General features: G+C 36.3%; 1 protein-coding gene, 2 non-coding genes and 4 pseudogenes across 10 annotated transcripts; 1 reads left to right on the forward strand and 6 right to left on the reverse strand.

Annotated features, from left to right (window-relative positions):
* Window positions 1-40,269: 40,269 nt before the first annotated feature.
* Window positions 40,270-40,395, reverse strand: LOC113200253 (U6atac minor spliceosomal RNA). The gene has a single exon (XR_003303018.1). It is a non-coding gene; the product is annotated as a U6atac minor spliceosomal RNA (small nuclear RNA).
* Window positions 40,396-55,310: 14,915 nt separating this feature from the next.
* Window positions 55,311-55,613, reverse strand: LOC113200251 (ribosomal protein eL22-like pseudogene; annotated as a pseudogene).
* Window positions 55,614-90,200: 34,587 nt separating this feature from the next.
* On the reverse strand, window positions 90,201-90,312 carry LOC113200254 (small nucleolar RNA U13; annotated as a pseudogene).
* Window positions 90,313-92,188: 1,876 nt separating this feature from the next.
* Thoc2 (THO complex subunit 2) lies at window positions 92,189-219,335 on the forward strand. Of its 8 annotated transcripts, none has more exons than XM_077793550.1 (39): window positions 92,189-92,273; window positions 114,009-114,067; window positions 119,744-119,835; window positions 123,180-123,231; window positions 127,611-127,681; window positions 128,490-128,611; window positions 129,175-129,308; window positions 137,275-137,441; window positions 148,493-148,585; window positions 151,452-151,607; window positions 152,781-152,953; window positions 154,173-154,368; window positions 168,347-168,388; window positions 168,815-168,945; window positions 169,048-169,149; window positions 173,392-173,476; window positions 174,088-174,181; window positions 174,592-174,672; window positions 176,122-176,218; window positions 177,811-177,928; window positions 179,758-179,937; window positions 181,452-181,616; window positions 186,091-186,366; window positions 187,630-187,771; window positions 188,225-188,382; window positions 189,266-189,394; window positions 189,718-189,849; window positions 189,936-190,120; window positions 190,627-190,805; window positions 191,044-191,146; window positions 191,786-192,216; window positions 192,417-192,475; window positions 193,961-193,996; window positions 197,843-197,980; window positions 198,319-198,388; window positions 198,471-198,631; window positions 200,678-200,754; window positions 201,242-201,287; window positions 218,396-219,335. In XM_077793550.1, the coding sequence occupies exons 1-38, from the start codon at window positions 92,203-92,205 to the stop codon at window positions 201,267-201,269; spliced, it is 4,785 nt and encodes a 1,594-aa protein (XP_077649676.1). In that variant the 5' UTR covers window positions 92,189-92,202; the 3' UTR covers window positions 201,270-201,287; window positions 218,396-219,335. The 8 variants fall into 8 exon arrangements, with proteins under 8 accessions (XP_077649676.1, XP_077649678.1, XP_026269401.1 ...); XM_077793552.1 differs by having other exon boundaries at window positions 200,678-200,753; window positions 201,247-201,287; XM_026413616.2 differs by lacking the exon at window positions 218,396-219,335 and adding an exon at window positions 209,134-209,876.
* Window positions 95,142-95,214, reverse strand: Trnaa-cgc (transfer RNA alanine (anticodon CGC)). Its single transcript has one exon. It is a non-coding gene; the product is annotated as a tRNA-Ala (tRNA).
* Window positions 129,596-130,447, reverse strand: LOC113200248 (large ribosomal subunit protein eL8 pseudogene; annotated as a pseudogene).
* LOC113200245 (tyrosine-protein kinase Fer pseudogene) lies at window positions 206,225-207,872 on the reverse strand (annotated as a pseudogene).
* Window positions 219,336-243,793: the final 24,458 nt, after the last annotated feature.

Raw genomic sequence — 243,793 nt, forward strand, 5'->3', positions numbered from 1 at the left:
GAGGGGAGGAGAAAAAGAAATGAAGCTTCTGCAAGTTCATCTTTAGCAGCATGGACCTTGACCTACTGCTGACCATGTAGTAGAGCAGCTGCTGCAACATACAGGGCCTCAGGAGCAGGTGACTGAACCATGGTTTGTGGTAGAAGCAACCTTGAAGCGCCTGCATGGGGCCAAGAACAAGGCACCGTCCCTGGAGAAATCTGAGATGGTGAAGACGCACCTGTGGGACTTGAGCCCTTTGGTAGCTGGTAGGCAACATGGTCCAGGTGTATAATGGCAAGACATCCAACTAGGTGGAGATTAAACCTAAGATTGTCAGCCACTACCTGGGCAAGTTGTCCATCACCTACAAGCCAGTAAAGCCCCACAAGCCAGCATGGGGGCCACCTCCCACTCCCTCCATATCCTGCTCAAGTAGCCTGCTTGGCCAATATAGATAAAAGGACACCTGTCTCTAAATTAATTGATTAATTTAAAAAGACAGTGTATATAGATACAGCAATAAAGTGTTCTAGAATAAAATTCCTAAATTAAATACAACTTAGGGAAATATAACTGTTACTTTTGGGGCTGTCTTTTACTGGCCAGAAAATATTCACATCAAACAAAAGCCTGCAAGTCAAATAAGATGCATTTCCCTAGAAGGGTAAATAATCTTTGGACAGGCCTATTAGACAGTACTCCACTATGACATGGAGGGACATCCTTTTGCCTTGTTTACAAGTTTTGAATAATTTTTCTTACCTCCACATAACAACATCTACAAGGTGTGCCCTCCTTAAATTGCATACTTTGAAGTGTCAGAGAAGTGCTCTCTCCCACACTATCACAGTTCAGCTGTGAACCAAATCAATCAGACTTTGCCATCAGCCTGTCTGTCCTTAGGGCTCAAATATATGTCTCCGAGGCTAGGCAGGGAAATCAGTATCCATGAAAAATAAGGTACCATCCTCTTCATTTTCATCTCTCCCCAGGTGCCAATTCAAACATCTTTTATACAGGTGCCCTATGCAATTTGATACTGATGCAAATAAATATCTGTGAGTTGCCTGCCCCTCCAAGTCATGACACATGCCCAGACATGGTTGAATTTCAGCCATGGGAACAATTAACACAAACCAGGAGACAGAGTAGTTATCTTCTTAGGTAATTCTTGTCATTCCAGGAGGTAATGGAGGATACCATACAACTGGTTTGGGAACAATGCAGGGCCATTGCCAAGTCCAAAGGCAGCACCCAGTATTCACATTAACCTACTAAAAACCAAAATGGCACCTCAATTTATCACTCTTTCTGGTTGGATAAGATCATTCATTTTCATGAAGTCTGGATTTGACAGTACCTTGGACCCCTCAGACTAAACATCGAGTCAGAGGCAAGTACAAGTAGATAGTGATTCTGTATCATACTCTTTGTTTAGGATCTGATAGTCCTTAGCAAAGTCTGGATGCCTCATCTTGTTTTTTCCAAAAAAATCTCCAGAGCCTTGTTAGAAAGAATCAGTGCCTCTTGCATATTTACAGGTTTGTGTTTGCCTATTTTTCCAGGATCTATGGCTTACCTGACGGGGTGGAGAGCCCCAATTTTAATGGAAATGGCACTGTTCAACTATAATTCTAAGGCAGCTCCTTGGTCTGCCTCTATGAGTCAGGGTCCTGACAGGAAACACATGAAACACTGAAAGGACTTATCTGAGGTGAGTTGAATGAGAATGTAGGCAGGAATAAGGGAAGCAATAAGGGATGACAAAGTCTTCAGAGACTACTAATAGAGGAATTCATTACCACCATTTATCCAAAAGTGTCAAGGAGAGGAAAGTACTACTAACACTTGGTGAGAGATGGAGTTGTGGAAGAGAGATGCCTATTAGTCATTTTGGCCAGTGAGGAATCCTGCCCCTTCTAAAACCCTGGCTGGGCAGGAAGGGAACAGAGAGAATAAATACCCTGACTTTTCTGTCTTCCCACCCTCATGCCCATGCTTGTCACTTGTCACTGTCCAAATCCATCTAGAAGCCAGTGGACAAGGGAGTTCATGTAATACAACCATGGCAGGATTTGCTTCCTGGGGCACAGGGCAAGGGAAAGAAAGGTGAAGAGTAGATTTTGGAGTTAAGGGCTTGCTGTCACACCCTATCAGGTACATATTGGGCAGGCTAGGGAGTGTTTTTAGCAGGAGGCAAATGTAAATTTTTAAAAATATTTATTTAGTTGTAGATGAACACACAGTATCTTTATTTATTTTTATGTGCTGCTGAAGATTGAACCCAGTGCCTCACACATACAGGGCAAGCACTTTACCACTGAGCTACAGCCTCAGCCCCATCAAATATGAATCTTAAGGTCCATTTTTTTCTAAGACAATGTGAAATAATGGATTAAGGGAGGTATTTACTCAGGGCAGAAAGATGACAACCTAGATAATGGGAGAATTCCAATGGTAGCCGTGTAGGGAGGAGGAAAGGAAAGGCAAGGAGAGAAAGAAGAGGGAGAGGAGAGAAGAAGGGGGAGAAAAAGAAGAAAGAAAGGAAGGAAGAGGTTGGGGGAAAGGAAGAAGAGAGAGAGACAGGAGAAGAGGGAGACAGGCAGAAGAAACCTGGCAAGCATTAGCTGAAAGAAGAGAGATGAGACTCTAAAATGGCAGGACTTCTTTTGTGTCAGAAATCCTGAACAGAGATAGAAAGGCAGCACAAAGATGAAGCATGAACTTCAGTATCAGACAAACCTTGGACCTCTCTTATGTCTGCATGTCTTGTGTCTAGATGTCACATGATTGTTTTTCCATATCATGCTGGTTCTACCACCCTCCTGCTTCCAAAAAGCAACAAATAGCAAGCAGTCACAACTCTCTACTCAAAGGTTAAGTCATTAAACAGAGTTAGATTGTGAAAGTAGTCCCAGAGGCCTCAACATGACAGTATTGACAAATGTACAGCCAACAAGAGAAAAATACAACATAGCAAGAAACTACGACTATGCTTCACAGGCAAGGACTGTCTCCCAGCAAGGGGTCTGGAGAGGCCAGGTAAAAGCTCCAATTGTGCTCCTATGAGAAGACCATAACAAGATGCACTCTGAGATCAGGAATCACAGAAGTTCAACTCCAGAGACCTGGTATGGGTGGGGGGAAGGTGGGGCAATGAAATCAGGTGCAAATTATTAATGCACTATTATTGGAAATAAATGCTGTAGGAGTCAGGTACCATGGGGGCATGGCTGAAATCCCAATGATTTGGGAGATTGAGGCAGGAGGATCACGGGCTTGAAGACATGCTGTGCAACTTAGCAAGACCCTCTGCAAATTAGTGAGACCCTGTCTCAAAATTATATAAAGAAATAAAACAAAGGGAATGTTAAGGTCTGTAAATAAGTCAAAAATAACACCTGGAATTTTGCCAGAGAAATGTTAGAGTTCCTAAACAAGTCTGGATGGTGCCTGGCAAAATGTCAGAGGGAGTGGTTTAAGAAGTAACAAAAGTGAGCCATTAAGTGTGGAGATTCCTTATTGGTTGACTGATGTATCTAGTTTATGCTAATTAAGATAAGCTGTGCAAAATGTATAAATAGCTCTGTTGCCCTACAATAAATGGCTCCTACTCCTGCTGTATCAACGAACACAAGTTATTCGTCACCCCCCCCCCCATTTTGCTGCAGCCGGACTGCGGCAGATGGTGGCCCGTACGGGGAACCCTGGGACACTCGGGGGTAAGTGACGAAAAAGAGCTGCCCGTCCAAAGATAGGACGGGAGCAATCTGCTCGTCCCTAGGCAGATAGGGTGAGAGGAAAAATGGCCATTTCAAGAAAATGGAGAAGATTGATACAGTATGTTTGTGTCTTGTTTTGTCTCAGTGTATTGTATTGTCTTTATGATGAGAATATGGAAGGGGTGAAAAGTAAATTAGTAAGGGAAGGAAACACCCCAGTGGAACCAAGAATAGTTAGGGCATGTATTGATAAGAGCCCAGGAACTCTAGTCAGAAAGAAGAAAAAAGTTCAGAAGAAGAAGGATTATCAAAAAAAAAAGTTGCAACAAAAGGCTATTACTGAATACTTTTCATTACCGGAGGGTGCGTGAATTGTTGCGGCGGCTGCCACGTGCACGAGCCAGTCATGGCACAGCAAGGGCTGTCCAAGCAGCAGCAGCGGGCTCTTCCATTGCCGGGAGCCCAAATCTAGACCTGACCTGGAGGCACAGTCTAGCAGGCTCTTGCTCCCTGTGGCCGAAGCAGTTTGAGTCCGGGACACTCCCCAGGGCCATTGGGGGATGCCTGCGACACTACAGCTGGCAGAAGACTACCAGCGTCCCTGATGTTTGGTCATTTTCAATGCCAATAACTAAACTACAATGGTTCTCCCACACCTGGAAGCTAATGAATAATGAGCACTATTAAGGCTTATTTCAAATGTAAAAAACCTTGAGATAATGTACTAAATTGTTCAGAAGGTTGTTTTCTTAGTGGAATGCTACAGGATTTTCTTTAGCCAGCGTTGCAGAGTTCCTGCCTTCGTCCCAGTGCCAGTGAAAACGAGGGTGGAAGAATTTCCAGTGTTGCTGAAAACCGGACGAGATTTCAGCTGAAAAGCGGACAAGACTTCAGATCAAGCTAGCTGCCTGCAGAACTTACCTGGACTGTGATTTAAGCTAGCTGCCTGCAGAACTTACCTGGACTGTGATTTAAGCTAGCTGCCTGCAGAACTTACCTGGACTGTGAGTTATTCTATTGAGATACTGCATTACCTGGACTGAGACAACAAACTGTAATGTACAACAAATTGTAACTCGGTATCTTTGCTAATGGTGTCATTGCTGGTATAATTTTTCCAAGGGCTTCTTGCATGGAGCCATAAGTTGGCTTGGTATTGTTACATTTTGTATCCTCACTTTCTGTTTGTAGCAGGTTATTTATGGTGTTTCTGTAAAAACCACTATGGTCTTTATTTAAATTAAACAAAAGGGGGAATTGTTAAGGTCTGTAAATAAGTCAAAAATAACACCTGGAATTTTGCCAGAAAAATGTTAGAGTTCCTAAACAAGTCTGGATGGTGCCTGGCAAAATGTCAGAGGGAGTGGTTTAAGAAGTAACAAAAGTGAGCCATTAAGTGTGGAGATTCCTTATTGGTTGACTTATGTATCTAGTTTATGCTAATTAAGATAAGCTGTGCAAAATGTATAAATAGCTCTGTTGCCCTACAATAAATGGCTCCTATTCCTGCTGTATCAACGTATATAAGTTATTCGTCACCCCCCCCCCTATTTTGCTGCAGCCGGACTGCGGCAAGGGAATATGTATGTATCTCAATGGTAAAGCACACCTGGGTTCAATCCCCACTACGAAAAAAAAAAAAAGGAAAAGAAAAAAAAAAAGATGAGGCAATTTAAAAATGGACAAATACACAAATGACTGCTTAGTTATTAAGGAAATGCAAACAAAATCGAAATGATATACCAGTTCAAACCCACTAGAATGACTATACTTTTTTAAAAGACAGAAAATTAAAAATTGGCAAGAATGAAGAAGAAAAAGAATACTAAGACATAGCTGGTGGAAATGTGAAATGGTACAGCTACTTTAAAAAATTATTTTGAGCTAGACACGGTGACAAACTCCTGTAATCCCAGTGACTTGGGAGGCTGAAGCAGGAAGATTGCAAGTTTGAGATCAGCCTCCGCAAGTGGCTGGGGATGTAGCTCCATGGTTACATGCCTTTGGGTTCAATCCCTGGTACCAAGAAAGAAAGACAAAAAAAGGAAAAGACAATTATTTTGAGATTTCTCAAAACACTAATCATAGAATTCCCACACAACCCAGTGATTCCATATATATATACCCGAGAAGAATGAAAATATATATTCACTTAAAAACTTGCACATTAATGTTCATAGAAACATTATTCATAGTGGCAAAAGTGGGGATAACCCAGATGCCTACCAATTGATGAATGGATAAACAAAATGTGCCATAAATGGAATACTATTCAGCCATAAAAGGAATAAAGTACTGATATTTCCTATAACATGGATGAACTTTGAAAGCATTATGCTAAATGAAAGAAATAAGTCACAAAAGACTACATATGGTATGATTATATCTATGTAAAATGTATGAAATAATAAATCCACAGTGAAATAGAGTAAATTTGTGGTTGCCAGAAGGTTGGGGGTGGGAATTAGAAAATGTCTTTTTATGATAATGAAAATATTATGGAATTAGACAGTGGTGATGGTTGTACAACTTAGTTACTATACTGAAAACAACTGAATTGTATAATTAAAATGGCTAAAATGATGAATTTTAGTGATTATTCATAATTAAAAATAAAATAATATGACATTATAGTATAAACTGTTCTGAAACTCTTCAGAACCATGGTTACAAAACCACACTATTAATCAATATATTTCCTGTTTGGGGGAAAGGGACAAGGGCTAATGATGAATCTTGACAAAAGCTCAGGTTAATTGCAAGATTGTTGCACACCTCAACAATGTGCTGCTGCACAAAAGGCATGGTCCAAACAGAGGCCTTGATTCACTAAACTGCATAGTGTGCCTTCCAGGCACAGTGCCCAGGCCACAGCTGCAACCAAACCCCTTCAGGGTGAGCCCTCCCTGAAGAGGGCCCAATCCATGCCAACCTCTGGAAGTCACCATTAAAACTGAATGCAGAGGCAGATGTGGTGGCGCTATCTGTAATCCCAGCTATTAGGGAGGCTGAGGCAGGAAGCTCACAAGTTTAAAGCCAACCTCAGCAACTTAGTGAGATCTTGTTTCAAAATAAAAATGTGTTGAGGATATGGGTCAGTGGATTGCCTAGTGTGTGCGAGGCCCTGAGTTCAACTTCCAGTACTGGAAAAAAAAATAAAAACTGAATGTAAGGGGGCTGGGAGTGTGGCACAGTGGTAGAGCACTCTCCTATCATGTGTGAGGCACTGGGTTGGATTCTCAGCACCACATAAAAAAATAAAAAAACAAAATAAAGGTAGTGTGTCCATCTACAATTAAAAATAATAATAATAATAAACTGAATGTAGGCCCACTGGCTGCATCTTGCTGGGCTGCAACTCAGAGCAAGGCTTCCTAAACTTCCCCTGCTCTACAGCAGAAGGGAACGGAGGGAGCCCTGCCTGGGACTGGCATGCCCACCTAGAGGGACCAACTGTCCCATCGTGCCCAGGAAGGTCTTGATTTTTACATTGGAAAGTCTGGCTCTCTGGGGAATTCTCCAGTCCCAGGAAAGCTGGCATGGTTGCTGCCCTGCAGCTGCCCCTCTTCCCTGGGATGGAACATGCATCATCGACAAGAGAGAGCAGACAGTCCTCCTGGCTAGGCCTGCAGGGAGGGGCTGGCTCCCCTCTGTGTCCAGAAGTCATCACTTGACCTGAAATTGTAGGGCCATCACTGCCAGTCCTGCAGCAGCTGAGGGCTTCTCCCTGCAAGCCGCCCCTGCAGCCTCCCTCTCTTCTGCCTGCCAAATTATCCTCAGGAACAGCAGGAATTCAAGGGCCCTTCATGCCTCTCAGGATGGCTAAGTCTGCATGGACGCTTCTAAGCTGATTCAACACGCATTTACCGAGCCCTCTGGGGGCTATTAGAGGTGGCCCTTGCTGCCACTGGCTGGGAGCAGACCTCATTTGACAGCCCCTGCTGCCTTCTGCCAGGGCTTTTCTGGAGCAATGAGCGAGGCCTGAATGTCCCGTCTTGCCTGTGCACGGGAGCTTGGGAACCCCAAGTGCAGGTCCCGCTGTTCCCTGGGCTTCCAAACACACAGGCCTCTAGCTTGAATGCCACCCAGTTTTTTGGAGCTGTGGCTCAGAGCCAGGTCCAATGAATGCCCTGGTCCTGGGAGCCTGGGAGGTGAGTGACAGGGTCCTTGTCCTGAGGACCTAAGATCTGGAGGGGAACAAGTGGGCCCCCAGGAGCACGTGGTCAGACTGTGATGGGCAAGTCTAGGTGCTATGGGAGGGAAGGCCCAAGACTTCTTGGGAAGGGGAAACCTGAGCAGAGGCTCACAGCCCACCTGCAAGTTGTGTGAAGTAGGGGGCTATTAAGGAAGTCTCTCTCTTTTTGTTGTGTGCTGCTGGGGATTGAACCCAGGGCCTTGTGCATGCGAGGCAAACAATCTAGCAACTGAGCTATATCCCCAGGTCCAGGGAGGTCTCTTTTTGTTCAGTACTGGGGACTGAACCCAGGGGTGCTTTACCACTGAGTCACATCCCTGGCCCTTTTTATTTTTATTTTGAGACAGGGTCTTGCTAACTTGTTTAGGGCCTTGAGAAGTTGCTGAGCCTGGCCTTGAACTTGTGATCCTCCTCCCTCAATCTCCCAAGATGCTGGGAGGGGTGTTAAAAAGGAGGAAGAGACGGGAGCAGTGTTTGAGGTCCTACTGGAGGAGTGTTTCATGGAAGCAAGTAGAATCTATGTGTCCCATTCCCAACGGGTCCATAGAAAAACAAGCTTTGGTACTGATTAGTGGGCATTACACACAGGCCTAATCTGAGTGAGGATTTCTTGTATGATGAATGATGGCCCAAATGAGTCTTCTTGTGCTATCACATTCTGTACTGATCCTTGACCTCTGTGGAACAGGGTTTATTTGTGAATTTCTGCTGGGCAGTGGATTGTGCTTTGGCTCTAATTCCTAATGGGGACCATCATGCGGTTTGTTGTTAGAGCGAGAGTATGTATTTGGGCCTGAGGTTTGACTTTCCCCTGGTCCATTTTTTCATATAGAGAGGCCTGAATGGGAGACTATGCCCTGATGGTACCTGTATTGGTTCTGATGTGGACCATGAATCACGCTTATTTGAAGAGTCAGTAGGAATGGGTATAGGGTTCACCTGGGAACCTTAGATGTCTGTATGTTCCAAGCCATTCTGTTGGCATAGGCTGAGGTCTGAGTAAGTTCTGTCTGCCACCTCACTGTGTGATGTGTGTAATGCATGTGAACTCTGTGAGATGCAGGTGCTGCATAGGAGTTTGCTATAGATAAAGCTATTTGTAGATATAAACCCTCACCTGAGAGATCCCCTGTTAGTATGCTGAAGGCTGCTATGTTTCAGAGGCTCTCTGTGAAGCACAGGAGAGGTGTGTTTGATTTTGAGGTACTTTCAGGTAAAATAAGACAGCTTTGAATTAGAGTAGAAGCAGTGGGACAAAACTCACCCCTCCCTACCCTGCATTGTCAGAACATCTTGGTATGAGAGAAATACACTAATAACTAATAGAAGCAAGAACCGCTGATTCTGTAGGACTCAAGAAAAGATTGAGAAGTGAGGAGTTCATTGTCCTGTCTGGAGATGGCATACATCTCAAGGACAGAGAGTGAGGGTGGGTATGGAGGAATGACCCCTGAATGGGGAACAGCTTCAAAAGGGAGAGCTATGAACTGGGGAGGAGAAAGAAGGGAAGAGTTAAGGAGGAATTATGTGCCACTTCACATAAGTATGTCCGCTCTGAGTTATAGGGGTCCTGGGACATTGTCCTCTCAGTCCTCATGACTGCCCTGCAGCACCTGATGTCTCAAAGCCCACAGGTTGATCATCTCTGGCCATGAGTTGCTTGACCATGAGTTGCTTGACAATGTAGCTTAAAAGATTCATTTCTATGAATACCATGATAATAAAATGTCTAGAAAGCCCTGAATTAGGAATCAAGGAGTGCCCAAGGTGCCACTCCTGATCTTTCTACCAGTCTGACTTTGTACAGCTTAGAATCACTCAAGTGAAACCTTAAGAACTGCTTAAAGTCTTCTACATCAGACTCAAGCAGACCAGGTAATTCAAACCAACCCTTCTTCAAAAGAGAAGTTAAAAATGTGAACAAAACATATGAAAAGGTATGTCTAAAACCATCAAATGGGCAATTTAGTGATTCACACTCCAGGAGATAATTAACTAATAGGAGAATATTATGACCAACTCAATATATTATCTCTTGGAATTTTTTCCCCCTGATACTAGGGATTGAACTCAGGGGCACCCTTCCATTGAGCTACAGCCCCAGCCCTTTTTCTTTCTTTCTTTTTTTTTTATTTTGAAGCGGGGTCTTGTTCAGTTGCAGAGGCTGGTCTAGAAATTGCCATCCTTAAAAAAAAAGAAAGGTGGGAGGGCTGGGGATCTCATGAAAATCAAAGGGAGATCAGTAGAAGAAAGGGACCAGGGAGTAGGAGTGGGGGAGGGAAGGAGGAAATGCTGGGGAGTGTTATTAGCCAAACTATATTGTTAAATTGTGTGCATGTATAGATATGTAATAACCGAACCAACCATTTTATACAACTATAATGCACAAATAAAATATGTGGGAAAAAAAAGAAATTACGATCCTTCTGTCTCAGCCTCCTGAGCACCTACAATTATAGGTATGCACCACAGTGTTCCACTTTTCTGGATCTTAAACCAATAAATTGCTCATTTGATGTTTTGGATCCTGGGGTACCAATGAGCTATGTCCCCAAAACTTTCAGTTTGAGACAGGGTTTCACTAAGTTGCTTAGGCTAGTTGCTGAGGCTGGCTTTGAACTTGTGATCTTTCTGCCTCAGCCTCCTGACTAGCTGGGACTATAGGTGTGTACCACCATGCTCAAATCATTTGATGGTTAAAAACTACCTTTTAAATTTATCTTTCAAAGGAGAGTTGAGACAAGGTCTTGCTAACTTGTTTAGGACCTTGATAAGTTGCTGAGCTAACTTGTTTATGGCCTTGATACTAACTCTTCTTAGTAAAATGGATAAATTCCCTGAAAACACAACTTACCAAAATTGAAAAATAGAAAACTCAAATAAAATTAAAGCTCCTGATCTAGATATTTTTATAGTTGAGTTATACTAAACACTTGAAGAACAAATAGTTTAAATCTCTTCCAGAGATTAGAAAGAGATAGGATAATTTTTAATTCAATTTATGAGGCTTCTATACTCTTGGTGTCAGAACTGTCAAGAAAGACAGTTTGATAAAGGCAAATGATATACCAATCTCATTTACATAGATGCAAAAATCTTAAATCAATTTTAACAAATCATATCTAGCAATATGTGAAAAGAATAATATATCCTGAATAAGGTAGATTTATTTCCAGGAATGCAAGTATATTTTAACATTAGAGAATCAATTGTTTAAATAGGCCATCTTAACATATTAAAATATAAAACTATATGGTAAACTCAGAAGGTGTAGAAAAACATTTTATAACATTTAGTACCCATTCATGATAAAAAACTAAGAGCAAAATACAGATATAAAAGACTGTCCTTAATTTGATAAAGATCTTTAAAAAAATTTATGGCTAGTATCATATTTTAAATTTTTTTTAAAAAATTTTGTAGTTGTAGATGGACAGCATACCTATATTTTATTTGTTTATTTTTATGTGGTGCTGAGGATTGAACCCAGTGCCTCACATGTGATAGGCAAGCACTCTGCCACTGAGCCACAACCCCAGCCCCGCTAGTATCATATTTAATGGCAAACAGTTGAAAGCTTTTCTTTTGAGACCATGAACATGACAAAGATGATTTCTATCACCACTATTTTTCCTCACCATTGTAGTGGTAGCTTCATGCACTACAGTAAGGGCAAAAATAGTATAATATTTTGAAAGCATAAACCAGAATTTTTATTATTTGCATATAAGATTACCATGTATGCAAACATTTGGAAAATATGTGCAGATCAATGAGTAGGATTAATGAGACAGTTCCACCAGGATTTTGGATAGGACTTTATACAGTATTTAATTTTATTTCCACATAAGGGCAACAAAGGCTTATTAAAATGGAAATTAAAAACAGAATAGCGTGTTGAAGAGCCTAGGGGCAACTGTACTGATGCCTGAAATTTGCTTCAAAATACACCCCAAATATCGAGAATTAGTAGATGCATAGAGGGATAGATAGATGGATAGATCATGATAAATATAGTAAAATATATATGTTAATGATGAAGTCTGGATGGGAGGTGTATTGGTTTCACATAAAATTATTTTATCTCTTTTGTATATTTGACAAAAATCATAATAAATGTTGGAAAAATCCTGAAACAATAACAGACAGATGTTTACATACTCTATGGATGAAAATATAAAAATTAAGAAACAATTAAAGCATACCTAAATAAATGAAGAAATAAATTATTTCCATAGATTGAGAGACTGAATGATGTCTTAAAAAGCCAAATAATCTATAGAATCATTACAATTACATTTAAAATCCTAGCAAGGCTTTCTCTCTCTCTCTCCCTCTCTCTCTCTCTCTCTCTCTCTCTCTCTCTCTCTCTCTCTCTCTCTCTCTCGTTTATTTCGGAGCTCACGGTTTCACAGATTTGAGTCCATAGAGAGCTGGCTCCTTTCCTCAGGGCTCCAGGTGAGGCAGAACATCATAGCAGAAAAGTGTACAAAGGGAAGTGGCTCAAGACATCACGCCATACCTTTATTTTTTATTTATTTATTTTTATGTGGTGCTGAGGATGGAACCCAGTGCCTCACCCATGCTAGGCAAGCGTTCTGCCACCATGGCATTTGCAGGTAAATGGATGGCGTTGGAGAAGATAATGCTAAATTAGACAACCCCAGAAAAACAAATGGCGAATGTTTTCTCTGATATAAGGAGGCTGACTCATAGTGGGGTAGGGAGGGAGAGCATGGGAGAAATAGACGAACTCTAGATAGGGCAGAAGGGTGGGAGGAGAAGGGAGGGGGCAGGGGGTTAGAAATGGTGGTGGAATGTGATGGATGTCATTATCCAAAGTACATGTATGAAGACACAAATTGGTGTCAACATACTTTATATACAGAGATATAAAAAATTGTGCTCTATATGTGTAATAAGAATTGTAATGCATTCTACTGTCATTTATTTAAAAAAATAATTAAAAGAAAGATATCACACCAAAAAGCAGAGATTCCTAGCAGGGTTTTCTTTGTGAAACTGGACAAGCTGAATCTCTGTCTCTCTTCACAGAGCCAGAGATAGCTAAGACTTTGAAGGACAAGGTGAGAGCAATTTCTCTATCAGATATCAAAACTTATTATGGGGGCTGGGGATATAGCTCAGTTGGTAGAGTGCTTGCCTCACATGCACAAGGCCCTGGGTTCAATCCCCAGCACCACAAAAGAACTTATTGTAAAGCTATATTGATTTATACAGTGTGATGTTAAGTCTAAGGAAAGATAAATAAACAAGCAGAGCAGCACGGAGAACCCAGAAACAGACTATTGTAAGCATTTACACTGTGTAACAAAGATGATAGTACAGAGCAGGAGGGAAAAAATTATCTTCTTGACAAACACTACTGGTACAATTGTCTATCTATAGCAGGAAAAAAATGAAATTGGACCCCTACCTCATACTGTAGAGAGCGGCCTGAATTATGGGTCTTGAACTGTCCTGTGACAGAGGGGATGCCTCTCTTGGGAACTCTCAGTGCAAAGGCATCAATTTGAGACTGCCTAGTTGCTGTGGTGACACCCTACTCAATAAGAGATTTTGTGCCAACCACAGAGCTGCTATTCAGTTCTTGACCTTGAGGCTCAGAAACCAGCTGCTTGATAGAAAGTTGTGGGTGCAAGCTTACGATCATAATCCGACTACTCATTCTCATGATCTTGGTTCCAGTTACTTTGAAGAAACTTTCTCATAATAAATCCTTTTGATGTTTATACATATATAATAAATGTGCTGAGCTTGTGGTGTGTCACTATCTCCCTACCAAGGAGGAGTTAATCATCGAGACCCAGCTTTTTCTCTCTTTGTGTGTCTGTTTCTTTTCTCCATCTCCTGACTGCCTGGTCCAGGAACCTGAATTAATGGCCATGCAGGTCACAGCATTATACTATACACAAAATTAATGCCAGGTGGATTAAATATATGAATGAAAAAAAACTAAACAATACAAGTTCTGGAAGGTAATAAAGACAAAATAGGGGAGTAAGTAAATATTCCTTTAAAAAGATACATAAAGCATAACCATAAAATAAAATATTGATGAATTTGATTAGCAATAAAATAGAAAAATAAGCAAGAAACTTGATCTGCCATCTCATAAAACTATAAATCTAAATAGGTAGTAAACATATAAAAAGTAGCTTAATCACATTAGTAATCAGGGAAATGCAAATTGAAAGCATAGTGTACTTAATTGGTGAAAATTAAAAATCTGACACTAATATTGGCTGGCAAGAACATGGAAAAATAGTGGAGTGTAAGTTGATGTGAACATGTTAGAATTATTTGGTATTATATGCTAAAGTTGAAGATATGCATATTTAATAATTGAGCAATTCCACACTTAGTTATACATGCAACAAAAATGCATTCTTATGTACCTTAGGACATGTAAATAATTAAGTCTACAGAAAATTTTATTCGACAGTAGGATTTAGATAAATCATGGCATATTCATCCAATAGAATATTACATACAATGATTTTTAAAATTCAACATAACCTAGCCTAACTTTATTGATATACCAATTCTCATCATATAAGATCTACATTCAAAGGTAGTCCCATCGGCGATGCTCCCTTCAAAGCCCAGGAACCATGTACAAATTATAGCCAATAGTATATTACAAAATAAATGCCTAGAACAGGGTCTATGTGCATATCATCACTTAGCTTACTTAAAAGTAAGCTCATGGATTTAGATTAAATTTAGATTAATTTAGATTAATTTCACATTGCCACTTAGTTTAGGGCAAAATAGTCATCAGTAAAACCAGTGACTATATGTACATCATGGTTTAATAACCCATAAGCAAATATGATTCTGGATTTATTTATTGAACTATGAAGGGTCAATTTTCACACACTAAAAATAAGCAGTCTAGTGCAGACTTTATCATGCATTATGAGTAGTAGGGTGAACATAGGTTTTTGTTTTGCAGGTATTATCTTCTGATTTGCCAAATGGCAGCATACTTACATATCATTGTGTCTTAGACCATTTTGTGTTGCTATAATAAAATGCCAGAAGTAACATACTTTATACAGAAAAGAGGTTTATTTAGCTCACAGTTTTGGACATCTGAGAGTGTGGCATTGGCATTTGCTCATTATGGTGAGGGCCTTCTGGCTATAATCACAACATGGCAGATGGTGTCATGGTAGGAGTGCATACAAAAGGGAGTGATCATATGGTAAGACAGGAAGACAGAGAACTAAGGAAGTCAAATGTACTTTATAACAAACCACCCCCTCTCTCCCTCTCTCTTTTGTGGTGCTGCAGATACAACTCAGGTCCTTGCACATTCTAAGCAAGTACTGTACCACTGAGCTACTTCCCCAGCCCTATAATAACCCTTTATTACAAGAACTAATCCACTCCACTACACCAGCACTAATTCCTTCTAAGGTAGTACCCCTGTGGCTTAATTACCATCTACTAAGCCCCATCTCTTTAAGTTCCACCATCTCTCAATAATATCACTCAAGGGAGCCAGCTTCCAGCACATTAACCTTTGGGGGACACAATCAAATCCTATGCAAACCATAGTATATGGCCTATGAAAATCTTGTTTTAGAGCCTACTAAGTAGTGGGTTGGGGTCATCTATATGGCCACCATTTGTGGGGATACTGTTTTTGCTTTGACTGGGTATAGGTTCAGAAATTAGGCCAACAGCTTTCTAGCCATATATGTCTATATTCTTTTTTTTTTTTTTTTGGTACTGGGGATTGAACTCAGGGGCACTCGACCACTGAGCCACATCCCCATTCCTATTTTGTATTTTACTTAGAGACAGGGTCTCACTGAGTTGCTTAGCACCTTGCTTTTGCTGAGGCTGGCTTTGAACTTGGGATCCTCCCGCCTCAGCTCCCGAGCCATTAGGATTACAGGTGTGTGCCATGTCGCCCAGCTATGGCTATATTCTTGGAGGGAACTGTTATATATTTGCTGAGCAGTGGGGATCACTAACTCAGATGCCTGCTGGTAAATAAATGAATACTATAGTCTGGGTATTTACACATTTAACTGTGGGAGAATATCAATTATTTTTATAAAGAAATCAATGATTTCCCATTTTTTCCTGAAACATCCCTCATGAAAACATGAGTTCAGAAAATGTTCTTTAATATGAGAGAAAAATAAATAATATAAGCACAATGACACATGGTAGCTAATCCAGGGATGTGATTAAAGGGAGTAAAAGCAGCTGCTACTCTGATCTAAGATGTACAGGCAAGCAGTTTAGTATTGCCAGATTTTCCAATTTTTAAAAGATATTTTAAAAGTCCAGATTGTTCTTAAAGACAAAATAGTCCATTTTATTCTTGTTTATTTATTTATGTAAATAAGAAATAGTCCAATTTTTAAGTTTTAATTTAAAAGGAATGGTGTGGTGGTGTGCACCTGTAATGTATGCACTCCTACCATGACACCATCTGCCATGTTGTGATTATAGCCAGAAGGCCCTCACCAGCTACTTAGGAGGCTGAGACAGGAGGATGGCAAGTTTGAGGTCAGCCTTAGCAACTTAGAAAGACTGTGTCTCAAAATAAAATTTAAAAGGTCTGTGAGTGCAGATGAGTGGTAGAGCACTTGCTTAGTATGTATGATGTCCTGGGTTCCCTTTCAGTACTATACACACACACAAAAAAAAAAGGAATGAAAGGGAGGCAAAGAGGGAGGAAAGAAAGAAGGGAGGGACAGGGGAAGAATGAAGGAAGGAAAGAAGAAAGGAAACAAAGAAAAAGAAAACATGTGTGGGCCAAAAGTATGCATGATAGATCTGACCTGAAGGATACTACTTTGAAATTTCTTGTTTTTAAAACACTTTGTTTATTTATTTCTATGTGGTGCTGAGTATTGAACCCAGTGCCTCACACATGCTGGTCAAATGTTCTGCCACTGAGCTATAGCCCCAGCCTGCAGTTTCTGATATATGTTAGGAGCTGCCACATAGGAACTGAGCGCCCCTTAGCGTTGAGAGATGAGACTGTGGAGATGTGACAAGCCAGCCATGGGCTGTGTGTGTGTGAACTATGAACATTGAGCACACAAAGTGGACTGAACCGATGTGGCCCCTCTGTTTGGGCGGGCCTCGCTCTGGTCTTTTGCTTGCTCTGCCATGATCCCCATACAGCTCATGAGATGGGCATGTCCTCCCTAGATGTCAGTCAATCTGCAGACGGCAGATATGAGGAACTCCCTGAAATCTGACCCCTTGCCTCAATGAATGGCTTCTCCCCCAAAAAAGGGTTTAGCACATGCTTGCTCTCTCTCTCTCTCTCTCTCTCTCTCTCTCTCTCTCTCTCTCTCTCTCCATGGATCCATAAGGTCGGAAGAGCTGTCACAGGACCCAAAGAAAAAGGTATTTCTCTGTCTCTGTGTGATTATTTCGTGCAGCCTAGTTCACCTGGAGTGACCCCAAATGTTTAGTAGTGAGACACGATGATATAGGCTAAGTGGGATCTATTTCCCTGTGTACTGAAATGTGTTAGGACCCTGGATCTTCCTTGATTAGATATTGTCTGCTTGGAGGATTGTCTGCTTAGTGATTTGGGAAGCGACAGTCTATATATGGGTCCTGAATCAGGAAGAAAGACTCTCCTAACTTTCTGGCTACAATACTTAGGGACAGTGGGCCATGCAAGGGTTCCTGAAGGATTCCTGGAGTGAACAAGGACCAGTACTCAGGGTTATGGTGTATGGATCAAGCTCTGTTCTATTAGAGGTTTTTAGGTAGGAGAAAAAACAGTTAAATAAAACAATTGTTTAAAACACATTTGATGAAATATCACTTAAAAATATTGCTGTGAAAACTTTAAAAATGATACCATAGGCAATCAAATTGAGTGTGAATACATGTGCTAGACTTTATAGGACTTTTTGCTCAAACTAGAAGGGAAACCCAGCCCTGACCAAGTGCTAGAGCAAAGAACAAAGGTGTACAGCTTTTATGACATCTATAGGGTAGACGGGGTCCCAGTGTCTTGTTGTCATCTCATATAACATGGTTTTTTGTTTTGCCTGTGCTCCTGTTTATCATGTCTCTTCATGTGACACATATCTCATTACCATCTTAAGTCTCCACCTTGGGGTGCATGTTTCACACTAATAAAAAGGTAAAGGTAACTATGTATTATTTCAGTGCTCATTATATGCATGCTTTTGCTCCTCAACATCTGGAATATTTCCCTTTATTATCTCAGAGAATCCCTAATATTATTTTCACAATGGGACAGAATATTGTCCTGTCCCAGTGGTCTTGTCTTGGTGATTTTGCTTTGTCTGGCTCTGGATTCTTGGCATTTCTGCAGACCACACAATCTCAAAAGCTGAGCTGCTTTCTCAACCTAACCTACTACTATCTTTTTATTTATTTATTTTATTGGTACTGGGGATTAAAGCTAGAGGCGCTTAAACATTAAGACACATCCTCAGCCCATTTTTAAAATATTTTATTTAGAGACAGGGTCTTGGTGAGTTGCTTAGGGCCTCAATAAATTGCTGAGGCTGGCTTTGAAATTCACAATCCTCCTGCCTCAGCCTCCTGAGCAGCTAGGATCAACCTTCCATCTCTTGATGTATTATCTTAATTTTATAGACTTAAAGACATTTTAACTCCCAATTTTCTGGTATATCTGTTAATTCTATAAGACTGAGAGCTACCTTACCCCCCTGAGAGATTTTTTTCCCTTAATCTTAAGGAAATCCAGTTTTTCATGGGGGGGGGTTATTCCTGACTGCATCAATAAAATATTTAATGAATTAATCATGCATTAATGCATTAACCATGGCCAGTGGGATTCATTTAAGAAATGTGAGGAATAGTTCAGTATGGTGAAATATACTAATATAATATTTATTTTGTTGTGGGGGATTGAAATCAGGGCCTTGTACATGATAAACACATGCTCTACCACAGCTACACCCCAACTCCTATAATATTTATTTAATTAATAGATGTAAGGTCAGAAACTATATCATCCTCTTAATATATGCCAAAAAAAAGGTATCTGGAAGAATTCAATGTTTATTTATGATACCATTTTTTAAAACCTTAGTAAAATAGAGACAGATGGTTAATGCCTTAACATGATAAAAATAGACCTGAAACAAAAAGCCAGTGTCATCTTTCATATATTTTTTTTCTGAACTACCTCCTGTCTGCTCTTGCATGGCTTGAGTAGCAAGCAATTGAATAAAACCCTGAAGCAAACTATTACAATTTATATCTTTAAAAATATTTAAATTTCTATAATTTACTGAAATAGAAAAAAACCTTTCAGTATCTGTCTCTGACTGAAGGCAGGGATGCTGCCTCTACAGACAAACAAATGTGTTGTGTAAATCTGTGTAAATAAAGCTGCCCTGGAAGCCCTTTGGCAAGCTGAAGAGGAGCTGCATTCCCTGGTTAAAAGTGGGGCAGCCGGCCCAGCAGGAAGGTAAAATATTTTTGTGTGGGCTGAGAATGTGAGAGAGATCGTCGCCATTAGATTACAAAACAGAACCAAAAGGCATTATGTAATGAGTGGCCTGGACTGGCACGCTGTGTGTGTGAGTGTATGTGTGTGTGTGTGTGTGTGTGTGTGTGTGTGTGTGTGTGTGAGAGAGAGAGAGAGAGAGAGAGAGAGAGAGAGAGTGACTTGGTTCTTTATAAAGATAGGAGGAGAGAGACCAATAAGGCAGTAGTTTTCAACATGATTTGGGCTGAGATGTATTGCAGTTTAAAGGGGATATCAAGGAGTTTTCAGTTACCTCTGCATGCCTGCTAATTTAGAGGATCTGCACTTTGGTTGCAAACAGATTCACTTGGGTAGTTTTAAAAAATAATGACACTGCTCTCATTCTAAGAGATTCTTATTTAGTTGTTGGTGGGTAAGGTGCAGGCACTAAATAATTTTTAAGCTCACAATGTGATTTTTTTTTAAAGAGAGAGTGAGAGAGGGGAGAGAGAGAGAGAGAGAGAGAGAGAGAGAGAGAGAGAGAGAGAGAGAGAGAGAGAGAGAGAGATATGGAGCCTTTCTGAAATATGAAATGTTTATAAGCTCCCACGAGGCTTGGAGCACAGGCTTAAGGGAAGCTATTGTTGTGCTCGAATTCGGGACCCTCAAAAGACCACCAGAGACCAAGATCCATGTAAAGAGCAAAGAGGTGTTTATTGCGAGCTAGCTCAGTCCTACGAGCGCACACACAGCAACTGGTGACGCTGAGAGGCCCTGAGCCCAGTGTTTGCAGCAGTTTTATACACTCTTTGGAGAAGGCAGGGACCCCCACATACATCATAGCATCTCTTAGCAAATCATCACACACCGCTGGAAAATCAAATAACAACTCTAAAACGTGATTAGCACATTCACTGGTGGGAACAGGTTGGGTAGGGGTGATTGGTCAGTACAAAAGGGGTATTCATTTGAACTGATTGGTTTAGGCCACGAGGGGTGTACGTGCTGAACTACATGGTTTCCCAACATGTTATCAACCACCATAAACTACTGGGAGGGTCATCTGGCATCCCAGGTATTTCCCTGTCTCATGCTGATTGGTGGCTGCTAGAGGGCTGCTATGGGTCCCCACCTAGCCTGACTGAGTCAGGGACACCTGGCACAGCAGATCTCTCCTGTAGATAAACAACTTAGCAGGGTGGGAATGTGCCTAGGAGTGCTCTGTGGGTCTTTCCAAGGGCAAGGGTCATGTCCCTTCCTTGGACAGGCTTTGCCCTGAGGTAGAGACTGGTTTTTCACTATCAACTAGGATAGATGAGGTCACCTATACTAGAATACTTAAGGATTTTAGCTCGTAGTCCACATTTTCTGTACCCAGGTTTCTACTATTTGATTCAGTAGTTTTTTGTCTTTTTGTTTTTATTTTTGCCTTGGTGGGGATCAATCCCAGGGACTCACACATGTGCTCTAGTACTGAGCTATTCCCCTAGCCCTGTGGTTTGCTAGTTTAAATGATATCTTTTGGCTCCTACCTTTTACCTATGCAGCAATCATGAAGCTTATGCAACATTTCTTCTTTGTATTTTTAGTTGTATTTCTATTTTGTCTATGTTCTCTATGTTCTTCAACTTAACCTTTTATTTGGTTTAAATTTAGATTTATAATGAAACATATTCAATTCTGAGTATCTATTTTTAGTTGAATGAAAATTGACCCCTAGTGGAATCCTCAGGAAGAGCAATTGAATACAAAACTTCCTGAGATCTTGAAATTTTTAAATGGGAATTTTGAGCTCAAACATTATTTTTTTTGTTTGAGTTTCTTTAAAATGTGTCTCCACTGTTATCTTATTTCTATAATTCTTTCCAGTAGTTTGATGCCACCAGTTTTTCTTTTCTTGTAGGTCACTTAGGGTTTTCTTCCCTATAGATTCACAATGGTTTTTCCTATATCATCAATGTCTGTTTGACTAGGTTTTTATCCGAGTTGACAGTAAATGTTTTCAAATACACAATGGGATCTTTAAATATGTAGAATTAGGTGTTCTTTTGTTTCCATTAAGTTTTGTTTAAATTGTATTTTAAATATTAGTTCAGTTCCTTTGTTTGCTTTTTCTTCTTCTCAAAGGATTCCAGATATATTATACCTATCACTTTCATTTTCCTCTTTACTCTTGTATTTTATTTTGGTTCTGTGGTCTTTGAAAAAATTTTGGGGCCTGTTCTTTCTAACTCATACTGTATTTTTAAATTATATCAATTCTTTTTTAAGTATCTTGTAACTTCTTTTCTGAGATGATTTTCTTTTTATATATATATTTGTACTGGGGATTGAACTCTGAGCCACTCAACCACTGAGCCACATCCCTGACCCTGTTTTGTATTTTATTTAGAGACAGGGTCTCACTGGTTTGCTTAGGGCCTCACTTTTGCTTAGGCTGGCTTTGAACTCATGATCCTCAGCCTCCCGAGCTGCTGAGATTACAGTCGTGTGCCATGGTGCCTGGCTCAATATCTTTCTTGAGTCCAGTCAGCACTCACTTTTCCTTTTTGTTTCTAATGTGAAATTTTGAATTTTGGATCTGTTTTATTCTTTCATATTGGTAATTACTTGTTTAATTATATTTAATTTGTGTTTTTCTCTGCTTTCTGGTTCTTTTATTCAAGGATGATTAGGTTTTTTTTAAAAAAACATTTATTTTTTTAGAAGTAGTTGAACACAATACCTTTATTTTATTTATGTGGTGCTGAGGATAGAACCCAGGGCCTCGCACGTGCTAGATGAGCACTCTACCGCTGAGCCACAACCCTAGCCCAGGGATGATTAGTTTTATAAGCTGAAAAATTTTGATGCTTGCTTTTTTTTCTCCCTTTATAGTAACTTTGCAAATGTTGTTCTCCTTTTTCTAATCATTCTAAAGTACATCGAATTTCCCTAGTTTAGCAGTAACAGTTTATTCTGTGTGAAGAAATGGTTGGATGCTTTATTTGCTTTATTAGTTAAAGAGCACCCTCTTCTGTTGATATAATAAAGTACAATTTCTTTAATAAATGGTGCTTTTGAGGAGAGGGGTCATTTGATCTTCTGATTCTGTGATGCTTCTCCTCTAATGGTTACTGCTTCATGTTTTCCTGCTTCCTCTTGTCCTATGCAATTTTTAGGCTCCTTCCTTTTCATTCTGAGTCATTGCTCTAATCCAGTAGGTCTCAAACCTGTTCTTGTTTATTCACTTGCTCATTGTGGGACTTTGTCTTTTCAAGTGTGCACAGTATGTGTTGTTATGTTCTACTATTGCCAGTACCCTGCAGAAATCCCTTCTCTTCCTCAAAATTCCTGCTTGATATTTCATATAGATAAAATCATATATATGGTCCTTTATGACTGGTTTATTTCACTTAGTATAATATCTTCAAGATTCATCCATGTTGTATCAGTATTTGATTGCTTTTCATGACTGAATAATATTTCATTATATGAATATATAATATTTGCTTCATCCATTCATCAACTAATTGATAGGTGGTTTGTTTCCACTGTTTGGCTGTTATGTAGGGTTATTTGGGAAGAGGTGCTGGGAATTGGACTCAGGGATCACACATACGTGCTCTGCCACTGAAATGTCTAGGTATGTATACCTAGGGGTAGCATTACTGGGTCTATATGAGAATTGTATGGTTAGCATTTTGAGAAATGGACAAATTGTTTTTCAAAATAATTGTTCTATTTTACATTGCTGGTAGCAAAAACGGGGTTTCCCATTTCTTCATATCCTCACCAACACTTATTGTCTTTTTTATTATAGCCCTCCAGTGGGTATGAAATGGTATCTCATTATGGTTTTGATTTTCATTTCCTTAATGTTGAGCATATTGATCACTCATGTGTCTTTGTGTTTGCTGTTGAATTTTAAGATTATTTAATATATCGTTCTGGATATATATCTTTGTCATATATATAATTTGCAAATATTTTCTTCCAGTCTGTGTATTGTGATGGTGATTTATGTATTACAAAAATTTAAATTCTGATGAAGCCCAATTTTTTGTCACTTGTTCTTCTGATGCTATATCTAAGAAATAATTGCCTAGCTTAAGGTCACAAAGGATGCCCTCTCCATTTTATGAGTCTATCATAATCTGGATATTAAATCTCAAAAAAAGTTTAAGAAAGAAAAGCTACAAGTTAATCTGTATCTTGAATAGTTAACAAAATATTGGACAAATATTAGTAAGCTGAATCTAGCAACATGTAAAAGAGTAATAAGTAATTGAATTTATCCTAAGAACATAAGCTCAATTTAACCTAAAAATAAATTGATGTAGAGTCTGGAATGGTGGTGTGCATATATAGTCCCAGCTATTCAGGAGGCTAAGGCAGAAGGATTGTTTGAGCCCAGGAATTTGAGATAAGCCTGGGCAACATAGTGATAATCTGTCTCTAAAAATTTAAAAAAAAAAAAGGAAAAGAAAGTACAATAAATTATCATGATTAACTAGAGAGTTTAACAAGGTTGCTAGATACAAAATTGGTATTCCAAAATAAATGATAAAACTCTAGGCAACTATCCATTTCATCTAAAACTTCATGTTCATTGACATAATGTTGCTTATTATTTTCTTTATTATCTTTTTATTTATATTTTTTGGGGGGTTACCGGGGATTGAACTCAGGGGCACTCAACCACTGAGCCACATCCCCAGACCTTTTTTATATTTTATTTAGATACAGGGTGAGTAATACTTCATTGTGTATATATACTACATTCTCTTTATCCATTCATCTGTTGAGGGATACTTAGGTTGGCTCCATATGTTAACTATTGTGAGTTGAGCTGCTATAAACATTGATGTGGCTGCATCACTGTAGTATGGCAATTTTAAATCCTTTGGACATATACTGAGGAAAATAGTAAATGACATAATTTCATTCTTCTTTATGGCTGAGTAATAATCCATTTTGTATATGTACCACATTTTCTTTATTCATTCATCTTTTGAAAGGCACATAGGTTGGTTCCATAGTTCAACTATTGTGAATTGAGCTGCTATAAACATTGATGTGGCTGTCACTGTAGTATGTTGATTTTAAGTCCTTTGAGTATAACTGAGGACTGGGATAGCTGAATCAAATGGTGGTTCCATTCCAAGTTTTCTGAGGAATCTTCATACTGCTTTCCAGAGTGATTGCATCAATTTGCAGTCCCAACAGCAATATATGAATTTCCTTTTTTTCCCACATCCTTGCCAACATTTGTTGCTAGTTGTATTCTTGATAATTGACATTCTGACTGGAGTGAGATGAAATTTCAGTATAGTTTTAATTTGCATTTCTCTAATTGCTAAAGATGTTGAACATTTTTCATATATTTTTGTCCATTTGTATTTCTTCTTCTGTGAAGTGTCTGTTCAGTTCCTTTGCTCATATATAGATTGGATTTGTGTGTGTGTGTGTGTGTGCATATTAAGTTTTTTGAGTTCTTTGTATGTTCTCTGTCTGAGGTGCAGGTGGCTCTCTCTCTTCACATTCTTGATTGTTTCCTTTGCTGTATGGAAGCTTTTTAGTTTGATACCATCCCATTTATTTATTCTTGATTTTACTTCTTACACTTTAGGAGTCTTGTTGAGGAAGTTGGTTACTAAGCCAACATGATGGAGATTTGGGTCTACTTTTTCTTCTGGTAGGCATTGGGTCTCTCTTGTCTAATGCATGGATCCTTGAAAATTTTGAGTCGAGTTTTGTGCAGAGTGAGAGATAGGGATTTAATTTCATTTTGTTACATGTGGATTTCCAGTTTTCCCAGCACCATTTGTTGAAGAGGCTATCTTTTCTCCAATGTATGTTTTGGGCACTTTTGTCTAGAATGAGGTAACTGTATTCATGTAGGTTTTCTCTGTGCCTTCTATTCTGTACCATTGGTCTACATGTCTATTTTTGTGCCAGTACCATGCTGTTTTATTTTTTTAAATACTATTTTATTTAAAATCATATATGAAAAAAGACTATACTATCATGTTTATATACATACTGATACTGGAAACAGAATTCAATAACAAATCACATTTGAATTTTATAAGATACACAAACATTAAAACACTGATTGGTTATAGAAATCGAAGTAGGAAAAAAAAACCACCATAAGCTATAATTTTTCTTTTCATTAAAGAGCAGCACCCTCTGAGAAGATTGAAATCAATTAGTAATCTTCATCTACATTACAAAATAATATATCCAAATGAACGTTAGTGATTGTACTGATTTTATTACTTTTACTAAGCTACTTTGTCTTCCTCACATGCAATGTAAAGAAATAAAATAATATAAAGAAAAATATGTCATTATTATTCACAATAAAAAGGGTCTGCTGCATTCCTGCATTCCATACAATAGGGAGCACATGATGACTCAAGTGGATCAATGTACCATTTTGATTCTGATCCACTGAATAGAATCTCATTTATATCTGGTGACTGAACAAACTCCATGGGAGCTGTGATAGACTGGACCATTTCTGTGGTATCCTCAGATCTCACTAAATAAGAAAAGACCTTATGCAAGTAAATATAACAATTGATCTGTCTATATATTATAGGCTCTTTCTTTAGTATAGGTGGGGGAAAGGGAGCCTTTTCGAGTACATAGATAAAAGTATTATTGTGTATTAAAGATAGCTGGATTGATATTGTGTTGTTACTATAAAGACCATATACACATCAGAAACCATTATTCCATTAAGAAGCTTCCACAACTTTTATCAATTCTTCAATTAATGGAGCAAGTTTTTCTAGTGTTTTGATCATGAGTGTGTGCTGTATCTTGTCAAATGCCTTTTCTGAATCTATTGAGATAATCATGTGATTCTTGTCTTTAAGTCTGTTGATGTGATGAATTATGTTTATTGATTTCTGTATGTTGAACCAACCTTGCATCCCTGACATGAACCCAACTTGGTCATGGTGCACTATTTTTTAAAATTTATTTTTAGATGTTGATGGACTTTTATTTTATTCATTTATTTATATGTGATGCTCAGAATCGAATCTAGTGCTTCACACATACAAGGCAAGTGCTCTACCACTGAGCTACAACCTCAGCCCCATGCACTATCTCTTAAATATGTTTTTGTATGTGATTTGCCAGTATTTAATTGAGAATTTTTGCTCTGTGTTCATGAGGGATATTGATCTGATGTGTCTTTTCTGGTTGTCTGTTTTTCTAGTTTTGGTGATAATAGCTTCATAGAATGAGTTTGGAAGTGTTCCCTCCTTTTATATTTCATGGAATAATTTGAGGAGTATTAGTGTTAGTTCTTCTTTGAAGGTCTAGTAGGAATCAACTTGAGAATCCATCTGGTCCTGGGCTGTTGTTTGTTGGTAGGCTTTTGAAGGCTTCTTCAATGTCATTATACTCATGATACTCCTGCCTCAGGTTCCTGAGCCACTGAGATTACAAGCATGAACCACTATGCCTGACTTATTTTATTTATTTTTTTAGAGCCTTATAGTTGTACACAATAGTTGGGTTCATCCTGACTATATGGATTTCTGTGTGTGTGAGTTTTTATTTATTAGTCTTTAAAATTAGTACTTGTTATTGAAAACAACTTGACCAAAAAACATTTCAGAATTTTTGACACCCATTTGTTATGGTTTGGATCTTGAAAGTCACCCAAAGGCTCATGTGTTAAAGACTAGGCCCATAGCTTGGTACTATTGGAAGGTAGTAGAATCTTTAAGATGTGGATCCTTTCTCTCTTTCATTTCCCAGTTGCCAGGAAGTGAGCCGTTTCCTCTACTACATGTTCCTGCCATGATGTACTGCTTAGCTCCAGAAACAAAAGTAAGAGGAACAATCAACCGTGAATTGAAACCTCTGAAACTGTGAACCAAAATAAACTTTTCCTTATTTTAAGTTGATTAGCTCAAGTATTTGTTATATTAATGGAAAACTGACTAGTACACTAACACACACTAAAACAAAATTTAGCTGGGTGTATTCGAGCATGCTTGTAATCTCAGTTCCTCAGGAGGCAGAGGCAGGATTACTTTAAGTTCAAGGATAGCCTCAGCAACTTAGCAAGGTCTTAAGCAACTTAGTGAGACTCTGTCTCAAAATTAAAAAAAAATAAAAAAGGCTGGTGATGTGGCTTAGGTTAAGCACATCCCCAGTATCAAATAGCAACAATAACAACAAATTTAATGAAGAAAAAAAGCAAGAGTATAATATCTATCTTGGGGACATTAAAACTAATCTAGAGACAAAGCAAGGGATTGAACTTTGCAAGGCTATTAATTATCCCCAAATCAAATTATAAATTTATTCCAATTCTGACTTTAGAATTCCATAGTACTTTTTGGATAGCTGGCAAAATAATTTTTTAAAAATATTTTTTAGTTATAGATGGACACAATATATTTATTTTGTTTATTTATTTTTATGTGGTGCTGAGGATTGAACCCAGTGCCTTACATGTGCAAGGCAGTCACTCTGCCACTGAGCTACAGCCCCAACTCCCTGGAAAAATGATCTTAAAGATTTATCTAATTAAATATATGCAAGAATATCTAGGAAGTTTATAAAAATAAGTTTAATAAAGGAAAGTCTAGCTCTACTGCATATTTAAAAATATTAAAATGTGATAATAATTTTAAAAGTATTATATGACAATTGAAAGAGTAGAAAACAAATGCTGGGCATGGTGATGCATATCTGTAATTCCAGTGACTTGGGAAGCTAAGGCAGGAGGATCACAACTAAGGCCAGCCTCAGCAACTGAGTAAGACCCTCAGCAATTTAGTGAGACTTTGTCTTAAAATATAAAATAACAAGGGCTGGAGAGGTAGCTCAGTGGTAAAATGCCCCTGAATTTAATCCTCCAGCCATGAAAAAATAGTAAGAAACAATAAACTAAGTATATATGACAATTTAGATTTTGGTAAAAGTAGAATTTTGAAACCATTAGGGAAAATATAACATTGCCCAATAAAGTTGTCTCTAAAATTGGCTAGCCATTTGAAAAAATAGAGATGATTTGCTACCTCATTCCTTATTCCAAAATAAATACAAATGAATCAAGGATATAACTAATAGAATCATAGAAGTAATATAACAGAAAACTAGTGAGGATTTTTCTAAGCATGACACAAAGCCAAGAAGGTCTAAAAGCAATTTAGACATAAATTTACATACATGAAAATAAGAAAAAAATAAATCCTGCACAGCATAAAATATCATAAATAAAAATAAAAATAACCAAATTGAGCATAAATATTTGTACTACATATGATACCACAACCTTATTTAATGCAAAAAAAAAAAAGAAGAATCAACGGAATGACCAATGGAAAAGTGGACAAAGAAAATGAGAATTTGTTGTTGTTGATGTTGAGGTGGGCTCTCACTATGTTACCCAGGTTGGTCTTGAACTCATGTGCTCAAGTGATCCTCCTGTCTCAGTGTTCCAAGTATCTAGGACTACTACAGGTATGCACGACTGCACCCAGCTCACCTGTTTGTTTCATCCAGGCCCTCAATGGAGTAGATGATGCCTATCCACATTTGTGAAGGCATATTTTCTTTGCTCACATTCAAATGCTAAACTCTTTTTTTTTATTATTTTATTTTTTTTAATGTTGGTTGTTCAAAACATTACATAGTTCTTGATATATCATATTTCACATTTTGATTCAAGCGGGTTATGAGCTCCCATTTTACCCCGTATACAGCTTGCAGAATCACATCAGTTACACTTCATTGCTTTACGTATTGATAAACTCATGTCTGTTGTATTCTGCTGCCTTTCCTATCCTCTACTATCCCCCCTCCCCTCCCCTCCCCTCCCCTCTTCTCTCTCTACCCCCACTACTGTAATTCATTCCTCCCCCCTTGTACTGTTTTTCCCTTTCCCCTCACTTCCTCTTGTGTGTAATTTTGTATAACCCTGAGGGTCTCCTTCCATTTCCATGCAATTTCCCTTCTCTCTCCCTTTCCCTCCCACCTCTCATCCTTGTTTAATGTTGGTCTTCTTCTCGTGCTCTTCTTCCCTAGTCTGTTCTTAGTTACTCTCCTTATATCAAAGGAGACATTTGGCATTTGTTTTTTAGGGCTTGGCTAGCTTCGCTTAGCATAATCTGCTCTAATGCCATCCATTTCCCACCAAATTCTATGATTTTGTCATTTTTTACTGCAGAGTAATACTCCATTGTGTATAAATGCCACTTTTTTTTTTTATCCATTCGTCTATTGAAGGGCATCTAGGTTGATTCCACAGTCTTGCAATTGTGAATAGTGCTGCTATGAACATCGATGTAGCAGTGTCCCTGTAGCATGCTCTTTTTAGGTCTTTAGGGAATAGACCGAGAAGGGGAATGGCTGGGTCAAATGGTGGTTCCATTCCCAGCTTTCCAAGAAATCTCCATACCGCTTTCCAAATTGGCTGCACCAATTTGCAGTCCCACCAACAATGTACAAGTATACCCTTTTCCCCACAACCTCGCCAGCACTTATTGTTGTTCGACTTCATAATGGCTGCCAATCTTACTGGAGTGAGATGGTATCTTAGGGTGGTTTTGATTTGCATTTCTCTGACTGCTAGAGATGGTGAGCATTTTTTCATGAACTTATTGATTGATTGTATGTCCTCCTCTGAGAAGTGTCTATTCAAGTCCTTGGCCCATTTGTTGATTGGGTTATTTGTTATCTTATTGTCTAATTTTCTGAGTTCTTTATATATTCTGGATATTAGGGCTCTATCTGAAGTGTGAGGAGTAAAGATTTGTTCCCATGATGTAGGCTCCCTATTTACCTCTCTTATTGTTTCTTTTGCTGAGAAAAAACTTTTTAGTTTAAGTAAGTCCCATTTGTTGATTCTAAATGTTAACTCTTGTGCTATGGGTGTCCTATTGAGGAATTTGGAGCCCGACCCCACAGCATGTAGGTCGTAGCCAACTTTTTCTTCTATCAGATGCCGTGTCTCTGATTTGATATCAAGCTCCTTGATCCATTTTGAGTTAACTTTTGTGCTTGGCGAGAGAAAGGGATTCAGATTCATTTTGTTGCATATGGATTTCCAGTTTTCCCAGCACCATTTGTTGAAGATGCTATCCTTCCTCCATTGCATGCTTTTAGCCCCTTTATCAAATATAAGAAAGTTGTAGTTTTGTGGGTTGGTTTCTGTGTCCTCTATTCTGTACCATTGGTCCACCCGCCTGTTTTGGTACCAGTACCATGCTGTTTTTGTTACTATTGCTCTGTAGTATAGTTTGAGATCTGGAATCGCTATACCACCTGATTCACACTTCCTGCTTAGTATTGTTTTTGCTATTCTGGGTCTTTTATTCTTCCATATGAATTTCATGATTGCTTTCTCCATTTCTACAAGAAATGCCGTTGGGATTTTGATTGGCATTGCATTAAACCTATAGAGAACTTTTGGTAATATCGCCATTTTGATGATGTTAGTTCTGCCTATCCATGAACAGGGTATGTTTTTCCATCTTCTAAGGTCTTCTTCAATTTCTCTTTTTAGGGTTCTGTAGTTTTCATTGTATAAGTCTTTCACCTCTTTTGTTAGGTTGATTCCCAAGTATTTTATTCTTTTTGAGGATATTGTGAACGGCGTGGTTGTCCTCGTTTCCATTTCAGAGGATTTGTCGCTGATATACAGGAATGCCTTTGATTTATGAGTGTTGATTTTATAACCTGCCACTTTGCTGAATTCATTTATTATCTCTAATAGTTTCTTTGTAGACCCTTTTGGGTCTGCTAGGTATAGAATCATGTCATCTGCAAATAGTGATAATTTAAGTTCTTCTTTTCCTATTTTTATGCCTTTAATTTCTTTCGTCTGTCTAATTGCTCTGGCCAGTGTTTCGAGAACTATGTTGAACAGAAGTGGTGAAAGAGGGCATCCCTGTCTTGTTCCAGATCTTAGAGGGAATGCCTTCAATTTTTCTCCATTCAGAATGATGCTAGCCTGAGGCTTAGCATAAATTGCTTTTACAATGTTGAGGTATGTTCCTGTTATCCCTAGTTTTTCAAGAGTTTTGAACATAAAGGGATGCTGTACTTTGTCGAATGCTTTTTCCGCATCTATCGAGATGATCATATGGTTCTTATTTTTAAGTCTATTGATGTGGTGAATAACATTTATTGATTTCCGTATATTGAACCAACCTTGCATACCAGGGATGAATCCTACTTGATCATGGTGCACGATTTTTTTGATATGTTTTTGTATCCGATTCGCCAGAATTTTATTGAGGATTTTTGCATCTAGGTTCATTAGAGATATTGGTCTGTAGTTTTCTTTCTTTGAAGTGTCTTTGTCTGGTTTCGGAATCAGGGTGATGTTAGCCTCGTAGAATGAATTTGGTAGTTCTCCCTCTTTTTCTATTTCCTGAAATAGCTTGAAAAGTATTGGTATTAGTTCCTCTTTAAAGGTTTTGTAAAACTCTGCTGTATACCCGTCCGGTCCTGGGCTTTTCTTAGATGGTAATCTTTTGATGGTTTCTTCTATTTCCTCAATTGATATTGGTCTGTTTAGGTTGTCTATATCCTCCTGACTCAATCTGGGCAGATTATATGACTTAAGAAATCTATCGATGCCTTCACTATCTTCTATTTTATTGGAGTATAAGGATTCAAAATAATTTCTGATTATCTTCTGTATTTCTGAAGTGTCTGTTGTGATATTGCCTCTTTCATCCCGTAATGCTGGTAATTTGAGTTCTCTCTCTTCTTCTCTTCGTTAGCATGGCTAAGGGTCTGTCAATTTTATTTATTTTTTCAAAGAACCAACTTTTAGTTTTGTCAATTTTTTCAATTGTTTCTTTGTTTCGATTTCATTAATTTCAGCTCTGATTTTAATTATTTCTTGCCTTCTACTTCTTTTGCTATTGTTTTGCTCTTCTTTTTCTAGGATTTTGAGATGAAGTATGAGATCATTTATTTGTTGGTTTTTTCTTTTTTTAAGGAATGCACTCCAAGCAATGAATTTTCCTCTTAGAACAGCTTTCAATGTGTCCCATAGATTCCGATATGTTGTGTCTGTGTTTTCATTTAACTCTAAGAATTTTTTAATTTCCTCCTTGATGTCTTCTAAAACCCATTGATCATTCAGTAACCTATTGTTCATTCTCCAAGTGATGCATGATTTTTCCTTCCTTCTTTTATCGTTGATTTTCAGTTTCATTCCATTATGATCAGATAAGATGCATGGTATTATCTCTACACCTTTATATTGACTAAGAGTTTCCCTGTGACATAATATATGATCTATTTTTGAGAAGGATCCATGTGCTGCTGAGAAAAAAGTGTAGCTGCTTGATGTTGGGTGGTATATTCTATATGTGTCAATTAAGTCTAGGTTTTTAATTGTATTATTGAGTTCTATAGTTTCCTTATTCAGCTTTTGTTTGGAAGATCTGTCCAGTGGTGAGAGAGGTGTGTTAAAGTCTCCCATGATTATTGTATGGTGGTCTATTAGACTCTTGAACTTGAGAAGAGTTTGTTTGATGAACATAGCAGCCCCGTTGTTTGGGGCATATATATTTATGATTGTTATGTCTTGTTGGTGTATGGTTCCCTTGAGCAGTATGTAGTGTCCCTCTTTATCCCTTTTGATTAACTTTGGCTTGAAATCTATTTTATTTGATATGAGTATGGACACTCCTGCTTGTTTCCGCAGTCCATATGAGTGATATGATTTTTCCCAACCTTTCACCTTCAGTCTATGTATATCTTTTCCTATCAAATGCGTCTCCTGCAGGCAGCATATTGTTGGGTCTTGTTTTGTGATCCATTCAACTAGCCTGTGTCTCTTAATTGGTGAGTTTAAGCCATTAACATTTAGGGTTATTATTGAGATATGGTTTGTTCTTCCAGCCATAGTTTGTTTATTAATGCTATTAAACCTGATTTGTTTTCCTCTTTGATTATTTTCCCCCCTTTACTGTCCTACCTCCCACTGTTGGTTTTCATTGTTGTTTTCCATTTCCTCTTCCTGTAGTGTTTTGCCAAGGATTTTTTGAAGAGATGGTTTTCTAGCTGCAAATTCTTTTAACTTTTGTTTGTCGTGGAATGTTTTAATTTCATCTTCCATCCTGAAGCTTAATTTCGCAGGATACCCGATTCTTGGTTGGAATCCATTTTCTTTTAGCATTTGAAATATGTTATTCCAGGATCTTCTAGCTTTTAGAGTCTGTGTTGAGAGATCAGCTGTTATCCTGATTGGTTTACCCCTAAATGTAATCTGCTTCCTTTCCCTTGTAGCTTTTAAAATTCTCTCCTTATTCTGTATGTTGGACATCTTCATTATAATGTGTCTAGGTGTGGATCTCTTATGATTTTGCACATTCGGCGTCCTGTAGGCTTCTAGGATTTGGGATTCTGTCTCATTCTTCAAGTCTGGGAAGTTTTCTTGTATTATTTCACTGAATAGATTGCTTAATCCTTTGGTTTGGAGCTCTGTGCCTTCCTGTATCCCAATGACTCTTAAGTTTGGTCTTTTGATATTATCCCATAGCTCTTGAATGTTCTGCTCATGGTTTCTTAGTAGACTTGCTGAGCTATCTATGTTCTTTTCAAGTTGAAATACTCTGTCTTCATTGTCTGATGTTCTATCTTCTAAGTGCTCCACTCTGCTGGTAGTTTTCTCAATTGAGTTTTTAAGTTGGTTTATTGTTTCCTGCATTTCTAGTATTTCTATTTGTTTGTTTTTTATTACCTCTATCTCCCTGTGAAATTGATCTTTTACTTCCTGGATTTGTTTGTCAATGTGATCTTTCATTGTCTGATTTTGCTGTCTCATGTCTTCCTTGAGACTCCAGATCATCTGAAGCATGTATGTCCTGAGCTCTCTATCTGACATTCCATCTGTTGCAGCTATTACCTCTTCTAAAGTTGAGTTGACCTGCATTGCCTGTGGTCCTTTCTTTCCTTGTCGTTTCATACCGCTGGCGTTTCTTTCTGCTTGGTGAAATTGTTGTGTCTTTGATATTTTCCCTCTATTTATTTATATTGCTCTTGTATAGTTGAAAAATCACCCTTGCAGTGCAGGTAGTGGCTGTGATCCTCCTCCAATTAGTGTGATCCGTCTACCATGCTGGCAGGCCCTAGGTCTGCTTTGCTGGTCGGTCAAAGGTCCACCTACCCAGCAGGCGCCAGGGGCACCTGTGTCACTCCGTAGGTTGCTGGGCCTAACCTCCCGATGGGTTGCAGGTTCGCCTAGCTTGCAGGCACTGGGGGAGGGGCCAGTTCCGCCCCTCAGCAGGCTTTGGGCCCGCTCTGCTGGTGTTCACAGTCCCGCCTATCTTGCAGACACTGGGGGAGGGGACGGGCCTAGCCCTCAGCCGTCCGCAGGACCTGTCCTAGTGGGTCCGGTCCGCGTTCCCCGCAGGCGCGTGTAGCTGCTGTCACTTGGCTGGTTGCTGGGCCTGACGCGCCTGCCCGTGGCTTGCCGGATCGCCTAGCTTGCAGGCACTGGGGGAGGGGCCGGTTCCGCCCCTTAGCAGGCTTTGGGCCCGCTCTGCTGGTGTTCACAGTCCCCCGCCTACCTGCAGACACTGGGGGAGGGGACGGGCCTAGCCCTCAGCCGTCCGCTGGACCTGTCCTAGTGGGTACGGTCCGCGTTCCCCGCAGGCGCGTGTAGCTGCTGTCACTTGGCTGGTTGCTGGGCCTGACCCGCCCGCCCGTGGCTTGCAGGATCGCCTCGCTTGCAGGCACTCGCCATTAACTTTAGATACACATTATTTTGTGTCAGTAAAATAAAATCTGTAATGCTTGCAGAGGTACAATTCTCTTAAGAGAACAGAATTCCTGGAAGATCTTACTGCAGAAAAAGAAATGGCCATACTCGTCTCGGGGAATTGTTGGGAGGACTAATGCAACAGGATGTCCTCGTCTGACACATGGCAAGTCTCTTAAACGGTAAACCAAAGACCGGTCCCTGGTATCTTCCTCTAAACTCTTTTTTTTTTAAGAGAGAGAGGGAGAGAAAGGGAGAATTTTTTAAATATTTATTTTTTAGTTTTCGGCAGACACAACATCTTTGTTTGTATGTGGTGCTGAGGATCGAACCGGGGCTGCACGCATGCCAGGCAAGCGCACTACCGCTTGAGCCACATCCCCAGCCCACAAACGCTAAACTCTTCAACTGGACACATGAAATTAACCATTATGCTGTTATCCAATCTGTGTATTGTAAGGTTTTTAAAAAATAAAATACAGAAATAAAGTAAATATCAAAAGCAGAGAAGATGGTGGGATCAAGCTAGGCAGCAAGTCCAGATCTCCTTACAACGTAGAAGGGAGGCAGTGAATAAAAGCAGAATTGAGAGGTGGATAACAAAATAAATGCTCTAAGAATTGGGAATATATAGTGTGAGATCTGGAGAGACTGGAAGGTGGATTACCAGAGAAGAAAACAGAACTGAGTGCTCTAATTGGAACCTGTGGATAAGAGGGGAGGGGCATCAGAGAGAGAAAGTGGGGAAGCAGTTATTCTCTTATGCTCACCCACTTAAAAACTGTTGGAAAGACAAACAACATTTAAAAGGCAGATGGCTCCTTAGAACAGCACAAACTGCTTAAAATCAAATCATGAAAAGCTGAAGAGGGACCCCCACAGCCATTTGTGGAGCCTGCACCCAACCAGTCAACCTCTTAAATCAGCATGGCATCTTCCCATGCCCAGAAAGCTAGGAATTAAACTAGAGAGAGAAGCCCCCTGAAGTGGGCCCTCTTAAGATCTGACCAGAAAGAATTTCTAGAAGAATCATAAATTTTAGAAACACCCTCCCCTTCCCTCTCACTGCAAACAAGAGGAATGCAGTGGGCTGGTGGGGTCCTGGGCTGAAGAAGTGCACCTAGTCCTGCTCAGCCTCTGCAACTGAGGCAAGGGTGAAAGGCTCTACTTACACAGGCTCTCTTGACTAAGACAGAGGCTACAAGGAAGCAGCTTTGGCCCCAAATAAAGGAAAGTTGATTCACTATACACCAATTATGGGTACTGGGGGGAGGCACCATGGGAAGCCTAGGGATAGTCCCCAGGATCACGGCCCTATACTAGATGGAAGCTGCCTGAATATCCAGTAACATACAGACCCACTTGGTGATTGTCACAGTCTATGCAGCAGAAAAGGCTAGATACCAGGCTTAGTAGGTGCACAGCCTGAACCATGATTGCAACTGGCAAGTGACAGGGCATTATTTGGATACTTGCAGGATCTTGCACCAAACTTATCAAGCAGAAGGAATCAACGCTCAACATTCACAACATGTGACAGCAGAAACTAGAGTCCAGACATAGAGACCCTTCACTATAGCACCTCAGAGAGCAAAGGCAGCAGGGGGAATACTCCTGCACCACAGAACTTCTGCAGGAAACCCACAACCAGTGTCCGTGCACACAGAGACAGCTACTAGGATCTTCACTACTGTGAAAAGAATCTAGCAGAGGGGAACAAGTACACTGGTGACCCACAGCAAACATAGGAGCTCTTCATAGTTTACATCTTGAACTTCTGTGACATTAGAATCAACCAACTCATGACACTGCACCCTCTGAGACTATAAAAAACTCTAATGTCAACTTTGACCATATAAATAACTCCTTAACTTGAATGATAATTGTGAACCCAATAGCCAACACTGTATCTCTAACTTATATGAATGTATGTCATCTAATGGTTTAAAACATTAATTAGAATCAATCTTCTTATCTTTGTTTTCCTAGCATTAGTTTTATACCTACTTCTCTTACCCCCACTAATCCTCTTGCACTATCTGCTACTACCTCAGATAACATTCATTCTCTAGTTTTCCTTTCTATCTTGGTGTAAAGAACTGTTTTATAGCTTTTACCTCCTTTTCCTTCTCTTCCCTTCCCTTCCCTTCCCTTCCCTTCTCTTCCCTTCCCTTCCTTTCCTTTCCCCTCAAATATTTGCCTAAATTTCTTCCTCACTCCTCTTAGCATTCAATTAAAGTTATAGTAAATTTACTAAATTTAGTTACTATTTTTTACTTGTTCCATAACTTTATTATAGGTTTTTACCTAAATTTGAGGAACTTCAGAGAACAATTGCAGGTTGAATATTATGAAGCTTGCCTCAGAAGTGATTACATCAATAAGGCTCAGTGCTATCTCTTAAAGTGGAGCTGATATTGGGATCAGCAGAGGTCACATATCAAATTAAAATATCATAATCTATATATCCACCCAACACAAGGCTCTTAATAAAAAGCTCACATAGTAGTCCTTCACTTAAAAGTCAGAGCTATAATGATAGATGGGTAGACATACAAACAATACGAAAAAGCAAGGAAAGAAACCATCAAAAACAATCCTTAATACTTCAACAGCAGACTTCATTGACACCATAAAAGAGAAAATGTCAGAGAAGAATTTAGAAAATGTGTAATTAATCTATTCTTTGAGCTAAAATATGATGTAAAGAGTGAAATCAGAGAGAAAATACAAGAAGCGAAAGATCACTTTAATAAAGAGAGATTCTGAAAAAGAATCAAATGGAAATCCTTGAAGTGAAAAATGAAAATATCAAATTAAAAATTTAATGACAAGCATCACCAATAAATGAGACCAATTCAAGGATGGATTTTCAGGCCTTGAAGACAAACCATATAATCTTGAAAATAAAATCAACCATAAAGAAAAGATATTAAGAGACCATGAACAGAATATACAAGAAATATGGGATAATATGAATAGGCCAAATTTAAGATTCATTTGAATAGATGAAGGCTATAAAGTACACATATCAGGAATGCAAAATCTATTCAATGAAATAATAGAAAAATTTCCAAACCTTATAAATGGAATGCAAAATCAAATACAGGAGGCATACAGGACTCCAAATATACAAAATCACAACAAATCCACTCCAAGACACATTATTATGAAAATGCCTAATATACAGAATAAGGATAGGATTTTAAAAGATGCCAGAGAAAAACAACTGGTCACATTTAGAGGTAAACAAATCTGAATTTTATCTGATTTCTCAACCCAGACCCCAAAGCAAGGAGGGGTTTCAAATAATATATACCAAGTTCTGAAAGAAAATGAATGTCAAGTAAGAATATTATACCCAGGGGCTGGGGTTGTGGCTCAGCGGCAGAGCACTCGCCTAGGATGGGCGGGACCCGGGTTTGATCCTCAGCACCACATAAAAATAAATAAGTGAAATAAAGGTATTGTGTCCAACTACAACTAAAAAATAAATATTTTTTAAAAAAGAATATTATACCCAGCAAAATTAGACTTCAGAATTGAAGATAAACAAAAGTTCAAAGATTTCACAACTAGCAATCCTGTACTATATACTCAATAATATACTCAATAAAATATTTCATGAAGAAGAAATGGAGAATAAAAATGAAAACCAGCAGAGGGAGTAACTACACTAGAAGAATAGTTACTCAAAGGATAATTGAATTCAACTTAAAAAGTAGAAATAAATTAAAATGCCAGAAAATAAAAATAATCTCAAAAATAAAATTGAATGTAAATGGTAAAAAGCCACCAATCAAAAGACATAAGCAGATTGGATTTAAAAAGAAGACCCAACAGTATACTGTCTTCCAGAGACTCACCTCACAGACAAAGACATCCACAGACTTAAGGTGAAAGGATGGGAAAAAATATTGCATCCACATGGATACTGTAAACAAGCAGAGGTTACTTTTCTCATACCAGATAAAGTGGGCTTTAAGTCAAAATTAATCAGAAGAGACAAAGAAGGTCATTTCATACTGCTTAAGGGAATTATGCAGCAACAAGATATAATGATCATAAATACTTACATAAAATAAACCCTTCTCAATGTCAAGAATGAAATACACCACAACGCAATAATACTGGGTGTCTTTAAAATGCTTCTATAATCACTAGATATATCTCCTGAACAAAAATTTAATAAGCAAGCTACAGAACTAAAAAAATACAATTAATAATTTAGGCCTAACAGACATATATAGAATATTTCATCCATCAATGACAGAATACACTTTCTTTCCAGCAGCACATGGAACATTTTCTAAGCTAGACCATCTCTTAGTCCACAAAGCAACTTTTAGAAAATACAAAAAAATAGAGATAATAACTGTATTCCATCAGATCATAATGGAATAAAATTATAAATCAATGATAAGATAAAAATAGAAACAACTCTATCACCTGGAGACTAAATGACTTACTATTGAATGATGAATGGATAGCAGAAGAAATCAGAGGTGAAATAAATAAATACTTAGAGGTAAATGAGAATAGTGATATGACATGAAAATCCCTGGGACACTATGAAAGCAGTTCTAAGAGATCATACATTAAAAAAAGACCAAGTAAATAATCTAACATTACATCTCAAGACCCTAGAAAAAGAATGAATCAATAAAAACAGTAGAAGACAGGAAAAAATGAAAATCAGAGCCACAATCAATGAAACTGAGATTAAAAAACAATTCAAAAAATCAATGAAACAAAAAGTTGGTTTTTTTTAAATAAACAAAATTGATAAACTCTTAGCCAAGCTACCTAAAAGAAAGAGAGGAAAACTCAAATTATTATTATTTTTTTAAATTTTTTTTCACATTTGTCAAAGTGTTTATTATAAATGATTCATTTTTATATAAGGCATACATTTTGGACAAAATCTGTTCAATGTTCACTACTGGTATGAGTTTTCAGATGTTCAATGAATTTAAAATTTGAATGTTTTCAAAATATTATTTAACTTTTTAGGGTTTCTGGGCACAATGAATCCTCCAAAAATCAGTAGTGTTTAAGAAACATGTGGTTATGAAATGTTTTTTTCCATTTGTATTCTCTCTAACCAGTATGTATCCACAGGTGCTGAGTATTGGTGAATAAATTTTAAAAACGATGGTTAGATGCCACGAAGTAGGTGGCAATGCCTTAACCGTATGCGTGTTGTCAGGCCCGAGGGCCTCTTCCATCCTTGTCAAGGGGAGTGCTAACCTTCTCTCTTTTCATACAACACAAAAATCAAATTATTAAAGTTCACTATGAAAAAGAAAATATCACCACAGACAATACAGAAATACAGAGGATAGTTAGAAACTATTTTGACAAATTATCCTCTAAATCTTGAATACATTGAAAAATTCTTAGAGATATATGTCCTACCTAAATTGAACCAGGAAGGCATAGAAAATGTAAACAGATAAATTTCAAGTAATGAAATTGAAGATGCCCTCAAAAGTCAACAAGGAAAAGCCCAGGACTGGATGGATTCGTAGCCAAGTTCTACCAGACCTTTAAAAAATAGCTAATACTGATCCTCCTCAAATGATTCCATGAAATAGAAAAGGTGGGAACTCCACCAAACTCATTTTATAAAGCTAGTATCACCCCAATATCAAAACCAGACAAATACAAATAAAGAAAAGAAATCTTCAGACTAATATATTTGATGAACATAGATGTAAAAATTATCAATAAAATATTGGCAAATCACATGAAAAACACGTTAAAAAGATAGTGCACCATGATCAAGCGGGTTTTATCCCAAGAATGCAAGATGGTTTCAACATACAGAAAACAACAAATGAAATTCATCACATAAATAGACTTAAAGACAAGAATCACATGATTATCTCAATGTATGCAGAAAAAGCAGCTGGGCATGGTGCTGCATGCCTATAATACCAGAGGCTCAGGAGGCTGGGGCAGGAGAATTGCAAGTTCAAAATCAGGCTCAGCAACTTAGCAAGGGCCTAAGCAATTAGTGAGACCCTGTCTCTAAATAAAATATAAAAAGGGCTGGAGATATGGTTCAGTGGTTAAAGGCCCTTAGGTTCAATCCCCAGTACAAAAAATGCAGAAAAAGGATTTGACAAAATATAGTATCCATTCATGTTTGAAGCACTGGAAAAGCTACAGAAAATAACTCAACATTGTAAAAGCTATATATGACAAACCCAAGGTCAACATCATTTTAAATGGAGAAAAACTAAAAGCATTCCCTCTAAAAATACAAACAAATGTCCAGTTTCACCACTTCTGTTCAACATAGTCCTTGAAACTCTAGCCAGAACAATTAGGCAAAAGGAAGAAATTAAAGGGTTAAAAATAAGAAAAGAAGAACTCAAACTATCTCTGTTTGCTGGCATGATTCTATATTTAGAAGACCCAAAACTCTACCAGAAAACTTATAGAACTCATAAATGAATTTAGCAAAGTAGCAGGATATAAAATTAACACCCAGAAATCAATTGAGTTTCTACACTCCAATAATGAATCAGCTAAAAGAGAAATTAGAAAAAAAAACAAAAAACATCTCATTCACAATAGCCTAAAAAAACCACCTTGGGAATCAATCTAACAAAAGAGGTGAAAGACCTTAGAAGATGGAAAGATCAGGCTGGGATTGCAGTTCAGTAGTAGAGTGGTTGCCTATCACATGTGAAGCATTGGGTTCAATCCTCAGTGCCACATAAAAATAAATACATAAAATAAAGGCATTCTGTCCATCTACAAGAAGGAGAACAAGATGAAGGAGGAGGAGAAGGAGGAGGAGAATGAAGAGGAAGAGGAGAAGAAGAAGGAGAACAAGATGGAGCAGGAGAAGAAGCAGGAGGAGAATGAAGAGGAGGAGGAGGAGAAGAAGAAGAATGGGCTGGGGCTGTAGCTCAGTGGTAGAGCACTTGCCTAGCATGTGTGAAGCACTGGGTTCAATTCTCAGCACCACATATAAATAATTAAAATAAAGATCCATCAACAACTAAAAAAGTATTTACAAATTATTTAAAAAGAAGAAGGAGGAGGAGGTGGAGGAAAAGAGGAGGAGGAGGAAGAGCAGGAGGAGGGAGGAGGAGGAAGAGGAGCAAAGACCATGTTCTTCTATAGGCAGAATTAATATTGCCAACATGGCCATACTACCAAATGCAATATATAGATTCAATGCAATTCCTATGAAAATTCCAATGATGTTCTTCATAGAAATAGAATTCTTTGGAACAATAAGATGTTCAGAATAGCCAAAGCAATCCTTAGTGGGAAAAGTGAAGCAGGAGGCATCACAATACCAGATCTTAAATTATCCTACAGAGCTACAGTAATAAAAACAGCATGGTACTAGCATCAACACAGGCAGGAAGACCAATGGAATAGAATAGAAGATACAGAGACAAACCCACATAAATATAGTTATCTCATACTAGACAAAGGTGCCAAAAACAATTATTGGAGAAAAGATAGCCTCTTTAACAAATGGTGCTATGAACACTAGATATTTGCATGTAGTGCAATGAAATTTAACACCCATCTCTCACCCTGCCTTCACAAAACTCAACTCAAATATCTAGGAATTATACCAGAAACCCTACACCTGCTAGAAGAAAATGCTGGCCCAACACTCCAACATGTCAGCTCAACTGACTTCCTTAACAAGACCCATAAAACACAAGAAGTTAAAAAAATCAATAAATGGGATGTCATCAAATTAAAAACCTTCTTTACAGCAAAACCATGAAGAGTGTGAAGAGAAAGCCTACAAAATGGAAGATAATCTTTGTAACCTGCTCCTCAGATAGGGCATTAATAAACAGGTTATACACAGAGCTCAAAAATTTAACACCCCAAAAAACCACACAACCCAATCAATAGATGGGCAAAGGAAATAAATATACATTTCTCAAAGAAGAAATATAAATGGCCAACAAATATATGAAAAAATGTTTAACATCTCTAGCAATTAGAAAAATAAAAATTAAGACTACATTGAGATTTCATCTCACTCCAGTCAGAATGGCATCATCAAGAATATAAGCCGGGCATGGTGGCCCATGCCTGTAATCCCAATGGCTTGGGAGGCTGAGACAGGAGGATCTCAAGTTCAAAGCCAGCCTCAGCAAAAAGTGAGGAGCTAAGCAACTCAGTGAGACCCTGTCTCTAAATAAAATATAAAATAGGGCTGGGGATGTAGCTAAGTGGTTGAGTGCCCCTGAGTTCAATCCCTGGTACCAAAAACAAAACAAAACAAAACAAAAAATAAACAAACAACAACAACAACAACAATAAAACAAAACCCAAAAAACAAAGTTGTGCTGCAATTGTGTACAATCAATGTTGTCAGATATATCTAATTAAAATAAGCATATAATTTTTTTAAAAAAAGAATACAACTAACAACAAATGTTGGCAAGGATGTGGGGGAAAAGGTACACTCATACTTGCTGTTGGGACTGCAAATTGATGCAATCACTCTGGAAAGCAGTATGGAGATTCCTCAGAAAATTTAGAATGGAACCACCATTTGACCCAGTTATCCCACTCCTCAGTTTATATCCAAAAGAGTTAAAATCAGCATATTAAGTTACACAGCCACTTCAATGTTTATAGAAGCTCAATACACACTAGTTAAGCTATGAAACCAACCTAGATGCCCTTCAAGGGAAGAATAGATAAAGAAAATGTTGTATATATACACAATGGAGTGTTACTCGGCCATAAAGAAGAAAGACTTTATGACATTTGCAAGTAAATGGATGATCTGGAGACTATCATGCTAAGTGAAATAAGCTAATTCCATAAAACCAAAGGTCAAATGTTCTCTCTGATAGGTGGAAGCTCACCCACAATAAGAGGGGAAGAAGGGAAGAATAGATATTCAGTAGATTAGATAAAGGTGAATGAAGAGAAGGTTGGAGGGATGTGAAAAGGAAAGACAGTAGAATGAATCTGAAACAATTTTCTTATGTACATATAAGCACACCAATGAATCCTACCATTGTGTACATCATTCAAAATGAATTCTACTGTCATGTATAACTAAAAAGAACCAACAAAATACAATTTCAAAAAAATCAGCATACTACAGTGATTCAACTACATCAATGCTTACAGCAGCTCAATTCACAACAGATAAGCTATGGAGCCAACCTCAGTGCCCTTTGACAAATGAATGGATAAAGAAAATGTGGTAAATGCACACATTGGAGTATTACTATTACTTAGTTACAAAGAAAAATGGTTTTATGGTATTTTCTGGTTAATGGATAGAACTGGAGACTATCATAAGTGAAATAAGCCAGACCCTAAAAGTCAAAGGTTAAATGTTATCTCTGATATGTGGAAGCTAATCCAAAACAAGGAGGTACATTAAAAATAATAGAAGTAAGATCAGAGGGGTAGAAAAAGGTGAATGAAGATAAGGGAGGAGGGATGGGATAGGAAAAGTCAGTGGAATGAATCCGACCTAAATTTCCTATGTACATGTATGAATATACCATAGTGAATCTCACCATCATGTACATCCACAAGACACTAATTTAATTAAAAAACTATAAGTAAATAGCAGAATGATCAGTAGAGTAGAGGCAAGGGAACAGGGAGTGGGAGGAAAAGAGGGTAAGGAAAAATACTAAGAACAAATTATATTCCATGCTTTTATATAATTATTTCAGTATGTTCTATTTCTATGTATAACTAAAAATAACCAATAAAAAGAAATAAAATAGTATAATTTCATTTTGTAAACATCATTATATATTAATATATCTATGTTCATATATAATGTGTCTGTGCATATGTGTAAAATTTGAAAGTTCCTGTTTTGAAATTTTGGCTAAAGTTCAAAGCTGAAGAAAACTCTACCTTCTAAAGAATGGACCAAAGAACTGAAAGGCACACCCTTCAGCACGCAGTAAAATACAGAATTGTCTCTTCAGTCATCATCCTTACTATCCTAAGAAATCCAAGTGAAGACAAGACCAGAAATCTGAGGCAAGTTCATTGAAATACAAACCCAATGACATATGCAATTAATGACAGCCTAAGGTAGTAAGTGTGGCGGTTTTCCTATTCAGGTGTGGAGGATCCAATGAACCCCTCAAAACATGGGGTGGCTGCTGATCTGTAGAAATATGGAGGCTGGGACAGTTTAAGTTCTTTGGGGAGCAGATGCTAAGAGTGAGTTAGGAGTGTGAGATGCTTATTGAGTAGGTAATACCTGTTAAAGATAAAGGGGAAAATATATTGAGCCAGAAAAGCCCCAGACCATGATGTGGATTTGGTACCTGTGAAAAAAGGGAGGAGGCAACAGAATTGGGCAGAGAGAACCTGAAGATTATAATGTAGACATGACACCTGTGAAGGAAAAGGTTGTTAGACACGTAAAATTGGGGAGAGAGAGAGAGAGAGAGAGAGAGAGAGAGAGAGAGAGAGAGAGAGAGAGAGACTGAAGCTGCAATACATACCCAGTAAAGTTTCAGCCAACCCAATGGTGAGCTCCAGAGCAAAGATTGACTGACAATGCACATGTTGGGCATAAAATGAATAGATTCTAGTACTAGTTCATGCTTAGGGATGCCTAGGTCCTGAAAATAATGCAGCTGGAAACTGTCAGCTACCTTCATTTTTTGTACCTAAATAGTCAATTTTTTTGAGAGGAGATTCTAGCACTTCTCCTCTATTCTTGCCACATAGACCTACCTTGATAGTGTCACCAGAGTGGAAGGTGGTGAAAAAAAGTTTTGAGAACTTGGCATTTGTTCCATGGAATTTGGGACCAGATGTAAAGAAAGAATATGGTTCCCAGTTCTCTCCTAGAGAATGTTGCAGGTGGAAGTTCTTGTTAGCTTATGAGTGAGGAAAGAAGCCAGAAGTGGGGTAGTTTATATGTCCATGGCTAGGCCTGGTGGGGATGTTTTAGTTTCCCAAGGGACAAGTAGTTGCCTAAGAATATAACTAGAATCCAGCTGTTGTTAAGTTACCTTGCTCAAGTGGGCAGCCTGCTGAGGCAAGGGTGTAAGAGACCATGGGGTGTACTTTCAGGAAAAGGAACTGAAAGAGATTGAAAAAAATCAGCAAGAGAACCCATTGTGCACATTGTGCAGTATAGAGAATTTTAGACAGTATCTGTAGAATCCACATATGCATGACCCTCCAAGAGCAAGTATTTGGAATATCTACTATCCAGGGTGTATCAAGGACCAGCATCTACCAGCCAGGAAAGAGCTACAAAACAAGGGTAAAATGAGTAAAATACAAAAAAAAAACAAAAACAAAACTCTTGGCCTTTTTCCTCTAATGCCTCATCCCCACCTTACCCCAGAGGACCCAGAAACAGGTGTAAAAGAAAGGAGAGGGAAAAGCTGTGGAAGTGAGGTCTGAACTAGGAGTGGGGAAAGACACTGAATGGAATGGTTGGAGACAAAGCTATTTTCTGTTTATACTCCACCAAGTTCAAAATGCTTAACAAATCAATTACATATCCATAGATAAAATATTCATTGGAAAAAGTCTGGAAAGATACACATCAAATTGTTATCCATAGCTACTGCTAAGGATTTAGAGTAACAAAAGGTGGGGCAGAATTTTTATTTATGTATTCATTTATTTATTTCATGGTGTCTGGGATTGAGCTCAGGGCCTTGTGCATGCTAGGTAAGCTCTGTACCACTGCCTATACTTGAGTTCCCTCAGAATTTTTATTTTGTACTTAATATGTTTCTCTATGAGTCATGTTACATGGAGCATTAGTTTTTAAATAAACTAACAAAAGTAAATTAGATGAAATGAGTTATTTAAATGAACTGACTGAAAATTATTTGATTGAAAATTGATTTTTGTACACTTTCAAGAAGTTCAATGAAATCTCAAGTATGATAAACACAAAGAGGTCCATAAAATGCCATCTAAGAATGTTCAACTTTGCTGGGCATCGTGGCACATGACTGATCCCAGCTGCTTAGGAGACTGAGACAAAAGGATCACAAGTTTGAGGCCAGCCTAGGCAACTTAGTGAGACTCTGTCTCAAAAAATAAGAGAAGAGGGTATGTAGCTAAGTGATAGAATGCTGCTAGATTTAATCTCCAGTGCCACAAACAAACAAACAAACCAAACTATGCCAAAATAAAACAACAAAACATTGAAGACAAAGAGAAAATCTTGAAAGCAGCAAGAAAAAAAAATGTCTCACTACTTACAAGGGAACTCCAATAAGATTAATAGCTGATTTCTTACCAGAAATATTAGAGGCCAGAAAGCAGTGAGATCACATAATCAAAATGCTAATAAAATTTTCAACCAAGAATCTTATATACAGCAAAGCTATCTTTAAAAAATGAAGGCAAAATAGAGACTTTCTCAAATAAACAAAAACAGAGAATTTGTTGTTAGCAAACATGCCTTATGAGAAATATTGAAGGAAATTCTTTAGGCTGAAGGCAAATGATCCCAGAAAGTAATTCAAATACACACACACACACACACACACACACACACACACACACACACAGCAGTAAAGGTAATTATTCAATTATAATGACATTATAAATGTACAGCTTTTTTTCTTTTCTGAACTGTTTTAATAAGGTATTGTAGTGCTGGGGATGTAGCTTAGTGGTAGTGTTTGTCTAGCATGTGTGAGGCCTGGGGTTCCATTCCTAGCACCACACAAAAAAGACAAAAAATTGTGTGTGTGTGTGTGTGTGTGTGTGAGAGAGAGAGACACACACACTCACACACATATAATACATAGAGAAAAGAGAGGGAGAGAGAGAGTTGGGTCTATGACATACAGAACTGTCATGTATGTATATATATGAATAATATATTTGTCAGTTACAACACAAAGAAAGTGCGGGGAGCAAAGCTATATTGGGCTAAGGAAATAACTACAGAGGATAAAGTACTAATCATAAAAATGTACTGCTGAGTTTGTAACATTAAGTGATATAATATGTATAACAACAATATCACACAAAGAGGGAAATGAAATAGAGACATACAGAGTAACATTTCTTTTTTTACACTCATTAAAATAATTTTAATCTTAAATCCTGAGAATTATTAGACCTTAAACAAATAAAAACTTAAGCCAAAATGCTGACCACATTTAGCAGAATTTTTTTCCAGAAATATTCAGCAACTACCAACGATATACTTACTCATCCAAAAAAAGCAAAAACTTGTCTGGCATTGTTTCCTCTTGTCTACTGTTATGTGAAAATAATAAAAAATTCACCAAAATTAAGCAAAAGCATCTTTCACATTACAAAATTTTAACCAAATGTGAAATAATTGCTATATATTACATTATAATAACGTAATAACAAGGAGTAACAAGGTGAAAATATAACAATTATGTAATAGCAGGTAACATGGATATTTTTACAAGTGGAAACAACACTCTTAAATCTTCTGAAGAAATAATAACAATACTGTGTTGACAGCTTTATCAAACCTGCTTCACTTGTCTCCTTCCGTCTTCCTCCCTGTGTTCCTGGAAGGAAGTTGTCTTTCCATTGAGGAAAGGGAAATATTTCTCTCTGCATAGAGTAAGAGAGGCTCTGAACACATTTTCTTGGCTCCTGCCCTCTGGGCTTGTGGGAGCATCAGGTGCACATTTCCTTGGTCAAAAACCAAGAATTGGAGCCCCATGCAGCCAGCTGTAGTTCATCTACTGAGTGGATGTTTCTGGACAGTGATCATTTTGCTATGGCCTTTCTAAAAACCGTGACATACTACAATTTTTTCCCAAAATACATTTACTCTTTTTCCCATAGTAATAGATTTTTAAAAACATTTTACACACTTTAAAACATTACCCATCCTTCCTTGCAGCCAGGGGTGGCTATAACTAAGTTCTAAGCATAAGTAGAAGTGACGTGTCCAATTTTCAGGTCTTGCTTTCTTGGCCCCATTCTTTTCTCACCAGCTGAGAGCTAGCAAAAGCATCATGCAGAAGTGAAACCACTTCTTGACATTGGCAGGCCAATCTTTCCAGATCAGAATTACATACTTGTGAACTATAAAGTGGGAGAGAATAAACTGCTTTTTTAAAGCCATTTTTGGAGGTGGCAGGAGTGTCTCTATATTAACAGCTACTTAGTCTATACTTTAATTCATTCCTATCATTCAGAGCAGTTCATAGTACAGAATACAGCTATCTAAATCAGTAAATCACCCTGCAGGTGAGGGCATCATGCAGAGTAAGGCTGGAATGAATTAGGATGGCATGTCTTTTGTTCATTTGTTTCCTTGCCATTATGTCAAGAGGGGGAATGCTTGTAAATCTCAGGTGGAGAAACTGAATATTCTGACATTTATTTTATTAGTTATTTTGTCAGCAATGAAGACACATGGAAAAGATGGATTCCTTTAAGAGGATAGATCCCAAATAGCCTTCTTAATACAGCCATGCACATTCACACTGGCCCAGAAAACAGGGAACTGATGTGCCCAATCTGCCCCCTACAGCCTTACTAGCTGTGTAGGGGATTGTGCGTGGAGTTTCCTTTGTATTTCTTTCTTTTTTTATAAATGTGTTCTTTTTAAATAAACATGACAGTAGAATGTATTTTGACATATTATAGAGTATAACTTATTCTAATTAGGATCCCAGTTCTGTACAAGTATCATTTCTATATATCATTGCAACTAAGCTAGTATAAATTTGAAGTTGATACTGATAAATTAAATGTGTATGGTAAACCTTTGAACAATCATTAAAAAGCCCAAAAATAGAAATGATGGATTGATTGTAAAGTTTTAGCATTGGATTTTCACTTATTGACTATTTCTGTGTTATCATGAAATAATGTTAAACATTTTCTGTCCCTTTATTTGTCTGTTTTTCTTTAAATTTGTACAAGGGATTTCCTCAAAATTGACTAATACATGGAATACTAATACCTGAAACTAATCTTTGTCAAACTATCCTTTGAATCAATATTTTAATTTTAATGAATTCTTTTTTCATCATGTTCTGTTGAACTGCTCCTGGAATGGGCTAATTTGTTGATGTGTTGAATAAGTAATAGATCAGGACCTATCCCCTGGTGTGTGAAGTGTGATACGTTTCATGGTACACAGAGAAGTGTGAGACTTGTTTTTAGGTATGCTGAAGAATGGGGTATACTTGTGCCATGTTCTGGATAAGACCTGCCTTTTGAGTCTCTGAGTAAATGGAATGGATGAAGACTCTGAGCTGATCAGGGGGCTGAGTGGTGATATTGGTATGGGTTCCTTCTTGAACACTGAATTTCTCATGGTGTGTTCAGTAATGCTAAGAGACATCAGTTCTGAGCAGTGCCTGGGCTATCTTCTATTTCACTGAGTTTTGACATAAATTAAACCCTTATATGGTCTAGAGCTCCCCTGTTGTACTGAATTGTGTGGCATATCTGAGTAGAGGCTGTCTCATGACATGCTAAGTAGTGTTATGGACATGGACTTTAGAATCATCAGGGATGAATTGGTAGTGTCTGTTAAGGTCCTGATTTTGGGAGAGTCTATATTGTGACTACCTGAGAAAAGTTATTGCCACAGTTTTGTCTTGATATTGGGAGAATACATACCATTTTTTTTTAGTAGTGCTGGGGATGAAACTCAAGATCTTGCACATACTAGGCAAGCACTTTACTACTGAAACTTGTCCCCAACCCTATTCCTTCTTCTTGTTCAATGGTTTCTCATAGAGTGTAAAATATTGGTTTGAATATAGGTCATGATTATATTAGAGATTAGCTCCTAGTAAACTAAATGATGGTACAATGATGGTCTTGGTTTAGACAAATGTTTTTGCTTGATATAGTGAAAGTTGACATGAATCTTATTATGGTGCTAAAAACAGATCCCCCATGTTCTTAGATAGGGAAAGTTAATATTGTCAAAATGGCCATACTACCAAAAGTATACAAATTTAGTGCAATTCCTGTTAAAGTTCCAATGATGATCTCCATAGAAATAGAAAAAGCAGTCATGAAATTCATTTGGAAAAATAAGAGGCCCAGCATACCAAAGAGATCCTTAGCGAGAAAAGTGATATAGGAGGAATCACAATACTAGACCTTAAATTTCCTTGTGGTTTTTATAAGTACCCAAGAATGGTAGTGTCATTCCATGTCTTATTGTGGCCTTTTTACTGTATGATGAATGGTGGTATCAGTACAGGTCTAGCACTAAATGCTGGTTGCCTGACATTATGGTTAAAATGTAGGCTCTGGATCAGACTGAATTTACCCACTGCAGTGTAGACTAGAGATGAGTAGCCTGCCTTCTGGAATTCATACCAGTCCTTACCACTTATTCAGTGAATGCTTATGCCCTTACTCCTGGGCCTTTCTTCATATACTTACCTTCTTGACCCTTCTCTTTGAATTTGCCACCCTTGCTTCAAGGAATTTATCATTAAGATGTTGGTCATCTCTACAATGAAAACTATAGAACACTAAAGGAAAAAATTGAAGAAGACCTCAGAAAATGGAAAGATCCCCCATGTTCTTAGATAGGGAAAATTTATATTGTCAAAATGGCCGTACTACCAAAATTGCTGTACAGATTCAGTGCAATTCCTGTTAAAGTTCCAATGATTGGGGCTGGGGATGTGGCTCAAGTGGTAGCACTCTCGCCTGACATGCGTACGCCCCGGGTTTGATCCTCAGCACCACATACAAACAAAGATGTTGTGTCTGCCGATAATTAAAAAATAAATATTAAAATTCTCTCTCTCTCTCTTAAAAAAAAGATGTTGTGTCTGCTGAAAACTAAAATGTAAATAAAATATTTTAAAAAAAGTTCCAATGATGTTCTCCATAGAAATAGAAAAAGCAATCATGAAATTCATTTGGAAAAATAAGAGGCCCTGGGGCTGGGGTTGTGGCTCAGTGGTAGAGTGCTTGCCTAGCATGTGCAGGGCCCTCGGTTTGATCCTCAGCACCACATAAAAATAAGTAAATAAAATAAAGATATTCAAAATATATATTTATAAAAAAATAAGAGGCCCTGAATAGCCAAAGAGATCCTTAGCCAGAAAAGTGATATAGGAGACATCACAATACCAGACCTTAAATTATACTACAGAGCTATGGTAATAAAAATGACATGGTATTGGCACAAAACAGACATGAAGAACAATAGAACAGAATAGAAGATACAGAGGCATGCCCACATAAATTCAGTTATCTCATATTAGACAAAGGAGCCATAAATATACATTGGAGAAAAGATAGCCTATTTAACAAATGGTGCTGGGAAAACTGGAAAGTGATATGTAGTAGAATGAAACAAAATCCCTATCTCTCACCGTGCACAAAACTCTACTCAAAGTAGATTTCCTTGAGGCCCATCATTGTCATCTACTTTGCTGGACTGAGTTGCTTTCAGCCACTATGATTGGAAGAGATTGCCACTTAGCCTCAGGAAAATGTGGTGCAAAGAGGTTTCCTCCCTGCATCTCAGCAAAGGCATAATGGCTCTTTTATAGAATTTACTTTTGACCCAGAAGAGCAAAAACTGGTTTATCACTGCTTAGGAGAACTTAATAATCTGACCTACTTGCTAAGAAGTCAAAATCAAAGAGCAGACAAAGGAAAATGACCATTAGGGAAATCTATTAATTATAAGTAGAATGACTAATTCACACAACTAGATAGGTGGCTTCTTTTGATGGGGAACTACAGGACAATTCATAGAGAATTATTAAATGAATAAACAAGTTAATATTTGTAAAATGTTTCAGATAGAACTTGACATACTGTGTCATATACATGTTTATAAAATAATGAACTATTACAAAAAATAATGAGAGCTTTTAAGAGTGATCAATTAGAGCAAAAAAAGACATTGTAGAACTAAAAAACATGATTTTAAAATTTAAAAATTTAATATTGTAATAATCTGAAAAAGAGGATGAGCACTAACTAAAAACCAAATTAGTAATCTTGAAGATAAAGTAGAAGAAATATCTTCAATAGATTTCGCAAAATATAAATAAGTAGAAATTCTGAGGGTTAAAAGACTTAAAGAACAGGTCCATAACGTTTTTCATAAAATAATAGGATTACAGAAAGGCAAAGTGAACTTAAGAAAAGGAAGAAAATAAATAATAGAAGAAAATTTCCCTGAGTTTAAGAAAAATTTTGATTTATAAATTGAAAGTGTTTACTGAGTCTCACGAATGATAATGATAGTGAAAAAAAGACCCATACCCAAACCTTTCCTTGTGAAAGCCTTGAATTCCAAGGATAAAGAGAAGATCTCACAAATTTTAAACAGAACACATTCTGGTTTCTAGCAGGCTTTGGCCAGTAGGAGGCACTGGTGGAAGGCTGAAGGCAGGGGGCAGGGAGAAACCAAAGTATTTCTCCACCTTCCTCTCTGTCTTAACATCTCTGATAGTGGTTGCAGCTTCCACTGGGTAACCCTGATCCTTGGGCTCCAGTAACACCATTTACTTTGTTTGACCTTCCAGTCTAGGGATAGTAGTAACTTCCGACAATAGCTAGTCTCTAGGATGTCCCTCATTGTCCCGTTTGGTTTATCAGTTCTTCAATTATTTGTGTAATATATTCCCTGGAATATCACATTTGGTCTATTTTAAATACACAGAGATGTTTTGTATTTTGTTGGATTCTAATATACATATAAAAGGAAACAAATTAGGATTAGACTTCATCTACAACATGGGAGAAAAGAATTGTTAACTAAAAATCCTATAACCATCTGTGGTAGGTGGCTTGTGAAATGGTTCCCAATGATCCCTACCTCCTGATGTTCACTTCTTTGTGTAAATCCTTCCTCTTGTGTGTGTAGGACCAAGTGACTTGCTTGTAAAAAAAATGTACTATGGCCAAATTAATGGGAAGCACCTTCACAATTAGGTTACAAAAGACTAGTTTCTGTGTCTTGTTTGTATGCTCTCTCTGGCTCTTCTTGTATCATTACTCTGATACAGCAGGCTGCCTGGCAAGGAACCAAGGCCCTTAGTCCAAAAGCCAGCAAGGAACTGAATTCTGCCAACAACAATGTAAGTGAGGTTGGAAGTGCATTCTGTCTTACTTGAACCTTGAGATGAGACCAGAGCCCCAGTACACCTTGATTGCACTGTAAAACCCTGAGTAGACACTTTGGGTGCAATCTTATGAGACATTCTGAAGAAAAAACCCAGTTAGGCCGTGCTCAGTTACCTAAAACACTGAAATGGTGAGATCATGAATGTGTGTTAATTACTTACATTGCTAAGTTTAATTAGGAAAAAGTGGAACTCAACATCAAAAGCATTAAATACAGATCAAAGGAAGGGGCATAACTGCTTCAATACTCAATGAAGAGATGAATCATAAATTTTTATGTATTAAATTATTAGAGAACATTTACATTTAATGCAAAAACTCTTACACAAGATTTGATATAAACAACCATCATAATGAAAGATTATAATATTCCTCGTTTAGAATTTGAGGTATCAACTAGACAAAAAAATTTACAGAAGAGATGATTTGAATAATATAACCAACAAGTTCAATGTACTACCATATATATGTCTATAAATATTTGAAATATAAATTATTTTCGAATTCCTATGAATTGTGTTCTTTTTCTTAGAGGTTCATAAATTTAAAGAATCAGAGAATTTTAGAGTTTGTGCTTTCTCATTATAAGCCAGTAAAATTAAAAATAATGAAAGATTGTCAAAATATTTTTACTACTTGGAAATTTAAGAGGAACATTCTCTTAAATACTCATAGATAAAAGAAAAAATGAAAACAGAAACTACAACATTTTTGGAAGTAACAAAGTGACTGCATTATTCCAAAACATGATTACCTGAGTGTCTCTCTCTCTCTCTCTCTCTCTCTCTCTCTCTCTCTCTCTCTCTCTCATTCTCTCGCTGTATTTTGAGATAGGGTCTTGCTAAGTCACTGGCCTTGAACTTGAAATCCTCCTGCCTCAGCATCGTGACTTATAGTTGTGCATCACTGTGCCTGGCACTTAAGGTTTTTTGAGAACAATTGTTTTTATTCACTGATAGTCCCATCTTTAGATGTTTCTTTTTCATGTACACTTCATTTGTTTTATTAAAAAGTAAATCCCTAAAAAGGGAGCCCAGTTAGTCCTCAGACTCTGATCCATTTTCATCTTGACTAATCTGGAAATAATGAAGTTTGTTAAATTTTCTTGTCAGATGCAATCACACGAAGCCAACCACAAAGATTATTCTTCTTAAGGTATTTCTTGGTAAGATATTTCAAATACCTCTTAGAGAACTGTTTCTCAGAAACAACTGTGATTTTATAATTGAAGTGTTCAATGTGAACAACACTCCCAAGATTTCCAGTTTTCCCATTGACTTTAACCTTCTCCCACAGAAACTGTTCAAAATTTCCAAAATCAAAAATCCCATCTTCTATGGGATGAGTAAGGTCCAAATTAAACTTCCAGGTGGTTCTCTCGTCTTTCTGTGGTGCCATCTTGACAGCTGGCCACATGATCAGAGCTAAAGTTTTCTTTAGAAGAAAATACATAGCTTTAAATCAGAAATCACAAATGTGTTCAGGACCTATGTAGGTGATGCAGATATAGGCAGTGGCTAGATGTAAAAATTGGAAGATGCAGGGTCTGTGGGGAACTGGAAAGCAGTGACTGTCCTAAAAGCATTTAAGTCTAGCAGTTTGCAGTGCCTTATTGTAGCATATGCTTTTGTTATATAAAAAGAAAACAATGAAAATATGTAAACTAAGTATTTTTTTAAAAAATCATCCAAAAGAAAATATAAGCAGGGAGGCTGGGATTGTGGCTCAGCAGTAGAGCGCTCGCCTAGCACATGCGGGGCCCTGAGTTCGATCCTCAGCACCACATAAAAAAATAAATAAATAAAATAAAGATATTGTGTCCAACTACAACTAAAAAATAAATATTAAAAAAAGAAAATATAAGGCTGGGGAGGTGGCTCAAGTGGTAACGTGCTCGCCTGGCATGCGTGGGGTGCTGGGTTCGATCCTCAGCACCACATAAAAATAAAGATGTTATATCCACCCAAAATTAAAAAAATAAATATTAAAAAAAGAAAATATAAACAGGGAATTAATGAAAGATAGAATACAAAATTTCTGAATTAGAAACTTGTCACAGGTTGGGGTCTCTGGGAAACAGTGAATGGTTAAGATAAAAAAGATTTATAGAAGAGTAATATTTGTAAGGCTGGGGTTGTGGCTCAGTGGTAGAGCACTTGCCTAGCATATGCGAGGCCCTGGGTTCAATCCTCAGCAACACATAAAAATAAATAAGTAAAATAAAGGTATTGTGTCCAATTACAACTAAAAAATAAATATTTTTTTAAAAGAGTAATATTTGTGAAAAACAAGAGAGGGGAGAGTTACAAGATTGCATGCAGACCTGATAGTCTCTGGCAGTCTATCTGGAGCAAAGATTATCCATCAAAAGAGTTCTGCATTAAGCAGAAAAAGGCTACATACCAGTGCCTCCCCTTGCTCCTTCATTAGCCTTGGGCATCAAAAAACAAAGCAACTTGTGGCACTAACGGCTAACCACACTTCTTGCAACTGAACAGTGAGACTTGAGTAGCACCTCTCTGTGTCTGCCTCAAAAATAAAAAAAAAAAAAAAAAAAAAAAGGGCTGGGGATGTGGCTCAAGCGGTAGCGTGCTCACCTGGCATGCATGCGGCCCAGGTTCGATCCTCAGCACCACATACAAACAAAGATGTTGTGTCCGCCGAGAACTAAAAAATAAATATTAAAAATTCTCTCTCTCTCTTAAAAAAATAAAATAAATTGTTAAAGCCAAACCTCCAAATCTACCTTTAAAATATAAATAAATTCAAGCCAGGTGTGGTGACTCATGTCTGTAATCTCAGGTATTTAGGAGGGAGGTGGGAGGGTTTTGAGTTTGAAGCCAGCTTGGGAAACTTAGTGAGATGCTGTTTAAAACAAAACAAAACAAAACAAAAAAGTAAACTCAATCTATTAAAACTTCTACATTTTTTGTCAGTGTGCAATTTGCAAAATTGTTCTGCAAGTAGAATATATATGCATAAATGTTTAGCGTGAACATTTAGGATCTGTTAAATGATATATTATGCAAAAACAAGTAGCATTCAAAGGGCTGCCTGCCCTGATAGAAACTTGAAATCAAACTATTTCCTTCTACTGCCCTAAACAAGATAGACATTTTTAACGAATCGAAAATTTTAAAAGGCTATTCCTTCTAGAAAATGAGGACATTCTGTTAGTTTGAGGTTTTTGTGTTTCCCAAAATCAGGGACAGTATTTCAGGAAGGGCAGGGCTGGGCTGGGTTCATGGACAACAGATGAGGATACACAGTAGCATTCCTGAAGATCCAGAGCTTTAATGGTGGAAAAGTGCTCCAGCTGCTCTACTCACTGGGTATTCCTGCCTATTTCTACGCTGGCATGACTGCACATAAATCAAAAAGGAAAAGCTCATAATCATCTCAATATTATGGAGTTCCATAATAGCATTTAGTAACAATATACATCACATATTGTATTATGGTATTTCTTCAAGTAATCGCAAAACTAGATGTGGTCCAATTGTTCTGTAGTACTCCTACATGCTTTATCTAGATAGCCAATGGATTTATAAATCTCTCCTGAGACACAGTAGAGTAATTCTTCAAAACATTTTGCCTCGATGACAAGAACAGAAGAAACTGCTGTACATGTTTTTGTTTTGTTTTTGTTTGTTATTTGTTGTGTTTTGGTACTGCAGGATTGAACCCTGGGACACTTAACCACTGAGCTACATATCCAGCTGTTCTTATTTTTATTTTGAGATAGGGTCTCACTAAATTGCTAAGGCTGGCTTTGAAGGTGGGATCCTCTTGCATCAGCCTCCCAGTCACTGGGGTTACAGGCCTGAGCCACCACATCTAGATATTTGCAGTTCTTACTTGAAATGCATCTAATCTGATAGGGATTGTGCTGGAAATATAAGTATATACAAGATTTCAAGGTTTTAGAATAAAAAATGTAAAATACTTCATAATTTTAGATCAAATAATTATGACATTTTGTTATATGTGTGGTACATATTGTGTGTGTATGTGTTTTGCTTAACTTTTTTAAAAATGTGGCTACTAGAGCACTTAAAATTATACATGTTTGCCTGGCATGTGTGAGGCACTGGGTTCGATTTTCAACACCACATATAAATAAATAAAATAAAGGTCAATTGGCAACTAAAAATATTTTTTAAAAATTATACATGTAGGTTATGTTTATGGCTCACATCATATTTCTATTAACAGTCCTGCACTAAATATTTCCTATAGAGTTTTCTAAATTATTCTTTTTTGATTCTCTCAGTTTTCCAGCTAGTACAGAAAAAAGGGTTTCCACCTTAATGACATGGTATGGTTTTGATAATGTATGTCCAATGCATATCAATACTGTTCATCTTTAGTTCTCCATAAATCCTTTGATTGATAAGAAGGTCACAGGGAGAGGTCCTGTGTCTATCCACACAGGAAAGTGCCCATTGACAGGGAACACAGGACGAAGCATCAGTAACTAGAGCCACACACAGTAAGTATGTCCTGTATGGGAGTGTGATAATAGCTCTGGAGTCTTTTTGTTAACGGATCTTATGAAAGCCACCTTTCTAGCTATGCATTCAGCTGAAGTCCTGAGGCTGTGTACCACTGCGTACTACCTGATCATCTCTCGCTTGAACATCTGGTGCAAGAGCATGAACCGAGCAGCAGCGGCTTCCGCGGCTGGAGCGGATCCAGGAGGGGCCAGGCACCGCAGATCCAGCAGGAGGCGGTGACAAAGGAGGAGGAGATGGCATCCGGGAAGGCGAGGCCGGAAGATGGAGTCCGCTGCGGCTTCCCAAGCCCGGAAAACCCTAGTTCCGGCCCGGCAGTTCTTGGCCTCTTGGAGTCCGCTGAGCTCTGCGCCACGCCTTTCCTTCGCCTGAATGACCCCAAATCCACGACTCCGTGTCAGCTAAGACGCAGTCCCGGGGCCGGATAATCCCCCATCCCCATAAACCTTGTTTTTTTTTTTTTTTTTAAGTTGTAGTTGGACACAATACCTTTATTTTATTTTATTTATTTTTATGTGGTGCTGAGGATTGAACCCAGGGCCTTGCATGTGCTAGGTGAGCGCTCTACCACTAAGCCACAACCCCAGCCCCAAAACCTATTTTTGAAGGAACCAATAAATAAACTCAAGCTAGCCCGACTAAGGTAGGAGAGTTGAAAATGAGGAAGGGAGGGGAAAAGGAGAGAAAATATTAATAATGTGAAAAATAGATTTAAAAAGCACAAATATCCATCAAATGACAAAAAAGTGCAGATATATGATATCTAAAGAATTTTAAGAGACTATCCTGTGTAAAAAATGTGAATACATATACAGAAGGAATGATTCTGTAGCAAACTATAAACTAAAAGCTGATCCAAGTAGAAAAACCTGAAGAGAGCAATAACCCTAGAAAAGAATGGAAAAATCACCAGATCTACTTGGTTGTGCATCTAAGTTCAAGGTAATTTTTTTCCTTTGGTACTGGGGATGGAACACAGGGAGTGCTGAACCATATCCCCAGCCCCCCCTCCCAATTTTATGTTTTATTTTGAGACAGTCTCACTAAGTTGCTTAGGGCCTTGCTTAATTTCTGAGCCTGGCCTGGAACTCGTGGTCATCTTGCCTCAGTCTCTGGAGTTGATGGGATTAAAGCACCCAGCAGTTCAAGCCAATGTTTCAAAAGCAAGTCATTTCAGTGCCATTTATTCCATACTAGCAAAGTATCTGTAGTGTAGAATAAGTTTTAAAAACTCTTATTATGGTGGACATATATTTTTATAAAATTAAATAATAAGAAAATGTAAAGTGCCAGTTCATTTTTTCCAGTTTTTGAAATTTTAGAAATCTCAGAAATTACATTTCATTAAATATAATAAGAACATATTTACATAGGAACAAGGAAAATAATTGCAAAAGAATATATTATTCATTGATAAGTGTACTGGTAACTGTTTGGACTTATGTCAAATTGCCGTAAAATTTTCCATACCCTCTCAATTTTTATATTTATTTCATGTGGATGATAACAAACACTTTAGAGGCTAGCACCAGTCCTCAGACCATAGAAAAAAGATGAAAAGATTCCCATGTTTATTTTGTAAGGCTAGCATAGCCTTAAATATGACTGCATATAAAAACTAGATAGTATTTGCATATAGTATGCACATAGAAATTCCAAATAAAATATTAATATATTGAATCTAGCACTGTGGCAAAGATAAAACACCATGACCAATCGGGTTTATTTCAGAAATGCAAAAATGATTCAATATAGGAAGTTTATGAGCATAATTTGAAATAAAGCAATTAAAGCATAAAACTCACATCGTATGTCAATAGAAACCTAAAAGGCATTTAAAAATTCAACATTCATTCCTAACAAACATTCAAAGTAAAATAGAGATTAAAAAGAAATAAGGTGGCCAGGTATGGTGCTGCATGTCTGTAATCCCAGCAATTCAGGAGACTGAGGCAGGAGGCTTGCAAGTTCAAAGCCAGCCTCAGCAACTTATTGAGGCCCTAAGCAACTTATTGTGACCCTGTCTCAAAATTAAAAAAAATAATAAAAAGGCTAAAGATGTGGTTCAGTGCACTCTGGGTCCAATCCCTGGTTAAAAAAAAAAAAAAACAAGAAAAATAAAAAGAAAGAAAGAAATTGGCTGGAGTATATATATAGCTCAATGATAGAACACTTGCCTAGCATTTGCATAGGCCCTGAGTTCAATCCTGTGTCCTCTAAAATAAATAAATGAATAAACTAAAAAAGAAACTAGTAAGTATGACTAAAACACCTGTTTACCAAAACTTGACAGCAAACACTATAGTAAATCATGAAAATATAAAGCCATTTTCATTAAAATCAGGAATGGGAGAAGGATGCTATCACCACTATTATTCAACATTGTTTGGGATGGTCTAAATAATAAAACAAGAAAATGGAGTAGAGCATACGGTTAGTTGTTCCCCCAGATAAGTTCTCAACTTCTTCCTTAAACATAACAGCTTTAAACCACATGTTGAAAGACTACATTTCCAGGTTTCTCCTAAAGCTAAGTGCAGCCATGTGACTGTGCACCAGTGGGATATGCACAGAAGTGATGAGTCCATTGTTTCCCCTCAATTACTTTAAAAATTGCTTGTCCTAGATTCTTCTCCCATCCTGCTCCCTACAGGCTAGAATATGAGTACAACTGAACCCAGCTTAAACCATACACATGGGTACAAAACCCCAATAGATGGAAGAACAGTAAGAGGTAAGGTACATGTATCATTGAGTAACCTTGTGAAACAAGAGCATCTCATTAGTCTGACTAATTAGTCAGATGACTATGTAAGAAAGAACTACAATTTGATCCTACATGTATTCTCTCTCTCTGGTGTTTAGCTTTTACCAAAACTAATACAAAGAAATAAACATCATGAAAAAATTGGAAAATTATCCCATTTTTATTATATTCATAGAAAACTCAATGGACTCTATTTTAACAAAACTATCAGAATGAATACATTAAGTTTTTGGTGGGGCTGGGATGTGGCTCAAGCGGTAGCGTGCTCGCCTGGCCTGCATGCAGCCTGGGTTCGATCCTCAACACCACATACCAACAAAGATGTTGTGTCTGCAGAAAACTAAAAAATAAATATTAAAAATTCTCTCTCTCTCTCTCTCTCTCTCTCTCTCTCTCTTTTAAAAAAAAGTTTTTGGTAAGGTGGTTAGCTACATGATAAGCAAAACCAATAGAATTTCCTTATGTTACCAATAACTAGCTAGAATTGGCCATGGGAAAATATTCCAATCACAACATTGACAAAAATTTAAAATACCTCAGAATGAATGGAACAGAAGATGCATGGGATTTATACAAAGAACACTATAATTTCTTATTTGAGAACATAAAACAAAATCTGAACAAATTGAAAGACATAAAAATTGGCTTTTCTCCAAATAACAAATATAATGAAATTCAAATAGGAATGTAAAAAAATCCTATTGAATTAGAGAAATAATTTTATAATTATTATAAACATAAAAATTTTATTTATTCTTTTGAATAAGTGTAATATTCATATGGTTCAAGTTTAAAAATTACCAAGGATCATGTAGTGGTAAAATTCTCTTCCACCCCTTCCTCCAGCCACCCAGTTATCTTCTATATATGTCACCAGTTTCTCAGAGATATTTGGATCATTTTTTTACACAAGTAATATACAAATTGCTCTGTATGTTGCTTTTTTTGTCTTAACGTAACTTTCAGATTCATAGAATGGACTTACTTCTTGTTTCTTCTATGTCCACATAGTATTTCATTTTATAGATGCACCTCAATGTTAACAGGGTTTGTTTACCAGTCCCCTGTTAATGGTGGCTATCCAATCTCTGTTATTACAAATAATATTCAATGAATAACATTGTATATATACTTTGTATATCCCTAAGTATATGGGTACAAGTTTTTAGGCATAGGATTTCTGGGTGAAATGGCATTCACATTTTAAATTTTTGATAGAGACTGTCGAATTGTTCTTTTAAGAGTTGTAACAGTCAGGCATGGTGGTGCCTGCCTGTAATTCCATTGGCTTGGGAGGCTGAGGCAGGAGGATTGTGAGTTCAAAGCCAGCCTCAGCAAAAGAGAGGTACTAAGCAACTCAGTGAGACCCTGTCTCTAAATAAAATCAAAATAGGGCGGGGGAGGTGGTTCAGTGGTCAAGAGCCGCTGAGTTCAATCCCCAGCACCATAAATAAATAAATAAATAAATAAATAATTGTGACTATTTCACTCCCATCAACAATGCATGGAAATGCCTGTTCCCCCCACTCTCTTGTGTTATTGAACATGTGGTCTCATGTGAAATGAGAAAGGTATTTCAGTGTGGTATTATTTTGCACTTTTGTAATTATGAGGGAGTTTGAACATGTTTTTATAGGTTTAAGGGTCATTTGTATTTATGGTTTTGCAAACTGTATGATCATATTCTTTGTCTATTGTTCTACTAGGGTTTTTTTTCATTTTCTTACTGATTATATGTCTTTATATGTTAAGGGAGACTTGGTCCTTGGTGATATTAATTGCAAATATATTTTACCAGACACTAAAAATATTATAAGATCACCATAATCAAAACAGCATTTTATTGGTACAAGAATAAAAAACAGGCCAGTGGAATAAAATTATCCAGAAATGAAGTGTAAATATGCACAACAAATTAATATATAACAAAAGCAGCACTTTAATTCAATGATTTGATAAATAGATGTTGGCATAGTTATCTATTCACATGAAAGAAAACAGAGCCAGGTTACCTCATACCCAGTTGCTTTTATTAACTAACATTGATATAGTGCGTTTGTCATAATTTGTTCACATTAATAAAGGAATATTGATGGGCTGGGATTGTGGCTCAGTGGTAGAGTCCTTGCCTAGCATGTGTGAGACTCTGGGTTTGATCTTCAGCACCACATAAAAATAAATAAATGAAATAAAGGTATTGTGTCCATCTGCAACTAAAAATAAATAAATAAAGGAATATTGACACATTTTCATACCTTTTAATTAGTATTTTTAAATTAATATTTATTTTTAGTTGTAGTTGGACACAATACCTTTATTTTATTTATTTATTTTTATGTGGTGCTGAGAATCAAACCCAGGGTCTCACACGTGCCAGGCAAGTGCTCGAACGCCAAGCTACAACCCCAGCCCTGTATTTTAATTTATAGTAAATTTTATTTTATTACTTTTCCACACTTTATTCAGATTATTAGTTTTTCTCTAATCTCCTTTAGAAAATATACCATTCAGGATAACACATTACATTTAGTAGTATCTCCTTAGGTTTCTCTTAATTGTGACTTTCTCAGACTTTTTTTTTATTTTGATGACCTTGACAGTTTTTTGTTTATGTTTTTAGATCAGAATTAGATTAGTGTTTTGGATTTTTGGAAAGAAGTCTCACAGGCAACATGCCATTTTGTCTCATATCAATGATTCCATCAACATAGGTTATTGCTGTTGGTATTATCCTTGAACACTTGTTTGAGGTAGTGTTTGTTGGATTTCTTCACTGTAAAGTTGCTCTTTTTTTTTTTTTTTTTTAAAAGGTGTTTTTCACACTTTATTCTTTGGAAGTGTGTCACAATGCACAGCTCACACCTAGGTAGAGGGTAGTTATGATCTACCTCCTTGAGGACAGAATATATACATAAGTTATTTGACATTCTTTTTGCATAGGATATTTGTTTCTTTTCTCCCATTTAATTATTTAAATTTTTAAAAATTTGCTCTTTCTTCTATAACAGTATAGATATTTGTCTTATAGTTTGGGTTATAATTTAATACATTCAGTTGGCTCCTATGCTCTTTGACATAGCTTCATTGTTGTGGTTTTAACATTTTTTGAGCATTTCCTTACTTGTAGGGCCCTACAAGATGTTCCAAGTTCATCTTCTATATTCCTGCCCCAGCTTGTAGAACCAGCCGTTTCTCCAAGGAGTCTTGGTACATTTTATTAGAGAATGATGTTAGAAACCAAGATCTGGGCATTACATGTGCTCATTGAAGCAGGGATGTCATACTTCTAGGACCTTTCAGCTGACAGCAAAGAGATATATGTTGTTATACTAACCAGAGTCTATACGTGTATTTATAAATATTTCATATGTGACTATCTGTATCTCTTAAGCTAAACATGAGTTCATAGCTGATATCTTCAATTCTGTCCCATTACTATACAGATCTTTCTAGCTTTTCTCAACCTTGTTTGGATGAAAAATTTTACTATAAAATGTTTTTAAAATATTAATAATATTTAGTAAATATTTATTGGAGTCTATGAGAACATATATTGGCTCAGGGAGAACTTTTGAAGTAAGACATAACATTCAGAAGCCATATAAAAGACATACTGGACTGAACAATGGTTAAAAACATTTATGCCTCTCTCCAAAACATAAATAAAATCAAATGACACATTGTTGAGAGCCACAGCCAAAGGGGCCCAGCAAACTTCCAGCTGCCAGCAAACTTCCAGCTACCGGCTGATGATTGGCAAACAGCGGCCCCAGCAACATCTAGCTGATTGGCTCCTCTGCGGTGATGTTCATTGGGCTGTTTCCCTGCCCTTCAGACTGCCAGCTGATGATTGGCTCACAGCAGCCCCAGCAACATCTAGCTGATTGGCTCCTCTGCAGTGATGTTCATTGGGCTGTTTCCCTGCCCTTCAGACTACGGAACTGCTCATTGGGGGACTTCTTTGGCTCTGCCCACGCGACCCAGCCAATCGGCCTCAAGAGCAGGAGGATTGTGGGAGGTGGAGGTTTGTGTGGGGAGAGGCTGGTGGAAGCCGGTGGTGGCAGTTGGGCTCTGAGGGTTTTTTCCTTTGGAGCTGTTTTGCTTGGCGTTTGTAGTTCTAAAAATAAAGTTAGTTTCTTTTGACAAGTGGCTCCTGAATTGTGCCCAGCCAGACTGCGGCAACACATCATATAGTTTGGGAAAATATTTTCAATACATCTTCAATACATATGCTAGTAGTATCTCTAATACTCAGACTTTCTGTAAAATAAAATAAAATAAAAGCTTAACTGAAAAATAGGCCAAAGATATGAATGAACATTTTACAAAGAGGATATCTAAATGGCCAGCAAATGTAGGAAAGGGTAGACAAACTTCCTAGTTCCTTTCTAAAACTCAAGGAACATTGTGAAACTTTTCCCATTTATTTGATTCATTATTACTATTATAATAATTATTTTGAAGTGCTGGGGCTCCAATCCAGAGCCTCCATGCATGATAGGCAGATACTGTATCACTGGGCTACACCCCAGCCCCCATCCATATGATTCAAAAGTTAAAGGATTAACAACATCACATGCCATCAAGGATGGAGGAGAATAACTGAGTTGCTCTAACTCTTTGGGAGAGAAATATGAAGTAGATTATTTTTTAAAATATTTATTTTTTTTTTATTTGTAGTTGGACACAATGCCTTTGTTTTATTTATTTATTTATGTGGTGCTGAGGATGGAACCCAGGGCCTTGCACGTGCTAGGCGAGCACTGTACCCCTGAGCCACAATCCCAGCCCCTGAAGCAGATTCTTTAGAAGAAAATATACACATACCTTTTGAACTAACAATCCTTCATTCTATAAACAGAGGTACCGATTCATAAGGACACTTGTTCAAGAATGCTTATAATTCTGAACTGATGAGCACATTGGTCTCATTATGAAGGCAAACTGAAAGCTACCTGAATGTTTAGCAACAAGGGAAAGGTATATCCATACTACGTAATATGACACAGATATTAAAATATTAATTAGAAGCCAGGCATAGTGGCACACACTTGTAATCCAGCTAACGGATAGGATAAGGCAGAAGAATCACAAGGTTTTTTAAAATTTTTTCTTTGTTCTTTTTAGATGTACGTGACAGTAGAGAGTTTTTTTGACATACATACATTGTGTATAACTTCTTATTCTTATAGTTGTACATGATATAGAGTTACACTGGTTGAAGAATCACAAGTTTGAGGCCAGCCTAAGCAACTTAGTGAGATCCTGCCTGAAAATAAAATAAAATGAAATATAATAAAATAAAATGGCTGGCATGTAGCTCAGTGGTAGAGCTCTTGCTTAGCATGAGTGAGGCCCTGGGTTCAATCCTCTATACTACAAAAGAAACAAACATGAATTAGATATATAATTTATTGACCTGGAATAAATTTCATTAAGCATCACAAAATTAAAAAAAAAGATCATTACAGAATGTAGCATATAGCAAAATCATTTCTTTGGTTTCAACCAACAATGATGACAGCAACAAAAATTCCATTTTTTTAGTATAAATGGAAATCAGAGAGAAAGATGTATTAGGTTGGATATTTCCAGAATTAGATGTGGGGGTCAATATTTGAGTGTGTATAGTCTATCTGGGAGGAAATCATAGGAAGCATGGTAGAAAAATAGAAAAATGAGAAAGAAGAAAACCATTGCAAAATATATTATTGAGCAGATTGTAGCTGTGGGCAAATGGGACTCAGTCCTACTAAAGATTTTTAGGCACCCATGGAACACACCTCAAAGTTGTCTCAATGAGCAGGAGCTAAGGAATCTGGCATTACTTTGCCATTTTAGTCAGGATGTGGCATTGCTTATGATTTTGGCTGTGTGAAGGAGTTTCAGGGGCTTCCACTTAGACATTTCTACCATAATGGCTTTTACTCCTTAGGTGAAGGTGCAATTTAAGGGTTCTTCCAACTGCTGAATATGTATGTTGCAATAATATACTCGGGGACCTGAGATATGATCACAGGATGGATCTGTAGATCCATTGGAGTCACTATGAAACTTGGGCCAGGAATCCATTTCTTTCTTTCTTTTCTTTTCTTTTCTTTTCTTTTCTTTTCTTTTCTTTTCTTTTCTTTTCTTTTCTTTTCTTTTCTTCCTTCCTTCCTTCTTTCATTTAAATGTTTTTTAGTTGTAGATGGACACAATATCTTTATTTTATTTACTTTTATGCAGTGCTGAGGATTGAACCCAGAGCCTCACATGTGCTGGCCAAGTGCTCTACCACTGAGCTATAACCCCAATACCCATGAATTCATTTCTTTCCAGGGCTCAGTATATCTCACTCTAACAGGGGGCCTGTGATGGTTCTCTGGATTTTCTAGTTTTAGCCCCTCTCTCCCACCCAAAAAATGTGCACTTCTGTTTTCCAAGTACATAGTCACACCAATAAATGACCTATTCTTCACCAATTCCTGAAGATTTGCTGGAATTGTGACTGTATATATATATATATATATATATATATATATATATATATATATATATATATATAATATGCTGTGGCATTGCAAGATCCTTCCTCTAGAGGGCCTGTTTCTTTTTTCCATATTTTTTATTGGATCATTATAGCTGTATATAATGGTGAGACTTGTTATTCCATATTCGTATATGCACAGAATATAACAATGTAATTTGGCTAGTATCATTCTCCAGTATTTTTTCTTTCCCTCCCCTCTTCTTCCCCCTGGTCCCTTTACAGATCTCCCTTTGATTTTCATGAGATCTCCCCCACCTTTCTTTTACTTTTTCCTCTCTGGCTTCCACATATGAGAGAAAACATATGACTCCTGAGTTTGGCTTATTTCACTTAATATGATGGTCTCTAGTTTCATTCATTTTCCTGCAAATGACATGATTTCATTTTTCTTTATGGCTGAATAAAACCATATATATATATATATATATATATATATATATATATATATATATATAAATAATCTCACAGTTTCTTTTTCCATTCGCCTGTTGATGAACACCTAGGCTGGTTCCATAATTTGGCTATTGTGAATTGTGCATGGGTATGGGTATGCACGTAACACTATAGTAAGATGATTTTAATTCTTTAGGATAAATACAGAGGAGTGGTATATCTAGGTCATATGGTGGTTCTATTCCTAATCTTTTGAGGAACTGCCATACTGATTTCCATAGTGATTGTACTAATTTACAATCCCACCAACAGTGTAAAATTGTTCCTTTTTCTCCACATCCTCTCCAGTGTTTATTATTTTTGTACTTTTAAAAAATATTTATTTTTTAGTTGTACACAGTACTTTTATTTTGTCTATTTAGTTTTATGTGGTGTTGAGGATCTAACCCAGGGCTTCGTGCATGCCAGGTGAGCGCTCCACCGCTGAGCTGCAACCCCAGCCCCTATTTTTGTACTTTTGATTGCTGCCATTCTGACTGGAGTGAGATGAAATCTCCGTGTTGTTTTGATTTGCATTTCCCTAATTGCTAACCATGTTGAACATTTTTTAATGTATTTTTTAGCCATTTGTATTTCTTCTTTTGAGAAGGGTCATTTAATTCATTTGCTTTTTTATTACTTGGGTTATTTGGGGATTTGGGGGTTTTTGGGTGTTAAGTTTTTTGAGTTCTTTATATATTCTGGATATTAATCCTCTGTCAGAAGAGTAGCTAGCAAAGATTTTATCCCATTCTGTAGATTCTGTCTTCACATTCTTAATTGTTTCCTTTGCTGTGCAAAGGCTTTTTAATACCATCCAATTTATTAACACTTGTTAGTATTTCCTGAGTGTTAGGAGTCCTATTGAGGAAATATTTGCTTGTGCCTATATTGTTGGAGTGTTGACCCTATGTTTCCTTCTAGGAGTTGCATAATTTCTGGTCTAATTCCTAGGTCTTTGATAAATTTTGAGTTGACTTTTGTGCAGTGTAAGAGATAGGGATCTATTCATTTTTCTTCATATGGATAACCTATTTTCCCATCACCATTGGTTAAAAGGCTATCTTTTCTCCAGTGTATGTTTTTGGCAACTTTATCAAGGATCAGATGATTCTATCTGTGTGGATTTGTTTTTATGTCTTCTATTGTATGCCATTGGTCTATGTGCCTGTTTTTATGACTGACTTTTTGTTCACTTGATGAGTTCTGGGTCTGAGAATGTGCTCAGTGATGGAAACTGGGCAAGGGATCATCATGACTTTTCCATTTTGATAACTGACATCAGTCTACTGTTCACCTATTCATGATTTTTTTCAGTTTTTTCCCCATTTGGAGAACTGTGGAAGATTGAATCCAGAGCTTCATTCATGCTAATGTCTACCACTCTACCACTGAGTTGAACCCCAGTCCAGATGTTTTTTTTTTTTCAATTTTATAAGCAATCCCTTATTTTTTCTTGGGGGCTTAATTGTATCCTCCCTCCATTCATATGTTGAAGTTTTAACCCCTCTAAATATAGTCACTTCAGAATGTGACTATATTTAGAGATAGAGCCTTTAAAGAATAAACTAAGATAGAATGAGGTCATATAGGTGGGCCCTAATCCCATATGACTGGTGTCCTTATAAGCAGAGGAGATTAGGACACAGACAACACACAAATGAAGGGATGCCCATGTGAGAACTGAGTAAGAATCTATAAGCCAAGGAGATAGGCTTCAGAAGATACTAACCCCGCTGATCCCTTGATATAGGACTTCTAGCCCCTAGAACTGTGAGACAATAATTTTCTATTGTTTAAATACCTGTCTGTAGTATTTTGTTATGGCAGCCTAGCAAATTAATATAGCTTTCCATCTGTCCCGTTCCTAGCACTGTTGTAGTTTATTAACTATCTATATAAAGTCCTGCAGGTCAAAGTTCCATCTTTGTCATTCCATACTTGCTGTTTGTTATGGTTATTGCACTCACCTTGACTCTGACACTTAACTGCTATCCTTATCCCCTCTGCTGTTTTAGAATCCTCTCATCCCCCTTGACACTAAGGAGGCTAATTACATGGCAATCTCCTCTATCATGAACCCTGACACATAGTGATGGCTATAATGGGATTTTTCAACATTGCCAGTTAACACCTTAACAAAAGAAGTGTCTTCTGGACCTCCCTAGGGGATGTCATCAACTGGTATACTTTCTGGTTTTATATAGGTAAGCCACTCTAATTTGCCCACCTCTCTGAGCCTTTTGAGAGTCATGACCCTTTTCTTAGTCATGACAGTTCCAACAAATCCATTTATTTACTACACAGGCATTGTTGCTTCCAAGTTTCAAGGATCCATTTCAGCAATATACTAGGACTGGCTCCAGGTGTCCTTGCCAGGATGTTAAATCCTGAGTCATGGGAGAGTTTATTTGTTGTTGTTATTAACTATGAACTCTCCCACATCCAGCTTAGTATTCCTCCCTTGTCTAGCACCCTCAAGCTCCATTCCCAGCTGTGAACCTGATTCCTGCAAATATAGATTCACCAAGTTTTACAACTATTTAGTGAATATTCTTTTTTTTTTTTTTCATAGTGTGGTGGTGCACACCTGTAATCCCAGCTACTTGGGAGGATGAGGCAGGGGGATCACAAGTTCAAGGCCAGTCTGGACAACTTAGCAAGATCCTTGTCTCAAAATTTGAAAAATTAAAAAGGGACGAAGAGGTAACTCTGTGGTAGAATGCCCCTGGGTTCAATATCCCAATATCCAGTACAGAAAACAAAAATAAAGCAAAACAAACACAGCAAGCAAAAAGCAAGATTGGAGAGAGAGGAGGGAGGGAGAAAGGGAGAGAGAGAGGGAGACAGAGAAAGAGAGAGAGAGGTAATCTTCCTCCCATGCTTTCCTCCCTACCCCACTTTGAGTCACCCCCCTTATATCAGAGAAAACATTTAGTATTTGTTTTTTGGGAATAGGCTAACTTCACTTAGCATAATCTTCTCTAATGCCATCCATTTCCCTGCAAATGCCATAATCTTATTCTTTTTTAATGCTGAGTAATATTCCATTGTGTATAAATGCCACATTTTTTATCCATTTATCCACCGAAGGACATCTAGTTTGGCTCCACAGTTTAGCTATTGTGAATTGTGCTGCTATAAACATTAATGTGGCTGGGAGGGAAAGGGAGGGAGAAGGGGAATAGCAAGGATGGTGGAAGGAGACAGTCATCATTATACAAAATACATGTATGAAGATGTGAATTTGGTGTCAACATATCATATATATATATATATATATATATATATAAATTGTGTTGTAAAGGTTATTAAGAATTATAATACAAAAAAGAGAGCTAATGTATAATGGCATAATTTGGCATGAACATACTTTATATACAGTTACAAAAAATTGTGCTGTGAATGGATAATTATGAATGTAATGCATTCCACTATTGTCATGTATGTAAGAAATAAAAAAAGAAAGAGAAAGAGAGAGCATTTCCTTTATTGGTTTATGCTAAGAATTGTTCTTATTATTTGTCTATAAAAGGAATGTGCTGAGATGGGAGCAGTTGTTGTAGAAGACAGAACCATAATTTTTTAACTCAACCACTCTCACAGTCAAATCTGGGGTCCAATATAATATAAAGCAGAGACTTCAATGTTCTAGAAGAGATGAAAACAGATAAAAGTTCCCATGAAGGCCTTTTTCTTTTACACTATTCCTAGAGTCAATAGTTGGCTGTTCAAATCTATGGTGTTCTTCCTTTAAGGTTTCTATGGTCATTAACCCCAGGAAACTAACTCCATGATTCTTAACATTTCCATCTTTCAAGTGCTGGAACTATTGTATAAGCTGCAAAGAGGAAAGTGTGAAGTGGTTGGGAGTATGTTGTATAATCTGTGAGCAACTGGGTCCTCCAATACTAAAGCCCAGAAATAGACTGTTCCACCCAGTGACTTGCAGCACTGGACCAGAGCAGAACACCTACTCTCTGAGTCACACCTCCTGAAGGATGGTAGTTGGACAAAAGGTGAAGAAATTAAGAAGTCAGGGACCACAAAGAGGTAGGCAAGTGTTGTTCTTTTATAGAGAGGGACACTGTCCCTCCAAAAAAAGCATACATCAGGATAGGGTAAATCTCCCTTCATTTATTTATTTAGGTATTGGGGATTGAACCCAACTGCACTTTACCATTGAGCTACATTAGAAGCCCTTTTAATTTTGTGTTTTGAGACAGAATGTAGCTAGATTTCCAGGCTGGCCTAGAATTTGCTATCCTCCTGCCTCAGCCTCATGAGTAGCTGGGATTACAGGCCTGAGCCACAGTGCCCAGCCATATTCTCCTCTTAGTTTTTAGGGCTGTTATGAGGATAAAATGAGATAAGGACATAAGTAAAAACTAAAAAAAATATTAACTACTATTGTTTTTATGTGTGTGAGCCCTAAACATAGTACCATTTTGGCAGGATATTGAGCAGTGGCGTAAATATGGATCAAAATCAAATATGGGATTTGTCTATTTGTGCTGTGCAAAGATTGTTGATATAGGTCCTGTACTCAGGCCTGTTTTTGGGTGGGCACTGTTTTACGGTACACTGGGGTTTGTTATAGGCATACCCCTTTTCTCAGGACAGGTTTCACAGATGCAGACCCTGCAATGAAAATTTGGGCACAAGTAGTTTATTGAAGAAGTACTTCCAGGAGAAACAACAAAGAGAGTGAGAAAAACAGGACAGAAGAGGGAATGAGGCCAAGCAAGGGGACAAAACAAAGCACTAACCTTTGCCTGATCCCATGGTGAGATCTAGAATATAGGTTACTCAAAATTTGACTAGATTGACAGTCATCAAAAATACAAACATAAATTTTGGAGAGGATGCAGAAAAAGAAACACTTTTACACTGCTGGTGGTTTCCTATGATTAATCAGGAATGGGAATCAGAGAAGAAGGATTTCTAAAAATTTTGAGTTGGCCAAAAAAAGTGCATGTAAAATTAGGGCCTAGAAAAATGTTGAAGAAATTACTGTTGCTAAAGAGAGGCTTAAGCACTTTGTGCAGAGACAATAGGAAAGAGGCCCTGAGGGCATCTCAGAAATCACCAAGTCCACACTCATAGAAGGCTCAAGAGTATAAAAGTGAAAACTCTTTTTGAGACTCTGGAGGCACCCTGCTCCCACAAAGATGTCTAAGAAATTGTTTTCCCAGGATTCTTTTAACCATCCTTAGAATCCCAAGCATTCAGCTTGCTGCAGCCATGGTCCAAGGAGGCCTGGCTACTGCTTGAGCTGGCAGGAGATCTTGTCATCATCTACATGGTGCTGGTTCTGCATGAATGCAGGATACTGGAGTAAGGGAGTCACAGAGGATTCCACTGAGATTTCCAAGGAAGTCATGGGAGGCAGGGAAAGTGTAACTGGGTTGGAGTCTCTGTGGGCTGTGCCTGAGAGGATGATATATGGAGCTGTGAGAATGAAGCCAAAGATGAAATAGAGACCCCAGGAACTAAGAGAGACTAAGATATGGACTATCTGCCATGGAAAGCTGCAGGAAGTAACAGAGCCAGCCAAAGAGAGAGGTCACATGGGCCACAACCAGTAAGGTCACAGGGGTGGGGCAGTGCAAGTTCTTTGAAGCTCCTGTCTCACCACTATGTGCCCCAGAAACAAGAATATGGAGTTACAGAACCCAGTGTTTGCACATCTGGGTTTAGGTCTTATTTTGGTCCTATCCCTTATTTCTATGCCCCTGTTTCTCCCTTTTGGAATGAAAATATTTACTCTGTACCACTGTATATTGCATGTATATAATTTGCTTTTGAGTTTTACAGGTGTTCATGTTTGAGTTTGCCTTGAGTTGCAGAGTGTAATGCAGGGTCATATGAGTGCTGGAGGGTTCTTCTCTCATGCACATGAAGAAGGAAATGCACAGATGAGGGAAGATAAGAATTCAATAGAAGATTTATTAGAAACAAGCAAGGGAAGCTCCCTCAGCATGGAAGGGGTCCCAAAGAGGGTACTGTTGGTGGTTCTCTGTCTCGGAGTTTTATACTGTTTTGATGAGGAAATAACTATTCATTGGAAAGTCTCTCAATTGGTCTCTTTTTCTGACTCAATTGAAAATGTATAATTTCAATTTCTTTTTTAAAAAACTTTTATGGTGCTGGGGATTGAACCCAGGGCCTTGTGCATGTGAGGCAAGCACTCTACCAATTGAGCTATATCCCCAGCACATGAAAGTGTATAATCTCAATTTCTTATGCCCATAATGTGATGGTTTAATGTGTTTGTTGACCTGAATCTGTCCTGTACTTGTTCCTTAAAACAAAAGAATTGCTTAGACACAAAACCACTCTCTGGGGTTAACTAATGTTAGGGTAATCAAGGAAGCCTGCATAACAACAAAATGTATAGGCATCTAAACATGAGTGAGGTCTTCCAGTTAGGTAGCCAAAAACAAAACCATAAGATTTCGCCTAGGATTTTAATCTGGGGTGGTGGGATCCCATTCTTCAAGGTCCCCACTTCTGTTTGCCTATAGATAACCCATCTCCTGCCTCAATAGGAGACTTTGGGCTTGGACTTTTGGACAATGCTGGAATTGTTAAGATTATGGGGACATTTAGAATGCATTTTACATTATAAGATGGATATGAGCTCTGTGTGGCCAGAGGTAGAATGTTATGTTTTAGATATGAGGTATCCCGCTAAAAGCTCATGTGTTAGTTAAATCAGGAAGGGTCAGAGGTGAAATGATCAGTTTAGGAGAGCTCTAACCTAATTGGTGGATTAATCCAGTTGATGGATTAATAATTTTAATGGACTAACTGCTTGTTAACAGGAGGTTGTTGATTGTGGCTGGAAAAAAATAGGTCACAGGGAACATGCTTTTTTTTTTTTTTTTTTTTTTTTTTTTTTTTTTTTGGTACTAGGGTTTGAACTCAGGTTCAGTCGACCACTGAGCTGCATCCCCAGCTCTATTTTGTATTTTATTTAGAGACAGGATCTCACTGAGTTGCTTAGTGCCTTGCCATTGCTGAGGCTGACTTTGAACTCGAGATCCTGCCTCAGCCACTTGAGCCGCTGGGATTACAGGCGTGTGCCACCATGCCTGGCAGGGAACATGCTTTTGAAGATTCTATTTTGACCCTGGCTCCTTCCCTGCCTGTCTTTCTGCCTCCTGGATTCTATAAACTGACAGTTTTCCTCCACTATGCCCTTCTGCCATGATGTTCTGCCTTCCCTCTGAACCTCTGAAACCATGAGCCCCAAATGAACTTTTTCTCTTCTATGTTGTTTTGATCAGATATTTTATTTACAGTGATGAAAAGCTGACTGGCACACATGAGAAGCATAAAATGGCCATTTAGAGTAGTATCAGCTTCTAAAATATCAGAATCCTGACACCTTTCCTGGTAGAAGCATTTGTGTTTAGACACTAGAGCTTCCTAAACCACTGAATCCAAGATGTAGGAATGAGAAGCAAATATTTTTAAGCAAAAGGGGTAATTCCTATCTCTCCCCCTTTAAGCTAGGACTATTACATTCTGGCTACAATGCAAATAAATAATATGACATATTGGCGTATGGTTTTTAAAATTTTTTTTGTAGTTGAAAATGGGCAGAATGCCTTTATTTTATTTGTTTATTTTCATGTGGTGCTAAGGATTGAACCCAGTGCCTGACGCATGCAAGGCAAGTGCTCTGCCACTGAGCTACAGCCCCAGTCCTTGGCCTATGTTTTAAAGCACATACTATGGGCTGGGATTGTGGCTCAGTGGTAGAGTGCTCACCTAGCGTGCACGACACCCGGGATCGATTCTCACCACCACATAAAAATAAAGGCATTGTGTTGTGTCCATCTACAAAAAAAAAAAAAAAAAAAAAAAAGATTCTCTTTAAAAAAAATAAAGCACATACTAGATTCTAAAATACAGGACCCCAAGCTTGCTGGGTTCTGTCTCCTAATTGGTGCCATAATTGAGCCTTCAGTAGGTAATTTCATCATTATATTAAGCCAATTTTTTCTAGTGATGGGATACATGATAAGATGAGACATTAACATACTTCCTTTATCCTAAAATGAGTTCCTTTGTTGGAGGCAATGTTGGGTGGGATAGCATAGTGCTGGATAAGGCATTCTGTAAGTCTAAATGATGGTGCTGGCAGAAGCATTACAAGCATGGAAAGCAAATCCATATTCAAAATATGCATCTATTCCTGTGAATGCATTCAGTGTCTACTCCATGATTGAAGAGGTCTAGTGCAACCAGTCTTCTACCAGGTGACTATCTGATCACCTTGAAGAATAGTACAATATGGGGGTCTCAGTGTTTGGTCTCTGCTGATAAGCAGATTGCCTATTCAACAGCAGTGGTAGACAGATCAGTTACAATGAGGGGAATACTTTACTGTCAAGTTTATATATAAGCTCCATCTTGGCTGTGATGGGCATTTTATACATGGGCCTACTGAGCAAGCACTAGGGTAACTTAGAAAACAAGTTGACTAACATCATTAGAATAGGTCATCTTATCTATCTGATTACTGAGAGCCTCATCTACAATAGATACCTGTTGGAGACAATTACATAAAACATAAATATCTTTACAGCCTGGTCTATTCTAAGAGGCCCATGAATATATTTTTCTCCTAGGCCACTTTATCACCAAATTTATATCTTGCTTTTTCCACAGTCTTCACTAGTCAGTCATCTTGTTAGCCTCTGCCCATGAATCAATATAGATTAGTTCATAGGCCATTTCTCCTTCCTCCAAAGTAGACAATTAAATTTACTTCTTGGGAAGATTTTTCCTATACCTTTGTATTTAGGGCCATCCCTGAATGGGGGTATAGGATAACTGAACCTTACTTTTAACAGCTGACAGCCTACTATGCAGTCCATCCAATAAACTCCATTTTCTTGCTCTGCTAAATGGTCACAGAGAACTGATGGAGAGGCAGTGGTAAGTACTCTAGGAGTGTTAGGCACTTCCTTGTTCAGTTTACTTTTACTTCTCACCTCTCTGGGATCTGGTTTCATATGTAATGTCTATTTTCTTTCTTGGTACTGGGGATGAATCCAGAGATGCTTTGCCACTGAGCTATATCCGCAGCCCTTTTTATTTTTTACTTTAAGACAGGATCTCACTAAGTTGCTGAGGGTCTTGCTAAGTTGCTGAGGCCAGGCTCAAACTTGAGATCTTTTTGCTTCAGCCTCCAGTGTTGCTGTGATTACAGGCAGATGCCATAGAGATCTGGTCTGCAATCTGTTTAACAATGGAATCCAGGAATGGTGGCACATGTCATAATCCCAGCAGCTCAGGAGACTGAGGCAGGAGGATCAAAAGTTCAAAGACAGCCTCAGCAAAAGTGAGGCACTAAGCAACTCAGTGAGACCCTGTCTGTAAAATACAACATAGGGCTAAGGATGTGGCTCAGTGGTTGAGTGCCCATGGGATCAGTCCCCGGCACCAAAAACATCAAAACAAAACAACAAAAAACCCACAATGGAATGCTGCTACATATGATCATTTGATGATTGAATGTGTCAGCTAATATCTAGTTCTTGATATGTCAGCTTATATCCAGTTGAAGTTGTATACTTTCTTGGTGTCCTATGGTCAGAAATCTAGTCACTATGTGAAAATTAAAGGAAAATTACTTGGGCTGGGGGCATAGCTCATTGGTAGAGCACTTGCCTAGCATGTGTGAGGTCCTAGGCTCCATCCTTAGCACCACCAAAAAAACAAAACAGAACAAAAGAAGAAAATTACAATAAAAGCAACATTGAAAGAGTTTCTCAAAATGTAGTCTGGAGGCCATTATGGAAGAAGCACTGTATACTTGTGTACTGGCATGATTCTAGGTATTGCCTAGGATGAGAAATTTGGTCATCTCTGCATTCTGACAACAGGCATCTGAAATGACCTAAAGGATCAGAAAATTATATTGTGCTCAGAAAATAAAGATGAATATGAAGAGGTTTCTGGCTCAATTTAGGGACATTTCCATTTTGTTTGTACATTCTTTTCATTTACTTCTATCAGTCACGTAGCCCCTGTTCCTTCTCAACATATAAACTCCCACTTTTCCTGTCTTCCTCAGAACACTGATTCAGAGACTCACTAATTGCAATTCCTAAGACCCCAAATAAAGTCCTTTTACTCTTGCAGTTTTGAGTGTGAATTGATCAACAATTACTGGGGCCTAGCAGCAAACCAGGTGCTGCCTTTAAAATAGAGAATAATTGTCAAGCAAGGTAAGTATGGCTGTACTTCAGCCCCCTAAGGATCTGTGCTGTGAGACTTCTATTGGGCTTCATGGAATAGCTCTGCCACAGACTCTTGCAAAATTCGTTTGCTGAGTCATAAGGCCCAAATAAAAGGGCAGCATGCACTGTAGTCCAGATTTGCTGCAGAGCTGTTTCTTCAGATCCCACTCAAAATTGGCAGCCTTACAGGTTACTCAGTAAATGGGTCAAAGCAACATGCCCAAATATGGTCTATATTGCCTCCTAGATCCAAAGAGGCCCATTGAAGAGGGGTTTCTTTGTGGTGGATGATACAAGGAAAAACAGCTTTACTTCTGTTTTAGAGGAGATATCTTGGCATGTTCCACCCCTAGAAACATCATCTATGTAGTAAGAACCTGACCTTTCATGAGATTGTCTCCTATCCCTTGGCCATAAGGCATCTAAGATACTTGATTTTTCCCACTCAGTAAATCATTAACATAATTTCATAAATGTAATGGATCAGAATTATGTCTATGGGACAAAAGATAATCAAGTTCCTTCTGGAATAATAAAAGATGGAAAATAACAGTTTAAGATAACTCTGAGGTGAGAGAGTAAAGGTAAACTATTTGATCTTTGGTGCTGGGGATTGAACCTAGTGCCATGTTAAGCTAATGTTGTACCACTGAGCTACAAACAGAAGGGTAAACTGTTTATTTTTATCTGACTATCTTTGCCAATAATATTTGCTAAGGCAATAGGTGCCAGAGGCTATACTAATTTTGTCCAGGAAAGATACTATCTTGAGAACCACAGTTGTGATGGTGCTGTTATCATCTGGCTGAATTAACAATAACCCACAATCTTTCTCCAAAACCTACATGGCTTTCCCATAGGCTAACAAGGAAAGTTAAACAGGAGTGTAAGGTTAAAGTTATCATATTTCCATTTTTAAAATTCTTGGTTTTTATGGTTGTAGTGGTGCATGACTTGAGAGGCTAAGGTAGGAGGATTGCAAGTTTGGGGCCAGCCAGGGAAACTTAGCCAGACCCTATCTCAAAATTAAACAAACAAACAAACAAAAAAGGCCTGGGGCATGTGTGGGGGGAAGGAAAGATATAATTAAGTGATAGAACACTTGCCTAGCATGTGTGATGCCCTAGGTTCAACCTCAAGTACCAAAAAGGAAAACACGTTTTTTGTTTTTGGCTTTAAACCCTTCAGTTGCCTAGAGATTCAAGTATGGCTTTAGTAGCAGGGATGAGAGGAAAGGGTGGAACAGTTGCAGGGGTTCCTTCTTCCTATAAGATCCCTCCCTCCCTGGAACATTGATTCATAAAAATAATGTGTGGGGCATTTTATGATTCCATTCTTAGGAATTGTCCAAAATAGGGAAATCCATAGAGACAGAAAGTAAAATAGGTGTTCCCTAGTAATAGCTGGTGAGCCTGGGTAGTACAGGAGGGGGATTGATAATGGACCTAGTGGTTTATTTTTATGTCACATAAAGTTCCAAATTTGCCTATAGTGATGATTAACAGGTCTGTGAATATACCAAAAAAATTACTGAATTGTACACATTACGTTGGTGAGTTATATGGTAAAGTGATTTATGTCTTAATAAAGCTATGAAATATAGTAAATAAATGAATAAATGAGTGAAAAAGAAAAGTTAATGTGTGGTTATTCTGCCAAAATAGATGCAAGTTCCCATTGAAATGGATCTAGACTAAGATTTCATTTATAAACTTACTCCATAAATCCCCACCCTGGTGACAAATCAAAATAGCATACTGGGTCTACAAGAATTAACATCAGTTTAGAATTAGGATCTGAAAACTCTCAGAAAGTTCTGGATATTTTTCCCCTTGGTCATGGTCTCTAATAAATGGTCACAGGTTCCAGTCTGAGGAAGACTTGGAAGATTTGCAGTATATATTTGTGATAGCATTTTAACAGGGTTCTTGAAGAGATTCAGCCTCCTTCATAATCAAGGGGCTCCAGACCTGCAAACTGGCTTAGTAGATCTGGGAACAGAATGAGAATCCAGGAAAACTGTAAATTTCTGCTCAGCAAACCCATATTTTTTTCTGCTTCTATGTCACATGTATTTCATTGCTAGGGAATTCTATAAGTAATCACCCATTCCAACAGATTGAGGTGAAAATACTTTTATTATCATCCTATCCTTGTGCTTTATTATGTTAATTACATCCACCTTAGTTCTGATAATTAGGTACCATCACCCTTTAGAACCCTATTGTTCCTACTGATATCAGGGAGCCCAATTCCATTTAAGCATCTCTCACTGTCATCTGTGGCCTACAGAGGATATTTCACAGAGCTTTTCACTAATACTGATGCTACTCTCACCAGTTTGGGTTTATTTTATTTTTTATTTTTTTGAGAGAGAGAAGAGAGAAAGAATTTTTTAATATTTATTTTTCAGCTTTCAGTGGACACAACATCTTTATTTTATTTTTAATGTGATGCTGAAGATCGAACCCAGCGCCCCCCCGCATGCCAGGCAAGCGCGTTACCGCTTGAGCCACATCCCCAGCCTACACCAGTTTATTTATTGATGCCTTACTGTCCTCCCATTTTCCTGGGATTGTACTGGTTTTAAAACTGAAAATCCCACAACCTAGTCCTTCTAAGAGTATCATTGAAGGTAGCACTGAGCAAGTGGTACATAAGAGATCTACTTCAACATCCCTTTCCCTATGGGCATTTAGGCATCTGGTTATGCTGAGATCTAACAATTCTTTTGAGAGTGGAAGCAATGAAGTGTTGTGGGAGTTGGTCCTGAAGAGGATCAGTGTTCCACTTCAGTGGAAGTCACTAAAAGATTTGCATGCTGGGGAAGACCCATAGGTTTAGACAAGGAATGTAGAATTGCCTCTATTTGCAAGGAATGTTCAGGGGGACTTGGAGGTTAAATTTTTCTCAGCATCATCTGTTTATGCCCAGATATTCCCATCCAATGTGACAGGGTCCTGTTCTTTTCCCAGGAGTGCCCTTAACTTGGCCTAAGAGTCCTGACAAGGCTGTTCCTTTAATTGATGCTGCACCTCTGCAACATTTATAATCAGTCCCTGAGCGTGATCTTCAGGCATATCTGTTTTGCAGCTGCAGGAGAATAAAGGCTACTTTAATGCTGGCATTAAGGCCTTTTGATTTTCCACTGTGATCTGAGGTGTACATTCAAGGCTTTCAAATTTTCTACTTTTCTGTGTGAACTCTTTTTTTAAAATTTATTTTTATGTGGTGCTGGGGATTGAACCCAGGGCCTTGCCCATGCTAGGCAAGCACTCTACCGCTGAGCCACAACCCCAGCCCCTCTGTGTGAACTCTTTAGGGACATCAGAAACATCCTTAGCCACTTCCTTTGCAATCATCATTCTCACCATAGAGACTCAGTGTTCTAGCCACTTGATTTCCAAAAGCTTTGCCTTCCAATTGCATCCCATTTCAAGTCACCAAATTGGTGATAATTTGCATAATCACCAGTTAGGGCATGCCTCTTCATGAGTGTCCCATTTGCTAGGGCAAAGAAGTTATTGCAGATTGCATTCTTTAGGAAGCAGAAGCTGAAACTGAGTTAGGAGTGCAGAGTTTTTACTGGACAGTGAAACCTGTGAAGGGAAAGAACAGGTAGTAGGATTGGGAAGAGGCAGTATAGGTAGGCAAGGAAAACTCAGATCTGAAGTATGTATTGATTCCATTCAGGACAGCTCATTGTCCCCTTCATGGTGGAAAGGGTCCAATGCAATTAGCCAGGCACAAGGTGGTTGACTAATGTTTCTTCAGTCTCTGATACTATATCAAAGATTCAGAATTGCTCTATTCTGTTGGCTTCTTGGACACTCAGCAGTGGCAGTAGCTAAATCAGTCATGGAAAGGTAAAGCCCATGCTGCTGGGCTCATGCATGGTCTCCAATTCTGTCTAGGTAACCATCTATTCATGGGTCTATTGCATAGGAAGTGAGGCTAACATCTGCAAAATAGTCCGTCTTATCCACCTGGTTGTTGAAAATCTACTTTGCAATAGATGATCTCTAGCAGGTATTAATTTGAGACACAAAGATCTGCCTACTTCCAAGATCCATCTACATGTATTCCCTGGACTTCCCTGTCACTGATATTCAGGTACTGATTGTTCTATGCCTCTATCCAATGATCTAAGAAATTTGCCACTGCCCAGGACTCACTCTATATCCATATATCAGTCTTCATTACTCTCCATACAAAGTGAATAAACAAAGATGTTGTGCAGTAGTGATTTCCCTTTAGCAGACAGAAAAAGTGGCAAAAGACATGGGTAGGCATTTCACAGAAGAGAACAAATGTAATCAGAGAAATGCAAAAATAACATCACACACACACACACACACACACAAACACATATATGTCATTCCCACCAGATTGCCAACAATTCAAATTTCAGCCTACTCAAATAAAGTTTTATTGAAACAATCACATTCGTTCATGTACTTGTCATCTGTGGATACTTCCACATTACAATGGCAGAGGTGTGTAGTTGTGACAGACCATGTGGCTCACAAAACCCACTCTCTGACCTTTTACAGAAAAAGTTTGTTAGCCCCTTTTCCAGACAGTAAAGTTCAAGAAAAATTTAAATTTAAATTTAAGGTGTTTATCACAGGATTTCAATATTCCTCTTATTTAGAATATTCTTAAGGGCACTATAGATGATATAACAAGAGAGAAAGAGCTGACATCTTTCTTCCTGGACAAGATGCCTAGGAAGAAAGCTGAGAAAATGCTGATTAAAAATGAAAGCCAATATCAGGGGTTATCAAACTTGAATGTGCAGCAGAATCCCCAGAAGGACTTGTTAAAACACAGACTGCTGGGCCCTACTCCCAGGGTTTCTAATTCAGTAGATCTGGGGTGGGGCTTGATAATTTACCATTCTAACAGGTTCCCAGGTGATGACAATGCTGTTGTTCTGAAAATCATATTTTGAGAACTGACGCCCTAAATGTTAGAAGGAGTTTTTAAAGTGAGGTATTCCAGCAGTTCAGATTCGAATCACCTAGATTCCTGGTCTCATGGGATGAGATTTTCATTTGAGAGAAGAGATATAATAAATAATTAAACAGACATATAATGTCATAAAAGTAAATTGGAACAAGGGTTAGAAGAGTGATAGGGCATGCTATTTTAAATAGGGTGGTCAAGTAAGGTAGCTCAAAGAAGAAAGCATTAGACAGAGACCTTAATGAACAGTGAGTGCAAGCTACCAATTATTATCATTCATATTAATATTTTAATATGTGAGGGGAAAGTATTATGGCAGAAAGAAAACTCAGTGCAAAGACTGTGAGGAACGAATGTGGCTTGGTATGTGTTCCTCAAACAATTCAAAACCAAGAATTTGATTCTTTGCTTTCTCTAGGTTTTTATTTTCTTCCTTCCCCAGAGCAATAAGTTCAGATTATTATTACACAAATAAGGTCATACAATAAATGCTATTTTACAACTTGTGTTTCCCCTTAATGATAAATCATGAATATTCTTTCATGTCACTACATTTTAGATCTGCCTCATTGTTTATAAAGGCTGCATAGTATTTCATTGTATAGATATACTAGGGATTTATTTTGAAAAAATCAAATATTTAATCAGTTTCTTATAGATGAATGGCTAGATTGTTTACACTTCTTAGCTATGACTACAAAATGCTGTAAAGAGCATGCCCATGTAAGTGTGCATGTGTACCTGTTCATGCATTCTTTTATGCACTAAAAATGTATTGAGTGGATACTATGTGTTAGGTACTGTATTATATGCTGATGATACAATGGTGAATTGACATGATTCCTTTTTTCATGGAATATAAGGTCTACAAGGGGAGAAAAATCATACAATCAATGTATAATTACAGGGCCGGGCTGTGGCTCAGGGGTAGTGCACTTGCCTGGCATTGTGAGGCACTGGGTTCAGTTCTCAGTACCACATATAAATAAATAAATTTTTAAAAGTCTATCAACAACTAATTTTTTTAAAAAAAATGTATAATTACAAACTGTGAGAAGCACTACCAACGTATGGAAGACACTGTTCAACTGACTCAACTCCCACTCCTAATCCCATTTTCTTCATTTCCCTTCCAGCTACAGTTTTGGCCAATGAGGTTTTATAAATGGTTGTGGTTGGCAATATAATGTCCTCCCTACTCAAAAAAAAATGTCTGTCCTTATCCCCAGAATTTGTGAATATGTTAGATTACAAGGCAAAGGGAATTAAGGTTGATAGTCAACTAACCTTAAAATAGGGATATAGTCTTGAATTATTTGGATGGGCCCATCATAATCAAAAGGGTCCTTGAATGTGGAAGATGGAGGGCAGAAGAGTCAGAAAAGGTGACAGAAACAGAAGTCAAAGGCTATGGAAGTATTTCAGTGGTAAAGCATTTGCCTAGCATGGTTGAGGACCTGGGTTTAATCTCCAGCAGAAAGAGAGAATAGACAGAGATAAAGAGAGAAAGAAACTGTAGTCAGAGTGATATGATTTTTGACTGTGAAGATGGAAAGAAGCTACCAGCCAAGGAATGCAGGCACCTTCTAAAAGATGGATAGAGCAAGGAAATAGATCCTCTCTTAGAGCCTTCAGAAGGAACAGTCCTGCATACACAATGATTTTAGCCCAGTGAGACTCATTTCAGATTTTTGATATCCAGAACTATAAGATATTTTACGTGTGTTCTTTTGTATTTGTTCTAATTAGTTATATGTGACAGTAGAATGCATTTTGATATATCATATATACATGGAGTATAACTTCTCATTCTTCTGGTTGTACATGTAGAATCACACCAGTCCTTGTGTTCTTTCAAGCCACTAAATTTGTGGTAATTCATTACAGAAATAATAGAAAACTAGCACATAGGTTTTTATTATTGTCTTAAATGTGGAGCTGTAAAAGTCATCTAGTGACATTGAAAGAAAGGCCAAGAGAACTGCAAGTCCATCATCACTGACCTTGTTGAACTGCTGAACAAATGCCAGCAGACCTTGATTTCCAGCCTTTCAGTTCTGTGAGAAAATGAACCCATAAGATCACATTTTAAAGCCATTGTAGTTAGCTATTTTGTTACTTATAGATAAAAGCATCTTTGAGTGATAAGGAAGTGAAAATACAAGGGGCTATTAGAAAGACTGTTACAGAGACTTGACCTGGCTGTATATATATATGGTTTCTTCTTTCTCTTCTCCTTTTTTTTGTAGTCCCACAACCTTGCATGAGCTAGATAAGCATTCTACCACTGAGCTACATCCTCAGACCCCCTTCCTTCCTTCCTTCCTTCCTTCTTCCTCCTCCTCTTTTGCTGTCCAATATCTAATTCCCCTTGCTATTTGAGGGAAAATTTCTCAGCATGTACAGTTTTTGTAGACGGCATTATCAAACTGCCTACTTCAAAATCTAAAGGAGAAAATCTTCCAATTCTCTGCTCCTTGGTGACCAGTGCACAGGCACATGCTCTCTGCAACCAGATAATGGTTATATATATCCAAAAAGAAAAGTTGTGCTGGGGTGTAATTTAGTAGTAGAACAATTGCCTAGTAGGTGCAAGGCTCTGGATTGTATCCCCAGCACCAGAAAAAAAGTGAATTCCCTTTTATTCCCTGCAGCTGATTCTGTTGATGCTCCCCCAGGCATTAGTTGTTTCGGTACAAGCCAATGGCTTCTTACTATAAGCACCTGCATCTCTGTGCCTAAAGTCATTCTGGCCATGGAGTATGCTTAGCCCGTGTACAAGTCAAGCCAGAGGTGCCAGGGATTTAAGGGTCATAGGAACAACCCTTAAACAATGATAGATATGGATGGAAGGAAAATACATAAGCTTCCTTATTCTGTAGGTGGAAAACACTGAGGCATGTTCTATTTAGTTTTCCTGAGATCCCAGTGGAATTGAGTCCCAGTGGAATTGAGTCCCAGTTGCCCACAGCACTAACCTGCTCATTAACAGACCTTGTATTGTTTTCTATTTCTTCCTTATCTCCCTTCCCTCCATTGCTTTCTGGAATTACCTCCCCGATTAAACGCTTTCTCTCAAATATCCATCTCAGGGTCTTTTTTTTACTCAAAGTAACACAATTGATACCAGAAATGATCCTCTGAAGTAGACCCTCAAGATACAACTCTAGAATTGGATCACTTGTAGAACATAACAAGGACTTCATTACTAATGGTAAGAAGTTTCATGGCAATCCCTGGTATGTTGTCACATCACAATTGCTGAGATTTGCTGGCCGCAGTGGCACATGCCTGTAATCCCAGCGGCTCAGGAGGCTGAGACTGGAGGAGCGAGAGTTCAAAGCCAACCTCAGCAAAAGTAACACTGTCTCTAAATAAAATACAAAAAAGGGCTGGGGATGTGGCTCAGTGGTTAAGTGCCCCTGAGTTCAATCTTCAGCACTGGGGAAAAAATGATTTAGAAGTCAGAAAAGAGGAATGTGAAGCATTTGTTCCATTTCAATCTCAACAGACACTATTTGGGTCAGTTGATAAAGGAAGAAATCCATGTATAGAGAAGGTAATTACCTTGCCTAAGGTCATACAACTAAGTAGTGAAACCAGAGTTCAAACCCCTTCAGGGAGAGGGGGTGTAGGTCAGTGGTAGAGCACTTTCATAACATGTTCAAGGCCCCAAGTTTTGTCTCCAGACCCACACACCCCCCCCACAAAACCAACAAAACTTAAATGCACACACACATACACACATACACACACATATTCAATTCCCAGCAGTATAGTTAAGACATTTGGTTCTAGAACCTGACTACTTAGGTTTGAAGTGGGAGAGAAGAGGAAAATGAAATTGAAGGGAGAACAACAATGAAAAATAGGAGACAATAAAAATCTTTATAATCTGGATCCTAATAATGCCTAATACACAAGTAGTGCTAACATAACCCAGTTACCACACTCTGGTCATCTTTGCCCTGTGACCTTGATGAATTTCCTAGGGATCTAAATCAGTATCTCTTCTGCCTTCTCTTCCCCCTTTGCTTCCTCGTGGGATTCCAGTTCCAAAATGAAGACCTAACTCTACTATCTGACACAGATAATGAAAAGGTGTTTTTATCACTAAAGGAACAGTTTGGATAGGATAGAGCCAAGTAGATTGGCTTGGCATAAATACTTTTAGCCTAAAATACAGAAGCTATCAGGTAGCTAATTTCAAGGAACTTTTCTTCACTTTGGATCTTAGAAAAGCTTTGCAATCACCTATCATTTAATGCATCAAACTGTCAATATTGAAACTACTCAGTCCCTGGCCTTCACCTGAGGCCTCAGTCCCTGGCTAGCACATTAGCACCCAGGAGCCAGTGAGATTACCAGGGAACAATACTCCCAGCTACTGAGATAATGCTAGATGCTGATAGCAATGAACATGCAAGCCAACAACAAGGATGCAAAAGACAAACTTTTGCCTTCTTATAGAGCAAAAGCCAATTAGCTCTGAGTAATTCCTAAAGGATTCATCATATTATTTAAAAATAGTTCTGCAGACTCTGTGAAAAGAGAAAACGTAGATCTCAAAGGGCATCATTACATTCAGGTCATACCATCTTTGTGGCATACTGAGTAACATGTATACTGTACACAGGGTAGTGTTCAGAAAGAGAAATCATTGTGATGTGTGGCAAGGTAAGCCACCAAACAGCAGAATATAGTAGGTTGGTGGTTCTCAACAGGGGGCAATTTTACCTTCTAGGAGACATTTACACATTGTTGGTTGTAATAAATGGTGCATGTAGGAGGTTTGCTACTGATATCTAGTGGGTTGAGTTTAGGGTTATTGCTGACCATCCTACAATGCAAAGGAACCCCCTCCCTCCCAACACAAACACAAATAATTATCTGGAGCCAAATGTAGTTAAAGCACAAGGTTTCGAAACCCTGTTGTAGGTTAATCAGAGAAGTATACATAAATAGTAAGGCAGTGTTTCTTGCATTACAAAAGCTACCTTGTAAGAATGACTTCAGAGTTTTCTAGGGAGGATGATGGTCCATGAAGATCAACAATTCCATTCTTTTAACTTTGTATATATTTGAAATTTTTCATAATAATGAAACATGAAAAGATCAGAGGGCATTCATATCTTTGACTCACCTCAAAATGGCAAAAGGTTTTTAAGAGTGCAAAAGTTATTGAAAATTGAATGATGTATTTTTTTAGTGGGTGACTTTAGAATTTAAAGTCAGACAAGATATTAAGAGATTAGATATAGGGGCTGGGATTGTGGGTCAGTGGTAGAGCGCTTGCCTGATATGTATGAGGCACTGGGTTTGGTTCTCAGCATCACGTATAAGTAAAATGAATAAAATAAAGGTGTATCAACAACTAAAAAATATTTAAAAAAAGAGATTAGATATAGCTGGTGAAAAACAGTAATAAAAACTTAGAATACCCCAACCTATTCAGAATATAGTTTATCCCCTGAACAGTTTTTTGATGCAAATGAATCTGGTTCATTTGACAAATGTTCCAAATTTAGAAGATACTAGTTCTAGAGTTCATGATTTAATATATGTGTGGAAGATTTCATTCATTTATTTTGTTAAATTTCTGCCAAATATGTATTTCTAATTTTTTTTATTTTGAAAATAGAACAGAAAATTCCTGCATGTCCTTCATCCTAATGGGAGGGTAAACTTTTCCTCTACTCTCCCAGTGTTTGATTATTGAGTCTATGAAATAAGTGGATAATAGATAATTGGAGAAAATGTGTATAAATTTATTATGTGCACAGGGACATCACATGAAAGAAAAGTCAATTCCCAAGTGTCCACTGAGATCTAGTAGCTTTTACACCCTCATAATAGTGGATAGTATAGGGGAGATGTAGGTAATTTAAGGAAAAATAAATTATTTTCCGGTAAGATGAATGGGTCCTCAGAAGAATAGGTGAGAGGCTATGACAAAATCTGGGTATGGTGTTGACCTCCAGTCCTCTATCTCTGATAAGAGTTTAATTTTTTTTCTTTTTTTTTTCCAGGGATTGAACCCAGAGGGTGCTTAATCATTGAGCAACATCCCCAGTTCTTTTTATTTTTTATTTTGCTAAATTGCTTAGGACCTTGCTAAGTTGCTGAGGCTGGCTTTGAACTTGAAATACTCCTGTCTCAGCCTCCTGAGTTGCAACTCAAGTGTGCACCCCCACACGATTTTGAAGAGTGCAAGAGTTTTAGTTTTCCCTGATTGATGAGGATTTTCACAGAGAGGAATTCATGCCAGCTGAGTATTTTTCTGAAGGTCTGTCTTTAGGCAAATAAAGGAAGTCCAAAGAAACCCCCTCCCCACATTGTAGTTCCTAGAATGTGTTCAGTTTGAAGTAATGGCATACTAAATCAGTGTATTTTTTGGGGTAGTATTTCCTTAACTCCTTCAATCTAGAGTCTTCCTAAAGTGTTAACATTTCACATTTGTTTACTCATCCTACTAGTTTTGCTCTCTTTCCCCCCCTTTTCCTCTTTCTTTCACTTCAGCTGGACAATGTGCCACATCTTAACAAGGTTTAGAGGGAGAGATGCACATATCTAGCACACACCAGCTGGAATAACCAAATCATCACTCTTTCAAACCAAAAATGCTCTCCTCTGAGTTTTTCTCTGAACCCTTTCCAAGTAAATTGCAAATCAATGATCCATTATCTCAGTAGTCTCAAACTTCCAATCTTCCCACCTCAGCCTCCCTAGCAGCTAGGATTACAGGGGGCACCACCTAAGCAAGGCCACAATGAGTATTGTTTATTACAACAAGAAATTCCTTTGCAGAGCATGGTGGTACACTCCTGTAATCCCAGCGACTCTGAAGGCTGAGACAGGAGGATTGCACCATCAATGTAGTGATTTATGCCAGGTGCAGTGGTGCACGCCTAAAATCCCAGTGGCTCGGGAGGCTGAGGCAGGAGGAGAACTAGTTCAAAGTCAGCCTCAGGAACTGTGAGGTGCTAAGCAACTCAGTGAGAACCTGTCTCTAAAATAAAAATACAAAATAGGGCTAGGGATGTGACTCAGTGGTCGAATGCCCCAGAGTTCAATCCCTGGTGAAAAAAAAAAAGAAAAAACAAACAAAAAAAAATGGCTCAATGCCCCACCCCTTCAATCCCAGCACAGGGGGTAGGGGGAAAGAAAGAAAGGTTTTCTTAGTAATCACAGTCCAAGCATTGCAATTAACACTAATATAATATTATTACTTGATCTACAGGTATTCAAATTTGGTCAGTTCTCCCATTAAAGCTCTTTTAAAAAAATCTGTATTTATTTTTATGTGGTGCTGAGGATGGAGCCCAGTACCTCACACGTGTGAGGCAAGTGCTCTATCACTGAGCCACAACCCCAGCCCCTCACTAATGCTCTTTACAGCAAATGAAAAAAACAAAACAAAACAAAACAATTCTTGCGGAGACTCAGTTATCATGTTTCTTGTCTCTATTAATCTGGAAGAATTCCTCGATCTGTCTTCCATGACATTGACGATTTTGAAGAGTGCAAGCCAGTAATTTTGTATATTGTCCCTCAACATGGGTCTGTCTCAGTTTCCTCATGCTTAAATTCAGGTTATGTAATTTTGGGGCATGATTAATATGAAAAATTTGATTAGTGTTTTTCCTAGCACCTTATCAGGAGTCATATGATGTCCCTTTGTTCTATTTCTGGGGACATTTACTTTTTTGGGATCAAACCCAGGGTCTTGCATATGCTAGGCAAGGGCTCTACCTGCAACTTCACCATCAATCTTGGAGAAATTATTTTTACCACATGGGATGATGTCTGTCATGTTTTCCCATTGTAAAGATTCCACTTTGACCTTTGTTATAGTATCTTGTGGAGAGATACTTTGAGACAATGTAATGTAAATATTTTGTTTCTCATCATACTTGCACCCCGTAGGTTGGCAGACACAGCAGGGGGTCAGAACTCAAGGCTCATGTGTTTCCCAGGGATAGATTGTATCCCTTGTGTTAGCATATTGCTTGGCACATGATAAATGGTCGCTTCCCTCCCCAATTAATTTATTTTATCTCGGCAGTTAGCAGAGTTGTAATTTATCTACTTCTATTTCTGTCTTTCACAGATTGTGAGCTCGTTGAAGGTAGACGAAGTGGCTTATTTTTCCCCAGTGTCTAGCACGTATTGGGTGCTAGAAAAATACGTGTTCGAAATAGTGGTCTGGGGTAGATATTACGTAAGACGGTAAGGGCTACGAGTCGGCCGGGGTGCGGCATTTGTTCTGTTCTAAAGGGAAGCAAAGGCGAGGACTGTGCGGGGCGCGGCCAGCGTAGTCACTTTGCAAAGGGCCCAGGAGTCTCTGCTACTTGGTTGGCTGCTGGGCCTCAGGCTTCCGCAGGGTGGGAAGGAAGGTGGGGCGGGAAATCGAAAACCGAACTTGCAGCTCCCGGCATTCCCCGTGGGCGGTACTCCCCTTTGACCCCTCGCTCGCGTGCTACACATCCGGGCCTCTGTTACTAGTGAGGGGAAGATGGCGGCCGCAACTGTGGTGGTTCCCGCAGAGTGGATAAAGAACTGGGAGAAATCAGGGAGAAGCGAATTGTGAGTATTCGGGCCAGAGGTGGGCGCAGGGCCTGGCCGAGACAGGGCGTCGGCCATACACTCAAGTGTGGTGGGAGGTTGTGAGTGTCGGGGGGGGGGGGAGATGTGCCCCCTCCCCCACCCGGTGGCGGGCGTGGATGGTTGGCTAGGAGTTTCGAACTCTGGGAGGAGAGGTACTGGTAACTGCCGTCGGCCTCCCTCCTTCCTTGACCTCCTTCAAATCCCTGCTGTCCGCAGCAGGTCAGCTTCCTTTGGCCTCTTAGCAGAACTCTTGTTTCGTCCCTGCCGGTCCCCACGCTCCCGCTCTGTCTCTTTTTGTCCCCCTCTTCGCTTGAGCTCACTTGGCTCCTTTCTCTTTATGGGTCTGCGCCGGAGCGATTCAGACTTTCCATTTTTTTCTGTTCCATTTCTTCACTCTGCACCCGTTCGACTCCGCAGTTTGGAGCCTGCCGCCTCCTTTGCACGAAGTCCGAGGAGGGTGAACCGTCCCGGACTCTCCCCTTCTCTCCGCCCGCCGCCGAGAAGCCCGGGGCGTCGTGAAGAGCCCTGTTTGGCACCTCTGGTTCTCCGGGGGAGCGGTGTCTTGGACTGTCCCGGCCTTGCGCAGCGCCACGGGCCGTGGGGAAGAGTGGCCGCTATTGCCGTTTCCCCGAAGACCTATCGGCATTTCTTTGCTCAGTCTTTTCACCTTGGAGCTATTTCGGGTTGGATTCAACTTTTGTCATTGAACGTTTCCTAAAACCCATTTTGTCCTGGGACTGTAACTAATTCTGGCAACTCTCCAAGCTTCTCTAGCACCTAGGATAACGCGTTTCCTTTAGTCACAAAACTTATTTTTCTTTTCGGGAATACAACAGTAGTTTGCCATACCGGCGATTTCCTCGCCCATAATTTCAGAGCTCCGCCCCTCCCCCCGAAAAAATTGTTTAAGCAGTAAAACCACAAATTTAAAACCAAATAATTTAGTTCTACTTTCCTTCTGAATCGCTTTAGAAGCTAAAGGTCAACCCTGTATGATATTAATTCTTGTTAGTCATTTTGGTCGTCCCCCCAATTCCAGTAACCAGTTTACTGTTGCTGGTAGGAAAGATACGAATCTTTGGAACTTTGTTACTTGGAACCAAGCGCCAGGAACGCGTTGCCTGGTCTTGCTCTTGTAATGTTGCCAGCCTATATTATGGCTTATTCTCCCCGCCCCCCCCCCCCCGCACTGTTTTATGAAACTTAGTGTGAGCTCTAGAATTGGATTGCCTGAATAAGCGGACGTCTTAGCCACTTAACTAGCTGAGTGACCTTGGGTAAGTTCCTTAACCACTTTGTTTCCCCTTGAGTAAATTGGGAATAATAAGTACTCAAAGGATTGTTGTGAAGACTAAATAATGCCTGTAAAGCACTTGGCTTATAGTAAGTGCTCAAGTGATGGCTATTAAAAGTAATATTATTCCAGCCTTTAGATATTTAAACTTCTCAGGACAGCTTTTGCACTTAAAGTCTGTACCTCTCGGGTTAGCAATTAATTGATCTCTGACTCCTTCATGTGTATTTACTCTTGTACTCTAATGAATTGAGAGGTCTTTGAAGGATAGGGATTATGTCTCATATTTCTCTTGGTTTAACCCCCCCCCCTTCCAGCATATACTTATAATGCTTATTGGTTTATTGACTGATAGATAAACATTCATTTTTAACTGTTAGGAACATTTTTCAAATCCTCATATGTCCTAGTTAACAAATCCAACCAGACCATCATCATCATCATCTATCTTAGGGTAATCCCCTGAAAATGGATAAATTGGTTCATGGTTGTTTTATTTACCTTTAGAGCCAGATCATCTATTTAGGGGCTTTCATTTTTGTAAATTGCTTAGTGTCCTCTTCCACTTTTAAAATTTTTTTTTGTGGTGTTTGTACATTCTTTTTCGGTGAGCTACATCCCTGGCCCCCAGCTGCTGTTTTTGACATTTTTACTATTGTTGCTTCCAACTTAGAATGACAAATATTGGGCTGGAAGGTGAACTTCTGCTTGCTTCTGACTGGCATTGATTGGAAGAAGACTAAGAGATGTAAGAGGTCAAAATACCTGGTTAAAATAGAATTTGGGGTTCACTTTATGTGTATTTACATGATCCATGCTAACAGTCATAGTTCCTTGTGTTAAAGAGCTACTTTAAAACTGTTATCAGCACTTATATGCATGAAGTTATTGCTTGGCTTATGGAATGGGGTTTGAATTATAGTAGGTCCAAATAAGTATGGTCAGTTTTATAACTGTATTACATGAAAAGAATTTAAAGTTATATACTGAAATATTTTAAATTGACACACCACCATCCAGCACTTCACTTTCATTTATTTGACTTCTTTTTTCTTCTGTGAAAACTTCATTACATAGAGCCTTCTTCGGAGTTTATCTTGCTAAAGATAGATGTTAGCATTTTTATTTTATTAGAACAAATAGTATTGTAAACATTACCAGAAAATCCTTTGTCTGAAAAGAATGTATCTTAAATATAAAACAACATCTGGAGGGGCTGGGGTTGAGGCTCAGTGGTAGTGCACTCATCTGGCATGTGTGAGGCACTGGGTTCTATCCTCAACACCACATAAAAATAAATAAGTAAATAAATAAAAGGTATTGTGCCCATCTACAACTAAAAAAAGTGTGTTAAAAAAACAACGAAAAACAGCATCAGAAAACGTTAAAGACAGTGCAACCAAATTATTAGTGGATAATTTATGGATTTGGCTTTTGGACTATGACTAATATTTCAAATTGTTTCTTATGTATTTTGTTTTCTTTTTAACAAGCAGATGAGATTTTACTTGACTGAAAATTATCTTTTTTTTTTTTTTTTTTTTTTTTTTTTTTGGTGATGCTGGGGATTGAACCCAGGGCCTTGTGCATGCGAGGCAAGTGCTCTACCAACTGAGCTATATTCCCAGCCCCTGAAAATTATCTTTTAAAAAATATATGATGCATATCATGAGATTGTTAATTCATTTCTTTTCTGTAACTTCTTTTTTATGATACTGGGGATTGAACTCAGGGATTCTTTACTACTGAGTTACATTCCTGGCCATGTAAAAATTTTTTTTAAAAAATTGAATACAGGGTCTCACTAAGTTGTGCAGGCTGACCTTGAACTTGGTGGTTCTCCTGCCTCAACCTCCCAAGTAGCTGGAATTACAGGTGTGGAACTTTATGCTAGGCTTCCTGTCTGTCACATTTTACTAGCATAAGTTTATTCTGGGAGTTGTAGTCAACTACATTGTCATACTGTTAAAAGCAACATGAAATTTGTGGGCATTTTATAACTAACAAAGATGGCAAATTCTTAATTATGCCCCATGAAAGACAACTCTCTATAGATAGAAGATCTTGGCTTTGAAGAATAAGCTTTGTTAGGTAATTATGCAGAAAATTAAAATTGTATTTTAATTACATCCATTGCATACCTAGCTACCCTATTATGTTTCTAGAGATACTGATTGTTTTTAATGATAAATTATTAAACTCCTAATGTGTTCTTTCCCAAGGGATATCAGAAAGGCCGAGGAGGAGTACCAAAACATAATTTAAGTGTTCTTTTCAGTAATACTTAAGTCTGCGTCTTACAAGTTTCACATCTAATTGCAAACCCTTTCAAATTCTGCACATATACAAGATATGAATTTAATCACTCTAATTTTGGAATTAGTTTTTTTTTGATAATTTCATGGGCACATAAGACTTACCCATGATTAAAGTAATAAACTTGCATGTAACTGGTATATCCAGTGGAGAATTCTTTTTCTTGTAGAAATCATTAACTCAGTGAGTTTAGCATTTCTTTGTCATAATCTTAATGGACATTTGATATTCCAAGTTCCTAATCTGAAAATGCTATCTTATATGCTCTCAAAATCAATATTTAGTCTAATTTCGAAATGCTTTCATTCATTGAGTACCATCTATTTATCTGTTTGAAGAGTTTTTTCTTTAAAAATTTAACATTCCAATTAGAAGTTTTTGTTAGATCTTATTGATTATTGATAGTTTTAATAAAGTTTTAAAATTTAATTGCCAAATGTTTTAGATGTCATTCTTTTTCTTCTGCTTTCAAATGATTTTAGACATTGCAAAACTTAGTACATTTAGATGTTTAATAAATGTCATCTGATGTGAATTTCTTGGAAGGAAGTAGGGGAGATATAATTGTTCTAAGAAATTTTAGTTTTGGTGGTTGAATGCTCTCCCTCCAAAAAAAGAGTTGCTCTAAATTCAGCTGAAACTTTTACTGAAACCTTTTCTTTTTTTCTTTTTGTAGTTGAGATGGACAGCATGACTTTATTTTATTTGCTTTTTTGTTTTTGGTATGTGGTGCTGAGGATTGAACCCAGTGCCCCACACATGACAGGCAAGCACTCTGCCACTGAACCCCAGCCTCAGCAACCTTTTCTTGGTGTCTTAGTTTTCACTTGACATTTTTTTTTTATTTTAAAATTTCTTTTTTTTAAATATTTATTTTTTCTTAGTTCTCCGCGGACACAACATCTTTGTTTGTATGTGGTGCTGAGGATCGAACCCGGGCCACACGCTCGCTAGGCGAGCGCGCTACCACTTGAGCCACATCCCCAGCCCTTCACTTGACATTTAATATCTCATTTCAACCTGTATTCAGAAGTTAAATCTTGGTCTGTCTTCCTGGGAAGAGAAATACATTTTTCAGAAAATGTTGAAGCAATATTAGGAGATTATCTAGGCTATTGCTTTCTTTGTTAAAAAAATATTTCATAATGCTTAAACATTAAGGTAGAGTGAATGCTATTAATATATTTGTGCTTTTTCCTTACTGTAAATGCAGAAATTTCTTTCAAGTCTTTTAAACATTTGTTGTTTGCTTACTTTATAAATGCATTTTTCCACAAGATAAAACTATTATGTCTCAATATTCATTTTTATTTTGTGGTACTGGGGATTGAACCAAGGGTCACTCTACCACTGAGTGATATCCCAGCCCTTATAAAATTTGTATTTTTTTGTGGTGCTGGGGATTTGAACTCAGGGCCTTGCGTATGTGAGGCAAGCACTCTACCAACCCAGCTATATCCCCAGCCCTAAAATTTGTGTTTTTGAGACAAGTTAATTTGGAGGCTGGCCTTGAACTTGTGATCTTCAGCATTCTTAATAGCTGGGATTACAGGTGGGGGGGGGCACCATGCTCAGTAACAATAGATGTAGCACTTTGGTTAACCAAATTGAACCTTTTTCATTCTTTTTTTAAGAATTAAGTGAAGCACTGGTGAATATCAGCCTTTTATTTGTGAGGCCAAGTTTGAGATGTGAGGCTTTTGTCATATTTTCTTTTTCCTGGAAGATGGGAGTATAAGGTGAAAAGCTAAATATGTACATTTAGAAGTATTCACAAAATACTTCTGAAGTCCTTGGAAGAATTTAAGACATTTTATCATTTTATTCAGTTTTTCACTGATCTTTGATGGAAAGTAGATTCTAATTTTATTCTCAGCAACCTGAGACAGTATCTTCACAACAGCATGAAACTTTTAAATGTAGAAAAAAAATTTGTACAGTAAACTCAGATATTTGGAATATATTAAGCAACTAAAATAATAATTTGAATTTGGACTGCATCAGAAAATGTGATCAATTTAAAAGCCATATTAAAATGGGCAACTATTGGAGGTCATTTTGTGTCCTTTCCATAATTTAGGCTAGGTTACTGAAACTGACAGATGTGGTAAGACATGCAGCATTGAAAAACAATAATTTCTTTAAGGATACTTGGTGCCCTTCTATTTGTGATTCCTTAGGGAAAGGAGCACATAGATAAATCTATAGTAGTTATTGGGAGAAAATTCTTAGTGATTACTTTGTTTTCTCCTATAGCTAAGGAATACTTGTGTGTATAGTTATGCAAGTGAATTGATTGTAATAACCTATTAATGATTCTGTGCACAATTTGAACAAATCTTTGAAGAGAGATGCTAATTAATAACTGATGAAGACATTATGATCTGCATCCTCATGAATGTTTGTGGCCTAGTGAGTGACAATATAGAATTATATTTCAATTATATCCTCAGGTTATGTAATGATGACTACACCATTAGGTAGGAGTTTGGAGCACTGACACAACCCCCCCCCCAACAATTGGAAGGCTTATTGAAAGAGACGTGTATTAAGATTGTTCAAAGAAGTAGAAAATGAAGCTATTGAAAATGTGAGGAAACAAATGTATTTGCCACCAGAAGGCATTTTAAAGATTAATTTCTGTTTCTATAAAAAGGAATTTTTGACCTTGCATTTTTGTAGTCTGAGTATAAAGGGACAGATTAGTTATAGGAGTCTGTTAAATTCTGTCAAAACACAAAGCTTCCTACTATTACATTCTAAAAGTAATTGAGTTATAGGGACATTGAGAACCATAAGGGGTTAATATCTTATAGTAAATATTGAAACAACTTTAAAATTTTTTCTTTATTGAAGCAATTTAGATATTCCTTTTTTATGTATTTACTCTCAACAAAAGAACTAGATGGTAGACATTTTTAGGTTATATTCTCTGATAATCTGAAGCAGATTTTATTCTTATGTTGCCTGCTGGAAGAAAGATTGATTTTGTTTTATATTCCATACAAACTTGTTGTAGGTTTAACATTTTGTGAATGTAGAAGCTTAACTAGTGTTCTTAACTCCTTGGAGGGCCTGTGTAGTTTCCAGAGAAAGGGTTAAAATATTGGGGATCAAATTAAAACCAGTTTATTTTACCACTTATAAGGTACTCTTATGAGTTTTTTTTCTTTTTTAAAAGTGTATACATTTAAAATTTTTCCATTTTTTTAGTGGTGTATTATATTTATATCTAGTAGTGGGATTCTTTGTTACATACTGATACATGCAAATGATATAACAATATAATTATGTCAGTATTGTTTGTATTTTTATTTGAATTGATACAATAATTGCACATATTTATGGGATATGATGTGATATTTTGATACATGATGCATAATGATCAAATCTGGGTCATTGGTGTATTTATCACATCAGGCACTTATGATTTCTTTGCAAGGAACATTCAAAATCCTTTCTACAAGCTATTGAATTTTTTAAAAATGGGAGGTTATTAAAAACTTGTACAGTGAAGTTTTCAGACTTATGCAAATTTAATTTAATAATTGCTTTCCATTGACCTTTTTATTCTTTGGTTTTGAAAATAATTTTGTGACAGATGTGAATTGTTGACCAGCAAAACTTTATTCTGTTGATTTTTTTTTTAAAAAGAGAGAGAGAGAGAGACAGAGAGAGAGAGAATTTGAATATTTATTTATTTTTTTAGTTTTTTAGAGGACACAACATCTTTGTTTGTATATGGTGCTGAGGATGAAACCCGAGCCGCACGCATGCCAGGCGAGCACGCTACCGCTTGAGCCACATCCCCAGCCCCTATTCTGTTGATTTTTAACATCCTTACCTTGCTCACTCTGATGATAGAGTATTAAAATAGTTAAAAGACACAGAGGTGAGCTCCAAGGATATGGGTAATCTGCAAAGTAGATAATCTCTCTGTGGATGATGGTAAATGTGGCATCATGTTTAGCCTTAGATGTGATGTATGATTAGGTAAGTCTTAAAGTTATTTGTTTCATCAACTAGAAAAAGGATAGCTAGATATAAGAATAAGAAATTTTTGTATGTACATTTATTGATTTGTTTCATTTTCTTTAAACTTGTAAGGAAAAAATATTTTTTTTCTAAAATGTGAATTTTAACAAAAATACAGAATAGTGCATAAAACCTAAAAGAAGAGGTTGAAGAATCATTGTAAAATGCACACGCACCTGACTTATACTCATTCAAAAAACATCATCTCCCTTCCTGATGAAACCCTTCCAACACTGGTAACCATTATCTTGACATTTCTGTTTTTTCTCTTTGGTTTTCTTTATAGTTTTACTACATAGTAAGCTTAATATTGTTCTTGAACATGATATAAATCAAATCATAGGTATGTATTCTATTGTATCTGGCTGCTTTTGCTCAACAGTTTTTTAGGATCCGTTCATGTTTGCATTTTAATTTATTTTTGTAGTTGCAAGATATTCCATTGTAAAGCTGTACAATGATGTGTTTATTTCTTATACTTTTGATGTACATTTTTGTTTTTTCCAGTTTTTGGCTATTACCAGCAGTGCCAATAGAAAAAAATCTCATGTCTTGGTGTATGCAAGCATGGGGTTTTGTGGAGTATATACTTGAATAGGTTTGCTGAATTATAGATTACAGTTAACTTCAGCCTTACTAGATATTGCCAAACTATTTCTGTGTGTGATCGCACCAGCAGTGTATGAGAGTTGACCTTATTTCACATTCTCACTAACATTCAATACTGTCAAACTTTAAATAAAAGTTTTGTCAATATGATATACATGTATGTATACGTGTGTGTGCGCGAGTATATGTATTTTTAAATTGTGGCTTATATTTTCTTTTTAATTGCAGCTTATATTTCCATTGAGCAACTTTTCATATGTTTTGGTCATTTGGCATTCTGGTTTCTTTGTGTGAAGGGCCTCTATATTTCTCTTGAATTATTTTCGTTTCTTTTATGGATCTGTAGAGGTTTTTTTATAGTCTGCATTTGAACCTTTTGTATTACACTGCATTTGTTGCAATTTTCTGATTCTTTGGCTTGAATATCTACTCTTAAAATGGTGACTTTAGATGAACAGGAATTATTCATCTTAATATAGTCAAATTTATACATCATTTGCTTTATGATTGGTACTTTTTTGTGTTTAAGCAATCTTTTTTGACTCCAGGGTGAATGAAGTTATCCTTCTATAATCTTTTGGAAACTTAGCTATTTTTCTTCTCATTTTTAAGTCTTAAGTACCTGGTGTTGAGTTTTGCTGTGAGGTTGGGTGCTATGTGTTGCTGTGATTGAAGTATGTAAAGAAAATCTTGCCTCACACAATTTAAGTACTTGGCAAGAGGAGGATAATTTTATTAGTTCTTTCAGATAATTGCATGTATTATTCTTTGATATTATGTCAAAATTCTATCAAGTGGCATTAACTTTTCTCTCTCTCTCTCTCTTTTTTTTTTTTTTTTGAGATAGTCTTGCTGTGTTTCCCAGGTTGATTTGGAATTCCTGGGCCCAAGTAACTGCTCCCTCCTCCCAAGAGGCAGTTTCTTGACAGTTTGTTGCAATATTGAATTTGAAACCACATTAGTGAACTTTCTGTACTTTGTTAAGTTAAAACTCATTTGTTTCTCTTTCACTTGGAGTGGATCTTTTATGCATGCTTTCATTATTTTGAGACATTATGCATTGGTCAGTTGGAAAGTTTTCATTCACTGAATTATGCAGCTTTTCCAAATATTGGCACACTTCATTGTATGATATCAAACACATTCCTTAATATCTTCACTGAGTTATCAGGAGAGTCTTTATGAATTGGAAAATAGTCAGTCCCATGGTGGCAGAAACAAGTTTTCCAAAATTCTAGTTTTTGTTTGAAATCTTAAATTTTATTATTGGCAACAAGTACTCTGTTGTTTTCCTTGAAGTGACAAATTTCGTGGGTTCATTTTTGAGAAAGTGACCAGCTAAAGATCCAAGTCTAAGTAACCATAGTTTAATTGCTAGTCATTCTTTCAAGTAAAAAATGGTGTTCCATAAAAACAAGATAGTTCAGCTTACAATTCAAATAGTTGCACAAATGTTTTTCCTATAGACAAACATGGTATTTTGATGCATGGCAGAAATTATGCATACTTCTCATTTTATTATACAGACTATTGAAAAGACTTGTTCTTTAAAAGAGGACATATTCCTAGGGCTCAGGATTCTTTTGGGGGTGATGGTGCTGGGGATTGAAACTGGGGCTTCACCCATGCTAGGCAAGTGCTCTGCCAGAGCTCAGGAATTAATAATAACTTTTTTATTTTTTAAACTTTTTGGTGCTGGGGATTTTTTTTTAAAAACCAGTGCTACTATTTATTTAGACTGAAAGAGTGTCACAGCCAGTTTGGGGGAGAAGACTAAGATTTTAGGGTTGAGTCATTTTTCATCTGTTGTGTCAGGCATCCAATGCATAATATCCACTAAGCAGTTGTAAATATGATTCTGGGAGGGATAAAATCTGAGGTAGTTAATGGTTAAGAACACCTGAGAAGTGGATTAGATCAAAGAAGGAGGGAGAGAAGTGGGGAGAGAGAAGGAGAACATTCCAGTGAGTCATTGGACAAGCAAGCATAGGTCCCAGGGTGGAGATTTATCTGAGGAAGGAAGAGGACTGCACTGCATCCTTAGAGCACCTCTGCCATGGAGTTATACTCCTAGGCCAAAACAATAAAAAACCAAGAAACAAAACATGTAACATAAGATCTACCTTCTTAAAAATTTTTAAGTGAACAGTAGAGTTTGTTAACTATAAGCATGGTATAAGCATATCTCTAGATGTTTTTCATCTCACAGACTGGAAATTTATACCCCTTAAACAGCAACTCCTGTTTTCCCCACCCCAGCCCCTGGTAACCAGCATTTTACCTTTTGCTTCTATGAGTTTGAATATTAATACTTACATGGTAGAATCATTCAGTGTTTGTCTGTGACTGGCTTATTTCACTTAGAATACCGTCTTCAAGGTTTATCCATGTTTTAGTACATGGCAGGATTTCCATTTTTATGACTGAATAAACATTGCATATATGTACAACAACACTAACCATTCTTGATCTAACCATTCTTTTGTGTAGTATGCCTCATTTTATATTCCCACCAGCAGTGCACAGGAGTTTTAATTTCTTTACATTCTTCCCAACACTTTTCTATTTTTAACAGAAAGTTTTGTTTAATATATATATTTTTAGTTGTAGGTGGACACAATCAATACCTTTTTTATTTTTATGTGGTGCTGAGGATCGAACCCAGTGCCTCACAAATGCTAGGCGAACATTCTACCACTGAGTCACAACCCCAGCCCACTTATTTTCTATTTTTTTATCCCCTAGGACTGGGGATTGAACCCAGGGTCTCATGCATGCTAGGCAAATGCTATACTACTGAGCTACATCCCCAGGTCTTATTTATTTTACTGTAAAAATAATGGTCATTGTGACAAGTGAGAGGTGATATATCATTGTGTTTTTAATTTGCATTTCTCATGGTTATTGATGTTGAGCATCTTTGAATATACTTGTTGGCTATGTTGTCTTTGGAGAAGTATCTTATAAGTCCTTTGCACTTTGGGCATATGTTGGGGGAGGATATTGGCAATTGAACCCAGGGACGTTCAAACACTGAGCTATATTCCCAGCCTTTTTATATTGAGACAGGATCTTACTAAGTAATCCAGACTGACTTCAAATTTGAGATCCTCCGGCCTCAGCCTCCTGAGTAGCTGGGATTACAGGTGTATACTATCATGCCCAGCTCCTTTTGCCCATTTTAAAGTCCTGTTTTTTTTTTTTCCTGTTGTTGTTGAAGTTTCTTTTATGTGCTGGATATTAACTCCTTATCAGATACAGGTTGAGCATCCCTAATCCAAGGTACAATATGATTCAAAATTGGAAATACTGAGTTATGACATGATGCCATAAAAATTTCACACCTGACATCAGATGACAAGTTGCATTCAAAACTTAGGTATACATGGGGCTGGGGAGGTGGCTCAAGCGGTAGCGCGCTCGCCTGGCATGCGTGCCGCCCGGGTTCGATCCTCAGCACCACATACCAACAAAGATGTTGTGTCCACCGAGAACTAAAAAATAAATAAATATTAAAAAAAAAAAAAAAAAAAAACTTAGGTATACAACAGTTTATTTAATGTCTCCAAGGGGGGAGGATTCTTTCATCCCCTTTCATTTTTTGATTTTTTTGGTCTACATGTGCCACATGACCCCCATGTCCAGATTATCCCATTGAGCATGCACACAAAGAGTAATAAAATGACATTTGTGTGGTTCATTATACACAAACTTTTAAAAAAAATGTGTGTGGTACTGGGGATTGAATCTAGGGCCTTGTGCTTGCTAAGCAAGTGTTCTGCCAATGAGCTACATCCCCACCCATTTTTATTTTTTTTTATTTTGAGACAATGTCTTGCTAAGTTGCCCAGCCTGGCCTCCCACTTGGGCTTTTCCTTCCTCAGCCTCCTGAATAGTTGGGATCATGGGTGCACCACCAATACATTGCTATAACTTTTGTATATTGATTTTGTGTCCTGCAACTTTATTCTAATAGTTTTTTGTTTGGGTGGAATTTTTTTTTTTTTTTTTTTTTTTTTAGAGTGGAAAGTAGAAGCTTTATTAAAGGACAGCAGAAAAGACTTCTCCCCAGAGGAAGAAGGGGACCCAAAAGGTGGAATCCATGGAAGGGGGAGGTCTTCCCTCTTTTATAGCTAAGGTCTTCTTTCAGCTTTCCCCTCATTCCTGTTCTTTGTTTCCCTCTATCTTGCAGTGATTGAATGCAAGTGGGAAGGCCCAAAGGGTTGGGGACAGGTGGGCTGAAGGAGTAATCTGGGCAGGAAGGGCCTGGGGCAGCTTTTGATCAGCATTTCTCTGTTTGCTGGGAGCTGTTTCATTAACAGTTCCTTAGAATGGGTTCCGGGCCTTGGGGACATTAACATCTCAATTTTCCCAAGTGCTGCTCTGGTTTCCTGGATTCCATTCTCAATAATGGTCTGCATTTTATTCATCTTACTCGATATTAGACCCACCTTACCACATCTACACTAACTACCTATCTTTAAATCTGGCTTCATTCCCCCCTCTAATTTTGGGAACTCCTTACTGCTGTAAGGAAAGGGGGGCGATGACAATTCTGGCTTCTTCCAGCTGAAAGGGGGTGGTGTTGAGCAAGCAGTTTGGAGTCCCCTTTTTTAAAAATCTGGTCTATCTGAGTGGTCCATGATAGAAGTCCGATTGAGAAGTAACAGGCTGGTGGGCCATTTGAGTGATGGGTGGTCTATGAGAGAAACAAGAAGTTATTAGCACTGGAAGTAAATTAATACAACAGTAAATGCCACAGCATAGAAATATGCCAACAAGTATAATGACAATGACAGAGACTAACAATGTTTTCCACCAGGAAGTACCAGAGTACCAGGAGCTAAGATATTGTTCCCATGACAAGGTTGGCGAGGACATGGCTTCTATCTGAGCATGTAAATCTTTAAGGATATTAGTCACATTGTCAGAATTGTCAGGGATGTAAACACAAAATTCAGTTTTAATAATGGCACAAGTACCGCCTTGAGCAGCAGTGAGGACATCCAAAGCCATCCGGTTTTGTAAGATTGCCTTCCTCATAAGTGTTATTTCAGTGTTAAGGAGAGAGATACTTTCCTCAACCTTATGGAGGGCAATTTGAGTATAATTGTTTAAAGTTTCTACCTGCCACATTACATCTTCTAATCCAAGTTGTGGGATAACAGTGAAGCTAGATGATCATATCAATGAAACACAGATCGTCCCCATCTATGTTTGAGGTTGGGGAGGTTTGCTGGCTGTTTTATATTTGGGGTCCATCTCCCCTGGGTAAAATCTTTTTAAGGTTTTCTACAGAGAAGATCATACTATCTGTGAATAGAGATAATTTTACATTGTCTTTTCTGGTTTGGATGCCTTTTATTTATTTTCTAATTGCTCTGCTGAATAAAAGTAGTGAGTATGGGCATTCATGTTATGTTCCTGGTCTTATAGGAAAAGTTTTCAGTTTTTCACCATTGGATAGAATGTTAACAGTGAGCTTTCCATATATGGTTTTATTATGTTGAGGTAATGGCCTTGTGTTCCTAGTTTTTATCATGAAAGTGTTGTTTTGTCCAAAGACTTTCTGCATTTATTGAGATGATTTTATAATTTTTATTATTTTTTGAAGTACCCGAGATTGAACCCAGGGGCTTTTAACCACTGAGCCACATCCTCAGTCTTTAATTTTTAAAAATATTTATTTATTTTTTAGTTGTAGTTGGGCACAATATCTCTGTTTTATTTATTTATTTTAATGTGATGCTGAGGATCTAACCCAGGGCCTCATACAGTGAGCGCTCTACCCCAGCCAGAAGTCTTTAATTTTTTAAAAAAATTGTGAGACAGGGTCTCACTGAGTTCCTTAGGACCTTGCTAAATTGCTGTGGCTGGCTTTGAACTCTTGTTCCTTCTGCCCCAGCCTCATGAGCTGCTGGGATTACAGGTGTGTGCCACCAGGCCAGGCATAATTTTTATTCTTTGTTCTGTTAGTGTGGTTTATTATATTGATGGATTTTCATATGTTGAACCATCTTGCATTCCTGGGGTAAATCCCACTTGGTCACGATGAATGATCCCTTTAATGTGCTGTTGAATTTGCTTTACTAGTATTTTGTTGAGGATTTTTGAGTCTTGTGTTCATCAAAGATACTGAACTGTAAACTGGGCACATGCCTATAATCCCAGTGATTTGGGAGGCTGAGGCTCAGTGGTAGAGAGCCCCTGAATTCAATTAAAAAGAAAAAAAACAATTGTAATTTTCTTTTAATGTTCTTGTTTGATTTTGGTGTCAGAGTATAGTAGTCTCTTATAATCTTTTTTCTGTAATGTTTGTTATAATGTCTCCTCTTTCATTTGTGATTTGAATCTTTGTTCTTTTTTTGCATAGCTGAAGATTTGCCAATTTTCTGGATCTTTCAAAAAATTAAATTTTTGATTGCTGGGCACGGTGGTGCACACCTGTAATCCCAGTAGCCAGGAGGATTGCATGTTCAAAGCCACCCTCAACAAAAGTGAGGCACTAAGCAACTCAGTGAGACCCAGCCTTTAAATAAAATGCAAAGTCGGGTTGGGAATGTGGCTCAGTGGTTAAGTGCCCCTGAGTTCAATCACCAATACCCCCTCTCCCACCAAAAATTTGTTGATTGCCCCCCTTCTCAGTTTCATTTGTTTATGCTCTCATCTTTAGTATTTCCTTCCTTTTGTTAACTTTGGGCTTAGTTTATCATTTTCTAGTTCCTTCAGGTTTTGCATTAGGTTGTTATTTGATCCCCTCCACCCTCTAGTGGTGCTGGGGATTGAATTCAGAGCATGGTGGGCTAGTGCTCTACCACCAAGCTAGATCCCCAGTCCTTGAGAACTTCTTTCTAATGTAGCCATTTACTGCTACAAACTTCCTCCTTAGTACTGCTTTTGCTGCTTCTCATAATTTTTGTTATGTTGCTTTTTTTAGTTGTCTCAAAGTATTTTCTTATTTCCCTTTTGTTTTTTTTCCTTTGACCCATTGGTTGGTCAAGATTTTGTTGTTTAATTTTCACATAATTGTGAATTTGCCAGTATTCATTCTAATATTGATTGATAACTAGTTTTATTTCATTGTGGCTGGAAAAGGTACTTGGTATGATTTCATACTTCTTTAATTTGTTAATTTTTTTGTGCTCTAATGTGCTGTGTCTTGGAGAAAGTTTCTTTCCTTCTTTTTCTTGTTCTTTTTTGGTATGCTAGAAAAGTGTGTATTTTTTCCTGTTGGGGGAATGTTCTGTATATGTGTTAGGTTCACTTGTTCTGTACCATTCAAATCCTGTGTCCTTATTAATCATTTGGATGGATGTTCTGTACATTATTGAGATTTCCTATTATTGTGTTGCTTTTACGCTTTGTTGGCCATGTTTGTTTCATTTATTTATGTTCTCTGGTATAGTTGTGTATATATTTTTTATAATTATTTTTCTTGTGAATTTACTATTATATAGTGTCTATCTCCTGTGACAGTTTTGAGTGAAAATTTATTTTAAGTATAGCTACTCATGCTCTTATTTTGGTTACCATGTGCATGAATACCTTTATTCTTTTTTTTCCGCTTTCAGGTTATCTTTGTCCTTAAATTTAAGATAAGTTTCTTGTAGATAGCACATAGTTGGATCTTATTATTTTAAAAAATCCATTTAGCTACTTTCTTTTGGACATGGAGTTAAATCCATTTATGTTTAGTTATTGGCAGAAAAGGACTTACTGTTGCCATTATGTTGTATTTTGTCTTGTAGTTCTTTTTCTCCTCATGGCTGTCTTCTTTTGTGTCTTAATTTTTTTCTACTGAACATGCTATGATTGCATTCTCATTTTTGGGGGGTGTATATTCTGTAGATGTTTTCTTTTTGGTTACCATGGGATTTATGTAAAGCATCATAACCTGTTTTAAGCTGATAATAAATTGAATTCAATTACACACAGAAACTATATTTTTACCTTTTCCTCACTCACATTTTATTAGTCAGAAGTCACATGTTTTTATGTGTCTCCATTAACATATTTGTTAGTTTATTTGTACTTTTGTCTTTCAATGTCTATACTAGAATTAAAAATCATTTATGTTTCAGGGTTATAGTATCCTGTATTTATACCTTTACCAGTGAGTTATATTTTCAAATGCTTTTGTGTTGCTCTTTACAGCCTTTTCATTTCCACTTGAAAGACTTCCTTTAGTATTTCTTGTAAGGCAGGTCTACTATTGATGAACTTCCTCAGCTTTTTTTTTAATCTGAGAAAATCTCAGTTTTGAATGATATTTTTTTTGTCAAATATGGTATTCATGGTTGTCATTTTTTTCTTAATCCCACTTTTCTACTTGCAAGATGTCTGCTGAGAAATTCACTGTTATTATTAATAGAGTTTACCTCATATGTGATACTTTTCTCATACTACTATTAATATCTGTCTTCTGTTCTTGACTTTTGAGAATTTGATTATATGACTTGGTGTGGACCCTTTTGTGTTTATCATATTTGGGATCCTTTGAGCTTCTTGAATCTGAATCTCTGTTATCCATATTTGGGAAGTTTTCGACCAAAGTAATGGTCCATTCTTCTGAAACTCCCATGGTGCATATATTGGTTTACTTAATATTGTTCCGGAGTCTGTTAAGTTCTTTTCACTCTTTTTCATTATTTTTTTCTACTTCAGTTCTCTGACTGGATAATTTCTGACCTGTCTTTGAGTTCATGGATTCTTCTGCTTGGTAACGTCTGCTGGTGAACTCCTTTACTGGATTTTTTTAGTTCTTTTTTTTTTTTTATTCTGGGAATTGAACTCAGGGGCATTTAACCATTGAGCCACATCTCCAGCCCTGTTTTGTATTTTATTAGAGACAGGCTCTCACTGAGTTGCTTAGTGCTTTGCTAAGTTGCTGAGGTTGGCTTTGAACTCTGGATCCCCCTGTTTTAGCCTCCTGAGCTGCTGGGATTATGGGTCTGTGCCACTGCGCCCAGTTTAGTTCAGTTTTTTGCATTCTTCAGTTCCAGACTTTCTCTCTGGTTCTTTTAAAATATTTGCTCTTTGTTGAAATTGTTGTTTTGTTCATACATCATTTTCCTGAGCTTGTTGAACATCGTTATGATAGTTATTTTGAATCCTTTCTTGGGTAACTCAGATTTATTTTGGTCCTTGGCCATGTCTTCCTGTTTCTCCATGTTCCTTGTAGTTTTGTATTGGTATTTGCACATTTGAAAATATGCAAATTTTCTTTCCTAGTCCTTATACTCCTTATGGACTGACTTTATAAAGGGGAGAACTTTTATCAGTCCAGCTGAGGAATTGTTGGAACCTCTCAAACCTTTTCTGTGGGTATGTCTTCTCTGGATTTGTGTTTGTTTGAATATTATAGTAAGAAAATTGCTGGTTTCTTTTTGTTTTGGGGTGTTTGTGATGTCTTGGTCTGTCTGGTGTTCATGTATTATACTACTGGTCCTTTGAAGTAGTATCATGCCTACCAGCCCCCTTTTATGTTCTCAGTGCCCCCCACTCCCTGCATCTTGAGTAAGCCAGATCCTGTTAGCACCCTGATTCAGGTCAGTCACAGCCCAGTCCCTTCTGCAGTTCCAGCAAAAGATGGAATGTTGGACATATTATCCACTCTGTTTTCCCTAAGGAAGAAGCAATTGGTCCTATGGAGCTATAGCATGATGCCCAGCTCAGGCTACTAAGATCCATCTGTATTCCAATACAGGCAAGATAGAAACTCCTCCCTTGGTTTACTCTTGTGGAATGCTCAGCACTTTGGACATAGAGTCCAGTCTTCTGTTTTTCTCCCTTGGGAGACTTCAGGTGTTGGAGCTTTTGCCTGATCACATGATAACTGTGCTGGGGTGGGGTGGTGAGCAACTCTGGTGAGAACATCCCCTGAACTTTCTTGCTGGCTTCAATGTGACTGATTTTGTACTTGCCTTGGGTACAGGAGTCTTTCAGTTGGTGTCTAGATTCCTCATAAAGGGAATTGTTTTTTGTGTTGTTGAATGGATGTTTTAATAGGAGGGAGGAAGTTTTGGGGATTCCCAGTCTGTTATTGCTGACATCAGTCCCATCAAGGGCATTTATTTGTTTTTTCTTAATTAAAGATTAAAATTAGATTTGGGCTGGGCATGGTGGTGTACTCCTATAATCGTGACTGGGAAGGCTGAGGCAGGATTGTGAGTTTAAGGCTACCCTTAGCAATTTAGCAAGGCCGTAGGCAACTTGGACTCTGTCTCAAAAGGGGGGGGGGGCTCTGGGGAATGTTCTTTGGTTCAGAACCCCTGGGTTCAATCCTTGGTACACAAAAAGAAAAAAAGGAAACCCAAACCCCCAAACAAACAACACAGTTTAGGGCTAGCTAGGCCTCACTAGCCACATTGAAATTGTATGCAAGTTCATTTTATTCTTTTGTGGTACTTGGGTCCAAATCCAGGGTTTTGTGCATGCCAGACAGGTGCTTTACTGCTCTACTACTGAATTACACCCCCAGCCCCAAGGAAATTCTGAAATAAACTGACTGGTGACATCTTTAGATTGGCCTTTTTTTTTTTTTTTTTTTTTAATTTGCTTTGAGTTCTTGACCATGAAGAAGTCAATAAGACAGTTTGGTGCTACTGTCTTGGTACGTGCCTAGGCACCAGCAGTCTTACCATTCACTGCTCTTGGGGTAATGAAAATATCTGTACAGCAATAAAGGAAAATGATGTCTGGGTATTATTATAAATTTAAGTTTGACGTTGCAGATCTCCAGAGAAACTCAGAGATTGGGTTTGTTGAAGCACATGCTCAGAACTGCTACTTCATTGAATTAAATAAATTCCCTTCTATTGTTCACCTAAGAGACTTTAAAAAATTATTAAAAAATGAATGAATAGTGACTTTTGTTATATATATATTTTTCTCATGGTGCTGGGGAGCAAATCCAGGCATCATGCATATTAGGCAAGTGTTCTGCCACTGAACTAGATCCCCAACCCCTGTCTAATGCTTTTCATGCTTCTTTTGAACTATTATATGATTTTACTTCCTTTTTTGCTGTGCTAGGGATTGAACCCAGGGCCTTGCACATGTGCTTTACCACTGAGCTACATCCCTAACCCTATAATGTGGGGGGAATAAACACAAAAAAAGACAATTAGAAAACAGTGGTGTATGGGGGCTGGGGATGTGGCTCAAGCGGTAGCGTGCTTGCCTGGCATGCGTGCGGCCCAGGTTCGATCCTCAGCACCACATACCAACAAAGATGTTGTGTCCGCCGAGAACTAAAAAATAAATATTAAAAAAAAAAAAAAAAGAAAACAGTGGTGTAAATTACTTTGAAAGAACCTTGTGTGTTTGGGATAAGTTTAATTTAGTCTTGATATATTTTGGTATTATTTTTCTAACTATATATATTTAATACTGTATATATTTAAATACCATGATGATGATGATGATGATGATAACAACATTCATTTAGAATTACCTATATGTTTATTATTTTTCCTCATCACTTTTTACTGTAACTCTAAGGTTCTATCTGGAATCTTTATTATCCTGCCTAAATAATATCCTTAGGGCTTGGAGGTGGATCGGTAGTTCAGTTAGTGTGCTTGCCTAGCTTTCTGGAGACCTGTTTGTGAGACCCAGCGCTTCAAAAAAAGAGTGGGGAAGTTCCTTAAGCATTTCGTTTAATATGTAAACTCTATTTTGGTTTTTTGAAGTTTGATCTTTTTTTTTTTTTTTTTAACTAGAAATTAAACGCAGGGGCATATTGCTGCTGAGCTACATTCCCAGCCTCTTTTAAATTTTGAGTTAGGGTCTCACAAAGTTGCTGAGGCTGGCCTTGGACTTTTTTTTTTTTCATTTTAATTTGTTATATATGACAGCAGAATGCATTACAATTCATATTACACATATAGAGCACAATTTTTCATATCTCTTGTTGTACACAAAGTAGAATCATATCATTTGTGTCTTCATACATGTACTTAGGTAATGATGTCCATCTCATTCCACCATCTTTCCTACCCCCATGCTCCCTACCTTCCTTCCTCCCCCTTTCCCCTATCTAGAGTACATCTAATCCTCCCATGCCCCCCACTCCCACCACATTATGAATCATCAGCCTTAAATCAGAGAAAGCATTTGGTTTTTTGGGTTTGGCTAACTTCACTTTGCATTATCTTCTCCAACTCCATCCATTTACCTGTAAATGCCATGATTTTGTTCTCTCTTAATGCTGAATAATATTCCATTGTGTATATATAACACATTTTCTTGATCCATTCATCTACTGAAGGGCATCTAGGTTGGTTCCACAGTTTAGCTATTGTGAATTGTGGTGCAGTAAACATTGATGTGGCTGTGTCCCTATAGTATGCTGCTTTTAAGTCCTTCGGGTATAGACCAAGGAGTGGGATAGCTGGGTCAAATGGTGGCTCCATTCTCAGGTTTCCAAGGATTCTCCATACTGCTTTCCATACTGGCTACACCAATTTTCAGTCCTATCAGCAATGCATGAGTGTGCCTTTTCCCCCACATCCTTGCTAACAGGTATTGTTGTTTGTATTCTTAATAGCTGCCATTCTGACTGGAGTGAGAGGAAATCTTAGAGGAGTAGTTTTGATTTGCATTTCTCTAATTGCTAGATCATTTTTTCATATATTTGTTGACTGATTGTATATCTTCTGAGAAGTATTTTTTTTTTTGGTGTTAAGATTTTTGTGTTTATATATCCTAGAGATTAGTACTCTATCTGATGTGTGTATGGTAAGAATTTGATCCCAAAATGTAGTGGCCTTGGACTTTTGATCATCCTGCCTGAGTCTCTGGGATTATAGATGTATGCCTTTGTGACTGACTGAAGTTCAGTCTTTAGTTTGCCTTTTTTTGAAACTATTTTCTTTGGGTATAGAATTCACATTTGCACATACTTTGTTTCTGTACCGTGAATCTCCACTATCTCTATCTTCACTATCTCTGGCATTTAATTTTTTTTTAATTTTTTACTTTGTGAAGTCCTCTAATGATGATATAATCTTGTCTTTTATCCTTTAGGTGCTTGAAAAATTTTGTCTTTGGTTTTCTGTATCTTAACTATTATATTCCCAGATGTAGATTTTGCTTCAGTTCTGGAAAACTGAATTGTTTCTTATCATTTGTTCAAATGCTGCTTTTGCCCTAATCTTTCTATTTTCTCTCTCCTGCAGTATTGGAGATTGAACCCCACCCCAGCAACACTCTATATACACTGAACTAAATCCACTGCCCGTTTTGTTTTTATTTTGAGGCAGGGTCTCTGTAAGTAGCTGAGGCTGCCCTTGAACTTTTGATCCTCCTGCTTTAGTCTCCTGAGTAGCTGGGATTACAGGCGTGAACCACCACATCCAGTTCCATATATTTTTTAACTGATATAACTTGATTTATAAGACTCTTCTAGTGTTAGGATTGGAAATTGATACAGATTTTTTTTTTCTGTTTTATTCTAGTTTGCATTTATGCCGGATTCTCAGTGAAAATAAAAGCCATGATAGTTCGACTTATAGAGGTAAGATTTTAAAAAGTTTCATAGCTGTCATTTTTGGCTTGATTAAAATTTGTAACTATCCTGCTTTCTATTCATTTTTATATATGAAAACCAAATGTATGAGTCCACATTATGTAAAGCATTTATATGAATACATTACACTCAGGATTAAAATTATAGTAAGAGTATACATCTTGTATTTGACCTGCATTATAGTCATATGCTGTTAACTAATTTTTATAATTGGGACTTTGTATATTTAGTTAAATTTTAGCAGTTAGCTGTACCAATCATAAAGTTGAGAAAAAACTAGTCTGGAAAGAAAAACTGTTTTTGTTTGTACTAGAAAATTTCCAGAGTTCAGTGTTTTTACTAAAGCTGATTATGTTCAGGTGGTACCTGGGGATCTTGTTAAAGGCAGTTGTCATGGAAAACATGAAAAGCAAAGGAGTTGTTTACTGCATATCACACAAATATGATTTATTATGTAAAATGTTATATAATTAAATTGGATGTAGATTTGAATTTTGAAGGATTTTACTATTAAACATTTATTAATTTAAAAATAGGTATTGGATTTGGCAAAGGAGGGGCAAGAATAAAAACAATTGTATCAATTAAGTTTTAAGCATTTTTCACATGTAGCTTTTGTTGAGCATAAAACCCACAGTGTTTTTAGTATGAAAAAATACTTTTACAATCAACATTCTATTTTTAAAAATCAATATGTAAAATTTATTTTGGTTATTTAAATTATGAGTTTTGTGAGTAGAAGATTAGGACAGAATGTTTTCCAATAAATGTTTACTTTCATTTTTATAAAAAATTAAATATTACCTTAACATAACAGGATATACTTTTTAAAGAACATTTAGCTGGGTGTAGTGGTGCAAGCCTGTAATCCCAGTGGCTGGGGAGGCTGAGACAGGAAGATTGCAAGTTCAAAGCCAGCCACAGCAAAAGCAAGGCACTAAGCAACTCAGTCTCTAAACAAAATACAAAATAGGGCTGGGGATGTGGCTCAATGGTTGAGTACCCCGGCTTCAGTCCCCACCCCCTACCTCCCCAGAAAAAAGGAATGTTTATATGCTTTAGTGGAAAGTTTTTTTTTTAACAAAGAGCCATTTTTGATTTAACATCCTTAGCGTACAACCCCCCCCTAATATTATTAACTTGTTTATCCTACTTATAAAATTGTATAATTAAGGACTGGCAGTTTAGCTTAGCAATAGAGCACTTGCCTAGCAATCGTGAGGCTCGGGGTTAATCCCAAGCACTGAAAGAAAAAAAAAGATTGTATGATCACTCATAAAGACTTTTGTGGTTAAGGTAACATGTTCTTGTTTGAGTAAATCAGTTGACTGCCAGAAATTAAGGGTGTATAAAAATATTTCTTCATAAAATCACTTGGGGGTGTAGCTCAGTGATGAAGTGCTTGCCTAACATGTTTGAAGCCCTGGGTTCAAGCCCAGCATTACAAAAACACTTGGATACTTAATTTTTGTCTCCCCCACACTTAAAATCACTTTCTAACTTCTCAGTTAACTTTGATTTTTGCTTGAAACCTTGATGGATAAGAAAGTCCTTAAAAAACAAAACCCAAAAAAAAGAAAGAAGAAAACAACCCATGATGTTAATATAACACAGCATTACTATTCTTTCAGTTTTAAGTGGGACTGTGGATCTTTAATAACTGTTGGATCATTTTTAATTTTTATGGTTATTTTGATTCATGTGTGAAACCAAAAATAGTTATGTATGTGGCCTCATTGGCTGAACAGCCAGTGAGTGCTCTTTTTTTAACCCTGTTTGCTTTTTCAACACATGTGCATTTTGGCTGTGCATTTTGGCTGATCTCTGCCAATAGTTAGGCTCCGGTCTGAGGTCCCCATTTGGTAGTCCATGCAGAAAACTGAGTGAATGCCATTTCTTTGGAATTGTCTTTGTTGCTGTTCTGGGTTATTAAGTTTGTGTAGTGTTCCCTTTGACCTTTCATTTCTATCCCTCCCTTGAATTAATTTCATTTCAGGCAGGCTGTTAATTTCATTTCAGGTACACACTGCTTGTTCCTTTTCTAAATTATCCCTGACCTTCACCAATAAAACAACAATGTGATGATGGCTTAAAATCATGAATAGTACTAGTGACATTAGACATAACCAAGAACTGGTTTTGTTTTAGTCATCTTTTTCGTTGCTGTGACTAAAAACACAGATAGGAACAATTTTAGAGGAGGAAATGTTTATTTGGCGGCTCATGGTTTCAGACGACTCAGTTGATAGACAGTTGGCTCCATTCCTCAGGGATCTAGGTGAGACAGAACCCATTCAGTTCACTTCTGAATGTTCTTACACATAAGCTCTTGGGGGACACCTTATATCTTAAACCATAATGTTCTACCTCTGGCCCCCAGAAGTACAGACTTATCTCACAATGCAAAGTACAGTTAGTCTGTTTCCAAGAGTTCCTGTAGTCTCAATGCAGTTTAAGCATTGCCCAAAAGTTCAAGTCCAAAGTCTCTTAGTCTCAGGGCAGACTTGTATTGTGAGCTCCTTAGAAAAAATCAAAATCAATTTATTGGTGTCATATATGTAAAGGTACAAAGTTACATTTCTATTTAGAAAAAAGAGGGGCATAGAAAGAAGGGATGGGACCAAAACAAGACCAAAATCCAGTTGGGCAAACAAGTCCTGCAGTTCTGTGTCCACCATCTGGAGCACATCTGAGCTGCTGGGATTACAAGTGTGTGCCTTTATACCAGGCAATAGTAGAATCCATTTTGACATAATTATACAAACATGGAATATGTCTTGTTCTAATTCAGACCCCAGTACCTCTCCTTCCCCTTCCTTCTACCCACCTCTGCTCCCTTTCTTCTATTGATCTTTCTGCCATTTACCCATAGATTCATTTTTTTCTTAAACTCTCTTGAGCCTAAGATGGATGTGGTCTTGCTAATTCCTGTGATGCCCTCAAGCCATCTTTCTTTTTGTCTCTGGGCAGAGTTTTTAACATACTTTAGTGGCCCTGATATCTTTAACAACTGTTACTTCCTTAGCTCCAGTTTTACTCCCACCTTTCAAGTCCAGGGTTTTCAAATCTTTTCGTTGTGTTCCTGAATATTGCAATAAACTTGGCTAAAAGCCTCCAGCAATACCCATGCCACTGCCTAAATAATATCCTGCCTAGAAATTTCTTATGTCAGATTAAGAATTAGTCCATCACTTTTAAAATCAGCCCCACAGAAAGTCTCAGGACACGGGCAAAATGTAGGCAACTTCTTGGCTAGAACATAACACTAATGGCATACAAAGTGTTCTGTTAATTTTCTTTTGTGTGTGTAATTATAAATTTCTCCTGGGCTGGGGATGTGGCTCAAGCGGTAGCGTGCTCGCCTGTCATCGCGGGGCCCTGGATTTGATCCTTAGCACCACATAAAACTAAAATATAGATGTTGTGTCCACCGAAAAACTAAAAAATAAATATTAAAAAATTTTTTCTCTCTCTTAAAAAACAAAAAACATAAATTTCTCCCACCATTGTAAAGTTTTCTTTTTGACTCCAGTATAGATTTTACATGCTTTTGTGTGATTAGCTTGGTTGACTTAAAATATCACTTACTATTACTCTAGATAAATACAATGGGAGTTCCTAACCACTTTTAAATAAGGATTTAGAAAACTTGTGAATTGGGGACTATCTTTGCTACTTAACTGATTATAATGTGAATGTTTTTATGTCCTGTCAGTGTTAGCAAGATGACCCCATTTGTTATCTCTTTTTAAATTTTTCTCTGTGATAAAGAGAATTCCCTGAGCCCCCATGATCTTTAGGGGACATAACTCTTATTGGATCGTAGCTTACGATAATCAGCTGTTTTGTCCTTCTGAGTGATTGCTTTTATTAAAACAATTATTTTTTAGCTAGGCACCTTGGTGTATACCAGTAATCCCAGGGATTCTGGAGGCTAAGACAGGAGGATCACAAGTTCAAGGCCAGCTTCAGCAACTCAGCGAGGCTCTAAACAACTTAGTGAGATCTTGACTCAAAATAAGAAATAAAAAGGGTTGGGGATGTCGCTCAGTTAAAAAACAAACAAACAAAAAACCCAACAAAAACCTCTGGCTGGGTTCAGTTCCCCAGTAAACCTCTTACCCAAATCGTAGCTGTCTGGATAATTTGAAATAAATATTGTGTGTGGTAAGATGTTTTATTAATGAAAATGGAAGGCATGAAATTGATGTCATGTTCCTACCGTACCAACAGGTAGAAATTTTTCCTTTTTGGTACTGGGGATTGAACTTGGGGATACTCAACCACTGAGCCCATCCTCATCCCTTTTTTGTATTTTATTTAGCAACAGGGTCTCACTGAGTTGCTTAGTGCTTCGCTTTTGCTGAGGCTGGCTTTGAACTCAGCCTCTGGAGCTGCTGGGATTACAGGCACATATCACCATGCCTGCCATTTTCTGTTTTAAAATATAGTTATAAGCACTATGAAGGCATAGTTGTAAAAAGGCAGAATATATGTAATGATTTCTCATAGAGAATTGGAGTAATTTAGTTATATTTATTTAGCAAATGATTTAATGGACAAATTTATTTCATTGTAAAATCATGTTTTTATTGGTAAAAAGGAGATTGATACATGCTTTGATATCTGTCATGTCCCTGTTTTGTAAATAGTAGTCATACCAGGAGAGAAGATTTTTAAATATTTCATTCTTTGCTTGCTGTTTTGCCCTGAAAAATTATGATTTCCCTCAAAAGGGAATTATAATAGGATTTATTTTATATAAGTGTTTTTAGAGGTGCTTGTTTTCCTGATTTTAGTGGTTAGAAAGAGGTAAAGTTTTTAGTGTGTGGAACTGAAGATGGCCAACAGAAGGTGTCCACTCCAAAAACAAAAGATTTTTTTTTTTCCAGGAAGTGGGGCTGTTGCAATTTTATGGATGTGGGTGTGTCTTGCTCTGTTATAGACCCCAGAGTCTCCCCCCCACCTTCTCTCTTTTCTCCTTGTTTGTGCCTAAGGGCAAGAAGGAGCAGCACTGGTGTAATCCATTGTGTTGGGAAATTGGATCCCTGGAGGTGTGGAGGTGTTAGATCTGGGAAGTGTGATCCCAGTGGTTAGCTTTTAGCCACCCAGTGATAACCAGCCATCATCCTTTCTCCACCCCCATCTTTCATTATCTACACTTAATGCCAGGCCTTCTGCCCCCTGCCTGAGTTAGTTGAGGAATGTGACATTTCCTGTCCCCTCCAGCCAGGTGGGGCTGTAGGCAGATTGCTTTTTGGCAAAGAAAGCCTGTGGGGAGTTAGTACAGGGGGCTTATTTTATAGAATTATTTTCATAACCTCATGTTCCCACCATCCTCATCTATTTGCCCCCTTACAGTAGCATGAATAAATGTTTTTAGAAGTGTTGTAGGGGAATCAAAATACCAAACAATATGCACAGTTGATGTAAATATGTGGAGTCTGTAGACATAAGTAAAAGACGAAGAACACATTAGCATTGGAGTTTTGTAAAAAATGAAAGTATAAACTACTAGATAAAAACATTAGAAGTACATTTTTCTTTTTAGTATTGATGTTTATAGTAATTCTGAGATGTAGGAAATGTATCGATTTCCCCCAAAAGTCTGCCTATCATGTTCAGAAGACTGTGTCCTTCAACTATTTCTTTTGTGTTTAACAGATTTCCAGCAAGCTCTCTATGAGTTGTCATACCATGTCATTAAAGGAAATCTAAAGCACGAACAGGCATCTAATGTTCTTAATGACATTAGTGTAAGTATATCTATGTTTAAAAGTTAATTGTTGCATATCTCCTTTTGAGTTTAATATAAAGATCTTTCCAGGGACCGAACCCAGGGGTGCTTAGCCACTGAGCCACATCCCCATCCCTTTAAAAAAAAAAAGTTTTTTTGAGACAGGGTCTTGCTAAAATTGCTTAGGGCTGCCTTTGAACTTGCAGTCCTCCTGCCTCAGCCTCCCAAATCACTGGGATTACAGGCCTGGGTGTGTCACCATGCCCAGCTGATACAAAGATCTTTTAAGTGTATGTAGCTTAGGTTTCATTTTACTCAAAATTATAGTAGTTCGTTTTTTAAGGTAATATTGGTAAGCTATTTTTGCTAGACAGCAATAAACGTATTTTAATTTTTCTGTCTGGTTGTAAGTAATGCAGAAAATGTTAGGGAAATTGGAAGAGCAAAAAAGTGCACTATAACAAAGTCTAGGTATCCTTAATGAAAAGTGCTGCTGTAAATAATAAGTTGGCTAAAATATTTTCTCCTAATTAAAGTATAATGAGCTGTTTATTGGTTTGCAGTTAAGTTTAAAAATTAACTATTTTTAAAATTGAGTATTAAATTATTTTAAATTATGGTTCCATGGCTCTAACATGTATTTCTGGTTTTCACCTGCTTGCTGTTTGTTTTAGAAAATATTAGATTTTTTTAAACCTTTAGTTAGCTAATTCTATTTCTAGAATTAAAATTAGATTTAGACCAGAATGGGCTGGGATTATGGCTCAGTGGTAGGGTGCTTGCCTAGCACATGTGAGGCACTGAGTTCGATCCTCAGCACCACATTAAAAAATTGAATAAGTAAAATAAAGTACTGTGTCCATCTACAGCCAACAAAACAAAACAAAACAAAAGATTCAGACAGGATGCTTTACATGATAATTTGTATTTGAACTGGAAGATTGGCTGTCAAAGTATAAGAGGGGTTTATTGAACCCAATAGCTATGATTCAAGTTTTACAATTGGCATGTTAGTCTGTTGCTACTTAGGTTGATTTTTAGACTTTTACAAATAAAAATACTTGTCCAGTTCAGAACAGCTTTTATATTGAGTTGGGAATCTGGGGCTTTTTGTCTCAGTATGAATTTCACTTGTTGTGTTGATTTAAGCTTCTGAAGCCTTTTTCTGTTTTGGGAGACTATCTCTTTTGTATGATTTTTGTGCTTTCCTGGAATACTCTTAAGGAAATCCCCCCATCCATTTTTCCATTGGTGCATTGTAGTTGTACACAATTCTTTAGGAAATTCTAAGCGTAGCCATTGTGGTCTCCCCCCCCCCCATTCTTTGTTGTGTTTTGAGTGGTATTGGCTTTGATATTTCTCTTATACCCAGATTGTCTGCAGCTGATACCTGCAGAATCTATGTTGGAATGGTCTCTTGCTTTTTTATTTTGCCATACTAGAGGCTGAACCCAGGGCTTTGTGCATGCTAGATAAATGCTCCTCCACTGAGCAACATCCCTAGCACACCCCCTCCCCTTTAAAATTTTATTTTGAGACAGGGCCTTGCTAAATTGCTAAGGCTGGCTTTGAATTTGCAGTCCTCTTGCCTCAGCCTCCTGAGTAACTGGGATTACAGATGTGTGCTAACTCACCCAGTTGGAATGGTATTGTTTTTAAACAACCAACATTCCATGTTTGAAAATTCTTGCATTGATTCATTTTTGGTCTTCAGGTAGCCTTAGTACTTGGCAATCAAATAAATATAGTTAAGAATTCATAGCCCTTGAGAAACTTCACTAAATTGGGTTGACCATGAAGGTGATATCATTCTGTAAATTGGACATTGATATAAGTTTTAGTGTGTTTATGGAATATAACTATTTTCCCATTTAATAATAGTAAATAGTCCAAGTAAGTGTTACGTATGTGTGCTTGGACTTAGTGTCTCCTTTCTTTTTGATTATTTAGTGATATCTTTATGTATACTTTTACAGCTGATTGTCTTTGTCCTGGCTCTCATAGCACTACACAGGGTCCAATGTCTTAGCCACAGAAATGTGTTTTGTGTGTCTCCTTGCAGTTACCTGGTTTTCTTTAGAATTTCTTTATTATAGTGTCTGAAAATATGCTAATTTTGGAGTTACTGTAGTGCTAGCAAACTATAATTGCTATAATTGAACCATGGTCCTTGGTTGGCAAATGGTTCTAAAATTGAGCATGGGAGTAGGAAGTCAGGAGACAAATACAGAATAATGCTGATGTTTTTTTTTTATTCAGAAGTAGAGGATTTGAGTGAATAAAGAAAATATAGTTTTTGATAATTATTTTCATCTTCAGAGAATTTTGAGTTCTGTTAATTAATTTTATATTGTTTTTAGATTTTTTTTAAATTACAATATTTATTTATTTATTTGAGAGAGAGAGAGAGAGGGAGAAGAGAAAGAATTTTAATATTTATTTTTTAGTTTTCGGCGGACACAACATCTTTGTTTGTATGTGGTGCTGAGGATTGAACCCGGGCCGCACGCATGCCAGGCGAGCGCGTTACCGCTTGAGCCACATCCCCAGCCCCATGTTTTTAGAATTTTTGATGTTCTGAATCACTATGATTTTTTTTTTTTCATACTGGGGATTGAACTCAGGGGCATTTAACCACTGAGCCACATCCCTAGCCCTACTTTGTATTTTATTTAGAGACAGGGTCTCACAGAGTTGCTTAGTGCATCATAGTTGCTGAGGCTGGCTTTGAACTTGTGATCCTCCTGCCTCAGCTTCCTGAGCTGCTGGGATTACAGGTGTGTGCCACTGAGCCAGCTTGAATCACTATGATTTTTGCATAGATCAAGTGTTGACTCAGGCATGAGCACAACAACATTTAAAGTTTGGATAAAAAAATGTATCATTCTTAACAGTTCTGCTTTAGGTAGGTATGAGGTACTCTAAATTTCATTGCTTACCTGAGGTACTTGTTCAGGTATCTTTTTAAATTTTTTTTTTTAGGTTGTAGTTGGACACAATACCTTTATTTTATTTATTTATTTTTATGTGGTACTGAGGATCGAACCCAGCACCTTGCACGTGCTTGGTGAACACTCTACCGCTGAGCCACAACCCCAGCCCAAGTCATTGCTTTTTATTGGTAACATGAATTCATTAAGATGATGTTTGGTTCTCTTGGGAAATTTCTTTTAGCTTATCCAGCCCATTTTTACAAGCAAGATTAGGATGGCACAGTTGGAAAGAGAATTTCCCTCATCTGTCCCCTCACTCACCCACCCCAACCCTTGGCAGAAAATAAACTGAAGAGTACTGCTATTCTGAGACCATAATACTTGTTGTGTATTATTCTGGTATTTATTGTAAATATATTTTTAAAATTAGGAATTTCGTGAGGATATGCCTTCCATTCTTGCTGATGTATTCTGCATATTAGGTAGGTATAAAATCTTTATTTCACCTGTAATGTATGTTGTTTGATAAATTAATGTTAAATAAAATGTTTTTTCAAAATAAAGATTTTACAAGTGTGCAAAAGCTTCTACAAATCTAAAGCAATTTTTTTACTTTGTAGAGAATATAGTATTTTGAGACAAATGTTGGTACAATCACTTATAGTTTTAAAATATAATTCAAAATTTTTGAGTGTTTAACATATATTCATATAAATTTAAGCTAAATTATTTCAAGTAAAAACAGCCAAGTTTTCCAATATTTAGCTTGTCAGTTATTGAAAGGTTAGTAACCAAATAATTAATGTCACTTAATTGATTTATGCCAAATAGGTTTTCAGTGAATGATGTCAAAATCTTAGGACATTCAAGATATTTACTTTGTTGTTGAACTCTTTTAATTCTTCTTAGTTTTAGAACGAGCAAAAAGAGCCTAAGTAATCAAAAGTACTTTTGAGGATGAGTAACCTGCTTTGGAAATAGCAACTTCTTTATTTGTCCAGAATAAATAAGAATTCATGCAGGATAAAAAAGGAATATTTCTTTGACTTAGAGCAAAAAGTAGTGTCCCTCTATGGGAAGCACAGACTTAAAAAATAGTGTGGATTACAATTTTTTTTTTCTAATTTTAGATTCACAATAAAATAGCTTTGAACACTGTTTCCCCATCACTTTTGTGCTTTCCTAAAACTTTGAATTAAATGGAAAGATTTCTAGACATTATGATAATCACTGTAAAACAAGATATCCTCTGAGAGTTTGTCAAGCTGTAATGAATATTTTAGCTCATTAATCTTAAACCCTAGAATTAGGTAAATTAAATGTTTCACTGAGAGTCCAGAATTTGATCTCAACAAATATATAAATGTCTGTGCTTGATCCTTTGGGATGTTTCAAATTTCATAATAGTGGTTATGTTGGGAACAGGTCAAATTATATGTGGACTGTGAGTGATAAATGAAACGAACAAACCATTGATGGTGCGACCATGTGTTTTAGTTTTATTTTTCCTGGTATGATTATCGATAGTGCCCTCTTTCAATCTCAAAACTGTCCTTTTTGGAAGTACATGTTTCTGCTCTCAGGTGGATTGATTGATTAATGCCAAATAGAAAACCTTTAAAACTTAATTTTTAAAATAGGTACTAAAGATATTTTGTTAGTTTATAAGGAAGTATAATATGAAACAAGTTTCAATTTTGATTTTTTTTTACAATGTATTTGTAAGACTGAAAGACTGATTTGTAGGTGATGTTTTGTGAAAGCTGTTGTTTCTTAATAATAGTGTTAGGTGTCTGGTCATCATGGTGCCCTGCTGAAATCCCAGCTACTTAGGAGACCAAGGCCAGGAGGATTACAAGTTTGAGGCCAGCCCTAGCAACTTAGACCTTGTTTCAAAATATAAAAGATAAAAGGGGGTGGGACTGTAGTACTGGTAGAATGCCCCTTGGGCTCAATCTCCACTACCACCACCACACCAAAACAAACAAAAAAATCAAGAGCATAGTTTGTAATCAATTATCAGCTAACTTGTTCTAGTAATGTCTTTATTAACTTTATTAGCATATAGTTTCCCTTCATAGTTATTTAGTGATATGAATTATTGTTACAAGTCATTGTATATATATATATATATATATATATATATATATATATATACACACACACACACACACACACACTACACACACACACACACAATACCTTCATTTTATTTATTTATTTTTTTACGTGGTGCTGAGGATTGAACCCAGTGCCTTGCATGTGCTAGGCAAGCGTTCTGCTGAGCCACAAACCCAGCCCAAGTCATTGCTTTTTATTGGTAACATGAATTCATTAAGATGATGTTTGGTTCTCTTGGGAAATTTCTTTTAGCTTATCCAGCCCATTTTTACAAGCAAGATTAGGATGGCACAGTTGGAAAGAGAATTTCCCTCATCTGTCCCCTCACTCACCCACCCCAACCCTTGGCAGAAAATAAAATACAATCCAAGGGTGACCCCAGACCAAGGAGAATAGGAATAAGAATGTGAGTTATCTGTAATGACGATGATGATAATGATGATGCTGATGATGTAGGTGCTATTTTTGGAGCACCTTGTATGTTTTAGGTATTGTATTAACCATTTAATTTAATTTTAATCCTCATAGCATCTTTTGTAAGGTAGGTATGTAGATGAGGAAAATAAGGTTCAGAGAAGTGATTTTTCTATGTTGTCTTTCTAATATGTTAAGAGTTTTAAGGGTGCTGTAATTTCTAGGTTCACATAATAACTTTCATGTGAGGTGAAGGGAGTGTGAGAGCTGTAGTAACCTGAAAGCAGGACTCTGTTGTAACTTGATGTGCTGATGTGATCTCTGAGATACTGAGGACAAGAGTTGGAAATAGTTGGGCTTTTTATTAAAATTGAAGGGGAAATTAAAAAGAACTTACAGAAAATTTACTGTGGTCCTGTTAAGCATTTGCTCATATGGTCAGAACTTGAGATAATGATATCATAGTCATCATGTTAGGTGGCTGAGAGGAGAGCAGCCTTGACTTGAAGAAAATGAATCTGTTCATAGGTTCTCTGATCTTAAGAACCTTGGGGGGGGGGTGAATATTATGGACTTTAGGGCCCTGGAGGATAAGTAGTTATTGGTTCAAAGAATGATTACAGATTAGCTTCAGCCCTTTCAGGTCAGTATCTTTAAAGTTCTAGATTGAGGAAGAACCAGAAGAACAGATTAATAGTGTGAGAAAAGTGATTCCCTGATGAGAGATACAAACAGACTAAAAAGTCTTAATGAGAAATTGGAGATTATATTGCATTTTGCATGCATAGATCACACCCTAACCCCACCCCACCCCCTTTGGTGCAACAGAGTACACACAAGGCCTTACACATGCTGGACAAGTGTTTATACCACTGAGCCATATCCCCAACCCTTAACATTTCCTTAATACACTTGAGCTGGCTTTGTGCTTAGTTATAGTGGCCAGGATATGGAGAAATGGCAACTCTTGAAGAAGGAAAGATGAAAAAGGGCCAGAAAAATATGGTTATGTTTGATGATAAATCCCCCTTTCTTTTGATTTTCAGTCTTGACAATAGAAAGTAAACTAAGCAAAGCTGTGAAAGGACTTCTGTTGTTTTTTGAGACCACATAGAGACCAATTTTTATTACTTCACTAAAATTGGTGCCTTTTTAATATTCTAAGTTATCAAATTCAAAGATAGGCTTATAGTATGTAATCAGTTAGAGCAATAATCCTGAAATCAGCCTTGTTTGCCTTTCTGCCAATCCTGGTTGGAATTTTTGATGCTTGGCATTTATCACCAATTGTTTTATTTCTGTACATCTCAGATCCAGAACTAGCTTGACAAGCTTTCTGAATAATTTGTTGAAACTCAGGGAGGTCCTGGTTTTAAATATTTCAGTAGAAAGAAAACATAAATATGAATAATTTTTAATTTAGTGACTAGAATTGTCATTCAAAATATGATGTTAAGTATCTTTTAGTATTGTCTTTTCATAATGTTGGTGGCCAGGTAACTTAGAATATGTTAGCTTGAGCAAGGTGGCTGTGGTCAGAGGTTTGAGAGTTAGAGGATCTTTCGAGTTAAAAGATATTTTGTCATTACCCAGTTCAACTTTGCAATAAAGGAAATCATCCCTTTGTTAGTGTTTCTAAGAAGTGATAATTAAACTTGAATATTTCCCTTTTTTAAGAATAGTATTATTATTATTTTTTGGGACTGGAGATTGAACCCAGAGGTGTTTTACTACTGATCTCACCCTTTTCATTTTGAGGCAGGGTCTCCCTAAGGTGCTTAGAGACTTGCTAAATTGCTGAGGTTAGCCTTAAATTTGCAATCCTCCTGCCTTAGCCACTTTGAGTTGTTGAGATTACAGGTTTGTGATACTGTGCCCAGCTATGAAAACAGTATATATTTTTTTAAGCTATGTTGCTTCTAATGCCAGAGCAGGTTGTTCCTGTGTGACCAACTTACTATTTTTATGGATATATCATAGGTGATAGGATCACTCTCTAATATCAGGAGAAATGAAAGCATTCATATACATATGAAAGATATCTCATGTTACTATGATTCTAAATTTTTCCAAATTCAGAATGAAGCATTTTAAAATTAGCTAGTCTTGGGGCTGGAGTTGTGGCTCAGTGGTAGAGAATTTGCCTAGCATGTGTGAAGTACTGGGTTTGATTCTTAGCACCCATATAAATAAATGAATAAAATAAAGGTCCACCAACATCTAAAAAAAATTTCAAAAATAAAATTAGTCATTAAAAAATAAACAATTTATTTTAGTGCTAAGGAAGTCTAGTTAAATTTTTGATCTTTCTTTTTCATCATTATAGATATTGAGACAAATTGTTTAGAAGAAAAAAGCAAGAGAGACTATTTTACACAGTTGGTATTAGCATGTTTGGTAAGTTTTAAAAAAATGTTCCTTTTCTAAATTTTTCATTTAAAAGTTATAATCACAGTTACTCACGTTAATGGACAAGAATATTGGCATGCTATGGACTTCAATATAAGGTGAGATTTGGGTTTTGGAATTGAGTGTTTCATGAAATTAGACATGCTGTTTCTATGACATAAGCTTGTTACCAAATCATTTAAACTGTATAAGAAAAACTTTTCAGTGATATTCCTGACCTAGTAAGTTCCTAACAAAGAAAAAGGTAAGTATTTATAAATAAAGTAAGTTGAAATGGTTGTAGATAGCTTTTAAACTGAATTTTTTCATAAACACTTTTTTAGGCAAGGACAAGATGGAGGTAGTTTAAAAATAATAAATTCTAGAACTTGTTATAATCATTGTCTAGGAACCAAGTAGGAATGCCATTACTCTGACCTTGAAGAATATCCTGTCTTTGCTGTTGGAATTTGACTTAAAGTAGAAACTAGAGGAGGCCAAAGTACGTACTGTATTATCTTAAGTGAAAATTCAGTTAAGACAGACTCAATGAGAATTTCATCTGTAGTTCTTATTGTTTGATGGCAGTGTATAGCATGCTTATAATTTTTAAGTAAATTTTTGGAAAGAGCTGTATATACTATATATTTCATTACTTGTAGTCATTTTTGTTTACTAGACTTTCCAAGCCTTTTTGCAAATTATAATTTGTGTTTTTTGTATTCTTGTAAAAAAGTTATGTTTAATATATTTAAGATTGTGAATGCATCGTTGGAATGCTAAAGAATAAAAGTTCTTTAATTATTTTTTAATACAGTATTTAGTTTCAGACACAGTTCTAAAGGAACGCCTGGATCCAGAAACATTGGAATCATTAGGGCTTATCAAACAATCACAGCAATTCAATCAAAAGTCTGTTAAAATCAAGACAAAACTTTTGTAAGTATATATATCTTATGTTGCAGATCAAATAGCTGAATGTACTTTCTCATTTTAAATACTAGCAGTTTCTAAGTGTACTTTGAAGAATTTTTTTGTGATTAGCGTGGGTCTTGTGTTTTTTGCCTTCTAAAAGTAGCCTAAGATTATTGAGTCGGCAGTGGGTTTTACGTGTGTGAAACCAATGTTAATTTTGTCCATTATAAAGTTAAAATAATACTCAATGCTTTGTATTATTAGCAATAAAATAATTTCATAGCTATGACCATATTCTATATATTCTTTATCAATAATGGAAATAATGGTTTGTTATTGTTCCTTGGTATTAGTAATATTCTTTCCTTTTGTTACTGGTATTCCCCATGTAAGTAATGTTAGGGTTCTTTTATGAACTACTGTTGCTTTCTATACTAAAAGAGACACAATGAGGTTAACTGTCTATCAATAGCCATTTTTATGATTGTTTTAAGTTAGAGATATTCAATGAGAAGAATATACTATTCTGTATAAGCTTGTTAATTGAAATTCAATTTTTCTCTTTAATGATATTTCTCTGATTTCAGTTATAAGCAACAAAAATTCAATTTGTTAAGAGAAGAAAATGAAGGTTATGCCAAGCTGATTGCTGAATTGGGGCAAGATTTATCTGGAAATATTACTAGTGATTTAATCTTAGAAAATATCAAATCTTTAATAGGTAAGATATATACACTCTATATGTTAAGTTTTTTTCACCCGGTGAATAATATCCATAAAGATAAAAGGCTTGTATTACATATAATTTATAAAGATAAAAGGCTTGTATTACATATAATTATTTTTATTTAAGAAATAAGAGAAGTGTCTAGCTTATACTTTTAGTATTTTATCAGTAATTATAAAATTTAACATGGTATTCCTGAAAAATCTTTTTGTTACCTGTTACTTATGTGTTTATATTAGTTATTGTTCTTTCTAGCATGTCTGTATTCTTTTTTTTTTTCTGGATGAAAGACAATTTATTATTTTTATGTACAGAAATGCAACAGCATACATTTATCCCAGTTTAGTGGCGAGTTCTTCAGCCTTTGCCTTTTCCAGCTTGGCAATGCGAGCCACAGATTTTGGACCCAGGACGTTGCCTCCCCAGTGGCAACGGATCTCATCATATCTGTCATTGTAGTTGGTTCTGATAGCTTCCACCAACTTAGCCAGAGCTCCTTTGTCTTCCGAGTTGACCTGTGTGAAGGCAACAGTGGTGCATGTCTTCCTGTGAACCAGACGTCCCAGCCTAGCCTTCCCCTTGATGATGCAGTAAGGGACTCCCATCTTGCGACACAGAGCAGGCAGGAAGACAACCAGCTCTATGGGATCCACATCATGTGCGATCACTACCAGCTGAGCCTTCTTGTTCTCCACCAAGGTGGTGACAGTATTGACCCCTGCTCGAAGGACAGGTGGTCTCTTTGTGGGAACATCCCCTTTGCCAGCAGCCTTCTTCTCAGCCCGGGCCAACAGCCTCTGCTTCTTTTCCTGCTTGGTCTCAGGTCTGTACTTGTGGGCAAGCTTAAGCAGCTGGGTAGCTGTTTGGCGGTCCAAGGCCTGGGTGAACTGGTTAATCGCAGGAGGCACTTTCAGCCGCTTATAGAGAATAGCTCTTTGCCGCTGTAGCCGGATGTAGCGGGGCCATTTTACAAAGCGGGTAAGGTCCCTTTTGGGCTGGATGTCCTGTCCGATGCCGAAGTTCTTCCGCCTCTTCTTGAAGAGCGGGTTCACTACCTTCTTACCCTTCTTAGCCTCCTTCTTAGCGGGGGCCGGGGCCACCTTCTTCCCCTTGGCCTTCTTTCCCTTCGGCATCTTGGTTGGCAGGAGGAGAGAGCATGTCTGTATTCTTAAGTATTCCTCAATCATCTTATAGAGGGCACTCCTGAAACCTGGGCATCTATTGGTTCATTTGGACTTGATTTAAAAAAATCTCTTTAAGGAGACTTTGATGCACATTATCTTTATAACAGCCTCTTGCAGAATGTGTGAAAGTGTAACAGATAAGAGCTGTGTTATTCTCCCTCCCTTTTAAGTAACATTTCTATAGCATTATTTATTTGCATTGAGCATTTGGAGGGTTAATTTCTATAAAAAGGTTGAATGAATCATAGAAAAATAGGGTAATCTTAATTTTCTGAGGGCAGAAAGATTTTCTGTTATTATTTCCTAGGTGTTGTGTTGTTTTAGGGAAGATTTTGCAACACTATGCTCTGTTAAGTTTTGAGACCTGCAAGAGGAGTCTTATTTCCTGCTCATTGATTTTTTTTTATCTTGTAGAATGCTTTCCCCCAGCTTCTTGGTGGTTCTTTGTTTTTGCAATTTATATGTGATTAAGAAAGCTGGTGGTTTAATCCATATCCCCTTCCTCCAATGCTTTCTGTAAGCACTCAAATAAAATTATACTTATTACTGTCTTCCTTGTTCTTTGGTTTGGCTTTTGGTAACCAAAAAAGTGTAGAAGGTAATGCAACTTTTTTTATCTTTTTCTTTGAAATACATCTAGTTCTGGCAGTTCTACTTTCTTTGCTACTTCTGCTCTGTGTTGATTTAACATCAGGATGAGTGGTCTTCTAGAGTGACAGGACTCTTGCTTACCTGTTTGGCAGTGACTCATTTTTAAAAGTTCTCCTATAATTGTTCTTTTCTGTTCTTTCTAGGGTAAGCTCTACATTTTCCCTACAGTAGTTTTTAAAATCTCTTTTGAGAAGCTTGTTAGTACTGTTGCATTATTTGTCTTTCCTGTATCTTGTCATGTACTTAAGATAGTATTCCCTCCATAAAAATACTGTGGTATGTAAGCTTCTCAGTCCTTTGTTTTTTCACTGTTGACATTTTTATTTCTTCTGTTTTTTTTTTTTTGGTCCTTATGAATTTATACCTTTTTATTCCTTTGTTATTTTGGGCAACATTTCAAAGGGATTTGCTTGAAGGTGTATTTTTATCTAACTGGAAAATGTACATTACTTTTCTTCAAATTTGCTCTCATAGAGAGCAGGATATGTTACTATCTCTGAAGAACAAATGTGACAATTACCACCATAAGTTCATGACATATGTGGATATTCCATGAGTATAAACAGTTTGATTTCTTGGGCTGCCTCTTTGCTCTAACCCATCAAGTATATAGACTAGATGCACTCAAAACAGCAGCTCTTGTAGCCTTTCTTGACTACCCCTGTCAATACTTCCTGTTGTTCCCTGATCATTTTTCTTCTTAGCAATTATTACCTTATAATGTACAGTCAGCCCTCTCTATCTGCAGATTAAACTAACTGTGGGTTAAAAGCATTCAGGGAAAAAATTAAAACAGTACTAAATGTCTAGAGACTTTTCTTGACATTAATCCCTAAACAATACTGTGTGATACCTACAGTGTATTAGGAACATTATGTATATTTTATGTTGTCTTAGATATTATAAGTAATATAGAGATGGTTTAAAGTATACAAGAGAATATATGTAGGTCATATGCAGATAATGTTCCATTTTATATAAGGGATTTGAGCATGTGTAGATTTTGATATCCTTAGGTATTCTGGAACAACCTCTCTCAAATACTGATGGACAACAGTACTATGTATTTTATCCTCCTTGTTCCCACTAAATGTATACTCCATGAGGACAGCATTTTTTTCTGGTCTGGCTTGTTTAGTACCTTTTCCTCACTGCCTGGTATGTGGGTGCTAAATAAATCCTGGGTAGAAAATGAATTACTCCTTCTCCCTTTCTTACAGAGTTCATAGTGGTTCTTATCTCTTCCCCGACTTGGAGAAATTTAGAAAGTTTATGTCCCTTGCCCAGTCCTTGTTTCTCTGTGGCAGATGACCTCTCATTCCCCATGGTTGCCTGAGAAAGGAACTTTTGATGTGAAAATTGATGTCAAGACTTTAATTCCAATGAGTATTCTTTTGAGTGTACGAATTTGTTAAGATGGAGTTTCAAACTCCATCTTAGACCTCATCTCTTCTGACTAGAACAGCACACTAACAAGGCATCTTATTTTTCATAACATCTTCAGATGGATTTCTCTGTGTTTATTCCCACTAGTTTCTCTTTGGGAGCCATTTAGAAAGGTGTAATACCTCCCACAAAACTATTTTATATCCGCTCTCCTTCACTAACCATTATCAGTTTGTTAATGAAGGAGAGGTATGTGTAAGATAGGTGCACTTACATTCAGGGTACATTACTAGAGATAATGTAAGCTAGGTGTACTTATATTCAGTGTACTTGGTTTGATAGAGAAATCCTTATTTATTATCCTTTATCTAAAAGGCAATTGTTTGCTCCCTAAAAGATTGTGGCACAGCAGAATGTTTATATCTTATTTGGCAGCCTGGGGCTATTTATTTACTGCATGTGCATGCAGAGAAGCAGAACTATTATGAATCTGTAGGGTGGTTGCAATCTCATGTATGACACTAAATTTGAATGATTTACTAAAGAGCAATCAAGAGTGATTAGTAGACTCTTGATCTGCCAAGTCATATATAGATCCTGTCAGGTGGTTCTTGCATCAGGGTGGCAAAAACATCTTTTTAGAAATTAGAGGAAAGAATATTAGAGTTGGGCTCCTTTGGTTGAACTATTAAGTATACTACCCTTTTGGATGCCCTTCAAAAAATCAAAACATCTTGTTATATGCCCTGAATATATGCAATAAAAAAGTGATTGATAGGTATTCTTTCCTTCTAAATCAGTAGTTAGCAAATTTTTTTTGTAAGAGGTAAGAGGTTTTTTTTTCTTTAATTTTTTGGGGGTCATGTTTTTTGTTGCAACTACTCACTCTGCCATTATAGGGTGAAAGTAGCCACAGATAGTACATAAATATGACTGTTTCAGTGAAACTTTTTTTTTTACAAAAACAGCCAAATGGATTTAACCCACAGGCCATAGCTTGTTGATTCTTGATATATCCATCTCTCTCTCTCTCTCTCTCTCTCTCTCTCTCTCTCTATATATATATATATATATATATATATATATATATATATATATATATATGAAGACATATAGATATATAGATATATCTGCCTAAAAACTAGTTGTGGAGCTACTTTACTTGAGCTTAGTTTTGGAGATTAAGAATGATTCTTCTTTGGTTTTGGGGTTAGCAGTTCCAGGGTCTAGTTGTCCTAAGCTCTAATCCTTATTTTCTCCTAGAATTAAGAGTTCAGAACCTTCATTTGTTGCTTGGTGTCTAAAGTTGTAGATCACCTAGGAAAGATAGGGTCTTTGTCCTTTTAACTTCACCAGTTCTCTTGGTTTCTTGTCAAATGATCAGAGAAATATTGAAAACAAAGTAATACCCCAAGCCAAACAGTTCCCCCCCCCCCTCGGGAAGATTATAGTACACTTAACCCCTTTGACTACATTATTTTGAGAATAGTTAGTATTTAATTATCTTTGAATTAATTTGAAAACTGGTCCATTTAGCCCATATGCATCTTGTCATCATGTCAGCTTTCTCCTATTCCTTTGAAAGGGAAGTTATTTGTCTGCCAGCTTTACTTAAAATTTGGCTTTATTAAAATTTCTTGACTGTATGTTAATTAAAAAGTCATTTTTTCCTTCTGCTATGAAACAGTGATTAATGTTTTTAAGCATAGGATTTTAAAAAATAATAATTTTATTTTATTAGTTATATTTTTCTGCATCTTGATTTATTTTTTTTACCCTGAGATGCTGTTTTTTTTAACAAACACTATTTTACAGAAATAGTCTAGCATAAGTTTTTTTAACTGTTGAGAGATGATTTAACAATTCCAAATACAGTATTTCCTATCAGTTTTTCAAAGCTATTAACAAAAAAGTTTTATTCTATTTTTAAATATATCAAGCACTTCTAAATATCTAGAACTAGATATTTTACAAAAGAACTTTTCTACTATGCACATAGCACTGGTAAGTAAAACTGCACATATGGCAATGGTTATAATATGAGGTTATCTTCTTTTTTTTTTTTAAAGAGAGAGAGTTTTAATATTTATTTTTTAATTATCGGCGGACACAACATCTTTGTTTGTATGTGGTGCTGAGGATCGAACCTGGGCCGCACGCATGTCAGGCGAGCACGCTACCGCTTGAGCCACATCCCCAGCCCTTTTAGTGCTTTTATATTATTTGTTTTTAAAATTCTTGCGTGGCACTGGGGATTGAACCCAGGGTCTCTCATCTGCTAGGCAAGTGCTCTGCCATTGAGCTATAGCCATAGCCCTAGTGATTTTGTATTACATGAAGTTGTTATAAGATTGGAGAATTTACTGGGTCTTACACAATCTATTGTCAGTGTTATAGCAATTTGATTGTAGTTTTTCAGTTTCATTGCGGCATAATTGATGTACACGTCTGTGAAAACAGCACCCAAACAAGATAGTGCATATTCCTGTCTTTTTCCTTCAAATACCCTCTTATCTTTTGGTATTATCTTCCATTCCTCCTCCTTTCCTTCTCCCCAGGCCACCATAGATCTGCTTTCTGTCACTTTAGATTAGTTTGCTTTTTCTTGTCTGGCTTATTTCATTCAGCATTATTACTATTTTAGCATAATTATTTTTTCTGTGTTGGTGCCTGTATCAATAGTTCTTTCCTTTTTATTGCCGAGCAGTATTTGACTATGCATGCTACCCTTGTATTAGACTATTTGTCTATTCATTCACATGTTTGTGGACATTTGGGAGTGTTTCCTATTACAAACAATGCTGCTATGAACATTGGCGTACAAGTCTTTGTATTGACACAGATATTTCTTTCTCTTGGGTAAGTAGCCTAGGAACGGAGTAGCTGGGTCATATGGTACATTAACTTTTAAAGAAACTGCAAGTTTAGCAAAGTAGTTGTCCCATTTTACATTGCCATTAGCAGCATTTTGGAGGTACAGAGGGAGGCAAAATATTTAGTAGTTTCTTCTCCATGCTTTTGAAAAACATTTTTGAATAACTTACAAAAACTTGGAACTCTTATTGGTAAGATATCATATTTTTGTTCTTTTTTTCTTCCTTAGTGTGAGAAATTGAAAAAAAACCCCAGTGTTCTTAAATGTGTCACATAAAAGAGGGAAAAATACTTGTATTTGGATTATTTGGTTTTCTGAGTGATTGGTAAGATACTAAGAAACAGATGTTAGTGTGGCATTAATAAAATAAGTGTGGAGTTAGTAGAAGTAACTCTGAAGATCCTTTAAAAAGGTTTGGGGCAGGAATACGTTTAAGAGTTTTCTTAAAAATTCCTTCAGTTGACTATCATGAATTTATAACTTCAAATATTTAACCTCACATATCTCCCTAAATCCAGCACAGTTCTTTACTATTAGAAGAAACTGGTGTTTCTTTGCTGGCCCAATGATGTGGTTAGTTTGCATTTAGGGGCTTAATATCTAATGAAAAAATACATAATTTACAATTCTAGAGTCCCATTCAGCTTTATACAAAGCATGTGGGAACTGAAGGAACAGCAGATGGATATCACATGCTCACTCCAGGTCATAAGAATATGTTTTATTGGGCTGGGGATGTGGCTCAAGCGGTAGTGCGCTCGCCTGACATGCGTGCGGCCCAGGTTCGATCCTCAGCACCACATACCAACAAAGATGTTGTGTCCGCCGAGAACTAAGAAATAAATATTAAAAATTCTCTCTCTCTCTCTCTCTCTTAAAAAAAAAGAATATGTTTTATTGAAAGGAATGGTATATAGAATTGCTTATATTATTTACATTATTTCTCTTTTTTTGCCATGTGCAGATGGTTGAATTCTCATAACTTAAATGTTTAAATGATACAATTTCACTATAATATCATTGTGGTAACAGCTGAAGCTGAATTCATATAGAGTTAAAAAACAGGGTAGGGAGGTTGGTAGGAATGTTTATAAAGATCAGATCCAATTGCCCCTTTTTAGTTCACACTAGGAGATTAGCATGGATAAGTAGCCAGTGGACACCTAGTCAGTGCCCCACCCCTTTCCTTCCCATGCTCTACCTAGGTTGGTTGTTTTCTTCCTTTTTTTCTTGTGTCATCTAAACTCCTTTGTCATTCCCCGATTCCCTAGGTGTTCTCTCTTTGGTATCAGTAGACTACCACTTCCTTTAGGATGCTAACAAAAAACTATCAATATAAATCAGTGGTACAAGTATATTTTGTAGCTTTGTTGTATATGTAAGATAAACTATTCATGATTCTAAAAATGATAGTCCAATTTCATGAATCTAAACTTTAAACATATATTGGTGTTCTAATACTTTTCCCTAAAACATTTTTCAAAATTGCTTTAGTTGCCTATTTTGCTAAGAATTAGTAATGTGGATCTCTTTCACTAATCTGAGTAATCAAGAACTGATGAGATAGTATGACATAGAAACATGTTTATTTGACTAATATCACAGGATCTAGGCTCCAACCCAGTTCTGTCATTAACCCATTCTATGATTCTGGGCAAGTCACATTCTTATCTGTAAAATGCATGGTGTTCTTATAATTTTGGAAGTTATGAAGATTTTCCTCCAGAAGAGGGGGAGTAAACTAAAAAGAAGTTGTTTTTGAAACCATTTTTATCTTGCTATTTGTTATCCCTGAAATTTAATGGCTTTTAGTAGAAATGTCATATAATCACTTTTGAATTTGTGTATATCTCATTTGTTACAGGATGCTTTAATCTGGATCCCAATAGAGTTTTGGATGTCATTTTAGAAGTGTTTGAATGCAGGCCAGAACACGATGACTTCTTTATATCTTTATTAGAATCTTACATGAGTATGTGTGAACCGCAAACACTGTGTCATATTCTTGGGTTCAAATTCAAGTTTTACCAGGTAAAAAAAAATATGTATATACAGATTAAATTCATACTTTTATGTATATAATTTAATTTGAGTTTCATTTATAAATGATTTGTTTCAGCTCTGATTTATTTAAAGCAATGGAGAGCTAATGATGCATCATAATGAGTACCATACTAGTAGTATGAATGATGTGGTATGAAGGCATAGAGGAAAGCATGATTAAATTTTGTCTCAGAAAAGATGGATTCAGGGAAGACTTTATTGATGTAACCTTTTTTTGACCTGGTCTTTAAAGAATAAGTAGGAGTTTGTTATGAGTTTTCTATGCAGGAGTGGTAAACAGTGTGATAGTGAAGATGTGGTGTGAATATACATAACTGATTGAAGGAATGGTACAGGTCTAGAATGTGCCTGGATTATAAAATGGGAAAAGAAAGGACAGAAAATGACTCTGGAAAGGTAGGTGCACTTTAGTTGTCATAGGCCTTGAATGTTGTGTCAAGATTAGAATTTTATTATATAGAAAATGGCTATTGGAATTTTTTATGGACACGAATAAGTACGTGAGGCATATCTTACATAATTTTTCATTGAGTCTCTACAAAAGCTGTCAAGCTAATCTATGCCTCTGGTTATTTCTTTCAAATTCATCCTTCATATTATCACTGTTATATTCTTAAAAGGTTTAATTGAGGTTCAAAAATCTTTGCTTAAAAGGCTGGGGTTGTGGTTGAGCAATAGAGTGCTCACTTAGCAAGTGTGAGGCCCTGGGTTTGATCCTCAGCACCACATAAAAATAAATAAATAAAATAAAGGTATTGTGTCCGACTATAACTAAAAAATAAATATTTTAAAAAATCTTTGCTTATAGGATGAAATCCAAATGTATATGTGTAGCAGAAAAAGCTCATCAATCTGGCACTGTTCTTTTTTCCTCAAACTTATCGTAGTCATTTTTTCTCCTTAAATCTGATATTCTAGTCATTATCAAATGACTAGCTATTTCCCACATTTAGTTATAGACATTGCTATGAACTTTTGTTCATGCAGTTCCTTATAACTAGAAAACCCTCTTTCTTTTCTTCATCTTGTGAACTCCTATTTATTCTTTAAGAATAAATGTGCTACTTGCTCTATAAAGTCTTAATTGGCACTTTACCTATTCAGAATTGGTCATTTCTTAATCTGTATTCACATAAAACCTGACACACACATTTCTAACACTTCATCAGGTTACATAGAATAAACTTTTTTTTTTTTGCCAGATTGTGAGCCATATAGGGCAGATTCTATGTTTTATTAATGTCTGGAATTAGCCTATGGTGAATGTTTATTAATTGTAAATGTGTGCTCTATGTTTTATGAAGATAATTCTCTTGAGAGCAGGGAATATTTTAATTTAATAAGGCCTCCACTGTACTTTTGGTATAGCTTTGCTAATGTGCCTACTTACCTGGGATAATCAGCTACTCAAAAAAATTCTCATTCATTGAATGTTAATTATATCCTGTTGCTTTGCTAGACACTGGTAGTACTTTGCTGAAGAGGAAGGTCCATCCCTGTACTCTTGGAGCTTGTGTTTATGATAATAAGAATGATATAGCACCTGCTGCCTCTGCTTATCTTTTATTTGTGTATTCCCTGGAATGGTCCAGGAGATAGAATGCTCCAGAAGATAAAGCAGATCAGAATTCAAAAGCATATAGCTTTCAAGCCCAAACAAGGTGCATGGCAGTGTTTTGGGCAAGAGAGTACTATACATTTGTTTAAAAATTAGCAATGGCAGGGTGTACCTTTTCCTGTCAGGAGCCTGAGAAAACACTCTTAGTTTAAGGAAACAGAGTTTCAAGTACTCCATCAGATTTTAAGAGGCAGCATGATTGCTTTGGGTTTGAGAACATAAAGCCAACCTCTGTGGCAAAAGGGTAGCTAACATTTAACTTTGGGCATGATTAATTAGAATATATGTTAGGGTTTTGGATACTGTAGATTTTAGAGTATATTACAGTGAATAATGATGAACTATATAACATCAAGTTATCTCAGTGGTTGGTTTTAGAATAAAAAAATCTTATGAAAATATTCTTATGTAGCTTTTTTTTGAGCGGAATTAACGTATACTGGAGAAGTGCCTGACAGTTTTCAAATAATCCTTTTTTTTTTTTGTAGATAATGGGTATTGTTTTTCTTAATAAGAAGTATCCATCCAAAAAATATCTGATTTAGAAATAACCTGTTATTGGAAGGAGTGAGTCTCATATTGCTTTAAGTAATACTGGTCCACTGTTTCTGTTGCTAGGAACATTTTTTTCTATTGTTAAGGTTGTTTCTGTTCTAATTGTTAACATTGTTTCTATTCTAATTGCAGTAGAAAAATTGTTTCTATTGCTATTTTTTCCTTGTGAGAATCTGTTGTATCCAGGGCCACTAAAGGTAGGGAAAGAAATATCAGGGATTTTAGTTATTTTGTGATCTGGGAAGAAAAGTAAGGAAAGCTATGAAAATCAAAAACTGCTTAGGAAATATATCCTTGAGAATTGGCTCCCAGGCATGTATGGTCAACCTGTACTTTGCCTAACTCCATCATCCTCCTTTTCCATGACTTCCTGAAGATGTTTCCTCTCCTTTCTCCCAACCCATATTTTGACCAATTGGGAATTGTTTGGAACAGCAGGCTTCTGTAGGCAGAACTAAATTTTCCTACTATGATGTTGGCAAGAGGGATTTAATTCTAATATCAACCTGTGGTACTGAATGTTTTGACTTGGAAGAGTAATAGAAGATGTAAGCAGTTTTAAAGCACATGATCATTTTGAAGAGTAAGGGCAGGCACATCTCTGTTCCTCTTACAGGGTTAAGGGAAATACAGGGATAAGGTAAAGCACAAAGAACAGTAGGAAAGAAGTGCTATGAAGCATAAGGGTACTAAAAGGCAAGTTTGGCTAGAGTTGTTTTGCCACAGGAAAAGAGATTGTGGCTCTCATCTGTGTCCCAACCCCTTGATTTCTGGTTCAAAACAGTGTTAACATGGTCAAGCCCTGTTATGCTTACCCCAAATTCATTCATTTAAGAAATGTTGATTGAACACCTCTTGGGTAGTAGGTGCTGAGGCTACATCTGTAAACAAATAGAAAGATTTTTTAGACTTTCTTAATTGAGCTCATCTCTTCCCCACTCCACAGCATTGAATAATATTGACAAGGCAAATCCCTAGAAGACTCTACCTTTTGGATTTATATAATTGCTTTTTCACAGTTGGATTAATTTGTTCTTTGTCCCTGTATTTATTATATACTTGGAGTTGAGTCTAAAGGCTTGATTATACTGAGTAAAATGATTAATGACAAAAATATATGGTTATAATGTTGTATATTGCATAACTCCAATGACTATCTTTAAATGATTCAGTAATGGTGGCAGCCTGATGCCTCATTTATACAGTGACATTCCCCTTCTCATCAGTAGCAAGGTAAATACTATGTCATCTTGTGAACATTCAGTTTCTTATCAACCTTTTGTTAAATGGTTTATAATCCATGGTTAATCCTTTCTTGAGCCACATTTTTTTTTCTTAGAGGTTCTAAATTGCTGATTTACTAATGCTAATTTACCTCTATAATCATTAGCTGTCATTCTTCAACAAAGAAGAGCTGCCCTTTATCAGCTCAGGCCATTTGGTTTCCTTAAAAATGCAGTTTCTACTGGAAAGTCAGACGTGTGCTTTAATTTTTCCCATTAATTACCAGCTGTCAGAGTAAAGAGTTTCTTTGGTAGCAACCTCCAGTGGTGATATGAATGGTGAGTGGGTGTGTGGGATGTGCTTGTGCATATTTGTGTTGATTTTCAAAGGATTCATCTGACTGATTATGGTAGCAGTGAATGTTGATGAGATTCTAAATATATTTTGAAGATAGAGCAATCATAATTTTTGATGGATTGGATGCAGGATGTGAGGAAGTAGAGTGGAGGACTATTCTGAAATTTTTTTTGGACCAAGCAGCTATAAAGATGGTATTATCTACTGAGATGCGGAAAATTTCAGGTGAAATGGGTTCAGAATGTTGGAGGTGGGAATGTAGAATTCAGTTGTGTATGTGTTAATTTTTGAGATATGTGTTCCATATCCAAGTGTAAATAACTGATATTTGAATCTGGTAAATCACTGAATTTGAATCAATAACTGGATGCATGGAATCTAGTGTTCAGGAGAATGGACTGGGCTACAAATAGAAATATGTGTATCAAAAGCATATGGATGCTATTTAAAGTTGTGACATTGGATGAAGTCAGCAAAATTTGGATAGAGAGAAATATGAGGAAAGACCTAAGGACTGAACACTGGGGCACTTCAGTTGTTAAGGGGTCTGAGAGAAAGAGGAACCAGCAGAAAAAGTGGAGAAGGAACAACCTGTTTGAGGAAAACAATGAAAATGCATTTTGGAAGCTTACTTGAGGAAGAAGTGATCAACTGTGTCAAATGCTTCTGATAGGTCATTTAAGGACTGAAAATTGACTATTTGATTTATCATTTATGAGATAACAGTGAGCTATTTTGGTGGAGTTGGGGTTGTAGTAAGATATAATGGGAAGAGTTGAATTGGAGACAGAATCAACAACTGTCAAGCAGTTACTACAAATGTATGCAGACACATGGGGTGGTAGATGGTAGAGGAAATGGGTGCAAAGATGGGAGAGTGAGAACATACTTGTGTGCATATGGGAATGACTGAGTAGAAAGGGGGAAACTGCCCAGCTACTTGGGAGATTGAGGAAGGAGGATCACAAATTGGAGGCCAGCATGGGCAGCTTAGGAGAAGTCCCATCTCAAAATAAAATGCAGAAAGGGCTGGTGTATTGCTTAGTGGTAGAGTACTTGCCTAGCATGTGCTAGGCCCTTGGTTTAATCCCTAGTACCACCAAAAACAAAACAACCATCACAAACAACAACAATGACAGTCAGTGATACAGGAGAGACTTATTGGGGCAGTAGTTTTTCCTTTGCCTTGTCCTTCCTTTCACCTGCTTTCACCTCCTCTTCCTTTCCTTTTTTTTCCTCCATCATTGCTAACCCTGTGCCCCTCCCTTCCCCTCCCACTCCTCTGCCCTATCTCAACTTCGTCTATACCTCCCATGTGGAACAGTTTATTTTTGAAGAGGATAGAGAGAATGGAGTTTAGTGCTTAAGTAGATGCATAGGTTTGACTTAAAATAGGACCAAAAAGAGTTCACCTATAATAGCAGATGGGAAGGCAGCATATGTAGGTTCAGTTGTTGGTAGGTGGGTAAGTGTGATTGTGGGAATTTGTAGAAACCCAATTTATTATTCTCATTTTCTTACTGAAATGGAAAACAAAGTCGTCATTGTGGGGCGAGGTGAGGGAGACATTGGAGTTTAGAGAAGGTAGGAAGTACTTGAGTGAATGGATGAGACAAATAGAGTATAGTTAGCAGCATTCAGGGTGCACTTGATTTTTTTTTTTTTTTTTTGAGAGAGAGAAAGAGAGACAGAGGATTTTTAATATTTATTTTTTTAGTTCTCGGCGGACACAACATCTTTGTTGGTATGTGGTGCTGAGGATCGAACCCGGGCCGCACGCATGCCAGGCGAGCGCGCTACCGCTGAGCCACATCTCCAGCCCTCAGGGTGCACTTGAGGCTGGATATATGAAATTGGCATTGTAGCTATTGGTGAAATTAAGTTTTAGGATATGGAGTGAGTAGCTAGGATACGGTAAAGGAGAAGGTATTTGAAAGTGATGAAGGAATTAAAGGAATTGAGAGACTAGTGTGGTAGAAGAAGCTCATACCTGCATACGAAAACATCCAAAAGTTAGGAAGGAGGGAATCAGGTGTAGTAACATATACCTATAGAATCAGCTACTCGGGACACTGAGGCAGAAGGATCACTTGAGCCCAGTAGTTCAAGACTAGGCCGGGCAACACAGTGAGACTCTTGTCTTAATGACAATAAAAGGTAGAATTAGAGTGATAGTGAGTCAGAAGTGAAGGGAAAGTCAGAAATGAAAGAGAATTAACCCAGAGGTCTTCAGATGGCAGTGACAGGATATGACTGAAAATAACATAGTAGGGAAATCTAGAGCTCTGTCCCTCTACAGAAACAACTAATGAACTGGCAAAAACTGTCAACTTTGCAGAGCTCTAAAATCTAGTAAAAAATCTTATAACATCCAGGGAAAGGCTTTTGAAGAATGAAGCTGTAACTGTGGGGTAAAGGAGTGTTATGACATTTTAATTGTCTGCCTACTCTTCTCCATATCCAAATCAACAGTAACTGTAATGAGAGAATCCCACACTTCTGGTGCAGGTTGCTAATGCCAGAGGGAGCAAAGTATTATGTTCAAAGAATTGTATTTATGGGTCTCCATCTGTCTGGCTGCTCCCTGAAGGACCAGCTTGGTGGCCTGCCTTCGTTTCCTTTAACTGAGTGTTTTCCCATGGCTGGGGCTGCTTTTGCCAATTTGAAGGCACAACTATTGGCTGTAGCAGCCTAGAGCAAATTGAGACAAATAGCAGGGAGAGTTAGAAGCCTGAGAGGGAAGAAGTTAGAAAAGGAGATAGATGGGAAAATAAGGACTTTTATAAAGCTTTTGCATATACCAGGAAGTTGAGAAGGCCATGCCATGCTCAGAGCTAAACACATGGTTAGAAAAGTCCTAAGAAGACCCTAAGCTTTCTCCTTTGGTTGGTATGCTGTGATCAAACAGGATGTGAAGACTAAGGCAGAATTGTAAATGGCCTGGCAAAACAGTGCCTTTACACTGTATCAGTCTTCAAAGACTGGGAGTGTTCCTCCCCCATTTGTTTGCTACAGATCTTAAAGAAAATTGTCAGTCTACTAGTTGGATACTAAGTTAAAAGAAAGATTTCAGTGGCCACAAATGACAAAGAATATAGACTTTGCAAAAAGTTTAGCAAAGTCACTATTAATAACATCAATAAACCACACAAAGCACTATCGACAAATCTTTGGGGATGGGGTGGAGAATCTGATTTCTAGAGTTTTCACATAACATTCAACATGTCTAGTATTCAGTAAGAACTAATTAAGCATGGAGAGACAGTATGGCTCATTCATAAGACAAAAGAAATTATTAGAAACTGTGTCTGAGGAAAGCCCAGACATACCAAATAAAGTATTTAAACCAGTATATGCAGACATGCTTATGAAAACTAGAGTGCTGCCTCACCAAATAGGTAATAACAATAAAAAGATAAAAATTATGAAAAGGAACCAAAGACGGATTCTGGAGTTGAATGGTACAGTAATTCAAATGGAAAAATCACCAAAGTGGTTCACCAGTATATTTGAGCAGGCATAAGGAGTGGTCAGCCAACTCGATAAATCAAGTGAGTTTATGCAGTATAAGGAGCAGAAAGAGATGAAAAATGAAGAAAATTAACTGAGCCTAAGAGGATACCGTGAGATGTACCACATATGCATCGTGGGAATCCTGGATGGAGAAGAGAGAGAAAGGGACAGAAAGAATATCTGAAGAAATAATGGTTGAAAACTTCCCAAATCTGATGAAAGATATGAATCTACACGTCTAAGCAGCTCAGTGAAGATCAAGCAGGATAAACTTAAAATTCCACACTGAGACATTAAAGTTTTTAAAAGACTAAGATAAAAAATGAATATTGTGGGGCTGGGGATGTGGCTCAAGCCTTAGCGCGCTCGCCTGGCATGCCTGCGGCCCAGGTTCGATCCTCAGCACCACATACAAACAAAGATATTGTGTCCGCCAAGAACTAAAAAATAAATATTAAAAAAATTTCTCTCTCTTTTTTTTTTTTAAATTAATATTGTGAATGGTAAGAGAGATACCCATCAATGCAGGGGATCCTTAGTAAAGTTGACATCTGATTTCTCTTTGGAAACCATGGAAATCAGAAGGTAAATATAATGGCATATAGGAAAAAACTAAGTCAAGAATTCTGTTTTGCAAAACTATGTTTGAAAAGTGAGAAATCTTGATAACTAAAGCCAAGGGATATTGTTGCTAATAGACCTGCCCTATAGTAAATGTTAAACAGTCTTTCATGTTGAAATGACAATAACTTGAAGCCATATGGAAAATAAAGAACACTGGCAAAGGTAACTACATAAGTAAAATATAAAAGCCAGTATTATTATACGTTTGGTTTATAACTCCTCTTTTTTCCCTGTATGATTTCTAAAAAAGACATAAAACAATAATTATTGATCTGGTAAGTGGCATACTGTATGAAGATGTGATTTGTGACTAGCAATTTAAAGAGGGAAGGAGGGAGGGAGAGATGTATATGTATAGACTTTTTAAATACCATTGAAGCTAAGTTGGTATTTATTCAAACTAGATTGTTCTGAGTTTAAATATTAATTGCAATATCCAAGGTAATCACTAAGGGGAAAAAACAGAAAAGGAAAAGAAGGAATAAAAATGGCACATACTCACAGTGCAATCAAACATGAGAGAGGACAGTAATGGAGGAAATGAGGAACAAAAAAGTATGAAAATAAATAGGAAAATGCCAGAAGTTTGTCCTTATCAGTAATTATTTTAAATGTAAATAGATCAAAACTCACTTTAAATAGTTTCAAATAGTTTTATATAAAGCAGCATTTGGCAGAATGTGTGATCCAGCAATGTGTTTTCTGTAAGAAACTCAGTTTATAGCAAAAAGATACAAAAATTGAAAGTGAAAGTATTGAAAAAGATATTCCATATAAGTAGTATTGAGGAAAAAGCTGGGATGAGTTGATTAATATCAGACAAAACAGACTTTAAGGCAAAAATATTTACAAGATAATGAAGGACTTTATAGATAAAATGGACAACATATCATGAAGATATAATAGTTGTATAAATATATGTGTACTGAATACCAGGTCTCCTAAGTATATGAAGAAAACATTGATAGAATTGGAGGAAAGTTATCATCATAGGACATTTCTATATCCTGCTCTCATTCATGGTTAAGACAACTAGACAAAAGTAAGGAAATAAAAGATTTGAACAATAAGCTAATTAGGTCTGATAGACATGTATAGAATGCTCAACAACAGAATACATTTTTCTCAACGTACATGGGATGTTCTCCAGCATAGACCATATATCAGATTACAAAACAAGTTTTTTTTTTTTTTGGGGGGGGGGTGGGTGGCTACTGGGATTTGAGCCCAGGAGTGCATAATCACTGAGCCCCAATCCCAGCCCTTTTTATATTTTAATTTGAGACAGAGCTTTGCTAAGTTGCTGAGACTTGCTTTGAACTTGTGAGCCTCCTACCTCAGCCTCCTGAGCCACTGGGATTACAAGTGTATGCCACAACACCCGACCAAAACGATACTTAATTGAAATCACACAAAGTATCTTCTAACTACAATAGAGTGAAATTAGATTATAGCTATAATGAAGGGTAGTGAGTGATATGAAATTCAAAGCTGAAAAGGCTTTAGGGAGGATGGAGGGAGAACTGGCTGGAAATATGGAAATAATGCTCCTACATTAACCCAGGCTTGATAGTATGAGGGTTACTATGCCATTGGTGTTCTCAGAGTGAGCCAAGGTCTCTATTCAAGCATCAAGGTAGAGGGAACATTTAGAGGAGAGGTCAGAATATAGGGTGTTTTGCTGAGTGTAATCATGAATTTCAGAGGATTCCATGGAAGTATTTTAAGAATGTGGAAAAGTGAAATAGGACAGAATTGGGATTGTGTGGAATAATATAGGGATCAGAGTATGGGAGTTGATATTTGACCTCTGAGTCTGTGATTTCTTGTGGTAATTTGTTTATTAAACAAGGATAAAGAGAATAGTTAAAGTGGTACTTGTGCTTTCAAGTCAGGTAGTAGAGGCGAAGTTGTCAGTAAGTTTTTGTGAGTTTGTTTTGATATCCTGACCACCATTTGTTTTTATTAAAAAATGTTTGTGGGCTGGGGATGTGGCTCAAGTGGTAGCGCGCTCGCCTGGCATGCGTGCAGCCCGGGTTTGATCCTCAGCACCACATACAAAGATGTTGTGTCTACTGAAAACTAAAAAAATAAATATTAAAATTCATTCTCATTCTCTCATATTCTCTCTCTCTCTCTCTCTCTCTCTCTCTCTCTCTCTCTCTCTCTCTCCTCTCTCTCTAAAAAAAATAAAATGTTTGATACTAAATAATCATTTTGAAACCAGGACACTATTGTTAAATCAAAGATTATCTTATCTGTCTTAAAAAATAAAGTGTAACAATGCCTTCTTTAAATGGAGTGTATTAGTTTGGTTATTTTCATATTTTATATTCACAGTACCCATCACAACTATGGAAGGAGTCTTAGCTACAGAGGTTTTCTGTTCATTATTGAGTAGCATAATAGGATAGTGTGTTGTTACTCTTTGCTTTTCATTTACATTTTATTTACAGTATTGCCTATTATTCTCACTAGACTTTTTTATTCCTCTGACCCTAGCAGTTTAAAAATTATCTTAAAAAATGGGCACCATTCCAAGATCCTTGTGTTTCTCTGTAGGGGCCTCACGGCTGGTCTGGAATTGACTTTGCCATTCTGTATCTTATCCATCTGTAATTTGTGTAGATACTTGTTTTAAAGGGGAAGTCAGTGGGAAAGCAGATACACTTAATATATAACCCAAGAAATAAAAGTGTAAGGGGAAATTGCAAGTCAAATACCGATGTACTTCCAAGTTTGTTGGCCTTATCTATCTGCATGTCTACTGAGAGAACTACTTGAAAAAGCAATTTATGAAAACGTACATGTTAACAGAAATGCAGACAAAATATTATGCAGTATAAAAATCTCACTTGTTAGATTTTATTTAAATATTAGCATGCATTGTAAAAGGTGTCTATTTTTGAAACTGTTTTCCTTTTGTTCATCAGATGTTGGAATGTGAAAAGGGATGCTGACAAAATAATCTTTGTCCTAAATTCAGTGTTTGGTATGCTAAGGAAGAGCAATGAAGTATATTCTTGAATTATTCAATCTAATTGTTTTTATTATTGGTTAATAAAAAATCTGATTTTAATTGTTGTGCTTTATATACTGAGTAGAAACTTTTCTTTTGTTTTTCAAGGAACCAAATGGGGAGACTCCATCATCTTTATACAGAGTTGCAGCAGTACTTCTGCAATTTAATCTTATTGATTTAGATGATCTTTATGTACATGTAAGTCAAGTGGGCTGCTAATAATATTTGGTTGTCCATCCCAGGGGTGGGGAAGAGGAGTAGGCAGCCATGTAGCACTTCCAAGTTTGGTTCTAGGATTGCAAGTTGTCTTTTTTTTGAATCCCTAATACATTCTTGCTTTGCATGTACTGTATAAAGTGGCACATTTAATTATTTGACCAACAATGGAAATTATATGGTCTATAAAAATCAAGGTTGGATATGAAGTTTCAGTTCTTTAAATCATCATCAAGTTGTATATCATGGTGAAAAAGGCAAAGTTCTGACCCAATGTGATTTTAGTTTTTTCTACTAGATACAGATTATGGGAAATGTGAAATTATCTAGGTACTTCTTTCTTCTATCTGCAGTGCTTTAATCTTAGGCATTCAAGACAAATGAGGAACTCCATTAGTGTATTTTTCTTTTTAGTATTTTTAAAAATACTCTTCTTATGATTTTACTGTGTAATAAGTGACTACTATTGTGCTTTTATTGCTGGATCCAAGATTTAGAAGAGTCTGTGATTGTGATAGAATACCTCTAGTTTAGACAAAGCCAGGTTTTGCAGTGTAAAAATTGTTTTATTAGGTTTTGCATTAGGATATCTATGGACTTAAATTAGTCCAAAGCTAACATCATTTTTCCTGACTTTGAAGTATCTCTATAAACTTCCTTTCCCATTTTTGTATACTGTGGCTATGATATGTTGTGAAAGTTGGTTTCTACCTTGGAAGCAGTCATAGTCTAGCAAGGAAGATAAAAAAATTTGCATTGTGTATTAAGTACTCTATTGGAGATATTCACAAAATGCTGTGGGATCACTTTGTGTGTTGCAGGGTGGTGTTGGAAGACTCTTCCAAACTAGTGACGTTGAACTAAAATCTTGATAGATGAGTAGGAGTTGTTCAGGTTTAAAAGGTAACAAGCTCTATAGGTAGAATTAACTGAGTATAAAGGCAAGTGATCCTTTAGGAAGCTTAGAGAGAGTGGTTGGAGCCTAAGTGTGTTATGTACAAGGATTGAGGATAGAGAACTATAGGAAGGGCCTAAACTATAAGAAGGGCTTTTAGTGCACCGAGCCAGGAGTTTGGATTTTTCTCTTGGATGGACACAATACCTTTATTTAAAATTATTTAGAATTTAAAGAGAAATGATTTACAAACCGAGAATGAAAAATTGGCCAGAAAAGAGAGAATTTGAGGATATATAGTAGTCTGGTATAACAAATGGAAGATTTAAAATGATGATTTAGTACTGATTTGTTTAACAATAAATTCAAGCAGACCAAGTGTTTCTGTTAAGATGGCAAAGGTTGTCAGAATGGGATCTAAAAACCAGTTTATTGTTTATGTGAGACACAGGCAAAACCCAATGATAAAAAGGTATTGAAAGTAAAAGAGTGAGAAAAATAAATCAAAGAAATTATTATTGTTAGAAAAAAGAGACTTTCTGGTTAAAAAAAGATAAAAAGATCACTTCATAATAATAAAATTGTGTTCACTAGGAAGACAAAATAGTTCTAACTTTATATTATACTCAAAAACATGTTCTCAAAATAGAAAACTAGTAATTGAGATAACTATAAGAAGCATATAGTTTGCCCCTTAGAGGCAGTTGCTGTAGTCCAGATAAGAGAGAAGAATATAGGCCAGGCATATAAGTGAAGCAATAAGGATGTGTTTGCCACACAGAATGAGAGAAAGTCTTTGCTTTCCTCTTTCCACCATTCCATAATGACTTTTCTCTCTCCCTCTCTTTTTTCAAATAACAGGATGGAGTCTACAATATTTAATATTTCACCTTTTATTGTTTACTTTGCATTAGTCTTAGTTATTAAATTAGATCATATATTCCTGGGGGGTAGTAGTACTTCTCTTGTAGTTCATCATAGGTACCTGCCAGAAACTATTAAGTAATAATTTGTTGATTGTATTTTTCTTTATTGGAGTTATTATATTTAATGTTTACATTACTGTCTTCTACTCATACAATGTGGCTGTACTTCAGATCACCTGAACCTTTTTCATAATGGAGATTTGATCTACACAATTTCTCTTTGCAAAAATTTACAAACTAGTTTGTGACTTAGGTCAAAAAAATTCTTAGAAAATGAAAACTGGGGATATAGCTCAATGGTATAGCACTTGCCTAGTGTGTGTGAGACCCTAAGTTTAATCCCTAGTACCAAAGGGAAAAAAAGGAAAAAGGTCTAATCATTAATTTTTGTACTTGATAATTTTCATTTAAAGATTCAACAGTAGCTCACTTCTCCCAAATTTGATCTATATACAGTACTTAACTTGGAGTTTGATTTTTAAAAAAGAAAATGTTATATATGTGTGTGTGTGTGTGTGTGTGTATACACACACATATTTTAATATTTGGACACAATACTTCATTTATTTTTATTTGGTGCTGGGGATCAAACCCAGTGCCTTGCAAGTGCTAGGCAAGTGCTCTACCACTGAGCCACAACCCCAGCCCCAAATGTTATATTTTTAATGGAGAAGATCCTTATTTTTTGGGGGGTAAACTAATAAATTTAATGGTAAGAATCACTGTTGTAGTAGTAATTTAGGACCTTTACCAGATAGAAGGTGTGGAACTTTGAAATGCTGCCTGATTTTAAAGTATAAAATTCATGTAGCTAAAAGGTACACTTTGCTTGCATTTATTGTTAAACTCAAGAATTGAGTGAAACTTAGATAGGAAATCACAGTCACAAATAAGTAGACTACTTATTTACATTTTTATCAAATTTATCAAAAAATTTACATATTTATTTTGAGACTAGATATTGCTTTTTATGTGAGCAAATAGTTGTTATTAGCTGTTTTATGAAATTCTAATGAACCATTTTTAGCTTCTTCCAGCTGATAATTGCATTATGGATGAACACAAACGAGAAATTGTGGAAGCTAAGCAAATCGTTAGAAAACTTACGATGGTTGTGTTGTCTTCTGAAAAAATTGATGAGCGAGAGAAAGAAAAGGAAAAAGAAGAGGACAAAGTAGATAAGGTATATAATTTTTAAAAAAAACTTTTTTTAGTTGTAGATGGACATAATACCTTTATTTTATTTATTTATTTTATGTGGTGCTGAGGATCGAACCCAGTTCCTCACACATGCTAGGCAAGTGCTCTACTGCTTGAGCCACAACTGCAGCCCCAGAATATGATTTTATTCTAGTAAAAAAGACTAGCATTATTCATTTAGAATTATAAAATTTAACTTATAATAGTTAATCAAGTTAATGTAAGCATGATTTCTTAATTTTGGTCATTCTAAAACTTGATTTTGGAGACAATTATTTTGTAGAAATGTTTTTTTTTTAAGTCAGAGGAAAATAAAAGGGAGAGGGAATTTCAAGATAGAGGAAAGATGAGTAGATGTGAAGGGGATTAAGGTGGAGGAAGGAGGGATGGGAAAAGGGAAGAACTGTGGAATGAATCTGTCCAAACTTTTGTATTCATGTACATGAATATATCACAGTGAATCCCAACATCAAGTATACCCACAAGACATACATTGAAAAAAAAAATACTATATATTGCAGAAAGAACAGTAGAGGGAGGGGATGAGGGAGAGGGAAGATGGGGGAGGGGGAAGTACTTGGGACTGAATTAGGCTAATTTGTATTCCATGCTTTTGTGATTATGTCAAAATGTATACTTAAATTATATATAACTGAAAAGAATCAATCAAAACAAAAAATCTGAATGGCATCTTCCCAAAAGAGGATGCCCTTTTAAAAATTTCAAAATGTATTTCATGTAAAATCACAAATTGTAATGCTTATATATTAATGCCTCTCAGATCGTAAAGGGATTCTCAAAGATAAATGAATTCTAGCTCCCTGTGGCACAATATAACATTACATAGAACTAAATTTTAAGTTTATAAACTGTAATGCCTGTGTTTGCTAAATAGAAAAGCAGATCCTGGTTTTCTTCCCTGCCCCCTTCTTTTTTTTTTCCCTGACAATGGAGAGGGAGCCCAGGGGGACTCTACCACTGAGCTACATCCCCATCACTTTTTATTTTTAATTTTGAAACAGTGTCTCAGTTGTTGACCTTGAATTTACGATCCTCCTGCTTAGTCTTCTGAGTTGCTGGGATTACAGGCTTGCGCCCCCATACCTGGCTCAATGTCTATATTCTAAGCATCTTTGTTGTGCCTATTCATTTTTAGCCACCTGACAACCAAAAACTTGGTTTGTTGGAAGCCTTATTAAAGATTGGCGATTGGCAGCATGCACAGAACATTATGGATCAGATGCCTCCGTACTATGCAGCTTCACATAAACTAATAGCCCTTGCTATTTGCAAGCTAATCCATATCACTATTGAGCCTCTTTACAGAAGGTATGTAACTAACCATTCAGGTAGAAATAGTTTAGGACTACCAAAAATATCCGTGTATTTATATTGTCTTCTCAAACCAAGCATATATTTTAGTACATTTTCTCAATAGATATGAACTATTCAGAGTGATGAGTCTGATATATGTTAATGAGTTACTTCTAACATCTAGTTCAGGGGTTCTAGAATGTGTGCTGCAATGCAGTATGAAAAGTATAGGTTAAACTTGTGGGTTGGGTTTGCTCTGTAGAGTGAAAACTTCATTATCCATTAACTTTTCTTCTTTTCTTGAGAGGCAGAGAATTTCTGAAGTTTTACGTAGCGGAATATGTATTTGTCCTGGGTTGAATGGCTCTGAGTGAGGACTTTGCCACTCCGCTTGCTTTATCTCCAATCCTGGCATATAGGCTGTTATTTGGGAAATTACTAGTCTAGCCACTCTCATCATCCCTAGTTACTGTGCCACAGTCCTCTAGTCTTTAGCCTACTTGCAGGGTACTTAGCAGTATTAGTAGCAGTGCTGGCTTTAACCCCGTAGATCAGAGCCTTCCTCAAAAGTTTCAACATTGAGACTGATGCGTAGCTACTGGCTGCTGCCTTCAGTGCCACCTGGGCCATGGACCGTGAAGGTTTTTCCTTATAGAGTGACCCTCTGTGACGCCATAGTGGTACATTTACTCAGAAGATGAGAACTCTGGGCATGCTGTCCTTTTTATTATGATATTCTCTTATTATGCAGCTAACCTTCTGTACCACATCCTCCTTCTTACTCAGTCCTAGGTAGTGGGGCCTAGTTTGGGGTATGTTTTATTGATATGAATTAGTATTGTTATATCTATATTCTTTTTTGGTTTCATTTTTTAGTATATCTGAGGTGTTCCTCCTTTGTTCTCCATTCTCATATCCAAATTCTTTATACTGGCCAGGTTTAATTTAAAACAGTTTCATTTGATGTAAGTTAAATATTACTTGATCTGTCTTTCTCTGATTTCTGTTTTTAAGGTGTTAATTTGAGCCATTCTCCTCTGAACTCTAATTTTATTCTTAATATTATTTTTGTTTTTCTACAGTTAAGAATCATTTGGTATAATAAAGTTAGGCATGATTAAAATACAGAAAGAAAATGTGAGCAAGGAAAGATTCACTTACTTAGATGATCATTTTAACTTAAAATGGCAGATATTGTGTGTATATATTTATAATTTTTCTCTTCTTTTTAAAGAGTTGGCGTTCCTAAAGGTGCTAAAGGCTCACCTGTTAATGCTTTGCAAAACAAGAAAGCACCAAAGCAGGCAGAAACTTTTGAAGATTTGAGGAGAGACGTATTCAATATGTTCTGTTACCTCGGTCCCCACCTTTCTCACGATCCCATTTTATTTGCAAAAGTGGTGCGCATAGGCAAGTCATTTATGAAGGAGGTTAGTAAGATTTTTTTCTTCCTGGTAGAAAACTAAATGTTGGAATGAAAATGTTTGGAATATATTTGTATTTTATGAACATTTCTAGGAACAAAAATAAAGTAAACCTAATTTAAGAAAACGTTATTGAGGTTTGTGGTAAGTCCTTTGTGTCCTAACCATAGACATGTATCTGTGTAAAAAATCTAGCTAAATTATTATTCAAACCTCCTTCCTCTCTCTGTGCCTCCAAATGGCTTTTGACAAATGGTCGCCTTTTGAATCCCCTTGTAATGATTACTTTGTATTCTTTTCCCTTGTCTTCTACTCTTTTTCTTGACTAGAGTTTTGAATCATTACTGTTATTTTTATGAAGCCCTTTCAATATCAGACTGTTGAGGACACATTGTTTTATTTATTTATTCTTTTTACTTATTTTTTTCATGTTGGAGATTGAGCTCATGGCTTCACACATGCTAAGCATGCATTGTACTGCTGAGCTATGCTCTTGGCCCCTTCATTTTTTTAAAAAACTTTTTTATTAAAATAAAACATATACAAAAAAACACATAATAACTAAATAGCTCAGTGACTTTTCCCAAACTCTCACACACGTGTCTAACACCCAAGCCAAGAAATAGAATAGTACCAGCAACTCAAAGTCTCCTTTGTATGCCCTTTAAGTCACCACCCCAGGCATGACTTTATGCTGTTTTTTTTTTTTTTTTAACTTTTAAAATCCACTTTGAGGTAAAATTTACATATAGTTAGTTTCTTCAATCTTAATTTATAGATCAAAGAGTTTTGTCAAATGTATAGTTGTATGTTTATCACCACCATCAACCAGAATAATCTGTGAAATATTTTCATTATCCAGAAAGTTTCCTCTTACTTCCTTTATTTTCATTATCCTTCAGTTTCCTCTTTACATTGCTGGTTCGTGGCAACCTCTGATAGGCTTCCTGCCCACTATATTTTTGCTTTTCCTAGAACTTCATATGAATGAAGTTGTATGTGATTTCTTCCACTTAATACTTTTGAAATTCATCCAAGGTGTTACATATGACATTAGTTCCTTTTGCTGAATAATACTTCATTATATAGACATACCAGAGTTTATCCATACACCATTTGATGGGATTTTAGGTTGTTGCTAGTTGGGGGCTTTTATAAATAAAGCTGCTTTGAATCTTGTACAAGTATTTTGGGAGGTACTTATTTTTGTGTCACCAGGGGTGGGATTGCTGGGTCACGTCAGTAAGTTTATGTTTAACTTTATAAGAAATTGCCAAACTGTTCAAACTGTTTCAAAGTGTCTATACCATTTTGCATACATGGAAGCAATTGTCTGAGACTTCCTTACCACTACTTGGTATTGTCACTCTCTTAAATTTCAGTCATTCTAGTGAGTATGTTGTGGTATCTCATTGTTGCTTCTAATCTTCATCTCATGACTAGTGATGTTGAGCATCATTTCATGAGTGTACTTGTCATTTGTAATCATCTTTAGCAAAGTGTATGTTACTTTCCCGTTTTTAAATTGTGTTGTCCTTTTATTTCTGAGTTCTAAGAGTTCTTTGTATATTGTGGTATGCGTATAAGGTCTTTATCAGATATGTGATTTTGAACTTTTTTTTTTCAGTCTGGTTTCCCTTTTTATCTTGTTGTCTTTTGAAAAGGAAAAAAAATAATTTTGGTTAATTCCAATTTAAAAGTATTTTTCTTTTATAGTTTATGTTTTATACCTTAAGAAAACTTTGCCCAACTCAAGGACTTGAAGCTAAAAAAAAAAAATTCTTTCTTTTCAGTTGTAAAACAAAACATCCAAAAGAAGATCTAGAAATTGTTATAGGCACAAATATAGATTTCTCTATTGTTTGGTAATTGTATCTGATTTCAATTTTGGATAACAGGAACGGTGTATAGAAAGATTAACAGCTGTGATATATTAATCCATTGACACCTGAAATATTTGACTTGGCTGTTAACTTTTTTGTTATTGTTTGTGGAGACTTGCTATGAACTCACTATCCTCTGCTTCAGCCTTCCCTGAGTAGCTGGGAGTAGAGGTGTGGGCCACTAGGCCCAACTTGACTTGGCTTTTAAATTTTGGCTAGTAGATTTTTTTAATGCTCACAAATTTACAGTGTGAAAAGGTATTGTAAAGAAATCTGTTAAGTAGTTAAATATAATCACACATCATTTACTGTGTAATACAGTCATATGAAAAGGAAGTATGACAATTTTTCACCATCTTGATCCTTATAGTCTGAAAAAGGATGAGTGATTTTAAATTAGTATGTGCTTCAAAAACAAGAGTTAGATCTTTCTCAGTGCATCATATCAGGAAGCATGTGAAGTCAATTTGTTTCTGTACTGGTGTTAACTTTGAAGATCTTTGCAGCCAGGTTTCTCTATTATGCACTTATTGTTTTTCCCTTTGTTGTTAATATATTTCTTGTGAGATAATACTTTGAGACTATAAATAGCCGGTTTCTCATTATACTATCACCTTACTAATGCTGTTCTTTTTAATTGAAAATCTTTTTTTAACCTTTTATTATTCATTTTTATGTGGTGTTGAGGATTGAGCCCAGTGCCTCACACATGGCTAGGCAAGTCCTCTACCACTGAGCTACTCAACCTCATACCCTTAGTTGAAAATCTTAATGTTCATATCTCTTGTTCTGAAATTCTTTGACTATAAGCGTCATAAACTTAAAAGCAGGAAGCCTAAATCCAACTTGTGGAAATCCTATACATAAATATAAACATGTACACTATTGATATGAAGATATACAAATTGTTAGAGCTGTCATACTTGCCTTCCCCCCTTTACCTTTGCTGTGCTCCTCTTTTTCTCCATACTGTCCCATTTGTGCCTGTTTCCTTACCTCATTCCATTCTATTCTGTTCTTGGTAGAAAGGAGGAGAAAAATATATCTATTTTGACCACCAGGGCTAGTGTAAGAAGAAATCCTTCTTTTGTCATTACCAGGGTTGTGGTAGGAAAAGTGAATCTTTCCAATGATCTGAGTGACAATGTTGGTTCATTTTGCACAAAAATGTATTTCACTATGACCAACACATAAAATTGCTTCTAAAGGGTGAATGTTGCCTTACTTTCAAATTATTCATTCGTAGTTAAACTTCTTTAACAAGTCTCATTTATAGCTTGGGGTTGCTTATGAATAAGTTTTAAAAGTGGCTTTTACCAGTTATTACTTAACAATAGTAATTTGCAATCATCCATTTCTCTGATTAGGTACATATATCTTTCTTAATTTTGAAGTATATAATATAGGACTTTCTAGTATAGTGTTTCGCTCACATTCATCAGAATCTGAGGTGGGACCTGAAAATTTTTATTTCTAGCAAGTACCTTGGTGATGTTTATGATGGAGTCCAAAGATCAAATTGTTCTGCTATGTTAACCAGTTTTGGTCTCTTTCAGATTTAAAGGTGGTGGTGGTGATTTTATAGACTTATTACAAGGGACACATTTTGCAACCATTAACATTTTCTTTCTTTGTAGACCACAGCTTTGACATGCCCATCTGACATATTCAAATGTTTTTCATAGCACTTTTTAAAGTATATTTTTAAGGGCAGTTTTAGGTGCAAAATTGAAGGTACAGAGGTTTCTCATGTACCCTGTTTTCTCACATATTTATAGCCTCCTTGTTATCAGTGTCCCTCACTGTTACAAGTGATGAAACTACACCGACACATCATTATCACTCAAAGTCAAGTCCGTAGTTCAGTTGTACATTCTGGGGATTTAAACAAATGTATAATGACATTTATCCACTGTTATAGTATCTTAAAGAGTATTTTCACTGCCTTAAAGACTTTTTGTACTTTGCCTATCCATCCCTCCCTTTTGACTTCTAAGCCCTGTAAGACATTGCCCTTTTTGCTATCTTTGCAGTTTTGCCATTTCCAGAATGTCATATACTGGCAGCCTTTTGTCTGTGGGTTTGCATCTGATAATTCAACCAAGATATAAAATATTTGAAAAGTAAAAGTAAGGTCCCTTCACCTTCTGAATGTAGCCCTCATTGCTGTAAGGTTTATTTATAAAAAATGTTTTTTTCCTCTCTTCTCCCCTCTCTCCCTCCCTAACAAGATTAGGGAGACAGTGTTATCTTTGATTCCCCTAGTTAACTTCCCTTGAACACACCCACTACAGGAAGGAGGATCCTGCTGAGGATCTGGGAAGTGAATATCTCCCAAAGTAACAAGTGAATACTAGCACACCATCAGTGGTCCCTGGGACCTCCTACTGGAATGTAACCCTTGAAAATATTTTTAAACCCCCCCTGTCCTTCCTGATCAGCAGAGTCACAGCCTTTGGGACCAGAGTCCCCTGTGTTTCTCCTTTGCTAGCAAAGCAATAAACCTTCTTTTTCCTTTTCCTCAAAACCTTGTTCTCATTATTAAATTGGCAGTGGGGACAGGGATTTAGCTTTTGGTTACAAATTTTGGCACCCCACCTGGGACTTCCTTAATAAGACTCCTATAGTGCAAGAGTTAAAATCAAGAATCAATAAATGGGATGGAGTCAAACTAAAAAGTTTCTTCTCAGCAAAAGAAATGATCAGTGAGGTGAATAGAGAGCCTGCAGTTTGGGACCAAATTTTTACCACATGCACATTAGATAGAGCACTAATCTCTAGAATATATAAAGAACTAAAAAATCTTAACACCAAAAAAATAAACAACCTAGTCAGTAAATGGACCAAGGACCTGAACAGACCTTCTCAGAAGAAGATATACAATCAATCAACAAATATATGAAATAATGTTCAACATCTCTAGCAATTAGAGAAATGCAAATCAAAACTACTCTAAGATATCATCTCACTCTAGTCAGAATGGCAGCTATTAAGGATACAAACAATAATATGTGTTGGCAAGGATGTGGGGGGAAAAAGGGCACACTCAAACATTGCTGGCAGGATTGCAAATTGGTGCAGCCTGTATGGAAAGCAGTATGGAGAATCCTTGGAAACCTGGAAATGGAACCACCATTTGACCTAGCCATTCCACTCCTCAGTCTATACCCAGAGGACTTAAAAACAGCATACTACATGGACACAGCCACATCAATGTTTATAGCAGCACAATTCACAATAGCTAAACTGTGGAACCAACCTAGATGCCTTTCAGTAGATAAATGGGCAAAGAAAATGTGATATACACACACACACACACGCACGCACACACACACACACACCACACACACACACACAATGGAATACTATTCAGCATTAAAAGAAAAGAAAATCATGGCATTTGCAGGTAAATGGATGGAGTTGGGGAAGACAATGCTAAGTGAAGTTAGCCGATCCCCCCCAAAAAACAAATGAAAAATGTTTTCTGATAGAAGGATACTGATTCATAATGGGGTTGGAGGCAGGGAGGATTAGCTGAACTCTAGAATAGAGCAAAGGAGAGGGAGGGGGCATGGGGGTAGGAAAGATGGTGGAATGAGGTGGACATCATTACCCTAAGTACATGTATGGAGATATGAAATGGTATGACTCTATTTTGTGTACAACCAGAGATATGAAAAAATATGCTCTATAAGTATATATGAATTGTAATTCATTCTGTCATATATAACAAAGTAGAATTAAAAAATTAGAAAATAAAAAAGTGTTTGTACTAAATATGTGCTTTCTTGTCTTGTTATTATTCCCTAAATAATAATAGTATAACAACTATTTACATAGTGTTCATGTTGTATTCAATATGTTAAGTATTTAGATGTTATTTAAATTATATGGGAGGATTATATGCAAATAGTATGCCTTTTCTTTTTTATATTTCTAAACCTTTTTTTAAGTTTTATTGATTTTAAATACATGACATCGGAATGCATTACAATTCTTATTATAGAGAGTACATTTTTTCATATCTTTGTATATAGAGTATGTTCCCGCCAACTCATGACTTTATACATGCACTTTGTGTTTTTTTTGCATTACAATTCTTTTTTTAAAATATTTTTTTAGTTGTAGATGAATACAGTATCTTTATTTTATTTATTTATTTTTTGTATGTGGTGCAGAGGATTGAACCCAGTGCCTCACACATGTGAGGCAAGTGCTCAACCACTGAGCCACAGCCCTGACCTGTATTACAATTCTTATTACACATATATACCACAAATTTTTCATATCTCTGTTTATATATAACGTATGTTGACGTGCTATTCAAGTCTTCATACATGTAATTTGGATAATGATGTCCATCACATTCCACTGCCCTTGCTAATCCCCTGCCCCCTCTCTTTCCCTCCCACCCTCTTCTTTATCTAGAATTCATCTATTCCTCCCCTGCCCACCTCCCTACCCCACTATGAGTCAGCTTCCTTATATCAGAGAAAACATTCATCATTTGTTTTTGGGGGGTTGGCTAACTTCACTTAGCATTATCTTCTCCAACACCATCCATTTACCTGCAGATGCCATGATTTTATTCTCTAAATGCTGAGTAAAATTCCATTGTGTATATATGCCACATTTTTTTTTATCCATTCATCTACTGAAGGGCATTTAGGTTGGTTCCCCAGTTTAGCTATTGTGAATTGTGCTGCTGTAAACATTGAGGTGGCTGTGTCCCTGTAGTATGTTTGGATGTACCACAGCATATTTATCCATTCACCCACTGTGTTAGTCAGCTTTACATTGCTGTGATCAAAATACCCAGCAAGACCAACTTAAAGGAGAAGTTTATTTTGGGCTCAGAGTTTCAGGGTTTAGTCAGTGTTTGGCTGACTCCATCATTTTGGGCCCAAGGTTAGGGAGAACACCATAATTATGCATAATGAAATGCATTGTTGTTGTTATTATTTTGAGCAGTAATCTGTTAGATCACCTAAGAAAAAATAAAGGGTATTTTGGGGGGGGGGGCTTCAAGGTGGGTACTGGGGATTGAACCCAGGCTGAGCGGTCCTTTTTACTTTTCATTTTGAGACAGGGTCTTGCCAAGTTGCTGATGCTTGCCTTAAGCTTGCTATCTTCCTGTCTCAGTCTCTCAAATTGCTGAGATTATAGGTATACACCCCCATGCCTGGAAGGTTTTTATTTTATCTTTACTTATTCCTTTGTCTTTGTTCTTTTTTTTTCTTTTCTTTGTGTGGATCCGAGTACTGATTTATATAATTTTTCTCCTCTGTAAAGAACTTCTTTAGCATTTCTTTCAAGGCAGGTCTAAGGGCAACAAATCCCCTGAGATTTTATTTCTCTGAGAAAGTCTTTGTCTCCTTCACTTATTTTTTTAAGAGAGAGAGAGAGAGAGAGAGAGAGAGAGAGAGAGAGAGAGAGAGATTGATTTAATATTTATTTTTTAGTGGACACAACATCTTTATTTTTATGTGGTGCTGAGATCGAACCTGGTGCCCTGCGCATGCCAGGCGAGCACGCTACTGCTTGAGCCACATCCCCAGCCCCTGTGTCCTTCACTTTTGAGGGGTAATTAAACAGGTCTAGAATTCTAAGTTGGTGTGTTTTTGTTCCTCAATACTATTAAATATTTTACTTCATTTACTTTTTGCTTACATGTTGTCTGAGGAGGAATCTGATAGAATGCTTACTTTTGTTTTTTAAGGGTAACATATTCTCTCTGGCTTCTTTCAGGAATTTTCTTTATCTTTGATTTTTCAAACCTTTTTATTTTGAGACAAGGTCTTATTTAGTTGCTTAGGGCCTTGCTAAATTGCTGAGATTGGCCTCAGACTTGTGATCCTTCTGCTTCAGCCTCCTGAGTTGCTGAGATTTCAGGTGTGAGCCACCAACCCCAGCTTTCAGAGGCATTCTTTACTGTGTGACAGTGCTCCTTTCCTCAGATGGAGGTCTTACTACATTGCTCAGGCTGTTCTTCAATGCCTGGACTCAAGTGATTTCTTCCACCTGAGTGCTGGGACTATACGTGTTCACCACCATGCCTGGTTGTTAGTGTTTTTTAAAAATATATTTTTAGTTGTTGATAGACCTTTATTTATTTGTACATGGTGCTGAGAATGAGCCCAGTGCCTCACATATGCCAGGCAAGTGCACTACTGTTGAGCCCCAGCCCCAGCCCCAGCCCTTTGTTAGTGTTTTTGATCTGTAGCATTTCTTTCTTATGGTTCTTTCTTAGGATTTCCATCTCTCTGCTTACATTGCCTATCTGAGCTTGCATGCTTTTTTACTTCATCTCTTAGTATATCAATTAAAGCTTTTTTAACATCCCTGCCATATCTGAGTCTGGTTCTAATGCTTCAGATTTTCTTCAATTTGTCTTTTCCAGCTGTGTTTGATTTCATATTTCAATATGACTTGTAATTTTTCTTGGTAGCATGACTTGATGTACTAGATACAAAGAACTGTAGTAGATGCACTTTTAGTATTACGGGTGCATATTACAGTCCTCTGTTTTAGGTCTCAGTCTTTTTTTTCTAAGTTGTAGATGGACACAATATCTTTATTTATTTTTATGTGGTGCTGAGTATCAAATCCAGGGCCTCAGGCATGTGAGGCAAGCGTTCCACCACTGCCTCACAACCCAGGTCTCAGTCTTTTAATGACCCCCGTGCCTGTGTACTTGACTTATGCTTCTCAGGTTCCTCCTTCTCTCCCTCCTGCCTCCTGTTGTGAGACCCTGCTAAGGAATACAATATGATCTGAGGTGTGTCTTTCTTCCTCCCTCCCCCTCCCCCTCCCCCCTCCCCTCCCCCCTCCCCTCCCCCCTCCCCTCCCCCTTCCCCCTCCCCCCCCCTTTCTTCCTTCCCTCCCAGAACCTCATGCATGTTGGGCAAGTTGTCTACCAAATTTTGAGACAGGGTCTTACTAGGTTGCTCAGGTTGGCTTCAAATTTTGGGTCCTCTTTTTTAAAGAGAGAGTGAGAGAGGAGAGAGAGAATTTTTAATATTTATTTATTTATTTTTTTAGTTCTCGGCGGACACAACATCTTTGTTTGTATGTGGTGCTGAGGATCCAACCCGGGCCGCACGCATTCCAGGCGAGCGCGCTACCGCTTGAGCCACATCCCCAGCCCCAAATTTTGGGTCCTCTTGTTTCAGTCTCCCAAGCAAAAGTACATTTTATACAAGAAAGAAAAATAGACATTTTATTGTGGACCAAATGCATGTTGTAAACAATTTATTCAATCCCTGTCCCTTTGCCCAAATACGTTGAATTTTTTTTCTCTGAGATTAATTTTGAGATTTATTTTCAGAAAACGAAGTGTGAAAAGGTGAGGTAACATGTGAAAACATTTATGTTAATGCTCACCTAGTGGAGGTTTGGCCATTTTTATGTGTAGGACATTGGAGAAAGCTGTCAAATTCTACCTGCATTTCTTCAGTTTATATGTCAGTTCCTTATTATTCCAATGTCTGCCATTCCAATTTTCAATTGATGGTACCTGTGAGCCTGGTCCTGGGAGCCTGCACTGTCCATGCAGTGCAGGATTGAATTATCAGAGAGCTAACATCTCTCTCCTCTTCCCCAACTTTCAACCTGTGAAAGATGAGAGTTGGTCTATTAACTGCCTTGCTCTCTGTTGGAATAATCCTGTGATGGATTTCTTTTTTTTTCCATTTTTTAAATTTATTTATTTTTATTGGTTGTTCACAACATTACAAAGCTCTTGACATATCATATTTCATACATTAGATTGAAGTGGGTTATGAACTCCCAATTTTTTACCCCAAATGCAGATTGCAGAATCACGTCGGTTACACATCCACAATTTTACATAATGCCCTATTAGTAACTGTTGTATTCTGCAACCTTTCCTAACCTCTACTATCCCCCCTCCCCTTCCCTCACATCTTCTCTCTCTACCCCATCTACTGTAATTCATTTCTCTCCTTGTTTATTTTCCCACTCCCCTCACAACCTCTTATATGTAATTTTGTATAGCAATGAGGGTCTCCCTTCATTTCCATACAATTTCCCTTTTCTCTCCCTTTCCCTCCCATCTCATGACTCTGTTTAATGTTAATCTTTTCTTCCTGCTCTTCCTCCCTGCTCTGTTCATAGTTGCTCTCATTATATCAAAGAAGACATTTGGTATTTGTTTTTTAGGGATTGGCTAGCTTCACTAAGCATAATCTGCTCTAGTGCCATCCATTTCCCTGCAAATTCCATGATTTTGTCATTTTTTAATGCTGCGTAATACTCCATGGTGTATAAATGCCACATTTTTTTTTTATCCATTCATCTATTGAAGGGCATCTGGGTTGGTTCCACAGTCTAGCTATTGTGAATTGTGCTGCTATGAACATCGATGTGGCAGTATCCCTGTAGTATGCTCTTTTTTAAGGTCTTCAGGGAATAGTATGAGAAGGGCAATAGCTGGGTCAAATGGTGGTTCCATTCCCAGCTTTCCCAGGAATCTCCATACTGCTTTCCAAATTGGCCGCACCAATTTGCAGTCCCACCAGCAATGTGCAAGTGTACCTTTTTCTCCACATCCTCACCAGCACTTGTTGTTGTTTGACTTCATAGTGGTTGCCAATCTTACTGGAGTGAGATGGTGTCTTAGGGTGGTTTTGATTTGCATTTCTCTGACTGCTAGAGATGGTGAGCATTTTTCATGTACTTGTTGATTGATTGTATGTCCTCCTCTGAGAAGTGTCTGTTCAGGTCCTTGGCCCATTTGTTGATTGGGTGATTTGTTATCTTATTGTCTAATTTTTTGAGTTCTTTGTAAACTCTGGATATTAGGGCTCTATCTGAAGTGTGAGGAGTAAAAATTTGTTCCCATGATGTAGGCTCCCTATTTACCTCTCTTATTGTTTCTCTTGCTGAGAAAAAACTTTTTAGTTTAAGTAAGACCCATTTGTTGATTCTTGGGCTCTCAAAGTCTTCACATGGGATTGAACTGCATTTACCCACACAGATAGTTTCCTACTGGTGGTACTTTAAAGGCTGTTTTATAAGTAAATAGTGCTTGCACTAGAATAAGGTTTGTTTTTGGGGAATTGAAACTAAAATACAGTGGCATGTTACTTTAAACAAATTCAATGTAGAAACCTTAATTTTCCTTCAAATTAGATTTACAGAGCAATTTTTAAATAAAGAGAATCATTTAAATATAGCACATTCATAAAGGACACTGAAAATGCTCTACTTTTGGGTGGTCAGTTTTGTGAAATTAAATAGAGCTGTATGGCAGGGATTTCTGGGTATATTTTAATATTTAAATCACTCTTACAAAGTTGTTTACTACAATTTGAATTCTACCAATGTGATAGGTAGGGAAACCATGTAATTTATTGTGTAAACCACAACTCTTTCTATTGAAACGTTATGCTCTTATACTGGAATAAAATGTAAGAGCCAGCACATATGGCCATCCTCTGTGTACGTAACCATGTTATCATTGTTTAGAATCATAATATAGATTTGTATTGACCAAAAATGAAATGTGGTAGAAGATAATACTTCAATTAGTACCTTTAGATGATGTACTATCAACATTATTGTGTATTTCTAAGCATTAATAAAGTCTTAAGAGTTAAAAGCAAAATTGTGAACCAAAAACTGAAAGGTGATTGATAATCTCTTATACAAGCTTGTTAAGCTCATGTTCCTGTAACTTTTATTTGTGGATTATATTTGCCATTTTCTAAATTATTTTATAGGTCTTATTTGGATTCTTCCTAGCAAAGGTTTTCCTCACAGTGTAGTTGTAATACATAAATATGAAGTTTTTAACATAGTACATGACACCTAGTGGATACTCAATAAATGGTAGTTAATAAGAATGAGAAGAACAAGCATGGTGAAAATGGTGCCATAATTTAGCTTCAGGTCCAATCTAGTCATAGGCCTGAAGTATTTTTTATTTTCTCTTCTGAGATTAAGTATAATCGCAAGTAGTATTTGAGATGTTCATGGATTAGAAGTACTAAAAAATAGATTGTTAGTAATAAAAATGTAATTTATGTAGTTATATCTATAACTTTTCCCTTTATTCCTTAACTCTCCCAAAGCCTCCCTCTTGATGGATGATCTATGTGATTTTTTTTTTTTTTGTGCCCAGTACTGCTGTGCAGCCCATCCAGCTGTTCTGTCTTTATAGGGTGATATTGGAACTTGTTTGGGGCCATTGAGCTGATAGCCTCTCTAGACATATTTGTGAGTGTTCTGTCTTATTCAGACATAAAAATTAAATCACTACTTATAGTTTTGATCTTATAGTGACGTTAGCTTTTCAAATATAGGGGTTTTGTCCTGTTCAACTTTAAATTTTCATGTCTGGCACTTAGTAAACGGATAAATAAATATCTCTTTTTACTCCCTCTCTTTTGCCTGCCTCCCATTATTTAGCCTGGCATTCAGTAAAAATTGTAGTATTGTATTATGTGAAAGGAGAATCTTACATTACTCTGAATTAAAAAGCAAAGTAAGCTCAGAGAAAAAGAAAGCATCAAGGGAGTGGAATTCATTTATCTTCTTACCAAACAAAAGAAAATTGCTTTTAATTGCTTTTACCTCTTGAATTACTTTTGTTCATTCTTGCTCTTATTAACTTTCATAGGAAGATGTCTTACTGATCTTCTAGATGACTTTATTTCCCTGTTTCTTTTTCAAAATTTCCTGCTTATGAAATCCAGAGAATTGACACATAGATGTTATAGACTCATGAATTACCTAATAAGAGAATTAGGCTAGCTTACTAATGAAGAAAATGTTTTATTTCTATGGTAAAAACTATATGTAGCTGTTTAAGGTTTGTTTGAATCATAGTGTGTATTCCAGGAAAGGGTTAGCTTAACTTTAACATAATAGACTGTAAACTTAATTTTTCCAATTATGGCATACCCTCATTTGTGTTTCCAAGTGTATATGTAGTATGCCACCACAATTACAATCTCCATACTTGAAACAAAACAACACAAAACATCTATCTAAATTTGTTTTTACCAGGCCATTTCTCTGTAACCCAGTTCCTTATTTGGGAACAGGATATATGCTCACTTAATTGTTTCTGTGAGGGGTAACCTTTTTGACCTGCCAATTTAAAATTAAGTGTTTGTATTCATTTTCCCATAAAGGAGACATGGTAGGTCCCAAACTAGTGTTAAGTGAAAATGTAGTATTTAGACTTCACTGTAGTTAGCATTCACTGAACTGCTTAAGTAAAAAACATATACATACACAAAATATGCTTATTTACCAAGAAAATAAGAACTTTGTTAGGTACATACTAGCTTTTATCTTTCTTGCACTTGCTATTGAACTAAATCCTTTCCAGAAATCTAGATTGTCCTTAGGTTCTTCAGTTGTCCTTTTGGCCTCTACACGCATTCCTCCAACCCTTTACCCCTAAAAAACACACATAAGTACCATTTACTGCTTCATTTTGAATGAGTAGTCAACATTGTCAGTCATATCACTTTAGGGGACTATCTGCAAATTATGATATAACAGGAACTTAAGTTGTTTTTTATTCAGTGAGTCCAAGTTGGCTAATGGTTTTGTCTTTATCAGCAATGTTTTTAATATGGGGCTGATTTTTCAGTGAGTACTTTGGTAGCCATGAATTAAAACATAGCTTTAAATTTCTTCGTGTTTAATTTTCTTTTTGTGTTTTTGTTGCATTATTGTTTAATTTTTTTTAAACTAATTCTGTAGAGGAAATATGGGTAGAAAATGCAAATGCATTATAACTAAATGATTGTACTGGCTGTAATTTTATAATATTTGGTTTTATACTATATACTTTCATCAATTTTAGATGCTTTGGTTTATAATAAGGAGGTTGAGAAAAGAATTGGCTTATAAAACTTAAGATTCATGTGCCAAGAATGATTTGGAGGTTAGAAATATAGATAAAATTTAAGAATGTTAATTTTTAATAGGCTATATTTAGAATTTTCAAGTGTGTAAAAGGTAAAAACAATTTGCTATATGTGTAAGTTTTTTCAAATTAGAAACTACATTGTGACTGTATAATTTCAACCTTTGTATTTTATTAATTTTTTTTTTAATTTTAGTTTCAGTCTGATGGAAGCAAACAAGAAGATAAAGAGAAAACGGTAAGAGATTGGAACAATCCAATAATGTGTCTAATGTTTGTTTAGGTATAGCATATTACAAATTTTACTGTGAATAAGCTTTAATCATCTGTGTAAATAATTATTTTATGCTTTACATACTGAGTACAGTTTTTGGCAACTGTACAAAGTTACCTTTTTAAGAATAATATCCCTTTCCTTTGAAGATTAACATTCCTTTGAGAAAGGAAGAGAGATAAAAGTCCCTCATTCCCTTGCTCTCCCTTTCCTTCTCTCACCCCATTTGCTATCTTGGATGGAGAAAAACAAGTAAGGACAGTGATAGGGTGGGGAATTAGATATTGTGTTATGAAATCAAGAAATGGTAATTTCTTCAAAAAATTATTTTGAAGCTGGATTGGTATGGACCTCTTATTGATATAGTTTTTTTTCCTCCTTTCTTCTTAGGAAGTTATCCTTAGCTGTTTGCTTAGCATTACTGACCAGGTACTACTTCCATCTCTTTCTTTGATGGACTGCAATGCTTGTATGTCTGAGGAACTATGGGGGATGTTTAAAACATTTCCCTATCAGCATAGGTAAATACACATTATTTTTGTATTTTTAACTACTAGTAATTCTAGTGTATTAACCTCCAAGTATTTAATTTTTCCTAATTCTTCATCTCATCATTTTTTAAGATATCATCTGTATGGCCAGTGGAAGAATGAAACTTATAACAGTCACCCACTTTTAGTAAAAGTTAAAGCTCAAACAATAGACAGAGCCAAATATATCATGAAGTAAGTTTTAATTTATTTTTCTTCATATTAATCTAAACTATATCTGGATTTAATTTACTTTGTTTAAGGTAGCTTATGTCAGCACCTCAGTTTTGAGAAAGCACATAAATATTTGCTAAAGGAATAGCTGATTATATACTGTAGATGGAATATGAATTTTTGTGATTTTTTAGCTCATTTTAACTACCAAGTTATTGTTTTCATAGTTGTCTATGTATAAAATCTAATAAAAATTCTCTAAATGCATCATTATAGGATGAGTTCTTTAAAAAAATGACAGCCTGCTGTGGCTTTTCTTTAATTTGCATAATACAGTTGATGGTTTATGCAAGGTAGTCAAATTTCTTCCACTGATAGTTATTCTAATAAAGATGTTTTATCTGTTAGGAAGGTCTAATTCAATTATGCAGAACTATCTCCATAGGGAGCCAACTTTCAAGAAATTTCTTTTATTTGTGTGCTTTTATTTTATATCATTAAAAACGTAAGAGTAATGTTAATTTTACTTCCTGGTAGACTACTTGAAGTTTAATTATAAAGCTTATATACTTCTGATTAGTATCACTTTAGATACTAAATACACTTGCTGTATTTGTATGTGTTTTCAGCAAGGCTGTATTATCAGTTGTTGTTCCATTTATAAATTCATGCGGTGGTATGGCCATTCTAATTAAAAGTTGTACACTCTTTAGTTTAACTAGATTTAATAGTATGCAGTGATGATGTCCTTGCTCAATGATAGTGTCTTTAGTCACAGTCTGCTGGGAGCTGTGCAGAGTCACAGTCTGGTTTAATAGGTGCTCTTTTATATTATGTATGAAATGCTATGGGAGGATAGACAAAATAGTGAATTATTTTGCCTGGGCAAGTTCTTATTCGAGTTATTAGGCCTGGTTTTCCTGAAAGAGTTCTGATCTTTAAAGTTCTCCAGGTACAGTTTCTCAGTTAAGAAAAGTTAATATTTATGGAGCTATTACTATGTGTGCTAGGCACTGAACTAAGTGCTTTATTAGATTCTTTAATAATATTAAATATTATTAAATTCCTTGAATTCATTTCATTTATTCTCTCTACCACTATAACCTTGGTTCTTTGATCTGGAGTATTACAGTGCCTTATATTATTCTTTTACTTCAAAATCCTTTGCCTATTGACCATTGCCTGCAGGTTGTATGTCAAGCTTTATGACATGGTGAGGTAAGAGATTCTACCTCGAGCTGTACTGAGCCTAAATGTATTTCCTAAATGTATCATGGTCTCCTTAGCTTTACTTCCTTTGCACATATTTTTGTTTCCTATATTTGTACAGGTTTTTCCCTTATCTCCCTTTCCCTTCTACATTGGTGATTCATTCTTGGAGAGTAGCTCCAGTGTCACTTCTCTGAAACTTTCCCTAGCACATACTACCCAAATTCATCGATTGTCTTTTATTTGTGCCATCACTATTCCTTAGGCAAATAATGCTAGCATATCACTTAAGTACATTGCTATGATTGTTTTCTTTTTTTTTTTAAATTATCTCTTTAAAGTTGATATGTTCATATATATCTTAAATCTAAAGAGGTATATAGAGTTTACATGTAAGTGAGATCGTATAGTGAGTGTCTTTCTGTGCCTGGCTTGTTTCACTTAGTATAATGTCCTCCAGTTTCATCCATGTTGCCTTGAATACAATTTCTTTCTTTTTAAAAGCCGTATAGTAAAAAGTCTACCAGAAGCTGTGGGGGTGAGGGAAGGCATGGAGAAAGGGGAGATGTTGATCAAAGAATATAAAATTTCAGTTAGATTGGAGGAATAAGTTTTAGTGATTTCTTAAACTGCATGGTGACCACAGCTGATGATAATGTTTATTTCAAAATTGCAAAAAGATTAGATTTTTTAGTATTAGCACCATACACACACATGCATGTGCACACACTCATCTAAAGATAACTTGGTGGGGTGATGGAATGTTAGTTAGCTTGATGGAATCTTTCTATTGTGCATAAATAGATCAAAACATCCTGTTTTGCCCCATAGATATATAACAATTTTAAAAAGTAAAAAAGTTATGCCATAAAAGGTCTCTTATCCTATTCTCCTTTCATTCAGTTACTCCCCAAGGGGTAGGGGGAGTAATCAGTGTTTAGTTCCTTCCTTCTTTCCTTCATTCTTTTCATTTTTTTATCTATCTGTCTATTTATTTAACAGTTCAGATTTAGTTTCTTATTTATTTTTCCAGATAATTTTATGTATGCACAAGGCAATACAAATATATTATCCTCACTTTAAAAAAATATTTTTACTTGTAGATGGATACCACATCTTTTTAAAAATCTATTTTTAAGTTGTAGGTGAACACAATACCTTTATTTTATTTTTATGTGGTGCTGAGGATCTAACATAGTGCCTCACGCATGCTAGGCAAGTGCTGTACCCCAGCCCAGTACCTTTATTTTATTTGTTTGTTTTTATGTGATGCTGAGGATTGAATCCAGTACCTCACACACACTAGGCAAGTGCTCTACTACTGAGCTATAACCCCATCCCTTATTCTCACTTTTTATATTATTGATAGAATATAAGTACTGTTCTGAAAAATTTTAAGACTATAGAAATTTAAAACATGGATTTAAATCTGTTTCCCTCTATATCAAGCTCGAAAGCAGGAACTGTTATTCACCTTTGTATTCCTGATACTTTGCATTTTTGTATGTCATACTAGGCATTAATATGAATTAATTGATGAATAAAAGTATAATTTATCATAGAAAAATATGCACAGAGTTTTTAATACACTTGGATTATTGCATTTGTAAATTGGAACTGTAGACCAGGCTTGAACTTTATGAGTTTGATATTGTTTGAACTTTTTACACTGAGAGTGGACAATATTAATTATTACTTGTAAAATTTCTTTTTAAAAAAATATTTACTTTTTAGTTTTTTTAGGTGGACACAATATATTTATTTTATTTTTATGTGGTGCTGAGGATCGAACCCAGTGCCTCATGCATGCCAGGCGAGTGCGCTACCACTTGAGCCACATCCCCAGCCCCTACTTGTAGAATCTCACAAGGTTTGAATATTGCTTAAAACATGAACTTGCTGTAGGGCGTTTAATAATTCATTCTACAAGTGCTTATTGATTATATTTTATGTGCCAGATACCATGGTAGCTTGAGGGTAAGGCATAATCAAGTAAATATTCATTTTAATTTCTGTTTGTTTGCCCTCTTCTCCCCATAGTGGAGGCAGAAGGGAGTGGAATTAAAAGTAGGGAAGGGTTAGCCTTGGCAAATAGGTGGAGACAGGTGGTAGTAAGTTTGAAGCTGGAACAGAATATAGCCAAAGTTTAAAACTACTGTTCTCTTTTCTGGAAGCAGGAGCAAGAAACTGGGCAGTGGAAAATGGGAAAAGAAAATGGCCAATGATGAAATCATTTTAATTATTGGGTTTGTTTTGTCATAAAGATTCTTGAGATGATTATGTCATTTGTTATTTTTAGAATGATCACAGTCCCTGATTTATATACCAAATTCACAATGTAAAATTCTTTTAAGGAAAAACTTCTTTCCTTTCACATATAATAGTTTTGTGAAAAGTCTCTCAAGTTTCTAATTTATTGTGTAAAATTTTCATCAGAAGTATTTAAGTTTTGGTGTAATAATTGTTTTGAGCTGTAAAAATTTTATTGATATAAGTTTGCAGAATGTTGGTAAAAGACTTCCAAGCAGAAGAAGAAATAAAGAGGAAGGAAAGAAGTAGAATTTACTTTTTTAAAAATTGTTTAACTTGAATAGAAAAGCAGAGAACATTCATATCAAGGAGTATAACATTGACTATTACTTCTTTAGGGTCACTGAGCCAGATGGCATGAGGCATTTGATTGCATTATGCCAAATTTGATATTTTAATCTCTAAGCTTATAAATGAGCACTTCTAAAAATGATTATGACATTCTATAAAAATAATTTTATATACTTATAGAGTACATTAAAACTTTTACTGCTTATTAGATTATTAGTATAAAATGGAAATGTGTATTTTATAAATGTTACAAATTTGATATCCTCTGGAAGACACCCTAACCTAACTACTACAATAGAGTATATGATAAATGCAGTTGTTTACATGGATCCATATTGGATATTTGGGAAAGAACTATTGTCCAGTCCCCTAACCCCATGATATAACAAAGCTGTCAACATGATGAGTAATGTTACTTAAGATGATCCCTGCCACCTTTCTCTCCCCTTGTAGGCGTTTAACCAAGGAAAATGTGAAGCCTTCAGGAAGACAAATTGGGAAGTTGAGCCACAGCAATCCAACCATTTTGTTTGATTATGTATGTTTTAAGATTAATATTATCTTAAGGAATTTTTCTTTGGGTTGTCTTCAATACAGAAATTGAAATAGATATAATCTTAAAATTGTTTGGTACTTTTAGGAAAAAATTTAAGCAAATGAAACATTTGGTTGTACTAAGAAAACTTACTACACAATGTAATACATTGACTTATTTTTGTAGTAATACACAATAGCACTACAAATATAAATATGCTGTTATCTTGTTTACCATATTTTCATTCCTAGAAGCATTATTTGTTGATTTTAGCTTTTAGAAGCATTTGAATAGCATTTCATTGTGATTCAGATATAACACTGTGACTTTCATTTCTTTGATTCAAAAACACATTTAACATGAGACCTGCCTCTCTCTTTTCAAAATCCATGTTTAGACTCCCTGGAATTATTTCTTAGTTGTAAAGTTGTAGACTAAGAAAATATTCTCTAAGGCATTGATAGAATAATAAGTTTTGTATAAATGTAAAATGATAGGAAAACATTTTAATTATAAGCATTGTTTGTACTGGAAAATTGTAGCCATCACTTAGTTGGCATAGTAGTTCTCTTTTGTTTAGTTAATGACATCTGTTTTTTGTTGCTATCTTCCAGATCTTGTCACAAATACAGAAATATGATAATTTAATAACACCTGTAGTTGATTCATTGAAATACCTCACGTCATTGAATTATGATGTCTTGGCCTGTATCCTTTCAAGTGAAGGAATACATAGATTTCCCATTAATGATGAATGATTTATTTTCATTCTAATTTCTTTTAGTAACCAATTGAGGTTAATTCAGGTGGATTATCTGAAGTTTGGCCCACCAAGATTGTGAGCTGGAGAATGAGTGTCTGTACACTTGTGTGAGTGCCTTTGTGTTATATAAAGGCATTAGGTTTATCAAACATCTTGATATAGGTGGAGTCTATCTTGTTTGTTGAAAGGTAGAAAAGAGACTAAAGAAGAAAAGTTGGTATTACAATGAATATTTGTCAATAATTTGTAATTACTTGAAGCAAACAGTTTTATTTTCTCTCAAGATGCATTTTTTGTTTGTTGTAAGGGTCTTTTTCGAGATGTAGTTAAATATTTTTTTCTTAATGTATGAAAGATTGTATCATTGAAGCTTTGGCTAATCCAGAAAAGGAGAGAATGAAACATGATGACACAACCATCTCAAGCTGGCTTCAGAGTAAGTAATTTTTATTTTTTCAAAGATGAGATTACTGTTGGTGATAACTGCTATGTTTTGTATTGTTGCCTATGCTTAAAAACTTTTTAAAAATTTATTTATTTGTGGTTTTTAGATATACATGACAATAGGGTGTATTTTGAAACACTATACATACATGGGGTGCAACCTATTACAATTTTGATCTCATTCTTTTGATTGAACATGTGTAGTTATACTGGTTATGTATTCATATATGAACATAGGAAAGTTATGCCCAATTCATTCTACTATCTTTCCTATTCCCCCAACTTCCCTTCATTACTCTTTGTCTGATCCAATGAACTTCTATACAAGAATATATTTGTCGAGGGCTCTTAAGAATAACAAGGCACTCAGATGTGTACACAGTGTCCAAGTCCTTTGCTATATAATACTTATTGATTTTCCAAACCTGAGACCATTATTGACTATGGTAGAGTTTGGGGAAGCATTCTTAAGTTATAGGTAGATATAATATCTTCATTTTACATTTATGTGTTGCTGAGGATTGAACCCAGTGCCTCATGCATGCTAGCACTTTACCACTGAGCCACAACCCCAGCCCCTAAATTACTGTTATTTTAAAGGAGTTGATCTTACAGGGAACTGGTCACACTCCTTCTCAGTTCTCTTTCTTTCAACCTGATGTGTCTGATATCTGAATTGTGCACTGGTTCCCTATTATCCTATAACATCTAAAATATTTAATAAGTCATACAAGTTGTTCTTATGGAATCAGGTTACTGTTTTAGCCTCATGTTTTTACCCTTCCCAATATTCTAGGCTCCATTAATCTGAACTTCTTGCACTTTGCTGGAACCTTTTGCACTATTTGTTAAAACTGGTCTTTTGTCTTCATTTAGGTCTGCAATACTTTACCTCTTTCCTTGGTGCTTCACAACTAGTAGCATGTTTCTAGACAAAAAAAAAAAATTTTTTTTTGACTCAAACTTTCGAGAGGGATATTTTATCATTTAAGTTTACTCTGTGATCTGCAAGATTTTTGTTGTGTCCTCATTAATCAGGTGGCATAGGTTTGAATCACTACTTTGTACTGTGTGACCAGGAGCAAATTACATGACATATATTGGCCTCATCAGTACATTTATACCAATCTAAGATAATTGTTGCAAGCATTAAATGAGATAGTCTATGTAAAGTATTCGATACGCTGTTTTACACACACACACACACACACATTCACACTCTCAATAAATGTTAGCTATCACTATTCATTTGTATTCTGTTGCCTGTGCTTTAAAAACTTTTTAAAAATTTATTTATAGTTTTTAGATATACAAGTGGCATCAGCAATATAATCATTCCTACCTCATTTTGTCTTGAAAATCAAATTAGCTGAAGAAATGACAATATGCATTTTGTTTTAAGAACTGTTTATTCTTTTTTTTTTTAAAAAAAATTATATAGGTCTGGCTAGTTTCTGTGGTGCAGTTTTTCGTAAATATCCAATTGATCTTGCTGGTCTCCTTCAGTATGTGGCCAATCAACTCAAAGCAGGCAAAAGGTAATCATAACATATGTAAATGAAATTCAATAATTAGAGTGCATCTGTGGTTTTGGAAAGACTACTGTTGATTATAGACATCTGTCCTGAAAGACTACTTGTTGATTATAGGCTCAAGTAGAACAGTTGCTCACTTATTTATATGGAATTTTTAATGAAGAGAAATTATAATTTAATACAAAGAGAGACACACCTTTTCAGAAATAAATGTAGTATTTGCCTATAAATGTAGCTCACTAAAAAGATACATTTACCTATTTTGACTGCCTGTTAGGCTTTTGAGTAAATAGTTAACATGGTATATTGTATATCCTCTCATGACAAAGCATATTGTGCTTCTGGGAAGTAATTTACCACATTGAGCATCTGGTAGGAACATGTTTATTTTAAAGGAGTGTATAGTATCTTTAAAATATAATTATTTTTAAAATTTGAACTTAAGATGTACATAAGGCTTATATAACTTTTGAACAGTGTTCTCTTCTTTATAAGTACCAAAATTTATTTAATTCTGGTCCAATATTAGTGCTTATAGTGAATTAGTATATATATTAAGCATCATCAGCAGTAAATTGGCTAGTATCACAGAAATTGACATTTTTTTCCTAAAGCTTTTTTTTTAATTATTTTTTTAGTTGTACTTGGACACAATACCTTTATTTTTATGTGGTGCTGAGGATTGAACCCAGGGCCTTGCACATGCGAGGCAAGTGTCCTACCACTGAGCCACAACTCTAGCTCCTCCTAAAGCTTTTTGATAGCTTTTAGTTTGTTTGCTTTCTATCTGTTGTTTTAAAGAAGTATTAAAGTGATTCTTGACTGATTTCTTATTTTGACTTTGTGAAAACATTTTAGAATGTGTGGACCCAGGATTTTGTCAACAGATCATTTATCAGCTATTCCTATACATTTTACTGTCTGTAGGCTAGAAGAACAAACATATTTTAATCTATACTCAGTTTTCTGTACTGTGAATATATTTTTGTGATCATCTGATTAAAACACAGTTTAAAGAAAAATTATTTCATGGGTACTTGTATACTAATTTGCACGATAACTCTCTTTTGAAATTGGGTCCACTTACAAAGAATATGAATAGTAGATTAAGTATTAGAGTTACAGAACTTGATAACTATGCTGTGGTTATATAAAAGAATTGCTCTGCTTTTAAAAAATGTGTTTTTAGGAATTTTAGGGAATAAAAGGCCATGATTTAAATAATTCATCTCAAATTGTTCAAAAATCCTGTGCGTGCATAGAACGGGAAGGAGAGAAAAAATGCAAAAGATAAAAGCAAACAGTAGTAAAAGTGGTAAAAGTAGATGAAATTGGGGTATAGGGTATGAGTGTGCTTTATACTCTTTTAATTATTTGTATCCTATGTGTAAGTTTGAAGTTATTTCCAAGTAAAAAATTAAACATAAACGTGCATAAAATATTTTTTCAGAATAATTCTTTAAAAACCGTGCTAACCTCTCCTCCATGTGTATGTACAAATAATTGGGGCATTCTCAGTATATTAATTATAGTGTAGTGTGGCTTTCATATTGGATGTTTTAACTATCGAATATTTGTTTTTACTTTTGGAATAGTTTTGACCTGCTTATATTAAAAGAAGTGGTACAAAAAATGGCAGGAATAGAAATTACAGAGGAAATGACAATGGAGCAACTAGAAGCCATGACTGGTGGGGAGCAGCTAAAAGCTGAGGTAAGAGTTGCTATTTTTGTTTACTGACTTAAAATTTAGAATGTACACTGATCAAACCTAATCTTTGGTTTTGTATTTCAAGGTTTCAATTAATCCATAGTCAATCATGGTTCAAAAATATGAAATAGAAAAATCCAGATATAATTATTATATATAATATATATGTAATATAATACGTAATGATTATAAGTCTTTTTTTTTTTTTTTGACCAGAGGGCTTCTTCTTTTTTTTTTTTCTGGCCCAGATGAAGGCTCCAGCCCACTCACCAGATACACTTAAAATGTAAATACAAGCTTCCAGAACAAATGCTACAACACAAAACAGATACACATCGATTATAAGTCTTAATTTGAACTCCATTCTGAGTAGCATGATGAAGGATGAAGTCATGCCTCTCACTTATTCTCACCTGGGATGTGAATCATCCCTTTGTCCAGCATATATATGTTGTATATGCTAACAGCCCATTAGCCACTTAGTAGCCATCTCAAGTTATCAGATTGATGATATAAATAGATGTCTTCATTATCAGATTGATCATCGTAGTACTTGAATTCAAGCAACACTTCACTTAAATAGGCTCATGCTACATCATAATGCCTGTGTCCTTCATGTCATCACATAGACATTTTATCATCTTGCATCATAAGAAAGGAAAGTACAGTACAATAAAATATTTTGAGGCAGGGAGAGAACATCCACACATAATGTCACATAATTTTTATTGTGATATATTCTTATAATTCTTTATCAGTTACTATTAATATCTTACAGCGCCTAATTTATACATTAAACTTTATCATATATGTATGCCTGTATAGAAAAAAATGCTGTATGTTTATAGTTTGATGCTATCTGTGGTTTCAAAAATATACAATGAATTTTGGAATATATGTAAGATATATATGTATTATAAGGTAGCAGTACTATGTTCATGGTCATAGTCAAAAATTTAAACAGTAGCTCCATGCAGTGGTGCACATCTGTAATCCCAGTGGCTCAGGAGGCTGAGGCAGGAGAATTGTGAATTCAGAGCTAGCCTCAGCCAAAGTGAGACACTAAACAACTCAGTAAGACCCTGTCTCTAAGTAAAATACAAAATAGGGTTGTTGGGAATGTGGCTCAGTGGTTGAGTGTCCCTGAGTTCAATCCCCTGTACCAAAAAAAAAAAAAAAAAAAAAAGAAGGGAATGTTCCAAGTGTGATGGTATACAACCTTAACTCCAGCAGCTCAGGAGGCTGAGGCAGGAGGATTGTGAGTTCAAAGCCAGCTCAGCCATTTAATGAGGCCCTAAGCAACCCTGTCTCTGAGTTTGATCCCAGGTATGAAGCCCCCCAAATTCAAACAATACATAAGTATATAAAGCCAATGTCAAAGCCATATGTGTCCCCTTTCAGCAACCATACTACCTCCCTTTTAAAAAATTGAGATATATTAGTTATAGTAATCTTTTTAAAAAACAATATAAAAGACAGTATTACATGTGTACTAAAAAGAAGTTCTAGATCTTCAGTGCTCAGTGATATCCTCAGTGATATGCATAGTAACTCTATTGAACCTTTTCCACATTGAATAAAAATTGACAAGGGACTGCAAAGTGAAAAAATGGAAAATATGCAGAAGTTTAAATGCAATTAACAGTTATCTTTAATTCAGTGTGACCAATAACGGTGTCATTAGAATAAATTTGTGAAAAAAGGAAGGAATATCAAATGTAGGAATGTTTTATTTTCAAAATTATGACTTAGCTTTCTTCTATGTCTTTATCAAGTCAGAGGGTATGGGCTATGTGCATTGTATGCCAGTAAATTTATTTTCTCTTACGCAGGGTGGTTATTTTGGCCAGATTAGAAACACTAAAAAATCCTCTCAGAGATTAAAGGATGCATTATTGGACCATGATCTTGCTCTTCCTCTCTGTTTGCTTATGGCTCAGCAGAGGAATGGGGTAATCTTTCAGGAAGGCGGAGAGAAACATTTGAAACTTGTGGGAAAGCTCTATGACCAGGTAAGTGACTTTTGTATTGATGTAGATTTTTAAATCCTGATAAAGGGAAATAGAGAACATGATATAATTTGGAAAATTTCAATTTTGCACGTCATGTGAGTGGGAAAGAGTGGTAATGTTCAAATGGGCATTCTGAAATTAGGGCCTCTATTTCTGTACCGTTTTTGGTATTTAAGAGATGGCTGTAAGAGATGTTATAGTATGTATAATGTTTTTAGTTAAATATCCTATTATTAAATTCCTGCAGTTTCAAGTTGTTTCTTTTCCTATTTTTATTTATCTCTGGAAATCTGGAATTCAATCACAACATAGTAGATACCATCTCATTTTTTCTTTTTAATATGGTTGGTGATAGTTAAACACATTTAGTGTGCTAATTGTAGGTTTTATGCTTAATATTTATGTATACTATAAAGTTTTCATCTTTTAATAGCAAAGGAATTGGATTTGATTTGCCTGTGCATATTATTTTATGTAATTTTAGGTAAATATATTCTATTTAAAATGCCAAATAATAGCTTGGAACTTAAGAGATTTAATTGAGGGCTGGAGATGTGGCTCAAGCGGTAGCGCGCTCGCCTGGCATGCGTGTGGCCCGGGTTCGATCCTCAGCACCACATACCAACAAAGATGTTGTGTCCGCCGAAAACTAAAAAATAAATATTAAAAAATTCTCTCTCTCTCTCTCTCTCTCTCTCTCTCTCTCTCTCTCTCTCTCTCTCTCTCTCTCTCTCTCTTAAAAAAAAAAGAGATTTAATTGACTATTAAAGCCTTAGATTAATCAACCTATTAGGGCATTGGCATCTTCTTTGTAATATGACTTTGTGATTGTGTTTGTAGGTTGTCTTTAGATGTAAAATTTGTAGTTTTTTGACAATAGTAAAATATTTATTTGGCCAATATATATGTGAAAGCATCAGATTTAAGTTTTTAAAATTTTTAATTGACAGAAGAATTACGTATTTATGGGGTGTAGTGTGATAATCAGCTATATAGAGTGTGTAATGACTAAATTATCAATTAGAGTTTCCATCTCCTTAAACATTTTTCATTGCTTTGTGTTGGAAACCTTATAACTCCCCTTTTCTAGTTCTTTGTAAAATATATTGTTGTAAGCTATAATTTGCCTATTGTGTACTATTCAACACTAGATCTTATTCATTCTATGTAACTATAGTTTGGTACCTGTGATCCATCCTCAACATATCACTCCTCCTCTGACCTCATTCTTCTTTGTCTTTAGTGACCACTCTTCTGCTTGCTGCTTCTATGAAATCAACTTTTTTAGCTTCTACATATGAGTGGGAACATGTGGTAACTGTCTTTCTGTGCCTGGCTTATGCCATTTAACATAATGTCCTTCAGTTCCAACCATGTTCCCACAATTAAAATTTGAATTCTTAATTGTTGATCAAAATGTTATTAAAATGACATCTTAATCATTTTTGAAAATGTTTATGATGGTTTTATAGAATGTAACATTCTGTGTTTTTTGTCTCATTTTAAAAATTTAGTGTCATGATACCCTGGTACAATTTGGTGGGTTTTTAGCATCAAATCTAAGCACAGAAGATTATATAAAGCGAGTGCCTTCAATTGATGTGCTCTGTAATGAATTCCATACACCCCATGATGCAGCATTTTTTCTGTCTAGGCCAATGTATGCGCATCATATTTCGGTAAGTACAGGTATCTTTGTTACCATTCAAGAATGATTCAAAATGCTTTCTTAAGTGTTTGAGTTTTAAATGTATTTTAGTTTAATATAGATTAGGTCTCTTTAGAGTTATTATCTTTTGTTAATATTCATTTCCAAATGGTGTACAATACAAGTGTATCCTTTTTTTAATAGCTTATTTTTATTAGCACATTATAGTTATATATAGTAGTCAGATTCATCCTGACAAAATCATTCATGCATGGAATTTGATTTCAGTTCATGATCTCCCCATTTTCCTTTCTGCCCTCCTTCCCCTCTCCCATTCTCCTTCCTCTATTTATATAAGTGAAAATACATCCTTTAACAGTGAGTCTGTTGGGTGTAGTGGTGCATGCCTGTAATACCAGTGACTCAGGAGGCTGAGGCAGTAGGATTGCAAATTCAAGGCCAGCCTTAGCAAATTCATGAGACCTTGTCTCAAAGTAAAAAAAAAAAAAAATAAAAAAAATAAAAAAGACTTGGAATGTAGCTCAGTGGAAAAGCACCCCTGTGTTCAATCCCCAGTAACCTCCCTCCCCCCAAAAAGTCATTTTATTGTTACTGCTCCAACAGTTGTCCTGGTTGATGTCTTATGGACACTTGCAAACTAGTTTTCAAACCCAGATGAGAATTACCAGAGAAGCATCTTAAAAACTCAGCATCCTCAGGCCCAAAATTCTAATTCAGTAAATTGAAAAGTGCTTGGGAATTTGTGCGTGTGTTGTGTGTGTGTGTGATTTTTTTTTTTTTTTGGTTTTGGTTGTTATTGTGTGTGTGTCTGTGTGTGTTTATGATGCTTGTGAATATGAGTGTGTCTCTTGAGTAACATTCCTAATGGCTACAGAGAAACCTGTTTTTTTCAGAATATTCCTGTCAGATGACTATTACCCATAATGCTTAGAAAGGAAGAAGAATTAACAACCAATGCCTAAAAATTATTGCCTTTTCTTTTGTTTAGCTTCTAGGAAAGGTGTATTTATGGTTATTTTCTTCTCTCCATTTAAATGAAACCGTTAAAAAAACCTGCCTTAAAATAAGCCAAAGCCCGCCCAGCATGGTGGTACAGGCCTGTAATCCCAGTGGTGTGGGGGCTGAGACAGGAGGATCTCGAGTTCAGAGCCAGCCTCAGCAAAAGTGAGGCTCTAAGCAAGTCAGACCCTGACTCTAAATAAAATACGTAAAAGGGCTGGGGATGTGGCTCAGGGGTTGAGTGCTGCTGAGTTTTTAATCCCTGGCAACACCCCACAACACACACCAAAAAAAATAAGCTGAAAACTTCCCAAGCATGGCATCCCAGTAGTGACTATATTGGAATTCCAGTGAAGATATGGGGCAGAGTAGATAGCCCTTCCTCAACTGTCACCTGTACTGGTCCCTGCAAAGCATGACCTCTAATGGGAACCTACTTTTCATTCCCCCCTTAGGGCCTTGTCAATTTATGGAACCCCCAGCATATCCTTCATTTTTTCTGTAGACATGGATTTTGGCCCTTTTGTTTATTTGTTGTTTTAAAATCTGTACTATATAGAAATTTCAGTTAAGATTTTGGGGAAGATCTTGTACCTTTCTCTTAAACTAAGATTCCTTCTTTTTTTTTCCAGTAGGGACACAGAGCTGTGTAGTAGAGGTATGCAAAAAAAGGTGCTGAGAAATGTGAGGTTCAACTGATCGTGTAATTGACCATTCACTGTTAGTGTTTATGTATCAACTGCTGCAGTTTTTCGCTTCCCTCTAATAACTAACTAAATGTTCCTGGATTGAATTACCACTTTATTAGCATCATGCAATGCTTTCTGTCCTATACACTCTAGTGAGAAAACTAGGATCAGGGAGTAGGGTTAGGCCTCTTCTTCCCCTTTAGAATCTCTCAATCCGAAGAATTATATGCTGTCTTTCTGTAGTTATGTCTTAAATTGTTGCTCTACCTCACAGTAGATGTGTCTCAGCTATAGAAACAAGAGATCTGATTTCTTGAAGATCTGAGATGGGAGAATTGCTTAATCTCAGAAATTCTGACTTGTCCTGTCCTGTACTGAGAAGTGAACACACTAATTGGTGATAATGAACCTTGGCAAACAGGAACACCTGGTTGTCTGAATTTTTCCTGGTCAGAAAATGGAGCAGGTCATTCATACCAGTAACTATATTCATATATTCATACCTATTTACTGGCCCATGTAAAATATTGTTTCTGTGTTTTTTAAGAGACAGAAAATCAAAGAAGTGGAATTTCCTTCTCAGGGCTAAGGAAAAAAACAAGAGTATATGAAGTTGGTTATATAGTCCATGCAGAGAGAACTTCTTTTTCATGCCCCTCTCTGAAAAGGGAGTTCCTCAGCAACATGGTTGCACTGGGTGGTCATCCATACTGCCCTGGGGATCCTTACTTTTGTATTTTAGGTGAACTCCTTCTTTTGAAGGGCCTTTCATGAAAGAAGGAAAGCACATGAATATTAGAGGACTGTTGGGTTCCTTCCATAAATTGGTGATTACAAGTCTCTCTTGGGAATAATTCAACCAAACACTGCTCAGATTTTTAGGCCAATAAGAACTTTTTGAACAGTAGTCAGAAGTACAGTATAATGATTTGTTAGCAGTTCTGTTGCATACATCTTGTTTCCCAGGTGACTTGTGATGTAAAAAACTGTTTGATTCTTCTTTCTACTGAAGATATGAGCTTCAAGTGCTAGTTAGTTTAACTAGACCAAGAAATAGTCATCCTAGGTAAATATGAAATACCACTGACTTTTCTGATCGAGCTTATTTTTCTAACTAGATAGGGATTAGGAGGAGGCCTAGCCATAAAAGTCACAGGTTCAGAAACAGAGGACTGGGGAGACTGGAGTTAACAAATAGCCCTCTCATACCTGTAGCATACTTTTTACTTTTAATTGTTGAAACATCTTGAGACACAGGTTTGAAGGAAAAGCTTTGCCCCAGTGCATGTTCTAAGTCTTTCTCAAATTAGTTAGCTATGTTATCTAATGCATGTAGTTTCAGCACTGTTTTATCCTGTGTTTTGTTAGACCTTAGCAGATGTCATTCTGCTCACCTAGATTCATATTAGTTACCTTCAATAAGATCTACTTTATCAATTTAAAAACCCTGTGTTCCCTCGTTGCTATTCTCTCAGGTCTCTGATGTAATTGAGACTTACACTCATAACTAGTTTTCTTTGTAGCTTTGTCACTTGTATATTCTCACTGTCAGCATGTTCTCTAACATGGAGATAACAGGAGATAAGTCTTCCAACTTCTAGAACAGTACTAAGGACTTGTTATGCTTTTAGTTCATTGAACTTAGGGGTAGAGCAGCATCCAAGGCACTTAGGAAGTAAGGCACCTGGACTGTAAGGAGTTGAGCCTCTTGCCTGTTAGTACAGAACTGGTATAGAACCTTTGACCTCTGACCATCTATTTTTGGGTTACATGTTTAGCACAAACTGAAAGACTTAAGTTCTTTCCTAACACTTTAAGAATGATGCCTAATCCAAGTGTAATTTTCCTGGTGAGAGCTCTTTTATCCTAAAGAGACTGATGGACATGAGATAATAACAACTCTATTCTGTATTACTTTTTTTTTTTACATTTCCTCTATGGACTAATATACAGTCCATCTTATACTAACAGATTTCTTTCTCATATAGCTAAGAGGATGGCCTTTCCTCTGACTTTCTTCCAAGTTAGCATACATTAGTCAGGCCAAAGAAGCAATAACATTAGTTATCACATGCTTTAAACTTCAATATACCACAGCTAATTATAGAAAAATTTATTTGGCTTAGCAGTAGAGTAACCAGCTGGTCCCGGTTTGCCTTGAACTTTCCCAGTTTTAGCACTAAAGTCTTGCATCTGGATAAACCTTTAGATCCCTGGCAAACCAGGACAGATGGTCACCCTACTTTAGCAGTCTTAAAGAAATTTTCTCAACTTTTCCTAGAGTTGATCTGGCTTATTAATTGACAAATTGTAACAGTTGGTGGAAACTGTGTGCAGTGATACTACGTCTTTGGTTGGCTGTTACTAGTTCCATTGTACTTCTTGACTAATGTTACAACCCTCCTCTTGGTCTGTCAAACATCTCAAAAGGAGGACTGGAAGCCCTGCATGTTCATGGACTGTAAGGAGTCCTGCATGTTCCATCCCTGATAGAGCAGTAAGATGGAGTAGGGTGGGGAGAATGGTTGGGGGTACATATATCTTGTTCACTCACTCAGAAGATCAGCTTTTATTAAATCTCCTGAAAAACTGCTGAACATGAGACTAAAGATTGGAACAGCTTCCAGGGATGATTTATCTTAAAGTGTTAATGTTCAGGAACTAGAATTTCCATAACAGTTTTAAGATGGTCATCTTGATTCTTTAAAAGGGAATACAAGTTTTTATATCATGAAAGTTAAAGCTATAAATTGTGTTGTGTGTGTATGAATTTTTTTTTTTACCTTTTATCTCCAGTCAAAATATGATGAACTTAAAAAATCAGAAAAGGGAAGTAAACAGCAGCATAAAGTTCATAAGTACATTACGTCATGTGAGATGGTGATGGCTCCTGTCCATGAAGCAGTGGTCTCCTTACATGTTTCCAAAGTCTGGGATGACATCAGCCCACAATTCTATGCCACATTCTGGTCATTGACAATGTATGACCTTGCTGTTCCACATACCAGCTATGAACGAGAAGTCAATAAGCTAAAAGTCCAGATGAAAGCAATTGATGACAATCAGGAAATGGTATGTTTTTGTTCTAGCAACTCAAGTGCAATAACTTTATGGTAATTAATTCAGTGTTACTCCATATTTTGTTTTAGCTCGGGATTCTTGAAGCTCTTGTTGCTGGATAATATTTTCTTGAGTGGGTTTAATGGTAACCTCTTAATTGGTGGGGCAGAGGCTTGGTGAATGGATGGAAATTATGATTAATCAAAAAGCAATTGAGGAGGCTGGGTTGTCGCTTAGTGTAAGAGCGCTTGCCTGGCATGTGGGGGGCACTGGGATCGATTCTCAGCAATCTATCTATCTATATATATATATATATATATATATATATATATATATATATATATATATATATATATTATAAAAGGTCCTTTGACAACTAGGAAAGTATTTAAGAAAAAAAACGCAGTTGAGTTTGCTTTTCTTCTGAAGGCTGTGCTGGTAACTGAAAGTTATGTGACTCCAATTGCAAGAACAGTAGGACTTTCCAGAAGGGGAACTCTTTAGAGAAGACTTTCTTGAAGAGCTGAGTCTAGAGTCAGGCAGGCCTTGGAAATATGGAGGTAAAAGGGACACCACTCTATAGTGTTCGAGTAAAGGAAGAAATAGCATAGTGATAAATTTATATAGTAAGGATGGTGCCAGATTATATAAGGCATTGAAAGATAGAAAAATAGATGAAATTGAGGGGGCTGGGGATATAGCTTAGATGATAGAGTGTTTGCCTCACATGCACAGGGCCCTGAGTTCAATCCCCAGCACCACCAAAAATAAAAAATAAAAATAAAAATAGATGAAATTGAGAGCTGCTTTAGCTAAGCAGGGAAGTAATAATCATTAAAAATGGTACTTTAAAAAGGTAATGACAGCAGTATTAAGGGTACTTTTGATAAGGAAAGGAGCAAGCATTAGGCTAGTGACCCTAGGTGACTTTTCTGGGTAATTCATTATGAGATATAGACCACTGACCATGGTCAAGATAGTGGGATACTGCAGATAATTGGGATATATTAATAAAGAAGGAAGAGTCAAAGATAACTCCATGCATGCCCCAGATGGAATTTATCAGTGTTAAGGAAGGTGGCCTGGTGTGCTAAGACTCTGTGACACTGTTCTGGATGTGATGAAATGGAGATGAAAGTAACACATCCAAGTGGATCTACTGTACATCTGTATTGAAGTTATTATAAAGTGCCAACATTTAGCTGTTCAATTTTTTAATTAAAAAGGGAGGGTAATGTGCATATAGTTAGAAAGTATCTAACTTCTACTTTGTAGCCTCCAAATAAAAAGAAAAAAGAGAAGGAGCGTTGTACTGCTCTTCAAGACAAACTTCTTGAAGAAGAAAAGAAACAGATGGAACATGTACAGAGAGTTCTACAGAGACTGAAATTGGAAAAGGACAACTGGCTTTTAGCAAGTAAGTTGTTGGAAATATTACATATCCTTGCTACTGCTAAATTACAAAAAACAAACCTTTATAACTTTGGAGGTGTTGAAGTGTATTGTTTGTATTTCAACTCAGTGCTCACTATCCCATTCTTTGGTTATTCATTAATGCAGAATCAACTTCACATTTCCACTGAAGGAACTGATTTAGTTTGAAGTGAAATTAATTAACTCATAACTATAATATTAGCAGCTTATCATTCAGCTTTTCTGTATAAAAATCATATTTCTGGGAAAATTGTAGATAGAATATGTACACATTGAATAAAAGTGATAGTCTTATCCCAGGCATGACCTTTTGGTTACAAACTATAGTGGTTTTATAGCATTCTCTACACTAAAGTTAATATGTTGTCATATTTAGTGGCCTTGAGGCACTTGAGGAAGAAATTTACCACTTAATATATTCTTCCCTTATTTTTAGAATCTACCAAAAATGAGACCATCACAAAATTTCTACAGCTGTGTATATTTCCTCGATGTATTTTTTCAGCAATTGATGCTGTTTACTGTGCTCGTTTTGTTGAATTGGTACATCAACAGAAAACTCCAAATTTTTCCACACTTCTTTGCTATGATCGAGTAAGTTCTTTTTATTGCAACTTTAAAAAGTCTCACACAAAGATAGCTAAAACATTATAGAGGTATTGTGTGTTTGGTTAAAAGCATGAACTCAAGAGCCAAGTGCCTGAACTTGAATCCTAGCTCTACTACTTTCTAGCAGTCTGATCTTTGACAAGTTATTTAACTTCTCTGTGCCTCAGTTTTCTTATCTGTAAGATGGGACAAAAGCACTTGCTTCATGAGATTGTTGTGATGATTAAATGAGTCACTACAAGTAAAAAGCACTTTGAGTAATAACTATGTAACAGCATTCAAGATTAAGCTATTAAATCATCATTTGAATTTATGTCTTATCATCATAGACAGGATTCTTCTCCATTCTTCATTTCTCAAAAAAAAAAAACACAAAACAGAATAAAAAATTTTACATCTTCTTGCCTACATAAAATCAGAGAAGCTTTTTAGTGTGGTCATATTCACAGATTTTTGCATCTGGCTTTTTTCTTATATTGAATTACTGCATTTTGTGGTTTAGAAATGTCATGTACATTATAGCATGTCAGCTGCCTATTTTAGTTTCAGTTTTGCTTCTGCTTACTGTCCCCCAGTCCTAGCCATATTTATAGCTCTCTTTAAGAAGTTATTATGTGATAATGATGATAGTTTTTTTTTCTGTCATAAATCAGCTTTCTTTATAAAAGTTCTTTTCTTGTTGTTGCTTTATGAATGTGCTATTATCTCTCAATAGCCAGACTCTCCAAAAGTCTCTGCAAGTATGAATATAAAAGGGGAAATACATTTTGACTGAATTTACCTGGTATGACTTGCTATAATACAATGTTCTAATAATTAAACTGGTTTGACCTTGGCTTTTTTTTTTCTTAACTACTTTTCCCTGTAGGTTTTCTCTGACATCATTTACACAGTTGCAAGCTGTACTGAAAATGAAGCTAGTCGATATGGGAGATTTCTTTGCTGCATGTTAGAGACTGTGACCAGGTGGCATAGTGATAGAGCCACATATGAAAAGGTATGATAAATACCTTATGTTTTACTCATGTATAGAATGACCACTTGCAGTAATCTTTAGATTGTTCAATTTTAAAAGGGAAGCTGAGTTTAAGATCCAGTTGTAAAGAATAGCATACCTTTTTATTCTATTTTAAACTGGCATTTCAAATTGGGATCATGCAATAATCCAAACCTTTTTGTGAAAACTACCTATCCAAATATTCATGCTGTTTTTATGTGGAATCATTGATCTAGTCTACTTAAGTTTCAGCTAGTCTACTTAAGTTTCAGCTTTTGTTTTGTCAGATGTAACTTTAAAGGTGACAAACTGTTTTTCCTTAGGAATGTGGAAACTACCCAGGATTCCTTACCATATTACGGGCAACTGGATTTGATGGTGGAAATAAAGCTGATCAATTAGATTATGAAAATTTTCGGCATGTTGTACATAAATGGCATTACAAACTAACCAAGGTAAAAAAAAATGGTTTTTTAAAAAGTATTTTCTCTTCGTATTTGTACTTTAATAATAATAATGGATCTTAAAATGTTTGTTGTAGGCATCGGTACATTGCCTTGAAACGGGCGAATATACTCACATCAGGAATATCTTGATTGTGCTAACAAAAATACTTCCTTGGTATCCAAAAGTTTTGAATCTGGGTCAGGCTTTGGAAAGAAGAGTGCATAAAATCTGCCAAGAAGAAAAAGAGAAGAGGCCAGATCTATATGCATTGGCTATGGGGTAACAAAATTATACTTTAATGTAATTTATGAGACTAGCTGACAGAAGGATTCTGAAGACTTTAAAATGTTTTACAGTGTTGAAGTTTATCTTCTGCCTTACTTCAGGAGATTATGGGAGATTATGCGCTCATGTTCCCACAGGCTGGTGAGAGTTGTCACTTCTGATTATCAACTTCCGGTCTATACTGGATGATAGTGTCACAAGTCATATATACTACGTCTCAAATGGGAGGAAATGTAATATTAACATCATAGTGAATTTATCAGATCTTCAAGAGCAAAAAAAAAAAAGTCAGTTTAAGGATTAGTTTATTTTGAAGTTATTTTTAAGAAAGTATTTAGGACTCTCTAAAAGCACCTTTAAGAAATTACTGAAAATTAATATTTTTTATTATCTGGAACCAAGTAGTTGAACAAATAATTTGCTAATTTTATTCTTTTAAACCCCATGTTTGTGCTTTTTGATTTGTATTTGTATATTTAAACACTTTGTGCGACTTTCAGCTACTCTGGGCAGTTGAAAAGTAAAAAGTCATACATGATACCTGAAAATGAGTTTCATCACAAAGACCCCCCTCCGAGGAATGCTGTGGCCAGTGTACAAAATGGGCCTGGTGGTGGGCCTTCTTCATCATCGATAGGAAGTGCATCTAAATCAGATGAAAGCAGTACTGAGGAGACTGGTATGCTTATTTGTAGAAACTTATAAATAATAGTTTTTGTTTTATCATATTGGAATGTTTTATATCATGTGACAAGTATGGTGCTAGCCTAATATTATAATTTTATTCCTTAGGTGAGAGTATGTAACTGTTAAAAAGTAATCATTCTGCTGATTCTAATTATCCTCTAATCATTTGGCTGTGAAATTGTTTATTTACATTTAGGGGCTTGTTAAAGAAAACCTTATTTTTATTTCAGATAAATCAAGGGAGAGATCTCAGTGTGGTGTGAAAGCTGTTAATAAAGCTTCTAGTGCCACACCAAAAGGGAATTCAAGCAATGGAAATAGTGGCTCAAACAGGTAGGAACATAGTGCCATATGTCACAATTCTAAATTTCCTTTAATTGGCCTCATTAAGCATAAATCGAAGGAGGGTAGTAGTTGAGCAGTATGAAAGTCATTTAAGTTGGACTTTGAAATTTTGTATATACCCCTATTTTGATGATGTGTGCTCACCATCTAAATTATGGTTTAGCAGTTTTGTTTCCCATGTTGGGATATTCAGGGAGATGTAGGTGGTGAAGTTAGAAAAAAATTTAGGATAGAGTGATTGCTATGGGCAATCTGAGTAAGTCTAGTTAACCTAGGAAAAGCCTACACTAATTTAGAGTAGTAAATCCATCCAGCTCAATAATTCATCCCCTGATGCTAGCACCCTTGGTTGATTTGTGGAATATATTTTTGGATTTTACTTTGTTAGCCTCAAAGATTATGAATGTGTACAGAAAGAACCTGATGTTCTTTTAATTTGCTTTCATGAATTTGCTTATTATTTACTGGATAAAGAAATATTTTCCTTTTTACTTAAGTTGTCCTTTACTTTTCAAAGGATTCCTCTTAGTTCTAGGATTTTTGAAGTCAATAAGAAACCCTATTATGATTTTAAACATGGAATATATTTTATGAGTATTTGTCCTAAAATCCGCTTTTATTCTTAAGCAGCAAAGCTGTTAAAGAAAATGACAAAGAAAAAGGCAAAGACAAAGAAAAAGAGAAAAAAGAAAAGACTCCAGCTACTACTCCAGAGGCCAGGGTACTTGGTAAAGATGGTAAAGAAAAACCAAAGGAAGAGCGGCCAAATAAAGATGAAAAAGCAAGAGAGACCAAGGAAAGAACGCCTAAGTCTGACAAAGAAAAAGAAAAATTCAAGAAGGAAGAAAAAACTAAAGATGAGAAATTCAAGACGACTGTTCCCATCGTAGAATCAAAATCGACTCAAGAAAGGGAAAGAGAGAAGGAGCCATCCAGAGAAAGAGATATAGCAAAGGAAATGAAATCAAAGGAAAATGTTAAAGGAGGAGAAAAAACAACAGTTTCTGGGTCCTTGAAGTCACCTGTTCCCCGATCAGATATTGCAGAGCCTGAAAGGGGCAAGTGTGCCTTTCTTTATATTTGTTTACCTTTTTGTTATTTTAATGTGCATTTGTTTGTCTCCTTGTTTTGGTAAGTTATGTAGAGATTTTGCTAGGGAGATGAACACATGATGATCTTAAAAGTTGTTCCTTTTCTTTTAAGTGTTTGGAAAACTAGAAATACACTCTATTCTGACCATTTCTTTTTGTCCTAACAGAACAAAAACGCCGCAAAATTGATACCCACCCTTCTCCGTCACATTCCTCCACAGTAAAGGTTAGTATAGCCTGAGGAAGGCAGCGTCCATGTTAGGCTCACCTGTTTGGAATACCAGTGTCCTGACTTCCTTCAAGTCTTGTGCCAAGTATTCACTGGAGCCACTGGAGGTTTTATATTGCATTAGAAAATGAATTTTTTCTGTATTGGTGGACTGATATTTTTTCCTATTGAGTATTTTTATTATAAAAATGTTAAAACTTCAAGGACCTAGCACTAATTTTGTAGTGTTTCAAAGTGCAAGAGAAATTTTACCCAGAAGTGCCTCACTGCTTTAAGCAGGCTTTTTTGGAGTGCAATGGTAGCTACAAGCAAATGAATCTTTTCAGCAGAAAGAAGCCTATTTTTCAGCATAAATATTGAAGAATATATAGCACTGAAGACTTCCTGGATGATACAGGATAAACAAGATACCTCTGAATTCATCAAGCTTCTTGATGAGCATCATACCGATGTGCCTTCTAAGAAGGAGTCTTGAAAGGAGTTCCATTTTAAAGTCTCCTTGGTGATCAGTTCTCCTGTAGTTGTGTATATTCAGTGAGCATGCAGCTTCTGTTGTATCTTCCCTTGGAGGTTTGTTTATACCCATTGGGTTCCCAACAAGTTGAACCTTGCGTTACGATAAGAGCAGATGTGGCATCCAATCCTACCACCCAGCAAAGAGAAACCCCAGGCATTCAACTGCAGCACAAAATCGTGGGTGTAGCCTTCTTGAAGACTCAGGGTAGCCATTCCTTGCTCCATATTTAATTTTAATACTAAAGTCATCTAATTTCATGGAATCTTTGAATTTGCAGTACATTGAACTTTTAAAACTGTAAGTTATTAATTCTTCATCAAGAGCACTGTGGTGGAATACCGTAATTGATTTCTTTTTCTTTCTTCCTTTCTTTTTTTTTAAATACTCTTTTTTTCTTGTGGGAGTTATGAGATTCACCAATCATAGATGCTTTGCAAAAACAGTGCTCTACTCTTTTGTTGAATATATTTTGTTTTATTGTAATATAATGCCACTAAATTTTTCAGCTAGGATTAAAAAAATATGTATAAGAGTTTTAAGTGAAGTAAAGTTTGAAATCTTCCAATTAAAGAAAGACTATGAAAATATAAGTTAATGTTCTTCCGCAGTGACCTCCACTATTTTAAATATTTTGTGGAGAAAAAAAAATGTTTTGCTTTCTTAAGTCTCTTAAATTACTTAAAGCATAAGTGCAGAGATATTTTTAAAAAGTGGCATTGACATTTACAAATTTGAGCAGAAAGAAATTTTTTATTTCTTACATCGAGTGCATATAATTTAGTTTTTTTACATAATTCCATTACATAGTTTTTTATTGTTGATATTCATATTGATAATGATATCATGGAATTTATCTTCACAAGAGGTAGCTGATTTATTTCCAGGTTACAGCCATACTTCCCAAAGTTCCTCTGGGTTCTGAGAACTATGCCAGCTCACCTGTCATCTCCATTCATTTTCTACAGGACAGTCTCATCGAACTCAAGGAGTCTTCCGCAAAGGTTTGAGTCTTTTAAAATCATCATGCCTAAGTAAACCAAAAAGTTCTTTACTTCTTTTTTTTTTTCAGTAGATACTCTCACACTAGTAAATTATTAAGCCAGGATCAGTGGGAAAAAGTACCCTGTTTATTTAGAATTTCTTATCACAAACTAAAAGAACAGATGACAATGGTCCCTTTAGAGAGATTGTATTAAATATGTGTAATGTGGCAACATTTCTATAATCTTTCCTTGCTTGCTGTGTTATGCATTCTTTTATGCTTCAAAATTTAAAATAAGTTTAAGGTTTTGGAGGGGAGAATTTCTGGGTTTTTTTGGGGGGGCGGCATAGGGTTATTTAATTTCTCGAATCTGACAGACTATTTTGGACTGCTTTTTAAAGACAGCTCAGAAGACCAAAAAGGTAATTCGATGGATTCACATAACTTTTTAAAAAGCTGAGTCCATTTCAATCTGTAAATTTTTAAAATATTTCCTTTCCTGAGATATCTTTTTGGCAGTTGTAGCATAATATCATGCAATACAGTTAATATAAAATAATAATTCCCCTGGATGGGAATACTCAAATTGGTGTTTGTGTTTATGTGTCAGTATTTTTATTATTCTACTTTTCTGGGTATTCTGCTACTAAAAATAGTGTACAGTTTGTGTATCATTACAATTATGGAGTTATTTTCAGTATCATAGTTGAATTGCTTATTGTTCATGCCATTTTGTTTTTATTATAAAATTCATACCCTCCTTTACTTTTTCTATTTTACTGCCTCTTTTATTTGCTAATTATGATTCCTTACTGATGGACCAAATGGAACTTTGAAAGTCACCTGACATGACTACTAACTGCTTTTAGACCTATAGCTTTATAATGAAACATCTGTGGATTCTGGGCAAATAAGCACTACTTTTTAACAGTGTAGATTAGCTAATGTGCTTGTGCTCTAAGAATGTGGCATTGTTTTTAGAATATACTATATTGATCAAAATAGTATCAGCTTTTACCATGAGTACCTTTAACAACAAAGTAAAACCATTTTTTTGGCTAAGTTAAATATGTAATGCAATATAGTAGGTCTTCATAACCAGTTTGGGATTGTATGTGCCAGTCTTAACCATCAGTGGCTTGTGTGGGCTGTTTTAAATTCATGGGTTAACAGTCTTGTATTTATTTACTGAAATGTACTATGAAGCAGTTTGAGATCTGCTGTTAAAAAATTAACTGAATTTTCTAAACAATGAAGAAAATTACGGTTTCTCACATACATAAAACACTTTTGAAAATAAAATGTGAGATGACATGTATTTGTCTCATTTCATTCTCATAACAGTGCTGTGAGGCTAAATAGGGCAGATGGTACTGTCTTTTTGACAAATGAGAGGCTGAAAAAAGTTCTTGAGACTTCCCAGTGGCATACAGCTAGTTAGTATCAAAATGGGAACTAAAATCAAGGTTCCTCTATTCTTAGCACCCATTTCAACAGCAGTAGAAAGGGAACCCAGCTCCTTTAGTGTGTTTTTATTTTTTAAATTATAGTGATTCAAGTCGGTTTCCCCACCTTTTTTTTAATAACAACTTTGTGGGCACTTAATATTCAATTACTTATTCTGCGTGCAACCAGAAAAATTTGAAAATGGCATATAAATATGCTTCTAAAATTATGTGACTCATACCACTTTTCAGATCTTTAGTGTTTAGCATGATGCTCAGCAATAAATTAGGTATTCAATACATATTTGAAATGAACTCTTAAGCCTTTGGACTTTGCTGAAACATCCAAAGTACTGTTATGTGTAGTAGCTGATGTTGCATTTTTATGTGTCTAGAAAGTTTAAGAGCATATGAATGTGTTAGAATACAATTTTTTCCCGGACTTGAGTGATCTCTAAAATTGATTATGCATAACCTCACCGTTTCTGGGATAGCTTTCATTTTCTAGACAGTTTGGAGGATATGTGTTTTGTGTTATCATGTCACTTGTGCATATAAAATTGTTTCCCTGCTTTTAGGTATGTTTTGCCTCTGGGAATCTCTCTTTTATTAATTTTATTTGGCCAATGTATTGAGCACTCATTGTGTGTAGTTAGCACTAGGAAGTATATAAAAGTAGAAAAGACACCCTAGCTCTGATAGCATACCAAAAACTATTATGATAAAAACAAATGACATGAAATTAATAGGGAACACCTGTCATAGTCAATCAATCAATCAATAAAACGAGTTCATTGGAAAATGAATTGCAGAGTTGAGGGATGGTTGCAGTGCTGATGGCTATTGAGCTGTGTCTGAAGGCTAAGTAGGATTTTAAGAAATTAAAAGTGAGTAACCATTTTAGTAAAGAGAACTACTGGAAAGATTCAGAGTTAGGGAGCTGTATACACACACACACACATACACACACACACCCCTCTTGGGGAGAAATAAGCAATACTTCTTTTAGAAAAATCTTTTTGAGTATTGCAGTAATAATTATTTCCTTTATTTTATCATTTAATAAATAATATTAGCCTAAGGTGTGAATAAACCTCACAATTAGAAAAATCCTGAAGTGTTATTTAAGTCATACCCAGCAAGAGTATCTTTTAGGCAAGTACTTTTATGACTGTTTATCATTCTCTTGCTCTTTGTTATTAATAAACATTTTGTATATTTCAGTTGATCATAAACTTTTAAACTTTGAAATTTTAAAAAATATACTTCTGCATTGCTATGGCAATATTTCTCAGCCAACTGAATTGCAATTGTTTGGTGTAAAAAAAATGTGTTTAATTCTCATACTGATGTCTTCCTTTTTCTTGTATTCCTTTGAATACCAAAGAATTCCTTCATGTAAAAATATTTGACTTTTGTCTCAATATTCTGTTAATTTCTAAGGTACATCTGGAATTGTGCAGTTATGTAATGGAGTTGTATTTGGTATTCTGTTGCCTAATATTTGAATGTATTAAATTAAACATAAACTTGTAGGATGGTTATAATACCCTAAGATTAGGTTTTGGGCTATTTCCTGACTGTTGCTTAAATATTTTCTTTTATAGTGGATTTCCATATTTATAACTTGTATAAGTAGGGTTATCTCTCAGTTACTTAGAGTTAGAATATCCTTGATGTCTGGTTGTTATCTTGCCCCTCTGTCTTTTGGCAGAGAAAGAACAAGCAGAGGAGAATATTTGTTCATTACTTTCCAGTATTTTAGTAATGTAATCACATGATGGCTTTTTGAGCTGATTAGAACCGATAAGACAAATTTCATACTCAGTTGTGGTTATTTGAGAAGTAGAGAATATGCAGCAGTTTTGATTTACATTTATAAAAAATAATTTTGGACAGTTGCTACATGGTTTACACTGAGGCAGAAAGGACTTGCTAGTAAAGTCATAGCTCTGTTTTATTTTTATATTTTTGCTCACAGTCATCATTGACTGCCTATTCATGGATGGTAAGAATTTAAAATTTCCATGATTGTGCAGAGGTTTGTATTTTTTTATGCAACAGAGAAAGTCCAATTATTGTTTTCCACATATGGACTCTAATATTTGTGGTTATAGGTCTTTACAACAGATTGATGATGAGGACTCTGGCTAGTGAATTTACTAAATAAGGAGTCTCAGTCAAGGCAATAATGAACTGATTGAGTTTTAAGTTGCTGTTTTTATAAGGACAAGACATGAAAACCTTTGTATTTGTGTGATGCTCTTTTATTTTATCTCTTGTAATGCAGACAGCTGACCAGTTTTAACTTTGGGTCTAACTGCCACTTGTCTTTCATTTATTAAACAAACAAAAAAACCCCAAAAGATTCCAATACTGGAAAACTAATAATCTTTAGTAATATTGCCTTAATTTAACAGCTCTACATTAATCATACTCCTCCACCACTGTCCAAGAGTAAGGAGAGAGAAATGGACAAGAAAGATTTGGACAAGTCAAGGGAAAGATCCAGAGAAAGAGAGAAAAAAGATGAAAAGGACAGGAAAGAGCGGAAAAGGGTTTGTACTTTTTTAAAAACTAGTTTGGAAAGTTGGTTATTGTATAGTAGTGTGTTTACCTTTCAAAAAATACTACTTTGTTCCATAGCAGTCTGTTGTTTTGAGTTTTAATTGGTATTTTCACCCTAAAGTGTGTTTGCATCTTCTACAGTAATAAGGATCTTCAGCCTAGTAATCTCTACCAGCTCTGCTTGTCTTTCATGCCATTTTACCAAGTATGTGAAACTGCTGCAAATATTCTCCAGTGCTAGTTAGCTGTACCTTTCTTGTATAAAAGTAATGCTTTAAAATAAAAGCATAAACTGTTGATCAATGTAGTTCACAATTCTTGGTTTTAGGATCACTCAAACAATGACCGGGAAGTTCCACCAGACTTAACCAAGAGGCGGAAAGAGGAAAATGGAACAAGTAGGTAGATTTATTGATACCTTCAAAGCAATCATCAAATATATCAGAAAAGGCTTTTATGATTTCTCTTTTGTAATTTTAGTGGGGGTTTCAAAACACAAAAGTGAAAGCCCATGTGAGTCTCCTTATCCAAATGAGAAAGACAAGGAAAAAAATAAGTCAAAATCTTCAGGCAAAGAAAAAGGCGGTGGTGATTCATTTAAATCTGAGAAGATGGATAAAATCTCTTCTGGTGGCAAGAAGGTAAATTAGGAATATAATGGAACAGTATACTTTGAAAAAATAAACTCTTTGAAAATTTGGCAAATATTGATTATTTTTACCCTAGTCAAGTCATGTTTTTTGTTTTTAAATTTTTTGGTATTGGGAAGAAAATGCATTGGGCAAATTATGTGTTTTGGGAATTTGAACCAAATCAGTCCCAAATTACTGGGAGGGTAGAGTTAGTATACCTTTGAAATTTCTCTTCCTCTCTTCTACTTTCACCTACTTCTGTCTTTGAGTTTTAAGCTTTCTTTGTGGGGTTTTTTTTTTTTCTTTCTTTCTTTTTTTTTTTTTTTTTTTTTTTTGCTACACACAATTCTTTGCTTTTAGTGTCTTCACTCCTGAGATTAAAATATAATATCATGGATTCTCCTTGACCATTACAGTGTCAAATTCTTCATTAAATGGGATTTGAACCAATTTCATAATATTTTATCCGAATAATAAACTCATTTGAAATTTGTATTTGGTTTTAAAATTAAGTATAAGGTATATTCTCTTATATGCTAATGGATAATATTCAAATTAAATCTCATGCATGTGACATCAAGTAATGTCATTACTAAAGTGTGTTTGCAAAGCATTATTATATATATTTGTAATATATGCAGTATATTAGTAGTTCACAAATGCAGTTTTAAAAAATTGAAAAGGATTTTGAATGGTTTAATTCTGTTTGCCTCCAACAATAGGCTGCTCCTTTTAAATGTGTTTTTTAATTGAGGTAAAATTCATATAACATAAAATTAAGTATACAATTCAGTGGCATTTAGTGTGTTGATAATGTTACACAGTCATCTCCATTTAGTTCCAAAACATTTCAGTTGTCCTAAAGGGGAACCTTATACCTGTTAAGCGGTCACTCTCTACTTTCCCTCCTCCCAACCCCTGGCAACTATTAATCTGCTTTCTGTCTCTATGGATTTACCTATCCTTAATATTATATATAAGTGGAATTGTACAATAATATGGCCTTTTATTTCTGTCTTCTTTACTTAGCATGACATTTTTGGGGTTCTTCCATGTTGTAACATCTTTCATTACTTGATTTCTTTTTATGAGTACATAGCATATGAATATGCCACATTTGTTCATCCATTTTTCAGTTGATGGATTTTTAGTGGTTTTTATCTTTTGACAGCTATGAATGGTACTACTACAGGTAATTGTGTGCTGTTATGAAGTATTTAATCCTCTTTTGTATATACCTAGAAATGGAATTTCTAGGTTATATAATAAATTTATGTTTAACTTTTTTGAGGAATTGTCAAAATGTTTTTCACAGTGGCTGTGGAGTTTACATTTCTTCCAGCAAGTGATCAGGGTGCAAATTTCTCTACATTCTTGTCAACACTGGTTATTGTTTTCTTTTTTATAACCATCCTAATGGGTTTGAAGTCCTATCTCATGGTTCTTATTTGCATTTCCTTAATGAATAATGATGTTAAATGTCTTTTCATTTGCTTGTTGGCCATTTGTATATCTTCTTTGGAGAAATCTATTCAGAAAGCTTTGGCCGTTTAAAAATTGAGTTGTCTATTTGTTGCTCAGTTGCAAGAGTTTTTTTGTTTTGTTTGTTTTTTAAGAGAGAGAGAGAGAAATTTTTTTTTAATATTTATTTTTTAGTTGTCGGTGGACACAACATCTTTGTATGTGGTGCTGAGGATCCAACCCGGGCCGCACGCATGCCAGGCGAGCGCGCTACCGCTTGAGCCACATCCCCAGCCTCAAGTTTTTTTAATTAATGTATTTTATATACTAGATCCCTGATATAGTTTGCAGATATTTTCTCCCATTCTGTAGGCTGTCTTTTTATTTTTGTGATGTGTCCTTTGGTGCATAAAAGTGTATACTTTTGATTGAGTCCAGTGTATTTTTTTTCTTTTATTGCTTGTGCTTTTGGTGTCATATTAACTTTTTGAAGAAACATTATGGCTATTGAGTGATGAAAAGGGATTTTGAGCTGATGTTGTTTTTAAATGTGTTTGGTTTCCCTTCCCCAACTAATTTCACCATTCCTTATAGGAATCCAGGCATGATAAAGAAAAGATAGAAAAGAAAGAGAAAAGGGACAGTTCTGGAGGAAAGGAAGAGAAGAAACAATATCCTTTTCATCTTAATATTAATTAATAATTTTCAGTAGTTTTAATGGAAAGCTTTGGTACCTACCCATCATGTTTAGAATTATACATTTTGTAGTATGTAGTCTAAATACTGTGGAAATTATTAGTTTCAAAATGAACTTTCCAGTTAATCTTCTCAAATGTATGAAATCTGAAAGTGGGAGATTTCATGTTCTTGTTTTGGTTTTAAACTTCTGTGGTGACTGAGGTGTCTTTTGCCAACAATGAATTTATTGACCATCTGACAGTATTGTCACCAAGAAGAAAAAAGGAACAGAGGGCCTTGGGCTAGGAGCATGGTGAATAGTAGGGCAAAATGATGTGGCAGATGAGCAGAGCTGATAAGAGTTTGAGGCTACCAGGCTGGTAAGAGCCAATTAGACCTACAAGATGAGGAATTGTATTAAAAGGTGGGATGCTATTCTACTGTCTCCCCAAAGTTGTTTTCCCTTAATTTGTCATCTACTCATAAGTCCTCGGACAAGCACAGATAATGAAGACTTTCAGCCAAGGTGAGTGTTTTCTCACCTTCTTTTCATTTAAAGATAGAAATATAAAAATGAGATTGGATAATATTGAAGAAACAAAATCAATTTTGCAAGATAAAGCTACCTGAAATTTTCACTTAAATATAATGACCAAGTCTTTGGATACAGATGTAGAGTAAGATTTGCAGTTATTTTTAAGCTGATTTCATCTTAAGTTTGTTGATTAGCCACACTTTAGGCTGGGGGAAAGCATTGAATGTATTTAAGAACATCTGGCACTCTCTTTGTCACTCATTCTCATAAATTTTCTGGATTATTAATTCCCTTTTAAAAATACCTGTAGCTCTGTAAGTCTTGGTGGTATTTGCATTAAAGAAGGTCACAGAGATATTAGCTAATTGAGCCAGTACTCAAACCCAAGTATTTAGTGTTTTCTGTTCTTCTTTTTGCCTTGTTAGGTAAATGAGTTATCCAAAGGTTTTTTAAGTTTTTGTGCCTTTTTTTTCTACCACTGTCCATGTTTTGCAACGTCAGAAAATAAGGTCTGTGCTTTTATAGAATTTAAATATACAACTTTGTTTGCAAGGTAATACATTTAGTTTTTATGTGAGATATAAAAAGTGTTTTAAACATTGTAAGTAAATTATGTGTATCTTAGTGTTTGGAGTGTTCAGACTTTTTTGGTGATACTGTAGGATTATCAAAGTCTGTAGGGTGATTTGCCCCCTACATTTAATAGTTCCAAATAGACATTCTTGAAGTTGTTGACTGTGCTTTTTTATTGCCCATTTTAGCTGTCTTAGTGGTATTAAGTATACCTGTTCTCTCTACCTTGCTCCTAGTGTTATTGGCTGCTGCAGTTATTTTTTTTAAATGCAACCAGATAGATAACCAGGGTTATTTATAGTTTAAATTATAAATGAGAAATGTCTGAGAGCCAGTTCAGTATTAGAATAAAGGTTTTAGGGTGTGGGTTTTGTCATGTTTATTTTGGCTGCAAAGCAGGGATTTAAGGTTGTCAGGTTGGTGACCTCCTGATAGTGGTGTGCCTTTTGTGTTTTGTTAGCTTATGTTTGTTATCTAAGTAGTAGACCAGGATAAACAAGAGTTCTGAAAGAGAATATAAAATTTACTAATTTTTTTTTAAATTAAGAAGATTGTAAAAGAAATACTGTTGCCCATCCTTCAATTCTGCCCCACCCCAGCTGTTTTCCTTGCTGGGGGAGGGGGCTAGAATTCCTTTCCTTAGTTCAAACTCTTAAACTTTGTTATTTTAATTCTTAACCTTTTGTTTTGTTTTGCTACTGAGGATTGAACCCAGGCATGCTTTACCACTGAGTCAAATCCTCAGTCCGTTTTATTTTTATTTCTTGGTACTGGGGATTGAACCCAGGCTTGCTTTACCACTGAGCTATATCCACAGCACATTTTATTTTATTTTTTATATTTTATGTTTTGAGGTAGAGTCTCACTACATTGCTTAGGGACTCTAGGCTCAGTTGCTGAGTCTGGCCTCAAACTTGAAATCCTCCAGCCTTGACCTCCCAAGTCACTGGCATTATAATGCAAGCATCACCATGCTCCCTTATGTTTTTATTTTGAGACAGGGTCTTGCTAAGTTGATAAGGGTCCCACCAGTTGTTGAGGTTGGCCTTGAACTTGCAATACTCTTTCTTCAGGGATTACAGGCATATGCTATCATGCCTGACCATCTTAATCTTTCTTTTAATTTGGCATTTTGCTTTCACCTAGGATCTCCATTAAAGAAAAATCCTACTTCTCAGATCTTCATTGTAATGGGACCACCATTGTCACTGACAACTTTCACCATGCTTTTATACATCTTTTTTATTCAGTTCCTAAGTATTATTATTTTTTATGTGAGGATTGTGCTAAAGATTTGAGTTGTTCTTATACTGGCCATGAATTTGTACTTTACCTGTCTATATAATCCCTCTGGAGGAAAGTCATGAAAAATCTGGCTAAAGCTGTATGTTTGGCTCCTGATCTTGTAGCAAAGCTTCTAGATTCTGATGTTCTTGTAAAGATACATGTAGCTCCTTCAGTTTTCTTGCTGACAACTATGTATATACTTTTTTCTTGGATAAACTCTTAACTTTTGTTAGTCTCTTGATTTGTCCTTTTCCTCTCTGTCTTTTGTTTTCTGGCTGCCTCTTTCTATTTGGATTCATTCAGCTATTGGGCAAATCCTTCTGGTTCTTTTTTTCCTTTCTTTCATAAATCTCATCATTTTTGATTGGCATCATCTACCTTGAAGATGCTTCTAAATCTACTGCCTTTACTTTAAATTTATTTTCTATTCTACAGAGAGGAGAGCTGCTAATATATGTCATAAAAGATGTCACTAATTTTAAGATTTCATTATTGATTTTTAGAACAATTTAGGACAATAGCTAGAGAAGTGTCATTGATTTGTATCCATCACCCTGATTTTAGAAACATTGAAATAATCACATTAGAACTAAGAAATATATAAATGTGACCCCGATTATATTCCTTTCAGAGTCTGCCTTCCTGTTCTGACTGCTGTTTTTAGTTGCAAATTCTGCCTGTTTGCTGCATCTTTTGTTACCTGTAAAGTTTTTGTCCAATTTCATTTAATAAGCATATATAAGTATGTTACTTATCTACCTCCCTAGATTGTGGTTTTGTTGGAGGCTATGTATCCTTTCCTTTCTTGATTGAGTCTCTTGAACATTAGCAGCTTTGCATTTAACCTTTTGTTCTACCTTACTCTTTAAAAATTCTTGCCTATTGATGATCACAAGTTTGAGGCCAACCTTAGCAATTTAGCAAGACCCTAAGTAACTTAGCTAGATCCTGTCTCAAAATAAAAATAAAGGGCCTGGGGAGGTAGCTCAGTGATAAAATGCCCAAGTGGGTGCTGGGATTCAGTCCCCAACACCCAAATGAATAAATAAACAAATAAGATAAATTACTAAATTCCTGCCTATTAAGATTGTCCTGCAAAGCCATTTTTTGTCTTCTCAATTTTAATTTATATTTGTAATCCTCATCTCATATCCTATGCAACTGTATGTTTAGTTTATTATATTTCTGTAACATTCCATTCCAACAAGGCCAAGTGTATTTGGTTGGTTAAATTCTCATCTCCATTGTCATATGTGTAAACAAACTCTTATCTTCTGAACCCAAGATTGGCAAATTCTCAGCCCCTTGTCAGATTGTTGCTGTTTACCTCTTTAGCCTCACACAAAATTAATTTTTAAAAAAACATTAGTTTAATTTAGCAATCAGAAGATTTGACAAATCCAGATTTCAGTTTTTCTTGAAGAATTAGAACATCTAATAACATTGCGTCCTGATTTCTGCATGGCAACAATCAGATCTCCCTAGGTACAACCCACATAGAGCTAGGACCTTCCACCCTGCACATCCCCAATGCCCACAGTTAAAACCGTACGCCTCAGTCAGTCCCCACTCATCTCACTTCATTTGTTTTCATTATATAGCCCCTATAGACCGGTGATTTTTATAATCCCCCCACCTTAAGTCCATACTTGGAAATTTACTTCCTAAACTCTCACAGATTTCTTATTTTAAGATTGTATTGCCATTCTAAGGCCTATTCCTAGATGGTGATAATGTGGACTGGGGTAGGGAGTATGTTAGGATAGCCATTGCTTACATGTGAGCTTGTCCTAGTCACTGGTTCCTATGCATATATACCTTCCTAGATTGTGATTTTGTTAGAGGCTATGTATGCTTTCCTTCTAATCAAACAACCAAGTAGTTTTCTTTATTACCTGGGATGTTTTAGATACTCTGTTCACTTTACATGGAAAGTTATGTGCAGAGGTAGTATTTTCTCTGGGATCAGTGTGAACATTGATAACGAGCAACACTTTAGTATTTTTTGGCCATCAAAAGTAGGTTCAGTTTACTTACACTATTTATTAGAAGGGGAAACCATACTAATTAAAAAGAAGTTGTTTTGTATGTTGCAACATATTTTGAGGGCAGATTTATTATGCTTTTATTTCATTTTGTAGTAATCATTAAGTATGCTTGAAATTATTGTTGGGAGATTTAAATGATAGACATGAAACTTTTGTCTGCATTATCCTTTATACTTTTAAAAAGTACTGGATATGGGCTCTGTATACTGGTATTCATAGACAGTACACAATTGAGGGCAGGAGGAACTTTCTGTTCCTTACTCCTCTTCTTAAGGTAGACAAATATTCACTAAGGTGCTGTTTTTTTTTTTTTTTTAAACATCTGGATGTGGGTATGAGCCCTTACAAATGGATCCTGTGCCACCTTTGCCCGAGTGTTAGTGTCCTCTGCACACATTTATTCTGAGAGGCATCCCTGGATCCAGTCAAGATTCATCTCAATAGAGCCTGTTTTAACTCTGTTACATTTTGTTTACATGGAACATCTCAGTAATTGTTTGCTACGAGAGTTCTTAGGTTGCAGTATAAGGGCAAATGAAGGTATAAAGTGGAATCAGTATGGCTGTCCCTAAGTCTTTCTCCTTATAATTTCTTTCTTCCTTATAAATGTTCACTTGACATTTTAAACTTTATTTGTATATGCATTTTTACTTGGTGTGTTTGTGTGTGGGGGAAGGGGACACACAAACACACACACACACACACACACACACACACACACACACACACACATGGATTATGAAATCCTGACAGCTTCAGACACTAATACAAATGCAGGGAATACAATTCTGAGATGCCTTCTTTCAGGTAAAGACACTTAACCATGAGTAAGGTATTATTTTGGTGGATTTGTATTTTATAGTTCCTCTTAAAATGTTTTTGTTGCCATCAAAATGGCTATTTAGGGAGGAATCTATGAACTACTGAGACATTTCTTAGGACCTTTTTGATGTATTTGACCATAAACTTAATAAGCATGTATTTATAAAGATAAGATTTTGTTTGTCTTCTCCACTTTGATCACCTACCCTTTTCTCCAAACCACCTTACTTTTCCAAACTTGCCTCTTTCTGTCACAACTGTTTAGAACATCATTTAGAGTCAACTGCCTCAACTCTTTGAGAGAGTGCTCTTTAAGGGACTTTTCATGCATAGTGTTCTGATTTCCTAATGGAGGGCATGTTGGAACATAGGAAAATGATAACCTTCCTAATACAGAACCTATTTCAGCAAAAAGGAAAACCTAGGAAGTCCAGATAATTACCAATGTAAAATTATGTTTACAAATGTATTCCTGCTTCAGTGGGGTAGAAGGCCACCTTTTATTTGAATGTGTCCTACAAACGTGGTACACTTCATAGTCAATATAGTGTCGATGTCTGTGGTGAAGGACAGCAGACTGAATTGAGCCTGAAGGATACAGTGTTTTTGAGAAACATCAACAATCCTAGGTGTGAAAAAGACAAATCTCTGACCCTTTACACTTAGAACCTATGCTTTCTTATTTACAGTGGTTAAAATGGCACATTTTAAAAAAAGAAGTTAGTTTAAAAAATAAAATTTAAAGAATATTGCAGGTAATGTGATATAAATTCAATGTTAATGAGAAGAAAACTATTAACTCTGGTGAAGATAGGGTCCCAAAGACTGAATCTGGCACTGTTTCATCGCTATGTGACTTTCTTCTTGATGATAGCTAGCTCTTTCTGAAGTTCATTGAACTTGGGGGCAATTTTCAAGTTTGTAATCACAGCACTTCAGCATTATTTTGTAATATTCTCTGGACACTGATGAGAGATTGACATCCAGTATCCTCTTTCCACTTGCTCTTGTGCTTGCTGATTTGTCATTCCAGGGTATGGACAGACCCCTAAGCTGAAGGTCTCCCAGAGGAGGATGCCAAAGCTCCATGCGTCACTCTAAGAACGATCTCTCCCATAATTAAGAGCTTCTGGTGCTGTCCATTTAATGGGAATCTGCTTTAAGTCAGAAGATGAATATACACCAATATCCTCTTGATGAGACATTCCAAAGTCACTGATTTTCAGAACATTATTTTCACCTCCAGGCAGTTTCTTGCAGCAAGGTCCCTGTGCATACAATTTTTACTCGAGATACGCCATCCAGAAGCAGCATCTAATGAAAATTTCACTAACTAACTGAGTTTTAGTTCATCCTTCTTTCTCAGAAAGGAGAGGAAACCACGTCCTGGAACCAGTTCCTTAAAGATGTAGATAGGCTGTCTTTGTGTGCGAACTCCTATAAGTTTGACAACGTTGGGATGATTATGTCACTTGAGGATTTTGGCTTCTTGTAAAAATTTTAATTTCAGTTCCTGGAAAAGATCTTCTTTACATGTTTTAATAGCAACATGAATTTTATCCTTTAATGTCCCCTTAAGTATGTCATTACAATTTCCCTTGCCTAGTAATTCTCCTAATGTGATGTCTTCATGATTGAGAACCCATTTCTTCTTCTACTAATTATGGTCATATGGACACCATGATGTTCTTTATTGGAACATTACTTTTTTTTCAATTTAAGAAATTGAGATATTCACCATTTTAAAGTGTACAATTCAATGGTTTTTAGTATATTCATTATATTGTGCAATCATCACCACTGTCTAATTTCAAAACATTTCTCTCACCTCCAAAAGAAGCCCCATGTTTGTTAGCAGTCACTCTTAATTCTCCCCTTCCTCCAACCCCTGGAAACCACAATGTACTTTCTACGGATTTGCCTATTTGGGACATTTCATATGAATGGAATCATGCAATACTGTGGCCTTTTGTGTCCAGGTTCTTTCACTTAGCATCATGTTTTCAAGATTCATCCATGTTGTAGCATGTATCAGTACTCCATTCCTTTTTTGGGTAAATAATATTCCATTGTATGAATGTGTATCATATTTTGTTTATCTATTCATCAGTTGATGAACAGGAACAATGACTTTAAGTATTAAATTGTAAGTTCAACATCAGTGTATCCACAATTATAATTGATAATGTCAAGATTAATACATGGTGTGAACAGAATTCTGTGTAGAAATGATATGTAAATTATTTGTCAGCATTTCATGCAAGTGTGATTATTTTCTAAGGCCCCTTCTAGCTCTCGTTTTATGAAATATGTGAATGTAGTATTTTCATCAATAAAGTTTAATGCGTTAAGCATTAGTTTAAAATTTGAGAACAAATGTTAGGCAGATATGAAGTTATTTGCCACATGTTGTAATGATCATGTTTTGAATTTATTTCAATATGCAGTATTTGAAAAATGTCAATACATAAAGGAAAGGAAATGAGTATAATTGAGTCAATATATTTTTTAAGCAATTTTTATAATTTAGCAGACGTTGCATCTTAATATAAGTCATTATTAAAATTGTGTCCTTGTGAAAAATGTGATGTTATTTTCCTCTTTTTTTGTTAATCCTGTAAAATAGGTTCCTTTTCTTTGGTAAATGTATTCTGTTCATTTTTGATAAGCTATTACTTGCCCCATAGAATGTTTTACTTCTTGCTATTTTTTTCCCTTCCCTCACCCCTACCACTCCTTTATACACAAATTGTTCAGTGTTGTATTTTTTTAAAGAGTCATACATAGTATGCCCATCTAAATGGTTTCTAAGAGTGGACAATGAGAAATACATGAATATTTTCATCCTTTTCTGGCAATTCAATTCAAGTCTTTGTTATTGATGGAACTCACTAACTTTTCTTTCTTTAAACTTCTTTCCTTCCTTCTTTTTTCTTCCCTTCCTCCTCCTTTCCTTACCTTCCTTCCCCACCCTGCCCACTCTCCTCCTTTCTATCCTTCCTTGCTTCCTCTCTTCTACTTCCTTCCCTCTTCCTTTGACTTCCCTCATACCCTCTCTTCCTTCCTTCCTTTCTTATCTATCAATATAATCACTTTGTTTCTTTCAGGTGAGATTGGAATGAAATTGTTCATCTGTGACCAGAAATTTATTTTCCTGAGTAGATTGCCGAGAATTATGAATGAAGAGGGCCCATTTGCATCTCCTTAAATTATTCAGTTATCTGCTTTATTGCTCCATGTGGAAAACCTAAAATTGTTGAGTTGTGCATTACTGTATTTTTAACTTGTTGCTTAATTTCTACATGTTTATTTTCAGTAATGGCTGAAAGTGTTGATTGTTCCATATTTTTAGCACAATGTGCTGCATACACTTCCCAACAAGCAAATAAGGTTACATGTGTACAGAATTTCACTTTTGGTTAACTAAATATTGCCTGAGTTTAGTCTCCCCCTCCCCCATTTTAAATGCTTCCTTTTTACTGTTTGAAACTGAAAATAAACAATTATTGAACCATTTTGAATTTACCTCATTTTAAAGCTCGGTTTTAATTTATTATTTGGCCTGTTTTTAATATTACTTACTTAAATTGGAAGGAGTGTCTTTATGCAATGCCTAGGAATCATTTTATATAGAACATGTACATTAAAACCTGTTTAAAAAAGAAAAAGATAACAGCGCTCACTTGTCCCTTGCCATTTTTTCCTTGTATTTACAAAAATCTTGGGGGGGGGGTTGTCAAAAGTTAATTGTGTTTTAATTCTACAGCTATAGGAGCTTTGTATTGCTGAACTTTCATCTGGAAAAGTTTCACAGTGACATTTTTAAAAGAGAATTTTTTAATCTACTGAATTCTACCAGTGTAAACTTTTTTTCTAAATAAAAAATAGTTTTCTCAAATGATTGTATATCATTGTGTATATTGTTGCTTATTTAGAATAACTTAGCAAAGATAATTCATTGAGCTTCCTAGCCCTTCTCCATTTTATTGTGGATAAACTACATTATTGTCAGATAACATTATCATATAATATGGAAAAACAAAACATTTTGTTTGGTTACTTGTGCACTTGGAGTAAGCAGTGGGCTGAACATATGCCCAGAAGTATCCACTTCATGTTGAGCTTTCAGAAACAGTGATACTTATACAAATCAAAATTTTCAGAGACAAAAAGTATATATATTTTTAAAGGATTAAGAAATGTTGAGGGGCTGGGGTTGAGGCTCAGTGGTAGGTAGAGTGCTTACCTAGCATGTGTGAGGCACTGGGTTTGATTCTCAGCACCACATATAAATAAAGTCCCATTGACAACTAAAAAATATTAAAAGACATATTAAAAAAGAAATATTGAGCCTATCTTAGAATTGACAAAGGGGCATGAATCGTGATGCCCTCTTTCAGGTAATTGTAATTTGTGGAAGGTAATATGCAGAATAATTATTTGTGAGAGAGTGATCTATTCACTCCACTGTTGAGCACCCATAATGTGCCTAACATAAAAAGTATTTAATTAAAGTGATTTTTGACTTTTGAGAAAATAACCATGGTTCACCTCAAAATCACTTGAAACACAAGGGAAGAGCTTTCTAATTGCTATGTTGCAGTCACATTTTAAAGATTACATGGTTATTATTTTGAATCAGAAAGTTGTTACTAATTAGCATCCAAATTTTTTCTACTTGTTCTCCAGTTATTGAATACAGGTACTCTTTGGTTTTGGCCTTACTATAAATGCATTGATGATGGAACACAATAGCTTTGGATTTAACTGTGTGAAAATATGCTGGAAGTAGAAAATCTGTATTTTTTTCTGTAATGATAGCTATTTTTAACATTTGCTCTGTTCTAGGTAAAAAGGAATAAAGAGTTAATTCTGGTCTCAAAGGTGATTTCATTTACAAAAACAAGTGGAAGCCTAGATTTGGCATGTAGGCTATAGTTTGCCAATTCCACTATAGTGAGTAGAATCTCCTTTAGGAAGTTCATTGAAAAAAATATTGAGTGCCTCCTGTGCACCAGAGGAACAGCCATGAATAAAATAAGTCCCTGTCCTCATGGAGCTTCCATTGTAGTCAGTGGAGATAATAAATGTATGTTAGGTGAGCGGAAGTGCTCTGAGGAAAAGTAAACCTGTTGAGAAGGCTGAGTGAGGTAGAGCTTACTACTTTACGTACAGAGTAAATAAAGTGAGCCAAGAGATATTCCTGATCTCAAACTCATCTTTGAAACTTTTTATGTGAAAATTGTATAATATGCAAAAATTTTAAGTTCTAAAGAGCACCTAGGCTTGACATTTCCAGAAAGGTGTTCTTAACTTTAGGTTTATTATTGAGCTTGGGAGTATTTATCTCCCCCACCCCTAGTGAATATTAATTTGTGATAATTTGTACTTTCCTGGATTTATAGTTTTTGTCTGATTCTCAAAAAAGATCTAAGATGGCATTTTTTGTGCCCCTTCTTCCCCCCCCACCCCGGTCTTGTTCCAAAGAAATCTAAAACCTTTATAACCCTGGATCTATTTGGAGCTGGTGAAAAGTTGGAAGACAGTTGATAGTCTACCTTGGGTTATATAATAGGGATATGAGAGCATCTTTCTTTTCCTTGCAAATTATTTCAATTTATTATTGCCCCATGATATAGGATCATTTTTATTTCAAGGAAGCACTTAAGCTAAGTACAGGTGGAAACCCTAGTAGACTTATTTAGTAGCCAGTTATATAGTTTCTACCCCTCCATGTTCCAGAAGGATTTATGAAAAAGTGTACAGTATTTTTAAATGGGGAAGTTTTGTTTCTGCATGAAATTAGTCAAAATGAAGTTACATCCAAAAATGTGTACATTTAGGACATGAATCAGCTCTGAGAAACTGGTAGGCTACACAAGGTAATATGGTTAGTTATAGCAATGGATATGTCCATCAATCAAAAAGGTAGTTGCAGTGGGAAAGAATGTTTCCTGGCACTGAGGCCTGATAGAAATTTTTTTGGATTATTGAAGAAGCCAGGTTATTTCAGTGATTTTTTTTAAAGGAAATATCTTGCAGTGGTCCTGACACATCACTTCATGCTAATAAGGATATTTCTACAATACCAAAAACAGATTTTTGATTATTTGGTTTGGTCTAGGAAAACTCTTTTTGAATATTAGGGACAGAGTATGTAAACTGGGATTTATGATAACCTTATTCTTTATAAGCATGTGTGTAAAGATTGGAAAACTTCTATGACTATTGTTTGGTTCCAAAAATACAATTAATGTAAACAGTATTATTTAAAAGCTGTATCTGTCCTTTGTTTTTATTTTTATGGGTATTGATCTGTAGGCTGCCTCTTAGGTAGACTAAAGCTTATAATAGTTCAGTCTCATCACTCATCAGAAGCATAGTTTAAAGGTTTTTAAATTACAGTAATATTTCTGGAGCTAACTTCCCATCAGGACCAAAGAGATTTTCTTGTGTCTAGAGTTGAATATAAAAAGAGGAACTGCTTAAAAGTTGCTAATTCATGCTAATTGAATACAGATTTTGTTGTATTTATAGACATAAGTAGACATAATTAATAATAAGGGATTTGTGGCAATCTGAGAAGATATGCCTTAATGTAAAAATGATAGGGCTTTTATACTGTTGATACTGTTTTAAGCTTTGTAATTGCCATTTCTTACATGGGTTAGGTTTTAAAAGCTTAATTTCTTTGATGTTTTTGCTAAATAGTGGTAGTTAATGGAGGAAGAAGAGGGAAAGGGGAAGGAGATTCCACTTAGGCACAGGGCACATGAACATTGCAAATCAGAAATGACCTTCATTTTCAGGGATAGGAGCTAGAAAATGACAGCCTTGAGCTTAGCTGACTTCTGTTTATTTGTCGCATGACAGCTAGGTGTCCTTGGACTTGAGTTATCAGACTTAAAAATGCTACTATTTCCTCTGTCCTCACAATATTTTCTTGTTTTTACCTGAGTGATATTGAACCATGTTCAAGGACTTCATTCACAAAGGTTTTTTTTTTTCTTTCTTTCTCCACTTCAAGTGCTGGGGATTGAATCCAGGGCCTTCTTGCAAGCATTCTATCAGCAAACTACATCCCCAGCCCTAAGGACTTCATGACTTTTTATGTATTATGCAATAGTACTTATCTCCTGTCACAGAGATAAGTACTCATCAAAGAAATGAGTTTTAATTGGATGTGTACTATTATACAGGCACCTTTTGTGCTTTCCTGGATAATTTATCAGAGACATCAGTAATAAAGCAGAAGATTATGTTTACAAGGTAAAAGGAGGAAATGATGTAAAATGAGTAAAGTATTCATACCAGTTAAATTTGAAGAGGATGATGAATATTGGGTAAGAATTACCTGAATTAAGAATAATTTGGGAAGTGTTGTTTACAACTGGTTGATATCGGAGGGCGTCGTGAAGGATTTGGATTTTCAGGAAGCCAGTCCACTTTTACTTAGATCTAGAAGGCATAGGTCCTCTGGTGTCTGGCTTAATCCTAAATTGGCATTGTTGGAGAGAGAATGTTGAGTTTAGAATCAAGACCAGTTCTGATACTGCACAGAATCTTTCATGCCAATCTGTGAATTGCACTGGCCCAAGACCGGATCAGATTCAGGATGCAAATTCTAACCCTTTGGATATTCATGCTTCCTCAATACTACCGTTAATCATACTTGTGGTATGCTTATAGGTAATTGAAAATTCGTTGCCTCTATGTCAAGATGACTTTCCTTGTCCATTTCTATTGCTCTGTATAAAAATGAACTATACTGACCTACATTCCTCATCTAGTTTTCAAATGTGCCCTTTTCCTAATGAATTAAATCTTAACATTACAGGCAAAACACCAAAAATAGGACCTCCTAAAACACTGACAGAAGTTTTGTTATTATTGGCAATATTTTATACTAGTTTCCATACTGGGAAGCATCAGAATTAACTGAAAAGCTTTAGGAAACCTCCACTTAAACATATTGATATATTGAATCAGTATCTCTTAAGGGTGAATTCCTGGAGAATTCAAGAAAAACACTTCATGTGATTGTAATGTAGTAAATAATATTTGGGAATGACAGTGTATAACCAGCATGAAATTCCAACATCTCTGTCCTTACTTGGGACAGATTTATTTAGAGACTTATTTCTGTGGATGATAAGTATATTAGGCCCCACACAACCCATGGGTAGCAAAGGATATTTTAAAAGCAAGAACATCAGCCTCTGACCTGGGATTAGAGTTCATCAACTTTGCTAGTCCATGCTGCTGCTGTTCACTGACCCCTAGCCTTCTTTAAACAACCTTCACTACCTTCAGTCACATAGATATGTATTGCCAGCAAGCATCTATTACCAAAATAAGCGATTTGAAGTTTAGAGCTGCTTCTGACAACTTAAACATCCTTCTCCATTAACTTTCATCAATGGTAGTTCACTTTTCTATGATTGGAGTTGTGTTCAAGACTGAATAATTTTGTTCTTGTTTTTTTTTTTTTTTCCTGGAAAATGTACCAGTGGCAAGTGAAAATTTATGTAAGCATTTAAAAATTTTATGCTATAAATTTTCCTCCAACCACAGCTCTAGCTGTATCCCCAAAATTTAATGTGTGGTATTTCTGTATCCCCAAAATTTAATGTGTGGTATTTTCATTTTCACTCAGCTCAAAATACTTCTCAACTTGCCATTTGTTTCCTTTGACCCATGTGCATTGTTTAATTTCCAAATATTCCTACATTTCTTAGATATCCTGTGTTACTGATATCTACTTCTATTGTGGTCAAAGAACCTATTTTGAATTATTTAGAACCTGTTGAATTTGCTGAGATTTGTTTTATGGCCTAGTACCTGACCTCCCATGGTGAATAGTCTGTATGAACTTGAAAAGAATGTTTATTCTGTTCTTACTGGATGTAGTGTTCTGTAAGTGTCATTTAAGGTGGTTGATGGTGTTCCAAGTTTTTGCCGATTTACTGTCTGTCTGATCTGTCAATTACTAAAAAAGGCATATTGAAATCTGGAAACAATTGTGATTTGTATTAAATTTTGTCAGTTTTTGCTTCATGTATTTTTGAACTTCATTATTACATATACACATCTAAGATTATATACTACTTCTAAAATCTACTTGGATATTAATTATAGCCTCCCTGACTTTCTTTTATTGTATTAGTATGGTGTGTTTTTTGTTTGCCCCTTATATTGAAAATAGGTTTCTTGCTTTTTAATCCAATTTTACAATCTCTGTCTTTTTTAGTTGGGCATGTTTAGACCATACATTTAATGTAATTATTGATATGGTTGCAGTTAAATATTACATCTTGCTATTTGTTTTCTATTTGTCTCATTGTCCTTTTTCTTTTTCTGCCTTGTTTTAGATGGATTGTGCCTCAGTTTTTCCATTTGTAATATGAGGCTAATAACAACAACTATTCCATGAGGTTGTCCTATGTATTAAATGAGATAATTTATACAAAGTGCTTAGAATGATGCTTGACACATATTTTATGAAGTTTTGATAAATGTCATTAAAAAAAATAGGGTATGGACTGGGGCTGTAGCTCAGTGGCAGAGTGCCTGCCTACCATTTGTGAGGCACTGGGTTTGCTCTTCAGCACCTCATAAAAATAAATAAATAAAAAATATCGTTTACATCTACAACTAAAATGTTTTTTAAAAAATCAGAGGATGAAGAACTTGTTACGATATCAATTCTAGGGTACTTGACCTAGTTATGTATGCATGCAGATTGGGTAGGCAGTTGTATGCAGTGCAGTTTGGGCACTGAAAGGCCTTGTTTCCAAAATAGGTACTAGCTAGCTGTGGTATGTGAAATTCTCACAATTAAGTACTTTATAGGGATTTCTGGAGATGTACATATTCATTATGCTAGGATATTACAGGAGGGGCACTCAATTCACTATCACTAAAAAAATGCTTTCAATGATTATCCCATGTTCCCTGGGAAAGCACTGAAGAGGTTAGAGAGGTAAGAGTACCTAGGCAAAAGTCATAGAAAAGGACACAGCCTGATTCTGGAAGGTAGCCATAGTGGGCAGCCCAGATAGCTCTTTGAGGGTAAAGGAGAGGTAGGAAAGTTACCCAAAAGAACCTAGCCTCTTGATGCTCCCACCTTGGTCTGACATGTGAAGTTAAATTTCCAGGTTTTGTGTTTGTTGGTTTCCTCTAGTTTCACTATAGGAGGAATGTGTCACAACTGATACTTAATGAGTCTTGAATAGTTGACTTGGTCACACTTTACAATTTATTTACCTCCAAACTGGGTTTGAAGCAGTTGCTTTTCCCACTTTTGCTCCTTCATTCAGGATTTTTTTTGGTCCCACTGAAATCTTCCACACTGACCTAGGATATAAATTCCATGATATCAGAGACTGTCTAATGCTAGCATTTAACAGTACACATGGCATGTTTTAGTTATTCAATGAATACTTGTTGAAACAGTGACCTAGTGTTATTTCCTTTAAATGAGTAAAACCATTTTATCAGATCGACAGATGATTATCACCTGTTTGACTCTCCAACCTGAAATCCTTCAGTTCTCACTTGGACTATTACCTTCCTCCAAATTGACCCCCAAACTTAGATGCTGTGTCCAATTCTGTCCCTGGGCTGGAGGAGTGTAAAAAGTGCTAGATAAATCATTTAGTAGGTTCAGCATTAGATTTGCTGTTGGTCCTGCTTCAATCTTGCAGGCAGGTTTTGGTAACAGAATTTTTCTCTTGTCCTTTATGACTAATCCCATCTTGTGCACCCATATCCCATAAACAGAATCCCCCCTCCTCTGGTACTGGGGATTGAACTCGGGGGCACCCAATCACTGAGCCACATCCCTCGACCTATCTTTGTATTTTATTTAGAGACAGGGTCTCAGAGTTGTTTAGCACCTTGGTAAGTTGCTGAGGCCTCCCAAGCTACTGAGATTATAGGCATGTGCCTGGCAGAATCCTTTCTCTATATCAGTTTTTCTAGAGGTGATGTCCATGTCTTACATACCAGATATCATAGCTGAGTCAGCTGTTGCTCAACCTGCTTCCCTCTCCCTCAACCCAAGCCCTAAAGTAGGGGTTGTGGTAGTCACGAGGGATGTGGGAGAGAGAAACACATTTGGAGAGGAATATTAGAAGACCTGGGCTTGGCCCTTTGGGAAACTTTTTTCTGAAGTGCTCAGCAATGGAAAGGAAGAGACTTTTCTCTCCTGTACTGCAGCCTATTGCTCTTGGGACCCAGACTAGTACTGGTAGTGTCATGGTTGAGGTCAATTTATAAGTCATAGACTTGGGAGCTGATCTGAGATACTAACCATCCTTTGTTTATATGGGAAAATATGTTCTGAATTTGAAACAGTTGACATGCAGATACATTTTTTTGGAACCCAAATTATTGATGCATTGAAGATGGCTAGTCAGCTAATCAGAAATGTTTTTCCATCAGGGAACCTGAGCAAATGAATTTCTAGGTTGGTCCCTACATTATAAGGTCTGCCACCCCTTTTCTATAATCTGGGTAAATAATAGAGAAGATTTCCTAAGATTTGTATAATTATTTTGATGGAAGATGAAAAAGATTCCTGTAATTTTTTCTTTTGGTGATAATTGTCATTAGTTTGAGAAAGAGTGGGTTTAGAGCAACTTTGAAAAATACTAAGAGTTTAATTTTTTTAAATGCGTTCTCTTTATGATTAAAATAACACTATTGAGGTAATTTACATGATCCAGCCTCCCAGGATCTGTTTAATTATTCAGTTCTTCCAACGTGCTGGGAACAGGAATATGTTAATCTTTGGAGAAGAACATTTTTGGGGCAGTAGAAGATAGCAACCAAGTGGACCTTACATGTAGTCATTCTTCCAATCATTTTAAAGCTAGTATGTTGAAGTCATTAGGAATATTTTAAGGGTCATATCCCTCTGCTTCCTGTGAGATATGTCCAAGGAAATTTTAACTACTTACTGGCTCAAATAAAGTCTAATTTCCTTCTCTAAGTGATAAGTAGATGTGTGAAATATTCTTTATTTTGGTGAGGCATGAAAGTCAGTGAGGTATGAAATATCTTTTTCTTTTTTGTATTGGGAACTGGACCCAGAGGTGCTTTACCACTGAGCCGTATCCTTAGCCCTATGATGATGATGATGATTTTGAGTCAGGGTCTTGCTAATTTTCTTAGGGCCTTGCTAAATTCTTGAGGCTGGCTTTGAACTTTTTATCCTCCTGCCTCAGCTTCCTGAGCCACTGGGCCTTTGCCACCATGCCCTACTGAAAGATTACACTAACTTTTCAGTGATTGTTGACTTACCTCTTTTTTAAAAAAAAATCAATTTCACCTTTTAATTTTTTTAATATTTTTTTTTTTTTTTAGTTTTCGGCGGACACAACATCTTTGTTTGTATGTGGTGCTGAGGATCGAACCTGGGCCGCACGTATGCCAGGCGAGCACGCTACCGCTTGAGCCACATCCCCAGCCCCAATTTACCTCTTAATCTTATTTTCATTGTTAATGACAAGGACTGTGTCAAGTTTATGTCTGTATCTTGCTTGTCAGAGGGCTTGGCACTTACTCTGTCATTAAACTATTCCCTTTCATTACAATTGATGAATTTCATCTTATATATGTTAAACCTTAATAAAGCTGTTTGTTTTCAGATTCCTTGTCCCTAAAACTGAGTGAGAATAACTACTGTAGGAGAAAGTTAGAAGATTCTAAAGGAGTAGAACTCTGTATATTAGGTTATTATAGTGTTTCATCTTTTTAAAAATAATAATTTTAAGTCTTTCACCCTAAAAAACTGATAATTTTAGTTGAAGTGTTTCATACAGAAAAATTATAAGTAAATAACTATTCACTTTTGCAAAAATAAACACAGCTATAACCATCATTCAATAAAAATACAAGGAATTTCAAACTCTAGAAGCCTCCTCTTATATCACTTTCCCACCCCCTCTGCCAAGTGTGACCACTCTCTTGATTCTATCATTTATAATGAAATTGCCTGGTTTTGAACTTTAGGTAGGTGCATTCATACAGTATGTATTCTTTGTGTCTGTCTTCTTTCATTCAATATTAAGTTTTGGGGGTTCACCTCTTATGTGAAGTTATAGATCATACATTCTCACTGCTATATGTATGTATTCTTTCTTTGCTGATGAATATGTTGCCATTTTTAGGTATTGGCTATTACAAATAGTGTTGATATAAATGGTATTGTATAAATCTTTTGGTGAGTATATGCATGGATTTCTTTTGGGTACTTACCTTGAATTGAAATTGTATAACTATAGGGTATACATGCACGTATTATGCTCTAGTGGACAGTGTCAAACAGTTGCCTAAAGTGGTTGCACCAATTTATATCCTAATGGCAATATATTTCAATTCCAATTGCTCTATATCCTTGTTAATACACAGTATATTCTATTTTTTCTTCATTTTAGCCTTTCTGGTGGATGTGTATTTATGTGTCAATTTATATTTCTCTGATGACTAATGAGTTGTATACCTTTTTATTGATTTTTTAAAAATCACAGCAGACTGCATTACAATTCTTATTACATGTATACAGCACAATATTTCATATCTCTGGTTGTATATAAAGTGTGTTGACACCAATTTGTGTCTTCATACATGTTCTTTGGATAATGATATCACATTCCACCCTGCCTCGTCTCTTCCCCCCCACCCTTTTGTCCTATCTAGAATTCATCTAATCCTCCCATGCTCCCCCTTCCTACCCCACTATGAGTCAGCTTCCTTATATCAAACAAAACATTTGCCATTTGTTTTTGGGGGGATTGGCTAACTTCACTTAGCATTATCTTCTCCAACGCCATCCATTTACCTGCAAATGCCATGATTTTATTCTCTTTTATTGCTGAGTAAAATTCCATTGTGTATATATGCCACAATCTGTGAGGTGGACAGAGAGCCTACATCCTGGGAGCAAATTTTTACCCCTCACATGTCAGATAGAGCACTAATCTCTAGGGTATATAAAGAACTCAAAACCTAAGCACACACACACAAAAAAATGAATAACCTAATCAACAAATGGGCCAAGAACCTGAACAGACACTTCTCAGAAGAGGATATACAATCAATCAACAAATATATGAAAAAGTGTTCATCATCTCCAGAAATTAGAGAAATACAAATCAAAATTACTATAAGATATCATCTCACTCCAGTCAGAATGGTAGCTATTATGAAGACACCAACAATAAGTGTTGGCGAGGATGTGGGGAAAAGGGCACACTCATACATTGCTGGTGGGACTGCAAATTGGTGTAGCCAATATGGAAAGCAGTATGGAGATTCCTTGGAAATCTGGGAATGGAATCACCATTTGACCCAGCTATTCCTCTTCTCGGACTATACCCAAAGGACTTAAAAACAGCATCCTACAGGGACATAGCCACATCAATGTTTATAGCAGCACAATTCACAATAGCTAAACTGTGGAACCAACCTAGATGCCCTTCAGTGGATGAATGGATTAAAAAAAGTTGTGTACCTTTTATATGCTTATTACTCATTTGAATACTCTCTTTTACAAAGTGCCCATTGAAATCTTTTACCCAGTTTTCTGTTAGGTTGTCTTTCCCTTGTTGAATTTTAGCAGTTTTTGATATATTCAGGATAAAAAGGTCTGTTAGTTTTTTTTTTTTTTTTTTTTTTACAAAGTTGTTTGTTTTACAAATACCTTTTTCAAGTCTCTGGCCTACTTTTAGTTTAAGTGTGAAAAGAAATTATTAATTTTTTACATGGCTAAATTTATTAATTTAAAAAGTAATTTGTATATTTTGTGTCTTATTAGCTTTTTGCTTTTGACTCTTCCGGATGTTTGTGTTTATGTGGATAACCAATCTTCACCAACCTAGGATTACAAATTACATACTAGTTACATTAGTACTCTACCACATCAGAAGTTAGTCTAAGCCTGACTTTAGTCTTCATTTTTCTTCATGGATTATTAGCAATGAGAGTGTCTTCTCCCTTTAGGTAAAACATCAGTCTGACTCACAGGATGACTTTTGTATACAATGACCAAAGATCAGTCCTTCTGGAGTATTATTTTAAATCATTGAAATTAAATTTGATGAAAAAATTTTAAGCAAAGTAAAAAGAAGGAGAATAGTATAGTGAACTTCTATGTACACATCACTTAAACTATTATGATCAATCTGTTGCATCTATATTCTCACTTCTAAATTATTTTGAAGCACTTCTTATATGTCACATAATTTCAGCTGTAAATAATTTAGTATTTTTCTCTAAAAATAGATTATTTAATAATACTCATGACCATTGTCAACTAAAATATCAACAGTTATATATCTTTATATAGCCAATGTTCAAATTTCTGATGGTTTCATAAATGTCATAATTTTAAAACAACTTTATTAAGATATAATGTACATTATACACAATTAACCCATTTAATGTATACAATTCAGTGGCCTTTAACATATCTTTGAAGTTGTGTAACTTTCACCATAATCAATTTAGAACTTTTTCATCACCCTAAAAAGAAATCGCCTACTTGTGGTGATCCTTTCTCTCATTTCTCTCCAATTTCCCCACTGTAGGCAACCCCTAATCTACTTTCTATTCTTATAATTTACTTATTCTAGACATTCACATAAATGAAGCCATACAATATGTAGTATTTTATGACTGGCTTCTTTCACTTGGCATAATATTTTCAAGGTTCATTCATGCTGTAGCACTGATCAGTACTTCCTTTGTATTTTCTTGTGGGGGTGCCAGGGATTGAACTTGGGGGCACTCAACCACTGAGCCACATTCCCAGCTCTATTTTTATATTTTATTTATAGACAGGGCCTCACTGAGTTGCTTAGAACCTCGCTTTTGCTGAGGCTGATTTTTAACTCGTGATCCTCCTGCCTCAGCCTCCCAAGCTGCTGGGATTACAGGCATGTGCTACTGCCCCCAACCTCATTCATTCATTCATTCATTTTACTGAGTATTGAACCCAGGCCTTGCTCATGCTAGGAAAATGCTCTACCACTGAGCTTCACCCCCACCCCTTTTTCAAATTTAATTTTGAGACAGGGTCTCACTATGTTTCCCAGACTGGCCTCAAACCTGTGATCATCCTTAACCTCCTATGTAGCTGGGGTTACAGGCATGTGCCATCTTTCATTCCTTTTTTGTTATATAACATTCCATTATATGAATATGCTACATTTTATTTATCCATTTATCAGTTGATAGACAGTTAAGTTATATTTATTTTGGGCTAAATAATGCTGCTGTCAACATTGAGGTACAAGTGGTTTTCAAATTTTTAAAAATGCTTTTATCAATGCATTGTAGTTATACACAATAGTGGGTATTATGGTTTAGATATGAGGTGTCACCCAAAAGCTCATGTGTAAAATAATGCAAGAAATTCTAGAGGTGAAATAATTGGATTATGGGCTGGGGATGTGGCTCAAGCAGTAGCGTGCCCACCTTGCATGCGTGCGGCCCGGGTTCGATCCCCAGCACCACATACCAACAAAAATATTGTATCCACTGATAACTAGAAAATAAATATTGAAATTCTCTCTCTCTCAAAAAAAAATTAAAAAAAGAAATAATTGGATTATGAGAACTTTAATCAGTGCATTAATTTACTATTATGGATAATTGGGTGGTAACTGTAGGCATGTAGGTTGTGGCTGGAGAAGCTGGGTCACTGGGGGCATGATGTTGGGGTTAGTATTTTGTCCTTGGTGAGGAGAATTCTTGTTGCTTCCTGATTGCCATGTCCTGAGCTGCTTACCTCCTCCACATACTTCCACGATGATGTTTTTCCTCATCTTGGGCCCAGAGCAATGGAGTTGGCCATCTATGGACTGAGACCTCTGAAACTGTGAGCCAAATAAATTTTTCCTTCTCTAATTGTTCTTGTCAGGTCTTTTGGTCACAGTGGCCAAAAAGCTGACTGAAACAGTGGGGTGAATTTTGACATAAATGCGTGGAATTTAATATGCTCCATTTCAATCCCCAGTGCTTCCTATTTGCTTCCCTTTCTCTCTCCTCTTGTTCTCTTCTATTCTACGGGTATTCCTTCTATTTATTTATTGTTTTTTTAAAGTGGAGCTTTATAGTTATATATGAAGGTGCAATTCACTGATATATTTATATAAGTACATAGCGTATTTTGTCAAATGCATTCTGTGTGGCTGCTTTTTCCTGTCCTTGCACCCTCCCCCAGTATCTCTTTCCTTTACTCCACTGATCATTCCTCTATTTTTGCGATATCTAATCCTTCCCCTTCTTTTTCCTTATTATGCTCTAGCTTCTGCATATGAGAGAAAACATTTGACCCTCAACTTTCTGAGTCTTGCTTATTTCACTTAGCATAATGTTCTTCAGTTCCATCCATTTATTAGCAAATGCCATAATTTCATTCTTCTTTATGGCTCAGTAAAACTTCATTGTGAATATATACACACTACATTTTCTTTATCCATTCATCTCTTGACAGGCAGCTGGGCTGATTCCCTAACTTGGTAATTGTGAATTGCACAGATCTAATCATTGATGTGCCTGTATCACTGTAGTGTCCTGATTTTAGTTATTTTGCACAGGCACTGAAGAGTGGGATAGCTGGTTCATAGGATGTCTCTATTCCTAGTCTTTTGAGGAATCTCCATACTGCTTTCCCAAGTTGTACTTATTTTCAATCCCACCAACAATGTTTGAGTTCAGGGAAGGTTTTTGTATGGACATATGTTTTTATTTCTCTTGTAGTCATATTTTTAAAGTTAGGATCATATGTCTATTAAGCCTCTTACCTTATGATTCTCTTCTATTTCTTTTTATTTTTCTTGAAATTATTTACTAGTTTATTAAAATTATTTAGAAACTAGGTTATTTTTCCCAAAGAAAGTCCACTGCTTGGATTTTGCTATTTGTGCTAATAGTAAATATATTCTTTTGTCATCACTGTTCTTCCTCTGCCCCCTCCCCTTCTTTCTCTTTCCTCTCCTCTCTATCCACCCCCCCCTTTTAAACAAGAATATTTCATTAGAGATGTTGTACATTTTATCACAAAGAATATTAGATCTGTGGTTCCTTTTTTTGGTGTGATATTAGTAGAAGTTGATGATCAATGCCTAAATGTATTAATTTGTTAGGTGTTGCAAAATGGGTGATATGATAACTCTATCATTTCTTTTTCATTTAAAAGCTGGAGCACTTTTATAATGAGTGGAACTTCCCCATAACTATTATTTTTTCAAGTGGTAGGTACAGTTTCTACAGGAAAGGTAGGATAAATATTTGATTTTGCCCCCCCCATTTATCTGTTTTCACAATAATGAATTAATTCATTGTTTTTTCCAAAATGACCAATATTGTGTATTTGAAAATTTGTATTAACTCATGGATTTAAACATTTAATGTGTTTCAGTGCATTAGAGTTATTAACCTCATTGATTCTTTCAGATTGTCTCCTATGTCTTTTGACATGACCTCTCTAGTCATTGATGGCATCCTTGTTTTCTGGTGTGAACAAGTATTTCCAGACTCATTTTATATATTTCCTGCCCCATGCCTAGAATCAACCAACCATTTCTCCAAGAAGCTCTGGTTCCTTTCTTTGTTTGTTTTTAAATTTACAAGTTAGTGCTTAAGGGATAGCAGGCTTTTATATATTATTTGATTAAAGTATACTAGAAAGAGCAAAGTTTACAATCAGTGTACTTTACCAACAGATTCTTAAACTTTCTTGTACTCAATACAGGAAGAATCTGACACGCAGAGGAGGGGATTATTGGGGTTTTAATAAGCACACAGGAGTATGTTGTGTGGATAATGTGTAATGGACAGGGCAAATATCGGCAGTAGAGTTAGAGACACAGAAAGGGACAGATCAGGTTTGGTAAGGAGTTTGCGTTTTATTTTAAATTACTTAAATTATTTTCTGGTAGTGACATTGAACCCAGGGGTCTATATCATTAAGCTATATTCCCAGGCTTTTTAAAAAATATTTTTTAGTTGTAGATGACACAGTATTTTTATTTCATTTTTTTTAATGTGGTACTGAGGATTGAACCCAGTGTCTCCTGCATCTAGCCAAGCACTTTACCACTGAGCCACAACCCCAGCCCATCTGCAGACCTTTTTAAATTTTATTTTGAGACAGAGTCTCACTAAGTTGCCCAGGCTGGCCCTAATTTGCTGTTCTCCTGCCTCAACCCCTCAAGTTTATAGAATTATAGGTGTGTGCCACTGTGCCTGGCAAGAGCTTGTATTGTAATCTAAAAACAGTGGTTAGTCATCAGAGGCTATAAAGTAAGGGAGAGGCACAAATGGTTTATAGTTTTTTAAAATCGCTTTGGCTGTTGTGTGAACCAAAGGTGAATTTACCATGAAGCAAATGAGTCCCTTCTAAGAGCCTGGAGGAGCCCTAGCAATGTGTTTACATAGTCATATGTTTTTGTAACACTTGTAGAAGTTAAATATTTTTTTTTATTGGTTGTTCAAAACCTTACAAGGCTCTTGACATATCATATTTCAGACATTAGTTTCAAGTGAGTTATGAACTCCCATTTTTACCCCAAATACAGATTGCAGAATCACATCAGTTACACATTCACCTTTTTACATAATGCCCTATTAGTAACTGTTGTATTCTGCTACCTTTCCTATCCTCTACTATCCCCCCTCCCCTCCCCTCCCATCTTCTCTCTCTATCCCATCTACTGTAATTCATTTCTCTCCTTGTTTTTTCTTCCAATTCCCCTCACAACCTCTTTTATGTAGTTTTTTATAACAATGAGGGTCTCTTTCCATTTCCATGCAATTTCCCTTTTCTCTCTCTTTCCCTCCCATCTCGTGTCTCTGTTTAATATCAATCTTTTCTTCCTGCTCTTCCTCCCTGCTCTATTCTTAGTTGCTCTCATTATATCAAAGAAGACATTTGGTATTTGTTTTTTAGGGATTGGCTGGCTTCACTAAGCATAATCTGCTCTAGTGCCATCCATTTCCCTGCAAATTCCATGAATTTGTCATTTTTTAGAGCTGCGTAATACTCCATGGTGTATAACTGCCACATTTTTTAATCCATTCATCCATTGAAGGGCATCTGGGTTGGTTCCACAGTCTAACTATTGTGAATTGTGCTGCTATGAACATCGATGTGGCAGTATCCCTGTAGTACGCTCTCTTAAGGTCTTCAGGGAATAGACCAAGAAGGGCAATAACTGGGTCAAATGGTGGTTCCATTCCCAGCTTTCCCAGGAATCTCCATACTGCTTTCCAAATTGGCTGCACCAATTTACAGTCCCACCAGCAATGTACAAGAGTACCCTTTTCCCCACATCCACTCCAGCACTTGTTGTTGTTTGACTTCATAATGGCTGCCAATCTTACTGGAGTGAGATGGTATCTTAGGGTAGTTTTGATTTGCATTTCTCTGACTGCTAGAGATGGTGAGCATTTTTTTCATGTATTTGTTGATTGATTGTATGTCCTCCTCTGAGAAGTGTCTGTTCAGGTCCTTGGCCCATTTGTTGATTGGGGTATTTGTTGTCTTATTGTCTAATTTTTTGAGTTCTTTGTATACTCTGGATATTAAGGCTCTGTCTGAAGTGTGAGGAGTAAAAATTTGTTCCCATGATGTAGGCTCCCGATTTACTTCTCTTATTGTTTCTCTTGCTGTGAAAAAACTTTTTAGTTTAAGTAAGTCCCATTTGTTGATTCTTGCTGTTATCTCTTGTGCTATAGGCGTCCTGTTAAGGAATTTGGAGCCTGATCCCACAATATGTAGATCGTAGCCAACTTTTTCTTCTATCATAAGCAGAGTCTCTGATTTGATATCCAGGTCCTTGATCCATTTTGAGCTCACTTTTGTGCATGGTGAGAGGAGGGGATTCAGTTTCATTTTGTTGCATATGGATTTCCAGTTTTCCCAACACCATTTGTTGAAGATGCTATCCTTCCTCCATTGCATGCTTTTAGCCCCTTTATCAAATATAAGATAGTTGTAACTTTGTGGATTAGTCTCTGTATCCTCTATTCTGTACCATTGGTCCACCCGCCTGTTTTGGTACCAGTACCATGCTGTTTTTGCTACTATTGCTCTGTAGTATAGTTTGAAATCTGGTATTGCTATACCACCTGATTCACACTTCCTGCTCAGAATTGCTTTTGCTATTCTGGGTCTTTTATTTCTCCATATGAATTTCATGATTGCTTTATCTATTTCTACAAGCAATGCCATTGGGATTTTGATTGGCATTGCATTAAACCTATAGAGGACTTTTGGTAATATCGCCATTTTGATGATGTTAGTTCTGCCTATCCATGAACAGGGTATATCTTTCCATCTTCTAAGATCTTCTTCTACTTCTCTTTTTAGGGATCTGTAGTTTTCATTGTATAAATCTTTCACCTCTTTTATTAGGCTGATTCCCAAGTATTTTATTTTTTTTTGAGGATATTGTGAATGGAGTGTTTTTCCTCACTTCCGTTTCAGAAGTTTTGTCACTGATATACAGAAATGCCTTTGATTTGTGCGTGTTGATTTTATATCCTGCCACTTTGCGGAATTCATTTATTAGTTCTAGTAGTTTTTTTGTAGACCCTTTTGGGTCTTCTATGTATAGAATCATGTCATCTGCAAATAGTGATAATTTAAGTTCATCTTTTCCAATTTTTATGCCTTTAATTTCTTTCGTTTGTCTAATTGCTCTGGCCAGTGTTTCGAGAACTATATTGAATAGAAGTGGTGATAAAGGGCATCCCTGTCTTGTTCCAGATTTTAGAGGGAATGCCTCCAATTTTTCTCCGTTCAGAATGATGTTAGCCTGGGGCTTAGTGTAGATAGCTTTTACAATATCAAGGTAAGTTCCTGTTATCCCTAGTTTTTCTAATGTTTTGAACATAAAGGGATGCTGTACTTTGTCGAATGCTTTTTCTGCGTCTATCGAGATGATCATATGGTTCTTATCTTTAAGTCTATTGATGTGGTGAATAACATTTATTGATTTCCATATATTGAACCAGCCTTGCATCCCAGGGATGAATCCTACTTGATCATGGTGCACAATTTTTTTGATGTGTCTTTGTATCTGATTCGCCAGAATTTTATTGAGGATTTTTGCATCTAGGTTCATCAGAGATATTGGTCTGTAGTTTTCTTTCTTTGAAGTGTCTTTGTCTGGTTTCGGAATCAATGTGATGTTGGCCTCATAGAATGAATTTGGAAGAACTCCCTCTTTTTCTATTTCCTGAAATAACTTGAAAAGTATTGGTATTAATTCTTCTTTAAAGGTTTTGTAAAACTCCGCTGTATACCCATCTGGTCCTGGGCTTTTCTTGGTTGGTAGTCTTTTGATTACTTCTTCAATTTCATCCATTGATATTGGTCTGTTCAAATCGTGTGTGTCCTCCTGACTCAGTCTGGGCAAGTCATATGTCTTAAGAAATTTATCAATGTCTTCACTATCTTCTATTTTATTGGAATATAGGTTTTCAAAATAATTTCTAATTATCTTCTGTATTTCTGTGGCGTCTGTTGTGATATTGCCTTTTTCATCCCTTATGTTAGTAATTTGAGTTCTCTCTCTTCTTCTCTTCGTTAGCATGGCTAAGGGTCTGTCAATCTTGTTTGTTTTTTCAAAGAACCAACTTTTAGTTTTGTTAATTTTTTCAATAGTTTCTTTTGTTTCAATTTCATTGATTTCCGCTCTGATTTTAATTATTTCTTGCTTTCTGCTGCATTTACTATTGTTTTGCTCTTCCTTTTCTAGGGCTTTGAGATGAAGTGTGAGCTCATTTATTTGTTAGTTTTTCCTTTTTTTGAGGAATGACCTCCAGGCAATGAATTTCCCTCTTAAAACTGCTTTCATTGTTTCCCATAGATTCCGATATGTTGTGTCTGAATTTTCATTTATCTCTAAGAATTTTTTGATTTCCTCCTTTATGTCTTCTGTAACCCCTTGATCATTCAGTAACATATTGTTCATTTTCTATGTGATATTGGATTTTCCCTTCCTTCTTTTATCATTAATTTCCAGTTTCAATCCATTATGATCAGATAAAATGCATGGTATAATCTCCACCCCTTTATATTTATTGAGGGTTGCCCTATGGCATAATATATGGTCTATTTTTGAGAAGGATCCATGTGCTGCTTAGAAAAAAGTATATCCATTTGATGATGGTTGGTATATTCTATATATGTCAGTTAAGTCTAGGTTATTGATTGTGGTATTGAGTTGTATAGTTTCTTTATTCAACTTTTGCTTGGAGGTTCTGTCCAATGGTGAGAGAGGTGTGTTGAAGTCACCCATAATTATTGTGTTGTGATCTATTTGATTCTTGAACTTGAGGAGAATTTGTTTTATGTATTTTGCAGCACCGTTATTTGGTGCATAAATATTGATAATTGTTATATCTTGTTGTTTAATGGTTCCTTTTAACAGTATATAATGTCCTTCCTTACCCCTTTGGATTAACTTAGTCTTGAAGTCGATTTTATTTGATATGAGGATGGCCACACCTGCTTGCTTGCGCGGACCGTGTGCGTGGTATATTTTTTCCCAACCTTTCACCTTCAGCCTGTGTATGTCTTTTCCAGTCAGGTGTGTCTCCTGGAGGCAGCATATTGTTGGATTTGTTTTTTTAATCCATGTTACCAACCTATGTCGCTTTATTGGAGTGTTTAAACCATTAATGTTTAGAGTTACTATTGATATATGGTTTGTACTTCCAGCCATGTTTGATTATTTATCTTTTTTTTAATATTTCGTTTGTTTCTCCATGATTAGCTTTCCCCGCTCCATCTGTCTTTACTGAGGTACTTCCCACTGTTGGCTTTGGTTATTGTTTTCCATTTCTTCCTCGTGAAGTGTTTTGCTCAAGATGCTTTGCAACGCTGGTTTTCTGGCTGCAAATTCTTTTAGTTTTTGTTTATCGTGAAAGATTTTTATTTCGTTGTCATATCTGAAGCTTAATTTTGCTGGGTACAGAATTCTTGGTTGGCATCCGTTGTCTTTCAGTGTTTGAAATACGTTGTTCCAGGATCTTCTCACTTTCAGCGTCTGAGTTGAAAAGTCCGTTGTTAACCTTATTGGTTTACCCCTGAATGTAATCTTTCTCTTTTCTCTTGTAGCTTTTAATATTTTCTCTTTGTTCTGTATATTGGATATCTTCATAACAATGTGTCTTGGCGTTGGTCTACTGTGATTTTGTATGCTCAGTGTCCTGTATGCATCTACAATTTGTATATCTGTTTCCTTTTTTATTTCTGGAAAGTTTTCTGCAATTATTTCATCTAGTAGATTACTCATTCCCCTGATTTGAATCTCTATCCCTTCCTCTATCCCAATGACTCTTAAATTTGTTTTTTTTTTATATTATCACATATCTCTTGTAGGTTTCTCTCGTGATTTTTAACCAGCCTATCTGAGTTGGCTAGACTCTTTTCCAGATGATATATTTTGTCTTCGTTATCTGACGTTCTGGCTTCTACTTGCTCCACTCTATTAATGATACTCTCATTTGAGTTTTTAATTTGGTTTATAATTTCCCTCATTTCTAAGATCATTGTTTGATTCTTTTTTATAGTCTCTATCTCCTGATAAAGATGCTTAACTTCTTCCTTTATCTGTTTATGTACTTCATTCTCAATGTGTTCTTTCGCTGCTTGAATTTGCTGTCTCGTATCCTCTTTAAGGTTCCGTTCCATCTGTCTCAGGTGATCCATGAGTTCTTTATATGACCATTTTTCTGGTGACTCTATATCCTCCTGAATATTTAGGCTGCCCTGCGTTGTTTGCACTCCTTTTCTTCCTTGCTTTTTCATGCTGTTCATATTGTTTCTTGTTCTGTTTGACTGCTGAGTTACTGTTTACTCCTATAAATTTATTTGATGCTTAGGAGGAAAGGTATTAGAAGGGATGGGAAGAAGTCACTAAAGAGAATGAGAGTAAGCAGGTAGAATTCAAGGAAGGGGGAATAAGAAAATTGAAAAGAAATGTAAAGGCAGCAGAAAAGAAGGAAAGAACAAAATAGAAAATTTAAAAGAATTTAAAAAATAATAATAGTAGAAATGAAAAATGAAATTAAAAAAATAGAATAAAATAAAATAAGATGGATTAAAAAAACATTTACAAGGACAGCAAAAAAAAAAAATTATAAATGTAGTCCTAGAGTTCGATTAACTGCTCTTCCAGTAGATGGAGCTATGCCTACCGGGCCAAGTCTCTCCTCTCAGTAGGCGGGAGTCAATCACTGTGCAGCAGTTCTTCCTCCCGGACTGGGCGAGTCTCCACTCCTGCTGTGGGCGGGGCCTTTCCCAGAGCTGGTCAGGGGTCGTTTGCAGCACTGGGCTGGCAGGTGGGGGGTGGTCGTCTGTAGCTCCAAACCACCAGAGGAGGTTCACAGAGTCGGGCCGGCCGGGGCCGAGCAGGCAGCGCCAGCTCCCCCACTCACTGCAAGGTTGCAGGCAGCGGCTGCTTGGCGCCAGCCGGCGGCGGTTCACAAAGCCGCGGCGGGCGTGGGCCCTGGCAGGCAGCGCCCGTTCCTAAGTTTGCTGTAGCGTGTGGGCGGCGGCAGTTCACAGAGCCGGGTGACTGGGGCCCAGGCGGTCCATGTCTGCTCCTACGTTCGCTGTAACGTGTGGACTGCAACCACCCGGCAGCGGCCGGTGGTGGATCACGGATCCGGGCCGGTGTGGGCCCAGGCAGGCCACGCCCGCTCCTAAGCTCGGTGCACCGTGTGGGCCGCTCGTCTGGCAGCGGCCAGCAGCGGTTCACAGAGCCAGGCCGGTGTGGGCCCAGGCAGGCCACGCCTGCTCCTAAGATTGCTGCTACGAGTGAGCAGGCTGCTGGCGGGGCTGTGCCCCTGCTCTGCGTTGCCGAGATTCAGTAGTCTGTGACAAGCAGACACCTCCAATTAAACTTACTAGTTCCCAGTAGGTCTCCTTTCAGTGGAATTTTGCTTGAAGTTTCTCAGCCTGACGCATGTGGGTGTATTAATGAGTCTCTCTGATCCCCTTACCACGGACGCATTGAATGTGCTGCCTCTTCGCCGGCGGCCATGTTGGGCTCTAGAAGTTAAATATTTTAGCAAAAATAATTTAAGACTGCCATCTCTTTCCATTCCAACTTATCCATCATATTTTCCCTCACATTGGATAGGTCTTGGACTGGACTGTGGGAAATTTTGGGGTCTGGCTAATGGATACACTTGATGGACATGTTTTGGGGTTTAGTGCAAAATAATTTCTCTATATAGCAAGATTATTACCACAGTAAGGTTGTCTTCCTGGAATCTTCCTACTGTCCACTCTGCCCAAATGTAGTCAAATTTGTTCAGCAATAACAAATGTACTTATAGTGCTGGCACAGAGAACATGTGATTAATGGAGGAGAAACAAGGTTTAAAATGTACTCAGCTAGAAGCTTACTTTTAGAAAGTCCTATCACCAGACATATAAAGTTTTATGTGTATTTGGGTTTGTTCTTATCAATGTCTATCTAAAACATAAATTCTCGTCTGTCAGAAATAAAACAAATAATGTAGCATAAATGATCATAAGTATACCATAAACATTTTCTTTTTTGATGGAAATATAATTAAAAGGAATACATCAGAATTTCTGTTTGTAAGGCCCAAATCTTCAGTACTACAAGCAATGACTACATGTATAAAGTCTTATGTTTTATGCATTCCAGTGTATCAGAGTGTGTTTTAGTAGTATGATACATGTCCAAATGAAGTATGGCAGTTCTCTGTGGAATAGTATGCAAAATGACTCAAAGAAACAAATGTTCCAGTAGAAAAACACCTATACATATTTATCTGTATGCATGGAGTAGTAAGAGTACTGTGATCTACAATGCACAATTATGTACCTCAATATGATGCAAAATCATGCCAATAGTTCTTGTGAATGAATTAATTTTATATTGTGTATCTTTATTCAGAAATACTGACCAATCAAAATTTGAATATGACAGAAAGTACCCTTGTGTAAGTCAAAAGCAAAAACTAAAAGAAAGAAGGATGGCAGAAGCTTTAATGTGTTAAAAACACTTTCTTTGGGTGGGGTACTTGGAATTGAACTCAAGGGCACTTGACCACTGAGCCACATCCCCAGCCCTATTTTGTATTTTATTTAGCAGCAGGGTCTCACTGAGTTGCTTAGCCCCTCACTGTTGCTGAGGTTGGCTTTGAACTCACGATCCTCCTATGTCAGCCTTTCGTGCTGCTGGGATTATAGGTGTGTGCCACATGCCTGGCAAAAATACTCTTATTATATCACAATAGAAACTAAACACTCTGAAGATTTAAAAATCATGAAATTAAGGAAGATAAACACTGTAATCAAGAAAATATAGATAATTAAGCTGACAACAGAAGGAGAGATTATAAGCATCCTACATACCATAAGAAAAATTGAAAAAAGCAGAAAATGAAAGTGATAATAAAATACAATATAATTTGTATTGTCAACAAAGCACATATGTAGATTATAATTCATTGACTTCAATAAAAACTATGATCTTGGGGCTGGGGTTGTGGCTCAGTGGTAGAGTGCTCACCTAGCGTGGGTAAGGCACTGGGTTCAATCCTCAGCATCACATAAAAATAAATAAATAAAAATAAAGGCATTGTGTCCACCTACAACTAAAAAAAATATTTTTACAAAACTGTAATCTTTCATTGTGGTCTATTATGATGTATAATAATTTTATTCAACATTGCTTACTGAAAGACACATTTCCCCCCAAATCATTATCGTAGTGGTATTTATAGAAAATCAAACAGAATATAGAATCTGTATCATAAATGGTTAAATTAAACTGTGATATGATTCTCATTAGTGTATTCCAAGATAAAAGCTTATTGTTTTGCTTCTAAACTCTTTTCAACAAAATAGACTAGATGAATATATTAAGTCATTAAGACTCCAAAAGCACCAAAAAGCTATGTTTACTTGAGATACCTGAAAATCAAAACTGAACTAAATCAGTGTCTGAAAGACAGATACAAAGAGCTTCAATACTATTTCAGATTGCTAAAAAAATAGCAGTTGCAATTATTAAAGTTTTAAGTGAAAGAGTATTCCCTTCAGAAGCTACAATGAAAAGTGGCATTCTTCAAAAACCAGAAATTTTGGGCTGGGGATGTGGCTCAAGCGGTAGCGCGCTCGCCTGGCATGCGTGCGGCCCGGGTTCGATCCTCAGCACCACATACAGACAAAGATGCTGTGTCCGCCAAATACTGAAAAATAAATATTAAAATTCTCTCTCTCTCTCCCTCTTTCTCACTCTCTCTCACTCTTTCTTTAAAAAAAAAAAAACAGAAATTTCATGGGAATCAAACATTGCTGAATTTAATTATTACATGAATACTTAGAAAAACATCAAAATTAACAAATGTGACATTTATTTAAACTGGCTTACAAAGAATTATTAGAATAAACAAGAAAACAAAATGGGAAATTAATAAGCCAGACACCAAATACAACCCCATTATTATACATTGGCTGTGACCAACATCAACTGGTTGGTGATTATTGGGCATTACTCCTATTTCAGCATTTTTACCAAGTGAAAACCATTTATCAGTGACTTTATTCAACACACTGAAACAAGCCCTTTGATGGTTGTAACTCCTGTTGAAGAACATTTCCTGTCAGCAGGACAATTTGGCTATTAAGAATGGTTAGGATATTCAGCAAGTTTAGTTTGACACTAATGTTTTCAATAAAATATTTATATTTGATTTTAAAATGGTTAGAATAAAGGGCTGTATAAATTCTTTAAAGACATTGAGAGATATGCAAGATAGGTGGCTTCTTCCCTTAATAAGTGAATAGCAGCCTCCATAATACTCGAAGTTCTAAAAGACGTGTATTTTATTTATTTTTTGTTACTGGCGATTGAACCCAGAGGCACTTAACCACTGAGCCACATCCCCAGCCCTTTTTTGTATTTTATATAGAGACAGGGTCTTGCTGAGTTGCTTAGAGCCTCCCTAAGTTGCTGAGGCTGGCTTTGAACTTGTGATTCTCCTGCTTCAGCCTCCTACTTTATATTTTATATTAGACATTATTGTCTAATAAGATAGTCTGCCCATTATAAGGCTTTTAAAATCTTGCAACAAGGATATAATGATGTTTTAAGTACTCTATAACTGTGGATAATTGAAATTCAAGTACAAATGACATAAAATATTCAAAAGTTGATAAAGCACAATGCCATTTGGAAAGATATTTTGGAATATCTCAGTAAAAGAATTGAGAAATTTCTGAATCCTGATAGAGATATATTTTTTATTCTTTTTAGGTATATGTCATATTCTTTTTTAATATGACAGAAAGTATCCTTGTGTAAGTCAAAAGCAAAAACTAAAAGAAGAATGGCAGAAGCTTTAATGTGTTAAAAACACTTTCTTTGGGTGGTGTACTTGGAATTGAACTCAGGGGCACTTGACTACTGATCCACATCAGTGAGAATTGAGAAATTCTCAATACAGTGTATTTTGACATATTATACATACATGGAGAATGACTTACTCTATTTAGGATACCATTCTTATGGTTGTAGATGATGTGGAATTTCCCTGGTCATGTATTCATATATGAACATAGGATAGTTATGTACAGTTCATTCCACTGTCTTTCCTATTCCTGCCCCATCTCCTTTCACTTTGTTCCCTCTGTCTAATCCATCGAACTTCTATTCTTCCCCTGTTCCCCCTTGTTGTGTTAGCATCCATATATCAGAACATTCAACCTTTGTTTTTAGGGGACTGGCATATTTCACTTAGCCTGATAGTTTCCAGATCCATCCATTTACTGGCAAAAGTCACAAAGCCATTCTTTTTTATAGCTGAGTTATATTCCATTGTGTATATATACTACATTTTCTTTATCCATTCATCTGTTGAAGGGCACACAACAAAGAAAGCAAAGAGTATGAAGAGAGAACCTACAGAATGGGACAAAATCTTTGCCATCTGCACCTCAGAGGATAAATCTCCAGGATATACAAAGAACTTAAAAAACTTAACACCAAAAATAAAACAAAACAACCCAATCAATAAAAGGGCAAAGAAAATGAACAAGCACTTCACAGAAGAAGAAATATGAATAGTCAACAAATAAATGAAAAATGTTCAATCTCTCTAGCAGTTAGAGAAATGCAAATTAAAACTACACTGAAATTTCATCTCAATCTAGTCAGAATGACAGAATGACAATAATCAAGAATACAAGCAATAATAAGTGTTGGCTAGGATGCGGGGGAAAAGGTACACTTGTGGCACTGCAAATTGGTGCAACTACTCTGGAAAGCAGAATGGAGATTCCTGATAAAAGTAAGAATGAAACCACCATTTGACCTGGTTATACCATTCCTCTGTATATACCCAATAGTGATGCAGCCACATCAATGTTTATAGCAGCTCAACTCACAGTAGCTAAGCTATAAAGGTATATTCTTAAGGTACTGCATTAGTTTCCTATTGCTGCTATAACAAATGCCAGAAAATCAGTGGCTTAAAACAATACAATCTTATGGGTCTGTAGGTCAGATGTCTGAAATCAGTATCACTGGACTGAATACAAGGTATTGGCAGCCTTTTGGATGCTCTAGTACAAAAGTTATTACTTGCTTTATTCCCTGCTTCTAGGGACCACCTGCCATCCATCTTCAAAGCCAGCTGCATCACCTTGTCAGATCTTTCTTTCTGACATCCCACCTTCCATCATCATATCTTTTTCCTCTGATTCTGACCCTTCTGCTTCCATCTTATTTTATTTTTTGGTACTATGACTGGCACATGCTAGGCAAGCACTCTACTACTGAGCTACATCCCTATTCCCTTTTTTACCTTTGATTTTGAGATGGGTTCTCATTAAGTTGCCCAGGCTGGCCTTGAACTTTCAATCTTTACCTCAGCCTCCCCACTAGCTGGCATTACAGGTAGGTTCCATTGCACCTGGCTCTGCCTCCCTCTTATAAGGACCTTTGTCTTATATTGGGCTGTCCCAGATAATACAGGATAATCTCCCCATTTTAAGATCCTTAACTTAATGACATCTGCAAAGTTTCCTTTTTGTTTTTTGCCTTGTACATTAATATACTCACAGGCTCTGAGATTAGAATGTGGACATCTTGAGTGGGGTATTATTTATCTACTATAATCTGACCTCTGAATCTAAAGATTTGTGCCCTTTTCACATGCAAAATACATTCATCCCATCCCAGTGTTCCCCAATATCTCACTCCATTAAAAACATCAACTTAAGTTCAAAATCTCATCTAGGTCTTATGAATGCAAAAGTGCCAAGTATCATACACATCATCTAAATTAGATATGGGGGAGGCTCTGGGTATGAGCCATCTGAAGGCAAAAATTTCCATTTATGTACTTGTAAAAATAGAACACAAGTTATCTGCCTTGAAAATACTATGGTAGGATAGACACAGATATTCATGCTCAGAAAAGGAGAGAATAAGAGGGGAAAGGAAGTCACTAGTTTAAGTAATTTTGAAATCTGGCTAGGAAAGTAACATGAGTTTTTTTTTTCCAAAATTTTTAGTTGTAGATGGACACAATACCTTTATTTTATTTACTTACTTTTGTGTGGTGCTAAGGATGGAACCCAGTCCCTCACACGTGCTCTACCACTGAGTCACAACTGTAGCCCTTTACATGAGGTTTTTTTAAGGCCTGGGAATAATCCTCTGGACCCAAGACTCTGTCCTCAGAGCCATCCTTCCTTTTGCATGACAGGTAGCATGTGCTTGCAGCTGAGATGTTTTATTAGTCTGTTTCCTGCCTATAGAATTTCAGGAGTCTGTAGTGATGTCAGGTGCTTAATTTAAAAATATTACATTGTCTTATTGGATTTTGTGGTGCTAGTGGTAGTTATGAGCCTTCAAATATTTCTAATATTTTGTGATTTATTTTCACATTCTAAATGTTCACTTCTTATCTAATTTTGTATTCATAACTATGTGTTATTTTTTCATAAAGATGGCTCCCTCAATTGTTTTACTTAGGGCTCCCCAAAACTAGATTCACCACTTGTATAGACCAATAAATTTTAGTTTTGATTAGACAACCCTTGACAGTAAAAAAAAATTCATATATGTGTAGATATTTCATATATTTGTGAGTTGTATGCATGCACTGTTATGCTAATATACTATGCATATTATAATAAGCATATACAAAATATAAATTAGAATGGTATAAAGATGAAATAAACAATATTTAAAAATATCTTGTCAATATCACCAATTAAGATCATGAATTATTAAGAAAATAGGTTTGGGGAGATAGTCATCAATATTATAGGAGATAGAGTCACATATATTTTTCTTGATTATTCAATTCTGAGAGCTGACATCATCTGATCTGACTAGATTGTTCATTGTGGTTGTTGAAGGACTTGTTCTGGAAGTAAGAGAAATGTAGATCCTCCATGCTCTTGTTTTTGGCCTGTGCCTGGATTATTCTTAGAATTCTTTTCAATTCGAAGTTATTTGCCATTTGCAGACTTATTTTGAATTCATTTATTTGTAAGAATCTTTTCAAGCCACTTATCCAGATTTTAAAGCCTGATTTATTTAAATGTATATATAAAATTTGAAATTCTTTTCATGATTGCACAGATAAACAACAACTGATTGTAATCTTCTGAAAGAGAATGAAGAGAAGAGCATGGTAGTGAGAACCCCTCTGCCTTGTCACTCTTGCTCCTTTCTTTGGAGACTTTGTGACTGTGATATATGAACTGGGAAAGGACAGCAGTGTGAAAATGTACCTGGGAGACAAATTAAAGAGATGCAACTGGGTGTGGTGGTGCACACCTGTAATCCCAACAACTTGAGAAGTAGAGGCAGTAGGATTGTAAGTTTGAGGCCAGCCTCAGCAACTTAGAGAGACCCTTTCTCAAAGTAAAAAATAAAAAGGGCTGAGGATTTGGCTCAGTGGTTAAGTGCCCCTGGGTTCAATCCCCAGAATGGCATTAACCAATCATTCGATGAAACAGACCCATGTATCTACTACTCCAGGTTCACATGTTAATAGTTTGTCATATTTGCTTTGGATTTGTTTTAAACAACTTTTTTTTATAATACCTTTATTTTATTTATTTATTTTTATGTGGTGCTGAGGATTGAACCCAGTGCCTCATATATGCTAAGTGAGCACTCTACCACTGAACTACAGCCCCAGCCCCTGCTTTGGATTTGTATTTTGTTAAAGAAATAAAATATTATGGATACAATTGATGTCTATTTGTAGTTTTTCCTAATCATTCACTTAATTCCTGGAGGAATTACATCCTGAAGTTAGCGTGCATTCATCTCATTCATTTTAATATATATAATTTATATATATATATATATATATATATCTTTCATCCTGTACATAGAATTTTATAACTTTCCTACTATGTTTTAGTGATTTATAGTATGTTAATACTTTTACCTCTTGGTTCATTTCAACAGCTACATATTATTACATTATAATAGTATTTATTTACCTCATCTTGAATATTTAAATTATCTCCAATTTTTCACCATTTCAGACAAAGCTGCAAGAGACATGTTTTCCTGCATGTAAGTGTGATGGTTTCTTCATGAGAGCAGTTCTCAGACTTTTAGATTTTACTCTTAAAAATTATTGAGTAATGATAATTAGCTTTCATTTATGTGAGTTGAAACTATTAATATCTATATTAAAACTTAAACCTAAGAAATTTAAAAATATTTAATTATAAATCCACTTAACATTGAATATGATATGTTTTTATTTAAAATTATTTACTTTTATGAAAAATTATTTCAAGAAAATAACTACATCGAGCTGGGGTTGTAGCTCAGTGGTAGAGGCACATATGAGGCACTGGTTTGAATCTCAGCATCACATTAAAATAAATAAACAAAAGGTATTCAATCCATCTACTGCTAAAAATATTTTTAAAAATAAAATAACTATCTTTCAAAACAAAAAAAATTATTGAGAGAAGTACTTGATATGTTTTTCCAAATTTCTTTGATGCTTAGTTTAATGAAAAAATTTTGAGTTCTCTTATCTCCTTCTGTATTCACTCTGTATTGATTATTGATGTTTTTCTGTTTAAAATACAGAGACAAAATAATTTATCATATATATATATATATATATATATATATATATAGATAGATAGATAGATGTAGTTGGAAAAGACAGAAACGTTTTATTAGACTTTTCAGGTAATTGTGGATATTCTTTCATATTATACCAATATTGGATAAGTAGAAGTTTGTTGGAGTTTAGCGCCAATGTGGAAACTGAAACCATATCAATGAATTTTTTGTGTTCTCATACATGAAAAATCAATCAGTTTATCCTCACTGGAATGGAGTTTTTATCCATGTATGATTTAAAAAAAATTTTTATTATTAGTTGTTCAAAACATTACAAAGCTCTTGACGTATCATATTTCATACATTTGATTCAAGCGGATTATGAACTCCCATTTTTACCCCGGCTACATATTGCAGAATCACATCGGTTACACATCCACTCCATGTATGATTTTGTGACATCATGCATTGATTATTTGAAAAATATTACTCCACTCAGTCATGCAGTTCTTCCAAATATTGACATATTTCATGATATAGTACTAAAAAATTCCTCTTGGTTACTATCACAACTGATTTTAATAGGTGAGTATTTATGTTTTGGAAACCTTTCAAGCTATATGATATAAGTTTTATAAGAGTCTAACTTTTAGTTGAAAAGTTGAATTTTATAATTGGCAAAAAATGTTGTCAGTTGTTTTCTTGAAATGACAGGCTCATTTTATTAATTTTAGAGAAGAGCCTGCCAAAAACCCAACTCTGAATAACCAAAGTTTGTCAGTAATTCTTTTAACTAAAAATGGTGTTTCATGGAAAGGGTTGCTTTTAAATTGCAAATATTTGTCTCTGAGACAATTACTATACTTTGGGATGTAGCCTTAGTACTTTGTGCATACTCCCCATTTTGTCATACTAAAAAAAAAACCACATGTTCTCAAGGGTCAATATTTATAACGTTAATAATTTCACTGCTTTATCTAAGGCATTCTTCAGTACAACTGGCATTTTTAATAAAACTAGATATGATGGTATGGAACACAATGACTATTAGAGTCATTTGCTACCACTGCTTTAATCTCTGCTAATATTATCGTCAGGGTGTCCAGTTGGGGTCCAGGTCCTTGGTGTCCTGAACAAAGACTTGAGCAAGACACACTCAAGTAACAGGCAAAGTACAGATTTATTGAAGGTAAAGGTGAGAGTAGCAATCCATTAGGTAGAGCAGAATGGGCCAAGCAAGGGAGAAGAGCTCAAGACCCTGATCTCTAGAAATTAGTGCCTTATATGCTGAGCTGTGAGGTATTCTCTCCCCTATACAGACCTGATTGAAGACCTTACCCCACTTGCTCCCATTAGTTACCTTATAATGCCCGATTAGAATATTGCCCAATTTCTCCCCAATGGTTACTTTAGAAAACCTAATTACAATATTGTCCACTTTACCCACCTTGGTCATATTAAAATACTGAACCTGTGTTGGGAATTGTCATGGTGATAAGTCCTCATTGGTGGGAGTTGACAAGGTAATAAGACTTATCCTCTTGTCCTCCAGTGGCATCCTTCTTATACCCTATCCTTGCCATCTTGGTGTCCTAGAACTCCTACCCAACACTAAAGCTCCAGTGGTCTTACCCACTTGTCTTAATTTCATCAGGCTGCTGTTACAAATTTGCATAAGCTTAATGATTTGGAACAACACACATTATTTTCTTATGGTTCTGTAGGACAGAAGTCTGAAATCAGTTTCAATGTACCAAAATCAGAGGTGTCAGAGAGGCCACTCTTCCTCTGGAGGTTTTAGGAGAGAATGTGTTGTGTTACTTTGCCCAGCTTCAGGAGTTGCATTCCTTATATTGAGCCAGGATAATTTTCCATTTCAATATCTATCACTTAATCACATCCACCAAGTTCTTTTTACCATATAAGGGAACATTCACAAGGTTCTAAGTAATTAAAACCTGGATATTTTGGGGGTTATTATTCAGCCTATCTCAACCCCACCCCCATGGGTCCAGGGCCTTACTTTTGAATACTGCAGGTGTAGGGCATATAGGTGAAAGTGGAATTATTGAATTGTAGGTGTGCACATCTTCAGTTTTACTTGATATTGCCAAGTTGTTCTCCTTTATGGTTATAGAAATTTACTTTTCTACCAGCAAGGTACTCAGATTCCTCTTTTTTCATGTTCTCATTAATACCTGGTATTATCGAATTTAAAACATTTTGCCAAATAACAGATGTAACACAAATCTTTGTGTTTTACTTTGCATTTCACTGATCTCAAGTGAAGCTATACATTTTTTGTGTATATTTATTGGTCACTGTGATTTCCTCTTTTATGAATTGCCTGACATATTCTCTATTTTTTTATATTGTTTTATTATTTTCCTTGTGTTTTAATGAACTCTTTATATAGCCTAACTCTTAATATAGCAATATAATCAATACTATAATATAAATATATACATATGTAAATATATACATATATATTATGATACAAATATTTTCTCCTATTTGTGATTCTTATTTGCAATTTTTTAGTTGTAGATTTTGTCATCTGGAAGTTTTAAATTTAAATATAGTCTCCTCAGCATATATCCAAAGGATTTAAAATCAGCATATTACCATGACATGCCTGCATCAATGCTTATAGCACCACAATTCAAAATAGGTAAACTATGAACCCTGTGGAAACTATGAAACCCAATGTAGGTGCCCTTCAATGGATGAATGGATAAAGAAAATGCAGCATATACAATGGAGTATTACTCAGCCATAAAGAAAAATGACTTTATGAAATTTGCCAGTAAATGGATGGATCTGGAGACTATCATGCTAAGTGAAATAAGCCAATTCCCAAAACCAAAGGTTGAATGTTTTTGCTGATAGGTGGAAGCTAAAGCACAATAAAAGGAAGAAGAGAAATTCAGTGGATTAGACAAAGGGGAGTGAAGGGAAGAGAGGTGGGATATGAATAGGAAAGACAGTAGCATAAATTAACACAATTTTCCTATGTATACATATAAAAATACCTAACTGAATCCCACCATCATGCCCACCCACACGAATGAGTTGTTAATTAGAATAGGATATATTCCATGCTTGCATAATTTATCAAATTTAATTCTGTCATTATACCTAAGAAGAACTAATAGAAAATAAAGTCAAATGTTAATTTTTCCCCTCTAATACTTGTGCTTTTAGTGTTGAGATTGATAAATTCTCTCCTATGTCACTTATATTAGTTTCTTAAAAGTATTACAACTCACCAGGTACCGTGGCACATGCCTGTAATCCCAGCGGCTTGGGAGGCTGAGGCGGGAGGATCCCAAGTTCAAAGCCAGCATCAGCAACTGCAAGGCTGCTAAGCAACTCAGTGAGACCTTGTGTCTAAATAAAATACAAAATAGGGCTGAGGATGTGGCTCAGTGGTTGAGTGCCCCTGAGTTCAATCCCCAGTACCAAAAAAAAAAGAAAAAAAAAGAAAAGAAGAAAAAAGAGGAGGAGGAGGAGGGGAGGAGGAGGAGGAGGAGGAGGGGAGGAGGAGGAGGAGGAGGAGGAGGAGGAGGAGGAGGAGGAGGAGAAGGAGATGGAGGAGGAGATGGAGATGGAGATGGAGATAGAGATGATGATAATAAAGATA

The sequence above is a fragment of the Urocitellus parryii genome, chromosome X (assembly GCF_045843805.1).
Source record: "Urocitellus parryii isolate mUroPar1 chromosome X, mUroPar1.hap1, whole genome shotgun sequence".
NCBI lineage: Eukaryota > Metazoa > Chordata > Mammalia > Rodentia > Sciuridae > Urocitellus > Urocitellus parryii.

Coding starts and splice junctions, on each gene's coding strand:
- Thoc2 (XM_077793550.1), top strand. CDS start 92,203: ATGGCGGCCGCAACTGTGGTGGTTCCCGCAGAGTGGATAAAGAACTGG. Junction 92,274..114,008: donor AAATCAGGGAGAAGCGAATT/GTGAGTATTCGG, acceptor GTTTTATTCTAG/TTTGCATTTATGCCGGATTC. Junction 192,217..192,416: donor TATTGCAGAGCCTGAAAGGG/GCAAGTGTGCCT, acceptor TTGTCCTAACAG/AACAAAAACGCCGCAAAATT.